Below are 217,996 nucleotides of genomic sequence, written 5' to 3' on the forward strand. Positions count from 1 at the left end.
TAGATTAATGCTAATTTGAACATTCTAATGCATTTATTTAGCATTTCAAGTTGTATAGGCTAAATTAAAATTCATGTTGTATGAACAAACATGAATAAACAATGATAAATAACTTTAATCTAGATTAATAAATGCTTTAAAACATGTTTTTCATGGTTAGTCCATGATACCTAATGCTAATGCTAATGCTAATTGAAGCTCACTGTAAAATGTTTCCATTGTTTTTCAATGTCCATAACTAGCACTGTTATTCCCCAGTAGCCTGATGTTGGATGTCAGCACACACATACTCGAGACAGCAAACAACATTAATAGAAAATCCTATAAACACCCTCAAACCAGTAGAAGAGTCTATAAACTGTGCTACAAGTATGTCACCACCTAATGTAACTTAAAACTGACAGTTAACTCTGTAAACAGATGAAAACAGCTTGGAGGGAAAAACAACTATTGCTACTAAAAGAAAATAGCACTAAAACTAAACCCCCAAAAAAGTGACAAAACACGAAATGAACGGACTGGAAGTGAGCGGAGATGGATGAGACATAGGAGGAGACAGCGAAGCCTCGGGCAATGCTGAGAGACAGTGTGTGTGTATGTATAAATGTGTGTAGGGCAGGTGGGACAGCAGGGAGACTGGTGGCTCAACAGCTTGCTCCACCCTGAGGGCCCAGCGTGCTGGGAGGAGCAGAGGCTGTAGCGGAGGCCTCTGCCAACGAGAGGGGCAGTAAGACTGGTGGCAGCTGGTCCACGCTCCCTCCCCTCCCGCCGGCAGGCAGCAGGCAGGGTGAGAAGGTCAAAAGCCAGTCGTTAGGAAGACAAAGAGAGGCACAGCGACACACTGCATAATCGCCTTTTATTGAGTGCCACTGACACGATTCACGGCAAGGCTGACACTGACACCACACACGCGCAAAACACACACACGCAGGCTCAGTGTATCAATGCATGAGCATGTACACACAGATATAGATGCATGTGAAGAGGAGAACACAATGCATTATGTATTACGAGGCAAAATAATCACACTGAATGTGAATTCAGAGCAGGTAGACAATAATTGTAAAGTGTGCCATCAAGTGTCCCAACAAAAGTTGTTCTCCAGGCCAAAGAAGTCAAACTCTTGCAATGGTTCCTGTAGCTGCCCCCCTCAAACATGCAACCCGCCCCCCCACCCCCCCCCCCCCCCCCCTCGTCTGCCCCGTCTCATTTTCCATTAAAGCAAAACAGAGCCTCGCACTCAACCATCAGAGCAGCGGTTCTGCTCTCCACATGCCACAGATCCAGCATCCCCTCCGGCACACACAATGTTAATCTGCTTTCCATGTACAGCGATCACTTCTGCTCGTTTTGATGATGACTTTACCTGCAAACCTGTTAGATCAATGGATTCTGTATGGGGTCTGATTTGGTAATGTTTTAGATGACATTCTGTGATCCTCAGATGACTGTCATTAATGTTTTCTTTATTGATCCAGATTCCAGACGTATTATGTAATTTAAATATAAAGCAAATGTAAAATATAAAAAAATTAAATAAATGTAAATGGAGATATTAAAATGATATAAAAAAATATTAGATATCATAAATAAAATAAATCACTTAAAATACTTTTATAAATAAAAATAAAATGAATGATATTAAAATATTAGATATAAAATACATTAATGATACATTAAAAAAATAACAATAAAAAACTAACTTTTTATTTGTATATTAAAATAATATTAGAACATTAAATATAATAAAATATATAATTTAAAAGCATAATAATATATACAAATATGATATATAATAAATATCATGAAATCAATATGAATAATAATACAATATTTTATTATATAATATTAAAACAAACAAACAAACAAAAAACTTCAGTTGGATTAGTTTTATTTAGTTTGTGAATAAATTTGGATTAGATTTGCAGAACTGTTTTATGTTACTCATAAAGCTCATCAAGACAGACAGAATGTGGAAATACTAAATGGCCATAGTGAAGCATTTACAAGACCACAATCTTTGCATCACATCAAACAGGGTTCAGTCATACACACACATCGAGAGGAGCACTTCCGATTGCGGCTCATTTCTACACAGCGTGGTGTGTTAAACTCTCTCCATCTCTTCACTCAATGGAGCGTAGCTCATCTGAACACAGCAATAATGAGGCACAGAGATGCACTTGTGTGTCTGTGTGAACCAAAGCGAGTGAGCGAGAGAGCTCTGGAAAAGGAGGGGGAGAGAGAGGCTATCCATTTCCTCCCTGGGGCAACTCCTCTTTGGCTCTTTGTTGCTGAAATGCTCCCAGTGAGCAGGTTACACTAAAGCCTGCTCTATTGTCTTAAACAGCTGTGCGTTGCACACTCCCTCTCTCTCTTGCTCATTTTTTTTTTCAGGTTCCTCAATCAGGAGCAGTTTCTGAGATCTCTAAAAGCAAAAGCCTGTGGCAGTACCCCCACCCAAACAAACACAAAGAGATCTGCTTCTGTTTACAGTGTCCCACGGTAGGGGGTCTTTCCTGATTCAGCTGCTTTCTGATACTCCACTGTACAGATAAATAGGTTCATATTACCATACATCGCAGATTACTAATAAAAGCAACAAAAAATACAACAATAAGAAGTCGAGAAAGACAAAGAATAATTATAATAGCTGATTGTAAGCTGAATAAGAACAATAGTAAAAAGATGCATGAAGTCAGAACTCTGGCATCTTAAAACAAATGACTGTATTAATCTGTTTTGCAGTCACAGACTGCTAAAATTATTCAGAAGAATTGATGTGTATTACAGTAAATGTTCTTTAGTCTTAATTGATCAAGCAATGCATCTTAGTTTGACAGAATCTGCTCATTTCGTGTTGCGAAACTTGGAGAACTGTAAATCTGTCAGCTGGATATTCATGGGGACATATAGATTAAAAATGTGTGTATCTGCATTCAGAAATGTTGAAGACTCAATGATCAATTAGGGGAGAAAGGAAAGTGTTACTCTGTTACTCAGTGGTTTTTTTTGTGCTTTATGTGTCTCAATCTTTTATATAATGTTCCCATATTTGTCTGAGGCAAATTAAAGTAATTTAGAAAATTGTGTCTAAACTGTGTCAGTTAATGTCAGGTACAAAGAATGCTGTTGTTACAACCTATATCACTACTGGTGGATTGCAATAGCCTACTATAGAAATTGTTTTTTTTTTTTTAATGTGTGTGCGTGTGGATTGATTTATTGTGGTGATCAAATTTAAAATAATTTTTAAATAATTGTTCAAATATTTAAAATGCCATTCCCATAACAACCCACCACGCTCATTTAATTTCAAGCAGTTTGTGTCAGAATATAAAAAGGAAATGGTTTAATTCTGAACAGCAAATAATACAAGTATGTCAATACACATAGGCGAATAAACAAAATAAACAAACAGTGTGACAGTGGTCACATTCGCAATTGTGGGAGACAAAGATCTTAAAAGACTATTATCTTAATTAAAAGGTTCTCTTGTTTAACTTGCATATCCTCCACACAATCTTACGTTTAATTATAGAAATATGATGAACAGAGGAGACGGCTTAAAAACTTTCCAATGTGTTGATACACATAACTGCACAAAATGAGTCAGTGTATGCATTCATCGATATGACTGTACAAACCCAATACATTTTACTTTCTTGCCACAGTTTTTAATTATATATATTTTTTTTACACAAACTTACACGTTTTACTGTCATTTCAGGAGGATGATGCATGTATAGTGATTCCATTTTGATTGTCATGCATGAAAAGAAAGAAAGAAAGAAAGAAAGAAAGAAAGAAAGAAAGAAAGAAAGAAAGAAAGAAAGAAAGAAAGAAAGAAAGAAAGAAAGAAAGAAAGAAAGAAAGAAAGAAAGAAAGAAAGACGCAGATGACGCACCATGTAAACTAAATTAAAAGGAGTTCTATTACAACCCAAGAATAATAAGCAAGAACAACAAGCAGAAAAACAAAGAAAAGCCATAAAGGACATTAGGCGCTGAGCTTTATATAACATTTGAGTGAATATTTCATGGGCAGAGAGATAGAGAGAGACTCTAAACTTTCATTAAGCAGGGTATTTCGCTGGGAGGGAATTTCGGCGCCTTTCACTTTTTCTTGGCTTTTATTGCAATAATACAGATATCTCTCTGGCTCCCAGCCCCTCCTCATTCAGCCCATTTCCTTCCCGCCGTCTCTCTCACTCTATGCTTTTTAAAATATAGTAATAAAAACATACTAGATCCTTTTTAAATGCACTATTACTTATCATGGTCTTTTCATATCGTAGCATCACAGGTGTTTTAAAGCCGCTATAAAAGTGCGTCATTTATTATTCAAAAGCAGCGTCGTCTTTTTGCATATTATCTGAGCGCTTTTATACTGCGGGCTGCCAGACTCCCATTTAAAATGTTCGGCAGAATTGATAACGGCAGACACGCGCAATAAAAACAGCGCCGGGGGCAGGGTGGCACGCGCGCCCGCTCATATGCAGATCCCGGTAATTACTCCAACAATTCGCCAACCATTCCTTTATTTGCTCTTTGAGCGAGGGATTTCACGCTTTTAATTCAGTTTTCATCAATCTATTGATTCTCGGCTGCTAAATTGTTTGCACGGGTCAAAGATAAGAAGTGGGTCCGAGCTCTCCTCCAGCGCTCTGCCAGGTGAAACCGTTTGTGTCCCTCATATATCCTAGTTATGAATGGATATTATATACCCACCCACCCACCAAAAAAGAAAAAGTTTAATTTAGACCATGCAAAACATTTCAACGATGTAGGCTACAAAAATGTAAAATTGCACTTTTTTTAAAAAACAAAATATAGGCTTTTTATTTGTATTGTAGAATATAATAATAATAGGCTAATAACAACAACAATAAGAATACCTAGGAATAGAAAAGTAAAATATCGTACTATTTTTGAGAGTTTTTCTGAGCGTTATTTTTATGACAGAATAGCGATCTATTTTATTCTTTACGGCTTTTTGAACACATGATAGATAGATAGATAGATAGATAGATAGATAGATAGATAGATAGATAGATAGATAGATAGATAGATAGATAGATAGATAGATAGATAGATAGATAGATAGATAGATAGATAGATAGATAGATAGATAGATCTGAAATGTGATTTATAGCGATACAGTGACCATGGGTCAACGACAAGCATCACGGGAATGACGTAAGCGTCTTCAGCCACTGGACGAGGGCCGAGCTCCCGGGGGAACGAGGCTTTTTAGCGTCAGCACTCACTAATGGTCTATTAAAATATCAACTACTTCAAAGTAAACGGATTTGCTCCACACCAGCTCCCACCCCCTGAAGCTAATCAAACGCGGCGGCCAGGCCAAAAGAGCATAATCATTTTTACGTGGCAGATTACAAGGAACCACTTAGATCCGCTGTCAGAAGATCGGGTGTCCCAACACTCTCGATTAAATAAGCGCATGGGAGTGCAGCTCTCCAAGCGCCAACACTGGCTCCTTTAGGCGCACAGCTGTGAAACTAACGGGATCCGGATGCAGCAACTAAAGAAAGAGCTCATCTAAAAAAGTCATTAAAATTATGCTGGTCCTATACGTGCTAATTAAAATGAGCTCGACATTCCAGAAAGTATTCAAATATTTAACAGAAACAAAATAATTGACGTGGCAAAAGATGCTGTCTGCAATAATAAAGTTAAAATTGCTTTAGTAATTTGTGCGATGATGTTCAATGTTGTGTTACCATTATTGTCAAATGATACTCTGTATCTCGGAAATGAAACGTTGCTAAATTGCTTCGCCAAACGTTTCTATCTCAGATGTGTTTAATTGTAATATTTAGGAATAGCCTAATGTAAGAGAAAAACGCTGGGCTCCCCATAAACACTCAACAAAACCAAGATGTGACCAAGACCATTCATTAACATGATTAGTAAATTAAGCAGAATTTTAAATAAATTAGAAATAATTAGAATTTTAATATAACAGCGACTACAGCGAACAGCAAAAATGAAAATCCTCTTTATGTTATTATATATTTATAGGCTATTATTATTATTATTATTATTATATTTTTTATCCTTTATATTGTCCTTTATCCTGATGTGATATTTGTTGGCAATATGAACAATACACGACCTATTCCCACATTCCAGCTGCCCTATGGACAAAATAAATAAAGAGGATATTTAATTTGTTTTCTCTTCATCCAATAAAGCCGAGAACGAGTCTAAAGTTGATTGACATATTAGAAAAAAAGGTTGAGGGCAACTTTTAGGTCAAAAGCACTCATCTGATTGCTGGAGGCGATAAACAAAATCGTTTTTTTTTTAGTTTAAAAGCGTAAATGGATAATAAGCGTTTGTTTTAATACAAGCAATTCGAGTTTCTCATTAGAATATATTGTTAAAAAATTAAAGTCATCAAATTATGCTTTCCTCACCTCATCTGTTTAAACTGCATTAAACGACTTTTCTTACACAGACAGGGCCATATATGGTAAATAATACAGCTGATGAGCGCTATATTTTCCACATGAGGCCACTGCAGAATCTCGATTAAAAGTCAAATATTTAAAGAGCTAGCCTAATGATGACGTGCTTATGTCAGCATGTCCATAATAAAGAGATACTTGACCAATACAGAAATTGAGAAGTAAATGATCTGCATTTTAAAGAATGATGTCACAATATTTTGTGGCTTGTAACAAAATGAAAGCCAATAAGGAGAGGGAGATTGAGCACTGTCCAATCAGTGAAAAGAAGAGCTCAGCGAGCTTTGTGCGGGGATCCAGTGGAGAGAGAGAGTGCCAGAAATCTGCCAAGTCCTCGTGCCAAAAACTTTTCACCCACAGACGAATGCGTCCAAGCCATCTTAAGTTAAGAATTGAATCTCGAGGAGTAATACATCACACAGTAGATATTACAAGGAATTCCCGTTACTCATAGAGGTAGAGTTTTCCATAGTGCAATTCCAGGGAAGTCAGTGGAAATTGTCTGTGGAATAAACCGGTTCGGGTGGTGAGGATGGACCGAGCCCCAAGCTCCAGCCCAAGTGGCACTAGTCAAACATCACAACCTATCCAACATGAACCCATCAGCTTCGGCATTGACCAGATTCTCAGCGGCACCGATCAAGAGTCACAGCAGAACTCGACCAGGAATAGTTCCGAGAGTAGCAGCAGCGCGAGCGGAGGCAGTTACCATCTCGGCAGCCCAACGGGAGCGAGCGCGACGCCGTACACGACACTAACCGGCACATTTCACGGTATCGCGGCACCATATGAGGAATCCAGTCCATACGGAGTGAACTTGACCCTTGCACCCGGAGGAGTGATTAGGGTCCCGGCTCACAGGCCCCTGACCGCGGCCGTGCCTCCACCCATGGCCAGCGCGGTACCCGGACTTGGGAGCCTCAGTTTTCCCTGGATGGAGAGCAGTCAGCGCTTCGCAAAAGACAGGTTTGCAGGTAAATAAACACTCGCATTTTTTCCCTCCATCTGTTCCTTTCGTTTTTCTAACAAAAAGCTCCATGTGGTTGAAATGATTAGGAATCAGGAAATGGTAAACTGACTGAAAAAAAACAAACAAACAAAAATCACTCAAGTTCACCATTTGCGTGGTATAACAATAAGTCAAACATAACTATAAAAAACCCAAGCTCTAAGTGAATTATGTTTTAACATACTGATGTATTTTAAAATGGCGGTGGTTTGATGTTGTTTGACAGAGGAAAAGTCAAGCAGACATACAACTTATGAAATATAAAACCTCTGGTGTGTGTGTGTGTGTGTGTGTGTGTGTGTGTGTGTGTGTGTGTGTGTGTGTGTGTGTGTTTCTGTCTTTTCTTGTTTAAAATGTATTTTTTTATTTATTTAAATTTCATATATAGGATGGCATCATCAAAAGCGAAGAACTAAAATAAAAAGTATTTTTTACATGTTCATTATTGGTGATAATAACATACATAATATATTACGCTTCAGTTATCATTAAAGTACATTTAAACAGGTAATATGTTTTTAATAGGCCTATATATTCATATTAACAAACTAATTTTCTTGGTAGTTTGTTAAACGTAGCTATTTGAAGTATAGAGTTTAATTACGCAAAAAATAGAAATGTAATCCCCCAAATAGCATAAATGTAGGCTACATATTATTAAAAATCTTTATCATTTGTTATTTTAGTGTGTAAACTGTGATGCTGTTGCATGTTTGCTTGTGAAAGAATCACAAGGATGAATTGATGGAGGTTTAAATACAATAAATAAGACAGACTGTCTGGGAAACTTGATCCTGGTGTTTCCATAAAGAGGCGGCAGATGAGTGGATGTTGCTGAAGAGCTCGTTTTAGTTTTATTTGACCTTGAAGAGCGTGAAACACCTGTACAGGTTATGGGCGAAAATAAAAGAAGAAGGGCGAAAGAAACACGTCAGTGTGTGTTTTCAGCTTTTTTTTATATTTTTATTATTATTTTCTTTGTAATAGGCCTATGAATAACTAGACTATTTAATCTTCGAGCGCATCAGATTTTAACACATAAAGCCTATCAAAATAATTGTAATCGTTAAAATCATAAAAAAAAAAAAAAAAAAAAGAAAAAAAAGATAAGCCGTCTGAAATATAGCCTGTTTTATTAGAATAAATTAAGTGAAAATATGGGCCTGTGGGGTTTTTTTTTTCTTCCACATATTAAACATCTACCAAACATAAATACGGGTGTAAATGAGTATTGTTATACTTAGTTAACCGCTTTTTTGCATATGAATGTAAACTCTAGTTAAGAGCTGTCACATCACCAGCTTTCTTTATTCTGGGGCAAATGGCGAACGCTGTTCCATTAGAAAGACATATCAATATTTTACCAGCTTTAATTATTGCCACCTATAGCTGCGGGAACAGGCGCTCTCTGTTTTTTAGGTAATAAATAAATGAACAATTTAAGGAATTACCGTCATTAGAAGAACAGCTGCTGTTTGTATTTGATGCAACATTAATAGGATATGTTTTGTGTGATTTTATTGTGTAACCTGAGTAACAGGCCTCTCAACAAATCCTAAGAGCATCAGCAATTCATCTATTTATGAGGGTTTTTAGTATTTATCAATCAATAACATAATGTCTGATCTGACATCTAAAAGGTATAGTGCATGAAGGTATGGAGTAATTTAAAAATGATGATGAACACAGTTTTCCTTTGACTCAGCAAGAGTCAGAAGAAACTTAGGCTGGTTAATGCAGAACACAATTCACAAGCAAATGCTGTTTTAAAAATAATAAAAGATTAAAAGTGCATTCTTCATTTAATAGAATTAAAATTTCCTGCAATGCATCCCATTTTGGGGGGGTTTGTACAGTCTGTTTTTACATTTAAATGTATTTAAACTACACTGAAATCATTTACAGTGTAGATGGATGTGCATAATACTTAAAAAAAAAAAAAACATATTATAAAATGCATATTGAAACTTGAAAAGGCAGTTTGCAATTATGCTTTTTTTTTCTTCTATAAGAAAAATGATTCATTGTGATAAAAAGAGGTCAGTAAGCTGTGTGACAGACTCCTCATGACTTTCCCCATCTCTCACTCTGTGGCTTTTCTTGCCTTATTCATACCACAGCGGCTCTGACGCCCTTTACTGTGGCTCGGCGTATTGGTCATCCGTACCAGAACCGCACACCACCTAAGAGAAAGAAGCCCCGCACATCTTTCTCCCGAGTGCAGATCTGTGAGCTGGAGAAGCGCTTCCACAGACAAAAATACCTGGCCAGCGCTGAACGAGCAGCCTTGGCCAAAACTCTGAAGATGACAGACGCCCAGGTCAAAACCTGGTTTCAAAACCGCAGGACCAAGTGGAGGTGAGACAGGGAAAGAAAGTGAGGTATATACTACTACAAGATGAAGAAATGCTAAAGAATAGTGATGTAAAACTCATGTGAACATTCAGTGTGTGATCAAAGGAACAAAGGCACAAGAACTAGAATAATATTTCCCATAATTTTCTAAACATTTGTCTGGAATCTGGACATTTGACACATTTGGACACATGGTTTTAGCCACTTTAAGCAGGTAACAGAAATTATGGGAATGATAGTCAAATTTGAAATTTGAAATAAGGACATGGAATCAATGAGTGGACTGAGATATTTTAACTGCCATATAAATTATTGCCCTATTTACAGTTTTTAACAAACTAAAGACAGGCCAAAATTTAGGCCATAAATAATCTATCTATCTATCTATCTATCTATCTATCTATCTATCTATCTATCTATCTATCTATCTATCTATCTATCTATCTATCTATCTATCTATCTATCTATCTATCTATCTATCTATCTATCTATCTATCTATCTATCTATCTATCTATCTATACTAACCAAATTAGTGTCTGTAATGACCTGAAATCACTTTTTTTTTTAAATATTTGACCTACTGACGGCCTTAATATCTGTAAGATCTAATGGGAAAATAATGGGGTTGTCAGGAAGAAATATGAATTATTAATTAAGGCAAACACACTAACGACATGCCACACTTTGGAGAAGAGGAGGGGTTGTTTGAATGTTGCTCAAATTAAATATTTACACTCAAACCAACATTTATTCAAACACCTTGAACATTTCATTAATTATTACAGTTTATTCACTATAGTTTTAAAAAATAGTAATAAAATATGACAAGATCTCAGAGTTAAACTGTGTCAGAAAATAATTAATCTTAATTATGTCAGATAACACTTAAGCAAAACATGATCAGGTCAAAGTGTCCGAATAATTTTAGGTTCCAGATTTTTATCAATTTTAGTCCACTGTATGAAGAATTTTTGGGTATAATATGTCACAGTTTACTTTATTTTGCTATCCTCACTTACATAAATGAACTTTATATAGTGTCCTGCACCCACTAGTAAAAATATATAAAAAATGTCGTAATAATATTTGGTCTGACTGTAAATAATCTCTACATTTAACTTTTGGTTTGGTTAATTAATTCACATGTCCACAAAACCTTGTGCACTTCACAAAATTCTATCCAAATCTACATGTCGGTGAAATATTCTCACAATTAGTGATTTGTTCCTTTAAAGATCTTTTTGTAATCTTGGTGTTTGTGATTCACTTCACCCTGTAATTCAGTCTTTATACTGGAAACTGAACAGATGCAGTAAACATGTACATGAGCAAGTTTGTGGCAAAAACTTCTACTCTAATTTTCTTTTCTCTCATGTCAGACGGCAGACGGCGGAGGAGAGGGAGGCAGAGCGTCAGCAGGCCAACCGGCTCATGATTCAGCTCCAGCACGATGCCTTTCAGAAGTCTTTGACCGATTCAGTTCCATCAGACCCGCTCTGCATCCACAACTCATCGCTGTTCGCCCTGCAGAACCTACAGCCTTGGGCGAGCGAGGAGAGTGGCAAGCTTGGAGGAGTGACCGCGCTTGTATGAGTACCAGAACTCAAGAAGGAAATGACATTTTCATTCTTTTTTGATGGACTAGGATGTCGGTTGACCTTATCTCCGTCCCGAAAGACTATTTCATTCCACAAAAAAAGTGAGGAACTAATTATGGCCATCCAACAGCAAGCAAACCCATATAAATAAAAAGGTTCTGCGTCGAACGAGCCTCAGCCTCTGAATAAACGATGGCCGTTTTCTATGGTGTGTCTGTGCGTACAGAGACTTTTATCCCCATTAGGGTCAGTTTCATTGACAAAGTGACCTGTAGAAAGGAACAGGCCATCTCAGCTGACCCTTTTACAGATCCACTGATCTTCTCCTCCATCCTTTCATCCCCGCTCCACCACTCAGAACTGTAGAATACAGAATTAATGCAGAAGAGGGAAGTAATGATGATTTAATTATTTATAATGTGAGTTGCATGACCTAAAACGCCCCCAATCTGGCCATTTGTGGAAATAAAAGGACACAAACACGCACAAATAGACACACACTCTTCTCATTTTATTTTTTTTTAAGCTGGGTAGTATATAAATATTCATCTTTTTAAGGGTCAAAAGGAACCAGCTACATTTTTTTTTTATGAAACCACATCCCAACCGTATGAGGAATCGCATGAAACGTCCAGAAGAGAGGCATATGACGTCATACGGGGCTGTTGCAATATACTTTATCGGTTTGATTTATTCAGCAGTAACTGCAGCTCAGAAACTCCTCAGAAACACGCTTCGATGGCTGAATGTTGTGTGTCAGAGAGAAAGAACAATTCAGAAGAAACAAGGGTTTGTTAGATGCCCCTATGATGTAGGTGTGCTGTTGCATTCCAAACTCTTTATTATACTTTGTATTTGATAAATATGTAAATAGCAAACAAAAAGTAATAAACATTCTGTTTTGGCATTAACACAAAAGGTGTGCTTTGCTTAATTTGTTATTCCCCTAATGTTTTTGGAAGAGGCATATTCCAAATCCCTAAGCAGCACTCTTCTCTGGAGTAATGTGTTGCTTTCAGAGGTCCTACCGCCGTTCTACACAACTTGATCGACAAATAAACACTGAGTCTTGGTAGTTGGCTGCAGTCGATTATGCCTGCCACAGCAAAGAAGCACTTATGTCCTCAAGCAGATAAATGCGGGATCCTGTGGGACCATAAAAATGCCTTTATGCCCTCTGCAACCAACTCCCTCCTCCCAAAGTGCTGACTCTCAGGAACTGACCTGTTTTAAAGGCCTGGGTGGGGGGTAAATGGAGGGGTGTCCATTATAAAGTGATTTAACAGACTCCTTACATTATGATGCTGTCGAAGCCTCCGCAGGGTGAACCTGTGGAGTTCTGCCACAGCTCTTTGTGGACAGATGGTTAGTAGTGACCTGTGCCAGGGCCTCTTTGACTGGACAGGGTAAGGTGATGTGTACAGTTCAGTCAGGGTCATCTGAGAAAGCCTTCAGTAATATAGAATCAATGCTTAGGATAATTTACAAAGGATGTATTCCTGGCTCCTTCCCACATATGCTACAGCAGTGATACCACTTCTACAGTTGCTCAACTACAAATTGATTTGTAAAGGGTGGTGTTTTACTGCCCTCTGTTGGCTATAATGTGCAAATGCATTTATGTCAGTCCAAAGCAGCCTCCTAATGAAAACTTGGGCCTACATTTAATAAACGTCTAATAAAAATATTAAAGCTATATTTAACAAATATACATTAAAATAATCTACTTGATTCAACAGCTTAAAAGGTGTAGAACAAACAGTTACGGACAAAATAGCCCGAGTATACAAAAATTCTTTGAAACATTTGATAACCATGTCTGCCAAAATGGCAAACTGTACTGTGGCACCAATGAACGACCTGATATAAACGTTAAAAAACATTTTAAAGGTGCCCTAGAATGTTTTTTCACAAGATGTAATATAAGGTGTCCCCTGAATGTGTCTGTGAAGTTTCAGCTCAAAATACCCCATAGATTTTTTAAATAAATTTTTTTAACTGCCTATTTAGGGGCATTATTAACTATGCACCGATTCAGGCTGTGGCCCCTTTAATTCCTTGTGCTCCCCGCCCTTGAGCTCGTGACTATAAAAGAGTGCATAAACAAAGTTCACACAGCTAATAATGGATCTTTACAAAATGTTCGTCATGCATGCTGCATGCATACATCGGATCATGTGAGTATATTATTTATTTAGATGTTTACATTTGATTCTGAATGAGTTTGAGGTTATATGCTCCACGCCTAAAGCTAACATTACACACTGTTGGAGAGATTTATAAAGAATGAAAATGTTTTTATGAATTATACAGACTGCAAGTGTTTAAAAATGAAAATAGCGACGGCTCTCATCTCCGTGAATACAGTAATAAACGATAGTAACTCTAACCACATTTAACAGTACATTAACAACATGCTAACGAAACATTTAGAAAGACAATTTACAAATATCACTAAAAATATATCATGGATCATGTCAGTTATCATTGCTCCATCTGCCATTTTTCACTATTGTCCTTGCTTGCTTACCTAATCTGATGATTATGCTGTGCAGATCCAGACGTTAATACTGCCTGCCCTTGTGCCTTGAACATGAGCTGGCATATGCAAATATTGGGGGCGTACATATTAATGATCCCGACTGTTGCGTAACAGTTGGTGTTATGTTGAGATTCGCCTGTTCTTCGGAGGTCTTTTAAACAAATGAGATTTATATAAAGGAGGAAACAACGGTGTTTGAGACTCACTGTATGTCATTTCCATGTACTGAACTCGTTATTTAACTATGCCAAGGTAAATTCAATCTAATTTACATTAGTCACATATTTTTGTTTCAGCATGATGAATTAAGACACATCCGCATATACAACACACACACACACACACACAAAAAAAAAAAACAAAACAAACAAAAAAAAACACATTTTTCCCCAAATTCGGTTTTGGAATACATGATTAGGTCAATGTCCTCTTTATGCGTCTGCTGTTGAAAGATTATTCTGTAATCTAACCTAGTTATAAAAACGGTAAGTTTAAAGAGAAGTCATGTGACAGTCAGAAAAAAGAAAACCCAGCAAAAAAAACAAAACAAAACAAAAAACAAAACTGATTTTACACTCATGGTCCAAAACACTGCACAGTAGCTGGGTTTAAACCTGAAATATAAACTTTATTTGCATTTAAACAGATTCAAGGAAGTCAAAGAAGATGAACAAGATAACCACATCTGAACTACTCATAAATTGAGTCCTGATTCTGTTGAGATTTAGCTGCACAGAATGTGACATTAACTAAAATATACATTGTTGACATTTGGATTTCTTACAGTTGACTTATCAAACCCATATAATACATTCCACCTTCTAGCATGTTACAGGGTATCGACAGTTACAAAAATAACACTACTGAAATAATGTTATTCATCATTGATACCATTCCGAAACCCACTAATGCATTGCAAATGAATTCAAGATTCCAGATTTCAATAAATCAATTTCTCAGTCACATCTCTAATCAGAATACAATGCACATTTTCCATGTCATTTTAAATAAATCATGGACGGGTACAGTCAACAAATCTCCATATAAATTAGAGGGTTGAAATATTCTGCTCAGAAAGTCATTTGAGCAACAAGGCTGCCAAATGAAGGCCACACTCTATGGACATGACAACACCACAGGGGTGAGGAGAGGGCAGATTGCAAAGGTCATGTTCTGAGTAAAGTCTTTTCAAGGAATGGCACGGATTTGACATAAAAACTGAAGAGTATGGGGACAAACAAACAAAATTGTGGGTAACAAAAACTAAAATCTTGGGCAAAAAAAGGCTTAATAATTTAAGCAAAATAAAAAGTGTTGACACTCTACTTGACACTCTGTCTCCACTTCCAGAGCTCCTCAATGACCTTGGGAGAAAAAACAAAAACAGAAGAACAGGTAAGACATTTCATTCATGGCGGTTTCCAATTTTGTCAACAACATGACACTTTGCCTGCACGTACATATTATACACACACACACATATTTTTTATTCATACATAAATTAATGCATACAATGACTTTAATACACCTCTTCTGTGATGAATGCTTTGCTTTCTATATTTTCATATTATATATATATATATATATATATATATATATATATATATATATATATATATATATATATATATATATATATATATATATATAAAATTATACACCACCTTTGACATAAATATCAATGTCAAAGAAAAACAGCAATACACATACCTTTGCATCAGTGGCCTTGAAGCAGTTCTTCACATAGTTCTCAAACTTTGGCTGTAGTTTTGGTAGTGATACACCCTACAAAAATAAATAAAATAAACATGTTGAAAGTGATGTCTTCAGGTATGATTATTTTGACAAGAATATCATGCATCCACTATACTGCATCCCATCGAGGTATGGAATGGTAATGTTTCTTACCACACACATTAACTCATTGTGACTTATGCACAGAGGATGCAAAGGAAAACACACCTTTTCTACACTTGCCATCATCTTGGCCTTAATCTCTGGGACAGTGAAAACCCGGGGCGTCTGTGGCGTTTTAGGTGACTGTGGCGTTTTAGGCGACTGTGCTTTCTTGTCACCCTTGTTGCTCTTTTCTGGAGTCTTGTTCTGTGAGAGCAAAATATCAAATCAGTGAGGCTAGAGAGACTTCACTAATGCTGCAACTCAGGAGTGGACAATTTTCTTTCAGGAGAAAGAGAGATGTTAACCTGTTTAGCGGGTGTACTGGGCTTAGGTCCTTTTCCATTCTGTGCAGGGGTCTGTGGTTTGGATGGGGTCTTCTTTTCCTGACAGAACAATGGGGGAAAATATGAAATAAGCATTTCTGTTTGCACTTTTACACATCCTACAAAACTTAAAGGGTTAGTTCACCTTAAAATGAAATTTCTGTCTTTAAGTACTCAGCCTCATGTCAGGCCAAACTCGTAAGACCTTCGTTCATCTTCAGAACACAAATTAAGATACTTTTGATGAAATCCGAGTTCTCTCTCTCCCATAGAAAGCAATTACCACATTCAAGGTCCAGAGAAGTAGCAAAGACATTGTTAAAATAGTCAACGTGACTACCTTAATGTTTTAAGCGACAAGAATACTTTGTGCGCAAAACAAAAATAACGACTTTATTCAACAATTGCCTCTCTACCCTGTCATTCTCTCACACAGTTTACCTTAGACTCATTGCAGAGCTTCTGCGTTCTACGTCGGAACGCCAACTCTGTACTGGACGGCTCCTGCGTCAGCATCACATGCATCGTGGTGCTCACGTGCACAGAGTCGGACAATACTGAGCCGGACGTAAACACAGAAGCACTGCACTGCGTCAACTGTGTTAAAAGACTGACAGAGTAGAGAAAAGAAAAAAATGTTGAATAAAGTTATGTTTTGCACACAAAATGTATTCTCATTACTTCATAACATTAAGTTTGAACCACTGTAGTCACGTTGACTGTATTAACGATGTCTTTGCTTCTTCTCTGGACCTTGAATATGGTCATTTTGTTGCTTTCTATGAGAGATAAAAACACCTCTCGGATTTCATCAAAAATCTCTTTATTTGTGTTCTGAAGATGAACAAAGGTTTTGCAGGTTTGAAACAACATGAGGGTGAGTCATTTTTGGGTGAACTAACCCTTTAAGGGGCCTGAACTTGTCTAACCTTTACAGGTGACTCTTCTTCAGTTTCTTCCTCTTCATCGTCATCATCATCCTCTTCATCACTGGAAGATAAAATGGAAATATAGTTTTATGTAATAATAGCTGCTATTTCTGTAACACTAAAGATGGCAAAGAACACACTTACTCAATTTCATCGTCATCGTCGTCATCATCATCATCATCATCCTCTTCCTCCTCATCCAACTTCATTTTTTTCTATGAAAGTTGGTTAAAAAATGAGCGACAAAATTTAAATATCATAATGAATCCCAAAAATTCATTTAAGAACTTACTGAAGACTTAGGAGTCAGTGATGCCGGCCTCTTCTTGGCTGTCGTCACTGTCTCTTCTTCTTCCTCCTCCTCCTCCTCTTCATCAAAGGACTGGTCTCCTCCCATGACTGAAAGAAGAAAGATTTCAATAATGAACTTACTGAGGCAGTTTTCCACATGTTTATCTAAGACAACAGTAAATCATCATAGACCTCCTCAAGTATTATCAAGTACTCACTGACGAGATGCTGTCCACTAATGTGAACTGGACCAGAACCAGAACGTAGACGGAACACAACAGGTGGAGTGATCTCAAACCCACCCAAACACACCTGAGATACAAACACATCTACAGTTAAAACCAACCAGAGCAATTCCAGGAGATCAACTCAAGCTTAACCAAAAGATGTGTGAAATGTCATTGCTCATTAGGGACGATGACTCTGCTTACACTGGGAAGGGTGGAAGGCTTGAGTGTGGCCAGAACTGCTTTGACCTTCTGACCCTCTGAATCGTGCCCTTCAATCTCCACGACGTTCAGTTCATCTTTTGTTGCGGGATCAACGCAGGCCTGCGGGAACAGGAACAAATGCCTTATGAATGACATTTAAATGTTAATAAAACTATGATTACCATTTAAAAACAACCCCAGAGAGGTTAGACAGCAAACGCAACATACCATTCTGACTGATAACTGATGATCATAATCATCATCCTCTGGATTAAAACTGACATCTTTGCCTGCCTTGAGCTCACAACCTGTAAACACAAACACACGTTTATATTAAATTAAAAGCATTAAGACACCTTTAATAAAGGGTAGTGTAACGTAACTAAGTTAAGAGAACCGGTACTTTTGATCAACTCGCTCTCAAAACCAATGCAGTGATTCATTTACGTCGACACGTGGTCCCAGACACGCATCTTAGTTTAATGAATCAGTCAGTGAATCGCTCGGTTTGATTAAATTAAATTTCTAGCCGTCATTCCGCTGCATGGCACCGGTTTTATTTGAGAATGTGTCAAACGGTGTATTACCAAAACATAAATTTATGTGAAAGCAAGAAACCCCACGTGGAAAGGTTTGTGAAGTGCTCTTTTTTTGGTACCAACAGTTTGCAACGCCGTTAGCACTGGTATAATTTGATCAAATAACAGGGTATGTTTGTTAAGAAAACAAACGAGAAAAAAAACGTACATAATAAACATCCAATTAACTTATTGGATATAACGAAGAATACAACTTTCATCTACAAGCTAACAAGAGAAATTAATACACTTTATGCGTTGTCTCATCTAACACGTGTAGTGCAGTGACGCCATTTTGGAGCGCCAAGGCCAATGCACGTGTTTAGAGAGCGCGTGCAGGGAGACATGAGCAGTGAAGGTTTCGTTTTCGTTACCTTAAATACATTTAATTCAGAAGTTAATTTGATCATAAAAGCTAGAACGAACATAAATAGCTGTCAGGTTAACTGCTGATAACCCTTATGAGATTAATCTTGTGCTAATCGATTAGCTAGTGCGAATGCATGCTGTACACGTGCTTTAGTTTGTCACTCCATATCGAGGTATTTATGAAAGATAATACAGTGTAATTACGCCGGCTAAAACATCAACATTTGCTTTTAAGCAGTTTGAGTCTGATAATATAACTTGGGTTAACGTTAGCTGACAAGCTACCACAGTACGCCATCCTCAGTTTGCTTAACTTACAAGTTCATATTGCCACGCTTACGTACTATACGTATGATCTAATAGACTGTATGACACAGAACGGATCAAGTTAAGTATTTAATGTATTACATACCGTAAAGGAAAGTTTGGGGACCCATTTGTTCGAGATCCATCTCTGCAGGCTGTGTATGTGTCTGGAAGTAGGGTGAACTGTGTCTGTAGAGACGTGCGGGATGGACACACTAACCCACATCGAGAATGTCACGCCCATTATGGGACGGTCCTCCAGTTCAGCCAATGAATGAACTCCATAGACAGAGAATCACGGAGTTTAAGGTATGTAACGTTACTGAAGAGAGCATGAGATTTATCAGACCAAGCATTCTAGAAAGATTTAAACTCTCGAACTCCGTGCATTAGAAAAAGAATGCACATTTATTTTACTTCTTGTTTCCGTTCGAAATTGTTCTGGAAGGATTTGGTAAATTATAATGGATTTTGTTTTATGTGTGGTAAAGATTAGAATTTGATGTGATATTATTACCAAGGAACAGATGAATACAAACTTCTGTAGTTTGATTAGGAAGTATTTTATTTATTTACATACTTATTTTTAATTATTGAGCTGATTTATTTTGCTATCCTTAATGTAGCCTACACTATTATTTATCCTTTGTCAGGTAATTCCCTGCTGTTCGTGACATCCATTTTTGTTGGGATGCAAGCTCACAATTCACTAGTTGAGTACCACTGATCTATTCTGTTCTCCATTTCATAAAATATCAAAGTAAACACAGTGGAACATTTTAATAAAACATTTACATTGTTGATTGACATTAAACATTTAATGAATTTCGGATGTCATAATCCATTTTTTAAATAATAATAATAATAATGCACTACATAGAGATGTCATTCATGCTCTCCAGCACTTAAACATAAAGAAAATAACCCAGCAAAATAACTCAACAGACTGAGCCCAGCATTTAAGTAAAAAAATCCCAACATTTTTAGAGTATAATAATAAACAATGAAATAAGAAAACACAGCTGAATGTTATTCCACAAACGTACATACTGTGAGGTACATGAATATTGAGTTAGTTACTGAATTATAATTATGGCTGCCTTTTCAATTATGACATACCACGTTATTGATAAATCCATCTCTGACAATGTCATAAACACTTTACAATAAGGTTCATTAGTTGAACATTAGTTAATGTATTAACTAACATGAACTAACCATGAGCAATACATTTGTTACTGTAATTACTCATCTTAATTAACATTAGTTTATGAAAATACAGTTCATTGTTTGTTCATGTTCACAGTGCATTAACTAATGTTAACAAGATTTTAATGTATTAGTAAATGTTGAAATTAACATTAACAAAGATTAATAAATGCTGTAGAAGTTCGTTAACTAATGTAGTTAACTAATGAACCTTATTGTAAAGTGTTATCATGTCATTCATACTCTCCAGCACCTACGTAAAAATATTAATAATACCATAGCAAAATAACCTAAAAGACTGAACCCAGCAAAAAAAAAAAAAAAGAATAAAATGATAAACAATGAAATAATAAAACACAGATGAATGTTATTCCACAAACGTTTTAATAAGTTTTGACTGAGATTTGAATTGCACAGCATATTTCTGATAATTCATTTTCACAGTTTGTATTTGCCTCACTGGACATTTCATCATGTGGCACCACACTTGCAATTATATACATAGCTTATATTTCTTATGACTCAACCTGACCACTTGACTTCTATATAAACATTTTTCCACTTTTATTTTATGTAATTTATCTGGGTTTTTGTTCCCTTAGAAATACTGTTTTGTCCTTCATGAAGGTATGCAAAGGTATCAGGGTATCCAGGGACTAGATTGTCAGTTGTGATTTTGTAATCTCTTAATCTCTTCATATTCCCACATAGAAACAAACATTTTTAACTTCTGCCCCACCTTATTCACTATGATCTGGTGGGAAAAAATGGCTTGGCAAGTACTGAGACAGATAAACATAAGCGGGCAGACTGGAAACAGCAATTACTAACAAACAACGCTGACAACACAAGACACAAAATCAACATCCAATTAAGTATCCCTCAAACCCCATCTCATATAAATCATAAAACTATTTTTGAAGGCCAAGATATTTTTCAAGCAACTCATAGGGAACATATCTGCTGGGTTTTTTTTTTTCTTTTACTTTTTTTCTTCATGCAAGCTCTTTTGGCAAGAAAGCAAGCAAAGGAGGCTGCATTTCCTCCTGGATGCAGTTCCAGTACACCAAGAGTCCTGAGCTCTAGGGTCAAGCAAACGGACAAAGTTTGAGACTGGTGTTCCTTTTCACGGGGAAGAAGAGTGTTGATCATCGCCACCCACTAGTCAGGCATTGCACAATGCCTTTCAAACATATGCAGTCTTCCGTGGCTGGATCAAGGTGGATTCTGGGCTGATAGTTTCCCAAAACATCAGCAAGAGACAACATTAAATATGTTACAATGTTTGAATAGAGAGAGAAAAATCAAGCCTACAGATTCTCATCCCTCTCAGGCCATTATATCCCTCCAGAACTCAGTTCAGTGAAAGCAAATATATATATTTAAACATAAAATCCCTCTTGCTTTCTTTTCCCCACTCTCTGTTTTGTTTTTTTCTTCTTCTTGTTGATCTTCTCTACATCACATTTTCAAAGAGCTGCATGGATTTCATCATATTTTCATCCTGGTGAAAAAAAGAGAAACTTTTACATGTTGTTCATCTGTTTGACCACACTGTGGCAGCATAATCTTTTCAGTGAAACTGGATCACTTTACATGAACATACCAGAGGATTTTCTTTCAGTTTTACATGACAAAAAATAGCAGGGAAAAAAAAAAAAAAAATCATACCATGCATAAAATTACCGTTCTACCTGATAGATATTACTGAACCAAACAATCAGCCTCTGTAAACAGTAAGAATCATGCTCTTTTAAGCCATAAATAATCCTTATGGTTCTGAATTCACCATAAGACTAAAGCAGATGTAAGTAAAACAGCTGGAATCACTTACAGCATGCAATATGAACATACCTCCTGACAGGCAAGGACAAACTCCTCCAATGTTACAACTCCATCTTTGTTTTTGTCCATTTTCTGTTTGAGAGAGAATTATTATTATTATTTTTTTTTTTTACTGTAAAAATCACACAGGGAATTGCTATGGGTGAATATCACTTCTGTACATGTTTCACCCCAAAATTGAAAGAAATGTATAAATCAATAAGCAAATGAAGCCAACATGTATTTCGAACCACATTTTACTAACAAGAATCTAATGAGAATCATCTGGGAATTTAAAAAAAAGAGCCAAAAATCTTAATGGTCCTAAAATATGCTTATGTATACATACATAAATACATACAGTAGTGGCCAAAAGTGATGTCTGGAGGGGACATTTTTTTTTTAATGACAGATTAAATCATCAAAATATATTTATTTAATATGTTTAATTAAAAATAAATAAATAAATAAATAAATAAATATGAGAGAAGAACATTGACAAAATTATTTGGCAAAAAAGGCGTACAGGATTTATTTTATTATGCAAAAAAAAAAAAAAAAAAAAAAAATGTACAGAAAAACAAAAAATACACAGAAAAAAAAAAAAAAAATTAATTGACTACAACATGTTATGTGTTCATAATTACTTTGTGACAGCCTGGCCAAAAATTATGTCCGTACAATTTGGAATGTTTCATCACAACTAAAACAACTGACACCAAGCACAACTATACAATATGCTTACAAAATCTTTAACAATAAATGAAATATAAATAAAGGGTGAAGATGTCAACTTTCCTTTAGGTCGGCCATCACTTTTGGCCACTAATATATATGACTTGGATGTTTTTGAAAGATTCACTGAAAAATTACCTATTACTGACCTCAAAGAAGGTATCCACATGCTGCTTTGGTACATCCCCTTTTAAAGCTGGATATGTGTACTTCCCCATCATGTCATAAATGGCCCTCACTATCTCTGTCATTTCCTGTGAGGTACATATTGAATATTGAGTTAGTTACTGAATTAAGTTATATTAATTTTGTCTTCCTATTTTAAATATGACATACCTCCTTATTGATAAATCCATCTTTGTTGATGTCGTAGAGATGAAATGTCCATTCTAGTTTATCTCTGACTGTCCCCCGCAGTAGAGTAGATAGTCCCATCACAAAGTCCTGAGAGAGAGAGAGCGAGGAAATAATTCCTGTGTGCAATGTCACTAAAACATATATTTTCAAGCTGTGCCAAAACTGCACACCGGCTCATAGTCTTCATACCTCAAACTTTATGGATCCATTATTTCCGGTGTCAAACGCATTGAAGAGATAATGTGCATACGTGCTGGCATCTGGTACAGCAAATGAAAACATTAAACACTTCCCTGAAATATACCCATCGTAAGCATGTAATATTTAAGGATTTTGCTTTGCAAGTACCTCCATGTGGAAAAAACTGTGCGTAAATGTGCTTAAATGTCTCTTCATTCACCACTCCACTTGGACACTCCTGAGGGTGGAAAAAATACTTCATATTACTGGCTTGAGATTGATTCCTGCATATGCAAATTGGATATGATAATTGGAGCTCAATGATAAATGATAAAAAATATATAATATTTAATAATGAACAATTATTATTAAAAAAAATGGTTACAGTTTTGGTTTTACAGTGTAATTATATATTTAAATATTGAGTGATAATAATTAACTATGTACTTAGGGTTAGGATTAGGCTGTGGTTTAGGGTTAGTTGCATGTAATTATGTGTAATAATTTAGTATTTACTACAGTAACTACAGGTAACATGTAACAAGGACACTAAAAAAAGTGTTACCAAAAATGTTACTAGCCTATTACATTAATAAAATTATACATTTTTAATAATTATTCCACAAACAACAGGCAGTTACGTAACATGTTAATGAGGATGGTGAGATATGATGGGCTTCGGTGCTCAAACATAAAAGTAGAAAAGCACTGCCATTGAATACTACACACTATTTTTTTAACAATTTTTTAACACAACAAATATGAGCTGCTGTGTGGGTGTGTTGCTGATTGTTTATGTGAGTCTAATACAGCGTGTGAATGTTGGTATTGTGAAATATGACTAGCTGACTGTTGCTTGAGGCTAGCGCACAGTGATTAGTGACACGCTGGATAATGCAAAGAGGAACAATAAGAGTTTACAGAGTTTTAAAGACAGATGAGACATGGCAAACAGAACCACAGGGACAGTATATGCAGATGAGCTGCGATGATTCATAAGAGAAGATATTGAGGCATAAAGATGTATTACATAAACACCATAAGCTTGTGAAAATGTGTCAAAAGAAATTAGTGAAAAGTAAATGTGCAGATGTGGGAGTGAAGAGAATGAGTGAGAAATACCAGGCGACGTACATTTTTGAAGCCTCTGTAAAGAACTTGTAGCTCTTGCTTGGTGAAGTTCGTCTGCGCCTCGAGCTGCTCGAGACCCTCCGGCCGATGGCAGACCATTGTCATCTCTAATTCATCATCTATTTTATCTAGAGAGAGAAAGAGAGCAACATGTCAGTTTCAGGCTGATAAATAGTCACGGCTTGCTCAGAGGTTGCTCTTTCATAGCACAAGAAGTGTCAGCTTTCTCTCTGATGTTCCTACTTACATTTCTTAAGAGAAATAAAAGTGAGACAAATGAAACAGTTGTTGACATGCTGTAAGGCTATACACTAAAAAATCTTGGGTTATTTTTTCTAACCAAGTCCTGGGTTGAGTCTTTTGGGTCATTTTTTGGGGTTATTTTTTCAGTGTTGGGTAGTTTTTGTGTTACCCAGCTCCTGGGTCAGATGTAATAACCCAGTGTTTGGGTAGTTTTTGTGTTACCCAGATGAGTTGAGTTTTTGCGACCTCTTCAGGTGAGAGCAGTGCAGCTCCATCAAATTGGTTCATGTCTTTGGTAAAATACAGGTTTGTGTATGTTTTATTTTATCTAAAAATTCGTTATTGTTCTGTATATTGTTTAATTTTATGCAAAGCAACATACAGGGGTGCGATGTGAGTCACCTAAAAAGATGTGAGTCTTTTCACGTGATGGAAACACCTGATGCCTTGCATAATTTTTTTTTTGATTTTATTCAAAAAGATGCAGAACATAAATACTTAGGATATTAAAAAATGTTATCAGAATTGTACACTGATTATTTATGGCCAGGTTATGGAGTCAGCCACAGCATTTTTCGGCTAGGGAGTGAAACGCAGGGCGGCGGTCTGAAGTTAGCAGTTCCCCCGCCAAACGCGTGCCATCTCCGGCACAAGATCCAGCACCGTTACGGTGGAACCAGACTGGACGATTACACTTGAGTGACTTCTAAATGTTTAATTTTGACTTCTAAGATTTGTTAAATGTGCTTAAATGTAGGGAATATGTATTAAAAATGATATAAAATTTGCTATACTATAAAATATGATCGAAAATAAAGGAACTATCATGCAAACCAGTGGTTGTGTGGATTATTTAAAAAAGTTTAGAGGATATAAGTTAAGGTGTAAACATTAATTCATGTATGAAGTAAAAGAAAAAAAGCTAGTATTATAGTAAAAAATTATCAACCCATTGCTGGGTTAAATAAACAACCCAATTTGCTGGGTAAAATTGTTCCGTCCTATATTTACCCAGCCCTTGGGTTGAAAACAACCCAAAATAGGTAGTTTTTATCCCAGTATTTTTAGAGTGTAGAACTATATAAATGCAATGCATGGATCAGATGTAGAAGAATTTGATTTGAAATGATTGACCTCATATGGAAATCTCAGACTTTGGCTTTACAAGTAATGTAAATAATAATAATAATGATTACATATTTTTTAATTATATTTCCCAGGAAGTGACGGTTTTGTTCTCCTAAACATATGGGATGGAATTATTATTTTTTTTTTTTAAATCTGTACAAGCAGAAAAGATCCGAAGCCAGAATATAGATAGATAAACATCGGTACAGCAACAGAAGTTAGAAAAATTTGATGATGGAGATGATGATCCTGCCAATAGTATATTGATGTATCAAGCACTGCTCAAACAAGTCACTTTTAAACCAGTTTTTTGTTGGTCACTGTAGTGAATCCGTTGCGAAATCTGCATGAGGAATCTTTCTCCCTCACACAAAATTCCCAATGGTAATAACACCATTGTGTCATAACACCACTGTGGTACCAGTACTTAAAAAAGAACAGAGATGCTACCACTTGCTAACTATTGAATGCCCCTTTAACAACAACAACAACAACAACAATTAATTTAGATTAAACTAAAGGTTAATAATCTTTAGCTTGGATTTTAGTTGGCACTTCAGTTTGGATAACATTGTTACTTCTCAATGCAGTTGATGAGATTACGAAAGCACGTTGGGATTGTCATGTTGATTAGGAACATGTGTAACAGACAAAGGCTAGTAAGAGCTGTGCGTGTAAACCTCACTCCCCTGAACTCAAGAGGTGCTCTAGCGACTGACGCTAGAGACTGCGGTCTTTAGCCTCCTTGTTAGAGTGCCCACCTCCCATGCTGACGGGCCCGGGTTTGCGTCCTGCTTGGAGCGGGCAGGTGCGAACTAGAGGGGCTACATTGGTGCCGTGACCCGGATGGGAGTGAGTGTAACGGAGGCCAGCTAGTAGTCTCTGTGCGAGTAAACCTCATTCCTCTGATCTCAAGTGATGCTCTAGCTACTGACGCTAGAGGTTGCAGCCTTTAGCCTCCTTGTTAGATCATCCGACTCCCACGCCGGAGACCCAGGTTCGAGGCCTGCGCAGAGCAGGGCGAGGGGTTACACATGCTCACTGGAGGAAACGTACTTTGTGCTTGTTAAAAAAGTATGCTCCATATAATATGAATGTATGTAGTTTGTCTGGAATTCAGACATACTACATCCGCTATGTTGTCATTGTCATGTCATGTGACTTGCGGTGTCAGTTGTGTCACTTCATGGCCATTTACAACTCCTGTCCCGTGGCCTCATGGGATAGTGAAGTGTCCATCGAATTCACACTTCAGAATCTTGCCGGAAGTAGTAGGTACTTTTTGAATACTACGTATTGTTTATACAGTACTGTTTTTTATAATATATATATATATATATATATATATATATAGTGGGTAAGTATTCCTGATGTGCTCACAGAACAAACCCACAATGTACACAGCCACTTCAAGACTTTCTTTTTGGTAGGAAAGAAACTCAAATGACTCATGTCTTTCAAGATACTCCCTCTCACACACGCACGCACACATACTCGGCCCCCTGCAGGCTCTGCTGCTGCTGCTGTGTCAGCTCTGGCGAAGTGATTGGTTGTGGGTAGAGAGGCAGATGGGGTGATGGGGGAAATAAGTAGAACGAATAAAAATGGCCAAGGGTAGCTTGGGGGAAGACCTTCATCTTTCAAAGAACATTGGAGAGCCGTTGCATCTCTTTATCAATGCCCCAACCATTTATAAATCCTCTTTCAGGTTTTGGTACACAAACATACACATACACATACACGCGCACGCTTTAACCTCCATGTCCTCTAACACAGAGATGCGCATATATACCCACAAAGTGGTGGTGCTAACATTGAGTGAAGGTTTGTAATATTTGAGAGGTTAAATTACTTTCTCAGTTTGTTAAATGGATTGTTAAATTTGCAGAGGGATCAATAAGAAAGCCATTCGTAGACTGATTTCCCTGAAGACTCAACATTGTGCAGCTTTCAAAGGCTCAGTTCATTTGAGGGATCTTTTGGCTCAACCAATAGTGTTATTTTTGGGTGTGGCTATAGTAATAAGATAATAAGAATCTTAGCTGCTAAGATTCACACAGGATTGGACCATATTGTGCCAATGAATTCATCAAAAGTTCTGTATTTGATAGGGCTCCAAACTATCAATGACAATCTATTACCTCAATTTCCCCCTTTACTCAACATATGGCCACATCAGCCCTGTGATTTATAGCACAGCCAGTAACAGCTCTCAGTCACTAATGAGTTTTTTTTCAATTCTTCATTTAATGCATACATCTCTCAACACCATCCCTCTTTTCTGAAAACATAAAAGCACCAACGCAGTCACACAAGAAGATAAAGAATGATCCCATTAGCCATTTCAGACTAGTTTGGACAATTTATGAAAAACACATTAACCAATTTCATGTTTATCACAGCTAAAGATCTGCTTTGAGCAGTATGAATTTCCAGAGTCGAACAGGCTGGTTTATGCTGGTTGCAATTTTGGGACTGAGGACTGGGGACATTAGCATCCAAAATGCAACATACACCATTCAAAAGTTTGGTGTCAGTAAGATTTATTTTGAGTGTGTGATCAAAAGTGACAGTAAAAATATGTATAATGTTACAAAAATATTTCTATTTCAAATAAATACTGTTCTTTTGAACTTTTTATTCCTCAAAGAAAAAAAAAATATCATGGTTTCTGCAAAGAAATAATAAGCAGCACAACAGATTTCAATGTTGATAATAATAAAAAATGTATCTTGATCACCGAATCAGTAATCAGCAGCTAATGCTGATTTGTAATGCTGGGACCATGTGGAGTAATGATGCTGCTAAATGTTTTTCTTCCCTGCTTGTTCCATGATTACCTTGGATAAAGTAATCAGAAAGCAGTTATGTGAAAGCTATGATATGACATTTGAAGCCTTTTAATATAGTGCATGAATTGTATGGACTGTATGATACTGTTGGGATGCTTTCTATCATTTTAGTAGGGCCCTATAATTTCATTAATAAAAACTGAATTTACTATATAACGCGGAATGTCACGGAATTTGTCAAATTTTTGATGAATGAATTAAAAGCAGGTCAGTACACTTAAATTAAATCGCGATATGAATATTAAACGGCAAAAAGACTTTTTAAACATGAATCCTGCCTGTGTGACTCTGAAATGAATGATGCTTCATTTACCTCACACCGCCTCAAGGCCCTTGCACACAGGACGCGGTATGCGATGCGCTTGCCGCTGGGTTCAGCGCAGCTCTTCAGATACAAAGCGATTTGCGCTGCGCTGGCCAGAGCACATTAGTTGGAGTTTTCCAAACTTGTATCGGGAGTTCTAATCTAATCATTTGATTGTTGTTCCACCTTTCGGTCAGCAGCAAAGTATATGTCCCGTGCTAAGAAGTGTCTGTCATGTCTTCATGACACAGCTTTTCTCCCGATGTCTCTATACGACCAGCAAACTTGTATTATTTAGCTCTGGAAATTCCAACACAGTAAATAACTGTTCATCCATTTTGCTTTCCGATTGTTTGGATGCCCTGTTGCTATTGGTCGCGCGGGTAATCGTCACAGAGCGCAGCGGCAAAAGTTGAACTATTTTGAACTTTGACCGTGGTGTGCGCGCAAGCTGCGTCTGCGTTTTGGTCGACGCAGTCCTCGCGCGACGCAAGCCATTGAAACAAATGGGTTTCATAGCGCAGCGCTTACCGCGTCCTTTGTGAAAGGGCCTTCACACACTCGCTGAAGCACGTGCGACGCTCGCGGTGTTTTCGTCCTTTGTCGCCTCACTATATGAACGCACAAATTCATCTCCAGGGGTGCTTTTCAATTCTTATTTGTACATCCTCGTTTCCTTTCCTTGCTTCCTTTCCTCGCGTCTTAGCTCCACCCCTCCAGGATGCGAGGGAAGGACGCAAGGAAAAGACGAAAGGACGGAGGAATTAAGTCAAGTGAAGGGGGTGCTTCTCAATATCCCTCCTCGTCTCCTCGCTCCTCCGTCCTCCATCCTATGACCCGGAAAACGATCGAGCTCAGCCATCTTGAAGGACATCTCAATTCTCTAATTGCACCGCGAGGAGGTGAGGAACGAGGAGCGAGGAAGCTTTTTTGAAGGAAGCATAGATGTATCCTTAGCTGCCTTTGATATCCCACAATCCTGTGCTTTCCATTCTGTGACAGTTGAGCTAGAAAAATAAAGATGGCGTCCGAAAGTTGCGTTTGCTGCTCAGTTGTTGTACAAATGTACGATTTTGAACAACATATTTCAATTTTGATATCATTTCTATCGAGAAATGACTACTGTAGTAATTAAATATTTGTTTAGTTCTCACCAAAGCTCACGCTATATTGCTGTAGATCATTAAACTGTTACACTGCCTCAGAAGTCTGTCCGAAATCAATTTCGTGAGGTAACTTCATGCACAAACGCTGCCGTACAATTCATTCTCTTATAAGATAGCGAGGCAGCAAGACAGCTACCTAGGTTTTCGGACGCAGCCGATAAATCCTCGCTCCCTTTAGCATCACTTCAAAGCGTCGTCAGCTACACTCAAGGGATCTACCCACATGTTGTTAAAGTTTGGTTATTTGAAAAAATAAAAAAAATATGAATAAAGCAAGATGCCTATTTGAAATATATGAGATATAAAGTTTATTTAATCTGTAAAAGTAAAGCATACGTTTAAATTATTGTGACAGATAAGAAGGGGGAGGAGAATTTATGCGTGCGTCAGGTTACTCGATGAGAAAGACTTCCGCAAATGCACCTGTGTATCCTCGCTCATGACTCCTCAGGAAGCCTCGATGTCCTTCAAGATGGCTGAGGCTGAGCTCGATCATTTTCCGGGTCATAGGATGGAGGACGGAGGAGCGAGGAAACGAGGAGGGATATTGAGAAGCACCCCAGAGCTGCTCTGAAATTCACTTCATCAGCATTTAACCGCTTCATTTGAGAAAACTACCGTCATAAACACAGAGAAACTCAAAGCTCTTGGCAACCCGTCAAAATAAAAGTTTGATTTAACTTGACAGAAACATATTACTGTTGTCAGTAGAATTTAGATAAATTAATTTAACAATAAATTATTAAAATATATTTTTAAACAATAATCTCAGTGTTTCTTCCATGTTTTAATTTTAACAGTAAAGCTCTGTTGTGCAACACATTGTTTGACAAAAAAGTTTAATTTCATGATTAAAAGATAAATTAAATGGTATTTGTTCATTTGATTGCCAGAAAAATTTAAATACACAACAGAACTTCTGAAAAAAATTCATAAAAATATATTTAATTAATAAATATTGTTGTTTTTAAGAATTAAATTAATAAGACATGCTTTTTGATTATTAAAATGGAATTAAACCATTAAAATGGAATCCAGAAAACAGAATTTGATAAAAAATAAAATTTGAGGGGAAAGAATAAAACGTTTATTATAGGGCCCTAAGAAAAAACATTTTTTTGGTTAAACTTTTATTAAATTGTTGGTAAAATGGACAAGATTCATTATTTCAATTAATTAGACATGGATTTTTATTACTAAAATTTAATTTAACCATTAAAATGGAGGCAATAAATAAATAAAATGTAAAAAAAAAAAAAAAAAAAACGGAATCCAGAAAAATTAAAAACAGAAAAAACAGAATTTGGGAAAAAATAAAACGGATTTCATAGGGCGCTATTTTAGGAGTTTAACAGTACCATGGTCACCATTTACTTTCACTGTATTGAAAAGAGCAGCATCAGCATTCTTATAAATATCTTCTTTTGTGTTTCCACTGATAAAGTCATAAGGATTTGGAATGACATAAAGGCGAGTTATTGATGACAGAATTCATATTTAAAGGGAACTAGCACTTTAAAACATCACTGTAGTATTATCTTAAAACACAACACACTATCCAATCATATCTCAATCTCTTCTCTGCACCAGTAATATTCTGATCCTCCAGCTTGCTTTTCATTTCTTTGCCAGGCTTGTTTGCTTCAGTCTTAATCTCTCTAACAAATTTCTGACATTTTAAAACAAATTCTATTTGTTTTAAAATCTATTTTGAACGACTGCAAGCTATTATAACCAGTCTGACAAGATAGGTTTGTGATGGAGAATATATACTTGAATCTAGACTGAATGTGTCTTGAACAACTCCCAGATATTGTCCGATCTGTCTGATAACTGTGATAAGAATAATGAATATATCTCCCAGGAATGATGTGAAGCTTCTACTTGTGCAAGAACTCGATAGGGCAGCCCCTCATTTCATCTGTCTTAATTATCACCTCTCTTCTTTTTAACACATGCAGACTGATTGCAGTGCAGTGAGAATGAAAAGGAAAGAAAACCTAAGGGGAACATATAAGATGTAGAAAACCAACCACTGATCCCCATATTCACTGTGTGATATATTTTCTGCACAATTAATGTCTATTAAAGGGTTAGTACACCTACAAATGTAAAAAAATCTGTCATTAATTACCCTCATGTCATTTCACACCCGTAAGACCTTTTTTCTTCTTCGGAACACAAAATATTTGTTGAAATCCGATGGCTCAGTGAGGCCTGCATTGACAGCAAGTTAATTTACACTTTCACAATGCCCAGAAATGTACTGAAGACATATTTAAAACAGTTCATGTGACTACAGTGGTTCAACTTTAATGTTATGAAGCGACGAGAATACTTTTTGTGCGCCAAAAAAACAATATCTAGTGATGGGTGATTTCAAAACACTGCTTCATGAAGCTTCGAAGCTTTACGAATCTTTTGTTTCAAACCAGTGGTTCGGAGCGTGTATCAAACTTCCAAAGTCACGTGAACCATTGAAATTTCGAAACACTTATGACGTAACGAAACCTCGTTTCCTGAAAGCAGTGTTTTAAAATTGCCCATCAGATATTGTTGAATAAAGTCGTTATTTAGTTTTTTTGGGCACACAAAAACTATTCTCGTCCCTTCATAACATTAAGGTTGAACCACTGTAGTCACATGAACTGTTTGAAATATGTCTTTAGTAGCTTTCTGGCCACTGAAAATGTAAATTAACTTGCTGTCAATGCAGGCCTTATACTGAGCCATCGGATTTTATCAAAAATATCTTAATTTGTGTTCCGAAGATGAACGAAGGTCTTACGGGTGTGGAACAACATGTAATTAATGACAGAATTTTCATTTTTGTATGAACTAACCCTTTAAGAACTTAAAAGTATTTATTTTATTTTATTTTTGATCATGTCTGTGACTGTTTATGCTTTGTTATTGTTTGCAAAAAATGGCAATAAATTACTTTGAAATTGAAAATCGAAAAGATGAATATTATATAAAAGATAGAAGGGGTTGAAAATGTGTGATTTTAGTATGGGGAAACAGAGAGATCAGTAGAAAGATGGAGGAGAGAGATTTCACCACATGAAAAAATTGGCTGGAAGAGCAAAAGAACACAGCATGTGTCTGAAACTCTCTCTCTCTCTCTTCATCTGTCTATTTCTCTCTTTTCCTCTTTAATGCTTAAAACAGCAACAAAGTCCTTGAAAACAGCGGCAGTAGGAACACACTAAAATAAACTTAAAAGACACATCCTCCATTCAAGCTGCTATTAGTGCCATTAGAGTGCTTCCTCTACCACAGAGATTAGAAGAAAGTTTAAAACAACAACAGCGCAAGCCATCTTGTCTTCTTGTTATGTCTTTCTTTTACTGATTTTATAACTTCGAGAGCTCTCTTATAGCTCTGAGATGAATTCGAAATCACTGCAGATTGAAATTTGTTAGCTGCAAGCAAATTGTAATGCAAATTTTTGAGCCTATAGTTATGACATGACCTAGTTAGATCCTATTATTCTGGATCCTCTGATGCTGTTATCAGTGCAGAGATCATCTTTCGACATGTAACTATGACACACATTAACACTAGTTGCTAAATGAAAACAAGTAATTAATTATGACTGAGTGTTGTATTTTCTTTTAATTTGCTAGTTCGGTTTCAATTATAAGCATTTTAATCAGCCAATTATAAGTAGGTTAACTCAAGTTTCCTGACATTATTCTTAGTACAGGCAGTGTAAGAAAAAAAAAATCCTGTTCAGCTTGATGGCGCTACATAAAAGAAGACTGTCATTAGAAGCCAGCCCTTGACTTCAAACTCAACTATATCCCACTAACAGGTAATTAACAGCCCACATTCTGCCACAAGGGAGCACACAGTGATCTAAAAGATCTATAGGGTAAAATGTCAGAGAAAAGTGACAAATAGCAAGCAAATAGTTAAACAGCAGGATGAATATTCATGAGCAGCTGCTGTAAAGGCAGTGCAAATCACTTGTTACTGCAGCTCTAAACTCCCCTCTTATTAGGACTGGGACAGAGTTACACCCCTTAGATAGAAGAGAGAAGCCAAGCAAAGGCATCTCAGACCTGTCAAATGTCTTAGATCACTGATCTTTAAATGGAGAGATAGTTTGCTTGGAGTCAAATGTCCCAAAGCATTTGTAATATGGAAAACTGTTTGGCTGGAGCAAAGGGAACTAAAGACCATCTGCCAGATGGCAGCAGTTGCATTTAATTTTGCATTAAACCAACTGAGGTTAGGAGATTTTTGAGAAATAATTCACGCAAAAAATGATAGTTCTGTTAATTCAGACCAGATTCAAACCACCAGTCATATACTTTCTAATCACTATAGGGATTGTGCAGAATTTAGAATTGAGAAATTGATTTATTATTGAATTATTATTCTGAGAGATTCGACACAGGTAATGCATTTGAGAGAAATCTGTTAAAATTCTGTTTTTAATAATATATAAATACATTTATTGTTCTGTCGTTCTCTCTGTCCATAAGTTCTTTTAAAGTCTTTTAAAAGAAATTTCAAGTCTTTTTTACTTTCCCGCAAAAACCTTCATATTGCCTTTTCTAAAATTACATGTATAAATTAGTGTTTTCACTTAAATTTATTTAATTCCATTTTGTTACATTCAAATTTGAAATTAATGACATTGAAATTCAACATAGGGACACTTTATGATGCTTTTTTTTTTTTTTTTTTTTTTAATTGTGGTGCATTGTATGGAACAGAGCAGATTGAACATTCTACAAGATGTATTTTTGTACATAAATGTGAAAAATATCATCCAAAATATTTTTTGGGATTATTATTCCTTTTAGACTCTTCATATATATATATATATATATATATATATATATATATATATATATATATATATATATACACACACACACACACACACACACACACGTGTGTTTCTGTGTGTGTGTTTATATAATATTTAAAGAGAGGTCCTGTGTTTTAATAGATTGCTGCTTATTTGCTGTGCAGTTGACCTCAGTTGATGTTTTTGTGACTGAGTGAATGAATAAACGACTGATACATAGTACGCCTATGTATAACCATGATTAAACTTGTGATCCATGTATATTGATCACGAACAATTGCAGTGCAGTATTCGTTGCTGTCATGTCGATCATAACATCCCATCATCTACTGTACCAAGCATTAGAAAGCTGTCTCCATGACAACTACACCATGGTGCATGTGAACAGGAAGAGGGATGATATGTGAGCAGAGTGTTAAAACAACCGCTCACGTATCAAGATGCCACACACACACACACACTGTCGATGATGTTTATCTGTGAGGGACGAGGTTAAACCATCATTTGTAAACAGCAGACCGTGATGTGTTGCTTGTCTACTGCACATCTTCTCTGTTACAACCTACCCATTCCATTCTCTTTCAGCTCTCTAGTTTAACACTGTCTGTTTATAAATCATGTCTTATGTTATGTCATGTTATCATCACAAATTCTTTTCTTTGAACGCTCTTTCAGCCCTTTCAGGGTCTGAGTTAGCTATTGATTTGACACTTCGAAACTCCTTGTTGTCTTTCACCATTACAGAGCCATGAACAAAAATGCATCATTATTTATCTGAGTAGAAGTCAGATAATCTGCCATTTGTGAACATACCTCTGGATGGTTGTCTTTGTCTTGTCTGCATAGTCAATGTGCCCACTACTGCTCCCATGTTGCCACCGCAGAGACACGCGCATTCAAACTAATAAGCGTTGAGTCCACCAGTCTGTCTTTCTTTGTTGAAGCCCGTGCTCTTGTTTCCCTCTCCACTCTTCTCTCACTTGTCAGTGAATGAAGACAAGCTGGAATTTTTTTTTGCTAAAAGCATATGGTTGCTTCCTTGATGCCCCTCCCACAAATTTCCCTCTCTCTCTCTCCTTTCATTTCTTTCTTTGCTCTCGCTCTTGCTGTTTCTGCTGGGTCCCGCTTGTTATTCTGTGTCAGGAACTGTTGCTCTGCATGATGGGAAGCAGTAGGAAGAGTGTGAGGATGAAATGCTCTCTATTGCACGCACACACAGCAAACGGATCTCTTCCATATGGAATTGCAATTTTTCACACGGAATGTGGCAAGATGGATGATGCTTCTCATTTACACTCTGCTGCTCTTATACGCACATACATTTGCTGTTCTATCTTATGGGGACGTTACATTGACCTCTATTTTTTTAATATACTGAGCTAATGATGTTTATCCTCTAACCTTACATCTAAAACTCACAGAAACCAATTTTAAAGGGACAATTCAACCAAAAATTATTTTTACATCATTTACTTACTTTCAAGTTGTTTCAAACCTGTATGGCTTATGTGAAACACAATCTTTTCAGTCATACAAAGTCATACAGATATTAAAAAAAAAAAAAAAAAAAAATCAACTGTTTATGTTCATATACAATGAAAGTCACTGGTGTCCAAAACAACAGTGGATCCCATTTACTTTCATTGCAAGAAAATCAAAACAAAAGACATTTTTTCAAAATATTTTATTTTTGTCGAATTACGACCCCCTTTTTTTTTTGAGTGAAATATCCAAAAAAAGTTACTATCCCTTTAAAAACATATTATTATTTCTTACATATTATGTATTGGTTAGTTTGTCAAGCATTTTATCATAGGTACACTTTTTTTTTTTTTTTTTTAAAGGTCAAAAATATTTATTAATACTAATATATAAATATGGTGACAATGTTTCAGGTATTATGGGATGGTATGTTATAACAATTTATACAACTTTTAACTGTATACTGTATTTCATTAAGTGATATAATGTTAATATACCAATCTACAAAAATCTGTTTTTGCTTTAAACGTATAGTAACCATTAAGCAAATAATATAATATTTTACACAAAACACTACTGCACATTACTGATGACAAAAATAAGAAAAAAATATTTATATAAAATGAATATTCATGTGTTATGAAGTCAAGGACTTCTTGGAATCTCCTTTACAGTAGTAAATTATATGATAATTCATATTTGCAAAAAACAAGGTGCATCCCAATTTGTGTACTTATGCACTATTCTATGACATTTTTAAGTACAAATAGCGTGAGTAGTGCGTTCACACAGAAAATTCCAAAAAGAAAAAGTGCATTTTAAATACCCGGATAATGCACTAAATAAACGGAAAAGTGTGGAATGTTGGACACTTCATGCACTCAACTGTCACAGCTTTAATTACGTTGCGGAGGGTGAGGGGGATCAGAAAACAATGTTTAATGACAAAATAAACTTATAAAATTCATACACTACATGAATAGAGCATTGTGTAGGCTATAGTGCATCATTTAGGATGCAACTATACATTTGACAGTATTGTACAGTAAAATTACATATAACAAATAAAGTTAACACATACAAAATGTACAGTTATCCAATTAACAGGTTTTGACTATTGCATTTTTTTGTCTTGTCTTTACAAACATTTTTTACAGTGTCTCACTAGTTATTGTAAGCTATTTCAGACTTTACTGCATTTGTGGAGTCATTTAGTCCCCATAATGTTGGCAAAACACAACAACTGAGCTGCGGTACGACTGCGAGTAGTTTGTTTCATCATCCGTTGTTCATTTCCAGTTATGAGCCACTGTGCGTGACTCAGATAAGAATGTTTCGTGGATCAAGTACTCTAATTTTCAGTGTGTACTATGCACAAATGTGTGTTTTTGTTTGTGTACTGTACATTTACCATTTGAATGCATTGCAAAACGACCTATATACTCTTGTTTGTTTCATACTCTCCCTCATTAGTAGGGAACCGATCCAACAAACTTTGCTGAATAAAAAGACGGAAACAGAGCTAAGAAAGACAGAAAGTACAGAGGAAAAGAAATTGCCAATGGGGGTAGTCTTAGTTTCAGAACAGCAGGTCTATAACCTTATTAATAATACAAAAAAGATGAGACTTCAGATTTGGGCTGGGAGTGTGGAGAATGGTTGTAGGTAATGAGTAACTGCATAATATCAACCCTCATCGCTACATATTACGCAAATCCAGCAGGACTGACCTGAAAATCAGGCCAAGATATTCTCTTTCTAGCATATAGACATCTGCACTCCATCACCACAACCTTGTCTGCACAAAATACACTCTCTTTCTTTCTCAACACCCTGTGGTCACACACTGTAAATAAGAATTGTTGGTTTAACTTAAAAAAAGTAAGTTACGTGGTTGCCTTAAAAAATTGAGTTCAGTGAAATTATAAATTTGAGTTAATACAATGAAGGTGATTGGTTTAATCAGCAGAAACTAAAAATATTACGTATCTGAACTACATTAATTATTAAGTTGATTTGACAAAAGAAAAACAATGTTATGATAACAAATCATAAAAATATTTTTTTTTACAGTGCACCTTGTCCATGGAAGAGTAACAATGATATCCAGCAAACAACTGGCATGTGTGAAATCCACGCAGGCAGGTGTAAGCCTCTTTTTCTCACTCAGAAGTGTCTTGGACTTTCCCTATTCAGACGCCTCACAGAATCTTGGAAACATATGCCAAGGTGCGAATAACAGCCTGAAACCTTGTATCACTGAGAACCATATATAGTATGCGAAAAACAGTATGTGAGCCAAGTATTCATAAAACAGTAGGTGAAACCAATTGACCTACTACTAGCAAGATTCTGAAGTGCGCATTCAATGAACACTTTACTATCCCATGAGGCCACGGTAGAGGATTTGTGAATGGAAGTGAAGTGACACAACTGACTCCTAGGTCACATGACAATGACAACATGGCGGATATAGCGCATTTAAATTTCATTAAAGCAGAACTAAGTAACTTATTTTACCTTCATAAATAGTTTTCTAAGTCCTTACGATGGTTAATTGACTTGTAGTGGTGTGTTTGAGTCGAGCACTAACCCCCTCTGGCACGTCTACGCCAAAAAAACAGCACTTGCAAGTTGAGCTGCACCGACCCGAAACAATCTCGCCTCATGTTCACGTTCACGCGAGAGTGACAAAATGCTTCACGGTAATTCAAATACAATATATATATATATATATATATATATATATATATATATATTATGACTTTATAAGACAATTTCGAAAATTACCCACCTCCATTGAGTGTACTGTATTTGCAAATTACCTACCTCATCTTTCTTGTACTGTATTTGCAAAACTACTGCGCTGGTGAGCATTGTAGTCATTGTAGTCCACAGCTGCGCTTGGAGTATTTATTGTGATTATTATTGTGATTCACTGAAGGAACCTGTAGGGGGAGCTTCGCAAATCTTACTGAGTTCCGCTTTAAAGGTGTCATCGAACGTTTTTTTTTTACAAGATGTAATATAAGTCTAAGGTGTCTGTGAAGTTTCAGCTCAAAATACCCCCATAGATTTTTTTAAATTTATTTTTTAACTGCCTATTTTGGGGCATCATTAAATATGCGCAGATTCAGGGCTGCTGGCCCTTTAAATCTCGTGCTCCCTGCCCATTGAGCTCGTGACTCTATAATACAGTGCATTTACAAAGTTCACACTAATATAACCCTCAAATGGATCTTTACAAGATGTTCGTCATGTATGCTGCATGCATGCTTCGGGTCATGTGAGTATTGTATTTATTTGGGTGTTTACATTTGATTCTGAACGAGTTTGATAGTACTCCGTGGCTAAAACTAACATTACACACTGTTGGAGAGATTTATAAAGAATGAAGTTGTGTTTATGAATTATACAGACTGCAAGTGTTTAAAAATGAAAATAGCGACGGCTCTTGTCTCCGTGAATACAGTAATAAACGATGGTAACTTTAACCACATTTAACAGTACATTAGCAACATGCTAACGAAACATTTAGAAAGACAATTTACAAATATCACTAAAAATATCATGTTATCATGGATTATGTCAGTTATTATTGCTCCATCTGCCATGTTTCGCTGTTGTTATTGCTTGCTTACCTAGTCTGTTGATTCACCTGTGCACATCCAGACGTCCTGCCCTTGTCTAATGCCTTTCATAATGTTGGGAACATGGGCTGGCATATGCAAATATTGGGGGCGTACACCCCGACTGTCAGTATTATGTTGAGATTCGCCTGTTCTTCGGAGGTCTTTTAAACAAATGAGATTTATATAAGAAGGAGGAAACAATGGAGTTTGAAACTCAATGTATGTCTTTTCCATGTACTGAACTCTTGTTATTTAACTATGCCAAGGTAAATTAAATTTTTAATTCTTTAATACACCTTTAATACATTCATACATAGAACATACTTGGTTGTGATTGAAATAAGTTTCAAACCAAATGTAGTACAATATAGTATGCAATTTTGGACGCAGCAAAGGTGATAGCTATTTAAAGCTACAATTCTGGTGTTCCCAGCATGCACCGGGGCATAAATAATTAATAAGGCTGTATTTTTTCAATGTTTATCAGCTTTATTTACACTATTGTTATTAATTTTGTTTAGTTTAGCTTTTTTTGTTGAAATTAGTCATTTTTGTGCTAAAACCTAAAATGACCTGTTCATTGTTAACATTATCATGTTTTGTATGTTAAGTATTGGGTGTGCCTTTAATAAAGTTTCACCATGGATTAAATATCTTCTTAGTCACTCACATTACTGGGCTGTTTGAAATGTATCGTAAAGGAAAGTCCGCCATGTACAACTATTCCTAAGTGAGTTAAACCTACGGGTTTAACGCAAACACAAATACAAACATATAAACAGTACAGTTGCAGTGCTTTATAGGCCATTCCTACAAACTAACAGTATTTAAAGTTGCAACTGAAATCTCCTAGTTCTCATCCTCACAGTTTTTATCCCCAACACATGAACCTGAAGCAGCGCCGTTCAGAAATCCAGCAGAAGTTATAGTCCGTCAGGGCTGAGTGCCAAAGCTGACACACAATTTGTGTCTCTAGTTAGAATCTCACAGGCAGCTCCTGTAACTCCTAGGGATTTTAGTGAAGACTTCAAACAAGCTTTCTGTCTTTCTGCCCAGAACTCATAATCCTTTTGGCTCCATAGTCTTTCTTCAGGTCTCTGGTGTGTGTATACGTGTGTGTTTGTGTATATGATGTGTGGCTCTCTCAATTGCTCTTATAAGTGAGTATAAACACATGCTCACACATGTGAGTGCAGCAGTACTGATGTTGTGTTGATTTGTTTCAGTATTGTTTTAGCATTTTCTGCAGAGCATTAAAGCCGTGGAGAATCGGAAATGGTAAATTTGCATACAGTGTAGGTTAATTAACCTTCAAGGCATAAATAATCACTAACAAACCGCCTTCACTTTTTCCGCTTGTTATGCATTTTCTTATCACATAGTTGCAGCCTGATCGCTCTGCTTTTCAAAAACCTTCAAATCGCCTCCTCCAACCTCTCAGCTCCGAGCGGTACAGGAGGTAATAATTTTGGAATAAATGGCCATGTAATAGTTTCATAACCCATAAAGCCTTGTATGGAGCCCATGCCAGCATATGCCAAAACATTCAATTCATTGACTTTATCGAAACTAAATTCAGCTAATTAAAATAGCTGTTTTCTAGCCCTTTTGAGATACAAATTCTGGCACTTGTGGACGTGTATAAAAATGATTTAGTGTCTTTATGAACCATTTTTCCTTTTTAACACAGCCCCAATAGTTTTATCCAACTTCAAGGGGCAATTTTGTTCTCCAAAAAATTATCTAGGTTAGAAACACACATGCAGACATTCAAGTTTCACACTAAGTAGATTGCATGTAAAAAAATAAAATAAAAAAAAAGCATACACCCCAAAAAATCAATTAAAAATCATCAAAATGACACAAACTAATATCTTCTAATTTTTCTCATCTACCTGTCCTTCTTTCTCACAAACCATTAACTCATTAATGAAAGTATTTCTAGCTAGTTATTGCGTAAATTAGATCCTACCTGTCCTGTAGGTGACCTGTTTGGTGTGCATAGAAAAGGTCCCCAGCACTACACCCATCTTCATCAGTTCTTCACTTTTTCACTTTCCTCACTTTAGATCTTGGTTTGAAAAAATCACTATTCCCTGTTTTTGTATTTTATCTCCTGATCTTTCAACCCTCTTTTGCTCTCAGAGTTGTTGGTTACTTGCTCTCGCTGTCTCTGACTTCCCTCCTCTTTCCGTCTGTCTATCATGTGGACTCTGAAGGCTGCTCATCATTTCCTGAGCTTTTATGGGGCTGAGAGAGAGGAGGGGGATGAGGAGAGGATGAGAGATGGTGAGTGGTTCATATAGGAACACTAGTGAAGAATGAGGGAGTGATAAAACTGAGTAGTTAATAGGTTCATTCAGCAGTGTGAAAGAACAGACACGTGGGTGCAGATATCTCTAATATCTTTGTCCAGCAGGTATGAAAAGATGATTCTCTTCTCTCAGAGATTTTAAAAGTGAAGTGTGTAATTTCTGTGGCACCAGCATCATCAAACAAAACTGTAAAAGTAACGAATGTTTTCCAAACAGGTTTCCGACCTAAACATTCCTTGTCTTCTATATTGGTCGGTCAAACATATTGCCTCGCCCATTGGTTGAGCCAGGGCTGCTGTTGTCGGGCTGGTCGGGATGCTCAAACAAAGAGTTTGTTTTGACAAATGTTCACACATTTTGGGGAGATCAGCCTACAAATAGCTTATTTATAGTTGATTTAGTATATTAAGCTGTATCTTATAATTTAACATGTTTTCCTCAAAAAACTTAATTTCTTTTCGACTTAAGAAAGACATGAACATCTTGGATAATGTGGGGGTTAGTAAATTATCAGGAAATTTTAATTCTGAAGTGAACTAATCCTTTAATATATTAGGCCTATATGATGTCAAAGCTGAATATTCAGCAGCCATTACTCCAGTCTTTAAAGATCCAGTCACATGATCCTTTAGAAATCATTCTAATATGCTGAAAAACAAACACATTTATTATTATTCATATTATCAATGTTAAACAGTTGTGCTGCTTAATATTTTTTTGAAAACTATGATGCATTTGCTGAATAAAAGTTCTTTCAAAAACCAAAGAACTTACTAATCCCAAGTTGTTTGTTGAATAAAATATCTAATATTGTTCGATATATCTGTCTTCATATTTAGATTTTGATTAAAATAATTTTACATTTCTAGTGGATTTTGAAAATATAAATTTGATTTGCACCATTGGATTTCTCACTCAGATACATGGTTTTATCAGTGGTTAGAGTATCACAGTGTGAGGATTAAAATAATCACTTTAACCGAAATGCTCTCGCTCTCTCTCTCTCTAGAACATGTTGGACTGGACTCTTATCTATCTGGGCCACTTAAACATTGACATCTTTTAGTTCAGTGCTCCATATTGACTCCTTCACAAGCAGAGGGAAAAAACTAGGGATTCAATTACACCCTGCAATTAAAATACAAGCACTTGCGCTATTAAACAGAGAGCTTTAAGAGCATCAAATCCTTGAGCTGAAACAACCACAGGATAAACACAAAGCAGTACTAAAGCATGTGTTCAGGAGGGGGATCGAAAACAGAAAAAAAGGCTTAGATGAGGATAGAAAGAACAGGGATGATGTGAGGATGACAACGTATTGTGAGGACGAGGCTTTGCACCCTTGATATTTTCACAAATCTCTCTTCTCCTCTGTCATTCCTCTCTGCGTGCGGAGGAAAATGTGTGACAGAAGTGAGTGAATGTGAAGCCGGATAAAACACAAAGGAAATAGAAGGAAATGTTGATGGGAAAGAGAGGATGAGCTTCTTCTTTTAAGTAAACTCTTGTTCTGTCGAGAGCTGAAACATTTCTCACCAATGTGCTTGCACAGCATTCTGTGTCCTTTCATCTGCCCATCCCTTTCTTCTTCTCCTCCTTAATCTTCTACCCAATCATCCCCATTTCCACCCTCCCTGCTCGTCTCTGCTTCTGTCAGATGAAACTAGTGCAGTGGAGGATCTGGGGCAGGTGAGGTTAGGACACAGGATTGATCTGTGTTTTCTCAGTTCAATATCAGATACTGTTTTGCTAGGAAAGAGAAATCACAAAAGAGGTCTCTTTAATTTTTCACAACTGTTTCTCTTAGACAGCAGTGAGATTAATGGAAACAAATTGAGACTTTTTCTTTAAGTCGGCATGAAACTGTGCTAACAACTTATTTTACTTCATAAAGACAGCAGCGGGGGGAAAAAAAACAAGTTTAAGAGGCAGAGCTAGTTATTACATTTTGATGAAAGATTAATGAGAACGGACATGCATATTAACCCTAGTATGCTAAAATTATATACATTCCTAGACAAAAAAAAAAAAGGTTAAATGGGGTTCAATATCCTTTAGGGTTTCTGACTCAATTTTAAAGAAACATTTATGCCAAAAACGTTCTATTTATGGAGAAATGTCTTAAAGGGGACCTGTAATGCCCCATTTACAAGATGTAATATAAGTCTCTGGTGTCCCCAGAATGTGTATGTGAAGTCTCAACTCAAAAATCCCTACAGAACATTTATTATAGCTTGTCAAATTTGCCCCTATTTAAGTGTGAGCAAAAACACACCATCTTTGTGTGGTTCCCTTTAAATGCAAATGAGCTGCTGCTCCCAGCCCACTTTCCAGAAGAGGGCGGAGCTTTAATAGCTCACACTTTGGTTGCTCAACAACAACAAAGCTGGAGAATCTCACACAGCCAAAATGAGGATTGTCAGTAACGGTGTTCAGCCTTAAATTGTTCAAACTGGAGTCGGACACTGATGGAGAGACTTGGGAAGAAGTTACAACTTATAGAATCGGGACGTTTCAGAACGGTTAGTGGATAAATTGATGTAGTTGCTGAGTTGATTCAGCTCATCGACTAGCATGTGCCGTCATGTTAATCCAGTGCTGAATTGACCTGTTTATGAAGCAGTCCAGTGCAAAATGACGGCATGGCAACAACACTCTACTACAACAACACTTCTCTAAAGTAGCCTAACATGGCTTCACCCCCTTTGCTGCATGTTCTCGGGGGCAGGGTTTATGTACATTTTAGGGTTAGTGATGTCACTAACCCAGGAAGAAGCTTGTTGTAGTCCCTACCAGCAGTTTGTTGTATTACTTAAACAGCAAATTCTTTAAAAGAAAATGTCTGCCTTTGCATTGAACTTTGAGTGTCGTAACCGTTTATGCTCTAACAGCAACATTACACACTAACCAAAGTTAAAGGGTTATTCACCCAAAAATGAAAATAATGTCATTTATTACTCACCCTCATGTCGTTCTACACCCGTAAGGCCTTTGTTCATCTTCAGAACACAAATTAAGTTATTTTGGATGAAATCCAATGGCTCAGTGAGGCCTCTATTGCCAGCAAAGCCATTGAACTTCTCAAGATCTAGAAAGGTACTCAAAACATATTTAAAACAGTTCATGTGAGTTCAGTGGTTCAATCTTAATATTATAAAGTGTCCAGAAAATTTTTTGTGCTCCAATAAAACAAAATAACTTTTCAACAATATCTAGTGATGGCTGATTTCAAAACACTGCTTTGAATCTTTTGTTTCGAATCAGTGATTCACTGTCATGTGATTTCAGCAGTTTGATATCATTGAAAAATCGCACTAGGTATTGTTGAAAAGTTTTGTTTTTTGCGAAGTTCAATGGCATTGCTGTCTATAGAGGCTTAGAGAACGGATTTCATCAAAAATATCATTTTAACGATTAACATAAATAACATTATTTTCATTTTTGGGTGAACTTACCCTTTAAAAAAGTGAAATCATAATCAACCACCCCTTTAAATGATTGCAAAGTACTTTAATGTTTAACAGGTTATTTAAAAATTTTGTACTAATAAAGTATGCTTACAAGCTGTTTAATTCATAAAATTTAAGCAATGTTAAAAATGAATTAAAAAAAAAAAAAAAATTAATCCATAAAATGATCCCATGATGTGAACCTATAAATGGTTCTATTTAGAAAGCACCTGACAGAACCCTTTAAAGTTTTACAGAACCTTCACATCAACAAAAATGTTTGGCACAAAAATTCGGTCCTATTTTCGCATCCAGTTTGTCTTCTGCTTGTCACAGAGTATAAAGGAAGTTAAATAGTATTTACATGCTTCCAAACAGCCAAGCAGATTTTTGTATTCACTATATATGGTGTTTATCAAACAACACCAGATATAAGTACAGAGTACAGAGAGAAGAGATCTGGAGTTTTATATAACAGCAACATCTCAGGGTATGTGACCAAAAGTTACATTTTATTGGTTGATCAGTTTTCTGCCCAGTTGAAAAGAGATTAGAACACTCTGTGTAAAAAAAATTCTGTCACATGCAATCGTGTCGGTCTGAACAGACAACAATTTACATGCGAAAATTGGACTGCATTTTTGTGCCAAATATTCATGTTGGTGGGGACCGGCCCTCAGTCAGTTTGGACCAATTGTGTCCACATTTATTAAGGAGTATACAAACTTTTGAATTGTTTGGTATATATGTGATTAAAGTGATGAAATCTCTTATTTGATAAAGATAGAAAGAGTAAACAACAACAAGAACAAACAACAGCAACAACAACAATTTATGTAGTAAATGGTAAATAAAATTGTCATTTTAAACACAAAATATGAAAAAGTAATTTAGCATGTCGAGATCTCAACAATGTCACAATGTTGTGACTCACTTCAAGTCAATCAAAATGCAGAGACCTCATTTGTTTCTATTTTTATTCCTGCCAAGGATTAGATGAAACATCTGAACCAAAATTGATACTTAAATGAAACAAGCTTTGAAAGAGCAACCATTTCGTTGCAGGCGAATTTTCCTCTGGGTATGTGCTATACTCTGCACTGTAATACTAATAAGAAAGAAAGAAAAGAAAAAAATGCACCATACCAGCTTAATATTGTTAAACTGAGGTTTCTTAGCTCATTATATGGTATTTTCAAAGCTAATGTATCAGTTGCTCGACAGCGGCAGCTGCAGCTCACAGTATGTGAGTTACTGCCTGGGGTAGATCATCAGCCCGTGCCCCCTCATATACCCACAGTTCACAGTCAGCTTCTGCTCCAGGCCTGCTGTCGACTGTATGTAAACACAGTCCCTCGTGACCGCGTAAGGACTGCAGTATGGTTTCCGAGTGTGATACGATTAAGATTACAAATGCTACAAATAGCCTACATGGCATGCTGTTTATGCCGTGGAAAATAAACTTACAGACTTGAATATTCAGTTGTGCAGTTCCTAACATGTTATATAGGTTTCTAACTTTAAGCTTCTTTTTGAATAACTGTTACACATGTTTTTGCCTTGTAGGCAATTTTTGAGCCTGTTGGCTGCAGATGTATTTTCTTTTTGTCATATCTAATTTTACCAGCCACCCTCAGAATGCTTAGAGAGGCATTAAATCATCTTAGTTCAGGGATTTTTCTTCCAGTGCTTTTATGTTGGAAATATACTGCCCTCTTGTGGTTACTGATGGGACCAAAGAAAGCTGTCAGACAATAATGGTTAATGCTACACTATGTACAGTAGGCTAACTTTTGGTCCTCTAGAGGTTGAAGCATATAACTACAAGTTACTTGCAGAGGAACATTGTTTTGGTTATTAGGTGTGTTGTGCTTCTGCTCTTTTATTTCGCGCTGGTGAATATGATGGCTTTATGCATAAACATTGTTTTGTGAACTTTGCCAATGCACAGCAGTGTGAAACATGAAGTGTGATCGTATGCAAACAACTTATCTTTTTAACTCCAGTGTAGAGAGCCAGTGTTTATTCATGTTTTATGGGCACTATTGCTTACATTTTTGGCTGGGAAACTTGTTAGTTCCAGGGGGCCGTTTCAATAAGGAGGTTCAACCAACTCTGAGTTAAAACTTGAACTCTGAGTTGACTTACTCTGAAATGGGAAACTCTGAGTTTTCTGTTTCAGAACAGCTGAATTTAGTTAGTTCAGTCGACTCTGAGTAGGTTGACTTGGAGTTAAGCGTGTGCACCACGACTATGAAAAGCCATCATCAATGGAGCTCCGATATTACGATTCACCATGGCAACAGCACGTGACAAAAGGACATCTGCATACTTCTGAGTCAATGCAAGTTTAATTCTTATCACTGTTATAATATCAAAGGTGAAAACTGGTAGAATGTTAAGTTATTGAACTAATATTAATTTTCATGGTATCGCACATGCAAAAAATAAGAAAAAAAGAGTGTAAACGATTTGATCGTTATTTAACACTCGTTAGGCAATTTACTTCCACTTTTTAGAACATTTTCTTCATTTTTATTGAAAATAAATGCCTTTCTGATGTGATATGTGATGGGAAAAGGAAGAATGGCGAGCTCAGCTGAAGGCAGATTCGAACCCAGTAAATCACATCACAAGGTAATTATCTGCACCCAACACACTACTGCTTACACCACTGCAGCCACAAGAATGTGTGCCAATTTTAACCTGGTCTGACATTGGTGGGCAGAGCTACTGTAAATTTGTACTTAGTAATAGACACTCCGAATAATCTTGTTTTCCGCCTGCATTAAGATTATTTTTATTACCACACTGGCAGATATTGATAATTTTACTTAAGTAAAATGCACTTAATTTAGATCCCCCAGGAAAGAAGACTAAATATCTTATATAATTTTCTTATATGCAAAATTCATCTTGATTTAAGAATTTTTTAATATTTTTACTTGAAATAGGACAAAAAATACTCAGCAAGAAAAGCATTTTTGCAGTGTGAATGAAGTATTTAAACATCACTTGCACTTTAAAAAGACGGAGGAGACCGAAGGAAACTCTGGGTTTACCGAAGAAAACCTGCTCTTGACCAGGTTAGGTTCACAGAGTAAGTTACCATGGTTACTGACTCTGAGTATAAGTTACCTCTCTTTCAGAAACGGGCTTGACTTAACCTGCTTTCTCGGGTTTGACATACCTCCCATTCTGAAACAGAAAACCCAGAGTTTCCCTCATTTCAGGGTTAACATACTCAGAGTTCTCACTTAACCTCCTTTCTGAAACGGGCCCCAGGTAGGCCTATATTTGTTTGGCTTCAATGCAGTAGCATTTATTTACGGATATGACGTAAACACGGATGAATGGAAGTATGAAGTTTCCCGCGGAGGAAACTTAGGTGGTAAGGCAAAAACACATAATGGAAGATGGATGTACTCAGTCATTATTTACAGTTTGTTCATTTAGAACAAAAAATACTGCATAGTTAATGTGTAACTCAAAAACACAATGAAGTGACTGATCATAGGCTAGCGCTTTTCACATGGCACTTAACCCCAGGTTAATCATTGGCAATGACTCCGCAAATATTTATGAATACCCAGGTTTAATTATTAACTTATGAGCATTGTGAAATATGAAGGAAGACAACACAGGATTTTGTTTACTGGGGTTTAAAATGACCCACTTTAAACAAAAGTGCATTTCACCGTAAATAGTTAACGGTAAATGTTGATAATTAAAAAAAAAAAAAAAAAAAAAAAAAGATGTGCACTGATAAATCATTTATAATAAATACTGCAACATTCCATAAAAAAATAAAACGATTTTATGGTTACTTTAACAAGTGTACATAGTTCTTCCATGAACCAGAAGGGGGCAGCATTTTACAGATAATCTCCCATCTAACCTCTGTGATGTCAGGCAGTGATGCTGTGCTGCTGTAAGCAACTTTTATCCACAGCTGTGCATCTTGATATAAAATAAGTCAACTAATCTTGATAACTATAAATTCCTCTCTGTCCAGTACAATGAGCAGCCATGCTCTTGTTATGTAGCCCAAGAGATTCTTGACTTCACTGCATGTTTGAGTTGTATCAGATATCTCTATTGTCTACAGTTTTGATCTATAAGAAGTTCTTTATTGTAATTTATAGAATTTTGTGTGAACATAACAGCATAACTATACTATTAGTGAAGATGAGTTAATAAAATATGGGCTACTTATAAAGTAAATTGAAAAAGATTAAATCACATATATGTAGGAAGAACATCAGTATCTTTCTGCCTAAAAATACCACATGCCACATTTATCTCCATGGAAACAATCTGTGCACCCTTAACACAGATGATATATATAAAATCTCAAATGAGCTTTGCTGAAAATAAAAATGTGCCTATAATCATTGATGCGCAGAACTGTTTTGATGCAGTATCATAGATGCCATATTCATTTCATGTCCAGTTTTGTTTGGTCCAGCACATTCTGCACCTCCTCCAAAAAACCTTTAAAGTTCATTATGCTCAGCATTATGCCTCCCTCTAGTCAGTGACAGACCCTGTTAGAGGTCACATCTCCGCCTAGAGTGGTAAAGAGTCGCCCACATTTCTCTAATGCACGCTTCTCCTCAATTTCAGGGAAATCACAAAATAAAATGTAAAAAACAAACAAACAAAAAATCTTATGTACATGGATATGCAACTTTTAGTGTTCCCCCATATTCAAAGTCCCAGGCAAAGGACATTCACATTGACAGTGATATGAAGCGACAAAGCTACCAGAGTAAAGTCATTCATTTTAAATATAACTTAGCAATAATGATAATAATAATGTCAGTCTATTGGTTTAAAGTTATTAACATTGATTGTAAGCTACTAGTTGCAAATAAACTGCAAATTGGGGACCCACTTTTACCAAGCACATGCTCTGTCACTCCTGAGGTATTTCTAGAAAGCTTACTAGCGATAGTATAGTGCCTAGCAGGGACAAAATCGCTGTCAGCATGAATGACACTTATTCTGCAGCCGTTCTGATATAATGCACTGATCTCATAACTAAATGACTACCTAAAACTAACTATAACTAAATCTAAGCTAACCATGATTGTCTTAGTAAGAGCCGTGCAGCATCAACTCAGTGGAAGGACTCGTGCTCTGGGTCAGCGCGCATAAGACAAGAGAGAAGGACATGATGGATGAGGAAACAAACAGCAGAGAAAGAGAGAGAGAATGGGGGAAGTGTCATGAAAATGGAGGAATGATGGGTAAATGAGGTAAGAGATGGAGAGGAAGAGTGCAAGAGATGGATAGAGATGCTGGGGATAAAAATAAACTGCAGGAGGAAGTAGATTACGTAAAACGGGACGAGTGATTTAAAAATTAAAGGTGGAGACGTGCACTGTCAGCTTCGATCTGCTGTTAAGAGAGATAGAGAGAGAGGGCAAGACAGAGAGAGATAACGTAAGTTAGAGTATCGTAGTAGACATTTATGTTCACTCTGCAGGGGAGAGAAAGAACTACTGCCAACCAGACAGAGTCTCTGTCTTCACTCCAGTGAGTATAACATCTGGCCTCTGCAGCAGTACATCTGGACAGGCAGCATTTTAACAGCTGTTTCTTAGTCTTTAGTCTATGTGGATACTGTGAGACTACTGAGTCTCATATGAACACATTCTTGCTTTAGGAAAGGACTGATTTTTGTGTGTTTGTAATGTTTAGCAAATTTGATGAAAAATGTCCCTAAATGGTAGCTAACTTGTCCTTTTGGTGATATCCTCAGGGAATTTTCAGCAGCCATTACTTCAGTCTTTAAAGGAGATCTTTACATGCCCCTTTTACAAAATGTAATATAAGTCTGTGAAGTTTCAGCTCAAAATACCCCACAGATCATTTATTATAGCTTATCAAATTTGCCCCTATTTGGGTGTGAGCAAAAACACAGCGTTTTTGTGTGTGTCCCTTTAAATGCAAATGAGCTGCTGCTTCCGACCCATTTTTCCAGAAGAGGGCGGAGCTTTACCAACTTGGGCCTCAGTTGCTCAACATCAACAAAGCTGGAGAATCTCACACAGCCAAAATGACAATTGCCAGTAATGGTGTTCAGCCTTACATTGTTCAAACTGGAGTCGGACACTGAGAGACTCAGTGCATCTGGACATTTCTTAATGGTTAGTCGATAAATTTGTGTAGTTGCTGTGTGTCACAGTGCATGGTTGTAGGTAAAGCGCACAATGAAGTAGAATCCAATAAACAAACTTTAATCATAGGAACCGGGAGAAAACAACATACACCAGACGCAAACGAGAACCAACAAAGACTGAGGGAGAACCCAGGGAATATATACAGGGCAAAAAGATGCACAAATGAGACTAATTAACAAGACACACCTGAACTAAGGACACTAATCAAATAAGTAACCAAGGATACTAATGAGTTCAGGACTAATTAACAAACTAGAATACAACTAAGAAGCACAGACTAGAACTAAACAGGCAAACAGAAAAAACAGACATAACCCTGACATTATTTGTGGCAAAAGTGAGTCCAACCAGGGAGGGGGGCGGGCACCTTGGAGGTCGTGGGCAGGTGCTGACAGGTTTTGGCCCTTCGGGAAGCCATGGCGGATCAGGACATCCGGGGTGCCATGGTGGTGTGGCCTTGGCCCAAACCCCAGCCTTGGCCACTATGGCCATGGGTATATCCCCCCACCCACCCCCAGCCCGCCAAAAAAAAATTTCCATGGGAGGAGCCACGGATTTCTGGGCTAGAGCGAACTCTGGAGCGGGCTCGGGACTGGAGCAGAGTCTGGAGCTGACTTTGGGACTGGAGCGGAGTCAGGGGCTGGAGCCCTCTCTAGGCTCCAAGACATCCCCTCATACTCCACCAAAATGCCTAAGGGCACAAGCGTGGCGGCCATAATGGCAAAGGGCTCGGGCATGGCGGCGGCCATCTTTTTGGTTCATTTGGTCTGGACCAAAAAAGAAAAAAGAAAAAAACATTAAGTTCTGGTCCGATTAGCGTTCAGATTGGCAATTTTATCACCGAACCAAAAGATACCGAACCTAAAGGCATAAGGACACATTTATAACCTGATTAGTCGGATTTTATGGCGTAGGCCTATTGCTTTTTTTTGAGACAGAATTTACAAACAGACATAACCCTGACTCTGTGGAGTTGTTTCAACTTATTGACTAGTATGTGCCATCATGTTAATCTTTTGTGCAAATCCAGCGTTGAATTAACCAGTTTAGTAAGCAGTCCGGCATAAATGACGGCATGGTAACAACACTTCCTCTTCTCTAAAGCAGCCCAACATGGCCTCGCCCCCTTTGTTGCATGTTCTTAGGGGCAGGTGTAAATTTTAGGGTTAGTGATGTCACTAACCCAAGAAGAAGCTTGTTGTAGCCATTTGTTGTAGTCCTTAAACAGCGAATTCTTTTAAAATAAAATATCTCCCTTTACATTGAACTTTTGAGCGTCGAATAACTTTGCAGATGTTGTTTATGCTTTAACAGCAACATTACACACTAACTAAAGTTAAAAAAAGTGAAATCATATTTAACCACCCCTTTAATGTTACCAATTTTGCCAGAGTTGTGCTGCTTTTTAAACCGTGATATTTTTTTTTCAGGTTCCTTTGATGAATAGAAAATTCAAAAGAGCAGAATTTATGTGTAATAAAATTTTTTGTTACTAAATGTCCTTACTGTCACTTTTGATTAATTTAATATGTCATTGATGAATTAACTAATAATTACTGACTCCAAATGTGTTTTCTTTAAGCATTGGTTTGCTGTGCTGTGCTAAACAGCTGTGCTATTGTAAATTCTGCTCACCAAGATAAAGGTATTCATATTTTTGCCAAATTTGTGAGAAGCAACAGTAAGAATAATTTATGATTATTATTAATACTATTAATGTAAATTGAAAACCTTGCAATTTTTATAATTTGTAGCGCAGGCTGATAGCAAAGTCCCTTTCAAGGAAGTCTGCTCACTTGGCGGCCATATTTGCAACACCTCCAGGCTATTTCGGGCATCCAAGACAAAGTCCTAACTATTTGAATGGGGGAATCCTGAAATCTCAAAAACTGCTTGCCAAACTCACAATTTCAAATCAGCAACAAAATCTGACATAACTGTCCCATAAATGTTTCTTAAACTCAAATAGTATTAAAAAATCTTATTTTTCAGGCTAGATGTGCCCATGTGCCTAATCACGAGTCTCAGGTTTCTATGCGAACCGGAGCTTATAACGGCAGCTGCAGTGACGCAATGACTTTACCAATTGACTCTTTTACTTAGAAGGTGATGCGTATTCCACCATATTGCATGTTGCCGTTTCTCTGCATAAGTAATAGGAGTGAACCATCTTTCTATATCTAGAGTCTTTGCTGATAGGTCCTATACATGCAGTCTGTAAGCAATCACATCATTATCACATGGCACAAGCTGATTGGCCTCAGCTGAAACCCTACACCTCCCCCAGCTTCACCTGCTAGATCTGCTGCAGGATTTATTTATCTCTATTCATGCAGCAACATCATATCTTACGCCTGTTTCACACATTATCCGTCTGCAGTGCGTATGCGTTGCGTATTTTTTTACGCACCCATGTTAACGTATTAGAGCGTTCACACTGCACGCGGTCGCGGTCCGTCATTGCGTTCCAGGAGCGGTGCGTCTGCAGCAGTGCAGCGATCGTTTACGTACCGAGTCTATTTTTGCTGTACTGCAAGTGCAGCACAGCAGATTGTGTGTGGGCAAAATGAACATGGATTGACCTGAAATTGTAAAAAAAAAAAAAAAAAAAAAAAAAATCCTTTATGTAATGTACTAAATATACAAAGTAGTTTAAATGTGCATAATTTTATGCACATTTAAACTACTTTGTATATTTAGTACATTACATAAAGGATTTTTTTTTTTTTTTTTTTTTTTGATTTAACGCCATGCCAGCAACAAGCTATATTCATGCCAAAAGGAAACATTTCAATTGAACATGGATTGTTGGATACACAGTTCAGTTGTATCATTTCAAAACAATTATTTTATTTTTTAAAAAATGAACAGTGTTTACTTGCATAATGCGATCAGATATGTTTTTCCCCATCGTTGGAGGGAAACTCGCATCCCAGCAGGCAATGACGTGACTTGGGTAAAGTTGGTTTTATATTCACACATTCGGACATCCGTATTCAGTAGCCTTGTTAATCACACTACATTGGACATTCAGTGGACATTCACAAGTAAATATGCCATTAAAACAATACTTGACTATTTTGATCGACTGTGAAAAATGTTGTAAGTTGACAATCGTAGGTTGTCAATATCATGTCGCTGCTTAAAATTCGCAAACATTTAATTTATTGCACATTTATTGGAAAGTCTGAATTTATCAGAAGTCCGAATGTGCGAATATAAAACCAACTTTACCCAAGTACGTGACAGGCGGACCTAAACCAACCTATTCAAAAACAAGGTGACATGGATGACACTCGTCTCATCGTTGAGGTGGAAAAACATAAAATTCTGTGTGACCCGCAGAATGTATTGTATAAATATTTGAATGCGAAGGAAAAGGCTTGGGAAGCAGTTTCGTTGACTGTTGGTGTCGACAGTAAGTTTTCAAATCTTTGTGTCATGTTTACGTGTACTAAACTACTCCAGCAACTGTCAATATATAAGCGTAATGAATATAACTTTAAGCACTGCAAACGTGTGCTGTGTGAAAGCACAATGGCCGCTTCCTGCTTCAGCAACACATACGCACTGCATACGGACCGCACATGCACTGCAGACGGATTATGTGTGAAACAGGCGTTACATGCTCACAGCAGCGTGTCTGTGTATCTATTGGCAGTAGAAAGTTCTAAGATATATATTTGCTGGGGTAGAGCCAATCCAGAATAAACCAAAAAAGAACTGCACACTGCCATTGCTGCTCTCAGAATTTAATAAAAGGACAACGTTTCGACCAAAGAGGTCTTCGTCAGGTCAGGCAAACAGTAGATAGTGACAAAATGGCAATTACTTTGCATTTTCTCAACATAGTCAATGACACCTGATACAATTAATTTCATCAACATGATCAATCACACCTGTTACAAATCATCATATTCATCACCCAATAATTAAATCAACACAAGTAACAAATGAAAACATATACAATCAAATTAATAGAAGGGGAAAAAAAGAAAAAAGAAAAGATCATTTCCAAATTCACAAAAAAGGTTTCAAATCAAAATCCAAATTTAAACCTTTTGGAGAAAGAGTATTGTATAAATATAAAAAGCTTCCCTCTGTAGTAAGATTTTATCAATATCACCACCCCTTCTAGGTACTTTAATTTGTTCAATGCCTAAGTAACGAAGAGTCGATAAATTATGTTTAAAAGAATCAAAATAAACAGCAATGGGATTTTTTTGGTCCTTCAATCGTATATTACTTCTGTGTTCGGCTATACGTGCCAATCTGACCCAACCAGGCCAGCAGTAATCAATGCTTAGCTCTTGAAAGAAAGAGAAAGAAAGGGAAAAACACATCCCTTATGTGTTCATAGCTAAATGTTTCTATTTGCGTGTTTGTTCTTGTGTGCAAAGAAAAGGACAGAAAGGACAGCAAAAGAGAGAGGACATATGGTAGGAAGATAGCTGACTGCTATCTCTAGAGATAGTTCAATCCAGGTGTTTCTGAAAGTGCGTCCAAGTGTGTGCCAATGTGCGTGTGTGACCCTTGAAAAGTGCTGAATGCCTGTGTGTGTGTCTGTGCGGTTGCCTCTCTCCACTCAAGCTCACATTGACTCAAACACACCTCCGGGACGCTGCAGTCAGGTGGACTTTGCTTTCATACACATGCAGTACTGTTCCGCTCTGGTCTCTTCTGGTCCAAGCTTATCTCTCCATTAAAAGTCAATTAAAATGCCTCTGTTAAACAGCCAGGGTAACCATGGTTACATATGCATATGCCTGTACAAAGTCTGGTGTCAGAAGCGTGAAACCAGGTTTTCAGATATGTTTTATGAAACATGCTTTCATGAACGTTGAAACAAACAGAAAGCTACATAAACTCTCGGACATACTGCATTTCTTCATTGTGATACAGAACTTGCATTAACATGTACAAGAATCTATGATAAATTATAATTATACTCCAAAAATGTTTTGTTGTTGTTTTTTTTTTTTACATCGGCATATTTTTAGGTGCATAAACATGTTAAAGCTGCAGTGTGTAATTTTCCTATGAAATATAACATCGTGTATTTATATCTGTGGTGCTTTTTCTTGCTCATTCTGCAGTTTTCTTACATGTTTGTAACTGCATAAAGAATAAATTATGACAGGATTATTTTCATTCTGGGGTGGAATATTGGGGGTAAGGCCAATATGCCGATATCATGATATTAATATATGTTTTAATATTATGTATTAAGACAAAATATAAAAATAATATTTAAAGCATTTTCAACATCTATTTGTCTAAATCATGTTTATATTGTCATATCTGCATATTGACTACACTCCCAATAGTAAATAATAATGAAAATAATTCATTGTTAATGAAAATAAATTTACAATAATTTACTCAACTTTCTTTATTTCTTTTTTTTTTTTTTTTGATATGCACATAAAAGCACAAACACAAGCAACAGAAATAGAAATCCACATTGTGGCTATTCATATTTCACAGGGCACGTTTGAATGTGCCCAAGTGTGTGCATGTGAACCACAAAGCTTCAGGAAAATTTTGAAAATAGCACACAATTTGTGTGGACTACTGGTCACTATCTTACACTGTATTAAAAAAAAAATATTCAAAACATCTACTTTTCGTGTAACGAGGTAGAAAGTAACTGATACAGTGTTCCAAAGACACAATAGTGAATGGCCATCCCGATGTATTCAGGTTAAAGGTGCTAAAGAGGATCTTTTCGTCGACTGAGAAACCAAAGACTGTTAGTGAGTTTTTGAAATGAGCGCATGCGTAAGAACAACCCCCCTCCTTCACAGCTCATTTTGAGGGAACGCGTCCCAAAACTTGTGCACGAGTATTGGAAACACGAGTGTTTACACCGGCATTCGCTCTGTCATGTTAGTGGATTCATTATGTCGGACTCACCGAAGGTAACTCATAATCTGCAGTTGTTACTCCTGTCTCCTGACAAAAACATTGCATGCGGCGCCTGTAGAGTGTGGAAAGTTACTGGAGCGCACAGCCGCGCTAGTCTCTCACAAGGAACGTCATGGCAGGGATTGACAAGCCAGAGGGCCAAACGATCGGCTGATGTTTTTAAGGCCCTACCTCGTGCACAGATGATGTATATTAATATTATTACTTTCAGTGCACCTAATAAATAGTCTTTTATCAGTTAGTAAAGACAGTTTCATGTAATATATTTTTAAAAATGTTTAAAACAAAACATCCTCTTTAGCACCTTTAACTGGGACACTTTTTACCACTGAGATGACTGGGAAAAAGTGTCCCATTTAACCTGAATCCACCCTATAACTCAAATTGGCGGGGGGCCATTTTTCTGTGATTGACACCTCATAGGAGGGCCATATTAACATTTAGGCGCAAGAAAGCGCAACATTTCAGAATATTCATAATATTACTAATATAATACTACTAATATAATACTATTAATTGCAATGGTGCAACTTCTCACATCCAACAAGGTGCATGGAATAAAAAAAAAAAAAATAGTAATTTAGGAACAAAACCAACACTTGTGGCATGGACTCCTGGAGGGGTCAGAAATAAACAAAAAACTGGAGCTATTTATAATCAACTTTATTTTGCCAAAAAATAAAAAATCTCTCATTATTACATACATTATTAGTTTTAAACATTTAGTGCAAGTATTTTCCCTTACTTTATGTTAGCGGCTCATGGTTGCATAGCAACGACAGACGTCACTGGAGCGAAAGCGCATTGGAAAGAAGGAGAATGCGGCGCGGCCGCTTATGTGAAGCGATATGTGAATGCCCCTTAGAACGGCGACTTTTTTTTTGCATATCAGACAAGTAGCAACTAGAGAAGAATAATAATAAAAATTTTGCGGGCCGGATTATTTTTTATTTTTGAGATCAGTTAAGGGCTGGATGGAGGGGGAGGGCAGCCCGTAAATGGCCCGCGGGCCGGCAGTTTGAGACCACTGCTAAAACTGGTTCAGACTGCAATTTATTTTTCTAGTGCACAGTTATAGACTATTGAATGATAACTATAATGATCACACCAAGAATGATAACTACAAAAATATAATGATAACTATATTAGCGTTCACACCAGTGGATGATATCATGCTGTTTTTTACAAGAATGGATGGATTCAGTTTGGCTGTCAATGTTTTGCCAAAAACAAAAAAAATCGTTCTGTAAGTGATTACAACAATATAATTATAACAATATAATTTCTCTGTGGAATATAGCACCTTGACTCCCCATTGCAATTTATTTATCCAATTTCAAAAAAGACATTATCATTTACACGCGCTCATTAAAAACCTCTCAATCATTTCTGTTTACTAACATTACCTGTCATTTAGACTATCTTTATTTATTGTATCTTGAATAGGTAATCTCATTTGGGGTTATATCTTGAAAAAAATGTATGATCTTTGAAAATTTCAATTTTTTTTTTGAAAATGTATGATCTTCGTTTTGTAAGTTTAAGTTCTAGATATGTGTAGCACCATCCACTATGCATATCAGAGGGCTATATTAGCGTTCACACCAGTGGATGATATCATGCTGTTTTTTACAAGAATGGATGGATTCAGTTTGGCTGTCAATGTTTTGCCAAAAAAAAAAATCGTTCTGTAAGTGATTACAACAATATAATTATAACAATATAATTTCTCTGTGACATTATGAGTTCTGGTGTGGACTCTGCTATTCTTTTATATTTAGAACAATTCTTAGAACTGTATATTTATAATTTTCATTATACTTATCGTCCTTAGTATGAACAGCCTTAATGCACAGATCAATGCAAGCACACAGGACCTGAGTTCACTCTCCCACACACATATAAACATGCTAATTCAGACATATCCTTAAAGGTCAAGAAAAGGCCATTAGGATGTAAGATGTGTGCCCCTCCCCCTCTCTTTCTCACTCTTTCTCACTCGCTCTCTCTGTGTGTTTCTTTCTCTCTGTTTAATTACTTTTCTCCTTCTTTAGATAAAAGCAAATATGTTAGAGGTTGGGTCCTGCTGGCATTGCCTGTGTTACTGCCGCAAGTGATTATGAACCTCAGATACACACACACATACACACACTATCAACAGCTCAGCAGGAGCAGGAGGCCGAGGTGGAGGAGGAGGACGTGAACAGTCCTGAATAAATTTGAGATGTGAACGTTTCACATCTAATGTTACATTTACATAAGATGATGGTGAGGAACATTTGGCACCTCCACAGCTGCTTAAGCCAAAATGAAACAGAACAGTGGAGAAAATGCCGGAGTCTGAAAAGAGATTGAAATTCAGCAAGTGACAGAGAAGGAAACAAGAAAATGTGCGAAGGAGGGAAAGAGTGTGGGGGAGAGTTAAATTGCATTGGCATTGTAGCTGTCAGACAGATGGTAACAAACTAGTATCTACTAAAGAGTTTGAAACCACTTTTTTGGAAAATAAAGGAAATATATTAAATTAGTTCAGTGCATATAAAGCACCTTGACTCCCCATTGCAATTTATTTATCCAATTTCAAAAAAGACATTATCATTTACACGCCCTCATTAAAAACCTCTCAATCATTTCTATGTTTACTAACATTACCTGTCATTTAGACTATCTTTATTTATTGTATCTTGAATAGGTAATCTCATTTGGGGTTATATCTTGAAAAAAATGTATGATCTTTTGAAATAATAGTTCAATGTTTTGAATTGAAATGTATTTTCGTTTTGTAAGTTTAAGTTCTAGATATGTGTAGCACCATGCATATCAGAGGGGATGATAATCAGTAAATACATTTTGGCCAGTTTCCCACACAAAGCTACTGTATGGTTTTGAAGACTTGGAATATAAACTTTAAGTCATATTATCTTTTGATAAGATAGCCTACTTTAATGGAGCTTTTTTCATTTTGGAGCTTGACAGAACCAGGTCCTTTCACTTTTATCATGATGAAAAGAGGAGTGCAGGATCCCTTCAAAAATTCACCTTTTTTGTTTAACAGAAGAAAGAAAGTCATACAGGTTTGCAACTAGGGTTGTCATGGGTACTAGAATGACCCAATAATCAGTATTATCTGTACTGCAGAAAGGTTGGTACCGTTAAGTTTTTTTAATTTATTTTTTTATTTAAGTATCAACTTGGTACTGAAGTATCAGTGACAACCCTATTTGGAGGGAGTAAATAATGACAGAATTTTCTTTTTTGGGTAACTATCCTTTTACTGTAATGAGACACTAAATCACTTAGTTAATCTCTATATCTCCTTCTCTGTTTCTCTCTTTGTGAGTGTGTGTGGTACAACTTGTTCTGCACTGTTCTAAAATGTTCTGGTTAGAGTCCTCAGGCAATTGGGCTGAACACTGCATCAGCACTTCAGACGTGATAGCCTATATAATTCATACAAATCTATTAAAGGCACGCAAAATGAGAGAGGTTGAGCTTTAGATTCAGTGGAATTGTGTCTATAATCAGAGCCCTAAAGGTTCACCCAAAATGTCATTATTTATTCACCCTCATCCAAATCTGTCTGACATTTGTGGAACAAAAGAGCAGTTATAGATTTATAGATGTTATATATTTTCCTATAAAATATAGATTTATAGATGTTATAGATTTTCCCCCACAGAAGACAACATGAAACCACAGGAGGGTTAATAATGATAGAATTTTACATTTTTCTATCAAAAATGAGTCGCAATGAGCGTTACTGTTATTCTCACATTCTCTATAAAAAAACCTTCAAAATGATGTGTGATTTGTTGGAATCTGACAAAAAATAACTGAGCTACACCTATTTGACGTCAGTAAAGACCATTTTGAGAAAAATAAAGTTACACCTTATAAGTTTTTACCTTGCAAAAGCCCATATCTATGAAAAAATAAATTATTTTTTCCCATGATTTCACAATTGTTTCATTAACATAATTGAAACAGACAGCCTATACAGTGCCCTCCACAAATATTGGCACCCTTAGTAAATATGAGCAAAGGCTGTGAAAATAAATCTGCATTGTTTATCCTTTTGATCTTTCATTCAAAAAAAAAAATCAATAAAAAAAAAAAATCACAACATTCTAACCTTTCATCGAAGTAATACAATTGAAAGTGGGGGGATTATGAACATTATGAAATTTATGAAATTATGACATTATGAAATAAATGATTTTCTCCAATACATGTTGGCCACAATTATTGGCATCCCTAGAAATTCTTATGAGTAAAATATCTCTGAAGTATATTCCCATTCATATTTAAATTTTTTAGCATACCAGGGTTAGCATACCATGAAATCCAGCCATGTCTTCCTGTTCCACATATGAGGAAGCACAAAGGCCAAATCCCCTTAATCATTCATCGCAATGAGTAAAACCAAATAATATAGATCTGATGTGCAGCAAAAGATTGTTGAGCTTCACAAAATAGAAAATTGCTATAAGAAAAAAGCTTAAGCATTGAAAATCCCCATTTTCACCATCAGGGCAATAATAAAGAAGTTTCAATCAACTAAACATGTTACAAATCTGCCTGGAAGAGGACGTGTGTCTAAATCGTCCTAATGTGCAGATAGGAGGAAAGTTTGAGTGGCCAAAGACTCTCCAAGGATCACAGCTGGAGAATTGCAGAGATTAGTTGCGTCTGGAGTCTCAGAAAGCCTAAAAAAATTATCAAACAGCACCTACATCTCCACAAGTTGTTCGGGAGGGTTTCAAGAAAAATCCTCCTCGCTCCAGAAACAATCTCCAGCATATTCAGTTGTCAGACACAACTGGAACTTCAAACAGGACAAGCTTCTATGGTGAAACCAAAAAAGAGCTTGGATAAAAAGTACTCCATGCCCATGGTTAAATATACTGTTGGATCTTTAATGTTGTGGGCCTGTTTTTCTGCTGGAGGTCCTGGACATCTTTTTTAGATACATGGTATCATGGATCAACAGATCAACAGAAAAAAAAAAAAAAAAACCCTGATTGCTTCTGCTAGAAATCCTATAATGGGCTGTGGTTGGATCTTCCATCAGGACAATGATCCAAAACAAACATCAAAATCAAAACAAAAATGGGTCACTGAGCACAAAATAAAGCTTCTGCCATGGTCGTCCCAGTTTCCTGACTGGAACCTTATAGAAAATGAGTGGAGTAAACTGAAGAGAAGCACCACCAACATGGAGCTGGAATCAGAAGGATCTGAAGAGATTCTGTATGGAGGAATGGTCTCTGATCTCTTGTCAGGTGCTCTCCAAACTCATCAGGCATTTTAGAAGAAGACTCAAAGCTGTTATCTTGGGAAAGGGACGTTGCAATAATTGGGTGCCAATAATTGTGGCCAACATGAACTAGAGAAAAATATTTATTTCATAATGCGAGTTTTCCCCCACTTTCAATTGTTTTACTTAAATGAAAGGTTATAATTTTGTGAATTTTTTGAATGAAAGATCAAAAGGATAAACAATGCAGATTTATTTTCACAGCCACCCTTGCTCATATTTACTAAGGGTGCCAATATTTGTGGAGGGCACTGTATATTAAGGCCTGCTGTACCAAACGGATCAAATATGATGTTACTGATCAGATGTTTTTCCCCAGCAGTTAACCAAACATTCACTTAAGACATAACAGATAATGTTTGCGTGAATACTCGCCAAGACAATTTTTTTGAAATACGGTAATTCTGTGTATATGTGTATATCGGGATATCGAGCTGTCTGAGGTGTCTTTGTGTGTGTGCTTCAGATCTGTCAATCAGCGCGAGTAGTTTGAAAATCACATTTCATTGGTTCAGAGTTGTGTGTGTATATATATTATATATACATATATATATACATATACATATATATACATATATACATATACATATATATATACATATATATATATATATATATATATATATATATATATACATATATATATATATATAGATATATATATATATATATATTAGTATAATGTGTCTATAGGAATGTCGTCTCTCTTTCTAATGCTCTTTGCATAGAAACATTCAACCTGGTGCAAAACTCTGTGTTTGCATCAGTATTGATTCCGCCAATCAGAAGGGTTCACAGTAACTGTTATGGATATACCCTACACTTTCATGTGCGCTACATTTCCTCTACAGAAAACATGTAAAATTTGCAGCATGTCAAGGGAAGTTTGCTGGATCGATCGACCCTGTACTCTTTTAAAATGTCAAGTGCTCTTTCTTTTCCCCCAAGAGGCTCATTCTACTGGAGCTGTAAAACTGCAGTAACACCAGTATAGCCATGTTGTCACCCACACACACACACACACACACCACTTAAACAGAATACCTTGCCATGTGCTTGAATGACCTGTTCACTCGTACTCATGGTTGCGAATGTAACAATGAAACAGCTTCTGACTGGGTGTACGTGGACAACAATATTTCTAAAATAACTAGAATAACCATGATGAACGTATACAGACTCTGTCACACTCTATTCACTGAACTTTCATTACAAATTCACACAAATTATCATTTCTAAAAGAAGGCTGATTAGCAGATCAAACTATTCTGATCTGCTGTAATAAAGACTCTATAGAGAAGAATAGAAGTCTTGCTATATTTACTAAGGGTGCCAATATTTGTGGAGAGCAATTCCATTTTATTAAAGATTTTATTCTACTCTATTATGTTATTCTGTTATACTTTGTTAAATATTCTAATGTATTCTTCTCTATTTTACTAAAGTAAGTATATTGTTTATTAGTGTTGTCAAAACTACCGACTTCAGTACCAAGTCGGGACCAATCAAATTCTTCTCTGATTGGCCAATGTGTTCACATGCTCAACAGATGTCTGTGATTGGCAATAATGGTCAATGCTTAAAAAAAAAAAAAAAAAAAAATTGTAAATAGACATCTTTGATGCTCTTCACTATAAGTGCTTACACAGATACACACAGGAGCGTTTGAAAGCAGGTGTCAATCAGCAGTACTGACTTGGTACCAAAGTTGGTACTTTTGACAACACTATTGTATATTATTGTATTGCCTTGCCTCTAACTGAACTTTTAGCAGTTCCGTTGGGGGTGAAGGATTATTTTCTGCTTCTATATTTTATTCACACAACCTAAGATAGTAACACTAGGATAAAGTCAGCTTGTGCAAGTACAAAGTCACAGCTTCCTTTCATAGCTTTTTGCTCTTTGTGTTTTTTTTTATTGCCTCACTGTGTTGCTATAGTAGTCTAGAGAAAGTGGTTTAGATTCTATACCGTCCCTTCAAATCCTCAATATCCTCTTTAAATTAACTTCCTACTCCCCTGTGTATGGGAAGAGTATCTATCAGTGAGGAAGATATAATAAAGGAGTCGAGAGATAGCGGGTTCATCATGCAGTGTGCAGCCAGGTTCCGGCTCTCCGCACTCAGTGACAGCAGATAAACAGCCACTGCTTGGTTCCAGCATCTCCACGGGCACCGTCGGCATGGAGACGAACCATGCAGTGCTTTTCTGCTGACACAGTGCTATGATACTTGAAAAAAAGAAGAGATAAGGGAGATGAAAGGGAGATGAAAGAGAGAAAAGAGTATCACTGCCAAACAATGTGGTCAGTGTTTAAAGTAAAAAAAAAAAAAAGTGATTACAAAGGACAATTTTTTTATAGGCCCTAAAAGAAGTGGAAAAGTGTGCTGAAGAAAGAATCCAGGTGAAGCATGAAAAGAGTGAGGCATTGGAACTCCATCCTAACATTGGTGTTACATTGGTGATCTATTTGGCACTACTATACAAGCTTGATATATATATATATATATATATATATATATATATATATATATATATATATATATATATATATATATATATATATATAAAAAACAATATTTTTGGGACACATTACAAAATTCTGTAGTTGCTGTTGTTTTAGAATATGCCAAATGGCTTGTGCCCTATAAATAATACCATCTTAAATCTTAAAAACAAAAACTTTGCATTTAAATATAATATATAAAAATATTTTACAATAAATATATTAAAAACATTACATTGAAAATTATGTTATATTAAATTCCCTAAAAAACAAAAACTTATATTAAACATAATATATTACATATATTAAAATACATTTTTAATAAGTATAATAGTAATTTTAATAACAAATACTTTCTAATAAAATACAAAACTTTTATAATATTAAAAATAAAATGATATTGATATGGAATATATTAAAAAACTTTATGAAATATAATATTAGAGACAAATACTTTAATAGATTTTTTTTTAAATTGCATTGAATCTAATATTACATTAAAAACGTTATATTAAATTACATATAATATAAAAAACGTTACCATTTGTCACAAATTACCTCTACTCAAGCTTTTAAACAAGCTAATTTCCCTTTTTCTTTGAGCTTTATATTAATGCAGGTGTCTTACCTTTACTGAGGGTTCCCGAGACAAGCCTCCGAAGGGATTGAATGAGCTTTAACACCCCCTGTCTGCAGCGACTGGTACAGCCAGCCATGATGAGAGAGAATCCGAGGGTGCACAGACAGCTCCTACAACAGCTTAAAGACAGTACAGAGCTGCTTTCACCAGAGGAGCTCACAGATGAGGCGTACGTCCCATATGAGCCTCTCTGTGGACTCCAGAGTGCTTCTCACGTCACAGTCTCGCACGTTTAGTCCCACAAGAGCTGTAGTTTAACAAATGGGTACCAAGTCCAAGAATGAGATGAAAATAAAGAGGATGCCCTCCGTCCGGATAACACACACACACACAAACACACACACAGACACACAACTTTTGCCCACTCTCCCCACACCCTCTCAAACACACACACAAGACGCTCACAAAGTGCCTGAACCTGTTTTCCTCTGCGCCAACTGTTTGAAGTATAAAAGGAGAGTTGCTGAAACAGCCGACTGCTGCTCTACGAAAGTTAGAGAAGGAAAAGTTGGTGAGCGCTGCAGGCTCAAAGCTCAGAGACCGACCTGATGAATTATTAAGCGGATGGCAAGAGCCCGATGCTGCGCTACAAGGACTATGAAGTGCTCGGAGGAAGTTGAGTGTCCATGGAGACAAAAGAGTGGCTTTCCTTTTCCTTCACGATGCTTCTCCTGGTTACACCTCTGTCTCTCTCTTCCTCTAGTTGTATGTGTGTTTGTGCGTGTGTGAGTGTGTGGTGTGTGTTGTGGCGAGAAGTCGGTAGTCTGCTGCGGTGTTTCTGACTGCTCTGTGCTGCTGGACAGATCCCTGCAGCATAAAAGAGGAGACTACTGTGCTCTCTCTCTCTCTCTCTCTCTCTCTCTCTGGAAGCATTTCTTGCACATCTCTCTCACTCTTGCTTTGTCATAGCTAAGCTTCAATTTAGATTAGATAGAGAATAGATTCTGGTCTTCTCTATTCTGTTCTTATCAGTTCAACTAGAATCTATGACAATTTTTATTCTATTTATTGTATGACATTATAAAATATTCTGCTATATTAAAGATAGTATTTTGTTAAAAACTACATCCTTTTGCTCTATTCTACCAGATTATATTCTATTAAAGTTTCTATTTTATTCTATTCTATATTATATTATATCAAAACTGTATTATTTTGGTGTATAACAGATTATATTAAAGTTCCTGTCCCATTCTATTCTAAATTTTCATTATAGTATACTCTATTCTGTTAAAGATTATAATTCATTATAACTATTTTTGCATTCTATTCTACTAGTGTCTATTAAATTTAAGTTTTTATCCTATTCTACTCATTTGTTTGATTATATTTATTAAATACTATATTTTATTCTGCTTTATTTGTCTAGATTCTGTTCTATTAAAGTTTATACTAGAAGTGCATCTCAATAAATTAGAATGTCATGGAAAAGTTCATTCATTTCGGTAATTCAACTTAAATTGTGGAACTCGTGTATTAAATAAATTCACTGCACACAGAATGAAGTACTTTAAGTCTTTGATTCTTTTAACTGTTATTATTTTGGCCCACATTTAACAAAAACCCACCAATTCACTATCTCAATAAATTACAATACTTCATAAGATCAATAAAAAATTATATTTTAAACAGAAATGTGAGGCTTCTGAAAAGTATGTTCATTTCTATGCACTCAATACTTGGTTGGGCCTCCTTTTGCATTAATTACTGCATCAATGTGGTGTGGCTTGGAGGCGATCAGCCTGTGGCACTGCTCAGGTGTAATGGAAGCACAGGTTACTTTGTTGGGTCTGGTGTCTCTCATCTTCCTCTTGACAATAATCCATATATTCTTCATGGGGTTCAGGTCAGGCGAGTTTGCTGGCCAATCAAGCACAGTAACACCATGGTCATCCAACCAGCTTTTGGTATCTTTGGCAGTGTGGGCAGGTGCCAAATCCTGCTGGAAAATGAAATCAGCATCTCCATAAAGCTTGTCAGCAGAAGGAAGCATTAAGTGCTCTACAATTTCCTGGTAGATAGCTGTGTTGACTGTGGACTTCAGAAAACACAGTGGACCAACACCAGCAGATGACATGGCAGCCCAAATCATCACTGACTCTGGAAACTTCACACATGGACTTCAAGCAACATGGTTTCTGTGCCTCTCCACTCTTCCTCCAGACTCTGGAACCTTGATTTCCAAATGAATTGCAAAATTCACTTTCATCTGAAAAGAGCACTTTGGACCACTGAGCAACAGTCCAGTTCTTTTTCTCCTTAGCCCTGGTAAGATGCTTCTGACATTGTCTTTGGTTCAGAAGTGGCTTGGTACGTGGAATGTGACAGTTGTAGCCCATTTCCTGAAGACGTCTGTGTGCGGTGGCTCGTGATGGACTGACTTCTTCAGTCCACTCCTTTTGAAGCTCTCCTAAGTTCTTAAATCGGCTTCGCCTGACAATATTCTCAAGCCTGCAGTCATTCCTTCCACTTGTGCAATTTTTCCTACCACACTTTTTCCTTCCAGTCAACTTTCCATGAATATGCTTTGGCACAGCATTCTGCGAACAGCCAGCTCTTTCAGCAATGACCCTCTGTGGCTTACCCTCATTGTAGAGGGTCTTGATGATCGTCTTCTGGACAACTGTCAAGTCAGCAGACTTCCCCATGACTGCTGTTGGGATTACTGACCTAAACCCAGTATTTATACCCCCAGAATGGTAATTTAATAGAAGTTGAAATTAAATATTCTAATAATTTGAGATACTTATTTTTTGATATTGATGAGCAACAAGCTGTAATCATGAAAATGAAAACAAAATAGTCTGGAAATATTTTACTTTATGTCTAATAAATCTAGAATATATTTAAGTTTTACTTTTTGAATTAAATTACAGAAAAATAACTTTTTCATGATATTCTAATTTATTGAGTTGCACCTGTATATTCTATTTAATAACATTCCATTATATTCTACTATATACTGTCAAAGTTTTACTAGATTTTACTAGATTCTATTTTATTAAAGTTTCTATATTCTGTTGAATTCTAATTTTAACTTTTTGTTTTACCATATACTTTCAAAGATTCTATTCTATTAAATACTATTCTATTCAATTCTACTATATTTTACTATTGTGTTAGATTCTATTCTATTAAATACTATATTATATTTTGCTCTATTTCACTATATTCTATATTATTTTGTTTAACTTTCTATTATATTATACTATGTCCACCATATTTTGCTGTGCTAAAGTAAAATACAGTATTTCATATAGCTAAAATATTCTATTCTGCTCTATTTTACTAGATTTCTATTCTATATTTTGACCCAAAATGCCTATTAAAGAAAATTTATTATATTTATTTTATATTTTGCCTTCTTAGAGACCTGTAATAGTTGTCAGTTTTTCTAGAAAAAAATAAAATAAATAATAATGTGGCAAATGTAAAAAAAAAAAAAAAAAAAAACTATAAAAAATGTAAGAATATCAATGCCATATTTCTTGTTTGAAATATCATTGTTCCCAACCCTAAATTTCCATGCACAACCCTCTCCAACCTCCCGCCATCATTTGTCATTCTTGCCCTGGATGAGGGGAACCCAAAATAGTCACAGAGAATACAAGGAAAGTGAGAGAGAGAGAGAGAGAGAGAGAGAGAGAAAGAGGGAAGAGGTAATGAGAAGTGACAGCTCTGATAGATGGCAGGATGATGTCGGAGAAATGAGACAGATAAAGTTAAAAGGAAATATGAAGGAAAGATGCAATGCAAAGAGATATGGGAAGAACTGGATGATCCACTGTCGCTTTATTCTCCATGCAGAGAAAAAGACCACATGTGTCTCCACAAGGATTTCAAGAGAGATTTCTCAAACTGTGCTCATATGTGCCAAGATACCAAAGTCTGCATTCAAAGTGATGCCAATATTAACTTTTCTCATGTCCAATGTGCACTGAAATCCACATTATTTGTATCGTTATACTATACAGTGTGTCAACAATTGTTATTTTTGATTTCCCCTAAGGACACATCTGAAGCAATGTTAAAGGATTAGTTCACTTTTAAATAAACTTTTGCTGATAATTTACTCACCCCCATGTCATCCAAGATGTCCATGTCCTTCTTTCTTCAGTTGAAAAGAAATTAAGATTTTTGATGAAAACATTCCAGGATTTTTCTCCTTATAATGGGCTTGAATGGGCACCAGACGGTTCAAGGTCCAAATGACAGTTTCAATGCAGCTTCAAATGGCTTTAAACGATACCAGACGATGAATAAGGGTCTTATCTTGCGAAACGATAGGTCATTTAAAAAAAAAAAAAAAAAGTAAAATTTAAGTTTTATAAGCACAAATGCTGGCCTTGCTCTGTTCTCGGATGCGCATTTGTGACTTCACGTAATACGCAATTACGTTGAAAAGGTCACGCTTGACATAGGCGGAAGTACCAAGTCAGTGTTTACAACTTGAACGTCCAAATACTAAGTCAAACGCCATTTACAAAAAAAGGCAAAACAACAATGTCGGACGAGGAGAAGATGAGTTTTTCACCCTGCCCTACCTTTTGAACTGGAATACACAGAGGAAGAAATTAGGCAGATGGAAGAGACTGCTGCGGCGACACACACCTCTCCAGCATCAGGCAGACTTGGTGGTGCACATGTGGCAAATGCCAACCATTGCCAACAGAGGAAGAATCTAGATGCTGCCACGACTGGACCATTTCAATCCCGCCATTAGAATCAGTCGGTGAGTCCCTGTTTCCATCTCGCTGCATTACCGGACAAAATGGATTTCCACCGTTACTAAGCAACAGCGTCGCACACCAGACGTGAATCTCAGCACCGCGCCACGTCTTTAAAATTCTAACGCATTGTTTTCTATGAGTGTACACACCGGCGGCGACATTCGGTGCCTGTCCGCGGCGCACAGGAAGTTGTTCAAAGTCCTGCTGCGCCACAGAGCGCCATGTACATTGTTTTTCATTAAATGTATATTATATTTCTCTCAAATCGTCGTTAATGTACATACTGACTTCACCCTGTGCTGCAAGATACATTAGTTTTACACTTTAACAGCTTGAATAAAGTCTAAAAATGTATAAGAAACGTAGCCTTTTCTTTCATTTTGCTTTGTTGTGCCATTTTTCCATGTACACTAACCTCAGTGCGAAATATTAAAGCATATGTAATGTTTCCCTGTTGACGTAAAACACTCCCATTGTGCAGCTCTTCTATCAGGAGTCGAGTCAAAATTGAGCTTGCGCGTATATAATGTCCGGTGTGCGACCCCCTTTAGAGGTGTTTTTGTTCTGATGGAGAAGGGTATGACAGTCTGATGGCACTGACAACACAGGATGGAAGAACCATTAGTTGTTTTACCTTTTTTTTGTAAACGCCGTTTGACTTACCGTGTGTCTCAATCAGCTCCCTAGTTCAGTAGTCACGGCACTGATCAGGGAATCAGCCACATTCACTTTCATACTGATTCACAACCTAGGGAACTAGGGAGCTGACTGAGACGCAGGGTTAGTATTTGCACGTTCAAGTTGTAAACACCGACTCTGTACTTCCGCCTATGTCAAGTGTGACCTTTTTAACGTAATTGCGTATTACGTGACGTCACGAACGCGCATCCCAGAACAGAGCAAGGTGAGCATTTGTGCTTATAAAATGTAAACTTTTTAATTTTTTTTTAAAAATGACCTATCGTTTCGCTAGATAAGACCCTTATTCATCGTCTGGTATCGTTTAAAGCCATTTGAAGCTGCATTGAAACTGTCATTTGGACCTTGAACCGTCTGGTGCCCATTGAAGCCCATTATAAGGAGAAAAATCCTGGAATGTTTTCATCAAAAACCTTAATTTCTTTTCGACTGAAGAAAGAAGGACATGGACATCTTGGATGACATGGGGGTGAGTAAATTATCAGCAAATGTTTATTTAAAAGTGAACTAATCCTTTAATGCCTGATAGCTCCTTTGAAACAATAACCTCTATGCAGTAAAATGTACTGATTTACTCATTTTTTTTAATGTCACTCTAAATATAACAGTAATGTGATAATTGACTATATGTTTCTTTGTTTGAAATATTTCTTACAGTGGGAGGTTTGTAATGGTTGGGTTTAGCATGTCCCCAGAGCAGATGCTTCTTATTCTATTAGACATGCTCAGAAAAGCCCTTTTATGTCCTGTGTTGCATATTGAAATATTTTTGGACTATGTGGGTGGAAGGTGCAAAGTGGATAGAGAGCAAGCAAGACAGAGTGAGAGTTTTGTATTTATTGATTAGGAGATTTACATAACCAAAATAATAGAATTTAGACTTATGTCTCCAGTTTTTCTTTTATATTTCAGTTCTGCTTTTGCCAGATTCTGAATCTTTTATGTACACGGATGAAGCTAAAATAGGTTATTCTTGTGCCTAAAACCATAAAGAAAAACATTTTCTCATATAATTATGAAATAACATGTCCACACTGTGCAGTAAATTTCAGTGGTGCAGCAGTCATCTGAAAAGCATTTCAGGTTGCTTGTGTTTGTGTGGTTTATGTTGTAAGAGAGCAGCAGGATTCACTCAAAGCAGGAGTATCAGCTCACAACAGCTGCAATGAGGTTCAGTCCAACAGAGATGTGCTTCAGTTCTGCAGGTCTAACACCTCTTTTTCTGCAAGCTGCTGGATGCATCTCTCTGTGATACATTTGTAGAGGAACAAAATGATATATTCCGAAAAAGCATATATAACACTTAAATATGTGTGTTCTTGGATAAGTGCTTCATAATGCACATTTATTCTTAACTCTTACATTAACTCATATACCTAGCTATACCGTCGCTATATAGATGTACCATTCTTGCTATCATAAGCTAAAACAGCTTTGTAAGACCTACACTGCACGTAACCGCTGAGCTATATTGGTTGAATGACAAGATCATATTGTACAACGTTTAAATAGACAGAAACATCAGGCTAAGTAGCAGAAAAGATGCACAGATGTCATTTGACATGCTATCACGTTTCATTTTTACTCATATAGTTTACATGTAGCCTATCATATCATACAATGTTTTAAACATTTAAATACACATATCAAATAAAATAATACAAAATGTATATGATGTAGTGTTTTAGGTGATATTAGCCTGCTCTTGACAAAGCTGATTTCTGAGAAGAGAAACGTGGCTATTTGATTTACGAACGCGCTTGGCTCTTTTCATTTATAGAGTTTACACTTATTCATCTATGATATCATACAATGTTTAAAACATATAAATATACATATCAAATGATGTAGTATTTTACAGTAGACTTACTCTTGACAAAGAGATGGACGCGTGGTTATTTGATTTGTGGCTGCTTTCAATTTACAGTTGTTCACTTTGCACTTTGCAACATTATTGCGTAGTAATTTTAGTGGCTTGTGTATAATTGTGATATCCCCTGGCTCACCTGTTATTTGGTCGAATTTGTTGTGCTGCTTTCCCTGCATCAATTGGCATTGTAATCATTTTTCCCTCAGTAATTGTTTGCCTTATCGCACTCATAGTCAGAGGTTTGAGTGTCAAAAGAGTGCGCGAGAGAGGGATCACATGCGTAAAACAGATAATATGTAATTATTGTAATGTAATTATAAATGTGCTCTCACTCTCGCCCTCTGTTTCGAGCACAACACAGAAGACGGCATGCAAGACTTATATAACAGCCTATAAAGTTCTTCTCAGTTACAGACCCGAACCCAACCCAATCCTGAAGCTATTCATGAAACCTTAATCCGAACCCAAAATCCATGAGTTCTTCGGGGCCCGTCGGGCTTGGGTCGGGTTGCAGACCTCTAGTACAGGTGTTGTGCCTAATTTCGACTCCCTGCCAAATTATTACCCCTCCCGGGTTAGGATTAGGGGTGGGGTTAGGAATAGGCAATCAGATAGCGACTTCAACGAGGGGGGTAATAATTTGGCAGGGAGTGGAAATTAGGCACAACAAGTTCCTGTACTTGCTCTGCAGCAAGTAGGGCTGCACGATATATCGCACAATACCAAAAATAACACTGAACATTGAACGCGCTTAAACGTGATTCTTGGTACGATTATGAAATCGCAAACGCTGCGATTATTTTTTTATGAGCAGCTTGTCAATGAAGTATGGCTCCAAATACTAATCCGTGTGAAAGCACTGCAAGTTTGAATGTACATTTGAAAAAGAAACACGCGTCACACATCTTTTCAGACATGATAAGCATTTAACATCTTGTCCAACAAAAGGCAACATTTAATAGCATGTTTTACTCCAAACTCACTTCATAACGACTGTTGAGCATCCTTCTGTGAGATGATGTGGTTTCTCACACAGAATAAGGCAGTCGTGTGTTTATTAGTCATGTTGAATTCAGCTACAGTGATATGATGCATGTTATCTTCTGCAGCAGAGCATATTTTGAGTTTCTGCACAAGAGCGCACTCTGGCTGTCAGATGGAGAAGCATTTACTACTGATCATAGAGCTGTAAAGCTCTGACAAGCTGTGCACTAAATAATTGCAGCTTTTGCCAAATTGTGTGCAATTTTCGCGATAAAGCCCTAGCAGCAAATACATTATATATATATATATATATATATATATATATATATATATATATATATATATATACAATTTTTGCAGTCTTGTGCTAACAGGTACATCTCATGTGTTTGCATTAAATAATAACATTTATAATAACAATTATTATTACATTCATATAGATAGATAGATAGATAGATAGATATATAGATAGATAGATAGATAGATAGATAGATAGATAGATAGATAGATAGATAGATAGATAGATAGATAGATAGATAGATAGATAGATAGATAGATAGATAGATAGATAGATAGATAGAATGTTTATATACTTTAGAAAGTGGCTCCTAAAATATCAAGCACACAGAGATCTCTCAATGATGGATTGCATACAGCTTCCGATCCTCCAGTGTGCCCATTAAAACGATGCCTTCCCTTCCCAATCTATCCCACAAAGTCTGTGCTCCTCAAAAATGTCTAAATGTTCTTTGACACACACAGACTCACACCAGAGACTCAGTTGCCATTAGATCACACTGTCTGAGAGCACCCATCTCAGGCTATTTTTACTGCTAACCATTTAATGAAGCTGCCACGAGTTACATTACACACAAACACACAGTGATAAACGCACACACGCTTAGGGCAGGAAACTGCACTCAGCACTGTTGAATTAACCTTCAGACTCCTCTTTAGCTCCCTTGCACCTGTTCTATCCCACTGCACTGAACGACACAGTCTTCTAGACTGCTTAGCACACTTTAGTGTGAAAATATAATTAAAGAACTAAATCTATTATAACAGAACTTTTTTAAATACTTAGTTCATGCAATAATCTAGTGATGATTATGAGTTTGTAAGAATATGCTTACACGTATCATGTATGAGTCAGAACTGCAGTATTTATTTTGCTGTGTTCCATTTTAGATACAAGCAGTAACAATAAAACACGAGACTACAAATTGTTTATTTTGTGAAATAAAAAATTTAAAGAAGCAAACAATATAATAATAATAACAATAATAATATATTATATAATTATTACATTTCATATATATATATATATATATATATATATATATATATATCTCCCATTGCCCAACCTTATCTGCCAAGCTGAAGAGTGTTTTCTTGCTTGCCCTCAATACACAGACTTTCAGTTAGTGCCAGACTGTACTGTTATTTATATTTTGATTTAAGTACTTTGCACGGTGTGTTTTTTTCTTTTCTTTTTATATAAGCAGCAGTCACTGCACCATCCCAGTAACAATTCTTCCGGATCCCATCTCCTCCTCTATTTCTCTTATTCTTCCTCTGCACAGTGCCGTTATAGGAGGTTCAAGCCACCTTCAAGGACAACAAGCCAAGTTTGTTTACTATTAACTATAAAGACTGAATGGGAAGTTGAACTTGAATGTAATAACAAATATACTAATATAAGGTAAAACTTTTTAGTGTCTTTAGCCATGTTTTCTCTCACGATAAGTCATTCCAAAAATCATGGCAACGGATGTTGGTAGGTTTACTATATTCCAGCACCGCACTAGACATTATTTTTAATCAAAGTAGACAAAGGCGTGTTATCCAAGCATTTATGGCAAGGATAGCCCTTTATACTTGGGAGCAGCCACGTATGAGGTGTTTCTGGCTGTTTCTCCCTTTTATCTGCTTTGAGGTCTTGATAAATTCCAATTGTGGCATTTCTTTGTTGTTTAGAACTCAGTAGTCCCATAATACTTCTGTCTTTTATGAGTTTAATAAAGAACTCTCATCTTCCGTCCAAACATACCACGCCATCTTTAAAGAATTATCAACTTTTACATACAGCAGGTGACCTGTAAATGCAAAAATGCATTGTAGTTTTGTGAAATATTCCTTTTTTGAATTGCCTGAAAAAACTTTTTCCGATATATGGGAGTTTTTGCGAAATTGACGTGTTTCCATTGGCGTATTTTCAATTCGCAATTTTAATTTGCACAATTTAAAGGGTAATACAAACGCGGCTATTGTTACGCATGTTACATGCAGTTGCTGTAGTAATAACTATAAATTATGCATAATTACATGCAATTAACTTAAACCAAAACCTCATCCTATAACCCCAACTCTATAGTTACTACATGTAGTTAATTATTATTACTCAGAACTTAAATGTATAATTACAATGTAATACTGACACATTAAAATAAAGTGTAACCTAATATAAACAAATTAATTCATAAAAATATGTTATCACTTTGTTTTGATAGTCCACTTTAGACATTCTACTAACTATAAGTAACTTTGCATTTGTGTCAACTACTCGTAATTAGAGTATTAGTAGACTGTCTGCTTACTTTCTGATAACACTTTATTTTGAGGTCTGCCAACAGACATTCTGTAGACTTTAAATAACTTTGCAAATAGGCCTACATGTCAACTTATTCTACTAAGCCTAACCCTAACTTAACAGTCTACAAATACTCTAATTAGAGTTAGTTGACTCTAGGGGTGAAATGGTTCTCGTAAAAAAAAAAAGTAAAAAGAAAAAAGAACCGCACCATTCTGCACACTACGTTCGGCATGCACTTGCACCAAGGTTCATCTCTTATCTGACGACGCATACACATCTACAATATGGTTTGTAGAAAAAAAATAAAAGACAGAGAGACAGAGTTAGGCTAATGTATGTTTCTGTTGATGGATACACATTCTGGCTTCCCCTTAACTTTGGCTTTCCCCTTAATGCGAGTGCCGTATGCTCTATATGACCAGTCATTTACGTTGTCATCACTAAGCGTGGTGATATCGCGTGAGCGCAGGTGAGACCTGAACAGAAAACGTTGCTATCTGCATTTAAACTAAACTCATTTAAGCCTTGCCAATTTAAACCGTAAAGTGCAAGGCGTGAAAACAACTTACGCGCGCTCTGTGAGAACATTTACGCACTCATCCGAAGCGCGTGTACAGCACGCAAATATTGAAGTCTCTTTCAAGTCTTGTGCTTGAACGGACAAATTCACACAAAATTATATCAACATGCCTGTCTTGCTGAGTATTCTAGCAAGCATAGCAAGAATGTGTTTTTAATGTTAATCAAACAACAAAAGACAAGGAACTCACTCAATGCTCATGACTGAAATAGACTGAAACAATATGCTCAGGCCACGATACGGTATATCTTCATACTGGGTTCACGATATGATACGCATCACGTTATTTTGATAAAATTTTAAAAATGAAATATTAACAAAAATATTTGTTGTACAAGATCACATTGAAAGGTTTAATAAAAACCTTTTTTTAATTATTTTTTTTTTACCGTTGTCCTGTTGCGTGACTGGAAAACCAAAATGCTGCCAGACATCGGACTTATAAGAAGACAGGGCATCTTCAATTTCAGTTTCAGCCAAACTCATGTTGCCCTACTAATGTTCAGTTCAAGTGATTTCTGCAACTGCGATGAAAGCACATGCGCACAGTTGCAGAGTAGGTCATGTCGGCAGCTCAACCAATAGGATTAAACTGCCGTCATATCGTAAATGTAACGCCACCACTCTATGATACATATTGTAACATTTTTGCATTGAGAAATATTGTACTGCTATATCTTGTTATATCCCTAACTTAATAATTAATAAAAATTGATCTTTATTTAATTTATACAGTGAAGATTGCATGCAATGTTGTTTTACATTTTATTAGCTACTTTATTCAATTTCTGAACCTGTGAACTGGATACATGAAAAACCTGAAAAGCGATATTTATTTGTATCTTTGCTTTACTGTATTTATTTGGGCTGTTTGATTATTTGTTCTTATTTTCTTTATTTTTATTTGACAGTAGAATTTTTTTTACCTGAACACACTCAAAAAAATAACTCTTTGAACGAACATAAAAAAATCATGGAAAGGATTTCCACATGATTAAGTTGCTTTATTTCAGCATTATGCAATTCTGTTATTCCAATTTAATGTACTTACGTTGGGTCAACTTAATTTATTAAGGTTGATTCAACTTATTTACTATGGTTGGGCACAGCTTAATTTAATAGTGTCAGCCCAACTAATTTGCAAAGTTTTGGACCAACTCATTAACTTAAGTTGATCCAATCTATGCAAAATCTATCCAATCTATAACAAAAGTGCTTAATGCATGCAATCACATTAATTCAAAAAATAGCTTTTGAGTGTTAATAAATTAAAACCTTTTACCATACACTCAAAAAAATGATACTTTAAACTAACTCAAGTCAATTATGGACAGTGTTTCCACCAACTTTGTTAACATTAAAGGTTTATTTTTACTCTATGCAAAATAGTTGAGAAAAATCTATGTAAAATAATTTTGTCCAACTTACTCAATTTAATCATGGAGACTGGTTTCACATGATTGAGACAAGTAAAATCCAATAGAATCAACCATGTTAAATTAACTAGAATCAATTGTGTTAATTTAAAATAAAATAAATAAAAAGCAATAAATAAATAAAAAATAAATTGTTTTCATATACATTGATTTTTACAATTAATTCTTCTTGTTTAATTTTGTGATTTACATAACTTTTGTGATGTTCTGTGTTAGAAATCTAGATGTGATACTGGATTCATCTTAAATTGCCTTAACCAAAAGCATTGTAAAGCCTAAATTGATCATAAGGTGGCAATGGTTTTACAATCAAAATAGGCTTATGATGCTTTTGGGAAATGCAACCCAGAGCACTACAGTGATTACTTTCTTATTAAAGTAATTAGAAAGTTTGTTAGCAGGTCCTCAACCCAAGCACAAGTGCAACAATTCACCACAATGGAAACCCTAAAACTATTAATTAACAGAAACTTTTAAATACCAACATAATGGAACAGTAAACATTAAAAAGTCTTTTCATTTTCTCATCTTCCTAAAAACTGCTTAAAATAACACTTTATTTCAACATTTACACTCCTAGTTCAGCCCCTTTCCAAAGAATGATGGGAAGTGAATATCCTGTTTGATTGAGTCCTGGTTGGGTTTACTTGATTGAAACATGTTATCTTAATATAAAAACATCAAGTTAAGTCAAAAAGTAATTGTTTCAACTTAATTTAACATGAAGCAATTAAATTTGAACCAGAAACCTAATACAATGATGTTGAATCAAAATAAGTTGTTTAAATAATGTGAACAGCATCAAAAAATCATTTTTTTCAGTGCATAGCACATATCGAACCGTACCAAAACTGTGAGCCTAAAACCGTGATACAAACCGAACCGTGAGTAATCTGAACTGTTGCACCCCTAGTTGACACATAGTTGTAAAGTTACTTAGAATAATGTTTAAAGTGGACTATCGAAATAAAGTGTAACCAAAAATATTTTCTTAATATAAAACTTTTAGTCTTTTCAAGAAAAAGAATTATATCTTCTTTTAAAAAAATGTTTGAATATTTTGTACTGGAAAAACAAGAGAGAGAGAGAGAGAGGGAGAGAGAGAACCAAAAAAACTGTGGGTAATTTTGCAGCGCTGAAATCTTCTGATTACCAATGGCTTCTAACTTCAGTTAGTTTATGGGAGAGAGAATGAGAGAGAACGTTAATGATCTAGAGAGAGTTAATATGATCAAACGAGGTAGTGGTATGGCATAAATGTAATTTATGAAGAGAGATAATAATACATTAGGATATAATGATATAAAGCAAGACTAATTTGCACTCACAAGCCAAAATTATAAAGCTATATAAGACACCTAATGGATAACACCACACTACCCCTCCGCTATCCTGCTACACCTGTGTAAAGTAAGATACCACATGCAGCCTCTATTTAGTGCATAAATGTGATAATGGACAGAGCATGTGTGATTTGTGCATTTGACAGGTGACAGATAGCAGGTGTCAGACAGTTGTGGCACCACATCTCAAAAGTGAACTGGAGGCAGGTTTCAAACTGACAGAAAGATACACACCTGCGAAAGCTTACAGAGCAAAGACTCCATATCAGCAGAGAACGCTATACGGTTCAAATGGGTTAGTTTAGAACCATTGGTATGATATATTTCTTTTTTCTCGTTTACATATTATACAAATGATCTCACTACTTTTCGGATTTTGTTGAGACAACCCTCCTCCAATCTGGCACTTTCGTTGGAGCGCCAATGCATAAATACTTTTAAATAAACAGACTCATGTTAGGCCTATGTGGCTCACGAGTGAGCAGAAAAGAAAGGAAGCAACTAAAAAAGCATAAGGAGGGAAAGCTGTGATTTCCACTCTAATCAATGTGTGTGGCACAATGCAGCGAAGACAAATAGCTTGTTTTGTGTTTTCTTTTTTAAAGAACGTTCACATGTTAGTAAATAACCGGTGAGTAAGTGGTACTTCTGAATGTTTACACTACTACTGCGATGTGGTAACACGTGTTTGAGTACCTTCATATGTGGTTTCAGCGATACGATCACAAAACGATTTAGACTCTGTTTTAAGTCGAGGCCATTCACAAAATCAAACTAAATTGTACTTAAGTTCCAGGTTGATGATGCAAGATGCATATCCAAAGTAGCACGCATTCTCCTTGCACAGCACAGAATGAGCCAATAAGCTTGTCCCAATGGGTTATTGAACCAAAGAACTAGTTAGAAATGAACTTATAAAAACTGTTGATGTTTTCAGAGGACAACTTTGTTGCATTTCGAACCGATTCTTTGGTAAACTGGGCTGCTCCAACGTGGTCCATGGTGGCCCATGAAGGCATGTTCATAATCAACCATATCAACCATCTTTAGGGTATAGTTAGTTTGAGGTATGGTTACGCCATGTGATTCAGGATGCATATACGTGAAGAAGACAAACAATACATGAAGAAGCTTCCAGCTTCTCATGGACACAATGGCTCACAAAATACTGTGATTTGGCAATGCAGCATGTATTCACTTTCTCCTTGTGTTCTGGATGGAAACAGTGTTAAACCTAATGTCACCTGAAGTAAAAATAGACACTGTCTTCTAGACCCTGACTCACATGAATGCCCCTGAATGAAACCATGTGATGCTGCTCCCCCCTCCCATTCCCACTCCATTTCCTCCCCCCCTTTAATTTTCTCTGTACACAATATAAACAATTCTAAGAAACATACAATCGACTCTGCAGGCTATTTCTACCACCAGGCTTTTTGTTTGTGCTTGTTTCACTCATATTCACACGTTTAGATAATTGTTTTCTTTGTATTCCCTTGGGGAAAGAATGCGTTCTTTAATCATCCTGCTTCACTTCAGCGTTCTGACCATCCATGTCCAGGAGAAATCCCTCCAGGCTTTTTCTGTCATCATAACCTTGCTTATCTTGAATGTTTTTTCCTGGCTGCTGGTCTCATGTGATTGGCTATGTTCTGGTGTTTTAAACTTTGGGGGTTCTTTTGAGACAAGGTCTGTTTTGCATTACACTCTTAAAAATAAAGGTTCCAAAAAGAGGTTTCTGCAGCAATGCCATAGAAGTTGCATTTTGGATTCCCCAAGGAATGTTTCAGTAAACAATTCTTAAAAGAACAATTTTTCCCCCATTTTAAAAATCTGAAGAACCTTTTTTCCACTACAAAGAAACTTTTGTGCAGTGAAAAGTTTCCATGGATGTTAAAGGTTCCAAAAAGCCAAAAAGAACCTTTATTTTTAAGAGCTTTGCTGAATCAATGAATAAAGGGGACCTTCAGCTTCCTTCACCTTCTGCAATGAAATCAGTCTGTGCTAAATAAGAATTTTTATTTATTATAATTTTATAATGCTTCATTTTATTGTATCACGGTCATTCTAGTAAAATGTACTGAGAGCATTTGTGGAACTAGTGGTTTCTGTTACCTCAATATTGCAGTAGGAGCGCCCTTTGAGACTCGTTGATGATTGGACCTTCCTGTCATGTGACTCCTAACATCAGCACATTTCAGCTGCCCTGAACAGAAACGGTGAATTAATCAGAGTTTCGCCCTTGTGAGCAAAATAGAGCACAGTTTTACGATCATTAAATATGAAAGACTAAGAGTAAGCAATGAAGATGCTGGCAGAAGGAAATTTACATGGAAATCAATGCTGTGAGGTTCAAGGGCAGGGGGATCTAAGAGAGAGATTTCTAAGTGTTTGGGTTAAAGTTAGAGCACAAACACTAACACTCAAATGCACATCATAGTTATGTAACCAAAGGAGACAGAACACTTTTAGACTACAGTGTTTCATACCTCACTGGACTAAGAACATTTTCAGTAACTCGCTCTCTTTTTCTCTGCATCTATAGTGCTTCTTGTTGTAATATTTGGTTATGACTGTCATAACTCATCTTCTGAAAGAGAAAAAGTGATCCACACAGTACTATTAGTGTCCATGAACAGCGCGCGCACACACACACACACACACACACACACACACACACACACACACACACACACACACACACACACACACACACACACACACACACACACACACACACACACACACACACACCCCAACAAATCCATGTCCAAAGCTCTCCAGGGGGTAAAAACTGAAAAATTGAATAGTTTATTGCGCATTTGTATATTTACTACAAAGAGAAAAAGAAATAGAGTGCCATTTACTCCATTCTAGAGATTCAAGGCATACTTTATCCAAATATGAAAATTCTGTCATCATTTACTCATAGCTTTCTAAATCTGTATAACTTTCATTTTTCCTGGCTGCTCTTTTCAGTATAATGAAAGTTAATGAGGATCTTTTTTATATGTTCCACAGAAGAACGAAAGTCATACAGTTTTGGAATGAAATGAGTCTGAGTAATATTGACAGAATTTTCATTTTTGGGTAAACTATGCCTTTAAGTTGTGGACAAAATCATTCTTTTGTACCAAATATTTTCAATGAATTGGTTGACCAAGTTCACAAAATCAATCTGAATGATGTGTGTAATCTGAATCTTGAGTTCAGCTCACTGGCTCAGTTTAGGGTACAAGTCATGTGGACTACTTTTATAACACTTGAAGTTCTTTTGAGTATTTCTTGAAGCTTAAAAGCTCCAGTCCACATTCATTGTGATTGCATTAAAAAGAGCAATCAGTATAACCATAACTATGTTTGTGTTCTACAGAAGAAAGAAACTCATACAGGGTTTGGAATGCTATTACGGAGAGTGAATGCAGATTTCTTTTGATATGTCAAAGTCATCCTTGAAGAGGTCAGCTTTGATAATGCACATGTTACCAGAGCTCCATATCTTAACTGATCCTGGAAGCTGAGCTTCAAAAAAAATATGCTCACAGTAATGTCATTACTCCCTAAAACAAGAGCAGAAATAATGTACTGTCCTCAAGAAAATTTAACGCTGGCTTCTCCTTCGATCTCTGTAACAACACTGCATACAAAATCAATGAAGCATAGTCAATCTTCTCTCTCTCTTTGTGTGTGTGTGTTTCTCCTTCAATTTCAAGGGATGATCTGTGTTATATACAGATGGAAAGATTGTAGAGGGGGAGCTTAATTCAATATTTCATGAAGGATATGGTCAAAGGGGTACATGCGTTGCATGCTTAGTGTTGTGCATCTGCATGTGTATGTGGTTTATATTTTACTAGTCTGGTGTGAGATCTATAATAAGGCTTTGTCAACATTAATTCTATAATCTTGTCTTAGTTGGCCTATGTTTAAAAAACATCTAGAAATGCATATATTCCTATATTGTACACAACTGCACGTTTTAGTCGCACCTGCCCTGTTTGTGAATTCCACACTCCATGCTTCTTTCTGTGTGTGAAGAGAAGTAATTGCTGAAGCTTTGTGTTGGGCTGGGACTCAATGCTGTCAGTAATAATCATTTATTTAGGTCCCTGCTTGCACATGAAGAAGTACTATTCCAGCCCTGACACAGACGCTGCCCTCATTCCCTGTCCCTCATATCTATACAGGTAGGTGAATAAAGGCTAATGATGTTTAAGAGCTGTTATTGAACTTAAACTGTAAAAGGTGACAGGAGATCTAACAACTAATAACAGCCCAAACCTCAGGAGGCACACCTTGTAATAAAAGTTTGCATGTACTTTAATGTGATTGGATGAATGGTAATTACAAGATTTATGCATTCAGGTCTAATTACAGAAGACAGAGAAGAGGCTTAAACTTTTAAACCTGCTCCATTTGACCATGAGAGGAAAGCCCTGAGGTATTCAGAAACGAATGAGAGGCCAAAAATTGTATCTTAAAAGCTTATGTATATATAAAGCTTATACAGTATCTCACAGAAGTGAGTACACCCCTCACATTTTTGTAAATATTTTATTATTTCTTTTCATGTGACAACACTGAAGAAATGACACTTTGCTACAATGTAAAGTAGAGAGTGTACAGCTTGTATAAGTGTAAATTTGCTGTCTAAACCGCTGGCCACAAAAGTGAGTACACCCCTAAGTGAAAATGTCCAAATTGGGCCCAAAGTGTCAACATTTTGTGTGGCGACCATTATTTTCCAGCACTGCCTTAACCCTCTTGGGCAGGGGTAGGCAAGTTCGGTCCTAGAGAGCCGCTGTCCTGCCGAGTTTAGCTCCAACCTTAATCAAACACACCTGAACAAGCTAATCAATCTCTTCAGGATTACTAAGGCTATAAGCAGCTGAAGGTTTTTTTTTCAGGGTTGGAGCTAAATTCTGCAGGACAGCGGCTCTCTAGGACCGAACTTGCCTACCCCTGCTCTTGGGCATGGAGTTCACCAGAGCTTCAGAGGTTGCCACTGGAGTCCTCTTCCACTCCTCCATGATGACATCACGGAGCTGGTGGATGTTAGAGACCTTGCGCTCCTCCACCTTCTGTTTGAGGATGCCCCACAGATGCTCAATAGGGTTTAGGTCTGGAGACATGCTTGGCCAGTCCATCACCTTTACCCTCAGCTTCTTTAGCAAAGCAGTGGTCATCTTGGTGTGTTTGGGGTTGTTATCATGTTGGAATACAGCCCTGCGGCCCTGTCTCTGAAGGGAGGGGATCATGCTCTGCTCATTCATGGTTCCCTCAATGAACTGTAGCTCCCCAGTGCCGGCAGCACTCATGCAGCCCCAGACCATGACATGCTTGACTGTAGGCAAGACACACTTGTCTTTGTACTCCTCACCAGGTTGCTGCCACACACCAAATAAGTTTATCTTGGTCTCATCAGACCACAGGACATGGTTCCAGTAATCCATGTCCTTAGTCTGCTTGTCTTCAGCACATTGTTTGCAAGCTTTCTTGTACATCATCTTTAGAAGATGTTTCCTTCTGGGACGACAGCCATGCAGACCAATTTGATGCTGTGTGCGGCGTATGGTCTGAACACTGACAGGCTGACCCCCCACCCCTTTCACTTCTGCAGCAATACTAGCAGCACTTATATGTCTATTTCCCAAACACAACCTCTGGATATGACGCTGAGCATGTGCACTTGACTTCTTTGGTCGACCATGGCGAGGCCTGTTCTGAGTGGAACCCTGTCCTGTGAAACCTCTGTATGGTCTTGGCCACCGTGCTGCAGCTCAGTTTCAGGGTCTTGGCAATCTTATTAAAGCCTATACCATCTTTATGTAGAGCAACAATTCTTTTTTTTTTTTTTTTTTTTTCAGATCCACATAGAGTTCTTTGCCATGATGTGCCATCTTGAACTTCCAGTGACCAGTATGAGAGAGTGAGAGCCATAACACCAAATTTAACACACCTGCTCCCCACTTACACCTGAGACCTTGTAACACTAACAAGTCACATGACACTGGGGAGAGAAAATGGCTAATTTAATTTAATTTAATTTAATATATATATATATATTCAAAAAGGCTGAAGGATAAAAATATTTATTACATTTTGATGGTTACAAATGAGTGTTAAATCATTCTAGTGCACTTAAGTGAAACAGTCTACTTCGGGTGTCTTTTGGTGAGAAAAAGTTTCGTCTTGTTTAGGCATGCACAGCATTTTATATCAGTATAAATCAGTATGATGTTATACAATACATATTGTAAATGAGACAAAATACTTACTTTGAGTTTTCCCTGTTAAAGCAGCCACCTCATCTGCTCCACAAGGCGATTTAAAGAAAATGTCTCCTAGAAAAGTTTAGGCATGCGCACACAGCATATAAATATAGTTATACTGTGATGATGTTACATATCATACATATCGTAAATCAGATAAACACTTAATTTCTGTGTTTTCCGTTCTCGTATGCACCGCATCGCGAGTCAAAGAAAATGGCGTCTGTGAAAAAAGTATCATCTCCTTTAGGCGCTCATGGCACGTAAATGTCCCGGATGTAACTAATTCCACTCATGGGGTTGGTGCTATTTACACTAGCCTAATCAACTGAAATTCAACACCAGAACTTTAACTTTTTACTCTAAGAGTCCTTAACACCAGGGTTTTAACTCTGGCAATTTTGCTGTGTGGTCGTTACGTGGAAATACTATTTTAAAAAAACTAATTTGGATGAGTTAGACTAATGTATCAGTTTTAACGCTGAGGTCCATGAATTCGTTTGTTATCAGACAGTAAGGATAAGGCTATACTGCCATCTATTGGTTGTATAGTGGTTAATTCACACAATCCAACACGAAATGATAAATAAGCGCCATTGTAAAAAAAAATAAAAAATAAAATAAAAAAAATAAGCGCCATTGTGAGTCATCAACACTATGTACAGTATTTATAGCTGCAGCTATAGGAAGTTAACCAATAAAAAAAAAAAAAAAAAAAAAAAAAAAAAACCAGGCCACAATAAATTGACGCATAAACAAAGGTCAATAATAACCAACTGCAGAACCGCAGAACCATACGTCATGACAGTCTGAGGACGACAGCGCCAGACTAACAGCCTGAGGGCGGAAGTGGGCGGAGTAATAGTCTCACGTTGGATGTGGGCGGAGTTGACGACAAACAAGCAAACAATCATGGCGGAAGAAGCGAACACGGTAAAAAGTTTCTTTGTGTTGTGCTTTTAATCAATCACGTTTATGTGTTGTGTATTTATTCGATCGTTAACACTTAACATGACTCAGATATTTTGTAAATGGGCTTCAAAGTCACTTTATCACGTCTTTTGATATTTTACAAATCGTCTCACGTTGCTTGCGCCCAGGTGAATAAATACTATAGTCATTTATAGTAAATACTATAGTGTTTTTGAACCATACTATAGTACTATAAATACTTGAATTAATTTATTGTGGTAATTCTATAGTTGCTGTGATAATATGGCAGCTATAATAATATAAACAAATTACTTTACCCAATATTGTACTAAGTTTTCTACAATTTTAGGGTATATTATACTACAATATACACTACAGTTTACTGTAGTAAAAACTAAAGTATACTATTTATACTAGTTTATCAGTTCACTATAGTTAATATTATATTTTTATGTAGCATTCATTAGTGTTGTAAATACAGTATGGTTCAAAAACTCTATAGTATTTACTATAGTATTTTTTCAAGTGTGTGTTTAAATATTAATTGTTTGTTTTTTTAGTTGTTGTTGGTACTGTATTTTATTTAATTGGTTACATTTTACAATACTGATCAGTGTTTTTGTGGATTTTAGAGGCATATTAGTATCGGGAGATGCTCCGCTTTACTTCATTTACAGCGATGCAAAACGTGCTGCAACAACTTCCACTGCCCAGTGCTCTTAAACCGACCAGACGGCACAGGTTGAATGCACAGCTTCAAATTCACTTAAAAAAAACTGTCGTTCATGGAGGTATGAACGTTTCTTTTGTATTCTGAATTTAAAATGTTGTTTTTGCAATGAAGTAAGTAGTAATTTTGACTTTAGAAGAATGAAACTTGTTTCTTTTATGCAATTTTTATGGTTATATATCTAAGTTTTTCTTTGATTTTGCAATGCAGTAAATTGACAAGCAGAATCACCCCAGAACAAGAGAAGCTGATCAAAAACAAGGTTAGTTTTATAAGACTTTCATAAACACATAAGCTACTTATACAGATGGTGTGTTATATCTGTCACATCTTTTCAGGAATAACTTAATAATATTCTATTGTTTTAGAAACAGTTGACCGGCTGTGTGGGATCTTCATGTTAATGGTAAGCAAAAAAAAGGAAAAGTTAAAAGTTTTTAAAAATGTATGAACTTCTCTTTTCATTAGAATGAAAAACATATATGAGGGCTTTTCATACTTTAAATAGTTAACCCTGGGTGATTGTTAACCCCAGGTAAACAGAATCCTGGGTTATCTTGATTCACGTTTCACACTGATCATCATTTACCTGAGGTTAACAATTAATCCTGAGTATTCATATGCACTGTACATTACTAAACCCTGGTTAACATCCTTATTTGCAGTGTCAGTGTCACTGATTGGATGAACAAAGCACACAATATGTTTTCATAAATGCTTAGGCATTGCACATCCTCATTACATATAGTCAACTTCCTCATTACATATAGATCAAGTTTATCCTGAATGAACATTTCAGACTATAAAAGAATTAAACAGTATTTTCTGCTCTGCAATTGTTGCATTTTCTGTCAGCATTTGTTTTTTTTTTTTTTCTTTCCAATGCTGAATTTTCTATTTATATACAATGCACAGTGTTTCTGTGACTGTCAAAAGCATGTAAATATACAAGCAATATGTGGAGCGTTACTTTACCCACGGTTAAAAGTGGTGTTTAGGACGACGATAACCCGGGGTTAAATGTAGCGTGAAAAGCCATGTGAATTGCTTGCCTTTTAAAAAAAAAAAAAAAAAAAAAAATTATACTGAACATAACTGATTAATTTCATTGGTGACAGAGTATGATTTAAGTCTTCAATATATAAACATGAGAAAAACAGAATGTCAAAACTTTATTATACATGCTGTGCTGCATCCTGACTACAACACAAAGTGTTGTTAAATACACTTTTAACATCTCATCCCATTTGTTTATACCCTTCTCTCATGAAGGAACCACGGATCACAGAAGACTTCTGCGCTGCACAACAATCAAAGGTCTTTACGGGTTTAGTGGAAGAGCTGTGCTTTCTGATATTGAAAGAAAAAGACCAGGAACAAGAACTTTCACAGGCTGAAACAGATGATGACAGACAACTGGCCAAAGAGCCTTTAGTGTTTTGCTTTCAAATTAAGGATGATATGGACATTTTACAAAAAAAGTTTATTTTTTTAGATTTAATTTGTCATCATGTACCTGCTGTTCAATCTACACTCAATTTAGTTTGATTTTGTATTTTTTTAGAGCAAAGCACAGCTAGTGGCTATATAATGCTTTTGCTCTTACATTTTAGTACATTTTATTAAAATTAAATAAATATCTTTTGTTTTTGGGTTTGATGGATCTGAATGTGTTTAATTCATGCATTCTAGTGTACAACCGTGTAATGCGTATTATATATTATGAAAAACAATGATTCATTCTGAAATGCTTTTTATTTTATTTTATGACAAATTAATAAATGTTTATCGATTTTAGTGTTTAAGCTTTGTTGTGTTCAATTTATATTCAGTTAATCATTTAAGACATAAAACAAATTTATGAACTTTTAAAATATTAAAAGGTTACAAGGGGATTTTAATACACACATAGGCTATATATATATATCTTAACGTGATTGTGTATATGATTAAGCTATTAACACAATGTGAATCTATATCTATAATTTCAGTTAGATCGTTTTAATACAATATTTCACATTAACATGGTTTTAAACTTTAAAATGCTCCAAATGGAGCGATGCCTACGGAGATAAATTGGCTCCGCCCACTTCCGCCCTCAGGCTGTTAGTCTGGCACTGTCGTCCTCAGACTGTCATGACGTATGGTTCTGTGGTTCTGCAGTTAGTCCTATCTCACAAAGGTAAGCAGTAGGGCGTGATTCAAATATCTACACCGACTCGCAGGTCATTTCCTCATTAAACAGAAGGATCACAATGGACAAATATTATCCCTGTAGGCCTATTGTAGAGGGAGACTGAGGGCCTGAACACGCTAAAAGTGTTTAAAAAAAGAAAAGAAAAGAAATTAAAATTTAAAAAAGGTTTCCCTTTCAGATTAAGATTAAATCTAATAGAGGAGTCTGCGTCATCTATAGGCTATAATGACAAGAGCGACTCTGTTACAATTCTGTTCAAATCAATTTTAGCTCTACACATCCCTTTAGACGTCATCAATTCAATAATACCCATTTATGAACATATGGTCTCATAAAATTATGAAAATAATTTATGGTAGGCTACAGATACATTTTTAGTGTTTCTATAGGAAGATCATTTCTCTAAAAAGTCTGGAGTAGAGACAACAAATAACTACGTATTTGGTAGTGCTCTATATTTACACAGTCATAAATGCTATAATTTTTTTTTGTGGTTTCAGACAGAGTAAGCATGTAGAAAATCAGAAAGCAAGTAAGTAATCATCTGGATCATGTATGTGTGATTTTTTATTGGTTAGGTTATCTTACTGTTACAGATGATGTACTTAAAACACTCATATTCAAATTTAAAGACATGGATTAGTTACCTAATTGATTTAAAATGATCTTGAATTGTTTGTATTATTCTGTTAATTGTAGGGGGACTTAAACATATCAATTTTACTTTTCCTTAAGATCACTTTTACTTTCCCTTAGATCTAACTGGGATGTGTTGTGACTAATGTCTCAGTTTTAAAGTTCATGTCCATAAATCAGTGACTTCAGCTATCAGAAAGTCAGGATAAGGTTGTACTGCCATCTGTTGGTTGTAAGGTACTGTTACACAATTTTATAAATAGCCTAAGCATTATTTTGAGTTATTGTACAAACACAAATGCACAGTATTTAGCTGCCATGTATTATGTATACAGGTAGTTATACTGGGATGTTGAATACTTGATTTTGATTTGTTGATGAACATTTTGAGGTGTGCAATTATTTTCCAGTTAATGCATGGCTAAAGTAATTCCAGGCAGGTCTTGGCTGCATTACAGTTCCATATTCCATATCACTTCTCCAAGTTATTTCAAAGATCCTTACGGCCTTTTTTTTTGGGGGGGGGGGGGTATTTTCTAGAATCTGAACAAGATGCTGTACCGTAAACATGAACCTTACACACAGGGTACTTTTTGTCCCATCTGGCTGCCAAAAAGTTTTTTTTTTTCTTTTTTTAGTTTCATCTGATCATTGAACCAGGTCCCTTTTGAAGTTCCGGTCATGTCTGACAACTGAATATGCTGGAGTTTGTTTTTGAATGAGCAAGGTGGATTTTTTTTTTTTTTAAACCCTTCCTAACTGTGGTGATGAAGGTGCTGTTTGATCATTTTTAAAAGACTTTCTGACCCCAAGACTAAACTAATCTCTGAAGTTCTCCAGCTGTGATCCTTGGAGATCCTTTGGCCACTCAAACTCTCCTCCTCACCATGCATTAGGAACATCCATTAGGCATTTAGACATATGTCCTATTCTAGGCAGATTTGTAATATCTTTAGTTGATTGGAACTTCTTAATTATTGCCCTGATGGTGAAAATGGACGTTTTCAATGCTATTTTCTTACAGCGAGTTTCTATTTTGTGAAGCAATCTTTTTCTGTGCATCAGAACTATGGTTTTACTCATTGTGATGAATGATTAAGGGAATGTGGCCTTTTTTGTTTCCTAATATTTGTACTCCTGTGGAACAGGAAGACATGGCTTGACAATTTCATGCTGCGAGTCACCTTGGTGTGTAAAAAAACAAAAAAACAAAAAAACAAACAAAAAAACCTAAATACTTCAAAGATATTTTACTCAGAAGAATTTTTAGGGGTGCCAATAATTGTGGCCAACATGCATTGGAGAAAAAAAAAATAAATAAATAAAAAAAAAAAAAATATATATATATATATATATATATATATATATATATATATATATATATATATATATATATATATATTTATTTATTTATTTATTTATATTTTATAATGTGAGTTTCCCCCACTTTTAATTGGTTTACTTCAATGAGTTGCAATGCCACTGAAAACCAAAGTGACATTTCATAGAGAGAGAGGGAGAGAGAACGGAACAGTTTTTCCTTTGGGTTTTTCGCGTATAAGACAACGTTCAAAACGATCCCCGTTCACACTGATCCACACAGTGTCGTGTCCTACCTACTGTAAACGCCTCCTCAGTTTCACGTTCACAGTATTATCTCAGAAACAAAAGTGAAAATAAGCAGGAGGGCGTGATTCAACTATGAACACTTGACTCTTAAGTCATTTCCTCATTAACCAGAAGGATCACGATGGAATATCCCATCGTTGTAGAAGGAGACTGGGGGTCTGAACACGCAAAAAGTGTGAAAAATAAACTTCATATTCACTTTCAGAGCAAGAAGAAATCCCAGGGAGGAGACTGCGTCGTGCAATATAATGACAAGAGCAACTCTGCTACGATTCTGTTCAAATCACCTGACAGTAAGTGCTAAACACAAAACATGCGTTTTTACTTATATTTATAAATAAACGCAATCAAGCTGTTAAGATATTATGATGTTATTAAACATAATATATAGCCTGTACTACCTACTCTGCACTGTAACTGACAATAGAAAGAAAGAAACCTCACTTTGAAAAATATGGACTTCAGGCACAAAAATCTGATTGTTTGTGTTTTAAGTCCGCGATGCCGTACTCTCCCAGGCAGAACACATTATTACTATTGACAGTAGGAAAATCAAGTTGAAACTGTTCAAACCCAGCGATGTAGAGGAACAAGCAGACAGCACTGGACAAAAGGTGCGTATAATTAGACGCTGCAATTGTAGCTAATATAATTGCGCAGTTATAGCTACACATCTCTTTAGGCTGTGTCAAGTCTATATATTTATGAACAATATGTGTGAATTACCTTAGCGGTCTTTAGCGGTCTCTAGTGGCCACTTACAATATGGTCTATCATAAAATTCGGAATCTTATTTTATGGTACGGACATGTTTTACAGTTTCTCTAGGAAGATTGTTGTAATTTCTCTATATTGTTGAAAGAGGGTGGAGAGAACAAATAACTTACTCAGCTTGTTTACTAGTGTTCTCCATTTATAGGCTAGTCATAAATGCTTTCTATTTTTTTTTTTTTGTGTTCAGAAGGAGCAGGCATGTGGAAATCAGAAATCAAGTAAGTCAGTCATCTAGACTTTGGTCTCCAGCTGCTTGTGATCTTTTATTGGATATTTTACTGTTATTGCCCATGTATTTACTAACACATTTCTTTTGGTAAAGACATCAGTTAGGTACCTAATTCATACAAAATATTATTGTATTATTTTACTGTATAAAATTGCCTATATAGGGAGCCTTAAACTCCTAACATTTACAAGAGAAAAATGTGTCGGACTAAGCCTGATTTTTTGCGTTAAAGGCCAAGATGATGTTCTCTCCCAGAAGAAACATGTTATTATCACTGAGAGTCAGAAAGAATTCAAATCCAGTGATGCAGAGAAACAGGCAGACAGCACTGGACAAAGAGTGAGTAGACTTATTTTATAATGCTATAAATTAGGAACAACAGTGCTTTTCCGAATACAGAACAAGTGGCAAGTGCAAACCAAACCCTTTAGATTGTATCAAGTTTCTGTATATGGCCTATTAGAACATTAGTTATTAAAATGTTACTCTTTTATGGTTGAAATGTAGAAACATTTTAGAGTTTCTCTAGGAAGATGGTTGTCATTTTATTTGTAATGTCTCAAAAGGGTGGAGATGAAAAAAACAAATAACTTGCCCTACTTGTTTAGTAGTGTTCTCCATTTACATATTCTAAATGTTTTACATTTGTGTTGTTTCAGATGGAGCAGGCAAGTGGATATCAGGAACCAAGTAAGTAATCATCTGGAAATATGAATATGTGATTTTTTTTTATTGATTAGGATATCTTACTGTTATAGCTAATGCACATAAAACATTTTCATATTCAATTGTAAAGACATGAATTAGGTAGTTACCTAATTGGTATAAAATGATCCCGGTTAAATTAATTGTAGGAGGACTTAAACAAGTGTTACTTTTAATTTTCCTGAAGATCAAAGTGTCCTGCAAACTAATTTGGATGTGAAAAAGCCTCAAGAGTCAAGTGCTGTGGTCCTGGAGGACCTTCCAGATGATTTTAATCAAGATGTTTTGACTCTTTTGGTGGAGTACATCACCAGTCTTTCTGAAAATGACTTTGGCATGGAATTAATACCGGAATTAAGAAAAGCTGTTGTGACCTTTAAAAATCCCAGTGGTAAGTTGTTCTACTCATATAACTCCTATTTACATTTATTGTTTACATAATAATATTTACCTTTTCACATAACAATAATTGTTGTTGTTATTACTTATTTTTAATCTATGCATAAAATATGTGATATAATTTATAACACAACCTCCCACCCCTCCCTCAAAAAATACAAAACAATCACTAAAAACTTAATTTAGCTTAATCTTCATTTAGCTCTATAGAAATATACATCAGGCAAAACATTAATGTAGCCATAGAAAAATGATCCAAAATGTTATCAATAGTTGTTAGTTGGTTACTATGTTCAGTTGTGTGTTGTGTCTTTAGGATATGGATCCTGACACTCCTATCTCACTTGGAATGGTAGAGTGTCTGGATCTGACTCCTCATGCTCCATGTTTGTCTTTTGTTGTGAGAACATGGCTGTTGATCTTGTTTCATTAGCTGTGTGCTCTTTTCTTGACATGTTCATTGTGAGCACATGGTATGTGCACTTCTCTGATCTTGTGTGTTTGGTAACACTTTAAAATGCTGTCCCGTCATTTAAAAATAACTATACAAGAACAAATGAGTAACTATTAAACTATTAGACAAGACATTTTAAAGGGTTAGTTCACCCAAAAATGAAAATTCTGTCATTTATTACTTACCCTCATGCCGTTCCACACCCATAAGACCTTCGTTAATGTTCGGAACACAAATTAAGATATTTTAGTTGAAATCCGATAGCTCCATGAGGCCTGCATAGAGAGCAATGGACACTTGCTCTCTCAAGATCCATAAAGGTACTAAAAACATATTTAAATCGGTTCATGTGAGTACAGTGGTTCAATATTAATATTATAAAGCGATGGGAATATTTTTGGTGCGCCAAAAAAAACAACAACATAACGACTTATTTAGTGATGGCCGACTTATTTCATGAAGCATCGGAGCATAAACGAATCAGTGTGTCGAATCATGATTCAGATCGCGTGTCAAACTGCCAACGGCTGAAATCACGTGACTTTGGCGCTCCGAACAGCAGATTCGACACACTGATTCATTTGAGCTCCGATGCTTCCTGAAGCAGTGTTTTGAAATCGGTCATCACTAAATAAGTCACTATTTAGTTTTTTTTTTGGCGCTCCAAAAATATTCTTGTCGCTTTATAATATTAATATTGAACCACTGTACTCACATGAACTGATTTAAATATGTTTTTAGTACCTTTATGGATCTTGAGAGAGGAAGTGTCCATTGCTCCCTATGCAGGCCTCACGGAGCCATCGGATTTCAACTAAAATATCTTAATTTGTGTTCCGAAGATTAACGAAGGTCTTACGGGTGTGGAACGGCATGAGGGTAAGTAATAAATGACAGAATTTTCATTTTTGGGTAAACTAACCCTTTAAAATTTCATTGTAAAACATACACCATTAATGTATTATTAATATTATATTACAGTGTAGTTAGTAATTAGTTCTCTATGAGGAATTGTAATATGTAATTACAGTATTAACAGCTTACCAAATCATAAGTCTGCTATACTTATTGATTAAACAATCTTGTGTAACAGTAGCGGTTAAAATGTTAATGTAGCACTGGTCATTTGGCCTGCATTAGCTATTGATTAGTTTCACATTCATTATGAAACTGTGTATAGTTTCTTATGTAATGAGGAGATCCGGGTCAGCTGATTAAATCAATTTTATGATCAAATAATAAATGATAGACATTTTGTTTTGGAATAATAAGAATTAAAATTTAATAAATTTAAAATTATTTAAGAAAATTAACATAAAAAATAGAATAACAGTTATAATATTTATGAGATCTTAGAAGCTTCTAAGTCAAAATCTGAGTAAAATCTAAGTAAAATATGAGTAAAGTCTGAGTAAAAGATTTTTGCTTAAGGGAAAATAAAGTTGTTGAGAGCTCTCTTTAAGCCAGAATGCTATAGAGCATAGGTTAAGTCAAGATAGAGACTGACTAAACAGAAAATCTGTTGCCCTTATATGCTTATAAAACAATGGGCATAAGCAGTTCCCCTTTGTATGGCTGAGACCAGTAGACCACAAAAGCCGCTGCTGCAAAAATGCTGCACTGCTGCCTTGAAGAAAAGTTCATAAAAAGAAACACTAAATAGATATTTAATAACATAAAAATATATGATTTCTTTATTATGAAAATATGATTGATTGGATGATAAAACATAAATTGGGACTATTAATTTTTTTCTTCAGATCGACACCAGTTTCCTAGTAGTAGTAAAATTAGTAGCTATTGATTAGCTAATAGTGAACTAGTGCATTCAACTGAGCGCTATTACCAAGCGGCAACCTCCCCCAGTTTCTCTTGAAACCAATACAGAAATGTCAAAAAAAAAAGTGATTCATCGACTGGCCGCTAGGGACAGGCTCCAAAAGAGTGCAGAATCTCATTGAGTCCCATGTTAAAATGCCCAACTTTACAGCAGAAAAAAATTACGTTTACAACCTGGTCAAATAACTCAACAGTTTGAATTATATTAAGCCTTAAAGTTCTGCATAATTAAGGGCGTGGTCACTTGAGTGACAGGTTTGCAGCTGCTGTCTTTGAGCCGTCATGTTACTTCAGATAATTCCAGACGCTGAATTTAGCATCTCTGCCGTGTTTGTGCTATGTTAGGTATTATTTTATACAATTATCAAATAATTTGGCTTGCTGTGCGGTTATATGGTTGAGACAGATGTGCGTCTGTGTACATGTGCACACATGCGGAAGATAAACAGAACACACATTGTTGGATCATCTTGGCATTGGATAGAAGTTTTGTTGGCACATAATTTCTTGAAGAACAATGATGGAGAGCAGATCATTCAGAATAATTATGATGCAAACAATGGACAATATATCAATATTTCGTGGATTCAATGATTTTGGGAACAAAAAATTTTTTTCAATGGACGTTCATGGACATTTTACCCAAGTGCGAAAGAGTGGATTGATCTCGCGATCGCGATTTCATTACAAAGGTATGGAGTCCTGTTTTGATTTTGCATGTTGTCATTTGCACACCCAACACAAATTACAATTACTGGTGTTGGGACATTTATATCTAAGGTTTACTATCACCGTTGATAGTAAACCTTAGAACTTTAAAATGATATAACATGTTATCTTTATTAATATTTTAGATAGTGTCTAAGATAGATTGATAGCTCCTTTGCCTGCTAACATGATCATGTCTCGCTAGGTGGGTGTGGTTTCAGCAACTAGGCACCTCAGTTCCAACCATGTCCTGCCTCTTTGCTCATTTTCAGTCATCCGGTGACGTGCTGCTAAGATGGCAGCAGCCTCAATTTAGCTTTTTTTACAGTCTATGGCTATTTCTTAGTAATTCGTTAATCAGAGTTTCTTGTTTGTTTAAATTGGCTACTAGAATGTTAATATTGAGTTACTTATTTTTTCCTAATGACGGAACAATATTCTAAAGTGTTACTGTGTTTTCACTGGCCATGTGTCCATGTCATGTTTGTTTCTATGTGCCATGTGTTCTTCTTTCTAATGCGTTGACCCTGCCTCTGACCCCGTTATCTCATTATTAGTTAATTTACCTCATCTGCTATCCATTTTCCTTTACTTTTCATTCTTCCTATGCACTCTGTCTTGTGGCATTGTTGTGGAGTGGCTCCCAGTATAGGTGTCCTGTCTTGCAGAGCCTGCCTTGCCCTTTGTGTCATGCCAGCGTGCTGCACCTCTGTTTTGTCATTGCAAGCCCTGGACTGTGTTTTGTCCCCATGGGGTAGTTCATGTATTTCTTTTGTTGTGCTACTCTGCACATTTCCCCCATAAATAATAATGTGAGTGAACCATCCTGGTACAGTCTTTGGTTTGAGTAAATGTTTTCACTTGTGTGGATAGTGTAAGGAATTAATGACATCATTATATGACTATGTAAAACTTTTTTAACTGTTCATTGAAACAAATTGCACAAAAGAACTGCTTCACATAAAAAAATTTTTTAAAAAAACTTCCCATCACTATTATCATATGACACCTTTAATACTTTGTACATACAGTTGCACATTGTTGATAATATGACTTCATCAAATGTATCTGTAAAATATATTTTCTTATAGATGCAGGAAAGTTCCTTGAGGACAGCAGGACACATGAAAAATTCAAGAAGAATAATCTAAGGGCCCGTGCACTGGAGAGAAGCACGTGTGTGTGGGTGGAGAACCTTACAGATGAGACCAGCAAAAACAAGACGCTGCTGGAACTGTATTTTGAGAAATGGGGTGGTCCAGTAGAGGAAATTATCACAATTCCATCAGAACAAGCAGCCATTATTACCTTTAAGGAGGAAGAAGGTATAAATACTGTACACGTGCAACTGCTGGTAGTCTGCGTTGGTACAGTTCCATATTTAGTGATAACATAACAAAATCTTATAAAACACATAAAATCTTATTTCATTGACGTAAATGCATTTATTCATTGTACCTGCAACTTACATTCTTTTTTTCAGCCAGAGAGAAAGTTTTGAAGCGAGAGAATAACATCTGTGATGTTCCAGTCAAGATATATCCCTACTTTAAATCACTGGATACAGTCTTGTATGGTGGAAACAGACCACATTTGAAGCTGCCCGATCCCATTACAGTCAGTGTACATCCTGCCATCAGGGAGTTCCTTCTCAAGAAAGGGGAGATTTCCTTTATTAAAAACCAGATGAGCTCACACTTCTGCCAAACAAACATGGACAAACCTGAAGCTTTGCTCAGTCCTGATCCAGCATTACTAAAACAGAAAGGAGTTACCAGAAGACACGTTGATGGCTGGAGTAAGAATGCCTGTGATGCCTTCATGAAAATAATGTCAAACTACACAACGTCTGAATGGCCGGTGTCACACCCCTTGTGGTCTAAAGTGGAGAGTGATGTTAAGGAATTGGTGAAAAATAAGGTTTTCACAGATTTTGATGCCTCTAAAGGTGTCCTGACACTGGTGGGAATGACCCATGAGATAACTGGACTAAAACCGATCATGGAGAAAATTTTCGAGAGAGCAACAAATCAAATGGAGAGAGAGAAGAACAGTGTGACAGAGCAAATGGAGATGTCTCCTGCCATATACTCTCTGCTTTTACAAGATGGTCTGAAAAGTGCTGTTTCTCCAAACCTACACATTGACTACAACAAAAAAATGAACAGCTTGGTTTTATCAGATCTTAATACAGAAGTCCTCATGTTCAAGAACTGGGTCCTTGAGAATAAAATAAGTATGAAACAGAAACCTTTAAAGATTGACCGTTCAATTCTGGGGTTCCTGAGATCAGTGGATTGTGATGAAATGTCCACAGATCTCTTTATATCTCATGGAATAACTGCTGTATACACAATCGAAAATGGAGATGTTGTTTTGACTGGGAGCACAGAAAAAGCACTTGTTGATGCAGAGAAGAGGGTGAATATGGTTCTTACATCCAAAGACCTCATTATAGAAGATCAGGGTGTCCTTCAAATGCCAGAGTGGCAGGATCTCAATAAAAAATTGCAAAAATCATTCAATACATCCAAAAAACTTTCTGTGTTTATAAATCTTTCACAGAGAGACAAAGTAATAGTGACTGGATTCAGAGATCCAGTGATGGAGGTCAGTGAGAACTTAGGAAGTTTCATTGTACAACACGCTAAAATTGAAGAAACCGTTCGTGTCAAATCACATGCAGCAGTTAAATTCATAAAAGACAGAAAATCACAAAACTGGCAGCATTTTATGAAGTCTGATAAAATTAAAGTAAATTTTGATTCCAAAAGACCCTGGATCAAACTGTCTGGAGAGCGAGGATTTGTCCAGCCAGCTATGACTTTCTTTAAAGGGTTGGCAGATTCTCTCTACACGGACACACACATCATTAAAAAGGCAGGAGCAAAGAAGTACTTCAAGGAACAGGGTAAAATGATGTTCTCAATGCTGTTGAAGGAAAAAAGATTTGTGGTGGTGCTCCAGGAAGATGACATGCTGGAACAGGAAGAGGATGAATTTACTGAACGCAGTTTTGAAGATTTTGGCCAGGTCTCTTGTGAAGTTCGAATGCCAGATGGAGTAACTGTTACTGTCAGGATGGCAGACATTTGCAAGCTCAGTGTTGATGCTGTGGTCAATGCTGCTAATGAAGATCTGAAGCACATTGGTGGTTTAGCTTTGGCACTTCTCCAAGCTGCTGGACCACGTCTACAGCATTATTGTGACCTACACACAGAAGTAAATGGGCCTCTGAAGCCTGGAGAAGCCCTCATCACTGAAGCTGGTCGTCTTCCTTGTAAATATGTGGTACACGCTGTTGGACCTCGCTTCAGTGATTCAGACAGACAAACCACTGTACAACGCCTGAGACGTGCTGTGAGGGAAAGCTTGAACCAGGCATCGAGCAAAAACTGCTCCTCCATTGCAATTCCAGTTATTAGTTCTGGGATATTTGGTTGTCCTCTTGAACTTTGCACTGAATCAATTGCCAAGGAAGTGTGTGAGTACATCAAAGATCATAACCGCAGAGGGTCCAGTAGCACATTAAGTGAGATACAGTTGGTGGACAATAATGGCAGCACTGTAAAAGCCATGGCTCAAGCTGTTGGAAAAGAATTTGCTGCTTATAATCCCAAAATGACTTTCCCTCATCAAACCAAACCTCATGGGTATGGGAACGATGGACAAAGCTATCGTGGAAGTGGTCGTGGCCGTGGACATGGAAACAGCTATCGTGGTCATGGAAATTATGGTCGAAGAAACCAAGAGTTTGAAGGTCCCAATGTCCGTGGTAATAGAGAATTTGAAAGACAAGCACACTCAAGCTCTGGTGGCAGATCAGATAGATTTGAAGGTTTGAGTGTTCTTGAGACCATAACTACAAAAGAGGGACTAAAAATCAATCTGAGCAAAGGGAACATCCAGGATGCACGTGTAAGTGAATCATTGTTAAAAACTAACAGAAAGACCATAGCAAAAAAATATGCTAGAGTTTTTAAAAAAATATATTTTTAATTAGTCTTTTTTCACTTAAAAAATAAAAAATCATACAAAATCTAAAAATCCTTAAAACTAGAAATAAAGAAAAAAAAAAAAGAAGAAAACTTGAGAAGCAACACTACATAAAGAATGTTATCATGTAGGCCACATCCACACAAAGCCAGAGCTTTCCCTATCCAAACTTTTTTTTCTTGTTCTAAAAAAAATATTCCGAAACCACTGAAACGGACTCAAAACTATATTGTATATGCTAGACCAGTATGTGGTGCTGTAATTCTGGGGTTGAGATGAGGGGTGATGACATCATCGTTTCACAAAATATACAGATTGGATGTACACACAAAAACACAAGGGTGTCTTTTTCAGATTTATCCACTCTGGGACCTGGTTTCAAAAAAATTGCAGTTTCAGGATCCCAAAACGTAATATTCGTCTGGACGATACAAAATTTTTACATATACAGCACATCTCTGTGTCATTCCAAACCCCATTCCACAACAGAATTTTCATTTTTGGCTATCCCTTTAAAGATACACAACATCTTATGCAGTGTTGCTTCTCAAGTAATTTTTCTTGTAGATAGATATTTTTACTGGAAAATTAGACAATTTTTTTTATGAACACTTTTACTATTGTGCCTTTTCTGTACCAGAATACAGGTCAGATTAAAAAGTGAAGTATTTTATATTATTTTTATGTTAATCAGTGGTGACGAATTTCTCCAAAAGAAGTCTCTCTTTTGTTTCTCCAGGCTGATGTCATTGTAAACACTATATCGGAGGACTTGGACCTCAGTAAAGGTGCCGTCTCCAATGCACTCCTTCAGGCTGCTGGTCATCAGCTCCAGTCAGAAATCACCAGAGCTGCTCGCTCAAACAATCTGAATTATGGTGAAATGGTCATCACAGATGGTTATAACCTGAAATGTCGAAAAGTCTTCCATGTAGTTTCTCCATTTTGGAAACCAGGCTCAGCAGATGTGGTGAGAATAACAATCTTGTAATTTAAATTTTACAAAATTGTCATTAACTGTGTTAATGCTGGCTGATTAACTGATGCGCCTCATGTGTAGGTTCCATTTATTTATTTATTTAGATGGTACTTATTTAATGATGATAATGGACATATTTATTTACATTGTAAAAGGTACTCATTCAGATCATTAGAGATTGCCTGAAAAAAGTAGATACCTGGAGAATGTCTTCAGTCGTCTTCCCAGCTATCGGCACTGGGAATCTTGGCTTTCCAAAAGATCTGGTGGCCAGAATCATGCTGACAGAATTCCAGGAATTTAACTCTACAAATCTTCAAGAGGTAACTGTGATTGTGCACCCATCCGACCAGGAGAGCATTCAGGTGAGTGAAGGAAAAATAGATCAAAGTCAAGGTTTTTTTCCCATCACATACAGAATGATCAACATGTGCTTTTATTTTTTTAACTATAAACTATTTGAATAATATACCATAGTTGCTCATGTTAATTTTCTCTTGTATATTTCTGTGCTTTATCTTTTAGAGCTTTACCAGCAACTTTAGAAATGGGATCCAGGGACCTACCACAAAAAGACCAGATCGACTTGCCATGAATAAAACAAATATTTCTGGCAAGTCAGCACAGACCTCTGGTAACACTTTCTGATGTCCATTACAATTATTTTTGTGTACATCCTATTGAAAGATATTTTCTGATCAAAAGTATATCCAAATATCACATGATATATATTTAGGATAGTGACAAAATAAAACTGTAGAGATTTTCCATACACTGTACATCTTTTTTGTTTTTCTTTAGGGCTTGTTGGCAAAGTCTCCTCTCCCTCTCTTGGGGTGCACACTATGCATCTGGGTCAAGTGACTCTGGAGGTTTCATCTGGAGACATAACTAAAGAAAAAACAGATGCAATTGTCAACTCCTCAAATCCGACATTTTCTCTGAAAGCAGGTTAATCCTACTTCACACACTATCTTGCTTATTTGAATGAATCTCTGTTTTATTCATAATTTATTTCACATTTGAAGAGAAGTATAATGTAACTGTCAATTTTTAATTGTAATCCAGGAGTATCAAAGGCCATTTTAGATGCGGCTGGATTACAAGTGGAACAAGAATGTTCACAGATTGGTTTGTATATTCTTTAATTATCTATTATCATTTCTTGTTGATGGACATTAACTTTTTGAATCCTTCATGAGTGATCTAATGAACTTTAGATACTATTGGTAAACCCATTTTTTTCTAATAGTGGGATCATCAAACATTCAGCAAACAGAGATTGTGACCTCAGCCGGGAACCTGCCATGTGGAAAGATCATCCATATTATTGGACGCAATGGCCCATCTGAAATTAAGAATGTCGTTTTGTCTGTTCTGAAATTGTGCGAGTCACGCCAGATTACCTCTGTCACCTTCCCAGCTCTTGGCACTGGTAAGATGCTTTGTGTGGTCTTAATTTTTTTTTTTACATAATGGCAATAATAGTTTTGTGTGAATGAGATATTTTGTGTGAATTATTCACTATTGTTTTTCCTTTTTTGTCTTTAACCCTTTAGGTCAGGGTGGTGCAACACCAGCTGATGTCGCAGATGCAATGGTTGATGCAGTTGTTGACTTTGTGAAGAGAAAGAAACCTGTGCATGTAAAGTTTGTGAAGTTTCTTATATTCCAGACAAACATGTTGTCAGACTTCCACAAAAGCATGGTCAGAAGATCTGGTGAGAAAGTAGAAGAGGATAAAGGTTTTTTTTCCAGAATTAAAGGTCAGTAAACCATAATAAAAAAGAATGCTAATCCTATCCATTCTTGTTTTTCTTAAATACAGTAATTAATCCCTCTGTTTCTTTCCATCAAACATGTACTTGGGGAAAAAAAAGACTATATTTTGGGGGAAAGTTCAGAATCATCCACAAATGAAGAGTTTGTGATGGTGGTTGAGGAAATTGAGCCAGCTGTGTTCCAACTGTGTGGAGAGACACAAGAGGACCTGAGGGAAGCCAAGGATTTGATACACAGCTTCATAGTACGGGAGCATATGACCATCCCAATCCGTGATCCAGCCATTGCTCATTTCACCAAGGAGGATGCAGAAATGCTTAACTCCATGCAGAGGGAGTTCACAGTCAGTGTCCAACTCGAGAAGAAAGGCCAAGATTCTGTCATCACATTGGAAGGCCTGACAAGAGACGTTCACAGTGCAGAAAGTCGTATCCGGGACATGATCCGCAAGGTGGAAAGAAATGAAAGCCAAAGACGTGAGGCATTTATAGTCAGCAGTGTGGTTAATTGGCAATATCTGGAGAATGGACGCCGCCCCAAAAACTTTGATATGTTGACTAATAATGAGCTGGAACAGGCCTATCAGAATAGACAGCCTTCAGTGAGAATCAAGATTAATAATGATGAATATGAGGCTGATTTAGTTCGCAAAACGGCAACAAGTGGGAGAATGAGGATTGAATTGATCAGAGTAGATCTGAAAGGTGATAATATTTTATAATCTAGACATTGATTAAAAGGCCATCATGTACAGAGATTAGTTATTCATGTTTTTGTTCTTCTTGTCCATAGAAGCAGCTGCAGCAGCAGCTCAAAGCCCTTTGCCTTCACACTGGGAGGATATGAAAGGAAAGTCAGTTGTTCTGGTAAAACTCACAACAGGCTCAAAAGAATATAACAAAGTGGAGAAAGAGTTCAGAAGAACCGGTCTAACCTCTAACATAATTGAAGTAAGACTAGATGAAGGGGAAAGAGAAATCTCCCGTTTATTCGTTTTATTTTATTACTGTAGTGTAATACTAATATTTATTTTTGTCTTTAGATTGAAAGAGTTCAGAACAGCGCACTTTGGAGAAACTATATGATCAAAAAGGAGGAAATGGAAGACAAAAACAAGCACAAAAACAATGAAAAGCGTCTTTTCCACGGCACTGGCCCTGATAATACAGATCAGATCAACCATAACGGTTTCAATCGCAGCTTTGCTGGAACGCATGGTATCAGTCAAATTCAGCATAAACTTTATTTGCTCTTGTATCCATTCATGTCAAATGTCTAATACTCTTGATCTGTTTTTAGGAGCCATGTATGGGAATGGTACATATTTTGCTGTGGACCCTAGCTACTCAGCCCAAGGCTACTCTAAACCTGATGTCAATGGACATAAACGCATGTATCTTGCTAGGGTGCTTGTCGGTGATTTCATTCAAGGAAAACAAGGCCTTCCTGTTCCCCCTGCGAAGAGCTCCAAAAGTGCTGATCTCTATAACAGCGTGACTGACAACATCAACAGCCCAAGCATGTTTGTGATTTTCAATGATGTCCAGGCTTACCCAGAATACCTAATCACCTTCCAGTAATGATTATGAGGTCTCAGTTTCTGTTCAGCTAGTGTTTTTGCTGCTGTTAGGTTAATTTGGTATAGCTGAACACACTGCTATGTGTAATTTTTACTGTCAATGTAGACTGTAGGTAGCATCATGCTTATATAAATGACAAAAACTAAGAGAACAGAAATTTATCCTGAGAAAGTCTTTGTCCAATCCCCAAAACTTTTAGACTGTCCATTTTAGCTTGAGCTGGTTTTCTGAAATTAGCTGTTTAATGTTATGGTTTGTTTAAAGTTATATATTTACTTACACTAATAAGCAGATATTTGTTGTCATATATTGAAGAATTGCCTAACAAAGGAAATAGTTTGTTTTGAACATATATATTGGGATTATGTTTATGTGGATTAAGGAGCACATTGATTAAAATTAGACATATCATTATGTAACAATAAATTTAAAAAATGACATAGCCTATTAATTATGATTGGTGAAATGTTATTTTTTTACTACATCCTTTAAACATTCCAAATAAATCTGATTTTCAGTGGATATTTTTATATTTTTTTGTGTAATATTGCACCGATTTATCACAGATTCTTGAGAAGTGGGACAAAACAGGGTGCGATATTGAAAAAAACAAGATACTCAGATAAATTAAACTACATTTATGTATCTTACATGTACTAAGCTACTGAGCTGTGCTTTGCTATACAACCTCTCAAATTTCCTTTTTATCAAAATGTGCTTTTAACCTTATCACTTATTTACCTTATCACTTATATTGTCAACACCATCAAACACCAAAAAACATTAAATTTAACAAATTAATTTTCACTCACATTATGCAAGACCTATAAGAAGTATAGTAAACACTAATTTTTACCAAGGCTGACAGAGGCCAAAAAAAAAAAAAAAACTTTAAATTTTATATATATATATATATATATATATATATATATATATATATATATATATATATATATATATATATATTATACAGCTATGGAAAAAATTACTCCCAAGTTCAGAAATCAATGTTAAGTGGTCTCTTAATTTTTTCTTCCATGTACCGTTCAAAGGTTTGGGGTCAGTAAGATTTTTCAATGTTTTAAAAGAAGTATCTTCTGCTCACCAAGCCTGCATTTATTTGATTAAAAATACAAACAAAAACTGTAATATTGTGAAATATTAGTGTCAGTATACAGCAAAGTGTAATTTATTCCTGTGATCAAAGCTGAATTTTCAGCATCATTACTTCAGTCTTCAGTGTCACATGATCCTTCAGAAATCAATTTAATATGATGATTTGCTGCTCAAGAAACATTTATGATTATTATCAATGTTGAAAACAGTTACTTACTTTTTTATTTCATGATGCTATGATGAATAGAAAGTTCAAAAGAACAGTTGTCTGAAATCTAAATCTTTTGTAACATTATACACTACCGTTCAAAAGTTTGGGGTCAGTAAGAATTTTAATTTCATTTTTGGGGGATAGAAATAAAATTAATCAATACTTTTATTCATCAAGGATGAGTTAAACTGATCAAAAGTTACAGTAAAGACAATTATAATGTTAGAAAATATTCTATTTTAAATAAATGCTGTTTGAACTGTCTATCCATCGAAGAATTTTGAAAAAAATTTGTACACAGCTGTTTTCAACATTGAAAATAATAATGAATGTTTCTTGAGCATCAAATCATCATATTAGAAAACAAAAGAAATTAACATTTGGACTCCCTCTTGCGATATTAACATCCCCATCCGAGACGCAATCACACTGAATCAATCACACCTCACACCTGCCTTAATCTATATTTCCTTTCCTTCACCCCCTCTCAAAATCTATATGGTTTAATGTGAACAATCATTACAGAATGCTATACATGTTTGGTATCGTTTGAAATGTCTCAGTGCAACTGGTACAATGGTCTCGTCTACATGGAAGTGCAAATCTGCGTCAGGTAAGTACCGGACTAAAGTCCAGTTTTGAGTTTAGCATAGGGCACGCCAACTGAGATTTTAGAGCTCCGGCTAACGCTTGGCATTAGTTCAAGTGTATTTAGACTGTGAAGGCTAAAAAGGGAATTTCCAAAATGTTGATCGATCAACCTAAATAGGGTGAGCCTTACCTCTGTTTAATGTAATGATACTTTAGTTAAGTGTACAAGGGGGGCCCATGGCATAACCAAACCAAAGCTACTATCAGAGAAGTAATATTGGTCGGCTTATCTGTAGTAGTGGTTGTGACCTCTGACTCTGATAGTGTTACTTTAATTCAAGTGTATACAGATCAATAGAGTGCGGCGCACGGGTTCCCTCGGTTGAAAGCCTATGCATTTTTCCCATAGAATTTTGGAAAATTGCAGAAAATAAGCTCTGTGATTAACAAAGGGTTATGACACTTACACGTTTTGTCTATCAAGACAATCTTTACAAGTTAAAACAACAGTTATAGATTTTGAAGCCTAAATAAAGTCGTCAGATATAAAAGGCTAACAGTAGGCTATAAATGGACTACAGCCATGGTCGCGGATCAACGTCGTCACCACCAAGCTTCCTCAAACTTTATTTAAAAACATGCTCGCTGATTATTCTGTGCTATGTATGAATACTTGTCAACTTTTTCATGAGAAATGCTGTCCAAATGTCCTGTTTGTTATGATGACGCAATTTGTTAGCAACCGCCGATTTTAAGACACAGTAAAAGTTTAAAAAAATCACAAGCAGGTAATAACTGGTGTGTTTTATGTCATAGAGCAAAACAGATGAAAATATTTAGAGGCTTTGTTAACCACAGACCTTATTTCAGGCGATTTAGCAAAAACCCATTCAAAAAACCCATAGACTTGACGGCGTTGGAACCGGAAGTCCTAAAATGCTAAGCTTCTGGGTTTTGCCTACAAAAATGCGTCATCCCTGAGGCACTCTATGGGGACTAAACAAAATACTTTTAGGTAGAGCAAGCATGAAAGCGGCCTTCTAAACAGTATAGTCAATTACCTCTGTCTAGTGACCAAGACAAGTTTGTGATCGTGGGCCCGCATAATAAATTAATGGCCAGTGTGAGGACCCTGAGAACCGAATGAACGAGTACAATAAGAGTAAAGAGTTAAATATTCAAAAGCCTCTAAGTGCCGTCAGAAATTTTCTTCTAAAATGAGCATTTCTATCAAGCTTGTATGTTTAGGTTCAGTAATTTCACTTTAATGGCAATTAATAGGTCCTTTTTATAGTTTAATGTTTAATGAGTAAAAAAAAAAGTGCCTTTTTTTTTCTTTTCTCTTTTTTATAATATATTTATTTACATTTATGGTATATGTACTATTAGGCTACAATATGTTTTGTTCTTATAAAAAAACGAGTGCAGTTAAAGGTCAATATAATAGGTATACACCACTGTTTTTTATTAGATGTTCTCGGGTAGTTTAAACAATCTCACTACGATCGTTCCCGTGTAGGCTATGAATTTAAACAGGCCACATTCACTGTCGGTTTCATGGTGAACTTACGCAGAAAGGAAAGAGAATGAAAAATAGAGGGCGTGATCAGCTATATACACTGACGTTGTGCAATTGGTTATCATTGGAGTAACTTCCTCGTTGACCAGAAGGATCACGATGGACGAATATTATCCTATCATTGTCGAGGGAGACTGGGGACCTGAACACGCTAAAAGTGTGAAAAATAAACTTTATATCCACTTTCAGAGTAAGAAGAAATCTCAGGGAGGAGACTGCATTGTGCAATATAATGACAAGAGCAACTCTGCTACGATTCTGTTCAAATCATCTGACAGTAAGTGCAAAAAAAGCTTAATATGTTAAACAACAGCACGTTTTGTCAGCACGTCAAGCTGTCGAGACACTTAAGGTAATTTCAGGTTCAAATAGTGCGACAAACTCTGATTAAGTAGCCTAGCTACTTGTAATCTGTAGCTGTGTCCCAATTCAGGGTCCGCGCACTTCGAAGTGCATGAAAGGGGTGGGGTTTTGGAGTGGAGGGTTGCCAGGTCTGCGCAACAAAACCATCCCAAAAGTAGTGTAATCACAGCACAAGTGTAAAAGTATCCCAATCCCAGACATGGCAACAATGAGCCGAGCGTCGTTAAATGGCTCGCGACTGTGTGACAGACAGCTGACAGTTGACGTTTATGTGTGCATTTTAAAGTTTTATGACTTTCTATTGGGTTTTGACATGCTTCACTTCCGGCGACGACGGGACACTGGGCCAAAATATGTATGGTTAAACTATGTAATGTTAGTTTTATATCGTTCGCAATAGTTAACCTTGTTTGTTTTTTTATATTAAATTATGTTAAATTTATGTTAACTGTGAAAATATATACATTCATATTTCTACATTTATTCTGTATTTAAGTCTGAATTTAAAGTACAGTACTTTAGGATTTTATTCAACTGCACTCCATCTCAGAGACAAATACTGTATTTATGAAAACCATATATTACAGTTTGATTTAGATATTGGTCAACACGGGGCATTGCTTACATTTATGTGAATTCACACAGAACTCCTGTCGTCACTGGCGCGCAATGAATTGTGGGATAGTGTAGACTGCGAAGTGTCTTGAAATCGGCGCTTCATTCCACTGGGAAACGGAGATAAAAATATATCTCCCTAACACACACACTCTCTCTCCCTCACACACACAGAACGGATCGTGCAGGTCGTCGCAAAACAGAATTATCATTTGCGCATGTGCGTTTTCTAAAGAGTCTACTATGCATGTATATATTTTCACAGTTAACATAAATTTAACATAATTTAACATAGAAAAAAACAACAAACAAGGTTAACTTGCTAACGATATAAAACTAACATTACCTATTTTAACCATACATATTTTGGTCCAGTGTCCCGTCGTCGCCGGCAGTGAAGCATGTCAAAACCCAATAGAAAGTCATAAAACTTTAAAATGCACACATAAACGTCAACTGTCAGCTGTCTGTCACACAGTCGCGAGCCATGTAACGACGCTCGGCTCATTGTTGCCATGTCTGCGATTGGGATACTTTTACATTTGTGCTGTGATTACACTACTTTTGGGATGGTTTTGTTGCGCAGACCTGGCAACCCTCCACTCCAAAACCCCACCCCTTTCATGCACTTTGAAGTGCGCGGACCCTGAATTGGGACACAGCTTGTGAATCTTCCGTTCAGATATTAATTGGGTCATTCCTGGGATTCGGTAATATTTCAGACTTGACTTTTTAAACGGGTGGTTAACCAAAATAAATAGGTAAAATGTTTTCACAATACTTTGGTATGTCCATTATAATGACTAAAAATATTTTTATCATAAAATAATGTCTTATTTCTATCGTAGCCTACACTAAGCATTTTGTCATGTCCCTGAGGCACTTCACTGAATTTGTACTACTTAGAAAATATTTAGCAAAATGTGCACCATGTCTATAATTTTTTGGCAATATTGAAGGTAATTATTTGTGTTACTTTCGTGTGAAAATAATTTTCTAAAAAAAATTTCAAGATATTTTATAAAAAGACTATAAAGTTATAGGCTATACCTCAGTCTGAACTCAACCCCGTCACGCAAACCATTCTCCGCTTATAATAATTTAGGCTCCACCCATATGTGACATCATTTACCAGAAAATCATTCAGTGGTGCAGAAGTATTATTCATGGGCAATTCCACGCAAAGGTCATCTTTACTATGAAAAAAAAAAGTTTTAACCAAAAGAACAAAACCCTTTTTAAATTGTCCATTTAGGTCTGTAATATACTGTATTAATGTGCTCTAACAGAAATTTTAAGAAAATTGCCTTGTTTATCCACAATATATGTGGTAAGTAACAATGCTTAAATTAAATTTTCAACCAACCATATTTCATGCTTTCAAAAAAGGGATCAAAGACCCCATTTTTTAAACTTTAATTTTAGCAGTAAGCATTGTGTAGAAAGATGGATACATGCCTGAGAAATAAATACACTCATTTAGTCATAACAGCACTGCCTGATGAATTTATAAGGGCTAGAATAAAGAGGTCAGGACGCTTCAGTGCTCTGTCACGTCCGTAACGTTTTAATGATTAAGTTTATGTCATATAACAATTATAAATGCAAATAACTTGAAACTTTATATGCAAAGCTAAATTATGTTTATGCTTATTAGGATCAACAATTCATTTCACTACGTTGCTGTGAACAACCATAATAAGCGTTACGGACGTGACCGTTACGGACGCTTCATATTAAATCCTATGAGTTTGCTTCTTTATATTGCTATCATCTGTTTCAGGCTTACCATATCAGAACATACCCAATAATCGCAATACTCTTTGTGCTTTGTTAGTTTTAATATGAAAAAGGTTTAACTTTCAAATTCAGTCGATTTTATTATTTTTTTTTTTCAAAAATTAAACAATAGATGTCGCTCTTTAATAGCCTACGGCGTGTGACAGATTAGCTTCTGCAGCGCCTGTAAGCGGCGGATCAGGCGCACATGAATCGATCTTCTCTTCCTCTTGCCAGAGAACGAAATATGAACATCAAAAGGTAGGCCTATATGATACAGTACAACTTATAGAAGAGCATTGTGTCTCATAGGACACTTCCCTCGGGAATTGGGATGTCGCGTTACCTGTTGGTTAAAAATGAATAGCCTAGCCTATAATGATCACAATCCGCGCGATCAAACAAAATGAAAATAATACGATTGCAATAATTTTGACTTGAAATAAAGTTTGATCATTTTGACTCAAGACTCCGCTTTAAACTCTGAAAACTAGACGAAAAAAACCGTGTGGTCATTCATACACAAAACATAAAACTGACATGATTGCGATTGGCAATAGTGTCAATCGGTTCACCTGACTGTGGGGAAAACATGCGATTTTAAACTGCTTTATGATAAACATTAATATTTGTCAATGTATTTTAGCATGCAGTTCTGTAAGAAGGAAAATCATGGTCTCTAAATTGATTCTTGAACAACGCACATGCTTGTCAACATGAGAAATAGGTCTAATCTATAACCTTTTGCACTACAGAGTATAACGTTACATTTGTATAAAGTTTAGTAAAAAGTTGATCAATTGTGGAGTCTTACCATACTGGTATCCCAGATTTCAATATTTGGTGGTGTACATGCTTGCTTGAGGTCTCTGTGAAAGTTTTAAAGCAGTTTTAAACCAGTCTTCTGTGCCGCTTTCAGACCGGTCACATCCGTAACGGAAAACTGTCACATCCGTAACGTTGTTTTTTCCTCATTAATGCGAACACGAAAAATGAAATAAAATTATTATTTTATGCTCTGTGGAGAGCCAACCCTTCTTTATTCGGTGGGCAGTATTACTTTTGGTTTGCGCAATGTAATTCACAGAATTCTTAAAAAATATGTTGTCACCCAAAACTTAGTGACTTTTTTTGTCACGTCCGTAACGCTGTATATTTCCCTCATCTAAAAAATAAAACAGTTGAGTAGACTGACATTTTTCTAATGTCTGGACTCCTTTAGTAAGGGATTATGAATATATAAATAGACGGTTCAATATGTTGCTATTAAATGCATTCTTTGAGCATTTATATTTCAAGTTTTGACTCCAAATGTCACGTCCATAACGCTGGAATTGCCCTCATATCTTTGAGGCTTATTATAGTCAGGGAGGGTACAAGCTTAACAACAATAAAATGAAGATGAAAAATTATTATTTTTCAAAATTTTATTTTAATCCTTGCAATGTACTTATTTCATTGCTGCCATGCACTGCAAGAAGAGCAGTGGCCATTTTGAGCAAAAAAACTCAACCCCATCGCATACATCTGTATATTTCTCATTGTTTCGGGGTTTAAAAGAGTTTTTTTTATAATAATAATAATAATAATGAATTCTCATGATTTCAGTAAAAATATACTTACTAAAATCATGACAAAATAAAAATAGAATATTTCACATAATGTATGCACTTAAACATTGACAAACATCCTACGTCAGAAATGGCAGCCAGATCAGCAGCAGATGGAAGGGCACAATATATATATGTGTGTGTACACTATATTGCCAAAAGTTTTGGGATGCCTGCCTTTACGTTCACATGAACTTTAATGACATCCCATTCTTAATCTACGGTTTAATATGGAGTTGGCCCACCCTTTGCAGTTATAACAGCTTCAACTCTTCTGGGAAGGCTTCCCAAAAGGTTTAGGAGTGTGTTTATGGGGATTTTTGACTATTCTTCTAGAAGCGCATTTGCGAGGTCAGGCAGTGATGTTGGCGAGAAGGCCTGGCTCACAGTCTCCACTCTAATTCATCCCAAAGGTGTTCTATCGGGTTGAGGTCAGGACTCTGTGCAGGCCAGTCAAGTTCCTCCACATCAAACTGGCTCATCCATGTCTTTATGAACCTTGCTTTGTGCACAGTCATGTTAGAACAGGAAGGGGCCATCCCCAAACTGTTCCCACAAAGCTCGGTGCATGAAATTGTCCAAAATGTCTTGGTATGCTGAAGCATTCAGAGTTCCTTTCACTGGAACTAAGGGGCCAAGCCCAACCCCTGAAAAACAACCCCACACACCATAACCCCCCTCCACCAAACATTATACTTGTTGGCACAATGCAGTCAGGCAAGTACTTCTCCACTGCTCTAGAGTCCAGTGGTGGCGTGCTTTATACCACTGGATCCGATGCTTTGCATTGCACTTGGTGATGTAAGGCTTGGATGCAGCTGCTCGGCCATGGAAGAACATTCGATGAAGCTCTCTATGCACTGTTCTTGAGCTAATCTGAAGGCCACATGAAGTTTGGAGGTCTGTAGCTATTGACACTGCAGAAAGTTGCCGACTTTTGCGCACTGTGCACCTCAGCATGCGCTGACCCCGCTCTGTGATTTACGTGGCCTACCACTTCGTGGCTGAGTTGCTGTTGTTCCCGATTGCTTCCACTTTGTTATGATACCACTAAAAGTTGACCGTGGAATATTTAGTAGTGAGGAAATTTCCTGAATGGACTTATTGCACAGGTGGCAATCTATCATGGTACTACGTTTGAATTCACTGAGCTCCTAAGAGTGACCTATTCTTTCACAAATGTAGAAGCAGTCTGCATGCCTAGGTGCTTGATTTTATACACCTGTGGCCATGGAAGTGATTGGAACATCTGAATTCAATGATTTGGAGGGGTGTCTTAATACTTTTGGCAAATATATATATATATATATATATATATATATATATATATATATATATATATATATATATATATATATATATATATATATATATATAAACACACAATTGAAGGCAATGTCTCCCTTCAGTGTCTCCCAGTGTTCAACCCCGTCACTCTATTCTCACCTGACATGTTAAGGATTAACACAATAAAATTGTGGTTTTAGTTAAACATCTAAATTTCTTATTTTTTTTTTTACAAAAATAAAGAGACCGGAGACACACAATTTGTTTATTTTTAACTTTAGTCCCATAAAAATGTGAAAATTATCATAAATATTACATTTGTAGTTATTAAATTGTTATGAGGGACACATGAGCAGTAGGTATATGTATGTTTTATAGGAAGTTTTGCGTAAAATCCTTTTTAAACCAATTCCATTTTGCCTGTTAAAGGTACAATTTGTGATATTTTTTTCCGCTAGAGGTCGCTAGAAGCCTATTCAAAACAAAGGCGTAGTTTGATGACGCCAAGTTTTAGAGCGGAAACTTGGGACATGTGGTCTCCATTTCAACGGACGGTGCAAAAGAATAGGGATTGGAGTCTGGAAGAACTCATGTCCGTGGATGCGATTATTAACGTTACTGTAGTATGAAGCAGAGCAGGACCGAGTGTTGCGGGAGCTGAACGAGAAGCTGGAGCGATTGATCAACACACGCCTCACAGGCAACGGGACTTTTATTATGACACAGTCGCCGGCGCCGCTTCCGCTTTTCCGGTCATGAGTTTACGGGAGCTGTCCTTGTCGACAGAACCAGCGGGAGATGGTAAACAGTAATTATGTTCCATAAATAAGTAACACAATCCACCATAAAACGTGCAAGAAGTAAATAAGGAACTGCTTGAAGCAAGACACTACTTCCGCATTTGTCCACGGCACTGTTGTCATGTGGTTTCTACGTCAGTAAAGGCAGTAACAAAGGGTAACTGACATCATTGACAGGCGACTGCACTGCCCCGTGTCACTTTTTAGAATGGGAATTTTCTCATGATTTACAAGTAGCTAGTAATCAGCTGGACAAAATATATAACACTAGCCTAGTGGTTTTTGGATATTTTACTGCAAAAATTTTACATATTGTACCTTCAAGGGGTTGAGAATAAAAGGCTTTTGAATCTGAAAAAAAAAAAAAAAAAAAAACCCTGAAAATAATGAAAGATCGTTAATGCCTGAGGTGAGAAAATATGATTTCTTGGAGGTGCCTACAGATGTAGGGTATTTAGAAAATTAATTCTATAAAAAATACAATATCAAAGGTGGAATATTACCAAATCCCAGGAATGACCCAATTACTACTCTCTCTAGCCACTGTTGTCATCCATTTAAAGAAAAATAAAGAAGTGAATACTTATAAACATAGCAGACTAAACCTGACATGTGCTTACTTTGCAAGTAATTAACAATAATAATAATAAATCCTTGTTGTCACTCATTACCAAGAATTTTGGAACATGTATTTGGGACTGGAAGAATTTTGAGCTTATAGGCTGTGGTAGATTTTCCCCATACGCACCTGACTTAAGGTTACCTGGGGCGTCTCCTACCCAAGTGTCTACCGGCGACACTAAAATGATTATACTCTAGCACTGCGTCTACTAGTCGACAACTGCCTCGAGTCAGTCAACGTCTTGACTCGTTTGAACACTATCACTTGGGAATAAGGTCTCTAGTGTTCCCCAATTTGCTGCACAGCAATAACCAGATAGACTCCAGGGGCCGGATTCACGAAATGTTCTTAAGAATAAAATTCTTCTTAACTGCCAATTTCTTCTTATTTTTTAACTTAAGAAAAAAGATAAAAATATTTTGTATTCCCAAAAAATCTACTTAAGAATGTTCTTATCTTTTTTCTTAAGATTGTTCTTGAGACAAAACTTAAGAAAACTTCAAATTCTTGAAAAGAATGTTCTTAAAAATCATCTGAAATAACTTCTTAAAGTTGGGATAACTGAATACTATTCGTAAATCCCCAAGAGGTAAGATATTTAATGAAATGTATGCTTTTTTCAAATATTAAACCTTACAAAATTATAAAACTTATATTAAACTCTGTAACTACTTAAATATTTTACTTATATAAACTAGTATACTTGGCTAATTAGATGTCTGTGTTCCAGATGGAAGTTCTGTGGGTTGTTATAGGGAGAGAGAGCCAGAAAGGCCTCTTAGAGATTGAGCAGATCCTCTCACCCTTCCTGATCATGCTCTGCTTAGACTTTATAGGCTACCAAGAAACTTAGTAGCCTAATGTATCTGGCACATATTCTAAAAGATAATTTGCAGCGAAAAACAAAAAAGGTCCTCTCCACTTCCCGTGACACTGCAGATGATGGTTGCGCTACGATTCTTTGCTTCCGGATCATTTGCAATCAGTCGTTTCTTGTCATCCATGTTAGCTTTCCTGAGAGTATTCTCTTTTGACCGTTAATGCCATTAAACTACACATGTACACACTTTATATTCAAAAGCACAATCGGGATGTGATTGCTAATTTAAAAAAGTAGGCTATAATAAACTGATACAATTAAAATGTGGCAATAATACATTTTTTTGTAGCCATAGCTATTTTAATTATATTTGTAAGAAAAAAAATAAAATGTTCTTAAGAAAATATATGACATCTTCTTAAGAATTTTTCAAGAATTGCACTTAGGAACATTCTTAAGAGCTTCTTAGTATTTATCTTAAGAATTTTCTTAACTTCTTTCTTAAGAAGTTAGAGGCCAGATTATATACACAATTCACAATTTTTGTCAAAATACTCAGCAAAGGTGTTGGCTTATGAATTTGCACATGGTTTGTCTGAAAGCATATTTAAAAAAAAAAACAAACACCAGACATATAAACAACACTGAAAACTTGATTTTCACCACAGGGAGGTCTTTAAGTAATGTAAGTTTTACCATTAACACAAATATCTTGTATAATTTTGCATTGTTTCAAAATGAACTCTGTATAACCCAGCTCTTGTCATAAGAATAGCCTTAGCTGCTGACATGGCATTACATTTTTACCTACCTCCCTACAACCATATTTCAACTAATGAACATGACATGTCATACCCCTATTTAAACTAACTCGGAGCCAATTTAGGTAATTTCGGCAAAGCGGAATAGTTCATAATGGATCCACTGATCCAGATCATCGACTTGGTAAACACATTGCGAATCAAGAAAGCTTTTCAGAATTTTCCTGTTTGAATTACTCTATTTTTTTTCTGGGATGTACAAACTGTTCAGATTCATGTGGTTTGGGTCACATTTTTAGGTTTTAGCTTTGTGCCCCCTATACAACTTGTTTTAATTCATCCAAGCTTTATTAAAACATTAAAATCTTTATCAATATGTCAGGAAATTGGCTATGCTATATAGCCATACAACTAATAATAATCTAGAAATGATGTGTTTCCTTTACAAATCAAGTTAAAGTGTTGTGATGTATCTGTCTAAGTCTGATTGTTTGTGTTTAAGTCCAAGATGCCGTACTCTCCCAGACAGAACACATCATTACTGTTGGCAATCACCAAATCAAGCTGAAAGTGTACAAACCCAGCGATGTTGAGGAACAAGCAGACAGCACTGAACAAAGAGTGAGTTGACACATTACAAAATGCAGAATTAAGACCAGAATGCTTTTACTTAGCTTAGTGGCTTTATAAATCAAATTCTTTAGATTGCATCAGGTCAAACAACATTATCAAAATTATAAAATTTGATTCAGTTATACAGGTATGGTAGAGAGGAGATGCATTTTAGAGTTTCTGTATGAAGATGTCATTTATCTATATTGTTGAAACATGCTATTGTAGATAGAACAAATAGCCTAACTAACTCTACTTGTTTAGAGTTTTCCAATTAAATAATTGTAAACAGTGTTGGGAGTAACGCATAACGTGAGTTACGTAATCAGATTATACTTTTTCAAGTTACTAGTAAAGTAATGCATTACTTTTAAATGTACAACAAAATATCTGAGTTACCTTTTGCTCTAATGTCCATATGTTGAGAAAAATCGGTAGTGATGTGCAGCATTGTTGTGTTCACTGTTTAAACATGATGGTTATTGTATAGTTCTAGACTAAATGTGGGCATTAACTTACTTATCTCACTTGCACAAAAACAGATTCAGTATCCCTCAAAATGAATAAAAACTATATTATGCAAGCCTGATTTGATTGTAAAGCGCTTTACAGTTGTACATAAGAAAGTGCTATATAAATGCCTCATTCATTAATTCATTCATTCAAGCCTGCAATAATTAAATGTTAAATTACACAAATATACTTTGTATTTAATCTCACTTTAATTACAAGTGTCTTTGCTTCTGACGATGATCCAATTCAACCATATGAATAAGTAAAAATTACTTTAGATACATCACACTTCTTCTACTGTTTATTATTCTTCTTTAATCCAGAATGGCAGCACAGCTGAAAGGTTTGTTTGAGCTGTGCCCTCTGCAAATTCTGGCATGAATTTGCATTTCCTTCAGCCTGATGCTTATTAATTTCACTTTTGGTGTGAAAGGGCCTTTATTTGCCAAAAATAGATTTTATTAAAAAACAAACAAGCAAGTCCAGCCCAGATGATAAAACGTAGTTACATAAAAGGTACTGTAACTAAGTAATGCAATTAGTTACCTTTTCAGGGAGTAACACAATATTGTTATGCATTACTTTTAAAAGTTACTTTCCCTAACACTGATTGTAAATGCTGTGGTTTCAGGTGGGCCAGGCATGTGGAAGTCAGGAACCAAGTGAGTAAATAATCTGGACTTTGGTCTCTGACTGTTTACGTGCATGTGATCTTTGTGATTAGTTAGGTTATAATACTGTTATTGCGGATGTACTCGCTAACACATTTTTTTTTTATGGTGTAAAGATATCAGTTAGGTTACTAAATGATACAAAACATTATTTTGTTTGTTAACAGTTGATTTTGACTTTACAAAAAAAAATAAAAAAATTAATATGTGTCACTTTTATAGATGAAAGTCCCCCTCAAACTGAGTTGGATGTGAAGACACATCAAGAGTCAAGTGCTGTGGTCCTGGAGAACCTTCCAGATGATGTTAAACAAGATGTTTTGACTCTTTTGGTGGAGAACATCACAAGTCTTTCTGAAAATGACTTCACCATTGAATTAATAAGAAAAGCGGTTGTGACATTTAAAAATCCCAGTGGTATGTTCTTCTATAAAATAAACACATACATGTACTTTTTATCATAATGTAAGCATATTTCACTTAGTCAAGTTTTTTTTTTTTTGCATCAAAACTGTAATTAAACTTAATCTTGATTACACAATGCTTAAACTTTACTTTTTTAAATAAATGGATACCTTTGATATTTTGCTGGTATATATTGTATAGTTGTATGTTACTATGACTTGATCAAATGTGTCTGGCACATTCTGTAAAATATAATTTCTGATAGATGCAGGAAAGTTCCTTGTGGACAGCAGGACACATGAGGAATTAAAGAAGAATAATCTGAGGGCCCGTACATTGGAGAGAAGCACGTGTGTGCGGGTGGAGAATCTTCCAGCTGAGGCCAACAACAACAAGATGCTGCTGGAACTGTATTTTGAGAAATGGGGTGGTCCAGTAGAGGAAGTTATCACAATTCCATCAGAACAAGCAGCCATTATTACCTTTAAGGAGGAAAAAGGTATAAATTTATGTGCAATTGCTGGTAATCTTCGCTGTTACCGTTCATTTGGTAATATTTATATACCTCATTTGACAATATGAATGCATTAATTCACTGTACCTGCAACTTTTATTCTTTTTCAGCCAAAGAGAGAATCTTGAAGCAAGAGAATAACATCTGTGATGTTCCAGTCAAGATATATCCCTACTTTAAATCACTGGATACAGTCTTGTATGGTGGAAACAGACCACATTTGAAGCTGCCCGATCCCATTACAGTCAGTGTACATCCTGCCATCAGGGAGTTCCTCCTCAAGAAAGGGGAGATTTCCTCTATTAAAGACCAGATGAGCTCACACTTCTGCCAAATAAACATGGACAAACCTGAAGCTTTGCTCAGTCCTGATCCAGCATTACTAAAACAGAAAGGAGTTACCAGAAGACACGTTGATGGCTGGAGTAAGAATGCCTGTGATGCCTTCATGAAAATAATGTCAAACTACACAACGTCTGAGTGGCTGGTGTCACACCCCTTGTGGTCTAAAATGAAGAAAGATGTTATGGAAGTGGTGAAAGATAAGGTTTTCACAGATATGGATGCCTCTAAAGGTGTTCTGACACTGGTGGGAATGACTCATGAGATAATTGGACTGAAACCCATCATGGGGAAAATTTTAGAGAGAGCAACAAATCAAATGGAGAGAGAGAAGAACATTGTGACAGAGCAAATGGAGATGTCTCCTGCCTTGTACTCTCTGCTTTTACAAGATGGCCTGAAAAATGCTGTTTCTCCAAACCTGCACATTGACTACAACAAAAAAATAAACAGCTTGGTTTTATCAGGACTTAATACAGAAGTCCTCATGTTCAAGAACTGGGTCCTTGAGAAGAAAATAAGTATGAAACAGAAGCCCTTAAAGATTGACCGTTCAATCCTGGAGTTCCTGAGATCAGTTGATTGTGATGAAATGTCCACAGATCTCTTTATATCTCATGGAATAACTGCTGTATACACAATCGAAAATGGAGATGTTGTTTTGACTGGGAGCACAGAAAAAGCACTTGTTGATGCAGAGAAGAGGGTGAATATGGTTCTTAAATCCAAAGACCTCAATATAGAAGATCAGGGTGTCCTTCAAATGACAGAGTGGCAGGATCTCAAAAAACAATTGCCAAAATCATTCAATACATCCAAAAAACTTTCTGTGTTAATAAATCTTTCACAGAGAGACAAAGTAATAGTGACTGGATTCAGAGATCCAGTGATAGAGGTCAGTGAGAGCATGAAATGTTTCATTGAGAAACACACTAGAATTGAAGAAACCGTTTGTGTAAAATCACATGCAGCAGTTGAATTCATAAAAGACAGAAAATCAGAAGACTGGCAGCATTTTATGAAGTCTGATAAAATTAAAGTGAATTTTGATTCCAAGAGACCCTGGATCAAACTGTCTGGAGAGCGTGGATTTGTCCAGCCAGCTATGACTTTCTTTAAAAGGTTGGCAGATTCTCTCTACACGGACACACACGTCATTAAAAAGGCAGGAGCAAAGAAGTACTTCAAGGAACAGGGTAAAATGATGCTCTCAATGCTGCTGAAGAAAAAAAGATTTACGGTGGTGCTCCAGGAAGATGACATGCTGGAACAGGAAGAGAATGTTTTTTTCCCAGGTACAGGTTACACAAACACACACACACACACACACACACACACACACACACACACACACACACACACACACACACACATGCATGCGTGCACACACACACACACACACACAAATGTAGGAAGATAAAAATTGAGAAATTGAGATCACTTATACATCTTTGTTTTTTATCTTTAGGACGCCTTGGCAGAGTCTCCACTTTGCAGAGTCTCCCAAAAAAAACAAGCATATTCAGAAGATCCAGTGAAAAATTAGTGGCCAGTAAATTTAAGGGTCAGTAAACAAACTAACAAACAAAAAAAATGCTTTTTCCATCAATTTAATTGAAAAAGTTTAACAAAAATTATTGAACCCTATTTTATTTTTATCAAACCTGCAGACCATTTGGGGGAGAGAAACTCCGAATCTCCCACAAATGAAGAGTTTGTGATGGTGGTTGAGGAAATTGAGCCAGCTGTGTTCCAACTGTGTGGAGAGACACCAGAGGACCTGAGGGAAGCCAAGGACATCATCAACACCTTCATAGTACGGGAGCATATGACCATCCCAATCCGTGATCCAGCCATTGCTCATTTCACCAAGGAGGATGCAGAAATGCTTAACTCCATGCAGAGGGAGTTCACAGTCAGTGTCCAACTTGAGAGGAAAAACCAAGACTCTGTCATCACATTGGAAGGCCTGACAAGAGACGTTCACATTGCAGAGAGTCGTATTCGGGACATGATCCTCAAGGTGGAAAGAAATGAATATAGAAGACGTGAGGCATATATAATCAGCAGTCTGGTTAATTGGCAATATCTGGAGAATGGACACAACCTCAAAAACTTTGATATGCTGACAAATTATGTGCTGGAACAGGCCTATCAGAATAGACAGCCTTCAGTGAGAATCAAGATTAATAATGATGAATATGAGGCTGATTTAGTTCACAAAGAGGCCACAAGAATGAGGATTGAACTGAACAGAGTAGATCTGCAAGGTGAGAATATTATTTAAATTAGACACTGATTAAAATGCCATCATGTACATAGAATAGTTATTCATGTTTTTGTTCTTCTTGTCCATAGATGCAGCTCAGAGTTCTTTGCCTTCACACTGGGAGGACATGAAAGGAAAGCCAGTCGTTCTCGTAAAACTCACAGCAGGCTCAAAGGAATATGCAGAAGTGGAGAAAGAGTTCAGAAGAACTGGACTGTACTCTAACATTACTGAAGTAAGTCTAGACTGAGGAGGAGTACTGTCTATTTGTTAGTTTTGAAAGGTTTTGGTGTTGTAATTTAGCACTATGGTGTAATAATGTTTTATTAAGCTGAATGTTTATTCTTGTCTTTAGATTGAAAGAGTTCAGAACAGCACACTTTGGAAAAACTACATGATCAAAAAGAAGGAACTGGAAGGCAAAAACAAACACAAAAACAATGAAAAGCGTCTCTTCCACAGCACTGGCCCTGATAACACAGATCAGATCAACCATCACGGCTTCAATCGCAGCTTTGCTAGGATACATGGTATCAGTCAAATTCAGCAATCATTTTATTTGCATATTGTATCCATTCGTGCAAACAGTCTAATGCTGTTGTTCTGTTTTTAGGAGCCATGTATGGAAATGGGACATATTTTGCCATGGACCCAAATTACTCAGCTCAAGTTTACTCTAAACCTGATATCAACGGACATAAACGCATGTATCTCGCCAGGGTGCTTGTCGGTGATTTCACTCAAGGAAAACCAGGCCTTCCTGTTCCCCCTCGAAAGAGCTCCAATAGTGCTGATCTCTATAACAGCGTGACTGACAACATCAACAGCCCAACCATGTTTGTGATTTTCAATGATGTCCAGGCTTACCCAGAATACCTAATCACCTTCAAGTAATGATTATGTGATCTCTGTCAGCTAGTGTTTTTGCTGCTGTTTTACATTGATTTGGTGAATCTGAACACAGAGATGTGTAATATTTATGTTTATCATAATGCTCATAAATCATAAAAACTGAGAGAACAGTCATTTAATCCTGAGAAAGTCTTTGTATAAACCCTAGTACTTTTAGACTGTCCACCATTTTTAGCTACTGATTTTTACAAGGTAGCTGTCTGACTCTGAGATGATGAATGGGAACATGGTTTGAATAACATTAGTAACACATTATTAGCTTTTTGATAACAGTCAACCCAATTACTGTTATGTGTCTCAACATTGTAGAAAGCGATACATAAAACGCATTACGATTCCGATACATCGACTTGTAGATGACCCTATAAAATGTACTCTTCCTCGTCTTCTGAATCAGTTTCTGGTTCAAAAATATATGGCTGAATTAAACCAGAATTTCCACTTGCCACTGTGCAGCGTTTACTTCAGTAAAGTTTACCAAGTGGATCAGGTATTCTGAGCTGGTGTGATTGAGTGGAGGCAGGGACTAATTTTTATATTCATGGTTCCGCGTATGCTAAATGAAGCAAGGGTGTAGAGTTACTAGTGCCAGTGTTCTGAAATATTTGGTGTCTGAGATTTTCAGTGACACTGGGCGGAGCTTACATGAATATTCACGAGTTCCCCATTTCGTGTTAAAGCGCCACTGAAAAAAGTAGTGCATGAACAGGCTGCTCGGATCACAGATCTGTTTTCGGTAACATAATTGCATGTCAGTGTTAGGATGGCTTGAGGGTGAGTAAATCATGGGATAATTTTCATTTTGTTAAAGAAATGTTTGTTTCAATTACCCCACAACAAAAATCACGAATGTCCCACCTTTTATCCGTAATGATGTCATCAGGAAAGAGTTGCAAAGATTTGGATTAATAGCAAGCCCAGTGAGAATGATTCCTGTTAAATGGGTGGTTGATTATGATTTCACTTTTTAAACTTTAGTTAGTGTGTAATGTTGCTGTTAGAGCATAAACAACATCTGTAAAGTTATGATGCTCAAAGTTCAAAGCAAAGGGAGATATTTTAAAGAATTCTCTGTTACAACAAACAGCTGGTAGGGACTACAACAAGCTTCTTCACGGGTTAGTGACATCACTATCCCTAAAATTTACACAAACCCTGCCCCCGAGAACATGCAACATGCAAGGGGTGAGGCCGTTATTGCAATATGGTATGTAACACAAATGCAATAGCATGTCATAAAAGCAAGATGACAACATAAATTATAACCTTAATTAAACTAAACTGTTCTGTCTTCATGCAGCATATATTCTTTGGCTCTGTAGGCATCTTACAATAGTTCCCACACAAGCGATTTATAGATTATCATGACAGAATATGTTAATCAATTACTTTAAGATAGTTAACTCCACATCAGCTACATAAAGTAATGAACTAACCATTAAGAAACGTCCTGTTGCATTCTACATGCTGCCACTTCTTCTTTACTCTCTCATCATTGAACATAATGTGTTTGAATTTATGTTTGAACATAAAACAGGCTGAATAGTTTCTGTCATCTTAACACTAAGACAATCAAGGAGGCGCCTTCGTCTTTTCCCCCCTGGTTTACTCTTTGTATTAATGTGCAGTGGTTGGATAGACTTTATACATCATGTAATATAAGGAGTTCAACTATTTTCCCACATCAATGTCTGATCAAAAATCTCTATAGAGTGTACTTTACTAAAAATAATGCATAAATGTCATTATTGGCAATTCAATGCTAAATTATTAAAATAAATATTTTGGTGAGACTTTCAAGTTATTTTGGCAGACTTAGAAGAGTGAAAAGAATTGCTATGAAAATTGCATTCAATGGTAGGAAACAGGTATGGTAAAAAAGCTGCAGCCTAACTTTTCTTGGTTAAAAATGATCCCTAACCAGCCAGTGTTCAAAACTATCTCTTTAGCCCGATTTGCAGTCATAAGCTTGAAATAAAGTTTTTATTTGGAGTGGTACTGGAAGGTTTACACAGAAAAAAACAATTTGCTTCTGAAAATTCAGATGAGCAATATAGAAACGAACTGCTTTAAGACCTTCCAGTTTTAACCACATAGCACTAGACTGAGCTTACAAGTCACGGCTGCAGGACAAGTACTTTCTACAGGACTTACAAATGGAATAGTCGGACTGTATACCGAATTTTACAAGGCATTCCGGCCTGTTCTTGGACATGATTACTTTGAAGTTCTTCAAAAAAAGGATCACTGAAGGAATCCTTCCAAAGACCTTTCAGGGTGCAGTTCTAATGCTGCTCCCTAAGAAGTTGGATTTAACACTCGTAAAGAACTGGAGACCTGTGGCAATTTTGTGCTCGGATTATAAAACCATTTCCAAATGTTTGTCAAACAGATTAAATAATGTGCCATTGAAGAACCATTGCTTTTTAAGTCTGCACTAAATCTGGACATCAAGACACATTACTCAGGAAAAGTCTGTGGGCTGCAAAAATTACAAAAATCGGACACCTAACACCTGAATGTGAATGGATATCAGCTATTTTTGCTGTAAAACTGGGCATTAGATTATGCAAAGAAAATTGTGGCAAAGGAAATTATGACTCAGTTTTTGCCACAGAGTTATAGACATTCCTTTAAAATGTTTATTGGAGTGATGGACGTATTTGACTTTCTAGAAGTGAAAATTGCAGATGAGACTGAAAGCTGGGAAGAAACTGAGGGTGGCCTTTTATCTTTTAAGACACCTCAGTTGGGAGTTTTCATCACTACAGGGGAGGAAAGAAAGATCACTGCTGCGTGTAAAGATACATCCTCATGTTCTTCCAAACTAAAAGAAGTCTAAATTGCAAGAGGTGTTTGAATTAGGTGCATCCCCCAAGGGCAGCTGGAGACCCTTGTACAAACCTCCTGTTGAAAAAATCACTGGAGATCTTCAGTGGAGGTTTGTGCATGGTATAATATCTACTAACAGACATAGAGCAGATAGAGTTGAGAAAGAGGCTTAACACAACTTCATTAAAACATTAACTTTTTTCAAGATTTCTTATCAGACCATATAATCCATTAACAAAATTCACCAACAATAATACAATAAAATATATACATAAATACAAATGTATACCTTTAGACTTCATATATGCACACACATCTCTAAATCTTTAAAACCAACATATTTTCCAAAACCTCACACAAAACAGAAAACATTTGAATATCATTAATCAATGTAAAATATGTAGGTCTATATTCATTATTAATTCTGGCATTCACCATTGTTTTAAACATGTAACTTTAAAATGTACAAAATCTTCTTATGGGGGAGCATGCCCCTGGACACCCTAGAGCAGTGGTCTCAAACTCAATTCCTGGAGTGCCACAGTCCTGCACAGTTAAGCTCCAACCCTAATTAAGCTGTGTTTCCAGTGCAGAAACTTTCCCCAGGATCTAGGGACTTTGGAGTGGTAATCTGTGTGTTTCGACCGCATGAACCAAATTAAGTTCTGGGTATAATTTTTCCCTTCAGAAAGTCCCTGCTCACTAGGTAGTACTTTTTCAAAGTTCAGGAACCTTCTGGGGTAGGACTTGGGCGCTGATCATGCTGATTGGTTGAGTTCATGCAGCATTTTATTTTAACCACCATTTTTTTAAGGTCTGCTACAGAATGTGCAGTAAGAGTTGATTGCTATTCGAATCAACAATGGAGTTTAAAAATTACAACTGATGGACCGACGATAAGCTTCAGGCTTTTTTTATGTGAAGTTCACACTACATGATTTTAAGCCTGATCAGATTTTCAAGTTAACGAGCTCACCGACAGGTCAGGCTGTGATCGGGGGCAAATCAGTGTTCGCCAATCTTAATGTGTGAACTACTCAATGGCGCATCAAAGAGGTTTGCTGATGCCTCTCTGCGACACCTCACCGATGCTAGAGACCAAATATCTAGCATGTGGTGTCAAGTACAGCCAATAGCCGTTTCCATCACACACTGTGAACACACACCCAGAACAGTGAAAAATATTTTGATGGGTGAAATGCAGAGCACAAATTGTATGGGAAAACATACTTGGCTACATGTCACACCACTAAATTAAATTATTGGTTAACATTTAAATGTAAATGTGGGGATTTTTCAACTTGTGTTTTCATTTTTGTGTCTAGTGACGAATGGCGAGGACATCGAGAACAAGCTTGAAAACACACAGAGCAACGCTGATTCGGAAGGTACCATGAAGCATAGCATGTTGCATAACAGCTTGTTGCAGTTCATGTTTACTTTGAAACTACTATAGTGTTATGACATTTGCTGGTCTAGTTTGACACACTATTTTCACATCAGTGCTAGAACAAACATTTGTAGGCTAACATTTCTGACTCGTGGGTTCGGGAGCAGATGGTGACAGATCTGCACCAAATGAATCCCAGCTTGATGGTTCAACACCAGCAATGCTGTTTCTGGACCCATTCCTCTGCAAGGCCTACTCCTAGAAGTGGGGAGCTGACACCCTTCTTAGAAGCCCTCCTGACACAACAGCAGGAGAGAGGTGAGAGAGACAAAGAGAGTATTCTGTCCATTTCCTCTATTTTTGGTCATGCAGTGCAGTGCTTCGAGCGCAGTGCACAAGCAGCAGAGAGACAACCACGTGGTTGTGAGGCCCTGGTTAATTTGGGGCAACAAGACAACAACATATTACATGGCCATTTCCATACACCTTACACCATACATTTGCCACACACAATAAGACTACCTCCTACAACTAACAACCATCAACATCTTACAACAAACAGTTGTCCACCTCTAACAGCTCCCACCAGTCTACCCCTCACAGCCAACACTATCCAACCTCTTACAACCAACATTCAACTACCCCTGCTGGCACAGTAGGGAGTAGGCAACAAAAAATATGTGTTCCTTTTTCAATCATTTTGTAACACACTAGTGCCTCATTATATTTGTATAAGGCAAATTGTTCTTCTTATAGTATCTGATGACCTCAGCTATGTTTTTGATCTTATTGTCAACTTAAGGAAAGAGTTATGTTCACAGATATTGTTGATTGCACTATCCAGAATATCTTTTTTTTTTTTTATTGTGTGTTTATTGTTTTTAAATATTATTAAAATAAAAAAGTACACTTCATTCTCAAAAGAGTATCATTTTATTTGTCTGTTTTGTCTGATTTTACCACTCTTTTTTAATCACTCTTGTGAAATTCTCAACAAGTGCTGTATTCCACATTGCAAAGCATTTCTCACATTTATTAATCCAAACTAAAAAAAAAAAAAATAATAAAAAAATAAAAAGTATATATATATATATATATATATATATATATATATATATATATATATATATATATATATATATATATATATATATATATATATAGAACATTCAGAATCATTTAAAACGTTATATATATATATATATATATATATATATATAACGTTTTAAATGATTCTGAATGTTCTAAATGAATGGCTACATGCCCTCATAGGTTTAGGGAGCTGCCAAATGAAGACTTTCCATATGATGGACAAGGGCATCCCTGATTTCCTCTGCCTCTCTGTTGAGTTGATCATTATAGTGCTGATGAGGTGGCTGAGGTTGGGGGTTTACAGGGGGGTCCAGCCAGGCAGGTGGGTGCTGTTGCTTCTCTTTCTCACACATATTGTGGAATACACAACATGCAGCCATAACTGTTGGCATGAAGGGGTGGTGCACATCTGACCTCTTGGCACGAATATGCCATCTTGCCTTAAAGTGCCCAAATGTGTGTTCAACTTTAACATGAATAGCACTGAGCTGAACATTGAAAGCTTCTTCCTCCCGTGAAAGGTTTGAACTGGAGAATATCAAATATAATTTATTTCTGTGATGCAGTGCTAAATTTTCATCAGCCATTACTTTAGTCTTTTGTGTCACATGATCCTTCAGAAATCATTCTGATTTGATACTCTGTTATTATCAAAGTTGTCTAATTCCTGGTGGGGAAACCAGACTTCATAGAGTCTGCCTGGGTGAGGGGTTGTAAAGATTAAGTGGAACAATGGTGTGTTTGATCGGTCCAGTCGTTGCAATTACTAGAAACTTAGAAAATGTGGGTTTGAGCTGGTTGGAGCTAAACTTAGTGCACAGAGGTACCTCACGATTTCGGACAGACTTCTGAGGCAGTGCAACAGTTTAATGATCTACAACAAAATAGAGTGAGCTTTGGTAACAACTAAACAAATATTTAATTACTGCAGTAGTAATTCCTCTGTTAAATAAGTCAAATAATGTGACATTTCTCCAAAACGCTGCAGTAAAATGGTTTCATATGAGGTATGTATACTGTATGGGACGTCCCCTATAAAACTAGCCACTAGTTATTTCTATGTCTATTAGAAATGAGGTCTTTATAAGCATCTGAAAATGAGGTGTGCATATAGTATAGGACGTCCCCTAAGAAGTGGCATTTGTTTTTATCGTGTTTTTAAATGTGACTTATTTCCAAAATGCTGGAGTAAAACGTTTTCATATGAAGTGTGCATACAGTATGGGTGATTGAATTCAAGAGAAGCTGTCATTTTAATACTGTAAAATAATACTAATACTTATATATATATATATGAAAAAGAGGTATTAAAAGAGTGTATAGCTACTTTATTTTAGTTTTTTTTCTGCTTTTTGCAAATACTTTTGCTCAAACCTCAACATAAACATGTCTTGAGATGTGACTTATAAAGAAAAAAACAAAACATCACTCAAAGAAATACACAACTGTCAAAAACAATAAAAAATAAAAAGGTTAACTGAGGTACAAAAGGTACAAAAATTCGCAAAACATGCCAACTCTGAAAACGCGTTCTTTCTCTGCTGCTCCTGAAATGATCGTATTCATAGTAATAGGCGCACACGTGATTTTTTTTTTTCTTTCTTTCTTATTCTTTTTTTTTTTTCTCGCGGCTGGATTGACCGCAGTGAAATACTCAATCCCCCCGCGTTACCCCCCATTTCCAGCACTAAATATAACTCGTCTTTAATAGTTAAACCACTGTTTATTAGCTGTCGTCGGGTCGCCTTACTGTCGGGTCTGTGATGTAAACAGACCACACTCTCGGTTTCACAGTAAATAGACGCAGAAACGAAAGTGAAAGTAAGCAGGCGGGCGTGAACAACTATATACACTGACTCACAAGTCATTTCCTCATTGACCAGAGGAATCACGATGGACGAAAATTATCCCATCGTTGTCGAAGGAGACTGGGGACTTGAACACGCTAAAAGTGTGAAAAATAAACTTCATATTCATTTTCAGAGTAAGAAGAAATCCCAGGGAGGAGACTGCGTCGTACAATATAATGACAAGAGCAACTCTGCTACAATTCTGTTCAAATCATCTGACAGTAAGTGCTAAGCGTAATATGTTTACAAAATAACATGTTTTTATTTTATTTTATTTGGTAATGTAATCAACCTGTCGAGACACTTAATTTCAGTTTGAAATACAAAGTGCGACAAACTAACGAAGTTGCTGTGAATCTTCCGTTCAGATAGTTAGCTACTCTTTCTCTAGCCACCGTTGTCATCCATTAAAGAAAAGTAAAGAAGGGAATACTTAATAACAAAGTAGACTAAAAAAACCTGGCATATGCATACTTTGCAAGTAATTAATAATTTAAAAAAAAATCCCTGCTGTCACTCATTTCCAAGCATTTTGGATTATGTATTTGGGATCTAGTGGAAGAATTTTGAGCTTATAGGCCTGAATGTAACATTAGCGTTAATAATCTAAATGTTAACTTTAACTAATATCCCGTAATGATATATAACTTCATGTGTTATTTTGTGTTATATTCTTTGTTTTAAAGTGTTGTGATGTATCTGTCTAAGTCTGATTGTTTGTGTTTAAGTCCGAGATGCCGTACTCTCCCAAGCAGAACACATTATTACTTTTGGCAGTCACCGAATCAAGCTGAAAGTGTACAAACCCAGAGATGTAGAGGAACATGTAGACAGCACTGGTCAAAACGTGAGTACAAAATGCAGATAGGACCACAATGCTTTTACAATCAAACCTTGGATGAGTGGCTTTATAAATCAAATACATTAGATTGCAGCACTTATATAGTCTATGAATAGAATGGTCTAAAATATTCATTAAGTTTTATGGTTGAGATGTAGATGTATTTTCTCTAGGAAGATGTTTGTCATTTCTCTATATTGTTGGCTGGAATAGAGAGAACAATAACTTGTTCAGTAACGTTCTCCACTTATATAATTGTAAATGCTTTATGTTTTTTTCTTTTTTTTTTTGCTTCAGGCGAACCAGGCATGTGGATACAAGGAACCAAGTATGTAATCATATGGACTTTGGTCACTGACTGCTTACATGCAAGCTTTTTATTGGTTAGGTTATTGGTTACCGTTATTGTGGATGTATTATTAACACATAAGTTTTCAATGGTAATGATATCAGTTAGGTTACTAAATGATACAAACCATTATTTTATTCTTTAATTGTAACTGACACTACTAGCTGACTTCATAACAAACAACCTGCAATGACATTTAATAAATATGTATCACTTTTATTTTGCCTGAAGATGAAAGTGCCCCTCAGACTGAGTTGGATGTGAAGACACATCAAGAGTCAAGTGCTGTGGTCCTGGAGAACCTTCCAGATGATGTTAAACAAGATATTTTGACTCTTTTGGTGGAGAACATCACAAGTCTTTCTGAAAATGACTTCACCATTGAATTAATACTGGAATTAAGAAAAGCAGTTGTGACCTTTAAAAATCCTAACGGTATGTTCTCCTATAAAATATACAAATACATGTACTTTTTTATCATAATGTAAGCATATTTCATTATTCAAGATTTTTTTGCACCAAAACATGAATAAAATGTAATCTTGATTGCACAGTGCTTAAGCTTTACGTGATGGTCTTTTTGGCTTGGAGAAAATTAGAAAACTGAAGAAAATTTGATATCTGAAAATTAGAATTTTAATAAGTTAACACCTTCAATATTTTGATGGTATATATAGATTTATGTTATTATGACTTGATCAAATTTGTCTAGAACATTCTGTAAAATATCATTTCTAACAGATGCAGAAAAGTTCCTTGTGGACAGCAGGACAAATACAAAGTTCAAGAAGAATAATCTGAGGGCCCGAACATTGGAGAGAAGCACGTGTGTGCGGGTGGAGAATCTTCCAGCTGAGGCCAACAACAACAAGATGCTGCTGGAACTGTATTTTGAGAAATGGGGTGGTCCAGTAGAGGAAGTTATCACAATTCCATCAGAACAAGCAGCCATTATTACATTTATGGAGGAAGAAGGTATAAATTTATGTGCAATTGCTGGTACTTCGCTGTTACAGTTCTAGATTTGGTAACATTTATTTATCTCTTTTTGACAATATCAATGCATTTATTCATTGTACCTGCAACTTTCATTCTTTACAGCTAAAGAGAGAGTTTTGAAACAAGAGAATAACATCTGTGATGTTCCAGTCAAGATATATCCCTACTTTAAATCACTGGATACAGTCTTGTATGGTGGAAACAGACCACATTTGAAGCTGCCCGATCCCATTACAGTCAGTGTACATCCTGCCATCAGGGAGTTCCTCCTCAAGAAAGGGGAGATTTCCTCTATTAAAGACCAGATGAGCTCACACTTCTGCCAAATAAACATGGACAAACCTGAAGCTTTGCTCAGTCCTGATCCAGCATTACTAAAACAAAAAGGAGTTACCAGAAGACACGTTGATGGCTGGAGTAAGAATGCCTGTGATTCCTTCATGAAAATAATGTCAAACTACACAACGTCTGAGTGGCCGGTGTCACACCCCTTGTGGTCTAAAGTGGAGAGTGATGTTAAGGATTTGGTGAAAGATAAGGTTTTCACAGATATGGATGCCTATAAAGGTGTCCTGACACTGGCGGGAATGACTCATGAGATAACTGGACTGAAACTCATCATGGAGAAAATTTTAGAGAGAGCAACAAATCAAATAGAGATAGAGAAGAACAGTGTGACAGAGCAAATGGAGATGTCTCCTGCCTTGTACTCTCTGCTTTTACAAGATGGCCTGAAAAGTGCTGTTTCTCCAAACCTGCACATTGACTACAACAAAAAAATAAACAGCTTGGTTTTATCAGGTCTTAATACAGAAGTCCTCATGTTCAAGAACTGGGTCCTTGAGAAGAAAATAAGTATGAAACAGAAGCCCTTAAAGATTGACTGTTCAATTCTGGAGTACCTGAGATCAGTGGATTGTGATGAAATGTCCACAGATCTCTTTATATCTCATGAAATAACTGCTGTCTACACAATCGAAAGTGGAGATGTTGTTTTGACTGGGAGCACAGAAAAAGCACTTGTTGATGCAGAGAAGAGGGTGAATATGGTTCTTAAATCCAAAGACCTCATTATAGAAGATCAGGGTGTCCTTCAAATGACAGAGTGGCAGAATCTCAAAAAACAATTGCAGGAATTGTTCAATACTTCCAAAAAAATATCTGTATTTATAAACTTATCTAAACAGAGAGACAAAGTAATAGTGACTGGATTCAAAGAACCAGTGATGGAGGTCAGTGAGAGCTTAGGATGTTTCATTGAGAAACACACAAGAATTGAAGAAACCGTTCGTGTAAAATCACATGCAACAGTTGAATTCATAAAAGACAAAAAATCACAAAGCTGGCAGCATTTAATGAAGTCCGATGAGTTGAAAATGAATTTTGATTCAAAGAGACCCTGGATCAAACTGTCTGGAGAGCGTGGATTTGTCCAGCCAGCTATGACTTTCTTTAAAGGGTTGGCAGATTCTCTCTACACGGACACACACATCATTAAAAAGGCAGGAGCAAAGAAGTACTTCAAGGAACAGGGTAAAATGATGCTCTCAATGCTGCTGAAGGAAAAAAGATTTGTGGTGGTGCTCCAGGAAGATGACATGCTGGAACAGGAAGAGGATGAATTTACTGAACGCAGTTTTGGAGATTTTGGCCAGGTCTCTTGTGAAGTTCGAATGCCAGATGGAGTAACTGTTACTGTCAGGATGGCAGACATTTGCAAGCTCAGTGTTGATGCTGTTGTCAATGCTGCTAATGAAGATCTGATGCACAGTGGAGGTGTAGCTTTTGCACTTCTCCAAGCTGCTGGACCACATCTACAATATTATTGTGAACATTACATAAAACAAAATGGGCCTCTGAAACCTGGAGATGCCATCATCACTGAAGCTGGTCGTCTTCCTTGCAAATATGTGGTACACGCTGTTGGACCTCGCTTCAGCGATTCAGACCGACGCACCACTGTACAACGCCTGAGACGTGCTGTGAGGGAAAGCTTGAACCAGGCATCGAGCAAAAACTGCTCCTCCATTGCAATTCCAGTTATTAGTTCAGGGATATTTGGTTGTCCTCTTGAACTTTGCACTGAATCAATTGCCAAGGAAGTGTGTGAGTACATCGAAGATCAAAACCGCAGAGGGTCCAGTAGCACATTAACTGAGATACAGTTGGTGGACAATAATGGCAGCACTGTAAAAGCCATGGCTCAAGCTGTCCGAAAGGAGTTTGCTGCTTATAACCCCAAAATGACTTTCCCTCATCAAACCAAACCTCATGGGTATGGGAACGATGGACAAAGCTATCGTGGAAGTGGTAACGGAAACTATGGCCAAAAAAGACAAGAGGTTGGAGGTCCCAAAGTCCGTGGTAATAGAGAATTTAAAGGACAAACACACTCAAGCTCTGGTGGCAGATCAGATAAATTTGAAGGACCTAGTGTTGGTCTTGAGACCAAAACTACAAAAGAGGGACTAAAAATCAATCTGAGCAAAGGGAACATCCAGGATGCATGTGTAAGTGAACCATTGATTATTTTTGCTTATAAACATAAAATAAAACATAAAAATAGCTTTTAATAAACACTGCAATTCCAAGAGGGTGCTCGCACCATCAGTGCTTATCCCTCATTAATTTTTTGATTGGATGCCATTCAAAATATCTAAAAATCCTTAAAACAAGAAAAAAATTATTTGAGAAGATATTACACTGTATAACATATTATTCTCAAGTAAGTTTCTACCACTTCAGAAATTACTTTCTCTTGCAGGCTGATGTCATTGTAAACACTATATCGGAGGACTTGGACCTCACTAAAGGTGCCGTCTCCAATGCACTCCTTCAGACTGCTGGTCATCAGCTCCAGACAGAAATCACCAGAGCTGTTCGCTCGAACAGTCTGAATTATGGTGAAATGGTCATCACAGATGGTTATAACCTGAAATGTTCCAAAGTCTTTCATGTAGTTTGCCCATTTTGGAACGGTGGACAAGACTCTGCAGATAGGGTGAGACATAATTTAACTCTGTCAAATTCTTCCTTGTTTTTCAGTTAATAACTTTCAGTTAATAATATTTTTTATGTTGAATAATTCAAATGAACATTTTGCTTTGCAATGTACTGTACAGTAATTGCTGGCTAATTGTAAATAGTTAAGTAAATAATGCATATTTAATTACTTAAATGGTCCCTTTTTAAAGACCATAACAGATGTTTTCTTTAATTTGTAAGGTACTCATTCAGATCATTAGAGATTGCCTGAGAAAAGCAGAAACCCGTGGAATGGCTTCAGTCGTCTTTCCAGCTATCGGCACTGGGAATCTTGGCTTTCCTAAAGATCTGGTGGCCAGAATTATGCTGTCAGAAGTCCAAGAATTTAACTCTACAAATCTTCAAGAGGTAACTGTGATTGTGCACCCATCTGACAAGGAGAGCATTCAGGTGAGTGAAGGAAAAATAATTTCAAGAACCATAAAACAACATAGTCTTTTAATAAAAAATATAAAAAAAGTTTTTATAACAAAATGTATATATTCTGTTATTCAAACTACAAACCTGATTCCAAAAAAGTTGGGACAATTACAAATTGTGAATAAAAAAGGAATGCAATAATTTACAAATCTCATAAACTTATATTTTATTCACAATAGAATATAGATAACATATCAAACGTTGAAAGAGAGACATTTTGAAATGTCATGCCAAATATTGGCTCATTTTGGATTTCATGAGAGCTACACATTCCAAAAAAGTTGGGACAGGTAGCAATAAGAGGCCGGAAAAGTTAAATGTAAATATAAGGAGCAGCTGGAGGACCAATTTGCAACTTATTAGGTCAATTGGCAACATGATTGGGTATAAAAGAGCCTCTTAGAGTGGCAGTGTCTCTCAAAAGTCAAGATGGGCAGAGGATCACCAATTCCCCCAATGCTGTGGCGAAAAATAGTGGATCAATATCAGAAAGGAGTTTCTCAGAGAAAAATTGCAAAGAGTTTGAAGTTATCATCATCTACAGTGCATAATATCATCCAAAGATTCAGAGAATCTGGAACAATCTCTGTGCGTAAGGGTCAAGGCCGGAAAACCATACTGGATGCCCGTGATCTTCAGGCCCTTAAGGCCCCGGTATACTTCAAATGAAATCGAAGAAAGAACTGATGTGACGTCATTTTGAACAAAATCAAGCCAAAACGAAGTTCGTTTTGTGTTCTTTTTGGAAGTTCGAAACGGCTTCCCAAAGCAAACTTTCAGGAAAAGTTCGTTCTAGCTGCAAAACACCTTCATACTACCATTGGTCCGTGACGATAACGTAATAGGAGGTGTGCGCTGAGGCTCGCCTTCACTCGCGTGGGAAGCGTCTCTGGCTCATTTGATCTGTAGAGTTTGTCGAGGTAAGATCTCCGCGGGTGAAAACATGAACATACTGGATAGCCGCTTTATAGTACAAAATGAAGTTGTGCTTGTAAAAAATGAAGCACTATAACTGTTTTTCATGTAAAGCCACTTGATATTAAGCAATCCATTGAATAAAGTGCTATATGAAGACGTGACATATTCATCTAAGACGTACATATTCATCTAAACGTCGATCTTAGCAGTGTGGGCGGCGTCAGATGTTCGTTTACAGTATACCGCTGGTCACACATTTCGAACTTCGTTTTACCCCTAAACAAAGAACAAAAAAGAAGTTCGTTTGAAGTATACCGGAGCCTTTAGAGGCACTGCATCACATACAGGAATGCTACTGTAATGGAAATCACAACATGGGCTCAGGAATACTTACAGAAAACACAATCCACCGTGCCATTCACCGTTGCCGGCTGAAACTCTATAGGTCAAGAAGCCATATCGAAACATGATCCAGAAGCGCAGGCGTTTTCTCTGGGCCAAGGCTCATTTAAAATGGACTGTGGCAAAGTGGAAAACTGTTCTATGGTCAGAAGAATCAAAATTTGAAGTTCTTTTTGGAAAACTGGGACGCCATGTCATCCGGACTAAAGAGGACAAGGACAACCCAAGTTGTTATCAGCACTCAGTTCAGAAGTCTGCATCTCTGATGGTATGGGGTTGTATGAGTGCATTTGGGCATTTGGGCAGCTTACACATCTGGAAAGGCACCATCAATGCTGAAAGGTATATCCGAGTTCTAGAACAACATATGCTCCCATCCAGATGTTGTCTCTTTCAGGGAGGACCTTGCATTTTCCAACATGACAATGCCAGACCACATACTGCATCAATTACAACATCATGGCTGCATAGAAGAAGGATCCGGGTACTGAAATGGCCAGCCTGCAGTCCAGATCTTTCACCCATAGAAAACATTTAGCGCATCATAAAGAGGAAGATGCGACAAAGAAGACCTAAGACAGTTGAGCAACTAGAAGCCTGTATTAGACAAGAATGGGACAACATTCCTATTCCTAAACTTGAGCAACTTGTCTCCTCAGTCCCTAGACGTTTGCAGACTGTTATAAAAAGAAGAGGGGATGCCACACAGTGGTAAACATGGCCTTGTCACAACTTTTTTGAGATGTGTTGATGCCATGAAATTTAAAATCAACTTATTTTTCCCTTAAAATTATACATTTTCTCAGTTTAAACATTTGATGTGTCATCTATGTTGTATTCTGAATAAAATATTGAAATTTGAAACTTCCACATCATTGCATTCTGTTTTTATTTACAATTTGTACAGTGTCCCAACTTTTTTGGAATCGGGTTTGTACTTTTTTCTTTAATTTAGATAATCTTCCATAGTTGCTCAAGTTAATGTTGTCTTGTATATTTCTGTGTTTTATCTATTAGTGTTTTACCAGCATCTTTAGACACAGGATTCAGCATCCCACCACAAAAGGAGCATCTCAGCATTTCATGCCTAAAATAAATATGCCTGGCAAGTCAGCTCAGACCTCTGGTAACACTTTCTTATCTGATGTCCATCACCATTATTTCAATTGTTACTGAATACATTTTGTTAAAAGATTATACCTAATATGTTATTTATATATAACCAAATATTGTGGCCTCTAGTGGTCAATAGTAAAAGTTCTAACATGCATGACAAACTATGATTAAGTTTTGATGTTTGTATGATATGAACTAGTGATATGAACAGGATAGTTAAAATGTGTACTCAGGTTAGCTTTAAGATGTTTCCATACATCTCTGTGCTTTATTATTTGCTAACAATTAGGGCTTTTTGGCAAAGTTTCCTCTTCCTCTCTTGGAGTACACACTATGAAGCTGGGTCCATTGACTCTGGAGGTTTCATCGGGAGATATAACTAAAGAAAAAACTGATGCCATTGTCAACTCCTCAAATCCGACATTTTCTCTGAAAGCAGGTTAATCCTACTTCACACACAGTTACTATTTCACATTTAAAGAGAATTACAGTGTAACTGACAATTATTCTATTTGTTAATCAAATTTCTCTCTTTGTTTGTCAAATTTTTCCCTTTGTTAATCCAGGAGTATCCAAGGCCATTTTAGACGCTGCTGGATTACAAGTGGAACAAGAATGTATACAGAATGGTTTGTATTCTTTCAAATTTGATATTTTATATTTTTAATTTATACTTCAAGAGCGATCTAATGAAGTTTAGATGCTATTGTTAAACATTATTTTTCCAATAGTGAGATCATCAAACATGCAGCAAACTGAGATTGTGACTTCAGCCGGGAACCTGCCATGTGGAAACATTATCCATATTATTGGACGCAATAGTCCATCTGAAATTAAGGATGTTGTTTTGTCAGTTCTGAAGTTATGTGAAAAAAGCCAGTTCACCTCCATTGCCTTTCCAGCTCTTGGCACTGGTAATACACTTTGTGTGGTCTTATATAGTTACTGTACAGTAGTTACTGTTCATTGTTAATTATTTACTTTTTTTTGGTAAATTTGTCTTTAACCCTTTAGGTCAGGGTGGTATAAATCCAGCTGATGTCGCAGATGCAATGGTTGATGCAGTTGTTGACTTTATGAAGAAAAAGAAACCTGTGCATGTAAAGTTTGTGAAGTTTCTTATATTCCAGACAAACATGTTGTCAGACTTTCACCAAAGCATGGTCAGAAGATCTGGTGAGAAAATAGAGGAGGATAAAGGTCTGTTTACCAAAATTAAAGGTCAGTAAACAATCAAAATAATGCTTTTTCCATCTCTTTATGTGAAAAAAATTAACAAAAAAAAAAAAGTATCCCTATTTTCTTTCTATCAAACCTGCAGACTTTTTTTCATGGGGAAATTCAGAATCTTCCACAAATGAAGAGTTTGTGATGGTGGTTGAGGAAATTGAGCCAGCTGTGTTCCAACTGTGTGGAGACACACCAGAGGACCTGAGGGAAGCCAAGGACATCATCAACACCTTCATAGTACGGGAGCATATGACCATCCCAATCCGTGATCCAGCCATTGCTCATTTCACCAAGGAGGATATAGAAATGCTGAACAGCATGCAGAGGGAGTTCACAGTCAGTGTCCAACTTGAGAAGAAAGGCCAAGACTCTGTCATCACATTGGAAGGCCTGACAAGAGACGTTCACAGTGCAGAGAGTCGTATTCGGGACATGATCCGCAAGGTGGAAAGAAATGAATATAGAAGACGTGAGGCATATATAATCAGCAGTGTGGTTAATTGGCAATATCTGGAGAATGGACACAGCCTCAAAAACTTTGATATGCTGACAAATTATGAGCTGGAACAGGCCTATCAGAATAGACAGCCTTCAGTGAGAATCAAGATTAATAATGATGAATATGAGGCTGATTTAGTTCGCAAAGCGGCCACAAGAGGGAGAATGAGGATTGAACTGATCAGAGTAGATCTGCAAGGTGAGAATATATTTTTAAATTAGACATTGATTAAAAGGCAATAATGTACAAAGAATAGTTGTTCATGGTTTTGTTTTTTGTCCATAGATGCAGCTCAGAGTTCTTTGCCTTCACACTGGGAGGACATGAAAGGAAAGTCAGTTGTTCTTGTAAAACTCACAGCAGGCTTGAATGAATATAACGAAGTGGAGAAAGAGTTCAGAAGAACCGGTCTAACCTCTAACATCATTGAAGTAAGACTAGACTGAGGAGGAGTACTGTCTATTTATTCATTTTGAAAGATTTTGGTGTTGTTATTTAGCACCATGGTGTAATAGCAATGTTTTATTAAGCTGAATGTTTATTCTTGTCTGTAGATTGAAAGAGTTCAGAACAGCACACTTTGGAAAAACTACATGATCAAAAAGGAGGAACTGGAAGGCAAAAACAAACACAAAAACAACGAAAAGTGTCTCTTCCACGGAACTGGCCCTGAAAAGACTGATCAGATCAACCATCACGGCTTCAATCGCAGCTATGCTGGGATACATGGTATCAATCTGTAACAGTTCAGTTTAGGGAAGCAGGAGGCGGGAACCGGAACCAACAAACATTAAATGTAAACTTTAATCATAAAATAAATATAAAAAACTAAATGAAAGTAGTGGAAGCTGGCAGGAAGGCAGCTCTTATAAATTATCAAAAAACAACTTAAAATGTCTTAGGCCTGGTCCTCATTGAGACCTCACTGTTGTCACTCAGCTTCCATGGCTCTCGGCCCCGCCCTGCTCACCACACTGTCAAATTCAGCATAAACTTTATTTGCACTTGTATTCATTTGTCTTTTAAACCAACAGTCTAATGCTCTTGTTCTGTTTTTAGGAGCCATGTATGGAAATGGGACATATTTTGCTGTGGACCCATGTTACTCAGCCCAAGGCTACTCAAATCCTGATGCCAAAGGACTTAAACGTATGTACCTTGCCAGGGTGCTTGTCGGTGATTTCACTCAAGGAAAACGAGGCCTTCCTGTTCCCCCTGCGAAGAGCACCAATAGTGCTGATCTCTATAACAGTGTGACTGACAACATCAACAACCCAACCATGTTTGTGATCTTCAATGATGTACAGGCTTATCCAGAATACCTAATCACCTTCAAGTAATGATTTGTTGGATTTGTAGGTTGAACTCTGTGGCGAGGGGGGCGTGGTTCAGCGAAGTCTGCAGCGGGAGAGAGAGGCAGGAGACGAGCGGTTGAGTGAGTGGGTTAAATGCAAATGACGAACACCTGTTTCTTGTTTCAGTAATTGGCGTGGAGAGAGTATATAACGCCAGGAGAAACAGGAGTGGGGGAGAGAGAGAAGGACTACTGACTGCTTACCCTCTGGATGCTGGAATTGTTGGCTGGAGTTGCTTATGTTTGTATTGGACCGTTTTGTGCCTGTCTGCACACCTGTTTTTGTTATTTTTGAAAACCAAATAAAGCAGTCGGTAGTCAAGCTGACCCTGTCCTCTTCCTTCCTGACATTGAACTTTGTTACACTGGTGCCGAAACCCGGGAAGGGAGAGGAAAGCCGCCGCCATGCAATCGTCCTCCGGAACGCCATTTGCGGAGATTATCAGCAGCCTCGCGGGCCTACAACAGGAACAACATCAGGCCCTGCTGGACTTGCGGAGAGATCAGGAAAGATCTTTTCAAGTCATCGTCCAAGCCCAGCAGGAGGACCGCGAGAGGTTCCGGAGCTGGATTGACCGGGAGGTTCGACCGGAAGCCACGGAACATCGCGCTGTGCCCGCCCACCTGCCATTCAACAAAATGGGATCTGCGGACGACCCGGAGGCATTCCTGGACCTTTTTGAAAAGACGGCCGAGCTGTCAGGCTGGCCGCGGGACCAGTGGCCGATGCGCCTGGTCCCGCTGCTCTCCGGGGAGTCCCAGATAGCGGCACAGCAGCTTCCGGTCCAGAATCTCCTGGTCTTCGACGACCTGAAGAGGGCCATCCTCCAGCGGGTCGGCCGGAGCCCTGAGGAACACCGACAGCGTTTCCGCTCGCTCGAGCTGGCTGAGTCCGGCCGACCCTTCGTGATGGCCCAACAGCTCCGGGACTCCTGCCGCAAATGGCTGTTGGCTGAGGGAAGCGACGTGGAGAAGATCGTCGATCGAGTGGTGCTGGAGCAGTTTATCACTCGGCTACCGAAGAAGACAGCCGAGTGGGTCCAGTGCCACCGCCCCACGTCGCTGGACTCGGCCATCCATCTCGCGGAGGACCATATGGTGGCGTGCCCCGGGGTCGGCGAACCCCTCCCATCTGCTTCTCTCTCTCCCTCTCCATCTTCTGTCCCTCTCTCTCATCCTGTCCCTTTACCCAGGTCACGGCCGCCTGGATATCCGCGTGTCCCGCCCCGGGGGCGGGTCGGGTTTGACCAGAGCCAGTCCGGGACTCCACGTGCCCCGCCCAGGAGGGCGGGACTGGTTTCCACGGGACGGGATCCCACTCCTGTTTCTCCGCTTTCTCCACGCCAATCATTTACCCCACCCCCTGCCACTGGGGCGGCGGGGAGGTCTGGGCCGGCCTGTTGGCGTTGCGGGGACCCGGAGCATTTCATAGATAAATGCCCGGTGATGGAGGTTGGGACAATGGTTCGGGTCCCGGACGCCCCGCAGGCTGCCCCCGGTCAAGCTGGCTGGTACCAAATACCTGTGAGTATCAAGGGGGTACCTATCAGGCTTTGGTGGATTCAGGATGTAACCAAACCTCGATCCATCAAAGCCTGATTTCATCCGGGGCATTGGATACAAGCCGCGTGGTTAAGGTGCGGTGTGTGCACGGGGATATAATGGAATATCCTGTAGTGTCAGTCATTATCCAATTCCGGGGACAAAAACATAGTGTTGAGGTGGCAGTTAATTCGCACCTCCGGCATCCGTTAATTCTGGGAACAAATTGGCCAGCATTTTCTGAATTATTGGGTTATTTATGCACGGATGCCTCTTGGGGGAAAAATGCGGTGGATGGGGAGGCGCGGGTGCAGGCGGGAGAGACTGATCGGGGACCACTGAGTGCTGCTTCAGGGGAACAGAGTGAAATCGAGAGAATAATTCTCTCGGAGCGCGATGATTTTCCCCTGGAGCAGTCTCAGGATGAGACGTTGAAACGTGCATTTGAACAGGTCCAAGTCATCGACGGTCAGCCTCTCCAGCCTGGACGCGCGCTTACCTATCCATATTTTGCAGTTGTGAAAAATAGGTTGTATCGGGTGACCCAAGATACCCAGACAAAAGAAGATACAACCCAGTTGTTAGTTCCAAAGAGCCGCCGGGAAATGCTTTTCCAGGCGGCTCATTCTAATCCTATGGCGGGACACTTAGGACAGGCAACAACACTAAATCGCCTCATGACCCGATTTTTTTGGCCGGGCATTCATGAGAATGTGCGCAGGTGGTGCGCGTCTTGTCGTGAATGTCAGCTGGTGAATCCACCGGCCACCCCAAAAAGCGCCTTTGCGCCCACTTCCATTAATGCAGGTCCCCTTCGAGAGAATTGGTATGGACCTCATCGGGCCATTAGAGCGATCATCTAGAGGACATCGCTTTGCATTAGTCATTGTGGATTATGCAACACGATATCCTGAAGCAGTGGCTCTCCGCAACATTTCTGCTAAGAGTGTTGCGGACGCACTGTTCAGTTTAATCTCCCGGGTGGGGATTCCAAAGAAATCCTCACCGATCAAGGCACGGCGTTTATGTCACGTACGTTACGCGAACTTTATGAATTATTGGGCATTAAAACGATCCGTACCAGCGTCTTTCACCCACAAACGGACGGGCTGGTCGAACGTTTTAATCGCACGCTTAAAACCATGATTCGTAAATTCGTTCAGGAGGACGCCAAAAATTGGGATAAATGGTTAGAACCCCTGTTGTTCGCTGTGCGAGAGGTCCCGCAAGCCTCCACGGGGTTTTCCCCCTTCGAGCTTCTCTATGGACGCCAGCCCCGCGTGTTTTGGATGTTCTAAGAGAAACTTGGGAGGACGGACCATCTCAAAGTAAGAACGAAATTCAGTATGTCATGGACTTGAGAACAAAACTTCACACTTTGGGGCGGCTGTCAACGGAGAATTTGTTACAAGCCCAGGACAAACAGAGCCGGCTGTATAACAGGGGGACTAATTTACGAAAATTTACACCGGGAGAGAAAGTGCTTGTATTGCTCCCTACGTCAAGCTCTAAATTATTGGCAAAGTGGCAAGGACCATTTGAGGTCACACGGCAAATCGGAGATCTCGATTATGAGGTAATACGGTCGGATAGGAGGGGGGCACGTCAGATATATCACCTCAATCTCCTCAAAAAATGGAATGAGGCAGAGGCAGTGATGCTGGCGATGGTGATTGGTGGAGAGGATGATCTTGGGCCAGAGGCGATTTCCAAACCTCAATCTCTTGCGCTGGCTCCGGGAGGAGATCATCTCTCGCCCTCCCCAGCTCACTGATCTCACTAAATTACAAGCAGAATTTGCGGACGTGTTCTCCCCCTACCGGGCCGTACTAATCTGATTCAGCACCATATCGAGACAGAGCCGGGCGTGGTAGTTCGCAGCCGGCCGTATCGCTTGCCTGAGCACAAGAAAAAGTGGTTCAGACAGAATTAGAGGCAATGCTTGACATGGGGGTAATAGAAGAATCCAGCAGTAACTGGGCGAGCCCGATAGTTTTAGTTCCTAAGACGGACGGCTCGGTTCGGTTCTGTGTGGATTATCGCAAGGTGAATGCTGTGTCGAAATTCGACGCGTATCCAATGCCACGGGTGGACGAACTGCTTGATCGGCTCGGTACAGCTCGTTTTTATTCGACACTGGACTTAACAAAGGGATATTGGCAGATCCCCTTGTCGCCGTTATCTAAAGAAAAAACAGCTTTCACAACGCCGTTCGGATTACGCAATTTGTCACTCTTCCGTTCGGGCTGTTCGGGGCACCGGCTACCTTTCAGCGTCTCATGGATAGGATTCTACGGCCCCATGCTGCGTATGCTGCAGCCTATTTAGATGACATAATTATATTTAGTCATGACTGGCAGCGGCATATGCAGCATTTAAGGGCCGTCCTGAGATCGCTGAGAGGAGCTGGGCTCACGGCCAACCCGAAGAAGTGTGCAATTGGGCGTGTGGAAGTAAGATATCTGGGCTTCCACTTGGGACATGGACAGGTGCGTCCCCAAATTGATAAGACTGCAGCAGTTGCGACCTGTCCGCGCCCCAAGACCAAAAAGGAGGTGAGACAGTTCCTGGGGCTGGCGGGATATTATAGGAGATTTGTTCCTAATTATCGGACCTCACCAGCCCTTTGACTGATCTCACTAAAAAGGAGGCGCCAGATACGGTCCAGTGGACGGAGCCGTGCCAGCAGGCCTTTACCCAAGTGAAGGCTGCTTTATGTGGCGGGCCGCTATTACACTCTCTGATTTTTCTCTCCCATTTCTGTTGCAGACAGACGCGTCGGACAGGGGGCTGGGTGCGGTCCTGTCCCAGGAGATGGAGGGGGAGGAGCGGCCGGTGCTGTACATTAGTCGGAAGCTCTCAAAGAGAGAGACTAAGTACAGCACCATAGAAAAGGAGTGTCTTGCCATCAGATGGGCCGTCCTCACCCTCCGATATTATCTCCTGGGACGGGAATTCGCCCTCTGTTCGGACCACGCTCCCCTGCAGTGGCTCCACCGCATGAAGGATACCAACGCGCGGATCACTCGTTGGTATCTAGCTTTACAGCCTTGTAAGTTCATGGTGGTCCACAGGCCGGGTGTGCAGATGGCTGTGGCCGATTTCCTCTCCAGAAATGGGGGGGGGGGGGGGGCGGCAGGCCGGATGGCTCCCCGGCGTGTGTGGGGCGGGGGGGGTATGTGGCGAGGGGGCGTGGTTCAGCGAAGTCTGCAGCGGGAGAGAGAGGCAGGAGACGGCGGTTGAGTGAGTGGGTTAAATGCAAATGACGAACACCTGTTTCTTGTTTCAGTAATTGGCGTGGAGAGAGTATATAACGCCAGGAGAAACAGGAGTGGGGGAGAGAGAGAAGGACTACTGACTGCTTACCCTCTGGATGCTGGAATTGTTGGCTGGAGTTGCTTATGTTTGTATTGGACCGTTTTGTGCCTGTCTGCACACCTGTTTTTGTTATTTTTGAAAACCAAATAAAGCAGTCGGTAGTCAAGCTGACCCTGTCCTCTTCCTTCCTGACATTGAACTTTGTTACAAACTCTAAAGACACAGAATAAGAAAAGAAAAAAGAAAAAAGAGAGAGGACAATAATGTAATCCTTAACTTAAGGACCAATTCCGAATTTCTGATTTTGGTTTAATCTTGTGGATCTCTCTTTTATACTTGGGGTTAATCAGCAACACATTTGTTTTTATCCTGCTGATTTAACATATTGAGCATAATAAATAAAAGCCTATTAAGAAAAATGGTTTGTACTGAGCATTTATGTTGTACAGTTTATGTTGTCGATGAAAGAGCACATTGATTAAAATTATATTTTGTAAATGTCGCAAAAGTTTTGACTGAAACACAATTAGTTAATAAAACATTATTTGAAACATTCCAAATAAGTATAATTTTTTCAATCACAACTTAACAAAGAAAGCATTAATCTTTTTTTTTATTTTTATTTTTATTTTTTTTTACTTTTTTATTTTTATTTTTTTATCTAACGCAGGCTGTGTTCTGAGAGGTTTAAAGAATTTTGCGGTAGTGGCTGAAAGTCGAGATGGTCTCAGTCTGTTGTGGAAAAGCAGAGGATGACAGTCACATGAGCAGAAATATTTGTGTGCAATGCACAGATTTTTGGTGCCAATTGTATTTTTCAATGTGGAAGTATCTATTTTCTGTAGATGTTCAAGACTTCCGATTCATTAGTCGCTATACATCCTAAACATTATCAAAAGTATATTATATTGGCAAATATGTCAATTTATTAATTAAATGTTAGTGCATTTGGAATGTTTAAATTTGCATTTATATATTGTTGAATCTATATTATTACTCAAGAGTCATTGCAAGCCATCTAATCTTCATTTTACTTAATGTAATGCATTAGCTATGAGTCTGTTTCTTTTAGAAGGGGTGAACAAAAGGTAATTCCCCCTGATTGCTGCGTCTACAGCAGAGCAGCTGTGCGCATGCTCGACGGAAATTCCGGTTTAAGGCTGGGTAGAGAATGGGGTTCAGTGCAGAGTTAAGGTATCCCAACCAAAGAACGACAGAGTAAGTCAGTTTGTTCGGATGGGTCTCTGCCCAAATTCCCATGTATGTGAAATAGGTGAAATAGGGAAACCAGCAAATGACAAAAGCACCAAGCACTGCAGCCAGGGTCACTGTGGCTTTGTGTTCCCGTGCAGTGGCAACTGCATTTGCAGCCTGGGTAGATGAAGGAGTGGTTGCCCGTATACGACGCACCTAAAAGTAAGACATGAAGAAAGTGAGAAAGGGGGGGATGCAATTAAATATTTGGTATGATATTTATGAGGTGAGACAATGACAAATAAGAGTGTTCACACTAGTCATATTGTTTTAAAAACATACAATTTTTACCAACAAAATTTTAAAATTAGTGACTGTCACAGTGTAACCATAAAATAAAATAAAAATAAAGCTAAAAACATTTTTTTTCCTTACAAATTTCACGATTTACAAATTAATTAAATACACTTATTTTATTTTACAACCTAAAAAAGATTTTGATCTTGACGCTCATGAGTCTCTCTGTGATGTCATTTCCTGTTTTTATGCATGCTTCTACATGCTGGTCTGCATCACATGACCCTATTCTAAATGTAACGCAGTGCAACTTTTTTTTGTTTAAATATTTTACTTCTAAGAAGATTATGTCAAACTTAATAAGATTATGCTGAAGCTTAATAAGGTTTTCCTTTCAATAATTTAACTATTTTAATATTTTTTTCAAATTTATTTTGATATCAGGGCAGTTGTATCACCCATACATTTTTCTTATAATCCCAACAAATACAAAATGAATTTTAATTCAGAAATCAAAAACATGTCCATTGCATGTTTGAATTTAATAAATATATAGTGACATAATTGTCATGTCATTGACTCAAGTAGAGAAACGTACCTGCTCACGTGCAACACAGAATATTCGATGGTACATTCCACACATGACCAGCAGAGGGAGGTAGAAGATTCCAAATGCTTTCAGCAGCACATAGTTATTATTCCATTCATAGCGGCAGGTCCTGCCTTCCTCTCCCTCATCCCACATGTTCCAGTCCAGGTTTTGCACTGTGAAATCAGGTGTGTTCCAGCCTAGGTTAATAGACACAAAGGACACTGCCAGAGAGCATGTCCAGACTGCGGTTAGAGTGATCGCCACTCTCCTAGGTGTTACCCTCCTGGGATAACTGAGTGGGTTGGAAATTGCAAGATAACGATCAACACTAATGGCTAGTAGAGTGAGGATTGAAGCACTGCAGAGCATTACATCCAGAGAGATGTAGATGTTGCAAAAAACACCTCCGAGAGGCCATCTCCCACTGCGTAATTCCAGCATGGCAGAGAGGGGCAGAACCAGCAAACCCAGCAGCAAGTCTGTCACAGCCAGTGATAGTATAAAACAGCTACTAATCTGGTGAAGACGCCGACTGGTGGCAACAGCCAGACAAACCAGCACATTTCCACAAATGGTCAGAGCGATGAAGGCCACCAGTACCACCCAACGCAGGGCAGTGAACGTCATTGTTAGCTGCTGAAGCAGGAAAGCTTAGAGAATTTTGTCCTCCTATGTCAAAGTGATATCCAAACTAGTTTAGTCAGGACTCCACGTGTCATCTGTTTTTCTCAAACATTTACATTGGGTGCTATAAAACTGCCGTAACATTAACATCTATGGCCACTGCTCAGATATCAGCCCAGGTTCATTCCTACAAGAAAAAGAACACTGTTATAGGAGGGAAAAAGCAGCCATTTTGGGTACCTTTAGTAAAAGTGAAATGTGTATACTTCAAATGTTAGAGTACTTCATCCCATCCCATTTTAAAATGCAATTATAGCTGAAGGTTCATTTGAAAAGTATAGGCCTAACACTGTGGCGCCTTCAAAACATTTGCTTCAGATTCCCGACCCTTCCTGCATTAAAGGTGCTAAATAGGATGTTTTGTTTTATACATTTTTGCAATATTACTTGAAACTGTCTTTACTAACTGATAAAAGACTATTTATTAGGTGCACTGAAAGGAATAATATTAATATACATCATCTGTGCACGAGGTAGGGCCTTAAAAACATCAGCCAATCATTTACGTGATCATTGCGTAAACGATTGTCCCTCTGGCTTGTCAATCACTGCCGTGACGTTCCTTGTGAGAGACATGCACGGCTGCACGCTCAAGTAACTTTCCACACTCCACAGGTGCTGCATGCAATGTTTTTGTCAGGAGACAGGAGTAACAACTGCAGATTATGAGTTACCTGCGGTGAGTCCGACATAATGAATCCACTAACGCGACACAGCGAATGCCGGTGGTAATCAAACACTCATGTTCCAATACTCGTGCACGAGTTTTGGGAGGCGTTCCCTTGAAATAAGCTGTGAAGGAGGGGGGGATGTTCTTACGCATGCGCTCATTTCAAAAACTCAGTAACAGTCTTTGGTTTCTCAGTCGACGAAAAGATCCTATTTAGCACCTTTAACTGTACCAATGGTGTGAGTTTGAAGGGCTATCCATTTTGACCAACCAATAGTAGCCTAGTTGGGGGAGCATATTTATAAACATTATTTTAAAACAATAATTCTTTTTGACTAGATGGTAGACATTTTCCCACAGAAAAGGCTTAAAGGGTTAGTTCACCCAAAAAAGAAAATTCTGTCATTAATTACTCACCCTCATGTCGTTCGGAGCGCGTCAAACTGCCAAAGTCACGTGATTTCAGTAAACGAGGCTTCTCTCCAATGTTTCACCACTGGGGGGCGTGACATTGGCAGTTTGATACGCGCTCCGAACCACTGATTCGAAACCAAAGATTCATAAAGCTTTGAAGCTTCATGAAGCAGTGTTTTGAAATCATCCATCACTAGATTTTTTTAATTATTTTTTTGAACCACTGTAGTCACATGAACTGTTTTAAATATGTCTTTAGTAGCTTTCTGGCCATTGAAAGTGTTAATTGTCTTGCTGGCAAGCAGGCCTCACTGAGCCATTGGATTTTATGAAAAAATATCTTAATTTCTGTTCCGAAGATGAACGAAGGTCTTACGGACATTGGAAAAACATGTCTCTACCAAGTGGTGGGCACTTTCAAAACACTGCTTTGTGATGTTTTGAAGATTCTGAAAATCATTTGTGTCGAACCAGGCAAATATGTATGTTTTTGCATGTGATGGTATGCTTAGTCTGTGTTGTAGCATTAGGTGAGTTTGACTTAATGCGGTGTTGTGCAGACTGACTGGTACCCAACAAACGCAGTGCATTTTGGTTAGAAAGTTTGTCCGACTTTGAGTATCCGACTTTGCCATCAAAGTAACGTGAGAGCAAGATGAGACCAGCCACCTGAGTCAGGTGCTGCAGTTGCCCCAAATGAGCTCAGACGGACACACCGAAGTCAATGATCTGATCACATGTGTGTTGTGTTTATTCTGATAGAGCATTAATCTTTTAACACCACTTGCCAGACATATCATTTCTGACTTGCTGTGTTATGTGCAACAACTAACAATATAGTGTCACGAAAAGTGCAAGGAGCAACATATTGTCATTTTGCAGAAGTGTTGTCAAAGGCAAGTTTTTCCAGTGAGCCTTGGGTGGTTTATTCTCTGCCATTCATATTTTGAGACATATGTGTTAGCACAAAGAAATGTTAATGAATGCACTTGTCTGATATGGTGTGGTATTATGTCTTCTGGAAGGTCACCAAAAAAAAAAAAAAAAAAGTAATGCAAATCTGAATCTAAATTAAATGCAAATTTAATGCAAAACTTCGGCCCCTGTTTACTGCAAGGACAAAAAGGCCTAAATTATACAAGACCTCAGAGAATCAGATATCTCTCTCCATTGTAGCTTATTTCTTTTTCTCGTTTGTTTTTAATATTGTTTTTTTTATTTAAATCACATTGGTGGGGTGCTTGGATGTTGATTTATTTTCTTTTACTTTCAAAGCTACATTAGTTGCTGATGATTAACACTTGAGATAAAATCACAGTATGAGATGACAGTGGGTTGAACAGATACTTGTAAAGGAAGGCAAGCACATCACTATGTCATTGGTATCCATGTGGATTTTACAGCACCATAAAATATACATGCTCATAAAATAAATTCAGTTGCTTGCAACTCATTATGGTGTTTTCGAAGGAACAAAGTGGTAGTTGCGTATACTGTCAATGGAGGGACAGAAATCTCTCAGATTTCTTTTAAAATATCTTCATTTGTGTTTTAAAGATGAACAAAAATCTTATGGGTATGGAACGACATGAGGGTGAGTAATTTTTTTTTTTTTTTTTTTTTTTTTTTTGTGAAATAACCCTTCAATATATGCCTAAACTACAAGTGCTTACAAGTGTCTACAATTTATAATGTTTTTATTTGCACATTCATGATTTAATGACAGGCATTACAGCAAATCAGCCCTAGTCTACATTGATTTCAGTGTGTTGTACTCTTCCTTTGTACCTTGTGCTTTTATTATTATATATTATCATTTGTTGAATACAACACTGCTTGTAACGACCAAATCATCATTAGTTCTTTGACCATTTGTCACTGTGTACCTGGATGATACAGAAAAATAATCATTAAAACAAATGGATGATCTATTTTGATAACAAACATCCATTCAATATTATTTGATAAAGGTTTATAAACTTGCACGTTCTTTAATTATGAATGAGCTTTAATTATAATTGGCTACTTGTCAAAAATGATTTATAATAAAACTTACCAGATGGAATAAAGATTGTATTATGGTCTTTATTAGCCTTTTATTACTGAAAGTTGGTGTAAAGTGTAATGGAGTAGACACATTAGCTACATTATTTAAGAGTTGAAATTATGTTGAAAGCAGCACAAAAGCAGTGCTTACCCTGCTCAGGAGCAAGGTTTCATAACCCCGCTTCTAAATTACAAGTGTGAGATGTTCCTTTACCCGGGGTTAAAAGCAGTGTTAAGAACGACAATAATCTAAAGTTAAGCACAGTGTGAAAAGCCCTTGAGTGTAAACATGATGAAATACTGATAAAGACTGTAAGAGAAACCGACTGATCAAAAATACTTGATATTTTCAAGGAAAATGTCACAGCACAACATTGTTGAACAGAAAGTATAGAAATAGAATAAGCATGCAAATGTAAAATGCGGTAGGTGGAAAGGAATACTAATAGAAAATACTCTTTCAGTCAAAGGTAGACAAATTTAAAGGGATAGTTCACCCAAAAATGAAAATTTGATGTTTATCTGCTTACAAATGATGATTTTTAACTCCAACCGTTGCAGTCTGTCAGTCAAATAATGTGGGTCAATGGGAACTTCTTTTATAAGAGTAAACAAAACTTGCTTAGACAAATCCAAACTAAACTCTGTGGCTCGTGACGACACATTGATGTCCTAAGACACGAAACGATCGGTTTGTGCGAGAAACCGAACAGTATTTATATCATTTTTACCTCTAAAACACCACTGTCCAACTGCGTTCAGCACTCGCTTAGTGAGGTCTGATCACGCTCTGACAATGGAAGTGATGTCTAGCACTCATTGAAGTATATGCACGAGACATCACTGACGTTGTCAGAGTGCGATCAGACATCACTAAGCGAGTGCTGAACGCAGTTGGACATAGTGGTGTATTAGAGGTAAAAATTATATAAATACTGTTCGGTTTCTCGCACAAACCGATCATTTCGTGTCTTAGGACATCAATGTGACGTCACGAGCCACAGGATTTAGACTGACAGACTGCAACGGTTGGAGTTAAAAATCATCATTTGTGTTCTACTGAAGAAACAAAGTCACCTACATCTTGGATGCCCTGGGGGTAAGCAGATAAACACCAAATTCATTTTTGGGCGAACTATCCCTTTAATGGTATACAAACTGAATAAAAGTGTGATTGAATATAAGACAATATCAATTTGCACTGTGCAATTTCTTGTGTGTATATTTGATTTGGTATCTTCCTGTAGTAAAGACTGTAATATCTCTCCCCCCCTTTTAACCATTCGTTTGTTACCACAGAAACATATTTACACAAGAACAAACATTTTCATTTTACACCTTTATGGCAGAGGTCAGAAAAGTGATAGATTGCAAGGAATGCTCAAACATAAATGCAGGTGAGAGACGGCCGATAGCAACGGCAATTAAGGCACTTTCATTCAGCATTCTCTACAGTGTAGAAACATGAGCTTAATGTTTCCATGACAAAATTCCAAGCTCACCAAGTTATACAACATTTCCCCAGTGTTTTCTTAGACAAATTGAAAGACCTTTTGCTTTTTTTAAACAGCGTGAACATTAACTGGTCAGATGAATATATTACATTGCACGAGTCCTGTTTTTCCACCTCTCCTGAGAGAGAATCACATGCTCTGGCCCTTTCACATGCATAGAAATGTGTGTTCATGCTCTAGATATTCACTCAGTCAATCATGCTGAAATAAATTAATAGTTTAAGCATGCAAGTATGAGGTTGATGACAATATTGCCCCTTCAGTTAACAGTGAATCAAACAGTTGGAGTGGTAATTAACAGTAGAGTGCCTGAACTCCCTGGGCTGTCAATCTAGACAGCCACCAAAATAACTAACAAACGGCCTACTAAACAAATATCTTTAAACAAAATATATAAACAAACTGAGGACAGTTTCTATGTGTGTGGTCTCATATCTAACAAACAGTTTGCTGAAGTGTAGCCTGAACAGAAGTTGATAACTCATCCATCTTTAAACAATTATGAAAAGTAATAATTCTTTCTACATACCACCTGGCCACCTTCGTCAATGTTTAGCGTCTTTGCTTGGAATCCAGAAATAAATGACCAGGCGGCAGTCTGCAGATTTTCCAAAATGTAGAACAAACACTAACATCTATATTTTATTATATGTTTATGTTAAACACAACTGCTTATGGGTCTTTAAACTTAATCAAGTCATCTCATGCTTTAAGTTTGGGGTCCGTGAGTTTTTTTTTATATATATATATATATATATATATATATATATATATATATATATATATATATATATATATATATATATATAAATAAATAAAGGTTTATATTTCAAATAAATCATGTTTTTTTAGAATGTTATCAAGAATTCAGAAAAAGAATGTATCAGGGTTTCCATAAAAATATTAAGCAGCACAACTGTTTTCAACATCGATAATAATATGAAATGTTTTTCGAGCAGCAAATCAGCATATAAAAATGATTTCTGAAGGATCATGTGACACTGAAAACTGGAGTAATGATGCTGAAAATTCAGCTTTACTATCACAGGAATAGATTACATTCTTAAAACGTAAACCCAAAGATATCTTTACTTCCCAAAAAATTAAACCTTGAATTTGATATCCATGTTCTGCAGTTTAGTATATGAAACTGCAAGGAAGATATAAAACTACTTTCACTCCAATGTTAACAATCTTACAAAAAGGCAGTGAAAAGATGTAACTCACATTCTGCAGGTGAATCACGGTCGCGAAGTGGAAGCTCCAGGTTCCTGCATGAGCTGGTGTTCACAGCACTGTAACAACGAGATAATGCCTTTCTGTTTGCGTTTGTGTGTCTTTCAGTGCTTCTGTGCTCTTTTTCCTTTTAGTTTCACACCTCTATTTTCCCTCCCTGTGTCTCCCACTCCCTCTGTCAGACAGTATTTATAATCTGTTATGAAATTAACAGTGTTATCTTATCACTGTACACGCACACTTACTGTAGTTCCCTTTTTTTCTCACGGGACAACATGCAACTGTTTTGGCCAGATAGGAGACTTTGGGGTAAACATGGATAAATACAGAATCTCTGTCTCCGTTTCTTGACCTTGTTAACATTGAGCTGCTGATCTTTAAACTCATTTAAAGGAAATATTTAGCAGGAGGGTTAATAAAGTGATTATTGCTGGGGTTTGTGTGCATCTGATGCGTTTGTGACATATGATATGTGAACTTCTCATAGAAATCATGAGTCACAAAATCCAGAAACAAAACAAGAGCTTTGATATACATATTATGTGATTATTGCAATTGCAAAGTGACCATGCGTGCAGGCTACAAATGCTTTTAAATTTTTTATATTGTCCTCATAAACACCATTAAATTGCTACATGTTAACAGGTTGTAGCATTCATGCTGAAACTCTGATTTTTACTAGCATTATCTATTGCAATATAGAATTTCATGAAGTAATAAATTAATGCAGACAGCTGCTACTCACCCATTGGATAAAAACTACCCCTGTCAGGCTTGATACAATTCCACATGCAGTGACAGGCATATATATGCTACTCATGAAAATTCAATTTAATCCTGATAATGTTTGTAATTCATAAACCCTATATTTGTGGAGTCAGTGTCACTGATTGGACGAACACTGCATGCAATATGTTTACACAAAGGGTCTAACATTGCGCATCCATATATTATATATTGCCGACTGCACTATCAAGTTTATCCTGAATGGACTTTTAAGACTATAAAGCTAAGAATGAAACATTCTCTTCTTCGCTTCTTCACTGTACAAGTTTAGCACCGCAAAAACCCGGAGCAGGGTTTCATAACCCTGGGTAAAAAGTGGTGCTAACCCTGCTACAAGTGTCAGGGTTCAAAGTGGCTTTAGGGGGAGCCCTATTTTCCGATCCTCCCTGACTGACTTTAACGCTTTTGGTGCATGTTAGGGCATTTAAACAATAGGTTAACAGTAAACCTATTGTTTACTTAGTAAACCGTGTACTTTAAAACGCAAGCGTCAGTCAGTGTTGTCAGTGTTAGGGCAAACAGCTCTGTCCACGGTTCTGAATCAACCGCGTTTAGGCCTGCATCATGCAAATCATGATAAACAAAAAAACAGAATAACTCACATAACAATCATAAAAAAATACATCAATATTAAATAGGATTAGGGCCAATCCTCACAAACGCACAGATCAAGTAAGTAATTCCATGATTCTTACCTTAAATCAGAAGTGACCACAGAGGCCTGGGGTCTTCTGTCTTTGCTTTCCGTCCTGTAACCCAGGATGTTGAGGGTCGGTGACCGGCTTTAATCCAAGATGATACAAAAGGCAGAGGGTCAAATTGCAACTTTTAGCTGCGGCGGCGGTATCACCGGCAAGCTAACTTAGTAGCTGGTGCGCTGTCATCACTCCTCTTCGTTTGTTTTGTAAATACAAATTGACTGAGGTTTGGCTGCTTTCTTTTTGACATTCTTATTAGTATCCACAGAGTGTTCCAAAAAAACGAATAAAGTATGTTTAGAACTTGAAGTTAAGCTAACATTCAAATACCAACTCAGTGAGAAGTTCAAGTGGTGACGTAAACGTAGTAATTTCAGTGCAGCGCCGCCACGCATGGATGGTCACAGCAGGAGACACAGCGGAAAATAGTGTTCGGAAATAGTAATGTAATGAGCGAATAAACACACAACATTGGCACATTTTTAATATCATCATTTATTTCAGGAACCTTAATGTACAGAAAATCAAAATCTATATGCGACACGAAAAATGGACAGTGTTTTAGAGCTCCCCCTAAATGTCTCAAAGTAGGCTTTCAGGGGATCAAGGTCCTTTTCAGGGGAGCCGAGCTCCCCTTAGCTCCCCCTAATTCGATCCCTGACAAGTGTGAAGCGTTCCTTTACCTGGGGTTATAAGCGGTGTTTAGAATGACGATAACCCGGGGTTAAGTGCAGTGTGAAGAGCCCTGGCTGCTTTCTAATAACTATTTTAGAATTTGTGTCCATTTTTAAAGGAAATACTCAATGTACTATTACAGTTTTTTACAGACGCTAGGACACATTTCTCAATACTTAGGTCACTTTTGCAAAACTCTTCACACAGTGAGCACAACAGAAGTCTATGTGGGCTAAAGTGAGGATAAATTATCATTGCTTTTGCACAAAATGCATTCAATGACTACATCTCTCAAATTTCATGAATTCTTTTCTCACTCAGACACAACAACTGCCAAAACTCTTTGTACGTACAGGCCAATTTGCACATACTTATAGCTACTGTTTTCAAAACTGTTAAACTTATGTTCAAAACAATAACATAATACAAAACTGAATAAGACAGCAATTTGCTACATTCCTACAGTAATATTTTAATGAAATATATTTTAAATCTGAAAATTAAATGCTATAAAAAACAATTGAATTGTATCTGTATCAGTGGATGGTGTGTATACAAATTCTTGTATTTTGGAATTATAAAAAAATTATAAAAATAAATAAACAACATCAAATATTGACGAATTCTGCATCATGTCTGATTCATTTCAGTAACATATATTGCAATTATAAACAGAGATGTGTCCTTGTTTTACACAAGAAAACATTGTATAATGCTACATGTTAGTGTTTTTTAGGTCATTGTATTGTGGGTGACAAAGTGTGTTTGTCGGCTGTCAACGTTTGCTAGTGTTCTGGAAGAATGAGTTGATCTGAGACCTGAATACAGTGTTTTGGTAGTTGTAGTGCATTTTGAATGTGAAATGAACTGCTTTGCCAAGCGGAAAGTTGGTTAGGAGAACTGTGTGAAGAGTTTTGCAAAAGTGACCTAAGTATTGAGAAATGTGTCCTAGCGTCTGTAAAAAACTGTAAACTAAAGAAATCACTTTATTTTCTAGAGCCACACTTCTTTTATGCAGGAGAAAAACACTGGTGGCATGAAAGCACAATTCAGACCTGTTGTTGATCGCTGCTTACGCACATCATGTGTTTTTAATCAAAGTGATAAGGATTCCAAGAAAGATTCTTTAAATTTATTAATTGTTAGCTGATAAGGTGTTCGACATGACGCATAATGATTGACAGCCTGATGGTTATATGTTGCTGTGTGCTTTAGTTTTATCTGTGTAATTAGGGAGCTTGCAGTGTGGACTGATAAGAACATACAATATGTGGTCCATTATTAAAGACATGGATGCACTGATAATTTTCCAGCCTTAAATGACTGTGTGAAAGCTAAAGGACAGCTGTAGCTGGTGTTGATGACACTTGACTAGAGAGAGATTATCATCATCATGCTACTTTATTAAGTCAGATCTACCGATTTAGAAGAATGGGAGTAATGGTCTTGAAAAATTAATACATTTTGTCTTTTAAAGATGAAGTCAACACACACACACACACACACACACACACACACACACACACACACACACACACACACAAACACAAACTTAATGCACAATAGTTTTCCATTTTACAATAAGGTTTAATTTAACAACATTAGTTAATGCATTAGATATCGAGAACAAATAAACACAAATATTTTACAGCATTTTCTTAAATCTGGGTTAGCATTAATTTATATATAATTTATATAAATATCATGTACATTCATAATTAATTGATTACAGTTTTTTTTTTTTTTTTTGATTGCTAAACGACAGTGAGCACAACTGGAGCTACATGTGCAAAACTCTTAACTACAGTCTACACTACCAACAGTCACCTGAGCTAAACAGTTAACACATGGCTCAAAACACTATGCACAACCCTCACTGAGATAACACACACTGTCACTCAGAACACACTGAGAGTAAAAACACTAGCATCAAACACCAACACAGAAAATACAAACTTTTCATCTTTACATTTTGAACAATTTCAGTGACTTCATACAAAGTAATATTTTCTTCAAAGAAAAGAGTGACATTCTTTCACATTATTTATTTACATTTTTAGAACATAATTCTTTAAAGTAAATGAAAATTAGCAGTTTGCTTCAATAGTCTGTAGTAATTTACGGAATTACAGTAATGAGTTACATATATATATATATGTGTGTGTGTGTGTGTTCACTAATAAGTCTAAAACAAGACACCTGCTTCCTGCAGCCTTTCAGCTGAAATTGCAATGTTTGAAAGGCACAAGGCTGAAATCTATTCTGTTTTGAGTGTGTGGTTCACAGTTTTGACAGCAGTGTGTTAGCATTTAAACAAAGTGCTGTAAATCCACAGTGTTGTGCAGGTTGTGGTTAAAGTCATGGGATAAGTGTGTAGTGTTTTGAAAACTGTGTTCAAGCAATGAAAAATGAACTAGAGTTTGGTCCACGTGAACTGCTGCTGTGCAGACTGTAGTTAGAGTTTTGCACATGTGACTCCAGTTGTGCCCACTGTCGTTTAGCAATCGAAAAAAACTGTAATGTTACGCAACTTGAAATTGCACAATGCATTAGTATATGCAGAAATCAAAAATAAACTACATTCAATGTAATTACCAAATTAAAACAAAGTTTCGTCTGCTCACCAAGGCTACATTTATTTAATAAAAAAATACAGTAAAAAACAGTAATATTGTGAAATATTATTACAATTTAAAATAACTGTGTACTATTTAAATATATTTGACAAGTAATTTATCCCTGTGATGCAAAGCTGAATTTTCAGCATCGTTAGTCTCCAGTCTTCAGTGTCATTCTGATATGATGATATTGCTGCTCAATAAACATTTATTATTATTTTCAATGTTGAAAACAGTTGTGTAATTTTTTTTCAGGATTCCTTGATGAATAGAAAGTTCAAAAGAACAGCATTTATCTGAAATACAAAGCTTCTGTAGCATTATACACTACCGTTCAAAAGTTTGGGGTCAGTAAGAATTTTTATTTTTTTGAAAAGAAATTAAAGAAATGAATACTTTTATTCAGCAAGGATGCATTAAATCAATCAAAAGTGGCAGTAAAGACATTTATAATGTTACAAAAGATTAGATTTCAGATAAACACTGTTCTTTAGAACTTTCTATTCATCAAATAATCCTGAAAAAAATATTTTACACAAATATTTTGTACAATTGTACACATTAAATGTTTCTTGAGCAGCAAATCAGCATATTAGAATGATTTCTGAAGGATCATGTGACTCTGAAGACTGGAGTAATGATGCTGAAAATTCAGCTTTGCATCACAGGAATAAATTACTTTGTGAAATATATTCAAATAGAAAACAGTTATTTTAAATTGTAATAATATTTCACAATATTACTGTTTTTACTGTATTTTTAATTAAATAAATGTAGCCTTGGTGAGCAGACGAAACTTCTTTTAAAAACATTAAAAATCTTAGTGGTTCCAAACTTTTGGACTGTACTGTATATGTATAGCTAATTGAAAATATTATAACCCAAAGTATAAACTTTATGTAGTCCCGCCCTTTTTCAGTGCTGCACTTGTGTTCTGTCTTCCGGTTTGTATTTCCACAGCGTGAAGGTAAGATCTTATGGATTTATGAATGAAGCGCTCATTTTAAAATCTTCCCAGTCGACATTTGTTATTACAGCCACTTAAAACATTACAAATGCTCATGATAACTTTTGTTAACTCTACAGTAAATCCACTTAACCAACTAATTACTCTAATTTACAGAGCTACTGCAAAAGTGGAAGTTCAAACACAAAATTCTTAAGATGATTTCTGTAGCGCATAAAGCCCAAAGTATACTTCAGCTGTCCGTGTTCCACAACAGTCTGGGTGACGTAATTTTCCCAGTGCCCAAGGAAGTCGAGCGGAAATTGAAGTCGGCTGCGTGCCGCCATCTTGTAGCAGAACTTCACTTGCGTTAGCATCCCATTGACTCCCATTCATTTTGCCATCACTTTGACAGCGAATAACTTTACATCTGAGGCGTTTAAAGACTCCATTTGTCCATTATTTATTTCTAAAGATACACGACAATGTATAAAGGGCTCCATTACCTTCTATGTTACATTATGGCCCCATAGAAACAGTTTTTGTAAAAATAGGCTAACGATTGCGTCATAACCACTCGACTCTCTGTCGCACAGTAGAGAAATTACCGTACAGACAGGAGGAGAAGCTTGCAGGCAAAAGTATGCATTAACTTAATATGGCGTACTGGCGTTACATTTTAAAATACTATACAAAATAATTAATCAGAATACTTACTCCTGCTCACTCACGCCAAAGAACTCCCTGCTCAAGCTCGCCGTCTCTGCAAGATTAACGATGGCAGTTTTCACGCACAGCTACTAGAAGATTTACATCTGTCAGACAGGTTGCTGACGTCATCAAGCTTAGTTTGAGTCTGCGTGTCAGAAACAGAAGTGCTAAAAATCGCTAAAAATGGGCTTCACTTGACTCGATTGAGTTCCAATGGGGTCGCTGTGTCCATTTCTTTTACTGTCTATGAATTTTCCTCATCAGGAGGGTCTGCTTGCAGCCCAATTTTTGTGTCGCGCGGACAGTGCGTGTACAGTAGTGCATGTGCGAGTGACTTGAGGTCTTGAAAACATCCACAAGATTCCATGCTAGCTCAAGGCCAAAAGAGTATACTTTGAAAGTCTTGCGCGCTCAACTGTGCGTGAGACGGTGCGGAACTCTTTTGTCTCATACACTGTTGTATGTGCACGGTTCATGCGTGCAGCCCCATTTTTGTGTCTGCATGTACAGTGCATACAAAAGAGTATACTAGGTGGCAATACGCAGTTGTGATGAAGTAGTATTGTGAAGTAGTCGAAGAAGAGTGCGAAAAGAGTGATACAAAACAACACGCTGTTCCAAGAACATTAAACAAAGCAGCATGTCATTCTCCATTGTTTTTGTTTTGGTTCTTGTTCTAAACTGGCATGCAATGGCGGATCCACTAAATGACATGACTGCCCTCTGATGTCTTGGAGAGTATAGAAATGGAATTTGTTTTGTCCACCAGCGTTCATCCAGCATGAGTATACTTTGAAAGTTGTGCAGATGCATTAGTATACCCAAGCCATTAGGTGAATAATATAGAGTGCAAGAATATTTGATGTCTTTTTGTTACTGTGCCAATCAGGCTGACTTGTGTTTATAGATTTATAGAAAACACATCAAGTTTTATCAAGTTGCAGAAGACCTTCAATCATTTTACTGGGAGATACCTGACAATAGTTTGAAAAAGTGAAAAAAATACTTTTTACAGCATCTGAATATCTATGGCACTCTACATATTACTGTGTTTGTGTCTAATGATTTGAATTCGGCATCTATGTCATAGAGGTTTGTGTTTGTTTGAAGGACGTTTCCTGTCAGCGGGATTATTTTCGCTCCATGCCTCTTCTGGGCCAATTAACAGGGATTCAAAATATCTTCTGGTGCTTAGATCCTGTCTATGTATATCATTCTCATCTGAGTTTGTGTGTGTGTGTGTGTACGCGAACAGGCCAGAAGGAGCCTCTACTCTTTGCTTGTCATTAAGCAGCCCAAACATGACCAGTGACGTCTCAGCACTAAGCCTGATGTCAAGGGTCTACAGTCACGTCTGTTCTCTGATCTTCCTGTCGAGAGTCACCTAGCAACTCCAGACCTCCACGACCCCTTGTACTGCTCAAAGAATAGACTGCAAAGATGAACAGCTGAATTGAGACGATATTAAGACAGAGAGCAAACATCGAAACGAGGTTGTTGACTCAATAGCAAGTCTCTCCTGGCTGTTATTTGTTGTTCCATTATAATGGAATATTCCAAGTAAATAAATTAAAGGCTTTTAACAAAGGTGAGAGAGGAGAGAATTTCCTCCTGGCTAATGTATCTGGAGACTTTTTTGTGCTTGTTTAATATGATTAAAGCTGTTATTGAGAAACATTCTTCTGTATCCGATGGCTTGTTAAAGAGAACCAAAGTTTCTCTTTGCAAGCAAAGCTTCTGTCAAAGAAATTGTTCCTTGGAGATGATGTGTGTAATTTTTTTGAAGTTAAAATAGTTTCTCCCATTCTGGCTTAATGTGTGGAGACAAATTTACGTAAGCCGTTTGTAAGTTGATTTCCTCAAAAAGTGTAAATACTGTGGTTCTGTAGCTTTTTCTGCATTGCTCATTTGTTTGTGCAGGCCGACACAGCAACATTTCCCAGCCAATGCTGTCCAAACAATGTCTGAAAAATGGGGAAAGAGAGTGCGAAACCTCTTTTTTTCAGTTCAGTTTGGTGCTGCTGCAAAAATAATACATTGCATCTTTTATGTTTTGTCAAACCAAACTTAACAAAGAACATTTCTGTACTGTAAGGCACTTAGAAAATAATTACAATTAAACTTTAGTCTTTAGAAAGCAGAATGAAATAGTAATTTTACAAGTAAAAAGTGGATGTAAAATATTACACTCAAGAAAGCTTTTAACTGATTAAAAATACGCAATAACATTGTGAAATATTATTACAATTAAAAAAAATGTATTAAAATGTAATTTATTCCTGTGATGGCAAAGCTGAAATTTCAGCATCATTACTTCAGTCTTCAGTGTCACATGATCCTTCAGAAATCATTCTAATATGCTGATTTGCTGCTCAAGAAAAAAATCGTATTATTGTAATTGTTGAAAACAGTTAAAGGTCCACTATGTAACTTTTGTCCCATGCAAAAAAAGAAAACAAACAAACAAAAAAACATGCAATTTGCAGTAGAACATTGTTTTAGTTTTGCTTTGTCTCTGCGTGAGACTGTGTGGACTAATATGGTTATCCTACGGCTCATAAAACATTCACTACTAGGCTTAAGAGTAGTGCTTCATGATTAATTTTTAAAAGATCGTGATCTCAATTCAAATACTCACACTGTCTTATTCCTATAATTGACAATGATTCACACGTGTCTATTAAACCCTTGGCAAAAATATAACCGGAATATTCAAATATGTGACGCCGCTGCCGCTGACCCAGAGCAGCTTTGCAAACAGTCTTTTCAGAACAGTCAACCACACAGTATTATTATTTATGTGTATTTTTATTTCTGTGTTATAAATGTTACAAAAGAACTGTGATAAAAGTTTATAGTTTGGATATAAACACTGTCTATGGTAGTGATCAAAATGGATCAAAATCCCCTTTTGAAAGCAATATGGCGCTTCAATGATTACATACACGATTACATTGTTCACCAGATGGCGACAAGTGACTGTAAAAAATGTATTTGTCATTGAATCATTCATTCAAGAGATTCATTCAAAAACACTGATTTACTGAATCAATCATTCAAACTGATTTTTAAAATAATTCATTAAAAAGTTTAAATAGACTGCAGCTGTTACGAATGGGAGGCTCAGGCAGGAGATCCAAGTGCAGCGTTTTATTAAGAATGAGAATGGTCGTACAGGCAGGGTCAATCAGGAACAAACAGGAGCAGCAAAGGACAGGCAGTGTCGTAGTCAGGGTACAGGCGGTAGGTCACAAGGCAGGCAGATATAACTCACAGGTCGGTATACAAAGCAAGGATCAGGACAGGCAGCAACGGGTCAAAAACAAGAAACAGGCAGGAACGATAATGTAACAAGGTTAGTAGATGTGGGAAGAAGGAGGCGGGAACCGGCGAACATTCAACAAAACTTTAATATAAAATAAACAAACAACAAAACGAAAGTAATGCCGGCAGACCCTCGCGGACGTCTGCCGGCCACACAAACATAATAAAACATAAAATAAAGTCCAGGCCTGGTCCTCTCTCGTCCTTCATTGTAGTCGCTCCTCCTTTTATGCCTCCGGAGCTCCTCCGTGAGAGACTCGAGGCCGGCACGCCTCGCAGGTGACGCTCATTATCACTCGCGTCACCGGCCTCGCGCCGTTCCCTCACGGCTCTCGCCCGCCCTGCTCGTCACAGATAACAAGCAGGCAGACAGGATAGAAACGCTCAGAAATTGCAACAATAGTTAAACAATACTTCGCGGTGAGGTGGTGTGTTTGGAAGTCCTTTATAGTCCTGTTAATGAGCTGCAGCTGGGTGTGGTAATCAGTGTGGTGTGCTAGGGTGGATGTGGCAACAGGTGATAGGTGTGAAGTGAACATGTGACTGACAGGGAGAATTGTGGGAAGTGTAGTCCGGGGAGTGACAGGAACAGACGGTGATCGTTACATAACGCCCCCCTCCCGGAAGGCGCGTCCTCGCGACGTAAATGGAACAGCTAGGGAGGGGGGGTGGGTGCATTGGGGACTGGTATGCGGACATGAACAGGGTCCCCAATGCAGGTTCCAGGAACTCGACCACCATGGCGGGTCAGGTGCTACGGGCAGCCACGGCAGGTCAGGTGGCTCAGGCGGCCACGGCAGGTCAGGTGGCTCAGGCGGCCACGGCAGGTCAGGTGGCAAGGGCAGCCACGGCAGGTCAGGTGGCAAGGGCAGCCACGGCAGGTCAGGTGGCAAGGGCGGCCACGGCAGGTCAGGTGGCAAGGGCGGCCACGGCAGGTCAGGTGGCTCGGGCGGCCACGGCAGGTCAGGTGGCTCGGGCGGCCACGGCAGGTCAGGTGGCTCGGGCGGTTCAGGGACCGCTGATGACCGCGGCTGTGCAGGGTTCCCACCCACAAACTCCCCACCCACAAACTCCCCACCCCTAGGTATACTGCCCCCCCCAAAAAAGTTCTTGGGGATTTCAGCGGGGCCCGTCGCAGGTTCGTGGGCAAGGAGTTCGGGTGGCGGCGGCAGAGCCAGGCGTGTCGGTGAAGCCGTCAGGGCAAGACTCCTGAGTGGCGTTGGCAGCGCAAGGAGTTTGAGTGGCGCCGGCAGGGCTGGAAGCGTGGATGGCGCCGGCAGGGCTGGAAGCGTGGATGGCGCCGGCAGGGCTAGAAGCGTGGATGGCGCCGGCAGGGCTAGAAGCGTGGATGGCGCCGGCAGGGCTAGAAGCGTGGATGGCGCCGGCAGGGCTAGAAGCGTGGATGGCGCCGGCAGGGCTAGAAGCGTGGATGGCGCCGGCAGGGCTAGAAGCACAGGTGGCGCCGGCAGGGCAAGAAGCACAGGTGGCGCCGGCAGGGCAAGAAGCACAGGTGGCGCCGGCAGGGCAAGAAGCACAGGTGGCGCCGGCAGGGCAAGAAGCACAGGTGGCGCCGGCAGAGCGAGGAGCACAGGTGGCGCCGGCAGAGCGAGGAGCTTGGGTGGTGCTGGCAGACCGAGGAGCTCGGGTGGCGCCGGCAGGACAAGACGCTTGGACGTAAGAGGGGGAAGAACAGAAGGAGCCTTCTTCCTCCTCCTCCTCCTCTTCCGAGGATGAGGCGATGGTTCACCGACTGGAGCGGTTTCTGGAGCAGACTCACTGGCTGAAGCGGACTCAATGGCTGGAACAACCCCTGCATCCTTGAGCACCGCAGGGGCGGCCATCTTGCCCGTGGGCACTGGCAAAGCAGCCATTTCGTCCATCGCGTCCAGGGTGCTTAAGTCCACTGCAATAGGCGAACAAGAGTCCATAGCAACCGGCGAGCTTGAGAGCGTTGAAACCGGCGAGCTTGAGAGCGTTGAAACCGGCGAGCTTGAGAGCGTTGAAACCGGCGAGCTTGAGAGCGCTGAAACCGGCGAGCTTGAGAGCGCTGAAACCGGCGAGCTTGAGAGCGCTGAAACCGGCGAGCTTGAGAGCGCTGAAACCGGCGAGCTTGAGAGCGTTGAAACCGGCGAGCTTGAGAGCGTTGAAACCGGCGAGCTTGAGAGCGTAGCAACCGGCTGGCTTGAGTGCGAAGCGGCCGGCGGGCTTGAGTGCGAAGCGGCCGGCGGGCTTGAGTGCGAAGCGGCCGGCGGGCTTGAGTGCGAAGCGGTCGGCGGGCTTGAGAATGAAGTGGCTGGTGGATGCTTAGGGATGCCAGCCGCTCGAGCTGAAGTCATCGGCGGATCTGCCACACTGCAACGCAGTCCTCTCCGCTCCAGATCAGCGGCGACGTGACGTTGCTCTGGGCGATCAGCGAAGGCGTGACGTTGCTCTGGGCGATCAGCGAAGGCGTGACGTTGCTCTGGGCGATCAGCGAAGGCGTGACGTTGCTCTGGGCGATCAGCGAAGGCGTGACGTTGCTCTGGGCGATCAGCGAAGGCGTGACGTTGCTCTGGGCGATCAGCGGCGACGTGACTCGTGGTAGAGGCCGCCATTTTGTGTGTGTTCTCGGGCTTGGCAGCCATTACAGGATTCACCGTTGTGTCGGAATCCTCCGCGACTCCCACAGTGAAAGTCGAACCAACTGCAAGCAAGGCAAAGTCCAGGAATTCTATGAACGATCCGCGGGGACCATTGGTGAGTACACAGTCCTTTAGTGGTTCGTTTAATCCGTAAGCGAAGAAGTCAATGAGGGCACAGTCCGGCAGATCAGATAGATAAGCAATATCCAAAAAGTTCTGAATGTGCACCTCGAGGGTACGGGTACCTTGGCGGAGGCTGATCAGTTGCATTGCTGGGTCCATGTTGAAATGGGAAAGACGCTCACCGAAGCTGCTGGATCTGGTAGTGGCGAAGTATTCTGTTACGAATGGGAGGCTCAGGCAGGAGATCCAAGTGCAGCGTTTTATTAAGAATGAGAATGGTCGTACAGGCAGGGTCAATCAGGAACAAACAGGAGCAGCAAAGGACAGGCAGGGTCGTAGTCAGGGTACAGGCAGTAGGTCACAAGGCAGGCAGATATAACTCACAGGTCGGTATACAAAGCAAGGATCAGGACAGGCAGCAACGGGTCAAAAACAAGAAACAGGCAGGAACGATAACAAGCAGGCAGACAGGATAGAAACGCTCAGAAATTGCAACAATAGTTAAACAATACTTCGCGGTGAGGTGGTGTGTTTGGAAGTCCTTTATAGTCCTGTTAATGAGCTGCAGCTGGGTGTGGTAATCAGTGTGGTGTGCTAGGGTGGATGTGGCAACAGGTGATAGGTGTGAAGTGAACATGTGACTGACAGGGAGAATTGTGGGAAGTGTAGTCCGGGGAGTGACAGGAACAGACGGTGATCGTTACAGCAGCGATTAACATTTTGTCAAAACCTCTGGTACATGTTTTTTTTTTTTTTTTTGATAAAAGGAGAATCGTGATATCTGTTTGAAATAAAAAAAATGTAACCTAATCCTGAACTTACATCAGCATGATAAAAAACTATGTAAAATGACAGAAACCATCTTTGGAGAGGGCGGGGTTTATGACCTATACTGCATCCAGCCACCCGGAGGTGATCAGGAGCTTTGGTTTCACTTTTATGGACTCGTGCAGCACACTTGATGCCACTCCCTCACCATACACGCCTAAAAGTATAGCAAGAACAACTTTTCTTTATTTAGATGGGATGAGACACGCACGGGTGCTTGAAGCTTTTATTTGAAATAGAAATATTTTGTATATTATAAATGTCTTTACTGTCACTTTTGATCAATTTAATACAACCTTGCTAAATAAAAGTATTAATTTCTTTCTTTAACAAAAAAGCACTAAATGACTATTTACTTACAAGATCTGAACAATAAGGCCATGATAGACATTAAAAAGCCAGCTCAAAATGCCTTATAAATAGTATCTTGGATATTACTGATTTGTTTTCTTTTCTTTCTGAATTAAATGTCAACTCAGCCTAAAAATAGTAACAAGGGAAATTCATTTTGGACCTTGTAACCATAAAAAACTTAAGGAATCTAAACAGATGGTTTTATCCAAAGCGACCTATGCTGGTCTGACACATTCCCCTGAAACAGCATGAGGTTAAATGTCTTGTTCAGGGGCAAAACGGTGATACAGCAGGTCTGTGATTTCATTGGCTCTTCAACTGTTGGTTCACCCTGACACCTTAGCAACTTTGGCACCAAAAGTACAACCTCTCCGGAAACAGCTTGGAGCTGTTAGAACTAAGCTATCATCATCCCCTCTGCCTGTCAGGATCTCTCCTTGAATATGTCGAGATATTTAGAGCAGCAAAATTAGTGAGCTGACTGATTTCAGGTCAGCCCTTTCATTGAGATGACTATTTGTTTTACCATTTTTGGTTTTGTAACTGAGTGTGTGCGCACATTATATGTCAGCACATGTCAGTGTCTGTGCGTGTAGATCCAAGGGTGTAAGCTGTGACCCTTCACTGCAATCTGTCATATCATATTCTCATCCTACGGAACACCAACCTTATATCTCCAGAGACACATGCTGCTCTGATCTGCATCCCGCCTCTGGAGAACCCCACCGGGAGAAGAATGGAGGGAGTTAATGCACCCTCATGTCCCACCCCATCTAAAACACAAGCTCCCCTGGGAGGGGTCAGAGAGAACGCAACTCGTCACACATTGTCTCCAGCCTCCACCATCTGAGTTACAGAGGCACGCTTGCTTCCTTTTTTAGTAGAAGTGATAGGAAGGGGCTGTTCTACTTTTGAGATTAGCAGAGAGCGCGGGGGGGCGGGGGGGGTGGGGGGGGCAGTAAAACTGAAGAGAGAAAGGCACACTTGATGTTCATATTTGATGCACAATATGTTTATATCTATATATATAAAAACAAATAACTCCTCTACCCAGGTCCTACTCACCCCGCTCTGCACGGGCCTCAAACCTGGGTATCCGGTGTGGGAGTCGGACACTCTAACGAGGAAGCTAAAGGATGCAACCACTAGCATCAGTTGCTAGAGCATCTCTTGAGATCAGAGGAGTGAGGTTTACTTGCACAGCAACTACTAGCTGGCCTCCGTTATATATATATATATATATATATATATATATATATATATATATATATATATATATATATATATTCTGTTTCTGGAAAAAATCTGGCTTAATCCTTACATAATTATATCTTGTCTGTAAACAAAGAAAAAAAAGGTTATATGGTATATACTGTGCTACTTTGGATATATCTTATAGGATTTTCTTATCACTTGCTATCACTGATCTTGGTGTAGTTAATCTGTTTTGATATGATGACATGCAACATTCATACCTCATGAACAATAGCAGTTAGTTGCTCCTCCACTTGTAACTAGCAATTTTATGTTTCAACCAAAGATGTCGATAGAGAGCACATGCTGTAGTACACCTTCATGATAGAAATTCCTATAGGAATTCTTCCTTTAGAATTATCTGGGAAAATAACGCCATTAATTACTCACCCTCATGTGATTCTACACCCATAAGACCTTCGTTCATCTTCGGAACACAAATTCTGATCTTTTTTTGATGAAATCCAATGGCTCTATTGCCAGCAAGTTAATTCACAATTTCAGTGCCCAGAAAGGTACTAAAAACATATTTAAAACAGTTTATGTGAGTACAGTGGTTCTAAATGAATAATATAAAGCGACGAGAAAACTTTTTGTGCGCCAAAAAAACAAAATAACAATAATATCTAGTGATGGGCGATTTCAAAACACTGCTTTGAATCTTTTGTTTCGAATCAGTGGTTTGGATCTCATGTCAATCTGCCAAACTGCTGAAAACGTGACTTTGGCGCTCTGAACCACTGATTCAAAACAAAAGAACGACTTGAGGGTGAGTAATAAATTACATAATTTTAATTTCTGGGTGAACTAACCAATTAAACACTTTTTAGTCTCAAATATGTCAGGGTTTGCGTTAGCACTCAGCTACATGGCCTTTAAACACACCACAGACTAAAAGTAGACAGTTAATTATTCATTTTTTAAAACTGCACCATACATTATACATGCAAATTAAACATTCACCTTCACTAGCATCAAACAACATCTTGAAAGTGACCTAATCTGATCCAGCCTTGCTTAGTAATGCTGCCCTTTCTGGTTTGTTTTGTTCCAAAGCCTCTGGCCTGTAAGAGTGTATTACAATGGCACTCGCTCTCTTGGACGAGGGCTGGCTGTGAGGTCCACTTGCTCTTTGGCATGGCGAGAGAACCCAACCCCTCAGTGCAGTGGAGAGATGCTGACATTTGGGGCTCCTGTCACTTTACACGCACTGCAGAGATTCAGTTTTTTTAGATACTAAGTTAAGGCAGAATGTAGTCCAAAATAGTGCATAGCCCCTGGCAACAGCTTATTAATCAAAGGAAGCTACCAGGGCATGAATAGCTCTGGAGTGGATTTATGTTTAAGAGTGTACTTCTACATATAAAACCATGAGTGTGTTGGGCAGCCAAACTTTTAATTCATCATAGGTTCTTCATGCTTCGCCACGCTCTTCCTACATTGTTTGACTTTCAAAGTCTTTTAAGAAAGCCTGTTAGGCCACAGATTGTTTAGGGCTTTGGAGACCTGAAGCATGCGTCCACTTCCCTTTGGGAGTGCCAGGAGCGGAGCTGATTGCTTTCAGACCAACCGCCTGTCTCTCCTTATTGTGTATCAGGACAAACGTTTGGATACACATTTGTAACACTGTATGCTAACAACAATTTCACGTATGAAGTTACAGTCAAAATGTTTGTTAATGATGCTTTTTTGAAAAACGCAAAAAAGTATAAACCCACTAGATATTAACAATAAGTAACAATGTATATATATATATATATATATATATATATATATATATATATATATATATATATATATATATATATATATATATATATATATATATATATATATATGTATATATATATATACATTGTAATATTATGTATTGTAATTATATATATGTATTATATATATAATTGTAATATTATTAATTTCAGGAGAATTTGGTTTAATACTTCCCATTAGCTAATATGTTTTTTAACTGAACATTAGATGCCAGTAAAATTGATTAAAAAAAAAATAATAAAAATAAAAAATAGAATATGACATGACAAAACTTAAAACTAAATTTACAGGATATCTTTGTCAAAAGACAAATAACAACAGCTACAATTTTTTTTTTTTTTTTATAATATATAATGTATCCCAAAAATTTGAAATTGAGACTGCTACCGCAAACAATCTTACTAAAAAAAAAAAAACAAACAAAAAAAAAACAAACAGTAAATTAACACTGTTAACATACTGTGTTCTTTCATGTGAAAGTCATCTTTTTATATTTGAGCATGTGTGGGGAGGAAGAGAGGCTTGATTTAAAAGAAAAGAGACAAAACATCTTTGTTGCATAACCTTGAATCTGTGATTTATTCAGCTAAAATTCAGCCATTGAAGCTCCATATGTCAGTCCCATCAAAGTCCTCTGGCTTTAACAGATGATAGCTGTCCATTTGGAAGATCAAAAAGGAAGTGAAGTGTATCCTCATCATGTCATGTCCCAAAAAAGCATCTTAAGTGCAAAACCCTTCATATTTAGTCAAGGCAAGCATAATGTTCCTTGTAACTGTAGGAAATTTAGAATGAATTTTTAAAGTAAATCTTGTACAATTGCATTCACCAAGGAAAACTATTTTCATAATTTAAAATCCTTGGTAGTTCACAGTCACAGAATGCCATGTAATATTGCTCCATTCCACAAAATATGTCAGACTTCAGATTGCATTACGACCAAAAGGAGCTGTGACTCCGCATACCAGAGGGTTGAGAGTCATGCATGAAAATCAGATACTTGGCATGATGTAGTCATTTCCTTTGGACTTTGTGTGGCAGCCAGCCGAACAGCTTCCTGCATAATTTCTTCCTCTTGATTTTGGCCTTGAACAGGCACTGATTCTCGGGGTGAGTTTGAGATTGAATCTGAGGCATAATCTGAATCGGAGGCAGAAGTGGAGGCATAATCTCAGTCTGAGACTTAATCTGAGATATAATCTCATTCTGAGATTGAATCTGAGGTGGAATCTGAATCTGTGAGTGAGGCTGAATCCGAGATACATTCTGTGGCTGAGCCTGAGGCCGAGACTGAATCTGTGACTGAGAATGAGTTTGAATTTGAGAATGAGCCTGAATCTGGCACTGAATCTGAGAAATAATCTGAGGCTGACTTTGGGTTTGACTCTTAGATTGACTTCGGGTCATAATGTTGGCATTTAGCTGGTGTAATTTGTGATTCTGAATGAGTAAGGCGAGTAAAGAAAGAGATTCTTCATATCCTTCTCTCCTCTCTGGGGATGGTGGACAAAGACTCTGGAAGAGCTCCTTGAATCTTCTCTCCTGTTGCCGGAAGTCATACTCCACACTAACTCAAAGAGTGAGTAAAAAAAAAAAAAAGCGGGAAAGAGAGAAGAGAAAAGGTCGGGCTATAGAAATGAGAGCATTTCAAATGACTTCTATTTCTCATAGTTCATGCTTCATAATTTCCCCCCCCCCATTTACAGTAGTGTTCAAAAGTTTTTTTTAAATGTTTAATTTTACTTATCAAGGCTGCATTTATTTAATCAAAAATACAATAAAAACGGTAATATTGTGAAATATTTCAATTTAAAATAACTGTTTTCTACTTATTATGCATATGCATTTAATGTAGTGATGTTATTTATTTCTGTATTATGCTGATTTGATGCTTAACATTTCTTATTACTATCAATGTTAATAACAGTTGTGCTGCTTCGTGGTTTTTGAGGAGACTGCGACACATTATATTTAATATGTAATTATGTAATTTATGTAATAAATAAAATAAATAGAAGTACAAATTGTATTTGGAATTACACATGTATTCTGCATACATAAAATACTGTACAAATATGCTTGTGCGTGTGTAATTGCAAGTAAAATTAGTTTTTTATTTTCTCCCAACACCCATACTTTAATAATAATGCAAATATTATTATAAAAATATTATTAATAAATGCATATGCAGTTCTTTACTTTGTTAGTAGAAAAAAAAATGTGATTATAGAAATAAATAGAATTTGAATCTAATTGTATCGAACTGGAAGATGAAACTTCTGTCATCATTTACTCACCCACATATTCCAAGCCTGTATGACATTCCATCTTGTGACATTCCTTTACAAAAGAAGATAAAATAAGAACACTGGAGTCCAAACAACATTGGACCCCATTGGAATGGCATGAGGGTGAGTAAATGATGACAGAAATTTCAATTTTGGGGGAACTATAGATGCGTTTACACCATAAATTCACGTCCTTGACAAGGTGGAATATTTTTGAGAGCTCCTTCTTGCACCACGTGACCACTGCGGATTCATATAGGCGTTGATAGTGTTGCCATAGAAATGCATACTCCAATTCCTAGTCCAATTACTTGTACGGCTCCGAGTAGAACGCCATGTGTTGTCATCTCAAAATTGTGGTAATTATGACATGCTGTGAATGCAGAATATCCCTTTAAAATGGATGATAGTCTCACTGGGTGCTCTCACCTGTAGACAGCACATGCAGTCTTCTGACAGGTGGAACAGTCACTAAGGTCTTGGCCAGTCCGAAAACATCGCCGACTACATACATAGCAAACAGGCAAAGAAAAGGATTTTAAAAAGCATTGTTTTAGTATGCCTTTGGCCTTGCACTCACATTAATAAATGCATTTAGAGCTCATTTACAGCCCTTATTGACCTACGCTTGGAGCTAAAACCAAATGTACAACAAATTAAACCACAACTACCTTCTTTTCCTGCAGCTCCGCTCTGAGAATTTTTCACAATTACCTTTAACACATCCATCACGCCGGTCACACTTGTCTATTAATCTTTGAATAACTCAATCTCTCACCCTTTGCTGAGTGCGTGGCTCATCTCCAGGTCCTGGATACAGTTGAGAAGAGTTGTGATTCTTTCCTTGTTGGAATGCAGACTCGCCTCTACCGTCTCTAATCTATGCTTAGGGTCCCGTGGACTGCCACAGTGAGGCGATGCTGGCAGCAACCGGACCACAGAAGCCGGATGGTCGTGCGCTAGGGAACAGTGTTCATTTGGGACAGACCCAATTGCTTCAGAATGAGATTCCATCTGTGTTTTTGAGTTCTGGAGATTCTCGTCATTCTGTGAGTACAAACTGCCCGAGGGTGGCAGAGGTGGATTTTGGTTAGAGGCCACATTCAGGCCTCTGTTTTCACTGCCCCTCTGTATGAATTGAAAAGTTGGTGCTTTCGGAGGTGCAGAAGAAGGTTTGGGAGGTCGACATGCAGGGTTCACAGAGGGAGGTGGTTTGTTTGGTGGCTGAAGCGAGTGTTGTGAGCCATTGATCATTTGACGTTCTGGTTCTGCTGACTTAATTTCAGTTTGTTTCTTTGACTCTGTGTCACTCCAAGACTTAAACTCATTCCCACTGAGTGTTTTAGCTTGAGGAAAAGCCTTAGCGGAAGCGATGGCTAGTAATGAGGACTCAAGAGTGTCATTATTAAGCTGATTCAGGACAGAGCGTCTGAGAACCGTAGGCTCTGTCTGTCTATGTGGCGTTTTCGAATGAACACACAAAGCGCGCGAGGCTGTTTTGACCCCGGGGCTAGTTTGAGAACGTTCTTTGGTGTATGATTGCACCTCCACCTCAGTCTGAGTGGTGGTAAATGCCTTTGAGAGGTTCTGATGGTTGATTATTTGCGTTGTAAGTGTTGCTTTGTGATGGGTTGACATATTTGGGGCATGTGAAAATAAGCGAGTGTCATTTTGGCTTTTTGACTCCCGATAAGGATGTGACAGTGCGTCTTTATGTGTGGATATACCCTGCAGTGATGTTCCACTGGTGTTTGTTCGCTGCGTGGATGTGTGGGAAGCTTGCTTGTGTGTGTCGGCGGGCGAAAGAGTGCCGGTGTGTGTTGATGCGTGGCGTGATTCACTTTGAGGCCCTGAGAGTTTATGTGTGTGTGTTACCAGAGCAAAATGCAAACGTGAATCCGAGGTTGAGGATTCTGACTCTGTGTCAGCATAGATTTGCGTCCCGCTTTGAGGTTTAATGCCGAAATTCGTGTGTGAGCACATTGATGGTTTAGTGTGCGTGTCAAACTTGGACTCTAATCCATTAGGGAATTGAACCTGTCTGTGAATGTTTGAAGCAGTGGAGGATATGACACCTTCATTCACACAACTCTGCACTATAGTTTGGTGTTTAACATTTGAATGTAAATGAAAACAGGTAGGAGGTTTAGGAAGTGTACTTGTCTGACTTAATCGTGAGCCATCGCCGTTTTGAGGTTTGGAGTTCTGTGGTGTGCTAGTTTGGGGGGATATCTGTTGTTTCAAAGTAGTTTGCAAAGGTTTGATGTTCGGCTGGGTAGGCTCTGAGTGTGTGGGTGCAGCTTGGTTTTCTTGATTTGGTTGTTTCTCATCAGGGTTTGGCTGATGAGATGATCTAAAGTGGGTGTTCGCATATGGTATTCTGGTGCTTGTCACCTGTGTGGCTGCTAGCTTCTCTGTTGGGCTGTTTTTGTGTGTTTGGGGAGGGTTAACAGACACAGGTCTGCGGGGACAAGAGTTGTGAGGTTTGTGAGCATTCAAGAGTGTGTTCACGACCTTTGTTGAAGCTCTATCCTCTTTCACGGTAACAGTGAGCGTATGTGTATTTAGAGCCGACGAGCGACCGGTATGATTAATGTGTGTGTCAGCAGTAGATTCCCTCTTGACTGCGTGATGATTAGTGAGGTTTGATGCCTCACTCTGCTGAGCAGGCAGCAGAGATAATGGCCATTCCTTGTTTATATTCATGTTGAGATAAGAATGAAGGTTAGGGCTCATGGGGTGCTGCTCTGACTGTGTAACGCTGCGGTCGGTGTGCCTTTCTATCTGCGTGTATTTCTGCACGTCCCTCCCAGGGTAAAGAGGGGATGAATGTCTCGACTGGAGTCCTAGAGAACCTGCAGAAGTTGGTGGCGTAATTGTCCTGGATTGGTTGTGGAGTCCAGGAGGTGCTGGATTCTGCCTTCCTCCACAATTACTGCAGATGGTCAAAGGAGGTCTGTGAGGAGGTGAACGCAGAGGTAAAGTTTTTTTCTGTCCAGTCGAAGACTCCTCCCCTTCACTGATGTCGCTGCTGATCCCACCCATTACCTCAGAGTCAACCACACTCCCATTTGTGAAGTGACAATTACGTCGCGGTTTTAGCCTGCTGTTTGACACACCTCTTAACGGAGGGCTGGTTCTGATTGGACGGTTATGGCACTGCGCTTCTTCCCTGATGCTTTTACAAATATCCCTCTCCAGCCCCTCAAAGGTCACACCCTTTTTCATTTTAGTCTCCAGACTTCTTCGTTTAATAATGATACTTCTTGTTTTTTCTTTCCCGTTATCTTCCTTTTTACCGGCCTCGTTTAGGATGTGGCCATTAGGTGGCATGGTCACTGTTTTTTCTGATTGATCGCTGCAAGCGTCCCTGTGTTTGCCGTCCAGCTGCAGTTGGTTGTTTCTCATTGCAGGTGATGTCTGAACACCGACGTTACAGTGATGAGTCAGTGTGAGGGCCGCCATACTACTGGTCCCATTTGCCACGGTCCTCCAGACACGTGTCCCCACAAGGGCGGGCTCTCCGAGAACTGGCACCGGAGTGGTGTGATCAGCTGCCCGTCTACCCATCTCAAGTATAACTGGTTCAGGCAGACTTGAGTAGAAATCAATGTATTTGACCAATATGGTGCACCTGGAGTGGAAGGAGAAAGAAAACTTTTGAAAGTAAATAGACTGAAAAAGGCAGACAAAAGGTGAATAGTAATGAATGTTATTTGGACTACACAAACCTGATACATGAGTCATACTCAGAAAACTGCACCATTTTTACTTAAAAAATTCTAAATTTATTTTTTGTTTTCATGTATAAAAACAAAATCTTCAGAAAATTCTATTAAATTATAAGACATTTTAAAACCCTATGACAGGGTTGTCCAACCCTGCTCCTGGAGGGCCACTGTCCTGCAGAGTTCAGCTCCAACCCCAATTAAACACACATGAACCAGCTAATCAAGGTCTGACTAGGCGTACTAGAAACTTCCAGACAGGTGTGTTGAGGAAAGTTGGAGTTAAACTCTGCAGGACAGTGGCCCTCCAGGACCCAGTTTCATTCAAAATGTTTTGGGGTTGTGTGTAATAGGATTAAATATTAGTCCAAAAATGTATTTATATTCATGTATAATCATAAATGATTGTGCTTTGTGTCAAGAACAATATTTTTCTGTTAAAAAAAACATGATTTTTCCCATAACAGAGAGAGATTGAACTTAGGCCAGTACAAACATAAGTAAATATAAAAATAAAGACTATAATAGAAGTGTCTCTCTGTTTGAATTATGTGTTATGGTGTCACATATAAGAAATGCATTAAAGGGTTAATTCACCCAAAAATGAAAATTCTGTCATTTATTACTCACCCTCATGCCATTCCACACCTGTAAGACATTCGTTAATCTTCGGAACACAAATTAAGATATTTTAGTTGAAATCTGATGACTCAGTGAGGCCTCCATAGGGTGCAATGACATTTCCTCTCTCAAGATCCATAAAGGTACTAAAAACATATTTAAATCAGTTCATGTGAGTACAGTGGTTCAATATTAATATTATAAAGCGATGAGAATATTTTTGGAGCGCCAAAAAAACAAAATAACGACTTATTTAGTGATGGCCGATTTCAAAACACTGCTTCAAGAAGCATCGGAGCATAAATGAATCAGTGTATCCAATATGCTGTTCGGAGCGCCAAAGTCACGTGATTTCAGCCGTTGGCAGTTTGACACGCGATCTGAATCATGATTCGACACACTGATTCATTTGTACTCCGATGCTTCCTGAAGCAGTGTTTTGAAATCGGCCATCATTAAATTAAAGTCGTTATTTTTATTTTTATTTTTTTGGCGCACCAAAAATATTCTCGTCACTTTATAATATTAATATTGAACCACTGTACTCACATGAACTGATTTAAATATGTTTTTAGTACCTTTATGGATCTTGAGAGAGGAAATGTCATTGCTCCCAATGGAGGCCTAACGGATTTCAACTAAAATATCTTAATTTGTATAATAAATGACAGAATTTTAATTTTTGGGTGAACTAACCCTTTAAGTATTTTAGGAAAAAATCTATTTTAAAGTCTTTTAAAATCTTAAACTCATGTTTGTCAAATATATATATATATATATATATATATATATATATATATATATATATATATATATATATATATATATATATATATATATAATCTATATAACCCATTTAAATGTAATGTTGATGAAAACGTGAATTGTGTTAGAAACGAAAACTAACCTTTAAACAAAATTAAAGTTTTATTTGTTTAAAGATTTAATTTGCATTACACGCTTTTCACGGTCAAATCTATCAGCTAATGTGACTAAGTTCAGTATTCTGTAAATTATATAATTAGTCAGTCATGCGGACACACATTCATGTGGCAAAAATGGCACTGTTTTCTGACAATGACCCACATACAAAACTATCAACCATCTGCTACCGCCTGCAGTTACTTTTGAAATGAATACTTTATATCAAGACATTCAATGAAAATGCAAAATTGGGGTGCAATCTATTATGAGGTGTATGATTTGAAAAAATGAAAAGAAAGAAAGAAAAAAACCTCATACAATGCTTCAGTAACGACTGTGCTATTTCAGAGCACAAGACCTTATAATAGAATGTACAAAAGACCTTCATGCTTAAACCAGATGAATCCAATTTGGAAAGAGTAAGCAAAAAGATGAGAGAGAACATGGTGAAATCAAAAGAACAGAGTGATATCAAACAGAGAGAGAAAGAGAGTACAAGTGTGCTGTCACACATTCAGATTCCATTACCTCTGATCTATCTATTCAAAAAACCAATACAGTTTACAGAAATATAGAGAATCTAGACTTTTTGCTCTGAGTTAAACTGTGTCAACATTTGCGTGTGTGTGCGTGTGCGCATGACTAATTAAATATTTCACACACTGACAAACGTTTTGTTCTGCTCTGACCTGACTCTCTCTCCTTTCCACTGCTACACCTGGCCCCCCGCCAGCCAGGCTCAACTGCCCTGTCTCATTCAACCCACCTTGGGCACCTTGATAATTCGCCTGACAAAGAGGGTGTTAATCAGCGACTGACAGTAAATTTTCTAATGAACCACTCTAATAAGTGGCTGTGTGTGTGCGACATTTTGCATACATTTTAGGCACCAAATGTCCTTAAAAGGAAATTGCAAACTGAAATCAACTATATTGTGGAGACCAGCTCATATGGAAATATGATAAATAGCATACTCAATGTATGCTAATGTACTAATGTATTAATAGAAATGTTTTTTTTTATTAAATACTGTCTGCACACTTAAAGATGCAGATTAGATGCAGAAATTCTAATAAAAAAATATTGTGTGTGTATATATATATATATATATATATATATATATATTAGTATAATAAATTGGTTTGGAGAACACATACAGTATATAATATTATTTATAATATATAATTATATAAATTTCTTTTTGTTTTTTTAACATTTTCAGTCACTCATTTTTCATTACACTTCTTTATTCAGTGTGTAGTTTAGAATGAATTAAAGTGTAAAAATCAGGTTTTCCGAAAGGTTGGGATGAAAATATAATTTGCTCAGAGTAAAACAATTTAAAAATGGAAAGCTCTGCTCCATGATAGAAAAACAAAAATGTAATGTATGTATGTATGTGTTTTTAGAACATATCATCATTACATGAATAAATAGAAAAAAACATGGGAATTTGAAGTGTCACAATAAACTATGTTTGTGAGGCAAACCTCGTCACTTTCCGTCATCACTTACTGTTTCGCCATCACATTTCCAGTGAACACACACACACACTCCCTCAGCCCACAGCCTTGAATGTGCAAACATTTCAGATCATCTTGTTGTTCATTCCCCCTAGCATCTCTCTTTCTTGATGTTCTGTTGTGGATGTCAAGCTGACCCCTCTGGGTGGCACCAGGCTGTGGCACCACACATGACAACAGCCTGAAGTCAGTCTAGGAAAGATTGTAGTCTATGAAGCACAAGACTCACAGTCTTTCCTTCAGAAATCACAACAATCATGCAGCCTTTTATTGCAGATACACACAAAAGACAGTGAGAAAAATGGGGGAATGGGATCAGGAAATGTTGCGAGCAGGATTCAAACTTGTATCGTTTACATGAGCACCACAGCTCATGCACTAACCGCTAGGCCACGGCTCTGGCACAACAACTAACCAGTTTTAATCAGTAGCACTTTTACATTGTGCAGAAATTAGATAAAGATCACAACACAAACAATAGACTTTTATTTTGTACATACACAAGCACCTACCTTCAGTTACATCCTGAGACCCAAACCTTAGAGCTTCCTGGCATGTTGCAGGTATTTTTCTGTGGGTTTCAGTATCCACAAGAGGTCTTGTTGTCCAGTAAGTGGGTGCAGTAAAGATACTCTAAGATGACTCAAATCCGCACATAAGCTTGTGTTCAAACAGCACCTGCCTTGACAGTCACTCCTTTGGCTCTCCGCAGACAGTAATCATCCTCCCTCAGAGGCTGATTGGAGGCTGTTTGCTTCTCTCCAGAGGCGTCTGCTTTTCATTTGTTTTGATTTGCTCTCACCTTCACTTGCTGAGGCAGCAAGCACAAAGATGCATTGATCTATGTCCTCAGCCTTGCGCACTCTCTCTGTTTCTCTCTCTCTCTCTCACACACACACACACACACACACACACACACACACACACTGAGTCACTCTTCCTGTCTGTCCCTGACCCTCTCTCGCTGTCTCACCCTCTTTCACATATGCATATCCAGTGCTGGGTCAAAGGCATCCTAAATTCAGCTGAAATTAGGCAGGGTGGAGAGAGAAAGCGAGATAGAAAAGGAGAGAGACAGAGAGACAGAGAGATAGAGAGAGAGAGAGAGAGGGAGAGGTTCTGCATGCCAAGGGGCCGTTTGAAAATTACCAACATAATAGAAAAGCAGATTGATAGATGTAGTTAAGGGATGTTTGAATTTTTACATAAAACTTGTCCACTATGAAATAAAATGTAATTTGTTATATGATATATGCAATTTAGATTTATTTTAATAGGTATGGAAATGCAAATAAAATAACAGAAATTACTTTTAAAATTGATGTTATTATGGGGAAGACTGGATTTAAAGATTGTCTTCTTTGTAATACAATGTGATTTATATTATTTTAAAACTGCTAGGAAATGCATAAATAACTTTTAAAATTCATGTTATTGTGGGCATGATCAGATTTCTACAGATATGATAGTGAAGGTTAGTTTAGACAAGTTCAGCTGAGTTTAAACTAGTCCCAGAATCAAACAATTCCCACTTGACTATCTCAAAAATTTGTTAGGCTAAAAGATCTCAAAAATTAAATGTCAAAAAGGAAAAAAAAAGATGTCCATCATTTTGCTGATGATGTATTTTAAATCTATAATCTATTTTTAATTTAAAATTTACACATTTTTATTGTAACATTATAAACTAACTAAAAATAGCTAATTGGTCTGTTTAATGATGTTTTTCACTACATGTTCAGAATTCAAAAGCTCAACACTAGATGTCACCATTTAACAACAATATGACCAGAGATTCTGTAGATCACAGTCAAATGTAATTCACTAAAATCACAGAAATATACCTATTCAGTCTTTTTCAAATATTATTTTTCATAATACTAAAATCTATAATATTAAAATAAATATATTTTATGTATTATTATTGTGTTTGTTCTTACTCATTATTTTTCTGCCCTAAAAGTGTGTGGGCATCAGAGATAAATTGTAAATCGTAGAGACCCCAAACTTAGTAGGATGGTCCCAGTCGTTCACGCTATACTCTTGATGTGGCGCACAGCCACACACCAGTCTGACATTAGGTGGCACTATAATAAGGTGATTTGCATTTTGGGTCATAACTTTAGAATCCTAATGTAGCAAATTAGCTCAAAATAAATATGATAATAATAACTAGTTATAATTAATTATAAAAATTTGGATCAGTTAATAACATTAACTTAATGTAATAAAATTAATATTACAATCAACCTGTTTTGCCAATGAAAACTCATTGTTTATTAATTCTAAGAAATGTTCATTTCCAGGTTATGGAAAATAATCTTATTGTACAGTACTACTCAGAGCATGTAGTCAGGATCAGCATGATTAGGGACTCCAGTCTATAAGCATGAAACACGGACAACTTTACGTGGGACATGAACAAGACTTTATTAACTAGACTAAACACTTAACTCTAACATTCACACACATATATGCTGTAAGAAAATTTTCAGCTCATTGTTAAACTTAGAAATGAAAGTTCATCTGCTGCCTTAAAATGGTGAGTTAAAGGATTAGTTCACTTTCTAATTAAAATTTCCTGATAATTTACTCACCCCCATGTCATCCAAGATGTTCCTGTCTTTCTTTCTTCAGTCGAAAAGAAATTAAGGTTTTTGATGAAAACATTCCAGGATTTTTCTCAATATAATGGACTTCAATGGAGCCCAAATGGTTGAAGGTCAAAATTACAGTTAACAGCAATCCCAGATGAGAAATAAGGGTCTTATCTAGAGAAAACTTTGCTCATTTTGTAAAAAAAAAAAAAAAAAATTATATGTTTTAACCATAAATGCTCATCTTGAATTAGCTCTCATCTTCTCTAGATAAGACCCTTATTCCTCGTCTGGGATTGTATAGAATGCTTTGAAGCTGCAATGAAACTGTAATTTTGACCTTCAACTGTTTGGGCTCCATTGAAGTTCACTATAAGGAGAAAAATCCTGGAATGTTTTCATCAAAAACCTTAATTTCTTTTCGATTGAAGAAAGAAAGACATGAACATCTTGGATGACATGGGGGTGAGTAAATTATCAGGAAATTTTCATTTGAAAGTGAATTAATCCTTTAACTCAACTAAACAAATTTATGCCTCATAAAGCTTTTATTAAATTATATTTAAAGGATACAGAGCATAGAAATATTTATTTAAAGGGGAAAAAAATGAAACTTTACAACGGGTAACTTTATAAAAAATAAAAATAAATCTCTGCAATTTCACAGAAAATAAAAATTCCTGTACTCCTCCAGAAAACATAACTGTGCAGTAAGATGAAACTAAGCCTATGCAATCTGATATAAAAATACATTTCTGTAAATTGTAAACATTGCTGAATATTAATTTGTCTACTCTGGTTTACAGGAGTGCCAAAATACAACAAATAATGTTTTTATAAAACAATAATAATCTAATAAAATATTTAACAGTGTCAAAACTACCTCAGTACTAACTTTAAAACATTAGAGAACAGCAGTGCAGAAGATCGCTGAGCCTTTAAATCTCCTTTGTAAAGCTTTACAAAGCATAAACAGTCCTTTAGATGAGCTCACAAAAAGTTAACTGACCACTTCTAAATGTTTTATAACTACCTTTAATCATGAATTACAGTAGGAATATGTATTAATAAAGCATTTATTAACACACTAACTATTACTATATGTCTGTAAAACATTTTCAGCTGGTTAAACTTAGAAACGAATGTTCACCTGCTGCCTTAAAAATGTGAGTTAACTCAACTTGAAGATAACCTTTGTTTCAACTTACAAATAGTCAAGACAATGCATTACTTTAAATTTAATTTTTTAACTTAAAGTAATGTGTTGTCTTGACTATTTTTGAGTTGAAACAAAGGTTATCTTCAAGTTGAGTTAACTCACATTTTAAGGCAGCAGGTGAACTTTCATTTCTAAGTTTAACCAGCTGAAAATGTTAATACATAGAACACAGGACATTTTGAGGTTGCACACCAAGTCACATCAACAACACTCATTTTTATGTTTTTCTATAAAAAAATTATATGCCATTCTAATTATCTGAAAAATTTTCACTTTTTCAAACTTATTAATTTCAGATGACTTTGTCTTCCTATGACATGCGATTAATCTGAATTTAAATGTTGAATGTCCACACATATATACCAAATATATTATGATCAATATCTTACGACAGTAAACAACGGCAAGGGATTTTTAATCAAACTTCTTTTAATCTAACACTAAGAGGGAGTGATTGCTTTTATATATTTTATATAGTTTTTAAATATCTCAGCTCTGTTCATTAATTGTATTCATTCTAATGTGTGAAAGACAGTAGATGACAGTAGATTTTTGACCCGAGTTCATGAAAGGGAGCTCTGGGACTGTAGTGGGTTCAGAAGAAACAGAAATAACTTCTATAAGAGCCTCAAAGGCATCTATGTCAGGGCAAAGTACTATGAAACTCTAACAGTGCAATAAAAATACATATTTATTGTACATAAATATTAACAATAAAAGCAAAAATGTTTTACAATTTTTTATATATATATACAGTGACAAGCAGGGTGGGGCGAGAGCCATGAGAGAACGGAGCGAGGCTGGTGGCGTGATTGCTATGGAGCGCCACCTGCGCACTGCACCGGTCTCGTATCTCTCACATTCGCCGGTTCCCGCCTCCTTCTTCCCGTATAAACAAACTGCGTTACATTGGTGCCGAAAACTGGGAGGAAGGAGGGACATGCTGTCGGACAGCCCTCGCTGCTGAGAGTGATTGCAGTGCTGAGGAGGTCAGGCAGCACAGAAGAGTGAAAACCACGAGTGGCTGCCCGAGGCAGTGTAGCTGGAGCAATGATACAACAGGTAGGACGGAGAGCTCGCTGCCGTGTTCCTGGGTCGAAGTGGGGTGGCTGCCATCCGAAAAGGGAGCAGAAGAGTGGCCGTTGTTCGCCATGGGCCAGAGCCTGCTGCCATCCACCATGATGGGGAGGAGCAGGGAACGGGGGACTTCGCTGCTGGCTGCTCTTGGCTGCCCCGCTAGTTCGCACCTGCCCGCTCCAAGCCCGTCCGCATGGGAGGTGGTCACTCTAACAAGGAGGCAAAAGACCACAGTCTCTAGTGTCAGTCGAAAGAGCACCTCTTGAGTTATATATATATATATATATATATATATATAATACAAATAACAACTATTGTTTACAGATCCCAAAACAAGCAATGTTGCTGGATGCAAATATTGCTGCATCAACTCAAGGCTCCAGACACTCACAGGATTTGCAGGCCCTGCAAGACTCTATGGCCCAAGTGGAAGGATGTAAACGCCATTCATGTCAGCCTGCCAGACACAAAGCTGACTGAAGACAGAACAACAGGATAGCGTGACAGGAGTTGTTTGCTGATGTTCTGCATGTCTTACTCCATGACCTAAAACAAAAACATAAATCAGTGTTATATCAAATTTGACTTACCCTTTGACTTAACCCTATGATAATTATATGACTGATGATCAAACTAAAACTAAAACAACAAAATGAAAAAAAAAAACAAACAACAAAAAAAAACATTTATCTAGTCCTAGACTCAGTACCTTTAACCAGTCATGAAGATGCATCTTCTCCAGAACGAGTCTCTTCTGTGGTTGAGGGTGCAGACATGTGCAAATCATATCGCAGCATTCTGTGCAAAAATACAAGAGATATGTCAGATTATTAGCTTATACTTTACACCTGCTCTCTTTGAAGCTATTGGTCTTTTTTGTATGATTTAGAATTCAAATTGTCCTTCTTTGTTCATTGATGAAGATCTCACCTTGTGACAGACCAGGACTGGTCCAGATGTTGGCATAGATCATGAACAGGTCGTCCGCTGTGGGATAACCTCCGCACACCATTATGAACAGTAGGACCCCAAGTGACCACACTGTCGTTGGCTTTGCATGGTACTTGCCGTTGTATTCGACCTCTGGTGGACAGTAACCTTCTGTGCCTGGTGGAAAAAGATATCATCGAATGTTTAATACATTTCAATAGCACTTTGACTATATATAAGATGAGTTTCTGTGAGCTATAATAACAGAGCAGTCCATAACACATACCACTGAAGACTTTGAAGGCAGATTTCTTCATGAGCGCACCGCACCCAAAGTCAATCAACTTAACCTCCATGGTGTCCTGGTTCACCAGCAGGTTCTCCGGTTTGATGTCCCGATGGAAGACACCGCGCTTACAGCAAACGTTAGCGGCGTGAATGACCTGCCGCATAATATGTCGTGTTATCCCCTCATTGAGGCTTCCTCCTTGGAGCTCCATGAAACTAAACATGTCCATGCAAGGCAAGGGCCGCTCCATGACCAAGATGCAGTGGTCTGCGTCGTCCTGCCAGTCCAGCAGTTGAATTATCTGAGGAACGCTGGGGCCCTTATTGGCCATCAACATCAGGCCGATCTCCAAGGGGAGGCGTTTGGGATGACCAGGCTAAAAGAAGCAAAATATGACAGTTAAATGGAAGTGGTTTTCCAAATAAAATCTTAGTCCACAAATCAAACAATTTGGCAACTAAAAAAAAATTATTTGTAGTATGAATATAAGACGTTACAGTATAAATTGAAAACAGTGACTGAAAAACACTAACACAACGCAGGCTACTCACCACTTTGATATATGGCATGTCTGGCATCTTCACTGAATATTTCACAGCCACCTGATCAACAAAATAAAGAATTAACAATTAGCATGTGCCATGTGCACAAATGTCATATGTTATGATCTGATATGTCAAGTTTTGTAAGCAAAAAAAAAAAAAAAGGAACCTCAAGTCCATCCTTGCATCGAGTCCCTGCATACACAGAGCCAAATCCTCCTTCGCCCAGCTTGTTGCCAACTTTATAATGGCTGCAAATGTGGGCTATTAAAAGATAAACAATTGTAGTTAGTGTAGTAAGTAGTTATATATTTTTTATATGGTAACACTTTAGAATAAGATTCATTGGTTAAACATTAATTAATGTATTAGCTAACATGAACTATCCATGAGCAATACATTTGTTACTGTCATTACTAATCTTAGTTAATGTTAGTTAATGAAAATACAGTTGTTCATTGTTTGTTCACGTTAGTTCACAGTGCATTATTTAATGTTAACAAGATTTTAATAATGTATTAGTAAATGTTGAAATTACCATTGACATAGATTAATAAATGCTGTAAAAGTGCAGTTCATTATTAATTCGTCAACTAGTTAACGAATGTTAACTAACGAACCTTATTGTAAAGTGTTAACTTTTCTAATTCTCCTTGATTTATTATTCTTACCATTGTCTAGGATGCCCTGCTTCAGCTGTTCCTCAGCAGCAGGGTGAACTTCAGAAGTTGGAGCTATATTTGAAAGTTTTCGGTATAATCCGGCCTCATTCTGATAGTCTTTCTCAGCCTGAACCAGGTCGTATTTTGCAGATCTGGGAAAGTTGAGAGCGGGCCACTTCCAGAATCTTGTTCTCCTCCTTTTCTCCTCTCTCCCTCCATCACTCTCACAACCAACAGGCGTCTCATCAACCCACTGAGGTTGGTTCTCCGCAGTGTTGGTGGTGTAACTGAGTAATGTACAGGGTTCGAGTATACACTCATTAGACGCTTTGTTCGGTCGCGAACTTAGCTGTCCCATGATAAAACCGTTGTCACTATGATACCAGATTCTCCGAAACTTCAGCGTACAAAATGAGAAAGAGACTTTCACGCCTTTAAATACTAGACTATAAGGTAACGCGTTCTAAATGTGACGTCATAAAGACTCGCGCTAAGGTGCTGAGGAGATGATTTACATTTCATTCACCTGGAAATTCTAAATGATAGTATTCAAATTTAGCATTATTTGAAATTATATAATTTTCTGTTTCCTATAGGCATATATCGAGTTGTCAAAATATAGCCGCGCAAAGCATGACTAAGTGTTTGACATGTTAAAGCGAATGAGAAACAGCACAGGAACTGATTTATTTCATTTATTTTGTAAATAGTTATTATACACAATCGGTTACGTCCTGAGTGAAGGTAAACAGTTGGAAGGTCTTAAAGTGACAGAAACCTAATATACCCGCTGCTGTCTCTGTGTTCTTTTAATGAAACCTAGCTTTAATAAGAATTAATGTAGGCTACATTTAATTGATTTCAGATGAAAAGGCTGTGATATTAATGTTGTCCACAGGAGAAGAAATCTTTTAAGCCTAATCTTTCATATCAGTTTTCATCCTTTAGAATGGAAATAAATGAAAAGATCTAGTTTATTTGTATAACTAGAGTGTACAAAAAGTATTGTTTTATATAATTACTGTACACAGAAATGCGTATAGTTCATGAAAGGAATATTTAACTTTTCTAGACACCAATAAAACATATTTTTTTCATGTTTGCCAGAGATGATTCAATGTATTGCTGTCCACTTAAAATAGACATTTTTTTTTATTTTTTTATCGAGATAATATATTATAATAAAATTCTATAAAGACAGACTTATTTACTGTTGTGGTATGAATAATAAAACAAACATTTTTGTGTTCAACGGCAAGCATGTAATCATAAAGACACATTCTCATATAACCTGACAGCAGCTCAGAAGCACATACAGCCAAACAGTTATTCCATTTATTTATTTTTTAAACATGTTATCTAGTCTTTTCTAACATGTTGTCAATAGCAGTGTTACTATATTGTAATTTGTACAAAACATGATTTATTCATTTATTATTTTAGCTTCACTTCTACCACACATTTCACAATAGACTTTAGCAAAACATGCTACACATATTATAAAAATAAACTGTAAAAAATGAAAAAGGCCTTATTATTATTTAATCATACAAAACACACACACACACACACACACACACACACACACACACACACACACACACACACACACACACACATATATATATATATATATATATATATATATATATATATATATATATATATATATATATATATATATATATACAGTACAGTCCAAAAGTTTGGAACCACTAAAGATTTTTAATGTTTTTAAAAGAAGTTTTGTCTGCTCACCAAGGCTACATTTATATAATTAAAAATACAGTAAAAACAGTAATATTGTGAAATATTATTACAATTTAAAATTACTGTTTTCTGTTTGAATATATTTCATAAAGTAATTTATTCCTGTGATGCAAAGCTGAATTTTCAGCATCATTACTCCAGTCTTCAGTGTCACATGATCCTTCAGAAATCAATCTAATATGCTGATCTGCTTCTTAAGAAACATTTAATGTGTACAATTGTACAAAATATTTGTGTACAATATTTTTTTTCAGGATTATTTGATGAATAGAAAGTTCTAAAGAACAGTGTTTATCTGAAATCTAATCTTTTGTAACATTATAAATGTCTTTACTGCCACTTTTGATTGATTTAATGCATCCTTGCTGAATAAAAGTATTCATTTCTTTAATTTCTTTTCAAAAAAATAAAAATAAAAATTCTTACTGACCCCAAACTTTTGAACGGTAGTGTATAATGCTACAGAAGCTTTGTATTTCAGATAAATGCTGTTCTTTTGAACTTTCTATTCATCAAGGAATCCTGAAAAAAAAAAAAAATACACAACTGTTTTCAACATTGAAAATAATCATAAATGTTTATTGAGCAGCAAATCAGCATATTAGAATTATTTCTGAAGGATCATGTGACACTGAAGACAGGGGCACGTTCAAGCTCAAACCGGTGCGCAACATTTTGCTACGTTTTCCGGGTTGAACGACATGTTTCCTGGAAACGGTGTGCATCTGTGTGCAACGGGTTTGAGATGCATTTTTCTCTTGTTTGATGGGCGTGTCAGAAATGTTCGCCTAATCAGCGGCAAGATGTATATAAACCACGCGGTATTAAAGAGACAGCTCACACAATGAGTATTAATGTAATATAAAAATACTATACTTATGTATTTTTCTGTTGTATTGAGAACTGACACTTTAATAAACGTTTCTATATTCCTCTGATTATATAATGGTAAATATTACAATATCAAAGCACAACAACAGTGATCAGCATTAATGATAAGCCTAATTAATACAAACAATAAAAATAATATAGATCAACACAGTCTTAAGAAGTGGATTATCCTTCACCTGAAATGTTTGTCTTTTCATCCTGAAATGCAAGGCAAGTGTTGTATCACAATAATTAGAAGTTTCCACAAATCCTTTCACTGGATTGGGATGTTCTCTTTTATTCTGAACGGTAAGGGCAGTGGCTGTAACATCGAGGGTACTTTGCAATATTAAACATGTATTTATATCGACTTAATCAGGCTCCGAAAATTCTTCAAAAAGAACACAAAGAATGTCCTTCTCAGCTGCCATAGTTGCAACTCTTGCGTCATCACAACGGGGTGTTCAACGCACCTCCGTTTCCGTTTAAAAAACGTTTTGCAACGTTTTGTCGGGGCTGAACGCAGCCCTGGAGTAACGATGCTGAAAATTCAGCTTTGCATAAATTACTTTGTCAAATATATTTAAATAGTACACAGTTATTTTAAATTGTAATAATATTTCACAATATTACCGTTTTTTACTGTATTTTTAATTAAATAAATGTAGCCTTGGTGAGCAGACGAAACTTCTTTTAAAAACATTAAAAATCTTAGTTGTTCCAAACGTTTGGACTGTACTGTATATATATATATATATATATATATATATATATATATATATATATATATATATATATATATATATATATATATATATATATATATAATATTTTTAAGCAGAGGTTTTTAAGGAGAGAGAATTTATTTAATGCAAATCATTATCACAGTTACTGACTTTTCCATACAGTATAAGCTTAATACAGCATAAGTGTGATTGTGAATTTTCTGAGAGCAACCAATTATGTAGATTTTAGTTATATAATTGAAAATTCAAAACTAATGAAGAAAAAGAGCCCAGATGAGAATGAACATCCAGAAGATCAACAAAAGCATCCATGTTGTAATATAGCTGTGAATGGCAATGGTTGATTACTATAATGGGTAAATGAGGAATCCACTGAAAGTGCTGAGGTTATCTGGACTGTCGTAGATGGTGTAACCCGGGAGGAGCTTCATGCAAACTACATCATCCACTTCCAGCTGCAGGACAGCTCCATTTGATGCGTATCGGTGCTGATCGTGATTACGCCATTGTCCCACTGACACAATCTTCTGCCCATTTTTATATAAACTTGCACCCAGAGATTGTCTGATTTGAACACCACATGCAGTGAATCTGAAATAGTAGACTCCTTTAACTGGTGCAGTGAAGAGACCTGCCATTGACAAAACCATTAGATCAAATGTAAAATGGGTCTGATGAAAATCAGAACTGGAAAATTTCCTTTAAGCAAGACATTGGCTAACTCAAAGTACCTGTTGTTGGGTTGTAGTTGTTACCAATATTCGTGAAGACATTATTGAAGGTCAGTGTGATCTCAGTACTGTGGGGACCTAAATCACCACGGGTCCCTAAGTCAGCTGAAAATGCCACTTTAGGTTGTTCTGTGGACAGAAAATAAAATAAGAAAATCATTTAAGCTCTTTAATAACACCAGAAAAAAATAAAAACAATGTTCAGAGCTATTGTGCATTAAAGGCAGACTGTAAATAACACCTTAAATATATATACTGTATAAAAAGGACAATTTTGATTAGTTTACCTGCATGTTCTCTCTTAAAGGTGTCCAGCTGGGTTTCACCAATTTTCATTCGCTCATTCATCGCTAAAAGTATTCAAATCATTAATTCTAGCTGAAATATATATTAAAAGAAGGAATATGGTGCATTTTCTATGTGAAATAAAATTCTTAATTATTTTTTTTTCTTCCCACACTAGAACATATCATGCTTCTTAATAAGGCATTTAAATTGTAATTTTCACACATTTTGTTACGTTTCATTTTCTACACTTTTGAGTACCTGCATTCTCTTTCTTCAGCTCCAGTATTTGTTCTGCCATTTCTATAAAACATTACGAGTCTATTTATTTAAATGACTTATTTAATGTTGCATCGTATTAAATGTGATTTCCTTTATTTTAAAGATAACTAAAGGGTGACAGAAGCAACCACTAGTACTAACTTGCATTTTCTTTCATCGCCATATCCAACTTGACTCTTAGCTCCACCATCATGTCTCTTAAATCTCTCACCTCAGTCCATATGTTGGGCTGGTTGTTTTCTCCATTGGCCACCAAATCTTTTACCTGAGTTTGTCCATCACTGAGTGACAGACAGCACAGCAGCAGCAGAGCAACACTCATCTTCATCCTGAGAAACAGAAAGACTCTTTGGTTTATGAAAATAACACATGAGGTAGTTAATCATTACCACTTATTATTGACACAGATATTTCTTATCCAATTAAATGGCAGAAATTGGGTAAAGCCAAAAGCCAAAGGGTAAAGACACAGTATCTGCATGTTAATGATTATACTACTAACACACATTCCTCATCAATATAAATACAGAGTCAAAATTAATCCAAGTGAATCCAAACTCCAAAGTTCTGTTTGTTTCTGAAAAGCATGTGCACTTGAGTTTCTTGCTGGGTAAATTAATCTGAAATTATATTTTAAGCAAAACATAAATATAGTGTAACATAAGAAGCATAGACTTCTTTTCATTGACTAGTTTTTACTAAAATAAAAACTAAAATATAAATAAAACAGTGAGCAGAAATAATCTGGTTTAATATCACTAGAGGTCGCCCTTTTACTACAAATGATAGTCAGGCTGTTACTCTTGAGGGCTTGGCAGAAGATGGTGAATTTGATGCTTTTAATACTTATCTTGTATTTACTTATGCATGTTATTTGTTTGATTTACACTTTTTACAGATTTACACAAAGATTCAAAACATATTTTTAGAAACACCATTTTTGTTTTTTTATATAATTTTTTTTTTGTTTTTTTTATATAAAAAAATGAATGTGGTTAAATGACAACTTGCTCTTTACTTGGAATGTAAACTAGATGTCTTAATGCGAACTGTCTTAAAATATATTATTATTACTATATTTTAAATTATATTAAAATGTTTTAATGTTTTAATATTTTACATTTATATTTCAAGGTTAAAATACCTCAGTATGATGAAGGTCTAAAGACATTCACAAACGCTAAGTCTGCAAAGAGGTTTTAGTATCAGGCCATTTTATGAAAATGGGAATATCTCTAAGGCCACCCTTGCCTGTTTGGTTATTACCAGTACTGTTAAATGTAAATAAAAAGAGCCTGCCTAATGCTGTGTCAGTGTCATCACATAGTGCTGCAGTCAAGTGCACTCTCTTGCCTGCCTGATGCCCTTGAGACTCAAGCACAGCTCTTTAAAATGCAGCGAGTGTTGCCTGGACTGGGCTGCAGCAAAATACTCCAAAACTCTTTATGCTTCTTCATTATGCCCCCTTTTATCAGCCAATTACTCATTATTGTGCAGAAGATTGTTCTTCTGGGCCCCAGAGCTCAAGTTTATTTCTCTGGAATTGAAAGGGCTGCTTTCCATTTATTTATTTACCTTTAAAAAATAAATTAAATTAACTTCTTCATATTCTTTCTACTTAAACCCCATAAATAAAATCACTTGCATCATCCAGACAGACAATGGAGAGAGAAATAAGAGGTGAGTTTAAGCATAAACAGGTCCTGAGGGAAAAGAAAAATAATTACTGCACAATAAATTATTTTGACGTGTTCCTCTAACCTCAAAACCAATACATGTTTTAGAAAGATTTTGGTTTCACAGATGTGATTATATTTAATCTAAATGAAAGGAATTTCTGGAACAAACATTTCAGTTTGAAAAAAAAAAAAAAAAAAAAAAAAAATATATATATATATATATATATATATATATATATATATATATATATATATATATATATATATACAGTACAGTCCAAAAGTTTGGAACCACTAAGATTTTTAATGTTTTTAAAAGAAGTTTCGTCTGCTCACCAAGGCTACATTTATATAATTAAAAATACAGTAAAAACAGTAATATTGTGAAATATTATTACAATTTAAAATTACTGTTTTCTGTTTGAATATATTTCATAAAGTAATTTATTCCTGTGATGCAAAGCTGAATTTTCAGCATCATTACTCCAGTCTTCGGTGTCACATGATCCTTCAGAAATCAATCTAATATGCTGATCTGCTGCTTAAGAAACATTTAATGTGTACAATTGTACAAAATATTTGTGTACAATATTTTTTTTCAGGATTATTTGATGAATAGAAAGTTCAAAAGAACAGTGTTTATCTGAAATGTAATCTTTTGTAACATTATAAATGTCTTTACTGCCACTTTTGATTGATTTAATGCATCCTTGCTGAATAAAAGTATTCATTTCTTTAATTTCTTTTCAAAAAAATTAATATTCTTACTGACCCCAAACTTTTGGACGGTAGTGTATAATGCTACAGAAGCTTAAATGCTGTTCTTTTGAACTTTCTATTCATCAAGGAATCCTGAAAAAAAGTATACAAATGTTTTTAACTTTGAAAATAATCATAAATGTTTATTGAGCAGCAAATCAGCATATCAGAATGATTTCTGAAGGATCATGTGACACTGAAGACTGGAGTAACAATGCTGAAAATTCAGCTTTGCATCACAGGAATACATTTTTTTGTCAAATATATTTAAATAGTACACCGTTATTTTAAATTGTAATAATATTTCACAATATTACTGTTTTTACTGTATTTTTAATTAAATAAATGTAGCCTTGGTGAGCAGACGAAACTTCTTTTAAAAAGATTAAAAATCTTAGTGGTTCCAAACTTTTGGACTGTAATGTATATATACAGTCAAATGTTTAGAAACATTACTATTTTTTAATGTTTTTAATCTCTTATGCTAATTTGGATGCATAAAAAAAAAATATATATATATATATATATATATATATATATATATATATATATATATATATTATATATATATATATATATATATATGAAGAGTTTCGTTGCAAAACGAGATAAATCCGTTTTTAACATTTTTGTCAAAACATGTTTATTATTATGTTATCATGTTATTATTTTGTTTTATGGTGCTACTTAGCTGTATTTTTTAAGTTATGAAGGTTTAAATCAAAACAAACCAACTGCAGTTGAATTGATATTAATTGGAATGCACAACCAAAAAACAAGATTTTTGAAAAATTAAAAAACTGGATTTATCTCGTTTTGCAACGAAACTCTTCATATATATATATATATATATATATATATATATATATATATATATATATATATATATATATATATATATATATATATATATATATATATATATATATATAGGCCAATATATAACAACGCATTCAGAAAGTTATCCAAACTAGAATAGAAAGCCATTCTGCTTGATATTACAGACTTTAGTGTCCTGCATAAAGTTTTAAAGATGTTGGGTTTAAAATATTCTTTAGGTGAGTTAAAATTATAATATATATATTTTTAATAATAATAGAAGAAGAAGAAGATTGCAATACTTTATCAATTTTACCAGGTGTCTGCAGTAACAACTCTTCTTTAATAATTGCTTAACCAACAGGTTATCAGAAGCCTGTTATTTCACTAAATGATGTGATCATATCAAGGTTTTATTGATATGCAGAGCAAAGTCATGTGATTAAAACCCATCAGCCTTATTTGGGAAGAGCAAATAAAAAGTGCTAGTAGCCTAGTTGTTTTTGAAAGATTTTATATACGAAATTGAATATTTAGAAATATATTGGAATACGTAAATACATGTGTCAGACTGGATTGCATTTTTTGCGCATATTTAATTATCTTAATTTATATTTTGCGCTGTTTTTAACACAAAAAACTAAGAATTTATTAAAAATAAAATATACACTTGTAGTTACACAAATCAAACAGCAGATGTGCGCAAGTGAGCTACTCTGAAACCCCTCCTTCTGGGCGGATCTTCCCTGGTTAGTCCCTCCTGCTTCCTGTCAGACACCCTCCTATTTTCTCCCCCTTCTCAAGGCCCCACCCGACCATCTGCCACAGGGCCGACATTTCCTGCACTCCAGCTGCCAGCCCCGAGTTTATTCTCTTCCTGCTTTTCTGCAGCTAACAGGATGAACGGATCCCATTCATACATCGCCCCCCTCCCTCCCCCTTTCCTTTATTCCATCTCCCGGGAAACAAGCAACTTTGAGGCAAAAGAGAATGCCGCATAAACACACATGCTGTTCTCGCGCCAAGTGTCCGCACGCGGAAAGGTGTTGTTTGAGTTTTAAAGTTTAAAGAGACACAATGCTAAAACTTTTTACTCGTAAAAAACAAAGGTTTTTCTAACCACAACGACAGAACAACATGACAAATGATCTATCTATCTATCTATCTATCTATCTATCTATCTATCTATCTATCTATCTATCTATCTATCTATCTATCTATCTATCTATCTATCTATCTATCTATCTATCTATCTATCTATCTATCTATCTATCTATCTATCATCTCATTTTATTTATTTATTAAACAGAGAAAGTGTGGTTAATTGGGAGTTAATACAAGATGGATTTTCTTCACATTATGTTGAAATTCTAGGTCAGAACCCCCCCCCCCCCCCCCCTCACTTTTGGCATTCAGAGTAAGTCCACTGCTCAAGACCTTTTAAGGGAAGAAAAGAGTCAGATAGCAGAGAGAAACTTGAGCACAGACAGAACTAATATTGTTACACATTAACTCTGTGTGAGTGAAGAGAGGATACACACAGAAGTGAATGTTAAAGAAGTAAATGTGGGACTTGGATGTTTTCATACAAATGGAATGTCCATGTTATCTGCTGTTGAATGTGTCCTTGAGATAGACAAGAGTGAAAAACTGTCCAATCAGCAAAACTGCTTTACACTCTTTTTGAGTTTTGAGTGTGCATGTGATGATTATTATAGAGTCTGCTGATGTTTGGAATGATCATGTGGTTCTAGTTTATACCCTTGAGTCTGGTGAAATTCAATTAGTTTAGAATTCTTCTCCTGTCTGTCTTACCCTTCATCTTTTTTTTTTTAGCAGTCAGTAGAGGGAGCTATTGAACTATGGATGAGGCTTATTTGTGTCTCCCCAGGAAAGTTTCAGCCATTTCACAGATGTTTTATAACTTAAACTCTTGTCCTCCATGTTAATAATAGACCAGTACTCACATCAAGTGAGAGGTATTTTATTCTAAATCAAAACTTAACTTTTATCCATTCATTATCCAGTCCATCCCCTCCCCCCATGTGAATCATGCTTAGTCACACTGACACATATTTGGCTTGGAAGAATGAAAAAAAGGGAGGTTTAAGGGGGGCTCTAAAAGGGACAGACATGTTGACTACCAAAGCACTTTGTACAGCAGTTGTGGATTAGTAATTTCAGCCATCTGTCTCATTCTCTTTTTTAAGTGTTTTTGTGTAAGAAACAGAAAAAGAGTCCACTCGGTGCCACTCGATATATATATATATATATATATATATATATATATATATATATATATATATATATATATATATATATATATATATATTTAAAAAAACAAAACTGACTTCCATGTCTGTTTTTCTAGGTATAATATAGAAACATTACAATAATGATATAATTAGACCAATAATAATAGGTCGGAAAGATTCTTAAAATCTTTTTGAAATAAGTCTCTTATCACCAAGGCTGCATTTGTTTAATCAGAAAAAAAGAAAAAAAAAAAAAAAAAAAAAAAAAAAATATATATATATATATATATATATATATATATATATATATATATATATATATATATATATATATATATATATATATATATATTCACGTGGGTAAATGAGAGCAAACCCATTGCCTGTGACCTCATTCTGTCCATAGGCCTTACACAGAGAGATTACAGAGCACAGATAATCATAAGCGTTCCATTTTATTTTTAAAAATAATTGCTGTCTTGTTCCTCACAGGACATGCATTCCAGTCATCTCCCATTCATTCTGTGTGTGTATGTATGTGTGAGTGAGAGAGAGAGAGAGAGAGAGAGAGGGGTTGGGTCCCCCTTCGTAAGAATGCCAATGGATGCAGCTGCTTGTTTGACCCCTGTAGTGTCAGGTTATTCCTGGAACAGCTGTCAGATTGTGTCTGGGTGAGTGTGGGTGAATGGTCGAAAAGGAAACTACTGGAATAGAATAAGAAGTGTTGGTCTTTTGTGCTTTTGTGCTCTTATGCAAAGTAGCTCTTTGCTGTTGGTAAATAATCCATCTGTAGGCCTCGTAACGTATCTTAAAGGGATAGTTCTTCACAAAAAAGGAAAATTCTGTCATCATTCACTCCCAATGCTGTTCCAAAACTGAATGACTTTGTTTCTTCTGAGGAATACAAAGAAGTTATTTTGGGAAATGTCTCAGTTTTTTGTTGTCCATACTATGGGCACCAATGTTATTTGGATCTCCAACGTTCTTCAAAATATCTTCTTTTGTGTATCTTCATTTTTAGGTGAACAATACCTTTAAGCAATATTCAAAATATCTATGTGGCTAGTACTTACATCTGTGTTGTGAGCTGGACTAAACAATACCTGAATGCTCTTTTATTACCATTTTGGCCTCATGTAAATCAGCTTCCATGTTATCCATCAGGCTTCGACTAAGTGTTTGCATTCAGGGTCACATATTTTCCAAATTTGCAAATAAAATTCAGTATTTGCATTCACGTTGTAGTTGCGCCCATCTGTGTTAGAAGAGGTTTAGGCATATGTGATCATAATCGTATATTCTGTGTAAAACATTTTACTCTGTTAACTTGTGGCCTTTTATATGACTATAGCATTGTTTAGCTTGAAATAATAAATAGTTTTAAATATGAGGCTCTGAATATCTCTCCACAACAATCTGCTCTTTCATTCCTTTGCAGTTTTATTGTGAGGACAGTTGGGGGCACTCCAATATCATACTATGTCTGTCTATGGTTGTTAAAGGTGTGTGTTTATCTTATGTCTCCTGTTTGTCTCTGTTTGTCTGTAAAGACCTTGGAAAAAGAGTCCTGTGGTTTTCTAGAGTCTGTAAACCCTCTTATCAGTGTAGGCCACTGCCAGTCGCAGGATGTGGGAGGATGAAAGCAATATTAGGACAACTATACTGGGATGGATGGAAGTATTTTGTGTATGAGGTGAAGGCTGCTTGTTCAGTTTATCTGCTTAGGCCCAAAAGAGAGAAACCATATATCTCAAAGCTTCTTAGAGCAAGTTACAATTCAGACTGGTAAAGACTGATTGTGTGTGAGGGGAGAGAGCAGAAAGAGGGGGAAAGCATGAAAGCATCTAATCCACTTATTCTGCTGGAGATGTGGGACTACACTGTAATCTGGGACTCTGTATGCAAGCTTTGTCTGAATGTGTGAAGAACAAGAGGGTCTCGTGTTCCTCTGCTCTGAATGGCTCTGCAGAGACACTGCAATGTCCTTTATGTAACATCACATGTCCTTTTTCTCTCTTTTTGCTTCCATCCATCTTCATTTTCCTCACAATAAAAGTGATTGTACACTTAAACTGCATCAAAATGCTGATTCCAAAGTTTTATGTATTTATTTTAGTAAAATGTCTGTCATCCTCATGTTCACACAGGTGTAAATTCATCACATTAAAACCATAATAATGTTAATAATTATAATACCAGTAATAATATTTTAAACTTAACTTTTTTGGTGAACTGTTTCTTGACAAAGATGTCTTTCTTTAAACTTTCTTTAAAAACAAATGTGATTCTGGACCACAAAAGTTGCACTGGTATATTTTTAGCAATAGCCAACAATACATTGTATGGGTCAAAATTATAGACTTTTCTTTTATGCCAAAAATCATTAGGATATTAAATAAAGATCATGTTCCATGAAGATATTTTGGAAATTTCTTACAGTAAATTTATCTTTGTGAGTGGATATGCATTGCTAAGGACTTCATTTGGACAACTTTAAAGGTGATTTTTTGCACACTCAGATTCCAGATTGTTCAAATAGTTGTATCTTGGCCAAATATTGTCCTATCCTAACAAAGCATACATCAATGGAAATCTCAATTTTGAAAAAAAAAAAAAAAACAGAAGAAAAAAGAAGAAGAAAAAAAAGGCTCTTATGACTGGTTTTGTGGTCCAAGGTCACAAATGCAACTTTCTGTCTCACGCAATGACATTTATACTTTTTGTAAGTCTCTAAATAATTTTTGAAGCTACCTTATTTTATATTAAGATATTAACTAATGCATGCATGTTTGTGTATATTTTTTTAAAAAGGTTTTGCACACAAACAACACAGCCTTGCTGCTTTTACAGTCCTCATTTTTCTGCCAGCTTTGCGTTCTAAAGCCCCATGAGTGTTTTTCTGTGTGACTGAGCACATCTGTTTCTAATCAAGCCGTCGTACCCCACATTCCTGTGTGAGAGTTATGACTTCTAGTCTCCCACACTTTCATAAACAAAAATTTGCATGCAGCCTGACTTTGTATGATGAATTCAAGTTGCTTATAATGTAACCTAAAGAATGTTTCCTTTGTTGTTTTTTTCCATTTGTTCAGGGTGTTTTGTAATACATAGTAACTAGAGGAAATCCTGGGGTGAACTTTTTTTCCCGGTTGATGAGTCAGTTTTTCCATCCTCTTCATGAGTACTGGCCAGTGAAGAAAACAGAAAAGAGGAAAAAGAGAAATGCTCTTGAGTAACTTGTGCTGTTGTTAGTTTTTATGCCTTTAACATTGTAGGCCATTTAGATGTAGTTTCCTGTCTTGACCAGAAGAGGTTAGTATTGTTTTGTGAAGAGCAGAAATGAGCGATTATTATAAGTATGGTTGTGTATGTGTGTTTGCGCATGTGTGTTAGTAGGTCAGCTGTAGTAATGCGGTGTGTCCTGTAGTAGTCAGTATTGCTGGAGAAGTTGCACTAGGAGCTGTGTCACTGTAAATGAAGATTTTCACGATTTAAGCCAGGTGGTGCTCATGTTGTTGCTTGAAGTTAAAACGAAATCAGTCAGGTTTAAAACATCTAACCTGTTCAGATATCAGATTTTATTTTCCCTTCCTTCGGAGGCACATGGGTGCAGTTCTGCATGATTTGTTTTGTTCCACCTTCTGTTTACTTTTGTTTTTATTCAAATACATAAGGCAAGATTCATTGACTTCAAATACTATATATATATATATATATATATATATATATATATATATATATACATATATATATATATATAGTATTTGAAGTCAATGTTAAATATATGCTATTTGTTTGGGAATGTAATGTTTTTAGCACAAAAAATAAATAACCATGTTAAAAAATGAAGGTATACAGTATGTATTTGTGCTTCACATGGAGCCTGATTCTTGAATATAAGGAGAATGCCCACTAGATGGGGTGTAGGACCTATACTGCTGTCAGAAATTGCTTATGTCATTGGGAAGAGACCATCAGAGAAATGCAATGGGGGAGTTTTCCCTGAAAGTGTGTCAGTAGGGGAATGATGCCAGTGTAGGACAGTCATAGAAAGCAAGCTGTGAGAGAAAGGGGAGAGGGAGCTCTTACTTCAAATTTGATTGTGATTTGTAAAGCAGGGCAGGAACATTGTTTGTTTGTCCTGTTTCCAGGTTTTGAGGCCAAAGCATATACATTGCTTTTTAAGTCATGGCTTTAAACACATGGGATATGATTGTAATATAATAATTGTATGTGTATGTCTCCGTAAAAGCTTTTAAATTTGAATCATTTTGGTGAAAATTTCTGTCTTTGTTTATACTGTATTGCTGTCTTTTGTTCTGAAACATTCATAATCCTATGACTCTACAGGGATTTACATTTTATTTTTTTTTTATTTTTTTTATTATTATTATTAATGGAACATCCATATTTGAATATATATAATGGATGAAGACCATCAGGTAAAGGAGGTTAGGGATGTGCCATCAGTTTTCGTTACAGTATTAGAGTACCTCCTTGCAGTCACATGATCACTAATCATCATGTTTGTGTTTGTGGTCTCCCTAAGATATCTGGTTGGCAGACATGATGGGGTGAACAGGTCTGATGAGCCAGATTGGAGTCTTTATAAGATTACAGACCCTATTAAACGATCTGCACAGCAACCGTGCCGGATGAGTGTGTCATCTGACTGCAACATTGGCTGTGATCGTATCTCAACCTTGCAAGAGGTCAGCGTATTAGAGATTTTGGTAGCTCTTTACAATAAGGTCTCATTTGTTAACTTAGTTAATGCATTAACCATAACAATAAGCAATTCTTACAGCATTTATTAATCTTTGTTAATGTTATTTAATAAAAATGTTCATGTTCCTATTCACAGTGCATTAACTAATGCATAAAACACATAACACATAAAACTTTTGATCTTAAAAAAATGTATTAAATGCTGAGATTAACAACAGGCCTTTAAGAATGAGGAGATGTCAGGGTCGGTTTAAGACTCGGGTCCTCGTTATTAAAGGGTTTAAAAGTGAAAATTATCCCATGACTGATTTACTCACCCTCAAGCTATCATAGGTGTATGATTTCTTCTTTCGGTCTAACACAATCGGAGTTATATTAAAAATAATTTCGGTAACACTTTACTTGAAGGGGTGTGCATAAGACTGACATGGCACCTTCATAATCATGACTTGACACATGTCATGAATATGAAGGAGGTTTTATGAATGTTTATGACAACTGTCATTAAGAGTCATTCGCTCAATTATGTCATTTTTAATGCAAAGATGACATTGTTTGAGATGTCTGAGTTATGACAACTTGACATAAACCAACACATCATAACCTGTCAGTGTCTTTGTCATGACAACTTGACATCATATAGCTTTATGGGTTAACATTATATTAAACTGTCATGTGGTTGGTTTTGACATTGGCTGTCATGAGGCCATTATAAAAGTGTCATGAATATGTATCTTGAGCTCAAGTACAGTGGTACAAATTGAACTTGTCATTAAAATGTCATTAAGTGACAATACTCTGACAAATAGTTTTATAACAGCGTCATGACTATTTTTCATTTCATGTTTTTTGGTTTTTTTTTGTTTTGTTTTGTTTATTGTTTTTTTAAGTTTCCTCCAACAGAAGGTCAGATAATAGACAATTTCAAATTTCGTAAAAAAGATGACACTGTTATAAAATAATGGTAACACTTTATTTTAGGGTCTTTTAACTAGTTGCTTATTACTATTAGCATTCATATGGCTAAAATATTGGCTATTTTTTAGTACTTATAAAGCACATTTTAATGCCTTATTTTGCATGACCATATTCTACATTCCTAATCCTACCCAATACCTAAACCCAACAATTAACTATAATAAGCAGTAAATTAAGAGTTTATTGAGGGAAAAGTCATAGTCAATCGTTTATATACGTGTTCCCTATACTGAAATGTTACCAAAATAATGTAATGTAATGTTAACCCATAAAGCTAAGTAGTTTTTTAAGTTTGATAATTAATCTGCTATGTCATGTTTATGACAGGTTATGATGTTTTGCTAATGTCAAGTTGTCATGACAAAGACACTGACAGGTTATGATGTGTTGGTTTATGTCAAGTTGTCGTAACAAAGACAACTCAAACAATGTCATCTTTGCATTAAAAATGACATAATTGAGCGAATGACTCTTAATGACAGTTGTCATAAACATTCATAAAACCTCCTACATATTCATGACACGTGTCATGTCAAGATTATGAAGGTGTCATGTCAGTCTTATGCACACCCCTTCAAGTAAAGTGTTACCATAATTTCTGACTCTTCCAAGCTTTATAACGGGAGTGAATGGTAATCAGTATTTTGAAGCCCAAAAAAAGCACATCCATCCATCTTAGAAGAAATCCATACGGCTCCAGCGGGTTAATAAAGGCTTTCGGAAGTGAAGCAATGCATTTTGTAAGAAAAATATCCATATTTATAACTTTATAGACTATAATCACTAGCTTATGGTAACATTAGCTTAGGTGAGAGTAGACTCCTCTCACGGTTCAAACATATAGGGCTGGGCAACAAACTCAAGCTCCTCTGACATTTCTCTTTAAAAATTATAATTTTGGACTAATTCATGAGTGGAGTTTTGTTTTGCTTTATCCTCTGTGCTTCTGCGTTCGTCAATGCGTCATGCGTCAAATCAAAGTTCACTCTTCCACCGAAATCGACTCGTGTACGGAAGCCAGTGATTCTAGTTTATAATATTATAAATGTTTTTTTTTTTTTCTTACAAAAACACATTGCTTCACTTCAGAAGGCCTTTATTAATGCCAATGGATTACTTATATTATGGATGAATGTGCTTTTTTGGACTTCAAAATCTCAGTTACTATTCACTCCCATCTCTAAAAAATGCTGGGTTAAAAACAACCCAAGTTGGGTTGAAAATGGACAAACCCAGCAATTGGGTTGTTTTAACCCAGCGGTAGGGTTAAATGTTTGCCCAACCTGCTGGGTAGTTTTATTTAACTCAATTATTGTTTAAAAATTACTGTATTGCTTAATTAAAATTAACCCAAAGTATGTTGGAAATGAACATTTATTAATGTTCAGTGAATAATTATTAAACAATAAACATTTATTAAATTGCTTATTAATACATTTATATTAATAAACTATTAAACTTATTAATAAACATTCACCTTTTGTCTATTATTGTTGTCTCTAATTGCATCTGGTTTTTAATTTCCCAACTATTTTGGGTTCATTTTAAGCGAGCCATATAGCAATTTTTAAATAATAGTTGGTTTAAATAAAACTACCCAGCAGGTTGGGCAAACATTTAACCCAACCGCTGGGTTAAAACAACCCAATTGCTGGGTTTGTCCATTTTCAACCCAACTTGGGTTGTTTTTAACCCAGCATTTTTTAAGAGCTGGAATATTTTATAATATTACTCCTATTGTGTTTGACTGAAAGAAGAAAGTCATATAAATCTAGGATGGGTTGAGGGTGAATAAATTATGATACAATTTTCATTTTTGGGTGAACTAACCCTTTAACACCACACTTGTGGCTACTCAAAACAGAAACAAAAACACTAGCAGCACATGCACTTCTCAACAATAAATCACTTTCTTCAGTTGTGATTCTTTTATAAGCTCTCTGTGTGGTCGATTCCACCAGTCTCTCTCTCTTTTGGTCCATATGTCTCCTGACTTGTTTTCCCATTGCCAACTGAACCACGACCTCTTGCCACAAACATGAACTAAGATTAATAAATGCTTTAGAAGTATTTTTCAGTAGATGTAGCTAACTAATGTTAAGAAATGAAACCTTATTAAAGAGTATAAACAAGATTTCTTCAAACTGAAACAGACTGTTTTGCTTGTTAGATAAAAAATGATTACTAACCATTTTAAATGCATAAACACTCTTTAACAGTCTTTAATAGAGTTTGGGCAGATTTTGTCACAAAACCATAGATGATATAGATACGGTAGATAATAAATATAGTCTCTCTGTAGATATTCAATTAAAATGTTTGGCAGTACTCCTGTGCACTCTTTATCAGTCAGCATTTGTGGACACTGGCTTGTTTTGCACATGAACAAAGTGCTATTCTTGGGTTAAATAGATGTCATCTTTGGCAGGATCTGAATAATGGTCACATTCAAAGCTACAGGCTGAAATACTAATGTATTCCAAACTGCATCCTCCTCCTGGACACACTTCCCTTCCCTCACAAAATCCGGATCCCTTTCTGTCTCCCCCCCAGCTTTATATTAGAGAACAAAGGCTGAGCGTGTGCCACTGTAAAGAGCCATGCCTGCTGTGCTCTGTGTTGGAATGGAGCCTGTGTGTGTGTGCAGTCCTAATCAACTCTACATTATGAGGACAAAATGTCCCCAAAGATGGCAATATCTGAAATCCTTGTCCTTGAGGGGACATTTTTTGGTCTCCGTGAGGAAAACGGCTTCTAACAGCAGAAAGTTTTCTGTGGTGGGTAGGTTTAGGGGTAGGGTTAGGAGAATATACAGTTGGCACTGTATAAAAATCATGAAAACATGAAAACCCAACCCTGTGTATGTGTGTGTGTTTGTGTGCACGCATGTTTTTGTGACATATCAGGACACAAATTTGTATAATGATATGGGTATGACATAGGTATTACAAGGAGAGGGTGACTTATGAGGACATTACCCCATGTGCCTATTTTTCAAAAGGCTTATAAATCATACAGAATGAACGTTTCCTGTGATGGGTAGGTTAAGGTTTAGGTGTAGGGTTGGTGTAGGGCGATAGAAAATGCAGTTTGTACAGTATAAAAAACATTACGCCTATGGAATGTCCCCACAATTCACAAAAACAAACGTTTGTGTGTGCTTCTGTCCATGTCCATGTGCACGTGTGTGTCAATAGGTCATATAGCAAAATGCCATCAGTTTCTCAATAAAGGGACATCTGCACAGCCATCTCTCTCTCTCTCTCTCTCACACACACACACACACACACACACACACACACACACACACACACACACACACACACACACACACACACACACACACACACACACACACACACACACACACACACACACACACACACACACACAAAGAAAACATTTACCATCACAATAGCAGTGAGCAGTTCACGCCCACACACAAGTATTTAATAATTCAACATTCATCAAAAAGGAGCTGCCTTTACTCCGGTACTGAGCTTGGAGTAGTAACACCCGGAAGTAGTTTAATCTCAAACTTTGATATAATGTTCCCATATTTGTCTGATTTTGCACTCTTTCATACATTTACAATGTTACAACCCACCTTACTTCTGGATAAGTTGTAACAGTTTCATAATTAAACAATTCAATAATTATTTTACTGTAGTATTTATTTATTTTTTTACTTTACAAATTTACTTAATCATTTTATAGCAATATCCACATTCACATTATTTCCATGTTTTTAATTCATGCAAAACAGCAAAAAAAAAAAAAAAAAGAAAAAGAAAAAACCCTCCTCCCCACACAACACATAGGCCTACAATTTATTATTTATTTTATTATTTATTTTTGTAAGTTTGTGTATACACCCCCCTGTATTATATTTAAACTCTCTTTAACTTTGTGACCTAGTTTTATATGTCTATCTTCAGGGCAGAGTTATTTAAGTTTTATTCCCCAAGTATCCAGGCATTATACTGGGCCATTTGTGCAAAATTCAATTAGTGTTTTGCGTTTTTTCTGCTCGCGCCTCAACACATATTCCTCACAGGAACGGGGGTGTAAATGGAACTTGAACGCAGTCAATTCCCAGAATAGAATCTCTAGAAGTGACCTTAGAAGTTTACAGACATTAAATTTACTCTTTTATCCTTCTGCAGTACACATAGACTACGTAGTGCCATAGGCAAGATGTCCATTTCACTGAAGAACACCGCAGAGAGAGGTACAGAGAGAATTAATGTTTAGGATCGCAGGGTCTTTGTCCTGGTTCACTCAGGCTGTGTTTAGGAACAGATGGACCATTAGTGCACTCAGGCTTTACATCTGCACACTTCAAACCTGGACTAAATATAGTCAGTGGATTATAGGTGACGTCACATCTCTTATATGACCAGTGTGACCTGTAAAATTGTGCATGAGACCACTACACGCATGTGCAAAGTCACCCCAAACACACACGAGCAAGCCTTGTGCAGATACCTTTTTTATGGTGTATTGAAATGGCAGTGCTTCCAAGCGCCACTAGTTGGCAGCACTAGTGATTGCCTTTTTACACACCTCCTAGCTCTTTTTCCTTTTGTCCTTCGATTCTCTTGTCTCCTCATCTGACATGTTGTTTTTTCATCTGTATCCTTTTTTCCACTTCTCACACTTTGTCTCCTTAACTGACGTCTCTGTATTTTCCCCTTTTTTTGGTTATTCTGTAATCATTTATATGATTTATATGATATTAAAAACTCTTGTTCTTCACATATATCTGACCTAAATCAGACATCTGCTCCATCAGCTTTGGCGGCGTGACAGAATTTCGTCACACAGCCAGCAAACTGTTCACCTTGGCAGTCAGGCATGTCACTGCAGTTTCCTTTCCAATCTCCCCACTGAACACTCTCAGTCGGCTGTCAATCGTCATCTCTTTTACCCCTTCCTAACCACCACACCATCCGGTTCGCACATGGACACACAGGATGGCATGTCAAGGGTTAAAGACCCCACCCTTTCAGAATCTCACTGTGACCTATATAATCCAAAATGGCTGCTACAGAGCTTCATATATGAAAATGTATCTCACCCCTCCCTTTCTTGTTTTCCGTCCATCTCCTTCTGTTTCTCCTTCTCTCTCTTTCCTAATTCTCTGTCTGCATTCGTTTATTACTGAGATTTGACTTGAAATCAATTTGAGGTGCTTTACATGTGATGCTTTCAAGTGTTGAGCGTTTTCATTTAGATGGATATATGAGGATGCTGTCAGCTGATCTGAAGTCCTGTGGTCTCCGTCAGGAGCATGGTGTTAACAGCAGGCGTATTCGCTTAATGTGGGTGTGTGGTTCTAGTGTGTGATCAGTGTGTCTCACCGTGTGTTTCTCTGCAGGGATGAGCTCTGTTAATCCTTCGTCTCTGAGCTTAACACAGATCAGATCAGCAGTTTGGGATATTTTTTTTTTTTTTTCTGGCACGTGCCGTTGGAAATTCAGTCTCACAGTGGCAAAATGTGTGTCAGGGAGTTATAACCAAAAATAACCCACACTGTTAACCTCCATTGTTTGAGCGAATGTTCTATTTATTTATGGATTAGATGTATTTGCCTTCTGTTTGCATGGAAGTCACTGGACAAACTGCATTTTATTCCTTATGAAACTTCATTCAATCTTAGTGTAACATCTTTAAAATAGGCATCATTAGTCTCATCTCTGCCTGGATGAACATTTTTGGAATGGGAATAGAAGATTATCTCATATTCAATCTGAATCTATAACACAGTTTTACAGCAAACTTAGAGAGTTGAGTGACTTCTGGGAAATGGTTAGTTATGGCTGTGCTTTGATATATGAATACATGCATTTTTATTAAAGGATTAGTTCCCTTTAAATGAAAATGACCCCCATATTTACTCACCCTCAAGCCATTTTAGATGTACATGACTTTCTTCTTTCTGATTAACACAATCAGAGTTATATTAATAAATATTCTGACGCATCCAAGCTTTATAATGGCAGTGAACATGACCAAGGAGTAAAGCTCAAGAAAGTGCGTCCATCCATCCGTCCATCCTGGGGGTTAATAAAGCCCTTCTGAAGCAAAGCGATGCATTTATGTAAGAACAATATCCATATTTAACAAGTTATAAAGTAAAATATCTTCCACCAGACCGCCTTCCGTATTTAACTTACTAAAAAAGCGACGTCAGTTACACTTTCTTCGTAAGTTGAATACGGAAGGCGTATAATGTGGCATAAGCGTTTTGAACTGTGGGAGGCATTACACTTATGTTGAATACGGAAGGTGGTCTGGAAGCTAGATATTTTACTAACATAAGAGGAAGATGGATGTATATACTGTGGGTATGTAAAGATATATATATATATATATATATATATATATATATATATATATATATATATATATATATATATATATATATATAGCTAATATCTAATTTCTTTGTTTGCTTGTAGAGCTGCAAACTCTTCAGCAGAACTGCACACAGTAGGTATCAGATATCAGATCGATCTGATCATTTTTAAATTTGTTGTAGCTCAGAAACAGGTCAATCAGATAACTTGCTCTTCACAGGCTCATAGACTGATATATCAAGTTAAAGTACTTAGTTAGCTAGTACTGTGATCCTAAAACATTATATAATGTAGATGATTGATTCTTAATTAATTCATATTGGTACAAACCCAATTTTCAGACAACTTAATCCCTTCTTTGTGCTTCAGGTTGGCTTATAGCTGCTGAATATTAAGATTTGATATTCGAATGGCTACAAAAACATGCTTTAATTTTTTTTTTTTTTTTTTTTTTTTTTTTTATGTAGCCACCCCCTTAGAAAACAAAACGGTTCATTACATGCCTGGGGTCACAGCCAGATCAGACTGTCTCCTATAAATTGCCAGCCCACTGCTTCAGTCATCACTTGAACGCATTATTCTGCCTGAGGGCACAGACAGCCAATCAGCTATGAGAACTAGATGTAGCTGCTAGCTGATTGGAAGAGGGATGTGGAAGTCTCCAGGTAAAACAACTCACCCTTGTGAGGAAAAAAAGACATCCCTATCACTGTTGTCCCCCTTTTGTTGAAGTCAGCTACATAGAAAATTTAACTAGATACATACATAAAAATATACATAGACAGATAGATACATAGATACATAGATAGATATTGTTTAATCTTTTCTGATAAGCATAGAAAGTCTGGTCGTCTGAAGTAACGTCTTCATCCCTGTTAAATTACAGTCACCCTCATTAGCCTTTATGAGAGCAATCTCAAACATACGCTGCAGATTACATGGCTGTGTGTAAAACGTGTACAGTGTGGAATCACACTTCCATGGCTGTTTAGAGCAGAACCAGAGAGAGAGGCGTCTTATCTCATCACCCTGCCCTTCATCTGTCAGTCTGTCACAACTCAATTAGCTTCAGGCTAACCCCTCAAAATGGCGTCCGTCACCTCATCATCACCTCATGTTAACATTCGAATATGGAGAAGTGGATGTGATCACGGTGGTTATTTATGCATAGAATGACTGTGAAATACTCGCTCTGAATGCACCTCAACACTTACAGGTGCTTTTCCAGGTCTACTAAAGATGTTTACTGTACTGTAGTTAAATGAATAGAAGCACACTTTAGCATACTTTTTAAATCGAGTTCATATTACGGAAATAATATGGTTTAAATGATTTTGAAAGTGTACTCTTTTTAAGTGTCTCTTTCTATCGTTATTAATACATTAATACATTAAATATCCTTTTAATATTTAAAGTATACACTAAAGTGCACATTCAGTACAATTAAGCACACTTCTTTCACAACGAAACAAGCACAGTGGCTACAAAATATAGATTAGATATCAAACCTAGGGGCATTTTTTTTTTTTTAAAGAAAGTTAGTACAAACCTTTTCAAGCATAACATTTTACTGATATATTAACAGTATACGTTCAAAATTAAGTAAAAGATTTGGACTTTGGTTGTCAAATGTTTATATGATAAACACCACCTGCATTTACTCTGCTAGGACTTGCATCTAAAAATTCATTTTGAGACCAGTGGGGTAGTTAAAGAAATAATAGTTATTAATTTGATGTTATATGATTCATAAGTATAGTGTAACTGTCCAAATACTTTGAGGGCAACTGTATTAAGGCTGAAAATGAATCATTGGTTATGTGGGCAGTGAATTTCCAATAATAGGTGACATTAAGGTTACTGTTTGTTGTGTAAGGATTTACCACCTTACTTCCTACACATAATTCATGCGTAAATCTCTCCAGGAAAAAAACACACCCACTTTCTGCTAATCGAATGTTGAGGGGGTGTGTGGTTTAGTGTGTGAATCTGGGACAGTTTTCATGGTCATAGTCAGTGCTGATTGGTAAGATGGTGGGGTGGGTCACTGCATGAGGTCACATCCTCCTAAAGCCTTCAGGCTGTGTGAAACTGTATAATCAACTGTTACTGTAGTTCTGTCTGATCAAACTCACTGACTGACAGAACTAGATTACAGTATATTCTCTCTCTCTTTTTCTCTGCCAGCTTGTATTGACTGTGACATCAGACCAGTCAGTGGCTTGACCCACAACCAGAAGGCAGGGGGCCATAATCAGGCTTCATAAAGAAATAGGGGAGGGTAAGCTCTGCACAAACAACAACACATTTGACCGACTGAACGGCTATCTGCCTCTTAAGCCCTTCCCACACTCGCCCCCTCACCCTCTCACAGCTGTTTATGCCACCATTATAAAAAAATCACTATAGCACACACATCCAAAACAGCCAGAGAATGACACACTATATACAAATTTGATTGAATTGGGCAGCTTGGAAATGTATTAGACATTTTTATCATGTTTCCTTCATTTTTCCAATGTTATTAAAAGATTATATGGTAACATTTTACAATAAGGTTTAATTAATTAGGTATCATGAACTAACTATGAACATCAGTTTTTTTTAGCATTTATTAGGTTAAGGTAATTTATTATTATTATTATATACATATGCGCATATACAGGACATATGTAATGTAAAATGTAAAAAATGTGCTTCTTTAAGCAAAAATCAGTATTTAGTGTGACCTCCTGGACTTCTTCCATTATATATATATAGAATTGAATATATATATATATATATATATATATATATATATATATATATATATATATATATATATATATATATATATATATATATATATATATAAACATATAATATATATATATATATATATAAAGCAGCGCAACTGTTTCCAGCATTGATAATAAATCAGCATATTACAATGATTTCTGAAGGATCATGTGACACCGAAGACTGTAGTAATGATGCTGACAATTCAGCTTTGCATCACAGAAATAAATTATATTTTAAAGTATATTAAAATAGAAAACCATAATTTTTTAAATTGTAATAATATTTCAAAATATTAGTTTTTTTCTGTATTTATTATGAAATAAATGCAGCCTTAATGAGCATAAGAGACTTTGTTCAAAAACATTAAAAATAGTAATGTTTCTAAACGTTTGACTGGTAGTGTGTGTGTGTGTATATATATATATATATATATATATATATATATATATATATATATATATATATTATTGTAAATTCTTACCAATTGAATAAGCGATTAGACATTTAATTGAAAAGAATCAGTTGAAACTATGAGTACTTCTTGCATTCTCGTTAAAAGTAATGCAGATAAAAATAACATTGCTGTCTTATTGCAAACCATTTCCTTCCTCTGTTCACCCTACAAAATGTCGTCATCCCTTCTTTGTCTGTTGCCATGGTTACCTTGCTCCTTGTTCATGATGAGGTTCCTCTCCCCCAGCCTGTATGTGCATGTGTGTACATGTGTGTACTTGCTGCAGGCATCTCTCCATGTGTGCTATCATACATACCTTTGATACCTGCTAGAAAGACAAACAAAAGAATTAAAATAAAAACATGGAAGAAACCAGGCAGGACTGATTCAGAAGGAATAAGAACAGAAGGACTAAAAGGGGGGTGGGGGAGACTGACAGTAATCTTCTTACATTGATGCAACACTGTGTGATAGTTTTGGCACAGAGCTATAAGAAAGACGATACACTGAACGGATGAAAGACTCAGTGGGTTGCGTACAATTATTTTCAGTACATTTCCTACTCCACTGACCTGCAAAATGCTCACAGCTGCTGTTCAGGTGGGTTAAGGTCGGACTATAAGCCTTCGGTAGTGAAATGCAGACTGGCATGTAGGTTTAGGGATGCGAGGTTGCTATGGAAACGGTCACGGTGGATGGAAGTGGGGGGACAGACCGGTTTTATGAACTTACGCTCTGCGGAGCCTCTGCGGTCTATGAATATTATATAGGACAAAGACTCACTCCACTGACAGGAATCTATAAATATAGACAGCCTTTGAAAGAAACGATGTATAGCAGGGAGAGAGAAAAAAATAGAAAGAAAAAAGAAAGAGAAAAAGGAAGAAGGAAGATGCTGGTGGGGGTTGACGTCATCTTGCATCCCTTTTGGTAAGCGTCAAGTGGGGCAATGAAGCATTGCTTTTCTTAGAAGAAAATCATAAATCTTTCACACTCCTTGCAATCTGCTGCAGGCCTAAAGCAAGGAAAGGACTGTTTTCTGGGGGGTTTTGTTATTTTAGTTACAATGCTTTTGATTCTGTAATTTTTCTCCACAATTAACACATTGGACACAACACATTTTACATTTTACATTACACATTAAACATGCACAAACCTGAGATGAAGAGAAAGACACTTTGTCTCCCTTCTTTTAGGGTCTCAAAATGTCGTTTTTGGATGCTCAAATTCCCTGTGTTGGTGGGAGGGCTCGGCTGACGGCCTTGTTTCTATGACAACGGCAGCTGCAGAGTTTTTTTTTTCTTTTTTCTTTTTGAGGCTGTCGACTCTATATTCACTGTGTCTGAGCAGGGAGGGGGGAGGAAGCGAATGGAGGAGTGGGGTGCGGGTGCTTGTTCTCCTGGCAGATGGAGTCCTTTTATTCCTTGCTTGCGTTTTCTCACTGAATGACTTCACTGCTGTCTCACAAAGCAAAGAGAAGCAGCAAATCTGTGTCCAGAAACACCAAACCATCCGTCATGAGTTTTTATGAGCAAATTAGTGCACAAAAAAGCCAGGTCTTTTGAAAAAATAGTGTCTCCTGACAGTGAGCAAGTTATTTTTGCAGTATGCATGATTTGAAAGAACCAACCTGCCGGGTATGAAGGACATTATTGGTCAACTGACCTTTTACAGATAATTGTCTGCAGTGTTTTAAGAGGAACTGACCTTTCCCTGGTGGAATGACCAGTGGCACTGTGTAATGGCAGCTGAAAAGACCATCTGCCCTGCTAGTGTGCAGTGATGCTTCTGTTTGTGTGGGGCATTTACTGGCAAGTCCACGTGGTCTGCAGGCTCTGATCAATGACCTTGTTTATGCTGGTTAACAGGCAGCTCTGATTGAACCGCCTAAACGGGTCCATTGAATGTTGCCAGATAGTAAAATCAGAGATGAAGAGCTTTTTTTGTTGTTGTTGTCATGTGATATATATATATATTTTTTTAATTATTATTTATTTATTTGGTGATGTAAAACAAAAGCAAGGTAAAATAGATAGTATGTCTATAATTGGGGTCATTAAATTGACTGGAATGCATTAAATTTGGAAGTCAATAACAACAGATTGTGGAAAAGTACATAAAAAAACAATATCAAGGCCTAAGGAGGTGATTACCCCCCCATTTTAGGAGTGTGCATGTATGTTTGTTTGTTTAAAGGTGCCCTAGAATCAGAATTTGAATTTACCTCAGCATAGTTGAATAACAAGAGTTCAGTACATGGAAAAGACATACATTGAGTCTCAAACTCCATTGTTTCCTCCTTATGTAAATCTCATTTGTTTAAAAGACTTCCGGAAAACACGCGGATCTCAACATAACATATTAATGATCCCGACTGTTACGTAACAGTCGGGATCATTAATATGTATGACCCCAATATTTGCATAATGCCAGCCCATTCAAGGCATTAGACAAGGAAAGCCAGTATTAACGTCTGGATCTGTGCACAGACTAGGTAAGCAAGCAAGAACAACAGCGAAAAATGGCAGATGGACCAATAATA

General features: G+C 37.1%; 8 protein-coding genes and 1 long non-coding RNA gene across 10 annotated transcripts; 4 read left to right on the forward strand and 5 right to left on the reverse strand.

Annotated features, from left to right (window-relative positions):
* Positions 1 to 7,025: 7,025 nt before the first annotated feature.
* On the forward strand, positions 7,026 to 11,451 carry tlx3b (T cell leukemia homeobox 3b). The gene is made up of 3 exons (XM_067399364.1): positions 7,026 to 7,467; positions 9,623 to 9,860; positions 11,238 to 11,451. The coding sequence occupies exons 1-3, from the start codon at positions 7,026 to 7,028 to the stop codon at positions 11,449 to 11,451; spliced, it is 894 nt and encodes a 297-aa protein (XP_067255465.1).
* Positions 11,452 to 14,584: 3,133 nt separating this feature from the next.
* npm1a (nucleophosmin 1a) lies at positions 14,585 to 19,360 on the reverse strand. The gene is made up of 11 exons (XM_067399365.1): positions 19,231 to 19,360; positions 18,100 to 18,179; positions 17,872 to 17,991; positions 17,659 to 17,752; positions 17,442 to 17,548; positions 17,294 to 17,364; positions 17,150 to 17,210; positions 16,203 to 16,280; positions 15,961 to 16,101; positions 15,709 to 15,783; positions 14,585 to 15,362 (listed from the first exon to the last, which is right to left on the reverse strand). Exons 1-11 carry the CDS (start codon positions 19,268 to 19,270, stop codon positions 15,321 to 15,323), a joined length of 909 nt encoding a protein of 302 aa, XP_067255466.1. The 5' UTR covers positions 19,271 to 19,360; the 3' UTR covers positions 14,585 to 15,320.
* A 2,092-nt stretch (positions 19,361 to 21,452) lies between these two features.
* Positions 21,453 to 158,656, reverse strand: kcnip1b (Kv channel interacting protein 1 b). Of its 2 annotated transcripts, none has more exons than XM_067399367.1 (8): positions 158,329 to 158,656; positions 24,564 to 24,688; positions 23,598 to 23,667; positions 23,439 to 23,509; positions 23,229 to 23,336; positions 23,042 to 23,146; positions 22,188 to 22,250; positions 21,453 to 21,837 (listed from the first exon to the last, which is right to left on the reverse strand). In XM_067399367.1, exons 2-8 carry the CDS (start codon positions 24,663 to 24,665, stop codon positions 21,790 to 21,792), a joined length of 567 nt encoding a protein of 188 aa, XP_067255468.1. In that variant the 5' UTR covers positions 24,666 to 24,688; positions 158,329 to 158,656; the 3' UTR covers positions 21,453 to 21,789. The 2 variants fall into 2 exon arrangements, with proteins under 2 accessions (XP_067255468.1, XP_067255467.1); XM_067399366.1 differs by lacking the exon at positions 158,329 to 158,656 and adding an exon at positions 35,892 to 35,949.
* LOC137029709 (uncharacterized) lies at positions 87,820 to 90,520 on the forward strand. Its single transcript, XR_010896316.1, has 5 exons — positions 87,820 to 87,974; positions 88,607 to 88,765; positions 88,915 to 88,966; positions 89,073 to 89,110; positions 89,977 to 90,520. It is a non-coding gene; the product is annotated as an uncharacterized lncRNA (long non-coding RNA).
* Positions 93,253 to 130,132, forward strand: LOC137028370 (protein mono-ADP-ribosyltransferase PARP14-like). Its single transcript, XM_067397130.1, has 31 exons — positions 93,253 to 93,459; positions 93,662 to 93,780; positions 94,128 to 94,158; positions 94,402 to 94,508; positions 94,829 to 94,859; positions 95,062 to 95,265; positions 99,366 to 99,599; positions 99,758 to 102,192; positions 103,010 to 103,240; positions 103,405 to 103,614; positions 103,775 to 103,883; positions 104,051 to 104,200; positions 104,318 to 104,380; positions 104,502 to 104,684; positions 104,809 to 105,015; positions 105,130 to 105,735; positions 105,824 to 105,981; positions 106,074 to 106,248; positions 106,331 to 106,607; positions 110,198 to 110,385; positions 119,268 to 119,386; positions 120,522 to 120,552; positions 120,784 to 120,978; positions 121,232 to 121,465; positions 121,591 to 123,117; positions 123,291 to 123,386; positions 123,493 to 124,092; positions 124,181 to 124,326; positions 124,447 to 124,621; positions 124,705 to 124,981; positions 129,161 to 130,132. The coding sequence occupies exons 1-31, from the start codon at positions 93,288 to 93,290 to the stop codon at positions 129,192 to 129,194; spliced, it is 9,324 nt and encodes a 3,107-aa protein (XP_067253231.1). The 5' UTR covers positions 93,253 to 93,287; the 3' UTR covers positions 129,195 to 130,132.
* Positions 132,150 to 143,472, forward strand: LOC137028788 (protein mono-ADP-ribosyltransferase PARP14-like). Its single transcript, XM_067398018.1, has 18 exons — positions 132,150 to 132,388; positions 132,896 to 133,014; positions 133,306 to 133,336; positions 133,589 to 133,792; positions 134,099 to 134,332; positions 134,459 to 136,866; positions 137,121 to 137,357; positions 137,582 to 137,791; positions 140,159 to 140,267; positions 140,547 to 140,696; positions 140,824 to 140,886; positions 140,989 to 141,171; positions 141,272 to 141,478; positions 141,579 to 142,184; positions 142,272 to 142,417; positions 142,541 to 142,715; positions 143,046 to 143,268; positions 143,346 to 143,472. Exons 1-18 carry the CDS (start codon positions 132,211 to 132,213, stop codon positions 143,419 to 143,421), a joined length of 5,559 nt encoding a protein of 1,852 aa, XP_067254119.1. The 5' UTR covers positions 132,150 to 132,210; the 3' UTR covers positions 143,422 to 143,472.
* Positions 149,269 to 150,910, reverse strand: hrh2b (histamine receptor H2b). Its single transcript, XM_067397131.1, has 2 exons — positions 150,290 to 150,910; positions 149,269 to 149,610 (listed from the first exon to the last, which is right to left on the reverse strand). Exons 1-2 carry the CDS (start codon positions 150,908 to 150,910, stop codon positions 149,269 to 149,271), a joined length of 963 nt encoding a protein of 320 aa, XP_067253232.1.
* A 29,299-nt stretch (positions 158,657 to 187,955) lies between the features above and the next one.
* On the reverse strand, positions 187,956 to 189,344 carry LOC137029711 (serine/threonine-protein kinase pim-2-like). Its single transcript, XM_067399368.1, has 5 exons — positions 189,303 to 189,344; positions 188,749 to 189,127; positions 188,463 to 188,639; positions 188,242 to 188,330; positions 187,956 to 188,078 (listed from the first exon to the last, which is right to left on the reverse strand). The coding sequence occupies exons 1-5, from the start codon at positions 189,327 to 189,329 to the stop codon at positions 188,067 to 188,069; spliced, it is 684 nt and encodes a 227-aa protein (XP_067255469.1). The 5' UTR covers positions 189,330 to 189,344; the 3' UTR covers positions 187,956 to 188,066.
* A 4,096-nt stretch (positions 189,345 to 193,440) lies between these two features.
* Positions 193,441 to 194,973, reverse strand: cbln17 (cerebellin 17). The gene is made up of 5 exons (XM_067399369.1): positions 194,781 to 194,973; positions 194,619 to 194,660; positions 194,360 to 194,422; positions 194,073 to 194,201; positions 193,441 to 193,972 (listed from the first exon to the last, which is right to left on the reverse strand). The coding sequence occupies exons 1-5, from the start codon at positions 194,965 to 194,967 to the stop codon at positions 193,689 to 193,691; spliced, it is 705 nt and encodes a 234-aa protein (XP_067255470.1). The 5' UTR covers positions 194,968 to 194,973; the 3' UTR covers positions 193,441 to 193,688.
* Positions 194,974 to 217,996: the final 23,023 nt, after the last annotated feature.

The sequence above is a fragment of the Chanodichthys erythropterus genome, chromosome 10 (assembly GCF_024489055.1).
Source record: "Chanodichthys erythropterus isolate Z2021 chromosome 10, ASM2448905v1, whole genome shotgun sequence".
Taxonomy (NCBI): domain Eukaryota; kingdom Metazoa; phylum Chordata; class Actinopteri; order Cypriniformes; family Xenocyprididae; genus Chanodichthys; species Chanodichthys erythropterus.

Coding starts and splice junctions, on each gene's coding strand:
- LOC137028788 (XM_067398018.1), top strand. CDS start 132,211: ATGGACGAAAATTATCCCATCGTTGTCGAAGGAGACTGGGGACTTGAA. Junction 132,389..132,895: donor TCTGTTCAAATCATCTGACA/GTAAGTGCTAAG, acceptor TTTGTGTTTAAG/TCCGAGATGCCGTACTCTCC. Junction 140,268..140,546: donor CAAGTCAGCTCAGACCTCTG/GTAACACTTTCT, acceptor GCTAACAATTAG/GGCTTTTTGGCAAAGTTTCC.
- hrh2b (XM_067397131.1), bottom strand. CDS start 150,910: ATGACGTTCACTGCCCTGCGTTGGGTGGTACTGGTGGCCTTCATCGCT. Junction 149,611..150,289: donor TCTGTGTTGCACGTGAGCAG/GTACGTTTCTCT, acceptor TCTTACTTTTAG/GTGCGTCGTATACGGGCAAC.
- tlx3b (XM_067399364.1), top strand. CDS start 7,026: ATGGACCGAGCCCCAAGCTCCAGCCCAAGTGGCACTAGTCAAACATCA. Junction 7,468..9,622: donor CGCAAAAGACAGGTTTGCAG/GTAAATAAACAC, acceptor TTCATACCACAG/CGGCTCTGACGCCCTTTACT. Junction 9,861..11,237: donor AACCGCAGGACCAAGTGGAG/GTGAGACAGGGA, acceptor CTCTCATGTCAG/ACGGCAGACGGCGGAGGAGA.
- npm1a (XM_067399365.1), bottom strand. CDS start 19,270: ATGGATCTCGAACAAATGGGTCCCCAAACTTTCCTTTACG. Junction 17,211..17,293: donor GACGATGACGATGAAATTGA/GTAAGTGTGTTC, acceptor TTTATCTTCCAG/TGATGAAGAGGATGATGATG. Junction 15,363..15,708: donor TCAAGGCCACTGATGCAAAG/GTATGTGTATTG, acceptor TTTTCTCCCAAG/GTCATTGAGGAGCTCTGGAA.
- LOC137029711 (XM_067399368.1), bottom strand. CDS start 189,329: ATGCCAGACATGCCATATATCAAAGTG. Junction 189,128..189,302: donor ACATGCCATATATCAAAGTG/GTGAGTAGCCTG, acceptor TGCTTCTTTTAG/CCTGGTCATCCCAAACGCCT. Junction 188,640..188,748: donor TGCCTTCAAAGTCTTCAGTG/GTATGTGTTATG, acceptor TTTTTCCACCAG/GCACAGAAGGTTACTGTCCA.
- cbln17 (XM_067399369.1), bottom strand. CDS start 194,967: ATGAAGATGAGTGTTGCTCTGCTGCTGCTGTGCTGTCTGTCACTCAGT. Junction 194,661..194,780: donor GGCGATGAAAGAAAATGCAA/GTTAGTACTAGT, acceptor AATGTTTTATAG/AAATGGCAGAACAAATACTG. Junction 194,202..194,359: donor CTTTAAGAGAGAACATGCAG/GTAAACTAATCA, acceptor TTCTGTCCACAG/AACAACCTAAAGTGGCATTT.
- kcnip1b (XM_067399366.1), bottom strand. CDS start 35,949: ATGGGAGCAGTAGTGGGCACATTGACTATGCAGACAAGACAAAGACAA. Junction 24,689..35,891: donor ACAAAGACAACCATCCAGAG/GTATGTTCACAA, acceptor TTCTCTCTCTAG/ATAAAATAGATGATGAATTA. Junction 23,510..23,597: donor ACAGTTTTTTCCACATGGAG/GTACTTGCAAAG, acceptor TTGCTGTACCAG/ATGCCAGCACGTATGCACAT.
- LOC137028370 (XM_067397130.1), top strand. CDS start 93,288: ATGGAATATCCCATCGTTGTAGAAGGAGACTGGGGGTCTGAACACGCA. Junction 104,381..104,501: donor ACAAGAATGTTCACAGATTG/GTTTGTATATTC, acceptor TTTTTCTAATAG/TGGGATCATCAAACATTCAG. Junction 105,982..106,073: donor TAACCTCTAACATAATTGAA/GTAAGACTAGAT, acceptor TTTTGTCTTTAG/ATTGAAAGAGTTCAGAACAG.